The sequence below is a fragment of the Vipera ursinii genome (genome assembly GCF_947247035.1).
Source record: "Vipera ursinii genome assembly, chromosome: 2".
In the NCBI taxonomy this organism is placed as follows: domain Eukaryota; kingdom Metazoa; phylum Chordata; class Lepidosauria; order Squamata; family Viperidae; genus Vipera; species Vipera ursinii.
In genome coordinates, this window is record NC_139513.1 from 208775889 (window position 1) to 209064246 (window position 288358).

The 288358-nt window shown below is 42.6% G+C and overlaps 6 protein-coding genes and 2 long non-coding RNA genes across 11 annotated transcripts; 4 read left to right on the forward strand and 4 right to left on the reverse strand.

Moving 5' to 3' along the window:
- Positions 1 to 50291: 50291 nt before the first annotated feature.
- LOC310633451 (SUN domain-containing protein 5-like) lies at positions 50292 to 55929 on the forward strand (the record flags this gene model as incomplete). The annotated part of the gene is made up of 4 exons (XM_083351157.1): positions 50292 to 50452; positions 52977 to 53144; positions 54771 to 54860; positions 55792 to 55929. The coding sequence occupies exons 1-4, from the start codon at positions 50297 to 50299 to the stop codon at positions 55927 to 55929; spliced, it is 552 nt and encodes a 183-aa protein (XP_083207283.1). The 5' UTR covers positions 50292 to 50296.
- A 3186-nt stretch (positions 55930 to 59115) lies between these two features.
- On the forward strand, positions 59116 to 67024 carry NDUFB6 (NADH:ubiquinone oxidoreductase subunit B6). The gene is made up of 4 exons (XM_083353783.1): positions 59116 to 59402; positions 62110 to 62202; positions 65787 to 65831; positions 66878 to 67024. The coding sequence occupies exons 1-4, from the start codon at positions 59178 to 59180 to the stop codon at positions 66950 to 66952; spliced, it is 438 nt and encodes a 145-aa protein (XP_083209909.1). The 5' UTR covers positions 59116 to 59177; the 3' UTR covers positions 66953 to 67024.
- Positions 67025 to 68447: 1423 nt separating this feature from the next.
- On the reverse strand, positions 68448 to 70543 carry LOC310633452 (E3 ubiquitin-protein ligase Topors-like; the record flags this gene model as incomplete). Its single annotated transcript, XM_083351158.1, is given in 6 exon segments — positions 68448 to 69009; positions 69051 to 69386; positions 69388 to 69497; positions 69500 to 69539; positions 69541 to 69587; positions 70408 to 70543. Coding segments are annotated over 6 exon segments (921 nt in total). The 3' UTR covers positions 68448 to 68757.
- An 8327-nt stretch (positions 70544 to 78870) lies between these two features.
- Positions 78871 to 81120, reverse strand: LOC310636722. The gene is made up of 2 exons (XR_014491773.1): positions 80755 to 81120; positions 78871 to 80414 (listed from the first exon to the last, which is right to left on the reverse strand). It is a non-coding gene; the product is annotated as an uncharacterized lncRNA (long non-coding RNA).
- A 2367-nt stretch (positions 81121 to 83487) lies between these two features.
- On the forward strand, positions 83488 to 87985 carry LOC310636636 (E3 ubiquitin-protein ligase Topors-like). The gene is made up of 2 exons (XM_083356612.1): positions 83488 to 83631; positions 84574 to 87985. The coding sequence occupies exons 1-2, from the start codon at positions 83551 to 83553 to the stop codon at positions 87115 to 87117; spliced, it is 2625 nt and encodes an 874-aa protein (XP_083212738.1). The 5' UTR covers positions 83488 to 83550; the 3' UTR covers positions 87118 to 87985.
- Positions 87986 to 96684: 8699 nt separating this feature from the next.
- RIGI (RNA sensor RIG-I) lies at positions 96685 to 131527 on the forward strand. 2 transcript variants are annotated; one of them, XM_083353771.1, is made up of 18 exons: positions 96685 to 96974; positions 101851 to 101979; positions 107679 to 107857; positions 108881 to 109031; positions 109908 to 110024; positions 111910 to 112017; positions 112917 to 113175; positions 113825 to 114083; positions 115915 to 116077; positions 119346 to 119447; positions 121324 to 121481; positions 122492 to 122627; positions 123485 to 123633; positions 124149 to 124239; positions 125406 to 125576; positions 127807 to 127958; positions 128258 to 128404; positions 130655 to 131527. In XM_083353771.1, exons 1-18 carry the CDS (start codon positions 96869 to 96871, stop codon positions 130946 to 130948), a joined length of 2871 nt encoding a protein of 956 aa, XP_083209897.1. In that variant the 5' UTR covers positions 96685 to 96868; the 3' UTR covers positions 130949 to 131527. The 2 variants fall into 2 exon arrangements, with proteins under 2 accessions (XP_083209897.1, XP_083209898.1); XM_083353772.1 differs by having other exon boundaries at positions 96687 to 96974; positions 112917 to 113067.
- On the reverse strand, positions 100200 to 114214 carry LOC310635141. The gene is made up of 3 exons (XR_014491337.1): positions 114180 to 114214; positions 100778 to 100840; positions 100200 to 100502 (listed from the first exon to the last, which is right to left on the reverse strand). It is a non-coding gene; the product is annotated as an uncharacterized lncRNA (long non-coding RNA).
- An 88-nt stretch (positions 131528 to 131615) lies between the features above and the next one.
- ACO1 (aconitase 1) lies at positions 131616 to 192700 on the reverse strand. Of its 3 annotated transcripts, none has more exons than XM_083353773.1 (21): positions 192510 to 192700; positions 175270 to 175387; positions 174280 to 174448; positions 163473 to 163610; positions 161155 to 161224; positions 159591 to 159774; positions 154012 to 154151; positions 152982 to 153153; positions 151125 to 151225; positions 148800 to 148916; positions 146177 to 146336; positions 144873 to 145008; positions 142844 to 142928; positions 141413 to 141569; positions 140860 to 140984; positions 140219 to 140323; positions 139229 to 139371; positions 137641 to 137788; positions 134946 to 135068; positions 132565 to 132750; positions 131616 to 132302 (listed from the first exon to the last, which is right to left on the reverse strand). In XM_083353773.1, exons 2-21 carry the CDS (start codon positions 175364 to 175366, stop codon positions 132189 to 132191), a joined length of 2670 nt encoding a protein of 889 aa, XP_083209899.1. In that variant the 5' UTR covers positions 175367 to 175387; positions 192510 to 192700; the 3' UTR covers positions 131616 to 132188. The 3 variants fall into 3 exon arrangements, with proteins under 3 accessions (XP_083209899.1, XP_083209900.1, XP_083209901.1); XM_083353774.1 differs by having other exon boundaries at positions 175270 to 175384; positions 192510 to 192527; XM_083353775.1 differs by lacking the exons at positions 174280 to 174448; positions 175270 to 175387; positions 192510 to 192700 and adding an exon at positions 163796 to 164175.
- Positions 192701 to 288358: the final 95658 nt, after the last annotated feature.

Sequence of the window (288358 nt, forward strand, 5' to 3'; positions counted from 1 at the left end):
AAGTCCATGAGTCATAAAAAAGCCGAGGTTGCTTACCCCTGGTATAGGTTCTCTGTTTGAGCAGGGGGCTGGACTAGAAGACCTCCAAGGTCCCTTCCAGCTCTATATTCTATTCTGTTCTGTTCTGTTCTGTTCTGTTCTGTTCTATTCTATTCTATTCTATTCCATACCTATTATCTATTCCATTCCATTCCATTCCATTCCATTACATTACATACCTATTTTCTATTCTATTCTATTCTATTCTATTCTATTCTATTCTATTCTATTCTATTCTATTCTATTCTATTCTATTCTATTCTATTCTATTCTATTCTATTCCATACCTATTATCTATTCTATTCCATTCCATTCCATTCCATTACATTACATACCTATTTTCTATTCTATTCTATTCTATTCTATTCTATTCTATTCTATTCTATTCTATTCTATTCTATTCTATTCTATTCTATTCTATTCTATTCTATTCTATTCTATTCTATTCTATTCTATTCCATACCTATTATCTATTCTATTCCATTCCATTCCATACCTATTATCTATTCTATTCTGTTCTGTTCTGTTCTGTTCTGTTCTGTTCTATTCTATTCTTATGAATCTTAGGATGTATTGATAGCTGAGATAAGCTGATATCTCCATCCAAGATGACCCTAGTATGAGCATATTTTTGAACAGGATGTTCTGCTGTTTAGTATTCTTTTAGCCTTCTGCTTATATTCAGGAGACTATTTTGTCACAAGATTAAATCCAAATTTCCAAAACTTTTCCACCTGTTCCTAGTTATGGCAATGGATTGGCCTGATTTCAGGCGGTTTGCCAGTAATCTTGCAGAACAAGCCACATTTGGGAAGATTTCTGTGTAGAGAAATTAGTGAAACAGCAGGACTACTTCTTAAAACTTCATTTCTGTCAAAAACGAGAATTATAACAGTGTTCTGCTTCCCTTCTCTCAAGAGCAAAAAGGAAAGTCAGGGTGAAGGCCACATTCTGCTCAGTCTCATTTTCTGAGCAATTATCTCATGAGATACATCAAAGATAATCCATTTCCAAAGTTACTCAACAGCATAAAATATTTATATGGAAAATCGTGGGCAGTCCAAAACGGTTGGGTATTTGAAGAGAACTATATCACCCTGCTCCATTTTATAATACAATTAAACATAAAAAATCAAATTACCACAGTTCCGTTTAAAAGGGAACCCATTTTCTTGGAATGAGTCCCAACTCTGCCAATGAGGCATCCTTTATATAGTGTTGCATTTTAATCTGCATAATTACAGCTGGGGATAATAGGAATTATAGATAAAGACAAGTGAATGGATCATTAGGTCTCCGGGATAAATTTGTGTCTCTGGGAAAGGCTCTGATTAAACTTCCCTTGTCTACAAATAGATAACTGGAACCGACAAAAAGATTGTTGGTTTTGGTTTTGACAATTCATTCTTTTTAATCATTCAGGAATTATTTGAGACCTACATAGAGATGCCACAATGCCTCTCTAAATGACTTTAAACCTACAATAACATTTGCAGGTTCAATTTTGTTCAGCCTATAAGAAAAACTGCATCACCAGTCCATTAAGTTTCTAGAGCAGACATGTCAAACACAAGGCCCGGGGGCCGGATGCAGCCCGCGAAGTGGTTTCATGTGGCCCGTGAAGCCATCCTGGAAACAGTGAGGGAACGGCCCCCACTGCCTTGGCCCTGGCCCAGAGTCCCTCCTCCTGCCAGAGACCCTCAGATCTGTCCCACTCCTGCCCAGGCCCCCATAGGCACCCTTGATGCGAACGATGTAGAGCTGGCCACGCCCACCCAATAGGCCATATGCACTCTGGCCACACCCACCCAGTAGGCCACACCCACCCTGGCCACACCCACCCGGCCCCCTGAGGGCAACGGCAATGCTGATGTGGCCCTCAATGAAATTGAGTTTGACACCCCTGTTCTAGAGCCTCTGTTGATAGACAAACATACAGTATGAATTGCTCCAATATATCATTGCTTTGATAAGTGTATTGATTGCCATTTTATTGAAGGCTAAAAATACTATTCACGTAAATAACAGGAACAGCAGTTTTTGCTTCCCTGACTTATGGGAATAGACCTACTGTAGTCAGGTTCAGCGGGCAATTAACTTTGACAAATCAGCATCTTGTCATAGAATAGTTTATATGGGGTCTGGGATCACTCTACGTAAATGCTCTTCTTACTTCCCTTTTGCTTAAGAAACCTCGATGGTTACTTTTATACCTACCAAAGTAACTATCTGTGACCTACAAATTCCTTAACAAGCTTGAGCTAGCAAAGCCAAATGGATTTTTTCCCCCCTTAAATGCCCACCTCTGCCAGTTTTATTACTGTATGGCACAAGGCAGGATAATATTTTGTCAGACTACTACAGTGGAAAATACTGTTATGATTTATTAAAAGCAGAGGAACTCAAAATAGGATAGACAATAGAGGGGGGGGCGAAACAGTTTGTGCCTGTTCAGCTCAAAACGTTTTGATGGATCTTAATTGCTTAGAAGGCAAACCAAAATCTGTATATCATTAAAGCTAATAATATAGAAATGTAAAAAGTGCTGGAATAGCTCTTGGAGAAACCCAGTGCCTCGTAAAAAGTCAGATAAAACCGAATTCAGTTTTGATTTAATAGTGAGACAGGGTTTCTTATTTAATCTGAACTTTCTTATGTACTATTTCATAAACAGCCACATCTGACTGAGCAAAACTCCATATTAACATTTTAGTCTGGATGGAATGCTGATAAATACTTTAAACCACTGTAGAATCAATAGGTCATTGTCTGCTAGTAACCCCAGCTAAGTCTGGTTTTCTTTGGTGTCTCACAAAGAGATTTTGGTCCACTAAATATGGACTTCCTGATAGACAATAGAGTTTGTGCATTTTGGGGGTGGGGGGTGGGGAAGAGGTAATACGATAGCTACAGGCTTTCCCTGTCTCCCCATCTGGGATGGCTAAATGCTTATAATACTGTTCCTAAATGTGTAGTTATGTCAAGGAACAAATCTGGAAGCACAACCCAACTTCTACTGCAATCTCAACTTAATGGACACAATTGAGCCCCAAATGTTTGTTGCTAAGTGAGAGAATTGTTGTTAAGTGAGTTTTGCCCCTCAATGCACGCTCACTGACTGTTCCTATTGAATGTTTTAAAATAGCTGGATTGGACCCCAAACAAGTAACATTTCCCTACAAGGGAACATTATAGGTTGTTCTTGACTTAATTCATTTAGTGACCATTTGAAGTTACAGCACCACTGAAAAAAGTGACTTATGACCATTTTTCACACTTATCACCAATGCAGCTTCCCCGTGGTCATGTGATCAAAATTCGGATGCTTGACAACAGGCATGTATTTATGAAGATTGCAGTGTCCCGGAGTTGTGTGATCACCTTTTGTGACCTTCTGACCAGCAAAGTCAATGGGGGAAGCCAGATACACTTAACCATGTAACTAACTTAACAACTGCAGTGATTCACTTATAAACTGTGGCAAGAAAGATCGTGGGACAAAACTCTCTTAAGTATCTCAGCAACAGAAATTTGGAGCTCAGTTGTGTTCTTAAGTTGAGGAGTACCTCTGTTCATATTAAAACTGGGCTGCAAAAATCTGAACAGTCACTAGTTGTCTGTGAAAAGTTAGTGTTTCCTGTTTCTCTTTGCTGCTATCTAATACTTCTCTGGACTTTGGCAGCCCAGATACGATAGGCCCTAGGAGAAGTGATGGCAAACCTTTTAGAGACCGAGTGCCCAAACTGCAACCCAAAACCCACTTATGTATCATTGGCTGCTGGGTGGCGGTGGCCCATTGGCTGGGGGTGGCCCATTGGCTGGCCGTGGCTGTGGTGGTAATGGCAGCCTGGGTGGGACTAAAAAGTTCAATCAATCAATTCCAACTTTGCGAGATTTTTTTTTCCGGCGAGAAGTTGAAATTGATTGATTGATTGAACCTCTTTTTTTTTTGCACATGGCGGTGGAGGCCGAAAGCAAAAAGGTTTTATAAAACCCATCTGAAGGCCTCGGACTGGGGCGATGGAGTATGTGCCCACAGAGAGGGCTCTGCGTGCCACCTGTGGCACGCATGCCATAGGTTCGCCACCATGGCCCTAGGATATATGCTTTTGAATGTATATTTATTGCTAAGCACATTGGTTTGTGCTTAAATTGTAAGCCGCCCTGAGGCTTCGGAGAAGGGTGGGATATAAATGGGATTAAAATAAAATAAATAAATAAATAAATAAATATTTATCAGATCCCTTCCTGCTGTTTTCTGGGTTTTGATCTTCATATGAACATAATCTACCCAGCAAACAGATTTCCATGTAATGCAGACATGTCAAACACAAGGCCCGGGGGGCGGATCCGGCCCGCGAAGTGGTTTCATGTTGCCCGTGAAGCCATCCTGGAAACAGTGAGGGAATGGGCCCCACTGCCTTGGCCCTCCTCCTGCCAGAGACCCTCAGATCTGTCCCACTCCTGCCCAGGCTCCCATAGGCACCCTTGATGTGAACAATGTAGAGCTGGCCATGCCCACCCAGTAGGCCATACACACTCTAGCCACGCCCACCCAGTAGGCCACGCCCACCCTGGCCATACCCACCCGGCCCCCTGAGGGCAACCGCAATGCTGATGCGGCCCTCAGTGAAATTGAGTTTGACACCCCTGAATTGTAATGCATTTGTCCAGTTATAACAAATAACTTATCTAGGGAATTCATTTGGTTGAAAAAAGAGAGAAGAGAGAAACAGCAGTTGAGAAAATTATTCATATATTATTTCCATTACTCTCTTTGCTTGGCAAGCACACAATGTTTTCTATGCACTAGAAAGAACTGTTACTGTTTTTCGTCTTGGCTCCTGTATTCCACTGCTGGGCATTTACTTCCCTTTCTGTTGTTTTTAAATTAAACTGGCAATTATATAAAATGCTACAAAAGCATATGTCCCAATCAAGGTGAGTTAATTAAACAAAATATCTTAAACTTCAATAAAAAACACCAACTACTTCAAGACCAACAAATAAAAGATGTGCCCTTTTAGCTCATATACAGTACTGTATACTGCTCAAAAAAATAAAGGGAACACTTAAACAACACAATGTACTGTATTTAATAGTAGGATGGGATCAGAGATATAAGGAGGATTCTCTTACTGTGTTGTGCCCTGTTGGTTCATGAAATCTCTGTAGAGCTGGGCTCAGACTTGATTTTGGAGACCCCTATCTGACTGAGCTTAAGGATTTTCTAATCAAGTTTGGGCCTGGCTTGCCTAGAAGTGTTCAGAATCTCATAGTGGTCATAAAAATCATGGCCTTATCTCAGCTGGTTTATGACTCAGATCACCTGCTCTACTTGCTATTTTGATTGGGGAGATGTTCTTTTGATGTGGACGGCTCTGCTAATAATAATAATAATAATAATAATAATAATAATAATAATAATAATAATAATAATGATGATGATGATGATGATGATGATGATGATGATGATGATGATGTTGGAAGGGACCTTGGAGGTAATCTAGTCCAACAGGAAACCTTGGCCTATACCATTTCAGACAAATGGCTGTCCAGTCTCTTCTTAAAAATTTCCAGTGTTGGAGCATTCACAGCTTCTGGAGGCAGGTTGTTCCACTGATTAATTGTTCTAACTGTCAGGAGGTTGCTTCTCTTCTTGATGAGTTTCCATCCATTGCTTCTTGTCCTGCCTTCAGGCACTTTGGAGAATAGCTTGACTCCCTCTTCTTTGGGGCAGCCCCTGAGATATTGGAACACTGCTATTATGTCATCCCTCGTCCTTCTCTTCATTAAACTAGACATACCCAATTCCAGCAGCCGTTCCTTATTTTCTCACTGTCATGGAGAGTTCACTGTCTGGTTAAGGCTGTACCAATGGGCTAAGTGGGATAATCTGCCCAAAAAATCTTGGAAAAAGCAGCTAACCTGTTCCCACTTACCCTGCCACAGTCTTGAGGGCTGTCCAAAGAACAGCTGGCACCTTTCTCCATTCAGCAGTCTCTCAGCTCAGTTGCTTCACTAGAAGATTCACCTCCCTTGGCTCTAAGATAGCAGATTGTTCCTGACTAGTTTATCTAGAGCAATGAAGTGCCCTTCACTAGTTTGGCTAAACGTGAGTAATTACCCTTGATGCAGCCTGTATCACAGCATATTTCTTTCCAGAAGTATTCAAGAACTCAGGAACCTATTTATATGGCTCTGAATCCCCGCCACACACATACGCACACCTTCCATTTTTATGCTGGCTATCTTCCTTCCCGACAGTTTATAGAGCAGTCTCTAGCTGGTTTCTTATGGATTTCAGTTACTCCACATTTCCACTCTGCTTGGACAAATTGACAATTTTACAATTATAAAATGCCTTACAATTCTATTCACTTGAAGGCCATACATACATTATTCTAAGGGCTAAGGGATTTTAGAGTTTGAACATTTCTTTTCTGTAAGTCAGCGGTGTGTTTTGAAATTCTGTGATCTAGCATTCTTTGCTTAAACCTCAACTGGTCTTCCAGATACTGTTGTATATAGCTAGGGTTGGCAAGTTCTCTACTATGGCCTTGCCCTATGCTATTTTGAGAGCATTTTGCTCAATCATCAATGGGCTGATTTTTCCCCCTATAATTATCATTGTTGCATATATATATTATGTTTGGAATTTTCCAGATATGTTAATATCTCTTCTTGTGCATGTACATTTTGGTTAATGGTTCTTTCCATTTGAGCACTGAATCCACTTTACATGTTAACAATAGATCAGGCAATTAAATATTTCAACAATAGATCAGACAATATTATTAATATTCCCATTCCAGACAATGTTAGAAGCAAAATTACCTAAATGCATAAACACATTTGCTTCACTATTCATTACTGCATTCACAGAATACATTTTAAAAATCTGAAGAGGAACTGATAGACACAAGAAAATGGAAGCTTTTTCTTCTGTCAACAAATTTACAGTTGGCATCATTTAAAATTCTACATTTCTTCAATATTTTCAAAACTGTCTTTAATTAAGTGAGAGATCCATTTAGGATCCAGACAATTGATATTTCCTTTGTGGCTACAAAAAGGATTTTGCAAAACATACGGTAGTGATAAGACGAGGTATTGACAGAACTTAACACCTTGATATGATGTACAATATATAAATGATAAAACAGCGTTCCGTGCACCTTTGGCGTCTAGTCATGCCGGCCACATGACCACGGAGACGTCCTCGGACAAGCGCTGGCTCTTCGGCTTTGAAACTGAGATGAGCACCGGCCCCTAGTGTCGGAAATGACTAGCACGCATGTGCGGGGGAACCTTTACCTTTACCTTATATAAATGATCTCCGATTCTGTTCTGTTTTTAAAGACGTTCTTCCCCCAATTTCTGCATTTCCATGGGAGTGAAGTTCTACATGCTTTCTGCTTTGCATGATGCAAAGTGGAAAACAACGGACCATTCGGCCAGCTTTCTGGGTCCCTTGCTTGGTGCCATCAAATGCATAAGTTAGCTCCATTGAACTAATACTGATTAGTTAAAATTTTGCATGCATTCTTTTATTATTTTTATTTTTTACTAAAAAACAACAACACCAGGGACAAAAGAATGTTGTGTGCTATATTCATTGAGCAATTCAACATGGACGTCCACTTTCTTCAGGCAAGCAGTTAGTAACCCAGCTGTCAGAAATATTCCCCAAAGGAATGTAACCATATGTCTAATCAACCAAAGATGAACTTCAGTACACTTTCAGTACAGCGTATGAGGGTGCATTTACACAAGCTTTTCTGACATTCACGAGAGTTCAGTAATCCTGTTTGTAGCAATCTCCCTTCACAATTCCTTAAAAAATGTATTTTGCCCATGGTGGGCAAAATAGCAAGGTCGGTTGAAGTCTCAGAAGGAGCCAGTCACCTGACTTAATATAAGGATTAAGATTAATGAGCTGGATTATATAGCTTCAGAGAAATACAGCTCAGCCAGCCAGTCACTTTTGTATGCAGACTTATTTTTAGAATCAATTATAATGAGAATACTGGTATTTGCTACCTTCTCATATGATTTTTTTTCCATTTGTTAAACGCCTTCCCCAACAGATTAACTCTTCTGAGAAATTGTAGAAATGCAGGCAATATAAATAGATGTGGAAGGCTCTCAGATGTGAGGCTTTAGATCTGACTAATCTTATAGGCCCCGCTCTTAATCCCTCCCTCAGCTGGAGTTGTGGCTGGTCATGCATGTACAAAGTGACGCCTAATGTGTTTCCGCATCCCTGCATGCAGACACAGTTGGGAGCAGTCAACGAAGCATCCACACAAACCTGGAAAAAGACACCAGTCCTTTCATGAATTAAAGAGAGGTGCCTTGTGCATGCTGCCACCCTTTGAAAAACCCCTTTTAAGGATCTGCACAACTCTTAATTTAGGCTAGAGGAGATGACAAGAAAAATAAAGAGATGCTGTCAGCCGTAGAACTACCGGAAGTTGAGCTGCTGTGTTTTTTTGCAAAATGGTTTCATCCTCTAATACTGGGGCCAACCGTTTTATTTTTTTCTGTCTTGACTTTGACAAATACCTCAAGGTGGAAAACATATCCGGCACACCTTCCTGCTCTTATTTTCCACACAACAACAACCCTGTGAGGTGAGTTGGGTTGAAAGAGAGGGACTGACCCAAGGCAGGACTTGAACTCACGGTCTCCTGTTTTAGCCTGGTGCCTTAACCACTAGATCAAACTGATTTTATTTATACTTATTTATATATACTCTTCATTAGACCTGCTGCACTAAAAAATACTAAAAAGAAGGAAGAGTACGTGTGTGTGTGTGTGTGTGTGTGTGTGTGTGTGTGTGTGTGTGTGTGTGTGTAAAGAAACGAGCAAATTACAGGTAGTCCTCCACTTAACAACAGTTTGTTTGAACTTACAATGGCACTGAAAAAGTTACTTATGATTATTTTTCACACTTACAATTGTTGCAGCATCCCTAGGATCACGTGATCAAAATTTGGACACTTGGTAACTGATTCATATTTATGATGGTTGCAGTGTCCTAGGGTCATCTGGAATACTGGAAAACTTCCTAACAGTGAGGACAATTAACCAGTGGAACAGCTTGCCTCCAGAAATCGTGGGCACTCCATCACTGGAACTTTTTAAGAAGAGACTGGACAGTCAGTTGTCTGAGATGGTATAGGTTCTCCTGCTTGAGTAGGGGGCTGGACTAGATTCTATTCTATTCTATTCTATTCTATTCTATTCTATTCTATTCTATTCTATTCTATTCTATTCTATTCTATTCTATTCTATTCTATTCTATTCTATTCTATTCTATTGTGTCTGGTTTTGGACACCACAATGGAAGAAGTATCCTGAATAATGAAAAAGTGCCAAGAAGAGCAACAAAGGTGGTGAGGAGCTTAGGGGCTAAATCCTACAAACGGTTTTAAAAAAACTGGGTATGTTTATCTAAAGTACATAAGGCTGGGGTGGGTGGGTGGGAGAGACATGATAGTAGTTTTCCAATACCTGAAGAGCAATAATAGGAAAGAGGGTATAGATTTATTCTCTGTAGTGCCTGAAGATAGACAACTACCAATGGGAGGAAGCTTTACAGAGAAAGTGTCTATAAAGATCCTCAATCATCCAGCTCATGGTTGTCCCAAAGGTGCTTTTGAAAAGGCAACTGGACTTTCTTATTTTTTCCCTTGAAAATGTTTCACTTCTCATCCAAGAAGAACTGAAGAAGCTTCTTGGATGAGAAGCAAAACAATTTCAAGGGGAAAAAAAACCAAGTAAGCCCAGTGGCCTTTTGAAAAGCACCTTTGGGATTTATAGAGAGAGATGCAAACTTGAAGTAAAGAGGAAGTTCCTACCCTTCAGAACTATTAATTAGACAGTAGAACAACCTGCCTCCTGTAGTTATAGGTCCTTCATCACTGGAAGGATGGACACTGGAAGGTTTCAAACGAAGATTATACGGACATTTATATGGGATGGATTCTTGCCCTTAAATGAGAAGATAGTCAAATTTCTTCCAACCATATGATTCTATCACTGTTTTTTTAGTGTTTTTGCTCCCTGTTTGGCCTGTTGACTATCTCTTTTGCACAGTTTGTAGATGTTGTTTATGTCTATGTGTCTATTAATGGTCAATTGTCAGAGTGCCAGGCTTCCAGGAATCCTCTGGTATTTTTGGAGTTGGCTTGTTCTAGGATGGTCACAGTTTCCCAACTGAAACTATGGTTAAGTGTGTCCATAGGTTGTGAAATTAAAGAGTTTTCATCATGTCTTTTGATTGCCATTCGATGTTTATGGATGTGTTCTGCTAATCTTGTACATGTTTGTCCTACATAGTGGTTGTTGCAGCGTTTACACTATATGTTGTAGATGACAATCAAGAAGTGAACAATGGCCCAGTCAAAGAACTGCCAAACAAGTTAACAGTGAACAGCCCAACCCAAAAGAAAACATCAAGACTACTCCCATTAACACTGACAGGGCAAGCGACTAGAATATAAATTGAAAGCAAACCCCATAACAGCACTGATGATGTTACCTAGTTTGGGTAACGAAACGTCTGCAAGAAAACAGCCAAGCTCAGAGAGCAACAAGGACCCCCTCCGTTTAAAGTAAAGCAAACAGTTATAGAATCACAAGGTTGGGAAAAACCTGAATATCTTCTAGCTCACCTCCTACCCAGGGCAGGAATCCGCAGGCCATCCCATATAAATGTCTGCACAGTCTTCCAGGAGCTATGCCCAGAACCCCTCGTTTTAATCCTGAGCTACAAGTGTCCCCCTTTATTGTTACTTTAAATTAGTCTCTGTCCATCAGTGAGCAAACCTCAGTTCTCTCGCGACTGTCAGCGTACGCAATAGTCATCGTTTGAAGCACTAGTTTCAAATAAGTGATCCTAGTTGCTAAGAATGGTGGTGCTGTTCCTAGTAACAGGAAAAGAGTTAGGATGTAGGTAACATTAGATTAAATGGAAATTCTGTTTTATAGAAGGACATATCTGGTAACCAGAAGCCTCAGAACAGGCTTCTAATAATAAGAGAAGAAGATAGCATTTATTGTCATTTTTACTATGAGCACACTGGCCAACATTAAAAATGAATTCTGTTGCCTGCTCTCAAAGGAAAGTATCTACCCAGTGCTTTTTTTGTAAAAGAAAAAGGTGCCGGAACGCACACATGTCATACAACCCGCCTTGCCTACCCTACAAGGTTCCATCCAAAAAAGGTGCTGGAACTCCGTTCTGAGCGTTCTATGAGAAAAAAAGCCCTGTATCTACCTATACACATATATAATACATATTTATTTATTTTATTGTATTTATACTGTATATATACATATATATACATATGTATATATATATACAGCATATATATATACTGTACACATTCTCTCACTCTCTCTCTCTCTGTGATATGTGTGTGTGTGTGTGTGTGCACACGCGCATGTATAATACATATAAATATTAATCACTGCCCATTTTGAATACATAGCAGAAAGAGGGAAACCTGAGAGTTCACAAGGTTGATGCTATATGGAACAAAACTGGCTGGATCTGGATGTTCTGCTTCGGGTGTCATGAAGCCTCCTAGCAGAAGGTAACAAAGAAAACAGGTCATGAAGAGGAAAACATATACAATAATGTACATGAGTAACACCACTGTTGAAATTAGGAATGGTTTCCTTGATAGGAAAAGAATTAAAGTACGGTAACTGAAAGGTTTTCTCTCTCTAGAATTGGTTGTTAAAGATAAACCTGGCTTCTGCTTTAGACCTTTTATTCAGATATTAAAACTACCTCGATCTGCTTCTATAGTTAGAAACACTATGGGACTTAGCCGGAGAATGCTATATACGCTTTCTATATCTATCTATCTATCTATCTATCTGTCTGTCTGTCTGTCTGTCTGTCTGTCTGTCTGTATGTATGTATGTCTGTATATGTATATGTATATGTATATGTATATGTGTATATATATATATATATATATATATATATATATATATATACAGTATATATATATACAGTATATATATATACAGTATATATATATATATATATATATATATATATATATATATATATATATATATATATATATATATATATATATTGAAAGAAGGCTAAATATTCATAATCCTCACCGCTCTCTCTTTCCCCCCACCCCATCTCATTCACTCATTCACACACTTTTTGTCTCTGGATATATCCTGCCATCTTGTGATGAACATGGAGAATATTCTTTAAATCCCTTTTGCGAGTACCCAATATTTATATAATTACCGGTATTACTGTCCAAATAATTATCTTCAAAAGCAATAAGAATTCAGAAACATGCTCAGCATTCATCGACCCCTTTTCAACTGTCTCTTTAATTTTTCCTTCCTTTAATTGAAAGCTTTGGATTTTTTTACTTCCAGTTCAACCGCTTCAGCATTTATTCTCTTGCGTAATTATTGGCTACCTATTTCTTCCCACCTTCTGTTCCCACTATTCCAATACATTGAATTCCTTGCTCCGTGGTAGTTGCAGGTGTGTATGGTGTGCACACGTGCACAAACACAACCCAACATAGATTTCAGATTCCAACATTGGTTTGCTCCTTTACTGTTTATAATTTCATTGTTAAGAGGAATTCCATACAAGCGTTACTGTTTTATTGTATGTCGACTCTGCCAAAAACTATTGTAGCATGGCATGTTGCTGTGCTTGATTCTAACCAACAATATCTTTTTAGGATAATATATCCCAGTTCCACCTCTACCCTTCTTTTTCATTTCCCCTGCCCCAATAGTCAGAGGGCATCCCAGGACAATAGACTGGACTCCATCCTTTCAGGACTGTCCTTACTTTCTACAGTGACCTTGAAGATGTATATATTTTTAAAAAATGGTTTCTGATCCTGTTTGAGTTTGCTGCTGGTATGTATTATGAAGGAGCATATTTTCTTTATATAGAAAAGAAAGCTAGTTGAATTAAGGGGAGGGGAGGTCCAGCAGAATCGGAAGGTGTCCTTATGTTAAACATAAAGTGATTGCAGTAATTTAAAAAATATATACATAAAGCGTGATCCCCAATAATGTTTCATATTTAGGAAATTGACGCGGTACCAACAATCTTGTGACTGAGCAAAAATGGCAGCGTGAATGTTCTGTTCGGTTCTTGTCCTCCACTGTTTGGTTATTGTGGGGCAGTAACCACATCCGTGCAATTTCATGAAAAACATTTGAATGCGCAAGAATATTTTCACAATATGAAACCAGGGTTATAAGTGTCTGGGATCTAAGGAAGAAAGCAGATGTTGAATCATCCCGGGGTGGCAACAGTTGAAGGATTGCAAGGCAAAGAAGGGAAGAATGGAAACAGCATAAAAGGAATATGGAGATGACCTGGGAGAAGGCATTAATAAGAAGTAAGGCAGTTCAGTCCTGGGAAAGTGGGGGAAAATGAGAAATTCAAAATAGGTCTGCTTTTATTGTTTTTGGAACGGAAACAGCTTTCAGAGTCCTGTTATTAATATCCTGCCATAATAAAATAGCTTTCCTAACATCCCTGGGGTGTCTGTTGTTTGGCCTGGCCTAACCAACCTTGAAAAATTTGTATACTTCTCACACAATGTCCATCTACTGCTTGTCCCCCGCCTCCTGTCCCTTGCAAGTAGGTGCTGTTTAGAGGCATTATGAGGCTTTTGGGCCAGCAGCTGACTATGACCAACTTGGTTTGTTTTCTAAAGATTATAAGCCTGGATCTGCTCTCTATGTATGCAATCTCCAAGATGTCCATCTCCCCTGCCTTCATTAGATTTATTTAATTTTCTGGAACATTGCACAGTCCTGCTCCCATTGAGGCTTCCTCTGTTCTTGCTCAAGTCTGCCTTCTATAGATGTTTGCAGTGTCCATTTGGCAACCCTGTGGGCTACAAGGGGTGAGACGCAAGCTGGGAGTAAGACAGTGATCCAACTCAAATCCCTCTTCAATACCTGAAATATATTTCTGAGTAGCAGTGAAGTTTCTGTTGAACTGTAAAGGTTCAATTGTCCTTGCATCAGGTTTTCATTGGGGATTTAAGAATAGCTCACAGGCAGTCCTTGCTTAATGACTGATCATTTTATAATGCTTTAGAACAGGGGTCTTCAAATGTGGCCCTTTTATGACTTGGGGACTTCAATTCCCAGAATTCCGCAGCCAGGCATGCTGGCTGAGGAATTCTGGGAGTTGAAATCCACAAGTCCTAAAAGGGCCAGGTTTGAAGACCCCTGCTTTAGAGGTACAACAGTCTCAGAACTGGTACTTTACGGCCCATAAAGCACCACTGGCCATTGTAAATGGTCATCCTGTCCCCCCCCCCTCCATGGTTGGGTAGGTCAACTGGTTATGGCATTCTGTGGTTGCATGGTCACAGTTCACAATGGGGGGTTTTCTGCCAGTTTCTGGCATTTTTTTTGTTGGTTTCACACAAAAAAGTCCAATCAAATGAATGGGCTCACTTAACGACCACCACTTTCAGTTGGGGATGTTGAGTTACAAATCTGTGCACAAACAATCTTTCCCTCTACAGTAGTGACCAAAATTGTGGAAACCTTTTGGAGAAAGTGTACAGTAGAAATGCCACCTTTGATTAGGTTTCCACCAATTTTTCTTCTAATTTCTTTATAACTGTAGCCTTGTTCATTTAATAATACTATTTTATATCGCTTTCTGGGCAACCAGTCAACTCTTTGCACCATTACTTTAATTTTATTACATTTTACAAGCTCACTAAATGAAAGAAAACAAAAAAAACCCCAACCAACTTAATAGCGATCACATAACACACTGACAAATGTCCTCTCAGCTTCAATACATGACATCAATAACTGAATCGTACTGTGATCTGATTGGCTCATTGCCAAAACAAGATGACACCTGATTGGCTCTTTAAACACTCATGCTCATTGGCTACAATCAGATGAAGGAAAGCTAACTGCTATCAACCTAAGCAAGTTGTGCTTCCTTTTTCTGGTTATTTGGCTATACCTTTTCATAGAATACAGAACAGATAATTGAACAAACTTTGTTGCATTACATTCTTGATTAAATTATCTTTCCATTGATATATAATTTTATGGTACTACTCAACAACAAAAAAGTGGTGTTATTAGCCATCAAACCTCAAAAATACACTTTCCCCAAAAGGTTTCCACAATTTTGGCCACTACTGTAAAATCTGGCCTGGTTTAGCTAGCAAGGATAGGAACAAGAGAAAACAGAGAGAAACCCAATGCTTGAAAAGCCAGGTTGCTCAGCTCTTACCACTGAGGATGTTTTATTTATGCAAATGAAATTCATAATCAACGGAAAAACACAGAGGTTTTTGAAAAGCTTCTGTCCTTTACCCATCTAATTAGTTTTATTTTATAAAAAAATATAAAGTGGAAACCATCAAAGGATCTTTCTAGAGAACAAAAAAATGAAAGGAATAAGGAATAATTGGGTGTGAATGATTAATAAACATGAACTTACAGCTTTGATAATTACTTTCCAAAAGCAGACCAGATATTTCCCATAATTTCTTTAGTGGTTTTATCTGATTTAAAATTTATACATTGTTCAAAACATATAAATACTGCGCCTATCTACATTATACATATTATAACTAGTATTTAACTTTACACCTTACAGAAAAAATAGGAGGATTATTAGGTATGTTTGCTGCCTTGAATTACTTATAAAGTTAATAAAGGTTGAAATTATGATTTTTAAATCCAATAAATATAGTTCAGTTGGCAGAGAATCCAGAGATGGTCCTCTGATGAAGACATGGAGACATGGTCATCATACATGGTCACTATATATAAAGATATGTAATCCTTATGGTATTCATTGCTCTTGTAGCCTTGGAAGGGATTTAAAGGTGGAACACCACATTTTAAATAGATGTGGGAAAGGGACTAGGGCCAGTATGAGGGTATAAACATTAATCCCTTGATCATTGTTGGAATCTGCTTTTCCTCCCCATATCCTCTTATCCATCACATGGAGCTCATGTCTGAGTTAACATTTTTGAATACAGTACTGCATATATATGCATGTTTGTTTGTGAATGTGTATGGTAAGGAGGTGGTAGAACCAGCAATGCTTATGTGTTGCATTTGTAATGCTGGAATTATCCAAACAGAAGGAAATTCTTTTAAACAGATCTTCCTCACTCCTTGATTAGCATGAATGATGAAGTTGTCTTGAATCTCTAAAGTGCATGCTATAATGCAATGTTTTAGCCTTAGAGAGGCTCCAAGATTTGAGCAAGGAAGGAACAACTTACTGTCCAATGATAGACACATTTAAACATACAATCTTACAGCTTTTTGTTGTTGCAAGATCAAGGCTCAGCTCTTACCACCGAGGATGTTTTATTTATGCAAATGAATAAGGTTCAAGGTCTTGGTGATGGTTTTTAAGTCCTTACATGGCTTGGGTCCGGAATACCTCAGGGACCACCTGCTGCCGGCGTCGACTCCCCTCCGCCCTGTGCGTTCCCACAGAGAGGGCCTCCTCAGGGTGCCTCCAGTCAGAGAATGCCGGCTGGTGGCCCCCAGGGGGAGGGCCTTCTCTGTGGGCGCCCCGGCTTTATGGAACCAATTGCCGGTTGAGCTCCGGATGGCACCGGATCTTCGCTCCTTCCGGCGCGGGTTAAAGACCCATCTGTTCGAACAAGCTGGCCTGACCTGATGGGGGAATGTTAGGGTTTTAATGTTTTTATACTTTGTTTTGTTTTAATTTGGGCAATAATTTAATTCTTTTTTTACTTTTGTATTTCTATTTATATGCCCTGTTCACCGCCCTGAGTCCTTCGGGAGAAGGGCGGTATAAAAATTCAATAAAACTAAACTAAACTAAACTAAGGCTGCAGGAAAAAGGGCAAGAGAGCAAAAATGCCCTATACTTCTTTTTGGATAATTCCAGCATTACAAATGCAACACATAAGCATTGCTGGTTCTACCACCTCCTTACCATACACATTCACAAACAAACATGCATATATATGCAGTACTGTATTCAAAAATGTTAACTCAGACATGAGCTCCATGTGATGGATAAGAGGATATGGGGAGAAAAAGCAGATTCCAACAATGATCAAGGGATTAATGTTTATACCCTCATACTGGCCCTAGTCCCTTTCCCACATCTATTTAAAATGTGGTGTTCCACCTTTAAATCCCTTCCAAGGCTACAAGAGCAATGAATACCATAAGGATTACATATCTTTATATATAGTGACCATGTATGATGACCATGTCTCCATGTCTTCATCAGAGGACCATCTCTTGCCTTGGGAAGCTATGATTCTCTGCAGCTTTATCTGTGGGGGTGTGCTATGGCAGAGGTCCCCAACCTTTTGGGCACCAGGGACCGGTTCTGTGGAGAGAGGTTTTTCCGCGGACTGGAGGGTGCATGGTTTTGTGTGTTGCCTGCATCCCACAGATGGGGCTTTGCTTGTTTGTGCGGACCAGTTGCTGGCATGCCGCGGCCCATACCGGTCCACGGACTGGGGGTTGGGCACCCCTGTGCTATGGTATATCTATATTCTCTCGTGTCTCTTTGTAACTTTCAATTGGAAGGTATAAGTCTATAAGGCAACAATTATTGAACCAAAGTAACTCAAATGAGCTAATTTACAGAAATCCAGCACCCATGGCTCACGTAGGAATGAAGTTTGGGAAAGTTGTCACCTCAGTGCCACCTGACTACACTTCCCAGAAATCCACAGGTTGCATGTTGCAAGATAGGATGGGGGGACTGTATCTCTACCTTCTTGCCCACCTCCCTCTCCCCTCTGCATCCAATCAGCTGGTGGATAGGCAAATGGCAGTTGGCTGCCTTGGAACCTAGGTTGACAATTGAAATAGCAAAGTTGGAGAGGAAGGAAGGAGGTGAAGTAAGGATGAGAGAAGGACTCAGAAGCTTTGGGAAGCCCCAGAAGTTGATGGGTGAGCCCTTCCTCCTTAAAGAGAGTGGGGCCCTTATGGACATGCTGGGACGGAGAGCGGGGCCACAGTTTTCCTCCCAATTTCACTGGTCACCTGAAGAGGAATGATTTCCGAACTCCCTGCCAGATCCCCGCAAGTAACATCCATAGGGAATCAAGTAGGAAGTTGGAAGTCACTCCTACTCCCAATCCTTTTTTGCCCACCAGTGCTCATTCTCTTTCTCTATTTAAGTAAGGAAATAAATATGTGTCTCTGAAAGGATCACCCAAGAGCGGGTGAGCTGTTTAATACGAAGTAAGACTGACCTCTAGTGAAAATATCCAGCACTTCAACTCATTTCTTTTCCTTCTTCACCTGACAATCACTTTTGTTATTTTTGTTTTAAAAAAGCTCCTTAGCTTTGGGTCCTCAGATTTCATACTGAGGTCTCCTCCCCATGAAGGAAAATGGCATTCACAGGGATCTGCTTTTGTGGATCAACTTCTATTATTACAGACGGTGCACAGAGTGTGATCATCTGTTAATATGGGGGGGGGGGTAATGTAGCAACTGTCGGATCTTTCCACAACACAAACTTTCCGTGGATTGCTCCAAAAAGATGATTATAACAAGCAACTTTGTAAAAAGGGGGGGGCTGGTTAGAAACAAAAGAAGCTGCTCTGGATCCCTAATCTGTTTAGCCCAGGGATAGGCAACCTTGGCTCTTTTATGACTTGTGGACTTCAACTCCCAGAATTCCTGAGCCAGCCATGCTGAGGGAAAAGGGAATGGTTTCCATGCTGAGCCATGCTGGCTCAGGAATTCTGGGAGTTGAAGTCCACAAGTCATAAAAGGGACATCGTTCCCTCACGCTGGCTGAGGAATTCTGGGAGTTGAAGTCCACGAGTCATGAAGGGGCCATAGTTCCCCCATGCTGGCTCAGGAATTCTGGGAGTTGAAGTCCACAAGTCATAAAAGAGCCAAGGTTGCCTACCCCTGGTTTAGCCAAACATTAACTGCACTGCAGTGCCAAGAACTGGACCTAGGATCAATTCCTGGTTTTGGAACAGAGATAAAATATGCACCCTTCCTTTCTGATCCTTCCCTAAAGAACTTGATTAAAAGAGTCATGTTTCTGTGACAGAAGCATGAACCGCAGCTTCTATTTGGCTAACCCCAAAAATGCCACGATCAATATGGAGAAGTACGTGACCATACATTTGCTACGCAGGAACAAAATTCCCTGCTGATAATATCATATGCCACTTTGTGATGTCACGAGATGATCACATTTATCTCACTGTAGACCTATTATGACCTCACACACTGGAGGTCAGGCAGTTAATCTTCACACATCACAGAAGTGCATTGGAAAGACAGAATGCATGCTATTTTGATGCATGCGGAAAGCAGGGTGCTTTTTTGTGCATGTAACTTTTTGGCATAAGTTAGAAGAAGAAACCAACACAATTCTTTCCAAATACATCCAATTATCACATTGTTCTTCCAGTGATGGATGGGAAACGCTCTGTGCGAAGATGTCACGCTCAAGATAACAAGGTGTCAGCTTTTCAAGATAACTCTAATGAGCAAGATAGTAGTTCCAGGGCAACAAGAGGATCAGGCAAGACCCAGACAAACAAGTAAGAAGAATGCATGCATTTATATTTAGGTACTGCAAGATAACAAATATATCTGTGAAAAAGAATCTAGGAGAGTTGTCTCCAAATTAATGCTCTTGTTTTGAGGCCTCAGTTCCCAGAATTCACAAGCGGGCGCAACCAACCACTCCCTCAGTTTTCGAGTCAAACTGAAATTGTACAGTATAGCTTCCTACAGATGGAGAAGGCATTGTAAATGACTACAGGATTGCACGTGGGGTGCTGCAATTCATTAATTGCTTGTAAATGATTCTCTAATTGCATCACTGGGTTTCCAAATGCGTTCCTTTAAATCCTGGATTTTTCCAGTCATATCCAGAGATCAGTTGCTGAGGAGGTCAACAACCAAAGATAACCTGCCCAAAGGCCTGGTTTTCCACTGTGCCATACAACAATAAGGAAGTTTTCAGTGGACTTTAGGATTCATATTTTGTTTGGCATAGTTTGGCATCTGGGCCAAACTAGCCTGGCCATATCCCTAAGCGAAGTATAAGTGGGTGTGTTTTGTTTTTGTTTTTGTTTAAAAAACCAGACTCCTCAATCTTCTGCAATGAGCCATTGGACAATGACTCAGCTAGCAAACCGTGGTGAAGAGGATTTCCTAGGAATAGTACCTTTGAAAGAATGTAGGAGTAGCAGATACCATAACATTATTTACATAAGATAAAAATGACCTATGTAAAGGGACCCCATGCCATATATTGAAATATACCTTAACATAATAAAGCTGTAAACATTCAAAAGAAGAACATTGGAGATTGGAAACTGCCACAGAAATCAAGCATTAAAACAATTGAGACTGTGTGATGAACATGGAATTTGACATTTCTTAAACATCTTAAAAGTTGATCTAGGAACTTTGACTGATGGGATCCAGGAGAAGAGCCTTCTCTGCTGTAGCGCTAAACTTCTGGAACATTCTGCCCCTTCCCCCACCCCCGGAGTGAGGTTTGTCCCCATCCTCCTATCCTTCTACAAGAGCCTGGAGACTTGGCTTGCCCAATTGGCCTAGGGCAGGGGTAGGCAACCTTGGCTCTTTTGTGACTTGTGGACTTCAACTCCCAGAATTCCTGAGCCAGCTTGGAGTCCACGAATCATAAAAGAGCCAAGGTTGCCTACCCCTGCCCTAGGGGCCCAATAAGGAAGTACATCACTGGAGGTGTTTACTAGACTAACCTGCTGACCCCACCTCTCCTCTCTGCTTCCTGCTTCCCCTCTGCTCATCTTTTTAATTTCATATTTCATATTACTATACTTCCATTGTTTATTGTTTCATTCCCTTACTATTGTAATTTTTAGATTTTTAATCATTCTCTCCCCCCATTTTAATATTGTAAGCCACCCAGAGCACTCCACAGCGACATGGGCAGCAAATAAAGTTAACAAACAAACAAATCTTTATTCCTAGTATATAACATACCAGCCTTTCTGCAAGAAATTCAAAGCAGTGTAGATGATATTGAGAAACTGGAATGAAGAGTTATCTGGATATGAAGAGGGAAAAGTGACTTAGGGCAGGTGAGGGTGCCCAATACCATCTAATGGCACAACCTTAAATCAAGTTAATTGTAATAACATCTTGTTAACGTATTGTTAACAGAGGGCTTTGAAGTTTAACTTTGCTGTGCATTAACTTTGTGAAGCAACTGGGAAATCAGGAGATTCAGGCAGTTCAAATGAGTATAAACGAGCATAAAGATTTATTGCAAGCGTAAACTGTTTACAAGAATCTGGCCAACTGACCATTAAGGGAAATGCGTGGGAGATAAGAGAGGAATTTGAGGTGAGTTGCACTTAGGTCTCTTGTGGATTTGCAGGGACTCATGACTTATGATGTGTTTGACTCCTCCCTCAGCCTCAGCCTGATCATCTCCTCCATATCATTAACTATTTTTTCTTCTTACAGGACAAATTGGGTTGCAAATAGATGTAAAAGTTTATAAATCTAGAACCTGTTTTGCAAGGGGGAAAGCTATTGCTGCAATATATTTTTCAGTGTTCAATAGGAGGGATGTGTGTTTTTCTTTTTTGTCACTTTAACACATCTTTTTAAAAAATGTTTTTATCCAGTTTTGTTTTGTTTTTGTTATTTTTTCCCCTTTGTATTTTGCATTTTAATTTTTTTGAATAAAATAAAAAAATATTGGGAAAAAGTATAATCTTAATGTACACATCTCCCCTAATAGTCCAGCTACTGTACTAACATGAAAAACAAATGAAAACAATACAGTGAAACTTTGAGAGAGATGGATTTATTGTAACAACAAAGATTTTTTCACACCTCCCTTGGACTCTGTCTGTACCTGCCCATAGGCTAGAACCAACATTTAGAAATATCAAATAGTGTAGTATTTTATTTATTTATTTATTTTAATTCCATTTATATCCCGCCCTTCTCCGAAGACTCAGGGCGGCTTACAAGCTTAGCAGTAGCCTTCATTCTATGTATATGCCTGCTTATTAGGGCTTTCGCCCCCCCCCAGCGGCATTATTACAAAGTCAGCTTATTGCCCCCAACAATAGGCCTTGTTGCCACAATGGATGGAACTAAAGACACTAAGGAACATCATTCTTGGGATAATGTATTGTATTTCAGGCAGCCTCCAAATTACAGCTATAAAGGATGAATAAAGTTTTATTCAGGAGCCGTAGTGGCACAGTAGTTAGAATGCAGTATTGCAGGCCAACTCACTGCACACTGCCAGAAGTTCGATCCTGATCGGTTCATGGTTAGCTCAGCCTTCCATCCTTCCGAGGCCGGTAAAATGAGGACCCAGATTGTTGGGGAAAATATGCTGACTCTTAGAGAGGGCTGTAAAGCACTGTGAAGTGGTATATAAGTCTAAATGCTATTGCTAAATGCTAAAGGGTTGGTATTTTTACCGGTGATTACAAATGGTGCCCCCAGCATAACATGTACATTTGTAGAGCATTGGAGATCATTTGTAACTCTTCTTCTTTCAGCTGGTACCTGCATAATTCTTCAGGAGGTTGCCCCAGGACGTCTACTACCTCATCTAGTCAGATGTCCTCAATTTACGATCAGGGAGAAGAAAATGGGCGTAAGTGCCAGAAACATTTAGGCTTTGAATACCCACTAATGATTAGAGGCCAGAGAGTTTAAAAAAACAAAAAAAAAACACACAGAAAAAACATGTCAGGATTGCATCTTGAATCATTTTGCTAGTTTAGATCTATACAGTATATATACAAATCCATTAAAGAGTTAAGGTTTTCAGTATTGGTCTGACAATGCATAATTTTGCTGTTCCCCTTATATCTTCTCTCTGGCAACTGATCTATTCAAGAGGGCCTAGATCAGGGGTAGGCCACCTTAGGTCTTTTATGACTCGTGGACTTCAACTCCCAGAATTCCTGAGCCAGCATGGCTGGCTCAGGAATTCTGGGAGTTGAAGTCCACGAGTCATAAAAGAGCCAAGGTGGCCTACCCCTGGCCTAGACCAGCATGGCTTTCTCAGGAATTCTGGGAGTTGAAGTCCACGAGTCATAAAAGAGCCAAGGTGGCCTACCCCTGGCCTAGACATAAGAATAGAAACTAAAGGAAACTACTGTATGGATTGTAGAAATATATACTGATGCAGATGGACATCAGAGCAGCTGCTGCCAATCCAATGTGTAATCATTGACATAGAACAGGGGTGTCAAACTGCCGGCCCATGGGCCGGATGCATCATAGCGAAACTGTGCCCAGCCCATTGCCGGCAATGGGGAAAAAAGCCGTGATACATCGCAACACGTCACATGTCGTTGTGAGTTTGACACCCCTGATATAGATGATAGTGGTGACTGGATAATAAGATGAGTTTTCTTTGGCAGGAGGTTTTACCAGAGAAGTCATTGCCGGTGAGAGTTGCTGTAGCCGCTTGTCATCAAATTCCACAGCTTCATCTGAAAGGAGTACGCTGAGTACGTACAGTATTTGGCAGTTCCACTTTCCTGCAGCATTCCTAAAAATATTATGCATTTGACAACTAAAGTTATCCAAGCAGAAGCTAGACAGCTTTGCAATCAGGGATGGAAATTAGTCTTCCAAGACACCTCCCAACTTTAGAATATCCTGATGGACAAATATTGTTATACCTTTGAGAGGTGGAATAATATTTAAGTAGATTGACAAATATAAACTCTTCTGGAGTTTTTTTTTCTTATCCACTTGATACAAGATGGTAGCAAGATATTTTACCTTGTGGTGCATGGTGCCAGTTCGGTAGTACAGAATGTTACATGCTCATCCAAACCTATAGTAAGCTGTAAATACAGCAATGACAGGCTTGAGACTACCCCCATCTTATCTTTCCCATCTACTGTATGTCTTCCTACATGTAGAAAGGGACAGTGTGTCTCAGAAAACTTCCATTTCTAAGGTTGCCCACTGGACATAGTAATTTTCTGACTTAGTGTGAAAGTCTTACAATGTATTATTAAGGTGGCATTTTTTTAAAGAGTAGGATTTCATTTCAGGAATTCCACCAACAGTTTTGGTGGAGATTTAAAATTAAAGTCCCTTATGACAGGGCTTTTCAACCAGTGGTATGGGTACCACCTGTGGTACATTGGCACCTAGCAGGTGGTACGCGACCATCCTAGAAAAGTGGTAGCGGGGGAGGGGAATGAGCTGAACCGGTGGCAGCACCGCACAAGCTTGAGCGAGAGATGGCTGGAGCTGCAGGGCTGTCAGGGCTCAGCGGAAGCGCCAAGATCAACGCCAGGCTCCAGCTGGAGCTCGGCGCTGATCCTGGCACTTTTGTTGAGCCCAGAAGAAGCACCGATCAGCTGGAATGTTGTAGCAACTCCAGGGTCTTGTGATTTACATTCAGATGCTTGGCAACTGATTCATATTCATGATGGTCACAGTGTCCCAGGGTCATGTGAAGTGACCAAAACCTGTTGCAACCACCCAGCAGATGGGGGGAATAACAACCAAACACCCCACCCACCCCACCCCCACTGCCAATCCTCAACAGAAATGCTCACAACAATGAAAACCTCGGACAGGAGGAAGAGCGCCACCGGGGGGGCAGGCAGGTGTCTTGCTCAGCTGTGGCTTGGGGGGCACTTTTTTCAGTGCCATTGTAACTTCGAACAGTCACTAAGCGAACTGTTGTAAGTTGAGGACTACCTGTACTTCCTCACTTTTTTCCTTTGGGGGGGGTCATCAAGCTTTTGACACCTTGCTAGGCAACTGGTGGTACTCGGATGTTGTCATGTCCTAAAAGTGGTACAATGGGTGAAAAGGTTGAAAAGTCCTGCCTTATGATACAGTCCAGAAAAAAAATTAATCTTACAAAGTCTAACTGAAATACACATTTAATTCTAAAAGTTCCTCTGATTTTAGTAAGATTTAAGAAGACCTAATCTCCGCTGGGTTGCAGCGAAGGTCAGTAGTGATTGGCTATATCCAGATATTCAGTTTAACCCACTTCATTTTATCATTCTGCACATCAGTAATTTGGAGACCCTTATTTGTTAAAATGGGATGCAAAACTAGATCTCAGCGTGACCTAGCATTTTGTTTTGGGTTTTAATGTTGACTAGATCCCACCAAGGGACGCGGTGGCTCAGTGGGTTAAGACGCTGAGCTTGTCGATCGGAAGGTCGGCAGTTTGGCGGGTCGAATCCTGAGTGCCGCGTAACAGAGTGAGCGCCTGTTACTCGTCCCAGCTTCTGCCAGCCTAGCAGTTCGAAAGCACGTAAAAATGCAAGTAGAAAAATAGGAACCACTACGGTGGGAAGGTAACAGCGTTCTGTGCGCCTTTGGCGTCTAGTCATGCCGGCCACATGACCTTGGAGACGTCCTTGGACAAGCGCTGGCTCTTTGGCTTTGAAACGGAGATGAGCACCGGCCCCTAGAGTCGGAAACGACTAGCACGCATGTGCGGGGGAACATTTACCTTTACCTTAGATCCCACCACTTACTAAAATAGGGTTTGATCCTATATCTTATGGTGAATGAGGATGACATGATGAATCATATACAACAATAGCATACATGGTGCATACAAGGAATATTAACTGGCATGTTTGCTAAGACTTTATACTGTGAATTTACCAGTGTTATTTAATTTTTTTTCTAGGAAGGTATTAATTATCTTCATACTTATAGTCCTCAGCAGATCAGGTGAACAAAAAAGTATATTCCCAATTACTTTATAAACCAACTGCTTAAATGTTTTGTGAATTGTTCTGTTTCACAGAAACCATATGCTGGATTCCCAGCCTTATTGCATATTCTGTTATCTGCTTTCTTCGAAAACTTTTACAATCCTGCTGCTGTACAAGGTAAGTAGCAATGTAAAAATGTTCAAAAGCTCCTTTGGAAAGAAAATCAAGACAGCTAACTTTGCATCTGATAGTCTCCATTACAGAAGATCTACCTTGGGTGGGGTAGAGGTTGGAAATATCAAATATTTGACGTGTTTTGACATGGAAGACTTTAAATAGGCTAAAGCAGAGTTCCCCAACCTTTTGGGCACCAGGGACCGGTTCAATGGAGAGTGGTTTTTCTGCAGACCGGGGGGGGGGGGGAGGGGCATGGTTTTGTGTGCTGCCTACATCCTGCGGATGGGGCTTTGCTTGTTTGTGTGGACCGGTTGCTGGCATGCCACGGCCTGGTACTGGTCCACAGACCGGGGGTTGGGGAACCCTGGGTTAAAGAGCTGTTACCCTAACTCCTTTCTTATTTTAATTGTCTTAATACACTTTCCGTACTTTAAATATTAAAACAAATGTTTTAAAAGTTACTTGTTTATAAATTCATGTTATATATTATAATAATGTATTGTTTTTAATTTTACATAATAACCCACTATTTTATTGCATTTTAATGAAGCATTTTAGGCATTGAATTACCCTGCAATTAACTTTCTCCCTTCTTTGACTCTATAAATCAGGGCTTTTCAACCAGTGGTATGGGAACCACCTGTGGTACATTGGCACCTGGCAGGTGGTACGCGACCATCTTAGAAAAGTGGTAGTGGGGGAGGGGAATGAGCTGAACCAGTGGCAGCACCGCACAAGCCTGAGCAAGAGATGGCTGGAGCTGCAGGGCTGTCAGGGCTCAGCAGAAGTGCCAGGATAAGCGCCAGGCTCCAGCTGGAGCTCGGCTATGATCCTGGTGCTTCTGCGGAGCCCAGAAGAAGCGCCGATCAGCTGGAATGTTGCAGCATCTCCAGGGTCTTGTGATTTATATTCAGATGCTTGGCAACTGATTCATATTCATGACAGTCACAGTGTCCCAGGGTCATGTGAAGTGGCCAAAACCTGCTGCAACCACCCAGCAGACGGGGGGGGGAATAAAAACCAAACACCTCCCACCCCACCCCCACTGCCAATCCTCAACAGAAATGCTCACAACAATGAAAACCTCAGGCAGGAGGAAGAGCGCTGCCAAGCGGGCAGGCAGGTGTCTTTCTCGTCTGTGGCTTGGGGGGCACTTTTTTCAGTGCCATTGTAACTTCAAACAGCCACTAAGTGAATTCTTGTAAGTCGAGGACTACCTGTACTTCATCCCTTTTTTCCTTTTTTTGTGGTCATCAAGTTTGTGACACCTTGCTAGGTGACTGGTGGTACTCAGATATTGCCATACCGTAAAAGTGGTACAATGGGTGAAAAGGTTGAAAAGCCTTGCCAGTGCGCTCCCACAGGGAGGGTCTTCTGAGGGTGCCGCCGGTTAAAGATTGCCAGCGGGTAACACGCAGGGGTAGGGCCTTCTCAGTGGGCGCGCCTGCCCTTTGGAACCAGCTGCCCGTGGAGCTTAGGACTGCCCCTGACCTCCGTTCATTCCGCCGGGACCTGAAGACCTGGCTCTTCGAGCTCTCTGGCCCAGGCTGAGAATTTTTTAACTTTAACTGGGGTTTTTATTTTTCTCAGGGAATGATGTAATCTTTTTAAATTGTTTTTAGCTTTTGTATTGATTTTCTTTTAAATATCCTGTAAACCGCCCTGAGTCCTTCGGGAAAGGGCGGCATATAAATCTAAATAATAAATAATAATAAATAAATAAGTCACCGATTCTGCCAGGTCTCATTTACAGTTCCTCTCTCACTCTCTTCCTGATCCTAAGTCCCTCCCTCTCAATTCAATTCTGCTTCTCTCGGATTCTCCAAATCTCAGATCTCCTCCAGCCAGTTTACTGGGTAATTTCTCTGGTGGTGACCGTTGTCAACCTTGTTCTACCCACACTGGCTGAGATACCCTCTGACGTCTTGAAACCTTTGGATGGCTTCACACTCTCGCCTCCCATTACTTGTAGGAAGAAAGATGAGGCGTGTCTTATCTCTTCCTTTTACTGCTTATTCACAAGTCGTCTTTCTGCTGATCCTCCTGCTGGTTTTCAACCACTCTTCTTTTCCTCTTCCTCTCTCTTCTGCTTTTCCGTGTCTCAAATGTGTGACCTTAACATGCTGCTGAGCTTATTGTATGCCTAGCCACAATTCCGGTTTATTTCCCTTTCCTCTCTGTGACCTTGTTAGGAGCTGGTTAAAGTATAATCCCAGAGGGGGGAGGTCTACAAGAGCAAACTCTTCCATGTCCTGTGATTTAGCTTAACATTTCAACTTTTTCCTAGTTTACGCCAATTTTATTGCAATCCCCTGGATTTCATTTACCATGCCTGGACAATGAACTTTACACTGCTTCCACAGGTAATACCCCTGGAAGCTACCAAGCCTAAGCAGAAAAGCCTTATGGTAGATGTAAAGCAAAATCAACGGTAAAGAGGGAGAGCTAAAATTGGGGTCAACTGCTCGCATCATGCTACTACTCAGGTCCGTTACTGAGCAGAATCTTGGTACCAAAGCTATATAGGTAAAGGTTCCCCCGCACACGCGTTTCCAACTCTAGGGGGCAGTGCTCATCTCCGTTTCAAAGCCGAAGAGCCAGTGCTTGTCCAAGGACGTCTCCGTGGTCATGTGGCCGGCATGACTAGACACCAAAGGCGCACGGAACGCTGTTACCTTCCCACCATAGTGGTCCCTATTTTTCTACTTGCATTTTACGTGCTTTCGAATTGCTAGGTTGGCAGAAGCCGGGACGAGTAACAGGCGCTCACTCTGCTACGCAGCACTTGGGATTCGACCCGCCAAACTGCCAACCTTCTGATCGACAAGCTCAGCATCCTAAGCCACTTAGCCACCTTGTCCCTTTAAAAGCTATATAATGAGGTCTAATTGCTGAGAGGCTTAATTCGCAATTATTTACTCATTCTATGATTTATCACTACATTTTTTTCAAGAAACAACAGTGATATTCACATTTGTTGCAGCTTTTATATCTAGAAAGGGGAAGACACTATTGGCCCTAGAAAGCAATGGGTTTGTAATACGAAGTTCTGAGGTGGGCTAAGGACTGTAGGGTCTCTGAGAATTTTTTTTTAACTCTGAACATAGAGATAGATAGTCCATTTGCAGCGTAAACTGCTATGGATATCTAGAGCAAGCATGTGCCAGGAGTTGGAAGGGATCTTGGAGGTCTTCTAATCTAACCTCCTGCTCCTACACCATTGCAGAGAAATGGCTGTCCAGTCTCTTCTTAAAAGCCTCTAGCGATGGGGCCACAAAACCTCTGAAGGCAAGCCATTCCACTGGTTGATTGTTCTCACCTTTAGGAAATTTCTCCTAGGTTCTAGGTTTGCATAAAAGATATGCCTTACCCATCAAGATATCTGATTTTAGATTGAATAATAGCCCAATAATTCAAAATCTGCATGCATCCAGAGCAGACCATGATGATATACAAAGGACAAAATACGTGTCATGATGCAAAGCTTGGCCTTTCATACTCCCCAATATCACAGGATAGTACAAAAGTCATGTGGCTTGCATGATGATACATATTTCATCATTTGCCCTCCACCTGTCAAGATGGCTGCCTCTTTCTAGATAATTTTGGACTGCTCTCAGTTGGCGAAGATATGTGGAGGGCCGAGGGAATGTCCCTGAAAGATAGGAAACTGTGTCACTACGAAGGCAATAGTTAGGTAAACAGGCTTGAGCCCAGGTCAAGAAAAAAATGTGAGAATACATCTCAGGCAGGTCCCTTCCCGGGTCACAAGAAGACAAAATGAAGGAGGAGGGAAGCACGTTGACTTACAAGATTCTGTTAGCATAGCTTTACAATAAAACATCCAAATTTATATGGCCTTGGTTTCTTAGTCTTGTCCACCTTAAAAATTGACAATATTATATCACATCAATCCATTCATTCTGTATGATGATCTTATTCTAATTTATTTCAGTAGCCTCTTCCCTTGGCTTAAGAAAGTAAAACCAGCTAAGTAAGGTCAAGCAATGTAATAATCTGAGCATTGTCTAGAATTTGATGCTTAGGACAAAATGACTTGTTTTTACATCCAGGCAATTTCCAGCTCCATCTCTGCATGTCCGGTCTGGGAAAGACTCCTGTGTGAAATCTAAAAATGCTGCTAACAACTTAAACAGTGCTGAACTGGTTGAACTCAATATACGCAACTTGCTAGGTGTTTGCTCCCTTTCTCATGCAATAGCTAGTATAGCCATAATGCATGATGGGATACCATTGGCACAGGGGGCTGAGGAAACATCTTGTTTGATGACATCACATCAAGCATTGTTTTATGGCAGACATCAAGCAAGGAAGAGATGAGAGAGAAAAAAAAGACATAAAGTAGCAGCAATCCTCAGAATGACTTGTTAACTCTCTGGTTACGAAGGGAACCAATAACGCCCTGGGGTATCCTTCCCTATAATCAAGATTCCTATTCTTTTCCTTCGCAATTTCTAAGGATTGTTCTGTCCATTGACTTTCATCTAATCATCCTGTCTTCCTCCTCAGAAACCAAAATCCTATGGCAAACTGTGTGAAATGCTTGACATCCCTCATCATAGCTGTCTCAGTCATTTATGGTAAGTATTCATTGTTCCACTTGAGATTCGAGAAACATTTGAATAGCGGCAGGTTCTCATGAATCTAACATAAAAGGTGCTCCTGTCAAGCATCTGAGTGTCAGAAGTCCCAATGTGCCAGAGATAAAGGCATCCTTTATCCCAGGGGTCCTCAACTTTGGCAACTTTAAGACTTGTGGACTTCAACTCCCAGTGACCAAGGTTGAGGACCCCTGCTTTATTCAGATAAGTTCATGTTCTAACCCAAGTCACATGGGCAAGGCAGAAGTTAAGGAGGGTCCATTTATTGCTCACTTATCACAGTGACAAACAACCCAGGAGGGTGCCAATGAAGCTCTGCCCCAGCCCTCAGTTTTCCCTCAGTCTGGGTTCACAAACTAAGTCCCAGCTGACCCACAAGGCAAGAGGGAGGTAACAGTACCAACAAGTCCAGAGTTCCAGCAATCAAAACACAGTCTAAGAGTCCGAAGTCTGAGAATCAAGTCCAACTCCAAAGTTCAAGGAACAGGATCCAGGGAAGCCAGGAAGAAGCACATCAAAATGAAGAATTGTTCCTGGCAAACACATCTTCCTCAGCATTTGGTTAAATTACCCTTCCGCAGCTTTCCTTGTGAGGAAGGCTGGGGCTGCTTCCTTGCAAGCAACCTCACTGACCTCCTCTGTGCCCCTCTCTGCTCTGTTCTCCTCGTCGACGAAGCAGTTGGGGAGGCAGGTGTTCCTCGTCAGCCTGTCATCTCTGTTGACCCTCTACAGCTGTTCTCCTGAAGGAGGCTCCCCATCAGGTTGGCCACCACCACCCCACCTGCCAGACGGCCCTGGAGCTGCCTAGTCCTCAGCTTCTGGACTCTCCACTCATTTGGAGTAGACTGTGTCCTCCCTGTTGGATGGTCCTGGCTCCAACTCCTCCTCCTCCAAACCAAGTCATGAGACACCTGCAGATTCTTGCAGGACGAATACGCATGAAGGTGCACGGCAGAAGTATCCAACCTGTATGCAAGGGCACGTTATTGTACACCCTATGAGTACTCACCCTTTTCTCAGCAGATACAGATTTTTCTCCCATTGCTGAAAGACATTCTGTAATTTGGGTAGGTGTTTGAAGTAGAAGAAGTTGGGAGTTTGAATGGCAAGTATTGCTAGGAAGAAGTGAATTTCTAAATGCTCCTTCAGGTAGCGGGAGATGGCTATGTGTGGTGATATCTTTCTTATATCCACTTCTATATTACTCTGTGTTTATAAAACTAGTTTTCCAAGATTTTCTATTCTTTCAAAATGGAGGAGAGAAAATGTCCAGTAAAGTTGCAAAATCTCAGAGTATATAGGACTAACTTACTTCTTGAAGAGTTTTGAGAAAAAGAGAACAGATTTCTTTCCTAATACTCTTCTAGTATGTTGCATGTCTGCAGTCCTGCCAGAGGCACAAAAGTATAGATAGTCCTCCACTTACCACCACAGTTGAGCTCAAAATGTATGCTGTTAAGTGAAATTTGTTAAGTGAGGTTTTTCCCATTTTATGACCTTTCTTGCCACTGTTAAGTGAATCATTGCAGTTAAGTTATTAAAACAGTTGTTGTTTTTTTATATTGAAAAGTTTTATCATACATTTTATCTTTAACAATCCCCCCTAACCCTCCCCTATCCCTCCCTCCCTACCCCTCCTCCCCCTACCCCCCCGACTTCCCAGAGCTAAGTACAAGGTATAAAGAACAAAAAAAAACCAATCGTAAACATTCATATGCTAACAACCATAAACTCTGAAATCCATCTCTCTCTAGCTCATATAAGGTAATTACAAACACTATTAATATAAGATATATAAAAAAAGGAAAAGAGAAAGTTATTAAAACAGTTGTTAAGTGAATCTGGCTTCCCCATTGACTTTGCTTGTCAGAAGGTCACAAAAGCTGTTCCCGGGACACTGCAGCCGTCATAAATATGAATCAGTTGCCAAGTGTCTGAATTTTGATCATGTGACCAGGGGAATGCTGCAACAGTCATAAGTGTGAATAACAGTCATAAGCCACTTTTTTCCAGGACTGTTGTAACTTCGAATGGTTATTAAATGAACTGTTGTAAGTCGAGAATACCTGTACTAAGAAAAGTGCATGGGCGCATCCACGGTTAATAGCCATTAAACGTAACTCAAAGGAGATTCCAGTAGAGAAATGTTCCCTGAATATGGTCTCCAATACAAGTCTGAAAACTTGGAAAAGTAAACCTCTAGACCCAGTGACTGACCTAGATTGGATCAAAGGAAATTTTATATTTACTAAACTAGATTCCGAGGCTGAGCTGAGAGTTGTTCTGTAATAAATCCCAGTTAAGAGACTCTAGGTAAGAGTCGTGTAATTTCCAATTGGACTTGCAACGTGAAAAAGTGAGTCTGTGAATCTGCACTTGGGCAATTCCCTCTGTGTGAAATAACCAGGTTGACTCTGTGCAACTTTAGCAATTTCCTGGACATGAAACTTCAAGTTAAAAGGCACTTGTAGGGTTATTGTAGGGCTTTATTATTTAATTCTTTCTTAACTTTTGTATATTGTATTTTTATTGTATTTGCCCTGTACACCGCCCTGAGTCCTTCGGGAGAAGGGCGGTATAGAAATTAAATTATTATTATTATTATTATTATTATTATTATTATTATTATTATTATTATTATTATTATTATTATTATTATTATTATTATTATTATTAATTGTACAAATTTCCCATTTTTGCTTATTTCTTACAGGTACCGTTTACTGCATTTGTCAATATCTGCAATTATCAGATGGCCTGTCATCAAAGGTAAATACCATTCCACGTAATAGACAGAAATGGAAGTAATCAAAATGGTTTGGGGCCAGATTGGGCAACTCATGGAGAATTTGGGAAGCGTGCAGTGGGCCTCAAAACAAAATGGCTGCCACACATAAAGAGTCTTTCCTCAGTAGTGATTCTCAGTGAAAACAAGCCCTTGCTGAATAATGAGGCCATTATAATGGAGGTGCTGTTCCCATTTGCTTTCTTGGATTTTCCAGCTGCCAGAGATGTTGTATCCAGAAGACAGCAAGTGAATTTGTGTATATATTGGACTGGGGACAATATTAGTCTGGCATCATGGATGTGACAGTTAAAACCTGGATTTCCTTTTTTAAAAAAAATAAAAATAAAAGAATGGCTCTGATAGCAATGCTGGCTCCTCTACTTTAGCATTTCCAATAACAGGTAGTCCTTGTTTAGTGACTGCAATTGGCAAACTACAGGTTGGTTGTTCAGCAAAGCTGCCACTAAGTGAAAAAAAAACACATGACCACAATTCCGCTTATTATTTTACTTCAGCTTTCCCTTGCTTTGCAGCACGGGTGTCAAATTTGCTGTGTCACATGATGTGTTGTGACATATCGTGACTTTTTTTCCATTGCTGGAGCTGGGTGGGTGCGGCCTCTATATGATGCAACCGGCCCATGGGCCATCAGTTTGACACCCCTGCTTCACAGCATCAGAAGGATACAACCCCAAACAGCTGTGTGAGCCCAAACAGTGTGGAAGGAGTTGGGAACTCAATTTATGAAAAAACTGGGGAAAAGGCCAAAGCATATACCTCTTTTCCCCTATTCCCCACCATTTTAAATGCTCGTCCTGGCACTGGAATAATTAGAAAGGAGGGAATTAAGGTTTGTATTTACATTCGTTGGACGGTGAGCAGGCACACAATGAGGAATACACATTGAAAGGAGCGTAGTTGCTAGCTTCTTAGGAGACAAATGCCTTCAGGGTGAAACTGATTAGGATTTCGTCAGTTCCAGGCAGCAGCTGCCAGCAGGCTGTAATCAACTAATTAAGGTTACGCAGCTAAGTTTGTTAAGTTGTTCTCAGCAGCTCTGGAGGAAGCACTGCCACGCAAACAAGCAGTTCAGGAAGTGATAGCTTGCTTCGCACTTTCTTCCTTTTATTTTTCCCACAACAACAACCTTGTGAAGTGAGTCAGGCTGAAAGAGGGTGACTGGCCCAAGGTCGCCCTGCTGGCTTTCATGGTTAAGGCAGGACTAGAACTCACAGTCTCCTGGTTTCTAAGCCAGCTGTCATGGTTCCTTTAATTTAACTTTAATTGCTATACCAGGGGTAGGCAATTGGGAACAGGTCGTAAATTGTCACCTGACTGTGTTGCAGTTATTTCCAATAGTCCAGAGGTAGGCAACCTTGGCTCTTTTATGACTCGTGGACTTCAACTCCCAGAATTCCTGAGCCAGCTAAGAGTTGAAGTCCACAAGTCATAAAAGAGCCAAGGTTGCCTACCCCTGGACTATTGGAAATAACTATGCAACACAGTCAGGTGACAATTTATGACCTGTTCCCAATTGCCTACCCCTGGTATAGCAATTAAAGTTAAATTAAAGGAACCATGACAGCTGGCTTAGAAACCAGGAGACTGTGAGTTCTAGTCCTGCTTTAACCATGAAAGCCAGCAGGGCGACCTTGGGCCAGTCACCCTCTTTCAGCCTAACTCACTTCACAAGGTTGTTGTTGTGGGAAAAATAAAAGGAAGAAGGTGCGTTGGATATGTTTACCGCAATGGGTTATTTGTTAAAAATAATGAAAAATGGGATACAAACAAGCAAACATAAATAAAACTCTCTTGTCTCCCATGAGGGGGTATGGGATAAGCACAAGGCAATGTGAACATGTAACCAAATGATGTTGAAAAGATAAATGTGGGTATTGATCCCAAAGTTACTTTTTCATCATTTTTGTGATTATAAATTGTCACTAGCTGAGGCAATCACTAAATGAAGAAAGACTATCTGTAATAAGTATGATCAGATTGTAATCTGCTACATAATTCTGGCTGGGTAAGTATGGAATTGAAGTTAAGTATATATATATTTTCTAAAATGGTCATAGATTACGGTTAATTATGGTGGGGTCTGCATGTTATAAATTGTTTGTTTATATTAAAGTTGGATCATATGTTTGTTTTTCTCCCAATAGGAACTTACAAAAGTGTATGAAACTGAGCTGAATGAACTCTGGTAAGGCTATCCCACATCCCTCCAAAATATCTTAAAGAAAAAAGACTTTACTCATTAATTAAATTTATAAGATGCTTCAATCTATCATGACTCCGGGCAGTTTTCAAAATACAATAGTAAAAACAAGAACGTACCAAAGCATAAAAAAACAGTCTGTAGTTCCTCATCCAATAAACCAAAACACCACAAGGAGGTCAGGATAAATAAGGCCAGGATGGGAGCTGTACAAATCTCAGTGGGAATGTGGCTTATTTAAATGCAGCAGCATCTAGCCAGGCTTGGACAAGCAGGAGCCATCCAGGACAGGCCTGTCCAACCTTGGCAACTTTCAAACTTCAACTCCCAGAATTCTCCAGTCAGCCACGCCCTGGCCTAAGAGTTTTGGCCTCAACCCTCATATGCATTAGGGTTAAAACAGTAGGTTGACCAATCCCATTCTTGGCTTGGATGAATTCTTATCCCTTGCTGGAGACTTTGGAGGAAATCAAGGCTGAAAACACATGGAAAGACTTCCCTGGAATAACTATGCATTTGCTTTTGGTTAGAGATCACAGTTGTTATGTACTGGGCTTTTGGAATATCACCACATGCATTGCTGGAGAATTAACGGTTCTCCAGCAACCTAGACAGGATGTCTCCGGTCCTGCAATTGGTCAACTTTGGGTGGCAAACATGGGTTCAATCTGATTGGTTAATACCATCGGGTCTGGCTATATATTGAGGCAGGGTGGCTCCAATTCCTCAGTACAGTTTCTGTTTATATAAAGCAGGGCTTTTCAACCAGTGGTACGGGTACCACCTGTGGTACATTGGCACCTAGCAGGTGGTACGTGACCATCCCAGAAAAGTGGTAGTGGGGGAAGGGAATGAGCTGAACTGGTGGCAGCACCGCACAAGCCTGAGCGAGAGATGGCTGGAGCTGCAGGGCTGTCAGGGCTCAGTGGAAGCGCCAGGATCAGCACCAGGCTCCAGCTGGAGCTCAGAGCTGATCCTGGCACTTCTGAGCCCAGAAGAAACACCAATCAGCTGGAGTGTTGCAGCATCTCCAGGATCTTGTGATTTACATTCAGATGATTGGCAACTGATTCATATTTATGACTGTCACAGTGTCCCAGGATCATGTGAAGTGACCAAAACTTGCTGCAACCACCCAGCAGACGTGGGGGGGGGATAAAAACTGAACACCCCCCACCCCACCCCCACTGCCAATCCTCAACAGAAATGCTTCCAACAATGAAAACCTCGGACAGGAGGAAGAGCGCCCCTGGGCAGGCAGGCAGGTGTCTTGCTCGGCTGTGATTGGGGGGGCACTTTTTTCAGTGCCATTGTAACTTCGAACAGTCACTAAGCGAACTGTTGTAAGTCGAGGACTACCTGTACTTCATCACTTTTTTCCTTTTTTGGGGTGGGGTGGGGTCATCATGTTTTTGACACCTTGCTAGGCAACTGGTGATACTCGGATGTTGCCATATCCTAAAAGTGGTACAATGGGTGAAAAAGTTGAAAAGCCTTGAAATAAAGAATGAGTTTCTCTGTACTCAACTGCGTGTCTTCGTTCCTGCTCATCAGAGCCCACGACATAACAGTAGACAATTTTTTTGTCCCTGGGATAAAATATTTAAGCTGCAATCCTATGTCTCTTTCTTTGGAAGAGTAAGTTCCACTGAGTTCAATAGGATTAATTCCTGAGTTTAAGGTGTTTAAGGTGTTGGGTTCAGGCATGCTTAAATACACACTTTATTTTATTTTTATTTTAATTCCATTTATATCCCGCCCTTCTCCGAAGACTCAGGGCGGCTTACAAGCTTAGCACTTTCCTGAACCGAGCATCCTTCAGATTCAGGAAAAATGCCTTAATGTCCTGGCTTATGTACCCACGATAATAGGCTGGTAGACTGCAGGCCCAGGAATGGTCTGGCAAACAGTTATGATTACAGGCAGTCCTCAACCTACGACCACAATTGAACCCACAAATTTTTGTTTTTTTTTAAGCGAGACATTTGTTAAGTGAATTTTGCCCCCATTTTATGACGATCTTGCTATACTTGCTCAGTGAGACACTGCACTTTGTTAAGTTAGAAGCACAGTTGTTAAGTGAATCTGGCTTCCCTGTTGACTCTTGCTTGTCAAAATGTCGCAAAGAGGGGATCAACATGACCCCGGGACACTGCAACGGCCGTAAATATGAGTCAGTTGCCAAGCATCAGAATTTTGATCACCTGACCCAGGGGAATGCTGCAATGGTTGTAAGTGTGAGAGATGGTCGTAAGTCACTTTTTTTCCGGTGCCGTTGTAACTTTGAAGTGTCACTAAATGGACCTGTACTTACATTAGTCTACCGCAGGGGTCGGCAATCTCGGCTCTTTTATGACTCGTGGACTTCAACTCCCAGAATTCCTGAGCCAGCATAGCTATGCTGGCTCAGGAATTCTGGGAGTTGAAGTCCACGAGTCATAAAAGAGCCGAGGTTGCCGACCCCTGGTCTACCGCAAAGATCTGGGCAACACTAGATGGCAGTAACAGTATTAGGGTTGGTATCCTTTTGCTGCCATTTAAAAAGAACTTCAGAGTTTTCCAGCACGTATATAATCCTGACAATCAGTTTTTTACCCCTTTATTCCAAGGACATCACAACATCTGCTTGAAGAACAATTCCATGAAATTCAGGGTCTTAAAAAAGAGATGGATCACATGCATTCTGAGATCGGCAGCATCAGGAAAGGCATCTTACAGACCACAAAGCAAATCCTTGAGGAAAGTGACTTTCCAGGAGAGAAGAAAGTAGGAAGCTGAAACTAATCTCAGAAATTCTCTGCTTTCCTATCTTTCCAGATTATCATTCTCTTTTTTCACATCTATTGCGACCATAGAACGTCATTTTTCTTTTCTTTTTCTTTTATGAAACTAAAGTCACTTAGGCTTGTTCTCGTGCCCAGCCTCAAGAGTACCAAATGTGCTTTAAAATACAGGAGGGAAATCACTGAACCACAGGGAGGGTCCCTTTCCTGCTGCAAAGGGTATGTTATAATTTCATACCGGGCACTAACATCCCATACCGTATCCAGTTTGGGTCACCACAATAGAAGCGAGATGTTGAGAAACAGTAGAGAGAAAAGCAACAAGGATGATTGGGGGGACTGGAGGCTAAAACATACAGAGAATGCTTACAAGAATTGGCTATAGTTAGTCTAATGAAAAGAAGGACTAGGGGTGACATGATAGCACTGTTCCGATATTTACTCATCCCAGCTTCTGCCAACCTAGCAGTTCGAAAGCACGTAAAAATGCAAGTAGAAAAATAGGGACCACTATGGTGGGAAGGTAACAGCGTTCCGTGAGCCTTTGGCATCTAGTCATGCCGGCCACATGACCACGGAGACGTCCTCGGACAAGCGCTGTCTCTTCGGCTTTGAAACGGAGATGAGCACCGTCCCCTAAAGTCGGAAACGACTAGCACGCATGTGCAGGAGAACCTTTACCTTTACCTTTTAGTCTAATGAAAAGAAGGACTAGGGGTGACATGATAGCACTGTTTCAATATTTGAGGGGCTGCCACAAAGACGAGGGGGTCAACCTACTTTCCAAAGCATCACAAGGCAAGGCAAGAAGCAATGGGTGGAAACTAATCAAGGGAAGAAGCAACCTAGAACCAAGGAGAAATTTTCCTAACGGTGAGAACAATCAACCAGTGGGATGGCTTGCCTTCATCCCTGGAGGCTTTTAAGAAGAGACTGGACCGCCATTTCTCTGAAATGATATAGGGTCTCCTGCTTGAGCAGGAGGTTGGACTAGAAGACCTCCAAAGTCCCTTCCAACTCTGTTATTCTATGAAAGGACTAAATAGGCTTGTGTGGTGTAGTTAGCTCTTTTATATGCTTAAATGTCTTGAGCAGGGACATAGTGTCCTCTGTATGATGGGTATTGTCTGCTTGGCTAAGAAAGTGCCATGTGTTCAGTAACATGAGGCAAATAGTAGGACTACTGGATATCTGGGCTGGAAAGGTTTGGACAACCCGTAGACAGAGGTTCCTCACCACCTGTGACAGTGACACTCACAATAAAGATGTTCTAGTACAGGGGTGGGCAACCCTGGCTCTTTTATGACTTGTGGACTTCAACTCCCAGAATTCCTTTTTTTTATTGAAAAGTTTTAAAATACATTTTATCTTTAACAATCCCCCCTCCCCCTCCCCTACCTATCCCTCCCTACCCCTCCCCCCACTTCCCAGAGCTAAGTACAGGGTATAAAAACAAAGAACAATCATAAACATCCATATGCTACCAACAATAAATTCTTAAATCTATCACTCTCTAGCTCATATAAGATAACTACAAACAATACTAATATTTCATATAGAAAAAAAAAGAAAATAGAAAGGAAGACTTATTCAAATGCTAAATGAAACTTTTTAGTCCCATATTTCTTCTGGATATATTCAATCCATTTTTTCCACTCCATAATATAGCGTTCTTGCGAATGATCTTTCAAATAAGCTGAGATCTTTGCCATTTCTGCCAGGTCAGAAACCTTTAAAGTCCATTCTTCTATAGTCGGCAGTTCCTCCTTCTTCCAATACTGACCTATTAAAAGTCTTGCTGCTGTAATTAAATTCAACATCAACTTAGTGTCCACAACAGTAGCATCTGTAATTATACCCAACAAAAAGAATTGCGGACAAAACTTTATCTTTTGCTTGAAGATCTTCTGCATATTCCACCAAATTTTTATCCAAAAAGCCTTGACCTTTTTACAAGTCCACCATATGTGAAAATATGTTGCATCTTCACCACCACATCTCCAGCATTTTGGCTGATAGTTCGGATACATACTTGCAAGCTTTTTAGGATCTAAATGCCATCTATAAAACATTTTATAAAAGTTCTCTCTTAAGTTTTGAGCTTGTGTAAATTTTACGTTCCTCACCCAGATCTTTTCCCACGTGTCCATTGTAATAACTTCTTGGATGTTCTGGGCCCATTTTATCATACAATCTTTAACCAGTTCTGTTTCTGAATCAATTTCTATCAATGCAAGATATATCCGTTTGATATGTGCTGGACCCTGATTTCTAATTTGCTTTATCAAATTTTCATCAGTCATTGCAAAACCAGTTTTCTGATCTTCTTTCCACCTGGCCCGTAACTGAGTATATTGAAACCAGGTTTGAACAATCTTCTCATCTTGCAAGAGATTATACGATTTTAAACACCATACACTTCTTTCCAAGCTTAAAATCTCCTTATACGTGGTCACGTCATGTTTGAAACCAACATTTATGTTTTCTATTGCGTGTTTTGGAATTGCCCACAATGGCATCTTACAGTCTAATTTGTGTCTACACTTCTTCCAAACTCTCAACAATGCCTGTCTTAAAATATGCACTTTAAACACATTATCTACCTTCTTATCATACAACAAATATGCATGCCAGCCAAATAACAAGTCGTGACCCTCAAGATTTAATAATCTCTCTTGTGTCAAATTAATCCAATCACTTATCCCTGCTAACGCAGCAGCTTCATAGTATAATTTAAGATTGGGCATTTTAAGACCACCTCTTTCACGAGTATCCTGCATAATCTTAAGTTTAACTCGTGGCCTTTTCCCTGCCCAAACAAATTTATTGATACCCCGTTGCCATTCTTCCAAATTAGAATCTTTCTTAAGAACCGGTATCATTTGGAATAAGAATAAAAATTTAGGCAGGACATTCATTTTCACTGCTGCGATTCTTCCCAACAAAGACAATTGCAATTTTTCCCAACTCTCCATTTCTTTTTGAATTTTTCCCCATAGTTTTTCATAATTATTTTTATATAACTTTGTATTAGAGGGTGACAAAAACACCCCCAAATATTTGACCCTTTTAGCAATCTCAAATCCAGTTAATCCTTCTAAAAGAGCCTTTTGCGATACTGTCATATTTTTGGCCAGAATTTTAGTTTTTTGTACATTAACTTTAAATCCAGAAACCCTCCCATATTGCATTATTATCTCCATCAGGTCCACAACAGAGTTTACTGGCTGGGTCACTGTAACAACCAGATCGTCTGCAAACGCCCTCAGTCTATAATCCTGATCTCTAATTTGTATACCCTTAATTCTTTCCGAACTCCGTATTTTTACTAGTAATATCTCCCATGTTAACACAAATAGTAAAGGCGATAACGGACACCCTTGCCTTGTGCCCTTCTCAATATTACATGCTTCAGTCAAACTATTGTTAACTATTATTCGGGCAGTTTGTTTTTGATATAATGCCCTAATTGGTTGCAAAAATTTATCCCCAAAATTCATTTTATCTAAAACTTTCATCAAAAATTGCCAGTTCAATTGATCAAAGGCCTTTTCAGCATCTAAAAAAATTAGCGCCGCAGGGATCTGGTTGTTCCTTTCCAAAAACTCTAACACATCAACTATATGCCTCACATTATTTTTCATTTGCCTACCACTAATAAACCCAGTTTGATCCCCATGAATCACTTGTTGCAGAACCCTCATCAATCTGTTAGCCAACACCTTAGCAAATATCTTATAATCTGTATTTAAAAGTGATATCGGTCTATAGTTTTTAACTTGATTAACATCTTGATCTTCCTTCGGAATCAAAGAGATAAAAGCAGTTCTCCAAGACGGAGGCACCTTTCCCCCTCTCTGAATTGTCTGGAACAATTCCTTTAACGGCTTTATCAGCTCCATTTGTAAGTTTTTGTATTAAACCGCAGTCAAACCATCCGTACCTGGCGCTTTATCCAACTTCAATTCCTTAATTGCTATGAGAATTTCTTCTTCTGTTATCAACTGGTTAATCTCCTCTTTTTGTGCTTGCGTAAGAACTGGGATGCTAGCATTCTCCAAGTATACATCAATGTCTTTTTCATTAACCTTCTCCTTAGCATATAATTTAGAATAAAAATCCACAAAGGCTTCCTTAATAAGATCCTGTTGAAACACAACCTTTCCCTTATGCTCAATTTTATCTATATTAGAAGCCCTTTGCTTTTTCCTTAGTCTATAAGCTAGCCATCTACCTGGCTTATTAGCATTGCAAAAAGTATTATGCCTAGCAAACCGCAAGTTGGTTGCCACTTGATCAGCCGTCAATTTATCAAATTGTCCTCTTAATAGCTTAATAACCTCCTTAGTCTTCACATCCGATGGGTTCAAAATTAAGACCTTTTCTTTTTCCCTAATTTCATTCTCCAATTCTTTCCTTCTGGCTTCCAAAGTACGTCTGTATTTATTATTCATATATATCAACACCCCTCTCATGTAGGCCTTGCTAGCATCCCAAACCATGTCCATAGAGGTATCCTTATTCATATTAATTTCAAAAAAATCCTTCATCCGCTGTTTACATTCTTCCACATTTCTCTGATTTCTAAACAAATTCTCATTTACGCGCCACGAGCGCCTATCCCTATTGTCCTTATTGATCTCTAACCAAACTGGACTATGGTCCGAAATAGTTCTTGCACAAATCTTTACCTTCTTAATCCTAGAAAAAAAATCATTAGTCAGCAAAATAAAATCAATCCTAGAAAAAGATTGATGTCTGTCAGAAAAAAAAGTATAATCCTTTTCATGTAGGTGTATGTCACGCCAAATATCTCGCAATTCCAAGTCATCCTTCATTTCAAAAAAATATTTAGGCAATCTGGCATGGCTCGGAGCACGCTTAAAAGAACCAGCCTTGTCCATCTGTACATCCAAAACTCCATTCCAATCCCCCATAAAAATAAACGATTTGTAATCCAATTGAGTAAGCTTTGTATGAAGTAAATCAAAAAAATCAGCTTGTTGTTGATTAGGAGCATACAGTCCAACTAAGAGCGTTTTTTTACCTTCTAACAACAAATCTATCATAACATATCTTCCTTGCTTTTCTGCTTCAATTAATTCCGCTGTTAGAGTACTTTTAACGTAGACAACCACTCCATTTTTCTTATTCATCGCAGAAGCAACAAATTGCGTGCCCAACCTTGAGTTCGATAAATACTTTTGGTCCATAACCCTAATATGCGTTTCTTGCAAACATATAACATCAATCTTAAATTGTTTTAAATATTGAAAAACTTTCTTTCTCTTCTGTGGTGAGTTTAATCCATTAACATTCCAGGTTAGAAACTTAGTCACCATGCGTGGCATCCTGAAGCTTTTGGAGCACATCTTTAATAGCCCCTATATTTTCTTTGGGCCGCGCTCCTCCCACCGCTTCGCTGTAAGTACGCTTTGAGAGCTCCATAAACCTCTGCTGGTCTTGCTCTTGTACTTGTCTTGCTCGTTTTACAGCGGCACGCGTCAACCTCTGCTCTCCAGCAGCAGCCAATGAAGCTGTTAGATCCCCTCCGGCACCATTCTCCTCTGTCTGTCCATCTTCAGCCTCTTGAGGTTTTCCCTCTCCAGATCCCTTTGCAGCTTCCAGGAGTGATAGAGGAGTTGCTTTTAAAACATCATTATAGAAATCACGCGCCTGAGTCACAGTAACCAGACGGTATCTTTTACCTTCGTGCATCACCACCAATCCAACTGGAATCTCCCATCTAAACTTAATATCACGTTGCTTAAGTTCCTGTACGAGAAATGCAAAATCCTTCCTTCTCCTTAAAATCTTTGGAGGAATTTCTTTTAGAACCAGAACTTCTTGCTCAGCAACCACAACTTTAGTATCATAAGCAGCTTGAATAACTTCATCTCTAGTTGCTCTCTTTGTAAAATAGACCACCACATCTCTAGGTAACTTCCTCTGCCTTGCAATCCATGAATTTACACGAAAAACTTTATCCATGCATCCCTCTATTTCAGATGCTGGCTGGCCCAATACTGCTTCCAAAGCCTCAGAAATCAGCTGCTTTAGGTCTTCTTTAGGATTCTCTTTTAAACCCCTGATTCTAATAGCATACTGCATCTGATGATACTGAACAAGGCTCAATTCTCTGTCCATCTTGTCCCTTAAATTTTCATTCTCCAGTACCTTTACTTCCAATATAGTGTTCTTTTGACTAAGATCCTCCATTTTTTCTTCCAAACATTGCACACATTCAGCCACGCTTTCCACTGTAGACAAGATGTCTACCCTCATTGCACTAAACCTCTCGTTAAACTTCTCTTCCATCCTCTCCTCCAATTTCTCCAATTTCTCCTCCAACTTTGCCATCTTATCATCCAGCATTTCTGACATTACTTGGGATTGCTTTGCAAAGGCATCTTGTAAGTCCTTAAGCGTCAATGCCACAGGAGGTGCAGGAGGAAGCAAAGCTTGCAACGATGTCTGTTGCACCGGGGAAGTTCCCGCACTCCGAAGAACTTTATAGGAAGCTTTAGCCGCCATCTTTCCTCACTTTCACTTGTTGCGCACTTTCACTTTACGTTTATAAAGTCCATTAAGCTAGGGAGTAAGAATAAAAATCCTCTTCACCTTGACCTCCTGTACCGCTCTGCCTGCTCCTTTTACTCCAAAGTCTTTCCTTCTGGCAGGGGTGGTCGCAAACGCCTGGCTCTGCTCCAAAAATCCCGGAGCAGAGACGCTAAGCAGCTGGGAGCAACCCAGGCTACGGGGGAGTTCAATCCTTCAGCCGCCTGAGCTTTCAGCTCAGGCGGCCCCGGAGAACTCAACCCCTACCTGGGGCCTCACCCCCTCCTCTTCTCCCGAGGAGGGGGCTTCAAATCCACCTAAACAGCTGATCGGCGCTGTTTTAGGTGGAAAAAACTCAGCTGTGAAGCGGATAGCCCGAAACGGCTATCTTCGGTGCCGCGCCGCCACCGGAAGTCTACTCCCAGAATTCCTGAGCCAGCCATGGCTCAGCTTGGAAACCTCTCCCTTTCCCCTCAGTGTGGCTATGATGGGTGTTGTCTGCTTGGCTAAGAAAGTGCCATGTGTTCAGTAACATGAGGCAAATAGTAGGACTACTGGATATCTGGGCTGGAAAGGTTTGGACAACCCGTAGACAGAGGTTCCTCACCACCTGTGACAGTGACACTCACAATAAAGATGTTCTAGTACAGGGGTGGGCAACCCTGGCTCTTTTATGACTTGTGGACTTCAACTCCCAGAATTCCTGAGCCAGCCATGGCTCAGCTTGGAAACCTCTCCCTTTCCCCTCAGTGTGGCTGGCTCAGGAATTCTGGGAGTTGAAGTCCACGAGTCATAAAAGAGCCAAGGTTGCCTACCCCTGTTCTAGTATGTTTGAGGTCTTTATGGCCAAGACAAAGCAATTAGTGTTTGGAAAGTTGGGTGGCATAGAAATTTAATAATAAATAAAATAGTAAAAAATTATGAAGAGAGCCTTGGTGGAGCAGTGGGCTAATGCCTCCTTAAGTAACACCAGCTGCCTGCAATTAGTGCAGGTTCGCATCCCACCAGGCTCAAGGTTGACTCAGCCTTCCATCCTTCCGAGGTACGTAAAATGAGGACCCAGATTGTTGGGGGCAATTAAGCTGACTTTGTAATAATGCCACTTGGGGGTGTGTGTGAAAGCCCTAACAAGCAGGCATATACATAGAATGAAGGCTATTGCTAAGCTTGTAAGCCGCCCTGAGTCTTTGGAGAAGGGCGGGATATAAATGTAATAAAAATAAATAAAATAAATAAATAAATGGGGTTACCAGTTAACAAAAGGTTGAGGGGAAATTTGTAGCTCTCCAACCTGCTACGTGAGATAGTCTGGCTGGATTAACTGACGGTCCTATGAATTATTAAGTCACCTCTCCTTTCTACCCGCTTTTCTTCAGAAGTCCCAGCCTTCACATCCAAAAAATGTAGGCATTGCACGGAGATTTTTGCACCGACCTCAAGTTTCGTCTTTTGACGTTGGGCCCCAAAGTGCCCTTGACTAGAGCTCTCAAAATAAAATGCTATCTTTCAGTGGTCTGAGAGATTTGAAGAGATCAGCTGAGTCATTTCTTAGAGAAAGCCGGAAGGATATTTGAAGTAGCGCTCTCAGTTGTGTCCTAGGCTGGCTACAGTGCATGCTTCATAACCATCACCTTTCCACGTTCTTAAATCACATATGAAGACATCTGAATAATCTAATAGAATCATGGTACACACTGTTTTAAGCACAAGCAGCCATTCCTTCTTAGCTTAAATTTGATAAAAAAAAGAAATATTATTAGATACCATTTAATGTTCCTTTACAGGCTATTCATTTGGGCACATTTCTTTCTTATTTTTACTCAGCAAACTCGAGGAACAAACCGTTTCCTGAATTGACAAATTTTGGCTTTTTGGGTATGATGCTTCATTGTCCATATTCTCCAGACTGTTGCTAGCAGTTGGAACCAAGTCTACAGTGCTATTTATAATTTATGGAATTGGAAAGAGGGGCACATAACTAAGTCAGAATATCAGCAAATAGCCTGTGCCTGCAAAGATGAAGTGAGGAAAGCTAAGGCTCAAAATGAACTAAGGCTTGCGACCAAAGTCAAAAATAACAAAAAAAAGTTTCTTTCAACATATAAAAAAACAAGAAAAAAGTTAAGGAAATGATTGGTCCATTAGTGGGGGAAAGTGGCAAGAAGGTGACAAGCAACAGGGAGAAAGCAGAACTATTTAACTCGTTTTTTGCATCTGTCTTTACACAAAGGGAAAAAAACAGTCCAACCTACCAAAACCAGTGCCATAAAAAACAGAATAGAAACGCAAGTTAAGATAGGCAAGAAAATGGTAAGTGAACACCTGTCCAGCCTAGATGAGTTGTAATCACCAGAACCAGATGGATTACACCCCAAAGTTCTCAAGGAACTGGCAGACGTGATCTCAGAACCACTGAACTATATTTTTCAAAGATCCTGGAGCACTGGGGAACTACCAGAGGACTGGAAGACAGCTGATGTAGTTCCCATCTTCAAAAAAGGGAAAAAAATAGATCCAGGAAACTACAGACCTATCAGCCTGACCTCAATACCTGGGAAGATTCTGGAAAAGATAATCAAACAACAAATCAGCGAACACCTTGATGCAAACAAAGTCATCACTAAAAGTCAACACGGGTTTGTCAAAAACAGATCATGCCAGACAAATCTTATTGCATTCTTTGACCAAGTGACAAAATTAGTGGACCAGAGAAATGCTGTAGATATAATTTACTTGGACTTCAGTAAGGCATTTGATAAAGTAGATCACAACCTACTACTTGATAAGATAGAAAAATGTGGGCTAGATAGCATCACCACCAGATGGATTCGTAGCTGGCTGACAGGCCGTACTCAGCACGTGGTCCTCAATGGAACTGCAGCTACATGGAAGGAAGTGTGTAGTGGGGTGCCCCAGGGCTCTGTTCTGGGCCCAGTGCTCTTCAACATCTTCATTAATGATTTGGATGATGGGATAGATGGGGAACTCATCAAATTTGCAGACGACACCAAGCTGGCAGGAATAGCCAATACTCCAGAAGATAGGCTTAAAATACAGGAGGATCTGGACAGACTCGAACACTGGGCATTATCTAACAAAATGAAATTCAATGGTGAAAAAAGTAAGGTTCTACATTTAGGCAGGAAAAATCAAATGCACAGGTATAGTATAGGTGGTACCTTGCTCACTAGTAGTAACTGTGAGAGGGATCTTGGAGTCCTAGTAGACAATCACTTCAATATGAGCCAGCAGTGTGCTGCAGCTGCCAAAAAAGCCAACACAGTGCTAGGCTGCATTAACAGAGGGCTAGACTCAAGATCAAGTGAAGTACTAATACCACTTTACAATGCCTTGGTAAGGTCACACCTGGAATACTGCATCCAGTTTTGGTCACCACGATGTAAAAAAGATGTTGAGACTCTAGAAAGGGCACAGAGAAGAGCAACAAAGATGACTGGGGGACTGGAGGCTAAAACATATAGGGAACGGTTGCTGGAATTGGGTATGTGTAGTTTAACGAAGAGAAGGGTGAGGGGTGACATGATAGCAGTGTTCCAATGTCTCAGGGGCTACCACAAAGAAGAGGGAGTCAAGCTATTCTCCAAAGCACCTGAAAGCAGGACAAGAAGCAACAGATGGAAACTAGTCAAGGAAAGAAGCAACCTAGAACTAAGGAGAAACTTCCTGACAGTTAGAACAATTAACCAGTGGAACAACTTGCCTCCAGAAGTGGTGAATGCTCCAACACTGGAAGTTTTTAGGAAGAGACTGTACAGCCATTTGCCTGAAATGGTATAGAGTTTCCTGCCTGAGCCTGGGGTTGGACTAGATGACCTCCAAGGTCCCAACTACTACTACTTCTTCTTCTTCTTCTTCTTCTTCTTCTTCTTCTTCTTCTTCTTCTTCTTCTTCTTCTTCTTCTTCTTCTTCTTCTTCTTCTTCTTATTCTTATTCTTATTATTATTATTATTATTATTAATTATTATTATTATTATTATTATATATAACTGACATTTGTATAAACCATTTACCTGATGCATTTTTCTTCTTCACAGGAAATGCTTGATATGCTCCATTTGGCTTTTAAGAAGATTTTTGAAGACGACATACAGATGGCTGACTGGGCTCAAAAATCAATAGGTAATGTCCTGACAAAGATGGATTGGCTTTGGGTTTGCAACTCATGGCCAGGAGGGCCTTTGCATAACTGCGAGTTGTGCGCCAGTTACACCCAGTCCTGTATCAACATGCTTGCTTCACCATCACCCATGCTGTAGTCACCTCACATTTGGACTACTGTAATGTGGTCTACATGGGACTGTCCTAGAGAAGTATCTGGAAGTTTCAGTTTATTCAAAATTCAATTGGCCCACGTAGTTTTGCACAAGACAAGATTTGTGCATGTATCACCTCCTTTGAGGGAACTTATCAATCTTCTGGGTGCAACTCAAGGTGCTGGAGATCATATTTAAATCCCTACAAGGAGAACCTGAGTTATATTTTCCTGGCCCACCAGAAGGCAAAGTATGTCATGGGTTCCATCTATTAGGGAGGTACATCTTGTGGGACCAAGGAGAAGGGCTCTCTTTAAGATTGGCCTCCTGGGGACCCCTGGTTGATAGGGAATTATGTGAATTTGTGGTAATTGCCATAAGGAAGGGGGTGTGGGGGGATTAATGGGTATTTACACTGTGATATTTTAATGTTGTAAGCCAGAGATTTCCAACCTTTTGGGCACCAGGGACTAGTTCCATGGAGAAAGGTTTTTCCACAGACCTGAGAGTGCATGGTTTTGTGTGCTGCCTGCATTCCCACGGATGGGGCTTTGCTTGTTTATGCAGACTGGTTGCTGGCATGTCTTGGCCCGGTACCAGGGAACTCCTGTTGTAAACTGTCTGGGGTGACTGTAAATGTTGGGCAGCCATATAAATTTGTTTAATAAGTAAACATATATATTGAAGGAAATATGGGCAAATCGACACTTTGAGCAGACTGGTAATGAGAATGGAATAGAACTGAACTGAAGTTTGTGGGGAAAATTAAAGTGACTAGAAATAATATTTGACAGATTTTCCCCTCTCTCTCTCTACGCTAAACTCTCCAAAAGATGCTATTGGATAATTACCTGTGAATTAGTTTTATTTCTGATGAGAAGTTTCTTTGTATTTTATTCTGTACTTATTCTAGCCTTTATAAAAATCTATCTACATAGAGACTATCTATGTGGGAGCTGATATTGGGAAACTACATGTGAATTAACGTAATTTCTGATAAGGAATCGCTTTGCATTTTACTCTGTACTAATTCTAGCCTTTAAAAAAATCTGTCATCTAGTTTCATGAGAAAATACATCTATGTGCTCACTAGAAATGGAAAATAGCTTGAGGGTACGTAATCATCTGTCTGTCTATCTAGGAGCCACGATTGATAAAGACAGGACATCCAAGAGTTACGATTTTTTGCACCAGGACTACTGCTGGTTTCCATTTATCTCCTCAGCCAACCCCCCTGAAACTATTTTACAGGTGCAGTATCGCTATTAAGTAATTAGTTCAGTGGAAGAATACAATTTATCAACTGGGGAAAAAAGTACTGCCCCTTGAGTCCAGCTTCTATCTCATAGCCAGCCATACCAACAGGCTGAAAAATAGCTCTTATCCGTGGGCTGTTAGGCTTTTAAATGGGACATAATCTCTGTGAACTTATGCAGAATTGACTTGGGAGGCCGGTGTGTGGTATAGTTGGTTCACATAGTGTGGTGGGATGGAGGGTTTGTTGTCACTGTGTGTTGGGGGGAGGGAGCACGGGGGAGGCTCAGCTAATCTCAATGTACACATGTTGTACTTTGACAATAAAGGTTTATTTATTTATTTATTTATTTATTTATTTATTTATTTATTTATTTATTTATTTATTTATTTATTACTCCATGTCATTATTTTCTTCTGGATGTTTTCTTTTAACTTTTCAATCTAGCCTACACTATAGCCTTTGGATTTCTTAGAGATCTTGTATGCCAGATCGAAATGTTGATAAAATCCGACCCCATTTTAACTTTTATGAAATCAGTAAAGGAAAGCACAGCGTAGCTTGTTATGGTCTTATGCACACGTTTGTGTATGGCTAAGCTTTTTCTGCAATTCCTCAAGGCTTGTTTTCTTCTGACTTGAAAATATAACTGTTGCATTTCCTGGCATTACACTAAGGCTGTGTTCACAAATTACAACAATATGGTTTTGGTTGGTTTAGTACAGGCTGAGAAGGATGCCCAAAACTCTCCAGCTCAAAAATAGAATATTCCAAAGAAGTGCACAATGTTCCCTTTCTCCTCTGAATGTTGTTTCTGAATGTATATCTCGAATTGTTTGTGAAGTTTTATGTTGCTGTCTTTAAAAATACTCTAAATGATGGCAAGCCTCGTGGTGGCAGGGTGGTTAGAAGGCAGTACTGCAGGCTGACTCTGCTCACTACCAGGAGTTCGATCCTGACCAGTTTAAGGTTGATTCAGCCTTCCATCCTTCCAAGGTTGGTAAAATGAGGATCCAGATTGCTGGGGGCAATATGCTGATGTTGCAAACAGCGCAGAGAGTGCTGTAAAGCAGGGCTTTTCAACCAGTGGCACGGGTACCACCTGTGGTACATTGGCACCTGGCAGGTGGTACACGACCATCCTAGAAAAGTGGTAGCGGGGGAGGGGAATGAGCTGAACTGGTGGCAGCACCGCACAAGCCTGAGCGAGAGACGGCTGGAGCTGCAGGGCTGTCAGGGCTCAGCGGAAGCGCCAGGATCAGCGCCAGGCTCCAGCTGGAGCTCGGTGCTGATCCCGGTGCTTCTGCTGAGCCCAGAAGAAGCGCTGATCAGCTGGAATGTTGCAGCATCTCCAGGGTCTTGTGATTCACATTCAGATGCTTGGCAACTGATTCATATTTATGACGGTCACAGTGTCCCGGGGTCATGTGAAATGACCAAAACCTGCTGCAACCACCCAGCACACAGGGGGAATAAGAATGCCGCCAGGCGGGCAGGCAGGTGTCTTGCTCGGCTGTGGCTTGGGGGGGCACTTTTTTCAGTGCCATTGTAACTTCGAACAGTCACTAAGCGAACTGTTGTAAGTCAGGGACTACCTGTACTTCATCACTTTTTTCCTTTTGGGGGGGGTGTCATCAAGTTTTTGACACCTTGCTAGGCGACTGGTGGTACTCGGATGTTGCCATATCCTAAAAGTGGCACAATGGGTGAAAAGATTGAAAAGCCTTGCTGTAAAGCACTGTGGAGCGGTATATAGATTTAAGTACTATTGCTCTTGGTACAGGGTGGACTGCTTCTCCTTATTTATGCTCCCTCGACAGTGGGAAACAAAAGGAGAATTCTCTTCCATTTCTATAGATTTCTTCATTATGGAGAATGAAGAAAATGGTTCCCTGTATATTTAGTTTGATGCTGTTGAAGCATTGACTGCTGATGATAAATGCTTGGGAACATGCCATCTTTAGTAACAATCTGCCAATCTTCCGGGAATACTCCTGTAATGTGCTTAATCCCATCCATCCCCCTTTATCTGTTCTTTTTACCTTCTCCTTTCCTCAGCCGTATGGAAACATTTTCCCAGTTTCTCATCCGTTCCCTTCTTTTCTAGGGGGATGCAAATAAAATTGTGAGCTCCTGTGCCTTCCTTCTCCTTAGTGAGATTAAAAGGCAGATAGAATGGCAGAGGATGAGAAAGTGAGAGTGCCTCATTCATTCAGAAGGGAAGAATGACGTTCTCCAGTTTGCAATTGATTGGAAAATGTACGCTTGTTGGGATATTAGCCTGGTTTAAATACAGAACACTATTTGCCAAGTAACAGTTTACTTTGCTGGTGTATCTGACCTCTTAAGCCAGAGAAAACATAGCTAAGAGGTCAGGAGCAATCTTGTCACACATGCACAATAAACGTCACCACACTCCTGGAGAAACCCCCAGTTGTTATTTTTACTCACAGATAAAATCAACCTGCAGGCTGTGTCTGTTGGAACATTTTATTTATGTGAATTGCCTCCCGTATGTAGCCGGATGTTAACCCTGGAAACTGCTGGGCGTTCTCGGGATCAGATGGCCAAGCAGTAATTAAACTGCCTGAAAAAGTCCACCTCACAGCCGTTACAGTTCAGCACATCTCTAAAGCAATAGCTTTTTCGGAAGGAATCACAAGTGCCTTAAAGGATTTCTTGGTCTATGTGAGTACAATACTGCTTTAACGTCTCCTGTATCTTTCTTCTAAAGTGCATTAAAAGAGCTCTGACTTAGGAAGCACTAAGGCTACTAAGTCCTTGATATTAATCTGATATGTGATATGGAGCCACTCTGGTATAGCGGTTAGGGTGAAGGATTGGAAATAAGAGCCCCAAGTTCTAGTCCTCCCTTTTGCACAAAAGCCAGCTGAGTGACTTTGGGCCAGTCATTCTCTCTCAGGCCAATTCATCTCTCAAGGTTCTTGGGGAAAAATAGGAGGTGGGGGCATTAGCTACCTGCCTTAAATTATAACAAATGAAAATGGGATACAAATCTAATAAAAAAAATTAATACATTAATTTTGGATATGCCAGCTGTTTGTTCCCTTTGACAATCTCGTTGTGAAGGGATTAGCATGTGATACACTGCCAACTTCTCTAGAGTTTGGACTGGCAACCTATCAATAGAGGCTGGACAAACTAGTAACAGAGTCCAGATAATAATCTACTTAGATACTTTAATTTGGATCTCTATAGACATGTAATATGGAGCAATGGGCTAAATGGCCATTCCAATTATAGGACAAACCATAGTGTCTTCCCAGACTCTACCACCCTAAATAGTTTATTAATTTCTCTTATCCAATGGCATCGGTTCACCTTCCCTGGTCTATTTAATTCAGAAAATGACAAGCAGTTTCTTTGCTGCTTCCCATGTGAATGCATTTATAGATTGTCACTTTGCCTACTCCATGGGCCACTCCCATAAGGTGACTATTGGGAAGACTTTCTGCCTTGACTACAACCTCTATACAGCATAGTTATTTGGCGTACAATATATGGGAGGAGAGGGACGCGGTGGCTCAGTGGGTTAGGACGCAGAGCTTGTCGATCAGAAGGTCGGCAGTGTGGCGGGTTGAATCCCGAGTGCCGCATAACAGAGTGAACGCCTGTTACTCGTCCCAGCTTCTGCCAACCTAGCAGTTCGAAAGCACGTAAAAATGCAAGTAGAAAAATAGGGACCACTACGGTGGGAAGGTAACAGCGTTCCGTGCGCCTTTGCCGTCTAGTCATGCCGGCCACATGACCACGGAGACATCCTCGGACAAGTGCTGGCTCTTCGGTTTTGAAACGGAGATAAGCACCGCCCCCTACAGTCGGAAACGACTAGCACGCATGTGCGGGGGAACCTTTACCTTACTTTACCTTATATGGGAGGAGAATGAAAGGGACAAGACTTTTGCCTGCTGCTTACAGCTTTTCCTGAGAATATCAATTTCCAGATCAGTACAACAGAATTGCTGAAAATCAGCAGCACGGCTTTCTGACATAAGCCCTAACATAGGTATCTTAATATCGCGTTAAAAACAAAGTCTCGAAAGCCCCTGGCAATATTTCAGGGTGAAACGTGTACTTATCCTGCCACTCCCTGTAGCTCTCTGCCCATTTCATATAAAATAATTCCCCTCGCTATTAAAAGGTGGCCCGCCTGTCAAGAGTCGAGACTTTTGTTTTATTTCTGCCTTGACCTATTGACCAAGAACTGTTTCTAGGTTCATCCTTCAGGGCCGCTGCAGCTTTTCAACTCTTCTTTTTAATCTTCTAATTCTGATTCCCTCCCTATAATTTTAGGGGCTAAATGATGAAACAAAAGAGGAGATCCTGCTGGGAACATTCATGTATGATACGGAGAAAGAATTAATTCAGACGTTCCAACTGAAGGTAAAGTAGCCATGAGAGAAGTGGGTAGAGGTAAAATTAAAAACGAGAGCCACGAGCTGTGTTAGGTTGAGCTGTTTGGAAAGAACCTCTTCAAGTTCTGCCCCATCTGCTAAAAGTCAGACAACTTTCAATTCAGTATTTTAAAGAGTGGATTAGACTTGAGCTCAAAAACCAGAGTCCCTCCTGAGGATGTAGTTTTTAATCATCTGCAGCAATTCGCTATACTGATGACAGCTAATGGGACATAGTTAAAAAACAACAACACCAATCTTCTTTCTGATGAGTAACTGTCAGGACCCACCCCAAACCACGTCTTAGGAAGACAAAAACTCCTGGAGTCAGTTCTAGCCCAAAAGGAATCTTTACTAGGACGTGCTTGGTTGTGGGAATACAAGACAGGACTTAGTATTGTTTTACAAATTGAAATTTTATAAAGGCTACCCGGTTCAACCCCGCTTCCCTCAACCCCATTTGGTCAGCCCCCACCCTTCTACTTCATGTCATCCCTTTCGTGGGGAAAAAAGGAACTTCGAATCTTTATGGTTATTGCCTTCTTCCTCTCCAGAATTAAAAGAAAACACCTTCTTCTCTAACCCTCCCTTTTGATCCCCCCAGTTCAAAAGGTTTTCCTTGGTCTTTGAAATAACCTAAGGCAGGCTGAATCCACACTGCCATCTCCTCCTTCCTCGGGAGATGGCAGAATCCATATGGTGGGGGGGGATAATGTTTTAAACATACATTTATGAATGTGGTATAAATAGATTCTGACATCAACAATCCCAAAGCAGATATAATATCACTGTGTGGGAAACAGGCCTGCAGAAATACAGGCTTTGCGCTTTTCTGTTAAATTGATAGAGCCATTCGATATGATAATTTCATCTTTATTGCTTTTTATTATGTTTCTTCTTTTCCCTCATCTACATTTCAGAATGAACAAGAGAAGGCGTTCCAGTATGTAAAAATCAAAGTGCAGAGCAATTGGGGAAATCCAGAATACACCTGCATTTATCGAGTCAGGGTGCATGGAAGGATGGCCAAGCTTGCTTTTGGGCAAGCAAGTGGATGAAATCTCCCAAGATAAATAAAGGAAAACAGGAATATGAACATTTATACTGAGCAAGTGTGAAGAGCACATAGAATTTGCTCTAGCTTTTCCCAGGGGAGAATGGAAAAGAAAACACGAGGACATACTAATGATGTTGAGTTATTTGACTTAACAGATTTCAGTTTGATTTCAGTTGAAAATTCAGTTAGATTATCGCAAAGGCATGGAGTTGTTGAACTCATCTGAGTTGCGTGAGTACTTTTGATTCCGTCCAATCTCTCAAAAAGATGAGATGACTGTGATCTCCCAATAAATATTTTGTCCAGATTATGACATAGAGACAAATGCACTGTGTGAAAAAAAGACAAGAGAACAAGAAAAATATGACCTTGAAATATATTCTGAGTTATCAGCTGGAGCTCGATTCTAGAACGTTTCTCCTCTTTCTCATGGACTTGATGGAAGGAAGAATACTTCTTCCATGACAGATGCTTAGCTGTTCAGTGGTGTCACCCAAATGGACATAACTAGCAACACAGTCCTATGTGTATCACTTGCAAGTAAAGTCCCAATGAACTAACCATGTGGCCTAGGTATGCTTCTTATGGTCTGCCTGTGAAGGAGGAGAGATGGTGATTTCTTCTATCAGCAGTTCACTGTTTCTCTATGTTTTGACCAGATAAATGGCATGATCTCATCACAGAAGAAGAGATGTCATCCTAGACCACTGGTGGCAAACCTATGGCATGCGTGCCAGAGACGGCACTCAGAGCCCTCTCTGTGGGCATACGCACCATCGCCCCAGCCCCGCCTCCTCCCACGGCCCCTTCCTCACCAGCAGCCCCCCCTGGAAGAGAGTAGTCCCTGGGCGCAGCCCATGCGAAGCAGTGCAGCCGAGGACATGGTAGCCAGGCAGCGGCAACAAGACTCCACCCTTGCGCCCCGTCGCACGTAGATGATGCTGTGGGGCATGGGCGGACGGCATGGCCACCATGGCACTGCTGGGCTGCCTGGCTGATCTGAGGCGGGCCGTGGAGGTGGTGGGTGGCCCAGCGGACAGGGTGGAGCAGGGACGGGTAGGGGGGCGGTTTTGGGGCACTCGGTCTCTAAAAGGTTCGCCATCACTGTCCTAGACAGATCATAGTTTTCTCAGAGTGTGACATTCCTTGTCATATAGCAGGGTGACAGCCAAGTCTGGCCCCTAGGCTCATGCCTTGGCATGCACAGATCTCACTGAAGCAAATCGAGAGGAAGAGGGGCATCAACATATACTACAGTGTGAAAAATAGCATACCGTGTTAAAATAGCTTATACATCTACAAACAACCTGGCTCTCTTGATAGGTACATCAACTAGCATTAATGAGTGCACAAACTCCACCTTTATCTGCCAATAAAAGAGCTATGGGGTACTGAATAACAATTTGAGACACTGAGGATACTTCAGTTTGTAGTCTTCTAATGGCATCAAGTGATGCTGAAATATTGAGAAAGGTAAATTCTAATTCAGCAACCCCCAACTCTGGCAGAAACCAAGGAGCACAGGATGTAAGGAATACAAGAAGCTGATGATAATCAACAGGTGACTGGGAGCACCCCATCATCTGCCAATGTATTCCCCATTGTCTTAAGCCCAAGATGAGGGGCCCATTTAATTAATTTGCTGACCAAACATCTTGCTGGCTTCTGTAAAATTATTATAAAATATCAAGAGAACTAGAAGTTCCCCCACCACCCACATCCATTATGCCTTTCATTTTAAGTTTGCAGTTTCGACAGGCTTACACTTCTAGCCTGCTAAATTGCCTCAGCTTGACCTCGTTTACTTAGCTTTTAAAGCAGGGCTTTTCAACCAGTGGTAGGGGTACCACCTGTGGTACATTGGCACCTGGCAGATGGTATGGACCATCCTAGAAAAGTGGTAGCGGGGGAGGGGAATGAGCTGAACCGGTGCTTCTGAGCCCAGAAGAAACACCGATCAGCTGGAATGTTGCAGCATCTCCAGGGTCTTGTGATTTACATTCAGAAGCTTGGCAATTGATTTATATTTATGATGGTCACAGTGTCCCAGGGTCATGTGAAGTGACCAAAACCTGCTACAATCACCCAGCAGATGGGGGGGGAAATAAAAACCAAACACCCCCCCTACCCCCGCTGCCAATCCTCAACAGAAATGCTCACAACAATGAAAACCTCAGACAGGAGGAAGAGCGCCGACGAGTGGGCAAGCAGGTGTCTTGCTCAGCTGTGGCTTGGGGGGGCACTTTTTTCAGTGCCATTGTAACTTCGAACAGTCACTAAGCGAACTGTTGTAAGTCAGGGACTACCTGTACTTCATCACTTTTTCCCTTTTTGGGGGGGGGTGTCATCAAGTTTTTGACACCTTGCTAGGCGACTGGTGGTACTCGGATGTTGCCATATCCTAAAAGTCGTACAATGGGTGAAAAAGTTGAAAAGCCCTGTTTTAAAGGACCTTTCACAATTTCACGGGCGCAAAAAAGTATAATGAAAGGTCTGCAAGAAAACAACCAAGTTCAGAGATCACCAAGGATCCCTCAGAGTTGATTTGATAAGCCAACTTGTCTTGTTGTCTTGTCTTGATGCGACAGTTCAGGCGTCCTAATATTATAATTAATACAGTAAATGCAATACACAATTATTATATATATTATGCCTATATTATATAAAATTATTTTATTAGGAATCACTGTTTTGCCTAAAGAAGAGGCATCCAAGAGGGAGAGCTGTTAGGGGAAAAGTGTGGGGGGGGACCCTTTCCCGTTCGTTTTAAAATACAAGACGACGTGGTTTCAAGACGCTTCTTTAGAGTCGCCCTACTCCAGACCCGGGTAAAATGACAAAACAATTATATATGAAGAAATAGGGGGGATTTATGGTCAAGCTACAGCAGATGCCCAGGGGGAGAAAAAAAAATCTATGGCCAAGCTACAGCAGATGCCCAGGGGTAGGCAACCTTGGCTCTTTTAGAGCTCGTGGACTTCAACTCCCAGAATTCCTGAGCCAGCCAAGCTGACTCAGGAATTCTGGGACTTGAAGTCCACGAATCCTAAAAGAGCCATGGTTGCCCACCACCCCTATAAAGCGTCCGATATCGTTGGCCTTCATGCCTATCTCTATGGCTGGGCACGCGACTCGGAAGTGACGTCCACCCCTCCCTCCTTCCTTCCCAGGATTGTCCTCCAGAGAGGTCGCACATGCGCAGAGAGGGGCGGGCCCGCGCAAGGGTCCGAGAGACACGGGAGGGCAAAGATGTCGCGGGGTTCGGGGCTGCAACCCAAAGACCTCCCCGAGGAGGTGATCGGCTACACTCCGGAGGAGAAGCTCCGGCGCCAGCAGCTGCGCGACCTCCGGCGCCGCTGGCTCAAAGACCAGGAGCTGAGCCCCCGGGAACCTGTCCTTCCCCCGCGGAAGGTCGGCTGGGTGGAAGGCTTCTGGGAGCGCTTCCTACAGCCCGAGAGGCTATGGAAGAGACAGGTAAAGCACAGGCGAAGGCAGGAGTTGGGGGGGGGGCGGGCGGGGCGGTGCCTTCTGGGCACGGTGGTGGCTCTCAGAGATTGAGGAGCATAGGAGTTGTAGTGCAGCATCTAGCCCGGGCATAGCTTCAGGGAAGGGGCTCTGAAGCAAAGCAAAGGAGGACATCTCGGGTATGCTATTTTTATTTTTATTATTATTATTATTATTATTTTATTATTATTATTATTATTATTATTATTATTATTATTATTATTATTATTATTATTCCATCCTTCTGAGGTAGGTAAAATGAGGACCCAGATTGTTGGGGGCAATTAAGCTGACTTTGTAATAATGCCGCTTGGGGTGTGTGTGAAAGCCCTAATAAGCAGGCATATACATAGAATGAAGGCTACTGCTAAGCTTGTAAGCCACCCTGAGTCTTCGGAGAAGGGCGGGATATAAATGGAATTAAAATAAAATTATTATTATTATTATTATTATTATTATTATTATTATTATTATTATTATTATTATTATTATTATTATTATTATTATTATTATTATTATTATTATTATTCCATCCTTACGAGGTAGGTAAAATGAGGACCCAGATTGTTGGGGGCAATTAAGCTGACTTTGTAATAATGCCACTTGGGGTGTGTGTGAAAGCCCTAATAAGCAGGCATATACATAGAATGAAGGCTACTGCTAAGCTTGTAAGTCGCCCTGAGTCTTCGGAGAAGGGCGGGATATAAATGGAATTAAAATAAAATTATTATTATTATTATTATTATTATTATTATTATTATTATTATTATTATTATTATTATTATTATTATTATTTTAGATCGGTTAAGATTGCCACCCTACGTTTTCTTGGGATTAACGGTTAAAAAAAAAAAAGAAGTCCCTGGTCCTCTGGATGCAAGTTCGGACACGCATCTACTGAGCAGACGCGTGTATGATTTGTGTGGTTTAATACCCACACCTATGCACCTTCTCGACATCTTGCTTAAGGATGCTTCTCTGAGGAAGCATCTTGAGGACCCAGATTGTTGGGGGCAATTAAGCTGACTTTATAATAATGCCGCTTGGGGTGTGTGTGAAAGCCCTAATAAGCAGGCATATACTTAGAATGAAGGCTGCTGCTAAGCTTGTAAGCCGCCCTGAGTCTTTGGAGAAGGGCGGGATATAAATGGAAAAAAAATAAAAAAATAATTACCAGTGTCTTTTTAAGGTAGAACAGTGTTGAATCTGTAGCTCACTTGGTCACTACACTCTTCTCAAGGAAGCTAAAATTTTTGAGTTTTAAAAAGCCTGCTAAAGTAAATATGATGATATGTAAGGCTCTCCATAATATGTAAGTATCCTTAGCAAATCAGATCTTCCTTGGCTTTGTTTGTTTAGCTTTACTGATTGGGTTGGATTTAGATACTGCCCTGTTCCAGATTGATTCTGAATGGTTCGTGATGTAAATAAAATAAAATAAAAATACGGTAGAAAATAGAAAAAAATAAAGATTAAAGAATGAAGTGCTCAGGGAAATCACAGCCATTAGCTGGATACACCATCACAATGGAGCCCAACATTTCTTTGTAAAGTGAGTTTTTGCCCTATTTTACGACTTTTATTGCCACAGTTGTTAAGTGACTCACTGCAGCTGATAAATTAGTAACCCAGTTATTAAGTGAATCTGGCTTCCACATTGACTTTCCTTATTAGAAGATTGCAGAAGGTGATCATATGGCCTTGGGACTCAGCAACAGTCATAACTATGAACCAGTTGCCGGGCATCTGAATTTTGATCACATGATCACGAGGATGCTGCAAAGGTCTTAATTGTGAAAAAATGGTCATAAGTCACTTTTTTCAGTACCATTGTAACTTTGAATGGTCACTAAATAAACTGTTGTAAGATGAGGACTACCTGTATTTTATAGTCTCCATTGACAAAGATGATTAATCTCATTCAGGGCCCAGGATTGCCAAAACAACAACAACAACAACATCTTTAATACATATGTGGTGTGTATGTTCAGAGCAACTCCATTGAAACCCAGGAATATTTTCTAACATAATGTTCAGCCTTCTGTTTTTGAAAAACTATGAGAAACTAAATTACAACTGCCATAGAAACCCTTAGAGTTGTTGAAAAAGATAGGATGAAATGAAAAGGCAGTGTTCCACAAAGGAAGTGAGGCCTGGGTAGTGTATTTCTGTAATATATCTGGGATTTCCTATATTTGGAGAACAAAACAGGCTGTTTTCATAAAGGAATGTGGCAATATGTGAAAGTTCTTAGTTTGGGGATAAAGTACATTTATATAAAGTCTCTGAGAGATAACCACATCCTGCAAGACACCTTTTATCTTTCAGCATGGTGGGAAGAGCTGAGAAGCTTTTCTTCCATTTTGTGTGAATTTTCCTATCTGTATCTTATAAATTGATTTATGAAAACTTACTTGAAATGAATTAGCTTTATGGGTAATTCAGCTACTCATAAAAATATAGTCTAGTGCAGGGTAAAATGATAAATAAATGTATACAGACAAATTTCTCTTACCTCGAGGCTATTCCAAAAGGCAGATTTATTCCTACAAGATTCTACCGTAGTTTGCTATGTTAAAAATAACATTAAACATAATTTTTAAAATTTCAACAAATCCAATGAAGTTGCATTGATGTAATCAAGTGTTAAAGAACTAATTTTTAAAATTATTTTTAGGTATTCAAGCTCTACAACGCTGGAAAATTTGGTTTAATAAACCTTCTTATTCCTCTCTGGCTTGCCCATTATATTGTCAAGTATCACGTCCAGGTATGTATGTACGTATGTATGTGGGATGTACATCTTTTTGCTGATTTAATTCCAATAACACATTCTATTTCTGATATTAAAAAGCTAGGCTTAACAGATGTTAAAGTTCCTCCCCCACCTCAACCCCCAATTCAGATTGCTGGAATGCACCTTCTATTTTAGCTTCTGAGACACAAAAGAGTTTTTTCTGAGGAAGCAGGAATTTAGGATGGCCCTGTTTCCTGATTGGACACTAGTGCCTGCCCTTTAAGAAGTATTATGAACTCAGCACTCATGATTTGGTATGGAATGGTAGAATAGGAGAAAAGAAATACATTTTTTTTTACTATTCAGTTAATCTGAGATCCAGTGGAAACCCCAAAGGTGATCTCTTTCTTTCTAATCTGATACACACCCACCAAGAAAATGCAACATGCAAAGATCTTTTGATATCATGCTACTACAAAATAATAATAATGAATGTCTCCAGTGTGATCAGAGGTTTGTTTAAATCCTTTTTAAGGGGTGAGAGATTCTGGTTAAAGCAGATAAAGAACCATGCTTTATGTCAATAGCTTTCCTGAACAGATTGAGCCAATATTGTTTTGTGGGAAATAGTACATGAAGTGTTAGATTTAATAACTTAAACTATTCTTTTAACAGTAATGACTTTAACATTGTTTCTTTTCCTATTGCTATCCAGCATATTGCCTTGGAAGTATTTTCAATGATACTTCTAATCTTGCATGAACTGCTTGCTTTAGGTGACATCACAATAATTTAATTGAGTAAGGTCTGGGGTTTCACTTAGATTATTTTGGAATGAAAAAGTTCCTCTGCTATAGATGTTCTCTTGCGTGTTTAGGATCATTGCGCTGCATGGCTCACATTTGTGTAAGCTTCAACTTATACTCAATAATACTCTGACATTCTTCTCTACAACTTAACTAGTACAGTGCTGAATCATAAAGTTGAAAGTGACCTAAAAGGTCGCCAAATTCAATTCCCTGCACACTGCAGTGTTAACTACCTCATCCCCAATATAGAACTATCCAGCTTTGTAAAACAACAACAACAACAACAACAACAATACTTCCAGGGAAGGGAAGATACCACTCCGTGAGGCAACCAATTGCATTGATTGACAGTTCCTCCTGTCAAGATGTTTTTCTATGTACCTTATCTATTTCCTTGAAGTTTCATCTCATTAATTCTACCCTTATCCACTGGACCAAGTAAGAAAAGTCAGAACCCTCTAAAATGCAACGGATATTTGAGACAGTTACCACATCCACTTTCAAACCTCTCTTCTGCTAACCTTATTTATATCTTTTAATCATTCCTCATCAGACTTGACTTCCAATCCTTTCACCATCTTGGTAACCCTTCTCTGGACTCGCTCCAGTTTATCAATATCTTTTAAACTGAGTTGTGGAGAACTGAATATGATACTCCAGATGAGGCCTAAGGCAGAGTAAAGGTAAAGGTAAAGGTTCCCCCGCACATGCGTGCAAGTCGTTTCCGACTCTAGGGGCCGGTGCTCATCTCCGTTTCAAAGCCGAAGAGCCAGCGCTTGTCCGAGGATGTCTCCGTGGTCATGTGGCCGGCATGACTAGACGCCAAAGGCGCACGGAACGCTGTTACCTTCCCACCGTAGTGGTCCCTATTTTTCTACTTGCATTTTTACGTGCTTTCGAACTGCTAGGTTGGCAGAAGCTGGGACGAGTAACAGGCGCTCACTCTGCTATGCGGTACTCGGGATTCGACCCGCCAAACTGCCGATCTTCTAATCGACAAGCTCAGCATCCTAACGCACAGCCACCGCGTCCCTTAAGGCAGAGTAGAGCGGCATAATTACTTTTGTGTCATCTGATATCTGCTTCTCTTGATGCTCCTCAAGATATCAATGGCTTTCTGTTTTGTTTTGTTTTTTGCAGCTGCATTACAGTGCTGGGACATTTTGAGCTTATGATCCCACAAGTACAGCCAGGTTCTCCTTATATGTGCTGTTCTTAAAGCAAGGTTTTCCCCATCCTGTATATGTTTCTTTCATTTGTCTCACTTAGATGCATTACGTGTCTCCCTATTAATTTGTTTGTTTCCCCACTGTTCCAGCCTACGTTTTTTCCCCTTCTCTCCTCCCAAATGGTAGCCACTTTACCTAATGCATCCTGCCTTGATATCTGCTGCAAATTATCCATCGTTCACTCAATAATCGTGAGCAATTTGGGTCGCAGGCCAGAAAACTGCCCAGAGCCATGTTGATTCCACCATCAATTTTCATGGTTGCAATAAAGTTCTTTTGTTGCAATGCAGCATTTCAGTGGGTTTTTCCCCCCGCCAAATGTAGTGTTTTCCATTAATACCTAGCAGTTTTGCTTTCACCTCATCTGTCAGTATGGCATTGTTCGAACAGCCTGTTAACACTTAGCATCAACTATGTGTGGATGTTTCTGCAGTGACCTGTGTTTTCCTTTGAAAACTGTAAAAAAAATTTTGTATAGTGTTTCTTATGTATGCCCTGTGAACCGCCCTGAGTCCCACCAAGGAGAAGGGCGGTATATAAATCAAATAAACTATAACTATAACTATAACTATAAAAGAGAATCTTAGTGTGATGAGCTCTAATTCTGCAAGCATCTTTTTGCCTGTAGGCAAGACATATTACCACTTTACAATGGCTTGGTAAGGCCACACTTGGAATACTGAATCTAGTTTTGGTCCCCATGATGTAAAAAAGATGTTGAGACTCTAGAAACGAGTGCAGAGAAGAGCAACAAAGATGATTAGGGGACTGGAGGCTAAAACATATAAGGAACAGTTGCTGGAATTGGGTCTGTCTAGTTTAAAGAAGAGAAGGAGTACGGGGGACATGATAGCAGCCTTCCAATATCTCAGGGGCTGCCACAAAGCAGAGGGAGTCAAGCTATTCTCCAAAGCGCCCGAAGGCAGGACAAGAAGCAACAGATGGAAACTAGTCAAGGAGAGAAGCAACCTAGAACTAAGGAGAAACTTCCTGACAGTTAGAACAATTAACCAGTGGAACAACCTGCCTCCAGAAGCGGTGAATGCTCCAACACTGGAAGTTTTTAGGAAGAGACTGGCCAGCCATTTGTCTGAAATGGTATAGGGTTTCCTGCCTGAGCAGGGGGTTGGGCTAGATGACCTCCAAGGTCCCTTCCAACTTTATTATTATTAAGACCTTCAGATATCTTGTTTCTCTTTTACCAGCACCACTACCACCCCCTTGTAATACCGCCATTTGACTGTACCAGTAATATATTTAGTAAGCAGCAGTGTAACTTGAAAAATGTGTCGTTCTTTCACTGTTAAAAAACAGTGTTATTCACTCATGTGCTGTTATCCAGTGATAGAGGTATTTTCCAGAAGCCTAGTAAAAAATGAGTGTTCCACCCATTCATGAAAGTGGCTATGTTCTGGTTTTACTTGGCTGCAGAGGATTTTGCTGAGAAACAAATGTACCGATTCTATACTAGAAGGAGCTGAAAATATTACAAGATGGGAAAAATCTGTTTGATCAATTTCAAAGAACATTTAAATTGTTACCTTCTACATAATCATTGTTCCGTGCTTTTCGTTTACAGCTTACTCCCTATGGGATTGTTGAAAAAAAGCCTGCAGTGTATCCGGTAAGTTGTCTTCTTAATATGCTATAACATCTATTTATTTATGTAAAAAAAACCTGTCACAACCTTAAGATTGTAAAGGAAAATAATAACCTTACTGTATTTCATTTAATATTTGCCTTCAAATCAGTTTTGACTAATGTGATTAAAGTTTTCTTGGCAAGGATTTTCAGAAGTGGTTTGGCCTGCCTTCCTAGGGCTGAGAGAGGTACTGGCTCAGTGTCACCCAGTTGGCTTCCTGCCTAAGACAGGACGTAAACTTGCTCAGCACATTTAATTACGTCCTCAATCAGGAGCATCTACTAAATTAGATTTTTTAGATTTTAGATTTTATTAGATTTATATACCGCCCTTTCCCGAAGGACTCACGGCGGTTTACAGGGCATTTTAAAATCACATCAATATAAAATACAAAGTTAAAAGAGAATTAAAAGATTATATTATCCCTGAAAATAAAACCCCAGTTAAAATTCTCAGCCTGGGTCAGAGACCTCAAAGAGCCAAGTCTTCAGGTCCCGGCAGAATGAGCGTAGGTCAGGGGCAGTCCTGAGCTCCACGGGCAGCTGGTTCCAGAGTGTAGGCGCACCCACAGAAAAGGCCTTCTCCCTGGGTGTTATCCGCCGGCAATTTTTACCGGCGGCACCCTGAGAAGACCCTCCCTCTGCGAGCGCTTAAAAAAGGATCACAAAAGTATTCCTTGAAAATAATGGGTATGTTGTTTCGTCACTTAGATGGCTTTAGAATGTTCTCTGTAGCAGCCGTTTCTGAACTCTGAATACTGAACTCGTTACAAATGCAGGTTTGAAATAGACGTTTACTTGTATGACCTGTAAAACGTTTTTATTTTTATGGCAATACAAAATTGGGGCTACCTCCATTTGACTTATTCCAATTTGTTCTATAACGAGGATTTCTAAGTTAAGAAAAATATCTCTGGTATAAATTGTGCATAAATACTTTCATCCGGAAAATAAAAACATGGAGGTACATAGTGTATGTTTTTCCTTAAAATATTTTCACATTGTTTTCCCCCCCCTTTCATTTATCAGGGAGACAGGACGGAGGAAAAAGGAATTCCACCATCCCAAGGAACTTCAGCAGAAATACCAATCTGTGATGACTGAGGCTCTCAAGGACCTGCAAAATGGAAAAAAAACCCTCTTTCCTATATATATGAATATATAATTCAAAATGGATAGTAAGAGACTTAATGATTTTTGGCTACTGTGGGGATATAGGGGAGGCAACGCTATGCTGGATTGGTCTCCTAAGTGCAGTCACTAAACATTTATAGATACTGAATCCAACAACAAAGTACTTTATTTTGGTTATTGATAGGCTTTAGAAAATACACAACTTAGATTTAGATTTAGATTTTATTAGATTTATATACTGCCCTTTTCCCGTAGGACTCAGGGCGGTTTACAAGGTGTTTAAAACATCAATGCAAAAATTAAAAAACAATTAAAAATGATTAAATTCAATCCCTGAAGTAGAAATATAAAACCCCCAATTAAAACTCTCAGCCTGGGCCGGAAAGCTCAAAGAGCCAGGTCTTCAGGTCCCGGCGAAATGAGCGAAACATTAAAAGATAAAACAAAAATGGAGTAAAGGATCAAGGTGAACATAATAGCCAACAGAAGTCAAAACTTTCATCATTCAGGCTACTCACACTAAAGCGTTAGTGTGGAGACCATCATAAATATATCCAGAACAGATAAATAGGAGGGTTAGTGTTTACTGCTATTACTAAGCTTGGGGAAAATTTAATTTTAATTAGGTCTAGTAAGAGTCTGTTGACTCCTGATGGCTGTTAAGCAGATTTGACATTGAAAGAGTGCATCAGCTAAAAAATGATTGGAATAAAAAGCCATTAAGGTCTGGGTATTATACCAGAGAGGCAGCAAGGAAACCTTTTGTACAAGACAAAAGTCAGTACTTTGAAGAAATTTTTAAGAAACTGCCTGGCCGTTTGCAGAAAGGTAGCTAGCACTGTAGACAGGAAAACTTAACCAGAAAAGAAAAAGAAAATTTATTAAGGGAAAGTCACTGATACAAGGGACGCGTTGGCTCAGTGGGTTGGGACGCTGAGCTTGTCGGTCAGAAGGTCGGCAGTTTGGCGGGTCGAATCCCGAGTGCCGCGTATCAGAGTGAGCTGTTACTCGTCCCAGCTTCTGCCAACCTAGCAGTTCGAAAGCACGTAAAAATGCAAGTAGAAAAATAGGGACCACTACGGTGGGAAGGTAACAGCGTTCCGTGCGCCTTTGCCGTCTAGTCATGCCAGCCACATGACCACGGAGACGTCCTCAGACAAGCGCTGGCTCTTCAGCTTTGAAACGGAGATGAGCACCGGCCCCTATTGTAGAGTCGGAAACGACTAGCACGCATGTATTACACTGATACAAGAAGGTGTGACAAAAAAAAACCCACAAAAAGAAGTCTGATAAAAATCCTACCAATTCCTCTCAATATCTTGTGCCGTAAATGTAGTTGACAGTAATAAAGACAGAATGGCACCACAGGAGCTGAACCTTTCAACTAGTTACCAGCTAACAGATCTTTGTTTTTACATGAGTTGCTTGAACTCAAAACTCTGGTTTGAATGTCCTTATTCTTGTGGTTTCCCTTTTCCCGGCACAAGAGTTTCTATTATTCTTTACTATTGTTTTTAACTTTGGTTGAGTCCTACCCGACCCCCGCAAGCCATATGCAAGTGGGCAGATATACAAATTAAAATTCTAGATCAAAAATAGAAATCCATTAAATTCATTGAAAGGCCTACTTTCGACATCAGCTCTGGAATACCAGCTATTTATTCACACAAAAAAAGGTCTCCATTCTATCGTTTGGGCTTTGTGCTTATGTTTACTGCCATCTCCTTTTTCTTTTCTTTTTTTTCCCCCCCTGCAGCGATGTTTTTTCTTCCTTTTCAAATCACGGTGCTGTCAGAACACTGCACATTTTTCCCATCATCAGCTGAGATGTCAGAATCTGAGGACAGCTGAACCAGCTCAGGGGTTCTCTCAGCTAATGGCTTGACATAGTCAACAATAACACGGTTGTCCGAAGAATCACAGCTGTCGCCATTCACCTCTACATTTGTTTGTTCTGACACCTGCAACCCAGTCATGTTAGCAGAAGGGTCTTCATCAGAGCTTTCAGAAGCAGGGGTATCAAACTGCCGGCCCACGGGCCAGACACATCATCCAGAAGCTGCGCCTAACCCATTGCCGGCAATGGCAAAACTCTCCCGATACTTTGTGGGATGTCATGTGATGTCATGAGTTTGACATGTCTGGGACCAGTAGATGCAGAAGCACGAATCTGCTCTAAACTGGAATAAGGTGGGCCAGGCGTTTTGTCATCCCAGGGTGCCTGGCCCGTATCACTTCTGAAAGCATTAACTTCTGATACCTGGGTTTCAGTCTCATCGGGAGAGACGGTAATAATAGAAGACTCAGAGTTGCATCCGTCTTCACGTGATGGAGCCGGACAGTCATAATTTGCATGCTCGTCATATGCGTCTATGTTAAAAGGGCATCGAGCAAAGTTGATAAAATTCATGCAAGAAGCACTTTGGAATAAGAAAAGGTTGTAATTCATTAGCAAACGCCTGGCTTTCTAGATCAAACTTGATCAAAGTATTCATTATTATACATTGTACAATACTAGAGATACATGAATACCAAACAGAACTGTAAGCCCACGTTTTTAACCACGGAACCAGCTTATGAAGGCAGGCAGGATTCCTGTGGAAAAATTAGCCAATACATCCCTAGAATGCCCTCCATCATCCGGCACGCGTGCCACAGAACGATAGAGCTTTTCAAAAGCTCAATTATCTCTTGCTCTTGAATGTGCCACATAAATCTACCCTCCAAACTAGCTTGTCGCCTTGCTGCAAGCCTTCTGATCTGCGTCTCTCAGCCTGGTTGTCTGAATTAATAACCCTTCGAACAGTTTGGGGAAGACATTGTGCTTCCAAAGGAGGAGTCCTTTGGGGAATTAACACACGCAGGACTTTGCCCTGTGGAAGATGCCCTGTGTGGTTATTTTGTTGCCTCAAATTTTATTAGCATTATTGTTAGCATTTGAAAAGGCAATCTTAGCCCATCTAGGCCTCTTGCGCTTTGGGTAGCGTACATGTTGGATCAATGATTATTATCAAACAACTGTACAGTTCTACCACTGCCCCGGGGGGGGGGGAAGGCAACCGCTATTTTTCAAAGGAAAAAAACTTACGGAGATGTTTACGAGCATTTTCAACAGTAATGCGGGAAAGGATACGGCCGTCTGCATTTAAACCAGGGGTCTTCAAACTTGGCCCTTTTATGACTTGTGGACTTCAACTCCCAGAATTCCTCAGGCAGCCAGGAATTCTGGGAGTTGAAGTCCACAAGTCATAAAAGGGCCAAGTTTGAAGACCCCTGGAAATCTTACACCAGCGTTTCCCAACCTTAGGAACTTGAAGATGCGTGGACTTCAACTCCCAGAATTCCCCAGCCAGCATAGCTGGGGAATTCTGGGAGTTGAAGTCCACGCATCTTCAAGTTCCTAAGGTTGGGAAACGCTGTCTTACACGATTCCAGGACTTCGACTCCCATAAGAGCCTCAGCCATCACTACGGTATCCCCCAAAGCATCCCGGGAGTTGTAGTTCAAAAGTTCGTTGCTCTTGTAACGTGCGGATAGGGTGCAACGGCCAGGTCCGCACATTCTTCCGCGCTCAAAAGTGGGGGGGGGGGAAGCCACATTTCCAATTTTTTTTTAACCCATCATAATTATCAATTGATCAGCCGATGCGGACACCCCAGGAGAAAGCGAGGCTCTTGCCTGCACTGTCTGAACACCTAATTTCGGGGGATAGCTGGGAACCTCCCTTCCCGAGGAGGAGGAGGAGGAGGGGGAGTGGCCGGTGGCTTTGGTTCCCTTAACAAAAATGGCTCTTCCGCCTTCCGTTTCCTGTCACTCCGCGAACGTCACTTCCTGAGGCTCCCTGAGCAAGGCGAGGGCGGGGCGCGGGCGCGAGAAGCCTGGGGAGGAATGCCGCAGTTAAACCGCCGATCTCTGGAATGGCTTTACTCGCTGGTAAGGCGCTGCTGCTTTTAGTCAAACACACACACACACACACACAACTCAAAAGCGAGGAGAGGTGCGGGATTTCTCTCTTTCTCTCTCCTTCCCCCTCTTCCCCTCCCTCTCTCCCTCCAGAATGTAGACACTTTTAGTAAAGGGATCCACCCATGCGAGAGACACCCCCCCCCCCCGTGGGGTTATTTTGTTGCCTCAAAGGCCAGCCTTTATTTATTAGCCTTTATAGCAACCCTTGAATACACTTGCAATTTTAAGAAACATACTAACTTATCTGGAAGAGAGTAATGTAACCCGTAACTTTGCCACTTGTGGGATGTTAACATAGAAACAGTTGGTTTCCTATGGTTCAAGTCTCGCATGTAATCGGTGTCTATAAAGTTGGATCACTTGATTTCTGACTTACTACATACACAAATGATTGGTTTCGTTGATGCCCTGTAAAAAGACCTTTATTTATTTATTTATTTATTTATTTATTTATTAGTTTTTATAAACCGCCCTTCTCCTGAGGGACTCGGGGCGGTGTACAGAGGAAGGAAGGTATACAGATGAACAATAAAAAGTAATAAAAACAATAGTGAAAACAAACTGGGACCCCAATTAACGCTATCATGCCAGGCCGGACTGCTGGAACAGGAAAGTTTTTAAGTCGCGCCGGAAGGTGCGGAGGTCGGGGGCCATCCGGATTTCGGTTGGTAAACTGTTCCAGAGGGCCGGCGCACCCACTGAGAATGCCCTCCCCCTGGGGGCCACCAGCCGACATTCCTTGAGCGGTGGCACCCTGAGGAGGCCCTCTCTGTGGGAGCGCACAGGACGGTGGGGTGCTGACATCGGCAGAAGGTGCTCCCGTAGGTAGTCCGGACCCATGCCATGTAGGGCTTTGTATGTCATTGTTAGCACCTTGAACTTCACTCGGAAGGCAACCGGAAGCCAGTGCAGCGCACGGAGGAGAGGTGTGATATGGGAGTATCGGGAGGCTCCCAAGAGTGTCCGTGCCGCCGCACTTTGCACCAGCTGAAGCTTCCGAGTGGATCTCAAGGGCAGCCCCATGTAGAGAGCGTTACAATAGTCTAGGTGAGAGGTCACAAGGGCATGGGTGACTGTACGTAAGGAATCCAGGTCTAGATAAGGCCGTAGTTGGCGAACTAGTCGAACCCGGGAGAAGGCCCCCTTGGTCACAGCTCCTATGTGGTCTTCTAGGGAGAGCTGCGAGTCTAGGAGGACACCCAGGTTGCGGGCCCTATCAACAGGGGGTAGTAACATGTCCCCGATGTTAAGCAATGGGACATTCTGAATATCCTGGTTTGCCGGAACGTACAGCCATTCAGTCTTGTCCGGGTTCAGTTGAAGCCTGTTCCTCCCCATCCATTCCCGGACCGCTTTCAGGCAGCGGGACATCACGTCTAGGGCATCACTGATATTGTTTGGAGTTGAGATAAAAAGCTGGGTGTCATCAGCATACTGATGGAACCCTACTCCAAAACTGCGAATGATCTCACCCAGCGGTTTCATGTAGATGTTGAACAGGAGAGGCGAGAGGACCGACCCCTGAGGGACTCCGCAAGCGAGAGGCCTCGGGGTCGACCTCTGTCCCCGTCAGCACCGACTGCGAGCGACCCTGGAGAAAGGAGGAGAACCAACGCAGAACCGTGCCTCCCACTCCCAGTCCCCTGAGGCGTCGCAGCAAGATACCATGGTCGATGGTATCGAAAGCCGCCGAGAGGTCTAATAAGACTAGGACAGAGGAATAGCCCCTGTCCCGGGCTCTCCAGAGATCATTCATCAGAGCGACCAATGCCGTCTCCGTGCTGTAGCCCGGCCTGAAACCCGATTGGTACGGGTCTAGATAAACCGCTTCATCCAGGATCTGAGGAAGTTGGTGCGCCACCACGCTCTCAACAACCTTCGCAAGGAAGCGAAGATTGGAGACTGGACGAAAGTTATTTAAAGAGGATGGGTCCAAGGTGGGCTTCTTGAGGAGAGGTCTCACCACCGCCTCCTTCAAGGCGGTGGGGAAGTGACCCTCACTCAGAGAAGCAGAGATGACTGCTAGGAACCATCCACGTGTCCCCTCTCGAGCTGCATAGGCCAGCCAGGAAGGGCACGAGTCCAGTAAGCATGTGGAGGAGCTCAACCTTCTCATAATCCTGTCCACTTCCTTAGGAGTTACAGGATCAAATTCATCCCAGATGACGTCGACAAGACTGTCCATGTCTTGTTCTTCCATCTCAGCCCAGTTGGAGTCCAGGCCAGTTCGAATCCGAGCAATTTTATCCAGCAGATATTGACCGAATTCCTCGGCTCGACCCTGCAAGGGTTCCTCCCTCACCTCTTGGTTTAATAGGGAGCGAGTCACCCTGAACAAGGCAGCCGGGCGATTATCTGCGGACGCGATGAGGGTGGAAAAATAGTTGGATTTTGCCACCCTTATCGCAGCGAGATAAGACCTGGTGAGGATTCTTAGTCGCAATCGGTCGGATTCGGATCGGCTGGATCTCCAACGGCTCTCTAGGCCCCGTCTCCGACGCTTCATCTCCCGGAGCTCCTCGGTGAACCATGGGGCTCGCTGGGATCTGCGCCGGGTCAGAGGCCGCAAGGGTACAACTCGGTCCAGAGCCTCCGTGGCTGCCTTTTCCCAGGCTTCCACTAAGGCATCCGCCGAGCTGTGAGCAGGGAGTGCATGCGTGTCCCTAAGCGCTGCCTGGAACTTATCAGGGTCCATTAGGCGCCTAGGGCGGTACCATCTGACTGGCACCGTGCACCCACGGTGGGGGGTGGCAAGGGGGAAGTCTAGCCGCAGGAGGTGGTGATCGGTCCATGACAGGGGCGTAACAGTTGTGGTGCCCCCACCGATATCATCACGCCACCGTCCAGACAAGAACACCAAGTCTGGGGTGTGGCCTCTCTCATGAGTCGGTCCAGAAATTATTTGCGACAGGTCCATGGCCGCCATGGAAGCCATGAACTCCCGAGCCAGTTCTGACGATCCTCCCAGGGACGGTAGATTAAAGTCGCTCAAGACCATGAGTCTTGGGAATTCAACCACCAACTCTGAGAGGGCGACTGGTCCTCGTTGTACGCCGTCGCGAATGGTCGTGGGCCTGGCATGCGTTATGGTGGCTGGAAGGCGTGCCTTTCCCGCGCAACCATAGTCTTCTCCCTCCCCCCTCCCTAACCCCACAAAAAACTTAGCTAAGAACTTAATCAGGGGCCTCTTGTTGGGCTTATGCTGGAGGCCCCTGACCCTGCCCGGCCATCTCTCAGAGGCCCAGTGGTTGGGCCCGTCATCGAGGTTGGATGTGATGCAGGCGGGTCGCACCCAGGAGAGTGGGGAACACACACACACACATACACACACACCCCTTTCCATTAATAAATGCCTTTTGCTTTGCTTGAGTTACTTGGTGATTTGTCTTTTCAGGTGGACAGAGAAGCACCTTTGTGTCTCTCAAATTCAGGAAACAGGTTGTTATCAGTGCTGCACCAAGACTTTCCATGGAGGTCTCTATCTATCTATCTATCTATCTATCTATCTATCTATCTATCTATCTATCTATCTATCTATCTATCTATTTATGGGACTTATATGCCGCCCTCTCTCCCGAAGGACTCAGGGCGGCTAACGAACAATAAAATACAGCAATACAAAAGTTAAAAAGAATTAAATAGCCCCAATAAAATAAATTAAAATTAAAAAATTAAAAAAAACATTTTTAAAAATCCCTATTGTCAGTCCAGGTCAGCCTGATGAAAAAGGAATGTTTTAAGGCCGCGGCGAAAGGACCGGAGATCCGGGGCCATCCGGAGCTCAAGGGGGAGTCGGTTCCACAGGGCTGGCGCTCCCACAGAGAAGGCCCTCCCCCTGAGGGTCGCCAGCCGACATTGTCTGGCCGACGGCACCCCGAGAAGGCCCTCTCTGTGTGAGCGCACTGGGCGATGGGAAGTCTCTAGTCTAGGTTGTCTAGAAACAATATTACCTTCTATGGCTGGACCATCTCAACCCTTGGCGTTTGACCAAGTTTCCAGTTATAATGATCCTGGCATTTCCCATCCCCCTTTTAATCTCAGTAGCTGGTTGCCTATAGGGGAACTGTATCAAGAATTTATAGATGTGCCAAATCAGGAACTGAGATTGTACAGAATAATAGATCATTTCCCCACTTTAGGCCATGGCTTCTTGCCTTTCTTCTTTTCTTTCTAATTTTAATCAAAAACTAGACTTTAGTTAAGTTTAATCAAATGCGGGCTTTGATTTAGTCCTTTATAATAATGTTGTTTCTTCAAGTCATTTTTCATGCCCGGCGACTGCCTGGAGAAGTCGCTGTGGTTTACTTGGCAACCACAAAAAATAGCTTGCCGTTTTCTCCTTCCTAGAGCTGAGAGAATGACTGGCCCAACATTACTTAACTGGCTTCCTGCCTGAGGCAGCGTTTCTTTTGGGTAGGCACATTTTATGTCTGTGTTTATCGGTAAATCTCTGCAGGATTTGAAACTTAATCCACTTTTTTTTCTGAATCCCTGTTGCTCAGCAATTGCAATAATTAAAAAGCCTGTCCATTCTTTCAAAGTGAATTGTAAAAAATAGAATTCTTGGGAGAAACTAAATTAAGTTAGGTGAGACAAACTTTTTTGGTTTCTTGTTAAACCATGTTTACCTGATATTTTAGCTCTCAGTGTCTGGCTTTTCTTCTGCCTTCGATTCCTGACAACTGCCTGGAGTTCTTGCTGCTTTTGTGGCAATATTTTAGAGGTACTTTGCCAATTATTCCTTCATGGGGCCAAGAGAAAAGTGAATGGTCTAAAATCACTCAGCTGGCTCCATGCCTATAAGGCAGGACTAGAACTCATAGTCTCCTGGTTTCTAGCCTGGTGCCTTAAACACTAGACCAAACTGGTTCCAATTTTGGCTTACTGGGATCTAAATTAGATCATTATGTATTGTAAACTATGCTTTATAACTTAGCAAATTGAATGCATCCAGCCAACTGTGATTTATTCAAAAGTGGTTAACATAAAGCTTATTTTACCACAATAATTACTTTGTATTGGAGTGACGGTTAGACTAGGATGGGGAGAGTCCAGTTCTGATTCATTCTCAGATATGGAATTTCACTATATATCTTAAGGCCAGCCATACTCTTAACCTAACTGGGATGAAATAGAGACCATCGTGGAAACTCTTGAACTCCTGTGGAAAAGATAGAATGAACAGTTAATAAATAGCAACGCTACAGTATAAAAGCACAGTCTTAGTAAGGCACTAATCTCATATGAGACCCTCCTTAGCCCCTGGGTTCTTGGAGGTAAGCTGCAGATTTGATTTTGGTTGTGGGGATAAAACAAGTATAAAGAGAGGTTTGACATATCAAATGTACATTTATATTAAGGATATATTTTGTTGTTTTCTTTCACAGATTCTTCTTGCTACTGTATTGCTTTCCTGGGGCTATGTCATTTACGCGACACGAATAGCGGCCAAATGGCAGTTGGAGGAGTCATATCCCATACGAGCCCAGAATATCTGAAACATCTGCAGAGTGGAATACCACAGAAATACAGAGACATTCTAAAACTCCGTAAATCATAATCTGCAAAAACACGATTTCCAAACAGGAGTAGTTGACTCAGGAATAATATTGAAGCTTCAGAAACACAGATAAAGATAAAACAGCCGTGAACATCTGATACAGTACTATTAACATATAATTGAAAAAAAAAATAGCCTTGAATGTCATTTTTTTAAAAAAGAGAATTTTCCATTTTCTCCACTTGACTGCTTATTTTAATGTGGTTCAGAAGACTATGGCTACAAGGATAACTGCAAGCCCAAAGAGTCATTATTACGGAAAAATAACTAGATACTTTGTGCAAGAAACTGGTTGTCAAGTTAAAAGTTACACTCCTGCACTGCTTGCAATGGTACAGAAATAAATGCCTGAATATCTATGGAAGGTTTGGCAAAATTGTACGCAGTATCCAGTGAAAATTTGAAGCTAAAGATTGTTCAAGCTGTTTAGTGCTATTCTGAAGAAAAATCCTCATCATACTGGTATGTTTCATAAAATATGTGTACAATGTATTGCCAAAGGCTAAGATTATCTAATTAGGGACATTTTTAAAGGAATATTTAATTTTACTTCATAGTAATTTATATAAATTAAAGTATAACTTTAGTCTACTTTCTTTGGTTCACTTTTTAAGTATATCAATTAAAGAATTGTTATTTTAACTGAGTGCTTGGTAGCCAATCTGTAATATTTTGAATTTACTCATTTGTTTAATTTCATCTGCAGCTTCTATAAAATCCAAAGTCAGCTACTAAATCAGGAATACTAATAGATTCAATAGAAGGGTCAATAATATCTACAATATACCCCAAAGTTGAGGTAAAGGTTGTCCCCAAACTACAGATCAATTAATCTGTTAAGTATAATCAGTCAGTTGTATATCAAATATCTGTATGGCAGGGCAACAATTTGACTTTTGGCCAGGGAATTCTGTTTTACAGTCAGCCTTTATTGGGCAGGAAAATTCCAAAACTAATTAAGTTTATAACCAACATTAGTTGATCCTACATTCACATTTAACCTGATCTAATGTGGACATAAATTAGGATCTTCATATCTACTCTTGATGTCAGAATGATGTGAACACATCTCTTGGGGTTCATAGCAGTAGCCAAGGGCACCTGCTTAAAAAAAATCCAAATTTTAGGGCCTAGGCAAGGATGCATCCTGGCTCCATTATTGTTCAATTTCTATATTAATCTACTTGGTGCTTGTTTAAATTATCTTCCACAAATGTCAACTGTTTTATGCAGATGTCAGGCAATTCTAAAACACCTGTCCTCATTTAGCAATCACAATTGGGACAGACAACTCAGTCGTTAAATGAGGGGTTTGCTAAGTGAAATGGTGACTGCTTAAGTTCTTAACTTTGGCTTTCCTTTGTTTTACAGACCTGCGAATGTTGCAATTGAGAGGATTGGTCGCCCTTTTTCATTGCTATCATAACTGAACGGTTGCTGCACAAGACAGATGCCAAATGAGAACCACCTGTAGATTTAGGAAGTGGTATATGCTCTTGCTAGCTCCTGTGACAATCTTATCATTGTAGATTAATGATAACACTAGCAAAGTAATGCTATTCACTAACAAGCACAAGAGGGTAAATCATGACATGATCAGTTTACTGTTAAGTAACCTGACCCGGAAGTATATCAATGATTATTTGATAAGGAAATTGAGGCTGGTTTCATTCTACTGATATCGTAGAAAACCAGGTATTGTCATAAGACTGCTGGAGACCTTAATTTGATTTTAATGCCTCTAGCTTTAATAATAATAATAATGAATTGCAGTTCATGACTTAGTAGGAATAGTCACATGGAGTTTTTAGTTGTGGGACCTACATAGTACAGTACTAATTTAATGAAGGCCAACCACGCCCTTGTGATGTCAGTTCTTTTATCTGGATAAACAGGGTAATGTGCCACATCTTCACCCAAATGAGATATATTAGCCTACTGATAATTTGTGCATTTATTACTTTTTAAGAAATCATTTCTGGCTTTAGCTTTTAAACTGAAATAAGCATATAGCAAAAACTAAACCGAAATCTGATTAGGGTAAGTTCTTAAAATCTTTGGGGAAGGTTCTATCATTATATGGGATTGATCTACACCAGGCATGTCAAACTCATGACATCACATGACATCACGCGATGTATCACGACTTTTCCCCCAGTGCCAGCAATGGGGTGGGCACGGTTTTGGCATGACACATCTGGCCCGTGGGCCAGCAGCTTAACATGCCTGATCTACACGGTCACTAACAAATAGGCTATATAAACAGAGCAAAGCCCATACTTTTCTAACGCTGAAGATGTTACCTAGTCCGATAATGAAGCAATCAAACAACCAAACTTAGAAAACACCAAGGACTCCAAGGTCAGATTTTAATTAATGTATTAATTTATTTCATAAAACAAGTTATTCCTTAGGCCTTACAGCAAAGTTAAACAATAGTTAACAAAAACAAATACTAAAAACATTAAACACAATACAAACTAAGGCCTTTTCATCCGGCTGTACAAGATAAACAATATGCACAAGCACACCTACATATCGGCTAAAGTACAAAAAACTGTAACTCAGAGGAAAACTTAACTTTTCTAGGAATATTTAACAAGGGCCATATATTAATTTTAAATGTTTTTCTTAATTTATGGTCTCTTTCACTCGTCTCATTTTTTTCCACTGGAGAGAGATTCATTATTCTTATGATTGGCAGCACCATCTCTGCACCTGGCAGAGGATGGTGATGCAGATCCACTAGCATCAGTTATCACGAAAGCTGTGCAATTGGATAGGCTGCACTTGAATCTTCTTCTTCCGAGTGCTATTCCCACGTTATGGCAGGTTCCGCTTCTCGGCAAAACCATCTCCATTTGACTCGATCCAGGGGCAACGCCCACGTGTTTCATCTCCATCTTGATGCAATCCATCCACCTTTTCTTGGTTCTGCCACAGGGTTGCCGGACATCAGGATCCAGAGGCATGGCTGTCCTCCCCACCAAGTCTTCTTTACCGCTTACAATATGTCCGTACCATCTTAAGTCTTCCTTCCCACATTTCTGCTATGAGATGGAAGACTAGAGCAGGGGTGTCAAACTTGCCACGTCACATACTTTTTTCCCCTCTGGCCGGAGCCGAGGTCAGCACGGTTTCCGTGTGATGCATCCAGCCCTCGGGCCGGCAGTTTGACACCCCTGACTTAGAGGGTATAGACACATTATATATGATAAGGAAGACGTGCTGGCAAGGATCTTCTGGATCTGCTGCTAAATCGGCTTCTTGACCGGTTTCTTGATCTAAGTCTTTCATAACCCCTGACAGCATTTGGACTGTATAAAGCATATTCACTTCTTTTTTTGTTTTTTGTTTCTTAACTTAGAAATCCTAGGTATATATCAAATTGGTGTAGCCCCAATTTTTATTGCCATAAAAGTAAAATATTTTACAGGTCATAAAAGTAAATGTCCACTTCCAACTTGCATTTGTGAATGGACTTCAGCATTCAGAATTCATGAATGACTACTACAGAGAACATTCTAAAGCCATCTAAGCAAACAAGCAACATCCCATTGTTTTCAGAGAATATTTTTGGGTTCCTTTTCTAATTTGGTAGATATTCTTGATTGAGGAAGTGGTTAAAGGTGATGGCCAATGGCAGCTGGGTGACTTTGGGCCAGTACCTCTCTCAGCCTTAGAAAGAAAGGCCAAACTACTTCTGAATAACCTTGCCAAAAAATCTGCAGTCATTTTAGTCAAAAATGATTTAAAGGCAAAAATTAAATAAAAAAGCCTAGCTTTTCCTTAATCTACAATCTTAACTTTTTTTTTTACACACAAATAGATATACAAAGAATAGAAACAAAAACAACTTGCTGGATAATTTGCAGGTTTTCTTTGAACAATCCCACAGGGAGTAATCTGTAAACGAAAACAGCAGAATAATAATTATGAAGAAAGTAATAATTTGGCTGTTCTTTGAGATTTATCAGATAAGACTCTTCCCATCTTGGGATCTTTTCAATTCCTAGTATTATGGAATCAGTAGGTTTGTCCTCAAATGCGTTCTAAGCAAAATTCTCTGCAGCCAAGTAAAACCAGAATATAGCCACTTTCAAATAGGAGGAACTCATTTTTTTTACCAGACTTCTGGAAAATCCCTCTATCAGTTTCTTATTTGTGGATAAAGGCACATGAGTGAATAACGCTGTTTCTTAATAGTGAAAGAATAACACATTTCCCAAGTTACATTGGTGCTCACCATATTACTGGTATGGTCAAATTAGAAGGTGTAGTGATGCTGGTAAAAGAGAGATGGAAGATATGTGAAGGTCTTGCCTACAAGCAAACGGATGCTTGCAGACTTGAAGCTCATCACACTAAGATTCTATTTCACAGTTTTCAAAGGAAGACGGGTCACTGCAAAAAAAACAAAAAAAAACACCTGTACATGGTTGATGCTAAGTGTTTTGTTGGTGTTAAATTTAAAATGTTGTATTTTGCTGCAGAGCCGGGATCAAACCAAAACAGGTAGTTAAAATTTTAGAACCTCGGTTCCCATTAACAAATTGAGTTCAAACCACTTATAAAATAAAAGGTATTGTTTTGCAACACATTAAGCGCCAAAACTCACTGTTTTTTGTTGGGGGGCGGGGTGTGGCGCGTCTTGTGACTGACTGGCTGTGGCGCGAAATTCAGCTGGTGAGGGGGAGGGTGGGTTCCGTCGTTGACTGGTTGCTTGAATAGTTGTGTTTCTTATAGGTTCATACGCTGGTTCTAAATCAATGTGTTTATTGATGGATCTTGTAGAGTGCCAGGCTTCAATGAATTCCTGTGCGTGCCGATTTTTTTTTTAGCGTGGCCAATGATTCTGGCTTTGTCCCAGTTGAAATGGTGGTGTTCATTGTTGACGTGGCTCAAGATCAGGATTTCTTCGTAGGGAGATACCGCGTCCCGCTCTCCCAAGCAACACACACACACACACACACACACAGAGGTGGGGGGAAAGAGACTAAGAAAGCAGCAGCGCCTTCCCAGCGAGTAGAGCCATTCCAGACATGGGCGGTTTAGCGGCGCCATTTTGTCCCCCCCTTCCCCGGCTTCTCCAGTTGGCGGCCCGCCTTCGCCTCGCTCGGGAAGCGGCAGGAAAGGGAAGGCGGGAATCCAAAGGGAGCCAAAAGCCGCCTCCTCCTCCTCCTCCCTCCGCCCCCTCCCTTCGGGAAGGGAGATTCCCAGGCGTCCCCTGAAACTCGGTGGAGGCTCTTCGATTCCTCGCAACCGCAGGGACCAAAAGTTCGCCGTCGGTCTCCAGCAAAAAAAAAAAAATATGTCGCTCTTCGTTGCTCGCGATTCCTTCTTCCCGATTTAATCCCCCCCCCCCACATCCTGCCAGGAACACCGAGGTTTTTAAGCTAGCTAGCTAGCCGGATCTTCCGCAATTTACTTGCGCGCGTGTAGAATTAGGTGCGAAGTCCTGACAGAGGTGGAAATCTGCTCAGCTGAGATAAATCCGGGGCGAGCCTCTTCCGAAGAAGCCTTTGCCGTTCCCAGCGGGATTTCTTTTTTAATTAAAAAGTTTTGAAGTGCATTTTTGAACATAAACCCCATCCCCCCCCTACGCCTAACCCAGCGTTTCCCAACCTTAGGAACTTGAAGATGCGTGGACTTCAACTCCCAGAATTCCCCAGCCAGCTATGCTGGCTGGGGAATTCTGGGAGTTGAAGTCCACGCATCTTCAAGTTCCTAAGGTTGGGAAACGCTGCCCTAACCCACCCAGCGGGATTTCGACCCATCCCCGCTCCCACAATCCTCCCCCCGAAGCATCTCCCGTACGGACGGAAAGTCCCTTAGGAAACCAGAAAGCAACGGGAATTTCCAACTTTCATCCCGGAGAACCTCTCCTCTCCTTTTCCCTCTGGTGGGTTATCCTTCCCACCTTTCCCTCTCGCTTGTTTGTTTTCTTTTACGCTCTTTTCGGGTTTAGACGCATTTTTAACGTTTTGTAAACCGCCCAGTTGCTCAGAATATGATACCGTATAAATTTAATAATAAATAAATAAATAGGAAGCCTAAATAGGGCAGCGGTAACTTCCGTACTGAATTCCGACGTTGAACCGAGTTTTTTTTTTTTACTCGTGAACAAATACGTGTTCAGACAGTGCAAGCAAGAGCCTCGCTTTCTCCTTGGGTGTCCGCATCGACTGATAAATTGATAGTCAGGATGGGTGAGAAAAATAAATTGGAAATGTGGCTTTCCCCCCCTTTTGAGCGCGGAAGAATGTCCGGACGTGGCCGTTGCACCAGCTCCGCACGTTACAACAGCAACGAACTTTTGAACTATAACTCCCGGGATGCTTTGGGGAATACCGTCGTGATCGCTGAGGCTTATGGGAGTCGAAGTCCTGGAGCCGTGTAGCCCAGGGGTAGGCAACCTTGGCTCTTTTATGACTCGTGGACTCCAACTCCCAGAATTCCTGAGCCAGCCAAGCTGAGGGGGAAAGGGAGAGGTTTCTAAGCTGAGCCATGGCTGGCTCAGGAATTCTGGGAGTTGAAGTCCACGAGTCGTAAAAGAGCCAAGGTTGCCTACCCCTGGCATAGCCCAACCAAGTATGGTTTTTAACTGTTTTATTATTAAGGAAAGAAAGCGTGACGTCACCGAGCTTTGGGCTGACATTGAAAAAATACGTATGTAAAAATAAATAAATAAATAAAGCCCAACCATGCTGTCTTGTTGTTTCTTTTAATCAGGGCTTTTTTTTTCCTCATAGAACGCTCAGAAGGGAGTTCCGGCACCTTTTATGGATGGAACCTTGTAGGGTAGGCAAGGCGGGTTGTATGACGTGTGTGAGTTCCGGCACCTTTTTCTTTTACAAAAAAAAAAAAGCACTGCTTTTAATAAATAAATAAAACAAATCAATCACCCCGTTTCCCTTCCAACCCGGAAGTTAACTCCTCCCCCTGCCTGCCACTTGGGGTTGTGCATCCGGTTTGGAAAGGACGGAGCCGCAAGCCAAAGCGGCCGCCTTCTCCTTAGCTGTCTCCGCTTGTGCCACCCTCCATGTGTGACCCCCGAGAGCGACGCAGCCGAGCCGCCGGCGCCAGTGGCCGCAGCCGCCGCTGGCACCAACGGTCCAAGTCGGTAAGTCATCGGCTTCTTTGGGAGGAGAGCGCCCGGCAAAAGTCCGGGCACTTTTCCCCCATTAGTTTTCCCCAAGAACGGGAGAGAGGCGAGCGGGCTCTTCTCGCCCCCGGGGCTCGTCTTAACGTTTCTCTCCCCTCCCCGCCCTCCCTCTTACGTAGATAATGGGGGATCGAAGTCTGGGTCCCTGGGCGGTCGCTGATTGGCTGCCGGGATGGACAAATAGCTTCGCCGCCTCTCCCGATCATCCGTTGGTCTCCGTCCAGGCGAAGAAGCGGACGTTTGAATGATCTCGGAGGCGCCGTTGCTTCGAGGCTTGCCCGGTCAACGGCTCTCTTAGATATTCGCCCCGTGGAGGGAGCGACGCGAGTCCTTCGTCTTCTGACTCCCGAGGATTCGGGAAAGTCCTGTAAAGTGTTGTGTTTTTTTTTAATACGGTGTCTGTTTTTAAATGAAGACGGCCGTGTCCTTCTCCCGGATTCCTCTTTGCTGTTGAAAACGCTCGTAAACATTTCCCTTGTTTCTCCATCGAAAAATAGAAAGTTGCCTTTTTTCCCCCGGGTCAGTAGTAGAATTGTTTGACAGTGATCATTTACTGAGCTTGTACCTTAGCCAAAGCTCAAAGACTTAGGGGCAGCTTGCAGGGGGTGGGAGGGTGTCACACAAATTTCAACAAAGTCAGTGAAACGTAAGTAAGAAGGGTGAACAAAAGGTCTTCGTGGTTTTTTTCAAATAACATCAGAGTGGGCCATCTGATGTAAGGCATAGAGAATATATCTGAATGAGGAAATAATAATAATTTAATTTTTATTTTTAAGTACTTTCCCTGCAGGAAACAAAACAGATTTAATCTGATAAACTGGTGATCTTTACATTGTAATTTTCAGCGCAAAGAAAGATGCCAGGTTTACACTGATTATTGTATTTCTTTTCCATTTTCAGAGCTTGATACCCCTGGCAAATTTTTTCCCAAAGGAGAACTCACTCATACCTGGCATAAACAGGCTGCATCAGACAATGCCAGAGGAAATATCTCCGGATTCCAAGTGCCCAATCTGCCTGGACATGTTTGAAAATGTGGCTTATTTGGATCGTTGTTGGCACAGATTCTGCTTCCGGTGTGTGTTGGAGTGGTCCAAGAACAAAGCAGAATGCCCGCTTTGTAAGCAGCCCTTTCGTTCCATCGTGCACAGCAAGCGATCTGCGGATGACTACAAGGTGTATTCTGTTAGGCCTTCAGAAATGGAAACTTTTGCTAATCCTAATGGGAGGCGATTCCGTTACCCGACCACCTTAACAAGAGAACATCCTGCACGTGTTAATCCCCAAAGGACTTCTTCCTCTCGAAGGACAATGTCTTCCCCAAATTGTGGGATCTTGTTCGAAGGGTTATCAACTCAGACAACAAGGCAGAGAGATGCAGAAATGCATCAGATGATCAGGCGGCTTGCATCAAGGCGACAAGCTAGTTTGGAGGGTAGATTTATGCGGCACATTCAAGAGCAAGAGATGATTAGCTTTCGAAAAGCTCTCTATCGTTCTGGCACACGTGTGAGAAATATTGAAGATGGAGGGCGTTATCGGGACATATCGGCTGAATTTTTCCGCAGGAATCCTGCCTGCCTTCACAGGCTGGTTCCATGGTTAAAACGTGAGCTTACAGTTCTTTTTGGAATTCATGGATCCCTAATTAATGTCGTACAACGTGTAATAATGAATAATTTGACTAAGTTTGATTTAGAAAGCCAAGCATTTTCTAATGAATTACAGCCCTTTTTGCTGCAAAGCACAGAACACTTCTTGCACGAATTTGTCAACTTCGCGCGATGTCCTTTTAATATAGACGCATATGACGAGCATGCAAACTATGATTGTCCGGCTCCATCACGTGAAGACGGAAGCAACTCCGAGTCTTCTATTATTACCATCTCTCCTGATGAGACTGAAATCCAGGCAGCAGAAGTTAATGGTTTCAGAAGTGAAACGGGCCAGGCACCCTGGGATGACGAAACGCCTGGCCCCTCGTATTCCAACTTAGAGCAGATTCGTGCTTCTGGATCTACTGTTCTAGACACTTCTGAAAGCTCCGATGAAGACCCTTCTGCTAACATAACTGGCTTGCAGGTATCAGAACAAAGAAATGTAGAGGTGAATGGCGACAGCTGTGATTCTTCGGACAACTGTGTTATTGTTGACTACGTCAAGCCATTAGCTGAGAGAACCCCTGAGCTGGTTCAGCTGTCCTCAGATTCTGACATCTCAGCTGATGATGGGAAAAAAGAAGATGTGAATAAAGTGCAGCCTATACAATTGCGCAGTTTTAGCGACAGTGATGGTAGTAGATCCGTATCACCATTCTCTGCCGGATCCAGAGACGGTACTGCCAATCTTCCAATTAATGAATGTCTCTCCAATGAAAAAAGGAAATATAAGAGGAGTGAAAAAGATGAAAATAAATTAAGAGAAGTGTCTTCATTACAAAGCTTTTCTTCAAAGGAAGCCTGCTATGGACATAATGCATCAAAAAGAAGGAAACCTGAATCGCATATGCAGCATTCTGACAGAGAGCATCACAGTTCGAAAAGGAAGAGGAAGCATCGCAGCAGGGAAAAACGAAAAAAGAAGAGAGATGGCGGTAGACATAAGCACAAAAAGAATAAAAAGAGATCAGCCCGAGAAAAGAGTACATCCCGTTCTCTTTCTCCGAGTACTGAAAGCACTCAATCTAGAGATTTAAGCGGGTCACGATCTCGAAGCAGAGAGTATAGTGGGATTTCCAGGAGTAAAGACACCGATTATTATTTGAGAGACGATTACCAGAAAAACAAAAAAAGAAGTGAATATGCTTTATACGGTCCAAATGCTGTCGGGGGTTATGAAAGATCAAGAAACCGGTCAAGAAGCCGATCCAGCAGCAGATCCAGAAGTCGATCCAGCAGCAGATCCAGGAGTCGATCCAGCAGCAGATCCAGAACTTCCAGGCATCGTGACAGAGGTCGTTCTGAAAAGCCAGGTGGGAAAAGGAAATACAAAACACGTCACTTGGAGAGCGCCCAGAGAGGAAGTGAGGAAACCTCTTCTGTAAGAGAAAGCAGTGCTCTAAAGAAATGCTTACCAAAGGACGAGACCATCTGTGGGGAAGCGGTCAGTGTTGCAGATGGGCAACCTCAAGCAGAGAGTCTGCACAAGAAGAAGAAGAAGCGGTCAAGGAGCCCAAGTGTGGAAATTATTTACGAAGGTGTGTGTACGTCAAGATACGACAAAAAGAAAACAAAAAGAATCAAATCTACCAATCCTATCAATTCCTCTCCACTATCTTCTGTTGTAATCACAATTGACAGTGATAGCGACAGAGAGAGTGGCGTTACGGAAGCTGAATTTTTCAACCAGTTGCCAACTAAGAGATCTTCTTTGTTTTTACGTCTGGCACAAATGATAAATGGCAATTCACACTGCCAGCTACATTCACCAGAGCAGGATGTGTAATTTTTTTAAACTTTAAAAAAAAAAGATTTTTCACCTTAGATAGGTTAGGCCATAGATGTAGATTTTTTTTTTAGCTTTTAATGTTTTTAATTATTTGTTTACTATTGTTTTTAACTTAAGGGCAAAAAGAGTAACTTGTTTTATGAAAAAAAAATTTTATTAAATAAATAATTGAACTAAAATGTGACCTTGGAGTCCTTTGTGCTTTCTGAGTTTGGTTTTTCAATTGTTTCATTACCTGACTAAGTAACAACTTCAGTGCTAGAAAGATATGCGCTTCACTCTGTCTATTTGTTTATGGAACAATGACAGTGTAGATCAATCCCGTATCATGATAAAAATCTTCCCAAAATATTTTTTTTAAAAAAACCCTGCCTTAATTAGATTTGGTTCAGTTTTTGTTATATGCTTAATTTAAAAGCTAAACCCAGAACTGATCTTTTAAAAGTAATGTATGAACAAATGATTGTCAATAGGTAAATATTTCTCATTTGGGTTAAGAAGTGATGCATTATCATTTATCGTTTATCCAGATGTGTCATCAGAAGGGAATGGTTGGCCTTTATTGGATTAGTCCTCCAATTAAAAACTTCATATGACTTATTCCTACTAAGTTATAACAAGTAGATTAAAGTGGGATTTGTTGGGGGGGTTTTTATGCTAAAGGCCTCTTGAAGGAAACATGCCCATGGATGCTATTTTTCATCCTTAGCTTATGTGGCAATCTTCAAAAGCTTTAATGATGATTTAATCATTGTTAAAAATTAGAATCGGGGGGGGGGTACTATTGAATTAGGCTAGCAAAAGCTTTCAAATCAAAGTTTGATAAGGAATTATAAAACTCAGGTTTTCATCTGAATTGTTTAATGTTAGGAGTTTATGTTAATAAATATGGATGCTAGTCTTTGATTATGGAGCATTAATGGAAGCAGTTGTTCAAACAGAAGGAGATACAGATTCATCCTGAGAATTGATTAATTCTGCTTATTCAGATTAAGTACTGTAATTAGGCAATGAATGATCAATTTATACACCATCATTTCTCTCCTTTTCCTCCTCACATCCTCCCAATGGTCTAAATAGTCCCAACTTGCCTATTTTTAAGAGTCTTCAAGAGTAAATATTTTTTGTAAATCAACTGTTTGAATCTTTTTTTTAAATAACCAACTATTCAATTGTTGCAATTCCCCTTTCTCCAACACAACAGTTTTTATTCTTGTTTTAATTGGTTCTTACTATTATTTTTAACTTTTGTTAAACTCACCCTCAAGACATTTGCAAGTGGTAGATAAACTGAAATTGCAAATAAAAAATAGAAATCCATTAAATTCATTGATATCTTTAGGTTTGCCCCATTGCTGAACAAAAATAAACACCATGTAAATATGTTTTGCCTTTGAGCAATTCCTTATTATACCTTCACAGCCCAGGTAACTACTATGAATGAAAGTATTACCTGGAGGTCAACTCCACTGGATTTTAAAATAGTGTTTCTCAATCTCTGACTTATTAAGATCTGTTCCCCCAATCCTGGCTGGGGAATTCTGGGAATTGAAGTCTTAAAGCTGCTGAGGTTGAGCAATACTCCCATCCCATTTGTGTCAGAGGCACTGTTTAAGGTGTTGTTAGTTGTGAAGTTGTGTTCGACCCATCGTGACCCCATGGACAACGTTCCTCCAGGCCTTCCTGTCCTCTACCATCTTCTGGAGTCCATTTAAGCTCACGCCTACTGCTTCAGTGACTCCATCCAGCCACCTCATTCTCTGTCATCCCCTTCCTCTACTGCCCTCAATCTTTCCCAGCATTAGGCTCTTCTCCAGTGAGTCCTTCCTTCTCATTAGGTGGCCAAAGTATTTGAGTTTCAACTTAAGGATCTGGCCTAAAGAGCAGTCAGGGTTGATCTCCTCTAGGACTGCCTGGTTTGATCACCTTGCAGTCCAAGGGACTCGCAGGAGTCTTCTCCAGCACCATAGCTCAAAGGCCTCAATTCTTTGGCGCTCAGCCTTTCTTATGGTCCAACTTTCACAGCCATACATTGCAACTGGGAAGACCATAGCCTTGACTATACACACTTTTGTTGACAGGGTGATGTCTCTGCTTTTTAGTGTGCTGTCTAGATTTGCCATGGCTTTCCTCCCCAGGAGCAAGCGTCTTTTAATTTCTTGGCTGCAGTCCCCGTCTATGGTGATCTTGGAGCCCAGGAAAATAAAATCTGTACTGTTTAAGGTACTTCCAGATTATTTTAATCTGGAACTGTTTAAGGTACTTCCAGATTAAAATAATTAACTAGTGACAACACTGTTGTCTGTGGAATGCCTGCAAGGGTCCTTTCATGTCCCTGTCGAGCTGGAGCGAATGACCGGAGCTCACCCCCATGATGTAGCAATACTTGAGTCTTGAAATGTGGTCTTGCTAACCTCCAACCCAGCATCCTAACCACATGAGCCACCCTGCTCTGTGAGCAATACTGACTTGAAGGAATGCATATTGGTTATTAAAGGTTGGGGTTGTGATGCCTGGGACAAAAAATAAATATTTTAGATTTCCCTTCTGAGAACAGAAAGCTCCAGTCTTTAAAAAGAGGAAGTCTACTGGGAAACCCCTGCCTTTTCTCCATTACCTCTAATATTAGAAAAAAGATAGAGGTGTGCCAGTTCAATGGCTATCATCCGTCCGTCTGTCTATCCATCATAGAAAATTGGTTTCTTTGGAGAAGGAAATGAGATGGACGTGGAAATGACAATACAGAACAGGGAATATTGTCGGATCTGCAAAAATCTTCCTACGGTTTTATTTTATGACAGCGCACTCAGTTTGGATAACTAAGTATGTAAAGCTTCTTTTTCTCAAACAAACTTTCAGTGCAAAAGGAAGAGAATTTTCAGTAAACAAAAGGAACATGCGGTGGTATTTATGACTTTTGCAGTATCTATAGCTTATCTAGGCTGTGAAGTTCTTAACTGCAATAATCCTATGGTCCATCAGAAACATTAGATACCTTTTCCTGCAGCTCGTGCCCAGAAATCCAATATAGCAATGGAGATGATAGAAAATATATACTTAACCGATGGTTGTCACAAAATAACATTGGGAGTGGCCATGATGGACTGCTCCTGTTTCCTTTCTTATAGGCTTTAGTGTAAAGATTTAAACTAATTAATAGAAAGGAATATGTTAGCTTACTACAACGGTTCATGCTTTATCAGCATGAACATCTTTCCCTTCCCTGCAATCCTTCCCTTCATATCTTGCTAAAATTGAAGTTTCCTTATATATGGTTAGCTGCAGTATATTTTGTTCCTTCTACGTACATGTTTGTCTTCTGATACATAAGCTATGTGTTTTCCTTTGCATAGGTTTTGCTGCACTAGATAGTCATTTATTTCTAATGGCAGAAGCCAGCCTTCTTTTTTAAAATGGAATTGCTGCTAACCTATACAATCTTTTATCAATCCTTAACTTAGTGTAAACACATAAGGAAAACATTCCAACAATCACAACTGGTTATACCTTGATGATTTTCAGCTATCCCATCTAGAACTGAGCTAATGATATTATGGAGATCCTAGATGGGTCAGGATGGGATAAAACAAGTTCAGACTGATTTCTGGTAAGAATGGGCTGTATGCTAAACCAATGGGATGGTTGGATGGTTCCTTCACTGGCCCTGGAGTGGAGCCACACATTCCTTGAAACAGGAGTTTATTTATATCCAGCCTTTTTTTAAAAAAAAAATGACTCAAAAACAGTAAACATATCTAACACCCTGTCCTATTTTCCCCACAACAATCCTGTGAGGTGAATTGGGCTGAGAAAGAGTGACTGACCTACAGTTATCTAGCTGGCTTTCATGGCTGAGCCAGGATTAGAATTCAGTCTCCCACTTCCTAGCCTGGTGTTTTAATCACCAGACCAAAGTGGCTCTAGTTGCAAAGGGAACGGCCATCTCAGGAAATGTCTGTCTTTGGAAATCTTGATTCTGTCTTCTGATGATGCACCAGTAAACTTACTTGGCTAATAGGAAGGCTTGGGCACCTTTGATACAGATCGAAATGGTCCTTCAAATAATCTGGCTCCTCACTAACCACCAGAGGTGCTTTCTTAGGGGCTTTCTGATCTGCCCCCATGGGATCAGGATTTGGCAATCTAGGGAGGGACGAAGCTGAAAATGTACAGGGCTACCCCTCGGCAGATGAACATAAACAGGCAATCAAAAGTTGGCAGTCGAGCGGGTCTAAATAAAAACAAACACAATGTTTATTATGTATGTGCAAGAGAAAATAATAAGAATTGTGGTTAATGGTAATTCTGGGCCACCCTGTATGTAGCTACCCTTATCTGTCCCCTCCCCCCCTCCCCTTCTTCCCTCCCCCCTCCCCTTTTCCTTTTCAGTCTTTGGGAGGGAATGGATTTGATGATGATGATGATGATGATGATGATGATGATGATAATAATAATAATAATAATAATAATAATAATAATAATCCCTAGTGAGGCACTACCTTGATGTGGTTGTGGGGCTTGTGTACTCTGAGGAAGATGAGAGCTTTGCCAGAGGTTCAACCATACTGGACAGGTCCCATTAGATGAGTCAGACAAAGAGTGTCTCTCCCATAAGAAAATACGGTGAGACGTAAATTTCAGAATGCCATAACAGCTCAGATATCGCCCGGGTAAACAAGGCCCGCACCAGATGTTGGAATTCCTGGATATCTGGTGAAAAATGGGTTACAGGACTCAGGACTGTTGGCTGAGCATCCAGGGCCAGCAGCTGCACAACTACTGGAAGAAAAGGTGTTTACCCATTGTAAATAGACATTGACTGAAAACAAAGAAATAATGATCTGTTATTACAGATCATGTCCAACAAGAAAAGGATGTCTAAAATGAATGCACCAGTTCTGGAAAGAACAACATCCAGAATCAGAAATAACAGAAAAGAGACTAGCAGATCAATGCTGATTTATAATAAGAAATAAAGTATTCACAGAAACAGAATTGGACAAACTGCAAAGGTTTACCCAGGGCAAAGAAATCAAAGGCTTACCAAAAGTAATTCAGAACGTAGAGGCAAACCAGGGGGAGTTGGCAGTGAACTGTTCTCATTTGGAAAACAGGCACCTCTTCCTCAGGAAGAACAAAGCCCTCTAACTAAAGAAAAGAATTGAAACAAAGAATAACTACGCATCTAGAACAGCACAAAAACAACAGAATAAGGCTGCCTGCATTGAAGCTTGTTCCTAAGAAACAGCTAGCACAAGCATTAAAAGATGCAAATCCTGCAATATCAAGTATAAGCACCAATTCACTGCAAGAAACATACCAACTAATGTACAGCACAGCTGCGGTTATAACTAAATACCTGGGGTGAAAATTCAAAGAAAAAAAAACAGTGCAGCATAAAAATGGAAGGTTAAACTAGAAAATGAGATCAGCAAGTTAAGATCACATGCAAACAAGCTAGAACAGATGAAAGAAAAGAAGCTGCAGAACAAGAAGACCAAAGAATACCTAAAGAAATGCCACTTAGAAACAAGGAAGATCAAGGAAGCACTGGAAATAATAAAGCAGCAAATAACAGCTATAGCCAGGAAAATCAGTAGATATGAAGCTTGAATTGCAAATTATAGGCAGAACCTCCAATTTCAATCCAATCAGAAACGTTTCTACCGATCCATCAATGGAGAAACTGCAATGAATCAGTCAGTACCTGACAAGGAAGAAACAGTGCAGTTCTGGAAACAGATATGGGATAACCCAAAGAAACACAACAAGGATGCGGCTTGGTTAAAAGAGGTGGATGCAAATAAAATGGAAGTTGAAATGAAAGAACTAGTAATAACAACAAAAATGGTAGAAAAAAAGAGCAAGGAAGATCAAAAATTGGTCAGCACCAGGTGAAGATGAACTGCATGGGTTTTGGTTGAAACATCTGTTATGAGGACCCAGATTGTTGGGGGCAATTAAGCTGACTTTGTAATAATGCCGCTTGGGGTGTGCGTGAAAGCCCTAACAAGCAGGCATATACATAGAATGAAGGCTACTGCTAAACTTGTAAGCCGCCCTGAGTCTTCGGAGAAGGGCGGGATATAAATGGAATTAAAATAAAATAAATAAATAAAATAAATATACCCACTCATTGCCAAGGAGGAGAAATTGAAAAGTGGCTAACAACTGGGAAAACCTACCTAATAATGAAAACTCCAGCAAAAGGGGCAACACCAGGCAACTACAGGCCAATTACCTGCTTACCAACAACTTTCAAATTGCTAACTGGTGTGGTAGCTGATGCAGTACAACAGCATCTAGTTGAAAACCAATAGCAGAGGAACAAAAGATCAACTCCTAATAGACAAAATGATCTTGGAAAACTGCAAGAAAAGGAAGACCAACCTGAATGTGGCATGGATTGACTACAAAAAGGCATTTAACTCTCTGGCCACATCTGGATAATCAAGTGCCTAGAAATAACAGGAGTCAGTAGAAACATCAAAATTTGTGCAAAGATTGGTGGCACAATGGAAGACACAGTTGCAGGTCAATGGTGAGAGACTGGGAGAGGTTAATATCAAGAGACAAATATTTCAAGCAGATTCATTATCACCACTACTATTTGTTATTGCACTGTTTCCTCTGTCAACAATACTCAGGACATGGCTATCAAACATCAAAAACATCTGCCAGACTATCCCACCTCCTTTACATGGATGATCTGAAGCTGTATAGAAAAACATCATCTGAAATAGAATCGCTGCTCAACACTGTTCGTATATATAGCCAGGATATTGCAATGGAGTTTGGCTTGGACAAATGTGCCACACTTATTATCAAACAAGGAAAAATAGTGAAAACTGAAGGAATCAAGATGCCCCACAAAAATAACATTAAGATCTGGATGAGGAATATTACTACAAATACTTGGGTATCCTTCAAGCTGACAACATAAAGCACACTGAAGTCAAGAAAAAGATTAGAGGTGAATACATCAAGAGTGAAGAAGTTCTTAGAGGAAATACCATGAAGGCAATCAACACTTGGGCAATTTCAGTCATTAGATAAACAAGTGGAATAGTGGACTGGACTCAAGCAGAACTAAAAGCAATGGATAGGAAGACCAGAAAAATAATGACAATGAATCATGCCCTTCACCCACGCAGTGACATTGACAGACTCTACCTACCAAGGCAAATAGGTGGGCGTGCAATGCTGCAAGTACATCAGATGGTTGAAGAAGAAAAAAATGGCTTTGGAAGAATATCTGAAGGACAATGATGAAGATGCACTGAAATTAGTATATCAGGAAGGCTTACTGACTACTGGAGAGACCAAACTGGTCTACAAGAAAGACCAGATGAAGAACAGAACAGAGGCAAGGGAAGACAAAGCACTACATGGCCAGTACATTAAAAAAATAGCTGGGAAAGCAGACAATAACAAGACCTGGCAATGGCTAAGAGCAGGAAAATTGAAGAAAGAGACCGAGGGACTATTTCTGGCTGCACAAGACCAAGCCTTAAGAACAAATACATACAAAATCAAAATTGAGAAGACAGCAACAGACAGTAAGTGCTGCCTATTGCAAAGAAGCTGAAGAAACAGTGGACCACCTGGTAAGCTGCTGCAAGAAGATTGCACAGACTGACTACAAGCAGTGGCATGACAAAGTAGCAACAATGGTGCATTGGAAGATCTGCAAAAATATCATTTTCCTCTAAGCAAGAACTGGTGGGATCATAAAATAGGGTTGGGTTGGGTTGGGAAGGGGGTGGGTGGGTGGGGAGGGGTTGTTAAAGATAAAATGTATTGAAAAACTTTTCAATAAAAAAAGGATCATAAAATAGAGAAAGTCATAGAAAATGATAAACTGCTCTGGGACTTCAGAATTCAAACAGACAAGCACCTGCAACATAACACCCCTGACTTAACAACTGTCAATAAGAAAGACAAAAAAGTCTGGATAGTGGACGTGGCAGTGCCTGGAGACAGCAGAATAGACAAGAAAGATCTGGAGAAGATAACAAAATACAAAGACCTAGAAATAGAAAGACTGTGGCAAAAAGGCAAGCAAGGGTAGTACCAATAGTAATAGGCGCCTTGGGTGCAATCTCAAAACAACTGGAGCCATTAGTCAATTGCAAAAGGCGGCCTTACTAGGAATTCCTTCCATCCTGCGACGATATCTGTAATGCCATCAAACATCCACATCTGCCTGTCCCGGGTCCTTGGTAAGGACTCCATAGGTAGACAAAACTGCCAAATCCAATCTGAACATCTGGCTGACTGTGCGATGATGATTATTATTAATAATAATAAGGACGATGATAATGTTAGAAGGGACCTTGGAGGTCATCTAGTCCAACCCCCTGCTCAGGCAGGAAACCCTATACCAGACATGTCAAACACAAGGCCCGAGGGCCGGATCCGACCTGCGAAGTGGTTTCATGCGGCCCGCGAAGCCATCCTGGAAACAGTGAGGGAATGGCCCCCACTGCCTTGGCCCTGGCCCAGAGACCCTCCTTCTGCCAGAGACCCTCAGATCTGTCCCACTCCTGCCCAGGCCCCCATAGGCACCCTTGATGCGAACGATGTAGAGCTGGCCATGCCCACCCAGTAGACTGTACACACTCTAGCCATGCCCACCCAGTAGGCCACGCCCACCCTGGCCATACCCACCCAGCCCCCTGAGGGCAACTGCAATATACCATTTCAGACAAACAGCTGTCCAATCTCTTCTTAAAAACTTCCCGTGTTGGAGCATTGAAGCCACTCAGCCAACCTTCGGCTTTCAGATGGTCGGGGCATTAACATCCCCCCCCAATGACAGCTGATCATCACTGTCCATCTTGACTGGAGAGCCGGGGTCGAAAACTTGGGGTGCAGGCGAGAAAGCACTCTTAGAGCGGTTGGGGGGGGGCAGGAAAGCCACCGCGCTCTCCTTGCCACCTGGCTGCTTACAGCGTCTCCCGGCGGAGAGGGGAAGAACTCGCACCTCGCCCTCATCGGGGGGGGGCAGGGGTTTCACCCCCCCACACCACCCTCTCTGTTTTGGGACGGCAGCTGCTAAAGCAGGGGTCTTCAAACTTGGCCCTTTTATGACTTGTGGACTTCAACTCCCAGAATTCCTCAGCCAGCTTTGCTGGCTGAGGAATTCTGGGAGTTGAAGTCCACAAGTCATAAAAGGGCCAAGTTTGAAGACCCCCTGTCTAAAGTTTCTTTCTGAACTCGGGCCCCGTCTGCCCTTAAAACCCGCCGCAGCCACTTCGGAGACCAACCCAAATAGGGACAGACAGACAGACAGACAGACAGACACACACACACACAAAAAAAAGGGCCGCGTTTCGTTTCCCTGCTTGGACGCTGCCCCCGCCCTCCCCGCGAGCCACTTTCGGTTTCCCGCGTTTTTTTCCAGCCGCCTTTCCTCCCTTTGGGGGAAACTTCTTTCACTTTCGATTCTCGCCTCCGCTCGGCTGATTCGCAGGAATCGAGCGGGTCTCGAAGCGGAGGGTTTTGATTGGACGGCTTGGCTTTCCTCGGGAGGCTGCTTTTTTTTCTCCTTTTTTCTTTTAAGCTGCCTTTCCCCCGTTGTTAGTTTTAGAAGGGCGAGCGAGCGGTCTTTGCGGTCGGGTTTTTGATTTCTTTAGGGGGGGGGATTTCTTCTGGAGCAGAGTTGGAATTAAAACGGAACACGAGAGAAAGAGAGAGAAAGAAAACAACCATTGCAACGCCGGAGGTTTAAGGAGAAAGGAGAAAAATGACGGAGGTCGAACGAGAGAATTTGCTTCGCTGCAAGGAATACATAGTGAAGACTTTAAATCCTGCTTATGTATTGAGCTACATGAAAACCTGGCTGTCCGATGGTAAGTTGGAACCACCGAAGTTTTATTTATTGTTTTAATCGCAGTCATCACGTTGTGATGTACCCAACTGGACGCCACTTAGGAATGTAGGAATATATAACCCAGATATCCTGACCATCGAGCATGTAGGAGTATATAACCCAGTTACTCCGGCCATCGGGCATGCTGGCTGGCCCGATGGGAACTGTAATGCAACATTATGAGGGCGTCAGACAGAGGTAGCTTGATTTACCAGATGGCATTTTGTTCACACTTTTGAATAGGGACACCTTAAGCGACACCTAACTCAGAATACCCGTAGACACTGTTGACGTTAGAATGATTGCGTGATCTCCAGATATTCTCCAGATATTTTGAGGAATAGTCGCTTCAGATTTTTGGAATGGAGAAGCAGATACCCAAATAAAAAGCAAATTAGCTTAAAAACAACTTCTACTTCTTCTTGAGGACCACTCAGAGGCTTCAGCTGGTGCAGAATGCGGTTGTGATGGGGGTTTCCGTTACTCCCATGTAACACCTCTGCTCCATGAGCTGCATTGGCTTCCGGTTGCCCTCCTGGTGAGATTCAAGGTGCTGCTGATGACCTATAAAGCCCTACATGGCTTGGGTCCGGGATATCTGAGGGAGCACCTGCTGCCGGCATCAAGTTCCCTTCGTCCAGTGCGTTCCCACAGGGAGGGTCTTCTCAGGGTGCCACCGATAAAAGATTGCCAGCAGGTAACACCCAGGGGTAGGGCCTTCTCAGTGGGTGCGCCTGCCCTCTGGAACCAGCCCCCCCCCCACTTCCATTCATTTCACCGGGACCTGAAGAACTGGCTCTTTGAGCTTTCCGGACCAGGCTGAGAATTTTAATCAGGGTTTTTATATATTTTTTCAGGGATTTGATTTAATCTTTTTAAATTGTTTTTAACTTTTGTATTGATTTTTGTTTTAAATACCTTGTAAACAGCCCTGAGTATATAAATCCAATAAAATAAATAAATAAATTCTCCTCCTCCTCCTCCTCATTATTATTATTATTATTATTATTATTATTATTATTATTATTATTATTATTATTATTGTTGTTTTTGTTGTTGTTAGTGTCAATTGGTTGACTTAAGAATAAAATCACCTGCCCGCAATTACATGGAGATGCTTACAGCAACCAGAAATTTCATAGTGATGGTTTAGAAACAGGGTGAAGAAATTAAAAACCAAGGCACCCTTCCTGCTTTTTCATATACTGTCTGTCCGCCTTTCTCACACGTGCTCGATGCCAATCAAAGCAGCGTAATTTATAAAGCAGAGAGCTTACGTGTCGATTTCAGTTGAGCCCCCGGGAGGCATTGGCTATATGATTTTTCAGAGGAGGTTGGTGATGGTTGGACGGAAAGATGTTGAAAGAAAAAGTGCTTCCGCCTAGCTGACGTTCAGCGAAGAACCCGAGAGGCATCTCTACACGGCACTATTTCGCCCACCGTTCTTCTTGCAGGTTTTTTTTTTTTTTTGGCGCAGAGAAGTCAAGCTAAGCGGGTTCTGACGTTCGGAAAGCTTTGCGCTTAAGCCATCTTTCTTTCACGCGTCTCGCGGCGGCTTTGCACGCAGCACTTTCGCGGCGGCAGATGCGAGGCTTTCCTGATTTTGGTTTCCTAGGTAACCCCTGCGCGCATGGCAAGAGGTTGTTCGGTGGACTGCCTCGAGATGATTGGAGCGGGGGCGGGGCGGGGGAGTGTTTCCTCGCGCTTGGCAAACATTGCGGCCCCGCATCCAACCTGCTCTTTTTCGGAATTATCTTGATAACCGGGAGGGGGAAGCGGGGCACTTATTGGCTGAAAGCAGCTGAGGAGGCGGGGCAAGAATCCTGCCAGCAGACGGCACTAAAGCCCTCTAGGGGCGCTCGTGTCCTGCTTCTTAACAGTTTTCCTCCTTAAAAAAAAATTGCAGGATTTTTTCGTCTAATACTACTACTACTATTTGCATATACATAGAATGAAGGCTACTGCTAAAGCTTGTAAGCCGCCCTGAGTCTACGGAGAAGGGCGGGATATAAATGGAATTTAAATAAATAAATAAATAAATAAATAAATAAATAAATAAATAAATAAATAAATAATAAAGTGAAATAAGTAATGGCTGTCTGGGAATGCAAAGTAGATTTCCTTCTTTGAAACAAGGAAAGAGATGGATACATTTCATACGTGCAAGTCCTGGTGTTTCAGAGTACGCAGTCTTGATAAAAAGCTCGCTCGCCATAATTTTCTGATCCTGCAAACCATCTTTAATCACTTACCTCTGCATCTTAACACTGGTGTTCTCAGGTTTCCTCTCGTCATATTTGCTCTTCGTATATTTATTTGTAATCCTATTCATTCTCTCTATACTTCCCCCCCCTCTAACACTTAACTCACTTTTAAATACAGTCCACATTTCATTCAGAACTCAAATGGTTAGGTTGAAAAGGGACTGATTTTCAAAAACAACCAAAAGTGAAAAGTGATTCAGTTTCACTGTAAAGGTTTTTTTATTATTATTTAATATGATTGTTTAATGACATACCCTTTGTGTCAAAGTACTGTTTGAAAACATCATTGTTAATTTCTTCCTCTCCTCTCAAGTCTCAAGTCATCCTCATGCCATAGACATTATCAGATGATCCCATAGATTCTTCCTTCTTGTGGCATATCCATTATCAGATGTTGGTGATCATGTTGGTGATCCTGTTTTTATCAGCTGCCGCACAAAAAAGTGCTGCTGAGTTTTGTCCAAACCAGTCCCTTAGATTTTTGAAGCCATGATGATCTTCTTCTCCCTGGACCTCATTTGCCTTCAATCTTTCCCTGGAGGATTAAATGGAGCGTGCCCCATCACATGTCCAAAATATTCTAACTTTCATTTTTTAATTGTTTTGATGATTTACCTTGGCTTTCCCTGGCAGCTTATCACCACCTCATTTCTCATAGATAACTGCCTCCCATCGCAAGTGCACCTAATCCCAGTTTCACTTCATGAATGCCAATCCTAGTCTGTGCATGCAAGAGTTTATCTCATCCAGTCTGTCCTCCTGGAAAACAAGGCTGCATGGGCATAGAATTCCTCCTTTTTTCTCTCATAATAACCTCATGAAATAGGCTAGGCTGAGAGATTTCATTGGTCCAGAGTCAACCTTGACAATTACATAATATTGGTTATGTTGATGAAGACTTAAAATACTAGAACCAACAAGAACGCAGAATAGATTTATCACTGTATCTGATTAATTTAATTATATATTTCAGCAATTTCTTCCAAAGGTTTGGTAGAGTAATGCATTTGCCAGGCATGTGATTCAAGTCACCTTAAAAGCTTAGTCTTATACAGAAGATGAAGCATACTTAGTTGGTCTGACTCATGTGTGTAAATGTGCTTTGTAGTTGGTTGTAAAACCTCATCCATTGATAACAACTAAGAGAGTGTGATGGAGAAGGCGAAGAGATCCTTGTGATGGTCAAATATTCGTCTTCCGCAGGTCTAACACAGCCAGACTGCAAAACACCAGATATCTAGTATCTAGATATAAAGAAATACAGAAAATTTTACAGATAGCCTTCGCTTCACAGCCATTCATTCCACAAATATTCAAAGTTATGATGATGCTGAACAAATCTTATTTAATGTCTGGTCTTTGAAGTTATGGGTTGCAGTATTTCTTGGTTCAGTGATCAAAACTTAAAAATTGGCAACTTGCCCACATTGACTACGGGATGTGCTTCAGCTTCAACATTACCCACTTACCTATTCCCACCCATCTCTGCTCTTCACTGTCCTTGTCATCCCTAGCTTACCTTTGCTGTTGTCTTCTTCCCACTGCTGAGGAGATGTGCCTAAACTGGTCCTTCATGGTGCAGCTGGACAAGGAGGGGAATCGAGAGGACATGCAAAAGGGAAACAAGTCAGACACAGGAGAGATTGCTTACAGCAGGGGTGTCAAACTCAATTTTATTGAGGGCTGCATCAGCATTGTGGTTGCCCTCAGGGGGCTGGGTGGGTATGGCCAGGGTGGGCATGGCCTACTAGGTGGGCGGGGCTAGAGTGTGTATGGCCTATTGGATGGGCGTGGCCAGCTCTGCATCGTTCGCATCAAGGGTGCCTATGGAGGCCTGGGCAGGAGTGGGACAGATCTGAGGGTCTCTGGCAGAAGGAGGGTCTCTGGGCCAGGGCCAAGGCAGTGGGGGCCGTTCCCTCACTGTTTCCAGGATGGCTTCGGGGGCCACATGAAACTACTTTGCGGGCCGGATCCGGCCCCCGGGCCTTGTGTTCGACATGTCTGGCTTACAGTAATTGCTTTGCCTCCCTCATAAACTGGAGAGATTGGAGAAGAAGGGATTACAAAAGAATAAGCAAACACCCAGTGGGGAATATACGGGCTGTTTGCATAGTGTGCTAATGGCTGCCAATATGTATTGGTTTTGATATTTATTCCCCAGTATGTGCGTGCTTACTCTCTTGTAATCATTTCCTTTCCAATTGTCTACTCTGCAAGGAGGTTGGAGAAAGAAAAAACAACATATTAGGTAGAGGGCAATGAATATTGACTGTATTGGCAATTACATTACTGAGGACAGCACTGTTGTAACACTCAATGGATGCTGAGGGACACAGTCGGTAAGTAAGAACTACTTGTAATGTGTTTTCAATAAGCAAGCAGACACACAGAGAAACATTTTCTAAATAGCATCAGAATGAATTATTTTTTTTAATTCCATTTATATCCCGCCCTTCTCCGAGTATGTTGCAAACAGAATCATGGGCCCTTGGAAAGTTCAAATGGGAAAGGTGCGATACTCTCAAAGTCTGTTGTTTTGCTTTGAACCTTAAGGTGAGAAATTTACTGCAACAGTTTTGTCTACAATTTTAGAGACTGTGGAGCGAATTCAAGAGGAAAGCAACCAGCCCACCAAGGCAGCAGAACTCTTTCTTCAGTCCATTCTACAGCTCAACGTGGATGGATGGTTCCGTGGTTTTCTGGATGCACTAAAAGCATCAGGTATAATTGCTTTATTACATAGGAAGTGTTTGCTAAACTACAATCCTTTTCCCTCTAAAACTCTAAATCAGTGGATCTATGTAAACTGTTGCAATTTCACTGAATGGGTGTCACACGAAAGAATTATTCAAAGAATTCAGAGCAGGGGTGTCAGACTCAATTTCATTGAGGGCCACATCAGGGTTGAGGTTGACATTGAGGAGCCGGGTGGTGGTGGTGTGGCCGGGGTGAGCATAGTGGGGGTGGATGTGCCCGGGGCGGGCATGGCCAGCTTAACATTGATTGTATTGGTGGGCACCTGTGGTGGTCTGAGTGGGATCCATTGTCTCCAGCCGAGGAAGGTGAGACCAGGGTGAGCACTATACCTTTGTTGTCCCTCTCAGGCCATGCAGAGGACCCTCAGTGATGCAGGTTGCCCGGAGCCCTGGGCAGTGGAGGGCAAGCGCCCAGTCCAGCCTTTCCCAAGGGGGCACCCGGCTGCACTTACCTCTTCCTCAAGGCTGCTGCTGATTGACTCGCTCTCCTTGACCAAGTTGCTCATGGTGTGTGTGGGAGGGCAAAATGTGTGGGTCAGAGAGAGGCCCACTACGTCTCCCTGTGAGGAGACCCAGCTTTATAACCAAAGCATCCTCAGCAATAGGATGGGAGACCATCAGGAGAGGACAGGAAGAGGGGACAAGGGGATGGCAAAAGGGCAGCAGGGCTGCTCGTGGCCAAGTCTAAGGCAGGACTTCCCTCAGACCCTCCCTCCCTCTCATTATAACCTTCCTTCCTTCCTTCCTTCCTTCCTTCCTTCCTTCCTTCCTTCCTTCCTTCCTTCCTTCCTTCCCCCCTTTTCTTCTTTTTCCTTCCCTCTTCATTCTCCTTTCCTTCCTTTCCTTCCTTCCCCTCTTTCCTTCTTTTTCTTTCCTCTTTCCCTTTCTCCTTTCCTGTCCCTTCTTGGATGCTCAAATGCAAAAGGGGAAACATTTCTCGATGCCTCCTTGCCTTGTGATCAAATGCCTCTTTTGCTAGAAGTATGTGGCCACTTAAAAGACTGAGAGCAAACCAGGCTCATTTTATTCCATGCTTGCATTTAGTGGGGGCGTCCACAGACAACCTTACAGCAAAACTGTCAAAATGGTGGCTGTGGTAGTTGATCAGAGCTCCTCCGTTTTTTATGTGCAACAGCTTTAGCATTTAGGAACAGAGGTAAGTTAGTTGCTTTTCTATTAATACATAATCTGTAAAAGGACTCTCCTGTAGGGAGCCTGCCATGTTCTAATTCAGACTGGAAATATACGGTACCAAAGGAAAATATTTTCCCCCACTCTGTTTTGTCCTGTTTTCTCCACTGGAAATGGCTGTTTGCAACACACAAGGAGGGGATACTTTCCTAAGAGTTCGCAATTCAAGAATACCAGTGTTAACTTGGATTGCCAATAGAGTCCTATCTGTGACAAAAGAGAACACAAAATTGCTTTCTCCTTTGAGCCCAAGTCTAAATGGATCCAGGATCGAAGCAGAACTGTGTGAATTGGGGCATCTCTCCAACTAAGTTGCCCTTCCTTCCTTCCTTCCTTCCTTCCTTCCTTCCTTCCTTCCTTCCTTCCTTCCTTCCTTCCTTCCTTCCTTCCTCCCTTCCTCCCTCCCTCCCTCCCTCCCATTCTCATTTCTTTCCTTATTAGGAAGGGGTTATGGGAGGGGGAGAGATTGCCAGTGCTGCTGATGTCCATGCTGCCGCAAGCCATCACTATCCCACATGGGGAGGGCCAGTCCTGGTGAAAGGAAAGCCTAGTGGCTGCGAGGCTAGGTCAGCGAGTGGGCCATGGAGGTGCTGGTGGGAGGGGGTGTGTGGCACTGATCTACAACCTGGTTGCGTCCATGAAAGCCAGAACGCGCTCAGCCTTAGATCCACAGGGCAGCCCTTGAACCAGCCAGGGGCCACCCTGCTGCCTCTGCCTCATGGGTATGCGCACAGGAGATGGCCAGCGCCAGCGTCCTGGGTGAAATCAGCCTTTGGGGCAAGACAGCCAACAGGGATGCTGCCTCTTGTGAGTGTGCCTGTGGGGTGGGGGCACCCATCGCTGGTTCCAGAGCTGCCTTGTGGATCTAAGGCTGAGCACGTTCTGGCTTTGATGGCTGGCACCAGGTTGTAGATCAGCACCTGGTCAGGCCAGGCCGAGGTGCCATGGGCCGGTCCTTCACTGTTTCCAGAGCAGGTCCCCGGGCCAGACGGAACCACATGGCAGGCCGAATCCGGCCCATGGGCCTTCTGTTTCACATGTCTGGTTCAGAGTATTAGACATTGAATATGTGTGTGTGTGTGTGTGTGTGTGTGTGTGTTTGTGTGTAGTGAGTTTGTTGCGCAGGAATGAAGACGAGGCGAGTGAGTTCAGCAATGGTCATGTTTATTTGCTTGCAGGAACTGAACTGAGCTGCAGCCTGCAGCAATTTATAGCCTGGCCCCTAAGTGGCAGCCAATAGGTTTAAAGCAACCCTTTGCCACCTAGGGGCAGCCAATAGCAGCACTGGAGATGGGGAGTCTGAGTTGCTGGGATCTGTTAGCTAGCTCCAGCTTACCACCTGGTGTTACAATTAAGCCCAGTACATAAAGTAACAGTAAGTTTGCCGGAAATGAAAGATGGAATTAGGAACTGGGGTTTTCTTCATTATTTTTATGATAAAATTTACCAAACAGATGCGATTTAAATTAACAAAGTAGGCACACTACCCTACTGGAGGGATAGTGCATTTGTTCTTCTGCTTTAAACAAACCATCATCGTGACGGTGAAATTAGTAGGGATAATTTTTTTGGGGGGGGCGATGCTGTTAAAATGATTTTGGGGAACATATCGTTATCAGGAAGGAAGAGAATTTCCTTTGCTCAGGGGGAAAACACCATTCTTTTTTGTAGCTCAGAGAAGAGAAGAGAATAGCTGTAGGGTCAAAAAAAACCCAAACATTGATTATGGAGCTTAGGAAATACCTCCAATCAGAAACATTGTGTGAAAGGATTGCTTACTTTTATGCTCTCCGCTGTGGGAGAAAATCTCCCCAGTTTGTCCAGAGCTTGAACAGAGTTTCGTGAAAAAGGGACACTCCGTGGGCTGCAGTGTGTTTTGAGATTTCTTGTATTTGGAGAACTCTCTGCTATGACCTTTCCGTCTTGGGTGGCCCTGCACGGCATAGCTCATAGCTTCATTGAATTACGCAAGCCCCTTCACCACGACAAGGCAGTAAACCATGAAGGTGGTTTTGGGCTTGGTGTGTCAAAAATTTCATAAAATGCCTAACTCTGCTGTCTACTCTGAACAAAAGATAAACCATTTTCTCTCCTCCACCCCTCCTCCATTTAGACCATCTTGAATAAGTGGCACTCTGTGGTCTCACCAAAGCTGGGTCTAGGACAGGGGTCAGCAACTGGAAACAGCAAAAGAGCCACTCGGAACCGGTTCCGTCATACAGACAAAAAAGTGGGAGCCGCAAAATGTGTGCACACCTGTGGGCACGCAAGCGCATGCGCAGAACAAGCAAAAACATACACCACCCCTACGCCCGCACCACATCCTGAGCCGCACGCACTTGTCGCTACCCAATGCCGCCAGCTTAGGGGGGGGAGGGAGGGACTCGCAGGCTGAGGAAGGAAACGGCCTTTCAGAGGATCCCTGCCCCTCTCCCGGGACCTCCAAACCTCTGGGTTGATGAACTCATCAGCTCTCCAAACATGGAGGCGGAGGTTTGGAGAGCTGCGCAGCTCTCCAAACCGCTGCCGCCCCGTTTGCAGAGCTGCTGCATTCCTCCGCATTTGAAAGAAACACAGACGAATGCAGCAGCTATGCAAAGAGGACGGTGGCAGTTTGGAGAGTGCCTGCACACCTCTCCAAACCACCGTCCTGTTTGGAGATTTGCTGCATTTGTCAAACACGGACAAATGTAGCAGCTGTGCAAACAGGGCGGTGGTAGTTTGGAGAGTGCGTGCGCGCCTCTCCAAACTGCCGCCGCCCGTTTGGAGACCTGCCGCGTTCGTTCATTTTTGACGAGCGCGGCAGACCTCTGAATGGGACGGCGGCAGTTTGGAGAGGTGCGCGCGCACTCTCCAAACCGCCGCCGCCTATTCAAAGACCTGCTGCGCTCGTCAAACATGGCAGCTGTACAAACGGGACGGCGGCGGTTTGGAGAGGTGCGCGCGCACCTCTCCAAACCTCCACCGCAGGCAGAAGTTCTGCAAACTGGAGAGCTGCTGCCTTCGTCAAACATGGATGAAGGCAGCATCTCTGCAAACGGGGCAGTCGAGGTTTGGAGAGCTGCGCGTGCAGCTCCCCAAACCTCCGCCGGAGGAGGTCTGGGAGCCGCAGGAGAGGGCTCAAAGAGCCGCATGCGGCTCTGGAGCCGTGGGTTGCCGACTCATGGACTAGGATAAGTCACAGTGGCCAATTCACCGTGGCCAACTTCATATAGGCATCTTGTTTTGGCCAGCTTCCTGTGGCCAACTCAACACAGCCAACTCATTGCAGGGTAAGAGTTAAACTGATATTGAAATGATGGAATAGAGCAGGGGTGTCAAACTGCCAGCCCTTGGCCGGACGTGTCACAAGGAAACCCTGCCCACCCATTGCCAGCAATGGAGAAAAAGTTCCGATACATCGTGCGACGTCACGTGATGTCATGAGTTTCACATGTCTGGAATAAAGTCATTAAATAAAGGATGCAAAAGGAGGGACAAAATGAAATGTGAATGACAACACTTAAAATACTTTAAAAAATTATTTTAAATAATTGAATTACTGAATTGTCCTGCAGTAAGTTGGCCATGGTGAGTTGACCACAGTGAGCTTGCCACAGCTAGTTATTCCATTCCTCCAAGGTTGGGCCTGAAGTAGAGGCCCAGGCCTCAGCTTCAGCCCTAGTGCCACCGTGAGTCTTGGTAAACGATACAATTGTCCCCGGGGCTTAGCAGCTCCGGGATCTGCAGATTGTGCTTACTTTCATGCAGCGTCGTTTCTGTTGACATGCCTCTGCGGTTGCTCCAGGTTGCAGGAAGCCTTTATTCATTCTGTCCTAAGTGCTAAAAGAGGTCTTATTTTTTTTTAAAAAAAAAAACTACCGTTCACCTAGCTCAGGGGTAGGCAACCTTGGCTCTTTTATGACTCGTGGACTTCAAGTTTCAGAATTCCTGAGCCAGCATGGCTGGCTCAGGAATTCTGAGACTTCAAATCCACGAGTCATAAATGAGCCAAGGTTGCCTACCCCTAACCTAGCTGTTCCAACCAGACACAACTGTTTCCCCTGTGTTGTGTGTTATTAGTTTGTTAGTGTGAGCTTGATGCCGTTTCTGTCTAACTGACTTTAAATAGCTTAAAAGAAGTCAGTCAACCCAACCAACAGAATCAGAACATCATGATAATAAGGAAATGTTTACAACAATAAATGTTATCAACCATCTCTTACATTAAGAAGGTCAGTTGTTCCTGTAGGTTATATCCTTCCTTCAGCCCCCAAGTATTATGGAACGGGGAGGAAGAAAGGGTGTTTAAAAGCTCTCCAAGTCTCCTAGGGGAATTGATCAGTAGGGATTCTCAACACATTCACCTTCCACATTTTGGAGTGGGCTGAAGCTAACTTAAAAAGGCACCAGGTATACCACCTGTTGCTGATAATCGACTTTAGTCAGTTGCCACTTTAATTCTGATTTGTATCTTCTGTTCTGCTTCTTAAGATTACACCGGCCTTCATGATGCAATTGACCAGTGGGATTTCAAGAGAATTGAAGGTCTGGAACCTCACAGGCAACTGTTGAAACGAATTGAGCCCATTCTGCAGGACATTGATGTCACAGATATTCAAGGCCACATGACAGACTGCCTCCGAACTCAGGAATGGGAAGAGATTCGTAAGGTATTATTTATTTAAACTCGCCATCCACTCAGGTGGCCCACATTGTTTTAGAAGACAGCCCTGACTTTCATTTTGCACAGTGTGCTAATTTAGCTTGATCAGAGAGCAGCAAAAATAAAACCCTTATCTACTCTTACCAGGTTGATTCATTTCTCTAAATATTTGAGAAGATTCTGATGTGGTCCAGGTTACGGGTTGGTAAGCAAGAGAATTAACATGCATGAAGAAAGAAAGGAATAAATGGTGAATTTTAAAATTGGATTTGTTTTTTTATTTTATATTTATATTCTCTTTGTGCTATACTGTGGGAGAGAAGGTTTGTGAATTTTGTTCAGATCATTGTTGAGTTTTTTTGAGTTTAGTTACTTTTAGTTGGGCGTGTATCTCCTGATATTATTTTCATAAAATTTTGCTGAAAGTTTTAAAAAGAATATAAAAATTAACTCAAATGAATAGCAGTAGCACTTAGACTTATATACCGCTTCATGGTGCTTTGCAGCCTTTTTGAAGTGGTTTACAGAGTTAGCATATTGCCCCCAACAATCTGGGTCCTTGTTTTTACGGCCCTCAGAAGGATGGAAGGTTGAGTCAACTTTGAGTCAGTCAAGATCAAACTGCTGGCAGTTGGCAGAGTCAGCCTGCAATACTGCATTCTAACCACTGCACCACCATGGCTCAAAGAATGAGAGCGAGGAAGTAGAGAGTGAAAAGCAAAGGTGCAGAAAGAAAGGATGAAATGAAATATATAAAAAAGAAGCTTCCGATTTCCTTTGCAACAAATAATATCAAAGGAAGTAATAATTACAAAATTATCTCCTGCCCTATGATTACAAAAGAAAACTCTCTCTTTTCTATTCAGTTTTTCCCCTAATCTTCAAAACTACAAATTATAACTGCAAATTATGCATTTTTTTCCTGCCTTGTGCAAAAAGACCATAAAGAGTGGAAGTGAATCTTTTGAGTCTTGAGTCTAGAAACACTATAAATAAGTACTCTGCTCTGCCTCATGTTTCTGATTTGCAGATTAGTGAAAGGAAAGGGAGAAAAGCAAGTGCAAGCAAGCTGGTGGAATGCCTGTGTCGATCAGACAAAGAACATTGGCCTAAAACTTTCCAAATCGCACTGCATATGAATGGATATGACAAGCAAATCAAGCTATGGGATTTGAAAGGAGGTATTGTCATATCTTTGTTTTACTCTCCATTCAGTTTCTTTTCTTTCTCTTGGAAGACTTCTAGAATAGAGAAAGTTATGAGAGGCAGAGTCACCAAGTGGAGTGTCAGTGGGGGTATGTGTAGTGATGGTCATAATCAGGTGATGAAAACACCTAGGTTTTAACTTGCATGTGTCTTAAAATTGGCAAGATGTCCACTGACATGCTGTTACAGGTAGTCCTCATTTAAAAAAAATCTAATTGGGACCTGCAATTCTGCCACTAAGCGGAGCAGTCACTGAGGGGAAAAAATCACATGATTGCAACTGTAATTTCTGGTTAGAAGACTCAGTTTTGCACCTTTGGCTTTTGTTCGCTGCCTAACTATTCCCCTACTCTTTGGGATGCTCAGAGTACTTGTTTACTGTCTTATATACATGGAAAACAATGCAATCATGCTGGAAGCCACCGTTGCATTACACAAATAGCTTACAGTACTCTCTTGAAATCCCTTCCTCTCCAGTCTCTCAACTAGTGTCATTTAGTGAAATGGGTGGGGTAGAAATTCAATGAATATATAAACAAAGAAGAATGCAGAAATTTTGTCACTTAAGCATGAATATTCAAATAGGAGCTTCCACGTTGTGTAAGAATGGCAACTTGCAGTGTTTCTGCATTCATTAGAACATATTTACATTGCATTCCCAACAACATGCAGAATATGAATTTATTATAAAAACATTTGAGTTGATATTCAATATATTCCAATACGACAATATATTCTTTCCTATTCACGTTATCTTTCACTTATCTGAGGAGTACTTTTACAGTAGATGTGCCAAGCAAAATAGTAATGAAAATGCAAAAATTGAACGGACTTCTTTGTATCGTATTCAGCTGATAATGCAGATGTTGAAATGGAAGATGAAGATGAAGACAGCTGTGTTTTTCAAATACAGATTTCTGAAGAAGCAGAATCAGACAACCTTTATGAAAATTCGTGTTCACCTTCAGGTAAGACAATTGGAAAACTGCCTCGGGCTCAATTCTTCTAGGAAACCTTTAGTGGCTTCTCAAGAAAAGGATCTGTGCTACCAAAGGTTAATCTGTTGCTGTCTTATTTATGGCAGCGGAGTATGTCCAGGTTCACATGGTGATGCTTGTGGTACTTTATATTACTTGAAAAACTTTGATGCTTTCCCTACAGCCCCTTGTGGATGAATATTAGGTTTTCTAATGTGACTAAAGACAGACATTGATTAAATACCAAAGGAATACTCATTTATTTTTTAGTGAATTACATTTATCTTTTGTGCAGTTTGAACTGTGCCAGCCACTGGCCTAGTGTCCTGAAATAGCTTGAACACAATCATGGTTGAAGAGCCCATAGTTCTTTTAAGAGGACTAGTGTACCTAGCACAAATTCTATTTTCACCTCAGCATTTCTCTGTGAAGTATCTGTTACAGGCCTGTATTGGAAAGCTTGCAGGATATTTTCTTGTTTTGAAAATGTTATTGTTTGACGATTGAATGTGTGGCGTAAGTGCAATTTTTGCTCCTTGAATCAGACAAAAAAAAAGACTGCAAACTTTTATGTAGAGTTGTTTCAGGATCTAACCATCATGTTTAAACTAAGTCTCCCAGTCTGTAAACATGTTCACACATCATTGTACAAAATGACACATGCGTGCAAAGGTTTTCAACTTTACATGTATGGTTATTTGCTTTTAATCAGTTTTGTGCTGGTCTAAATTAACAGCAAAAAGAAAAAAAGAAACACAAATAAAACCAAGATCAATTTGGACACCTATCCTTTTTAAATATATATATATATATATATATATATTATTGATTTTATTAACATAGTTCCCTTAATATTTGGTAAACAGCATGTTGCCTGGGTTTATATTTAAAAACAATAACAATTTCTATAACTCACATAATAGCTTTCTTTGATTTTTCTCTTCTTCCAATAGTATTCTTTTACCAACCAAGTACATTACTTAGTATTTTGATAGATAACAATTGAATATAAAAATTTTTTCTCCTGATATTTAACAACCACATCAATGTAAAGCTTCTTTTCCAATTGATCACCTTAATTACCTCGTCGTAGATCCTGTTTTCAAAGTTTTTATTTAGATTTGCAACTGGTGCACAATGTGAAATTGTGCAAAAGGCCTCCTGACTGCCACCTATTCCTTGAGCAGAAGGACCGACAGATTGTACAAGAGGTCTTTTAGGGGCAAGGCCACCCCATCCAGTACCAAAGTTGGTGAAGTCCCACCAGTCAGTTTTACTAGCGTTCGTTAAAAGCTGCTTGTTCCCCATCCAGACCTCCCACAGCCTCCTGACACTCAGACAGGAGGGACATCCGTGACATTGCTTAATTCACTGGGGACAGAGAGCAGTGCTTTTTTTGTAAAAGAAAAAGGTGCCGGAACTCACACATGTAATACAACCCGCCTTGCCTACCCTACAAGGTTCCATCCAAAAAAGGTGCCGGAAATCCGTTCTGAGCGTTCTATGAGAAAAAAAGCCCTGATGGAGAGATATAATTGAGTATCATTGGCCTACTGTTTTGGTATGCGGGTATGTTCCAGTTAAAGTAACACATATGGCTTCTCTTCCCCCTAAATCAGGGGTGTCCAACTGCCGGCCCGTGGGCCGGACGCATTCTCCGGAAGCCGCGCCCACCCCATTTCCGGCAATGGCAAAACTGTCCCAATACGTTGGGCCTCGTCATGTGACCTTGCGAGTTTGACATGTCTGCTCTAAATGAACATGTTTCTCTTAGTGTCCACATAGTGATTTTGGATGGTAGGCATTCTGTTGTGCGTGCCATGTAAATATGTCGTATTTTACATACGTTACAAATTTTGTTCGCATGTTCTTCTAGATGCCTTCCAGAAGGCCAGCTATGTTCTGAGGAAGCCAAGGAGCTATCAGATAGAACTTGCTGAGCCTGCTCTAAAGGGCAAACACACCATGATTTGTGCCCCTACCGGTAAGATTATAGTTCTCTGAGCTACAATTACCCTTAGAAGTAAGTTTCTTGCTATATTGGAATGGAAAATTATGATAGACTTTTTTTAAAGAAAGGCTATAAACTTTTTCCTGAAGAAAAAAGAAGAAACCCACTGCCTTGTTTAGCAAAGTACAATGAAAGTACAATGACATGCACACACACACACGCACGCACACACACACACACACACATATAATTTTAATCCCATTTATATCCCTTCTCCGAAGACTCAGGGCGGCTTACAATCTAAGCACAAATCAATGTGCTTAGCAATAGCCTTCATTCTATGTATATGCCTGCTTATTAGGGCATATACATATATGCATATATACATACATATATATATATATGTGTGTGTGTGTGTGTGTGTGTGTGTGTGTAAATTACTAACAAAGAATTAAGGGAGACTGAGATGCATTTCTGACTCTTTAGTCTTCATCAGTCAGCCATACCCTTCTGAGATTCGAACCTGGGGGTATGGCTGACTGATGAAGACTAAAGAGTCAGAAATGCATCTCAGTCTCCCTTAATTCTTTGTTAGTAATTTACACAAATATATGAACTGTCCGGTGTGACTACAGCCTGTTCGATGGCCTTCAAGATAGGCTGAAAACAGGAAATAAAGATTTGCCCCATGTTTGGGGCCTGTTTTAACAACTGCAATGATTAAATACCGAAGGGAAAGTAAGATCTGTAAGCCTGTTGTGGTCAGAGATTTTCCAGTTAGCAGCCACAACGTTTAGTGATAGAGTTTCCAGTCCCAACTGTGGACTCTTTAAGTGAGAGGACCATCTAGTATGGCCTTGCCAGCTTGTTGTTCAGAATTTTAGTCCATTGCTTCCAAATAAGTCCAAACCAGCCTTTATTCATTTTTATAGGATCTGGGAAGACTTTTGTGTCTATTATGATATGTGAGCATCATCTCCGCAACAGGCCTGCTGGGCAGAAAGGAAAAGTGGTCTTCCTCACTACAAAAGTTCCAGTTTATGAACAACAGAAGAAAGTCTTCAATGAATACTTCAAAAACGAGTATGATCTCAGTCCGTCCTATGCAGATATCCCGTTGCTTCCTGGTTCTAAAATAATAGCGGTAGCATCTTTTCTAGCCCTTGATTTAGATTGTTGCTGTATCTCAAGGTGAAAATATTTTGAAATCAGTGTCTGGAACAGCCATTTGCCTTGCATTGTGTAAAGTATGAGGTTGTACCTGTGATGAGCACCTGTGTTGTAATTTTAAAAACTACGGTGTCAGATATGACCAGTTCACGAGTGTCTATGTGTGTTTGTGCATGGGAGCGTTAGGTAAACGGACGATCTCTGTTTTATACAGGTAATTCTCGACTTAACAACAGTTGACTTAATGACCACTCAAAGTTACAACGGCACTGGAAAAAGGGATTTATGATCATTTTTAACACTTACAACCAAGCATCCCTATGGTCACATGATCAGAATTCAGACCCTTGGCAACTGGTTTATATTTATGACGATTGCAGTGTCCTGGGGTCATGTGATCCCCTTTTGCAACCTTCTGACACTCAAAGTCAGCATGGAATCTGGGGAATACCAGATTCACTCAACAACCAGGTTACTAACTTAACAACTTCAACGATTCCCTTAAGAACTCTGGCAAGAAAGGTTGTGAAATGGGGCAAAATTCACTTAACAACAGCAATTTTGTTGTGGTTGTAAGTCGAGGGCCACCTGTATAACTCTTTCCTAATTTTGCAGTTTTCGATCGAACGCTTAAAACAGGACTGAGAAGTATCTGTCTCTTTTCTTGCAGCTACCACATTGCAGGCATCTGTGGGGAAAACGTTTTCAAGTCTCCTGCAGAAATAGTTATTAAACAGAATGATATAATTGTCATGACACCCCAGACTCTTTTGAACGCTCTGAATAATGACACAGATCTTTCTCTTTCAATATTCACGTTGATGATATTCGATGAGTGCCACAACACTACAGGGAATAATCCATATAATATGTTAATGTCCAAGTACTTGGCCCTTAAACTGAAGCAAGGTGCAGTTCTGCTACCTCAGGTAAGTAGCTTTCTTGTGTTGGTAAAAAAAAACATCTCAGCAAGTTGTGTATTCTCTTCTAATACATGAAGACAACATGGGAAATGTTGTACGTACCTCTCAAGAAGATAGCATGCACACCTGTAGTCCAGGAGCCATTTAGGGTAACAACATTGTAGCAGGGATCCACTTTGTCTGCCATTCTATTCTTAAATAATGTAATCATTTCAGCTTCTGTTTGAAAAACAAACAAACCTGATTTTGATGAATTTTAATCCATAAACCAAAAGAAAGCAATTATGTGTTCAATAAGTAATGCACATTTTAGCGCCCAGCACATGGAAAGGCATTGTGCTTAGTTGTTTTCTGTGAAGAGCCTTTTAGGAATAAACTACAACAGTAGTTTAATTTCAGTATCATAAACCCAATGAATAAACTCAGAGCCAAACTTAGCGTTCAAAAGGTGTCCTCAATGATTGGTTTGTTCATTATTCTGCTTCTGAGACTTGAGCAGGTCTAGGCCTTATTTTCTGAAACATATGGCTGACATACTTGTTAGAACAGGAAATAGCAACAAATATTAAACGATATAAGCCATAAGGCTGAGCAAGTTGCATGGCTTCAAAATTATTGCTGAACTTTTAATTCCATAAACTTAATGATCAAAGATGCTGGAAGCTGTAATTTGGCAACATCTGGAGGACTAATTTGTCCACCCCTTGGAAGAAGACGTAGAAATATTGTTTATCGATAACACACCTTTGAATTGCACCTGACTCTGGATGGCTGGGAGGATAAAAAGTCTGATCATTTCCGATTAGAAGCTGATGATCTGATCCACCATTAGCATCTAGCAGTTTCGCAGTTTATCCAAGAAATGTATTCCCCTTTTTAAATAAATGAAAATAAATGCCATGGCATGTGGATTGGATGCTGGGGAATGGCCAGGGCAGGAACCAATTATTAAGGGAATTGTTTCAGAAAAAAAATATTCCTGGGAAAAGAGAAAGTGCGAGAAAGGAACTCAAAACAGCCCACCTTGATTTTCCTGGATAAAGTAATAGTAGAGAGAAAGTATGGTAGGATTTCAAGATTCTGTACAATACCTCAACAACCATAAAGAGTATTCTTGAAATCCCAGCCATTCCTCTTTATTGACCTGGCCTATTTCAAACAACTGGCAGTAATAATTAGAACATAGAATAACAGAGTTAGAAGGGACCTTGGAGGTCTTGGTCCAACCCTCTGCTCAAGCAGGAGTCCCTATATCAGGGGTCCTAAACCTTGGCGACTTTAAGACTTGTGGACTTCAACTCCCAGAATTCCTCAGCCAGAAAAGCTGGCTGAGGAATTCTGGGAGTTGAAGTCCACAAGTCTTAAAGTTGCCAAGGTTGGAGATCCCTGCCCTAAACCATTTTCAGACAAACGGTTGTCCAGTCTCTTTTTGAAAGCCTCCAGTGATGGAGCAGCCATAACTTCTGGAGGCAGGCTATTCCACTGGTTGGTTTGGAATTGTTGTTAATGATAAACAAGATAGAGAGTTACAAAAATATACAACTTCTAAAACTTAATTTCTAAATACCACGATGGGGTAAAGAATCTAAGGTATTAGTTTAAATTCTAATGATTTAATACTCCTCGTGGTATTTCTTTGAATAAGGCTAAGAGGACATTCATCTTCTGATTTCCATCGATGTCTGCCAGGAAAAAGGCGCAAGTGGTGAATGAAAATAATTCTGAGGCAACATTGCCTCTTTCTTTTTTCCCCTCCTTGTCCTTTCTTTTCATGTTTTAGTGTCTTAATTCATGTGTGGTACTTCTAGTTTAAAGTGAATGCATTTTAATTATTCAGATTGTAGGATTGACCGCTTCTCCTGGCATTGGCAATGCCAAAAACGTAATGGAGGCCATAGACTACATCTGTAATATTTGTGCTTCGCTCAATATTGAAGTGGTCTCAACAGTCAGAAAGAACATAAAGGACCTAGAAGAAATTGTTCATAAACCTGAAAAAAGTGAGCCTGCATTCTCATTCTCTCTCTTGGAGTACAAGTAATCCTTTTTTTTTAAAAAAAAAAGAGTGCATGCAGTTCTTCAGTTTAATGACCGTACTTGGGACTGGAATCTCAGTCGTTAAGCAAAAGGGTCATTAAATGAGACAACCACATGATTGTTTCACTCAGCGATTGTAATCCCAGAACACCCCCTCCCCCAGTTGCAGTAATTAAGTGATATCCCAGGTCACTGAGCAGAAGGAATCTAAGGTAAGGAGATCTAATGGAGGGGGTGGGGAAACTCTTCAGGTTGCAGAAACAGAGCTAAAATCATGAATATTTCAAAACCTTGATAATTTTGGTTCCTTTTCTGGAGCGGCCCTCCCCCCCCCAAAAAAAAAACAGAAGAGAGGGGAAATTCTTTGCAGGCTGGAAATCTCATCTTGATGGGGTAGAGCTGAGATGATCACCCCAGCTCCCAGAGATGAGAGGTGGTCCACTCAGCTTGCAATCTTCTCCGCCAGCTTCCCCACTGACTTTCTGGGGAAGCCAGCAGAGAAGATTGCAAATGGCCATCACATGACTGCAAGGAGCTTAACAAATGTCCATCGGTTGTGAACAGGTTGCCAGGCACCCAAATCAAGATCATACGACCATGGGAGAGGTATACAAATTTATAAGGGCAGGGGGTGTTTGTTGGTCATAAAGCACCCTTTTGAGATCATCGTTAACTTTGAACAGTCATTAAACAACCTGTCGTGACCACGTCTAACCTTGAAATCCCTTACAATGCAATTATGTTGGATATTATGCTGCCTCCTCCAATGCCTCCACCCTTCCAAATTAAGAGGCAATATACTTGAATGGGAGTAGGCAGGGATGGGGCTGCATTTTATTAACCCATCTTTTTAAACAAGCGGGCCTGGCCTGATGGGACGGGGTGGGATTTTATTACTATCTCAATTTTAAATCTGTATTATTTATGGGCATTGTTTAATTATGTTTTAATAATTTTAATTTTTGTATCCTATTTTTATGTATTGCCCTGTTCACCGCCCTGAGTCTCTTGAGAGAAGGGCGGTATATAAATTAAATTAATAAATAATAAATAAATAATATTTATTTATTTATTTTTGGGACTTATATGCCGCCCTATCTCCCAAAGGACTCAGGGCGGCTTACAACAATAAAAAACAACAATACAAAAATTAAAAAATGAATTAAATAACAGCCCCAAAATAAATTAACTACAGTTAAAAATTAAAACATATTTAAAAACCCATCATCAATCCAGGTCAGCCTGATGGAAGAGAAAAGTTTTGAGGTCGCGGCGAAAGGACCGGAGGTCCGGGGCCATCCGAAGCTCAAGGGGAAGCTGGTTCCAAAGGGCTGGTGCTCCCACAGAGAAGGCCCTCCCCCTGGGGGTCGCCAGCCGACATTGTCTGGCCGACGGCACCCTGAGGAGGCCCTCTCTGTGTGAGCGCACTGGGCGATGGGAAGTCGTCCCCGGTAGCAGACGGTCCTGCAAGTATCCCGTTTTGTTCTCATAGTGACTAAATGGATGTCTCCAAGAAAACCACAAGCAGTCATGCACATTAATCTTAATTCCTCAGCAATTTATACTAAGAAACTTTTTTGGGGGGGCAATGAAGGGAATATATTAATATTATGAGACATATTGTATGTGTCTCGCATTTCCCTCTGCTGCAAATAGGTGTGGGGAATGCCCATGAAATCCGGCGTCAAATGCACCTGCGGTTCGAATTGGATTGCTTTCCAGACACTTCTTCATGTAACAGTTCTGTTGAGACTTCCTACTGGGGATGAACTGCCATAGAACCCATCTCTCAGCGAGATCTGAAGAGCCATAGGGGATGTCCTATTATCAGAGGTCCCCCAAGCCCCAGGTCGCAGCCCGCTACCGGGCCTTAAGCCCTTCGGAACCGGGCCACGAAAGTGGTGGGTGAGCACACACGCATGCTCTGTTTGCATGAGTGGCGGGTGTGCATGCCCACCGCTCGTGTAAATGGAGCTGCATGCATGTGCTCGCCTGCCACTGACACAGAGCCATCCCTTCCTCTTCCCCATGCCGGTCTGCAAAACTGGAAAAGTTGTGGAACTCTGGCAATAGTTTAAAAGTCTCGATAGTCAAATTATGTAGATCCTGTTTGGCATTTCCATTAAACATCCCTGGGCTAGAAGTTGGGGCACAGCTGAATTCAATAGACAGCTACCTATCTAGCAAAGACTGACAGCTTTCTCCACTTGTCAGATGATGCTCTGTAACTAAGCTAATTCCTGTTGCTAGGTAGGGACTTTTCCTTAAATGCATGTTTCTTCTTGAATAGACGCATAGCAATGGATTAATTTAGCCGTCAATTGAGATGGCATTCCTGGTGTACTCCAGTGGGGGGATCCTGCCAAATTTCAGGAATTCCCTCAGGAATTTAAAAAGTAGGGAGGTTTCTAAAAGTATGCAGAACATGTCACGTTTTGAAACGTTTTGGGTTGAGAACACTTTCAAGTTCAAAGTACCTTGTTTTGAGTTTAGACTGGGTTATCCCAATTTTGAAATGTTCCAGCCAGTCCCGTGTTGAATGAAGAACACTTCTAGAACACAGGACAGGGTGACAATGTTCCTGGTGAAATTTGAACAGTTTGTTTGAAGCCTGGGGACTTCTCTTTTTTTTGACTTGTAAGGGGACATTTTCAGCTCAGACCATTTTTATAGTCCTCAAATTGTCAGCGTTTCTGAGCAGTTGAAGAGAGTCATACTGTACCGGAAGCAAAATTCTTAAATATAAATTGAGCATGCACATATTTCAAACACAATATACCTTGTATAACTCTAGGCTAGAAGGGGTTTCCCCATTGGGACCTCGATCTGATGGACCCAGTTGACTTTTCCAGGAATTCCACAATGATAAACCTGCATCCTTCCTTTGTGGTAGAGATTAGACACTTCCTCAACAATATGCCAAGCTACTTTGACACCTTCCTTTATTTATCTATGGAGATTCTCAGTCATCCAGGTCATGGTTGTCCCAAAGGTGCTTTTTCAAAAGGCAACTGGACTTTGTTTTTGTATACTTGATGACTGGTATACTGGTACTATAGCCGTATCTCTGAAAGGCAAAAGTTGGAAAAAGATAGCACAATAAATTAATTCCCCAAGTTCTAAAACACATAACCTTTTCTTGGACAAAGGACCTGTAATAGTTTTAGAATATTTAAATGTGCAGCTAATAACACACTAATAATGGCAGTTTCTTTTTTACTTTTACTGCAGTTATTAGGCTTGTTGGGACTCGTTCACAAAATCGCTTTGTAGATATTGTGTCTCAGATGATGTCGAAAGCAGAGGATCTAGCAAGACAATTTCATCCTATTGGTAAGATGATGGAGATTGCTTGGTGATGTCGGTTATATGCTCCATTGATGTAACATAGTTTTGTGAAATGATCACTTTTTCCTGTGATCTGAACCAAAGCAGTCTCTTTCTAAGAGCATCAAGGTGTGATATACCCATGGACATATAAACACACACACACACATTACATAGATACGTTAACCATTATGTAGTACAGTCACGCCTAATGCTGGGAAAGATTGAGGGCAATAGAAGAAGGGGACGACAGAGAATGAGGTGGCTGGATGGAGTCACTGAAGCAGTAGGCATGAGCTTAAATGGACTCGAGAAGATGATAGAGGACAGGAAGGCCTGGAGGAATGTTGTCCATAGGGTCGCGATGGGTCGGACACGACTTCGCAGCTAACAACAAAGTACAGTCACACCATTCATCACAAAAATTGTAATCCAGTTCACTGTACTATATAGCTTCATAATAGAGTTTGTATTCATAATATATTCCATAATGCATAATACAGCCGAATTTTCATTTCAAAATAGTATAAACTGCATATTAAAGTGCACTATGTTGTACAATTCGCATTTCGAGTCATCGCGGACCAGTGGCTAGAATGCAATATGGCAGGCCTTCCATTCTTCTGAAGTTGGTAAAATGAGAGGACACAGATTGTTTGGGGCAATATGCCGACTCCATAAACCACTTCGAGAGGGCTGCAAAGCACTCTGAAGCAGTATGTCTTATTGCTATTGCTATGCTGTACAATTCACATTACAGCTCAGTTTATTAAACATAGTCATACAACATACTACTAAGCAAAGCAAACTTATCTACCACAAGATATAATGTCACATATTGCACCATAATTCTAAAGAGAACTCAAAGCACATATTTTCTCCCTCCCTCTCCCTCCCTCTCTCTCTCTCTCTGCTCTCTCTGCTCTCATCTCTGTCTGTTATCTCTTTATCTCTTAATCTATCATGTTTATATTTCCATTCAATTTAGACTATCATGCACTCTGGACAATGCAGTCTTTATTTTACTTATTTATGTGATTTATGTGACCACCCTCTGACACAGTTAATTCTGAGAGGCATACAAGAATTACAAACACACAACTACCAACTCTTGATACCCAAGGATGAACAATCCCATTCACCAAAAAGCCACACTGGTTACAGCAGTTCTCAACTAACCTCACCCAAATGCCTAAGAAAACAACCAGGTCTTTGGTGGGGGCCATCTGAATCTCTGGCAGATGCTGTTCTCCAGTGAGCAGCAGACAAGATTTTGTCAAGACAGCATAAGATGGTAAACAGTACACAACAGAACAGTGCAACAGACAGCATAAGGTGGTAGACAGCACACAATGGAATATAACCCAGTGGAGTGGGTTATATGTCTTCATCGCCTTGTCAAAGGCCAGCATGCAGTGAAATACAGGCCAGATGTTCTAGCCCAGACATGTCAAACACAAGGCCCGGGGGCCGGATCCGTCCCGCGAAGTGGTTTCATGTGGCCCACGAAGCCATCCTGGAAACAGTGAGGGAACGGCCCCCGCTGCCTTGGCCATGGCCCAGAGACCCTCAGATCTGTCCCACTCCTGCCCAGGCCCCCATAGGCAGCCTTGATGCAAACGATGTAGAGCTGGCCACGCCCACCCAGTAGGCCACGCCCACCCTGGCCATACCCACCCGGCCCCCTGAGGGCAACCACAATGCTGATGCGGCCCTCAATGGAATTGAGTTTGACACCCCTGTTCTTGCCTGACAGAACAATACAATACGTAGTGCTGTAGGTTACAATACCCCTTGAGTTATGACGTGAATAAAGAGATCTCTCTACTCTTCATTTTAGGCCTTCAATACGTTTTTCAAAAACCTTTCCTTCTTCCATTAGATAACCTGTCTGTGTTGAAGAATCAATGTTATGGGACCCAGAAATACGAGCAGTGGATAGTCGATGTGCAGAAGAACGCTGTGGTGTTACAGCTGTCAAATAAGGAAGAAGAAAGCCGAGTCTGCAGGGCTCTTTTTATTTGCACGCAGCACCTCCGGGTGGGTAACTTCCTTCTTTAGAGCCCTCGTGGTACAGTGGTTAGAGTGCAGTACTGCAGGCTAATTCTGCTGATTGCCGACTGCCAGCAGTTCGGCAGTTCGATTCTCACCAGCTCAAGGTTGACTCAGCCTTCCATCCTTCCGAGGTTGGTAAAATGAGGACCAGATTGTTGGGGGCAGTATGCTGACTCTGTAAACCGCTTAGAGAGGGTTGTGAAGCACTGTGAAGCAGTATATAAGTGCTATATTGCTATTCTTCTTGGCGTTACTGTAGTCAACGGAGTATTAGAGTATCTTGATTTGTTATGAGTGTCAGATGACTGCTGCAAGAACTGGGACATGTAACTCATCCTGTTGAAAATGACCTTGTTGCATTCTGAATTGTTTTGCTTACTGTTAGGTAGGGTGTTTTTTTCCAGTTGCATCTAAAAATGTTTTTTTAAAAACAAACAAAAACAAAACTACGCTGAAAACTTGCAATTCCAGCCTAGTGAATTGGAAGGGTCTCTCATTTGAAATGCTGCCTTTGGAGTTCAAATCAGTTGCTTTATGTTTAAGTGAGGCCATTTCGATCTTTTCTGGATGTGCCTCAAATGTGAAAGATTATTGAAGCAAGTCGTTTGAATTCAGAAGGATTTAGGTTTGAAATATCACATCGCTACAGGGTGTCCTCGGGTTACCATGGCAATTGGGAACAGGTCGTAAATTGTCACCTGACTGTGTTGCATAGTTATTTCCAATAGTCCAGGGGTAGGCAACCTTGGCTCTTTTATGACTTGTGGACTTCAACTCTTAGCTGGCTCAGGAATTCTGGGAGTTGAAGTCCACGAGTCATAAAAGAGTCAAGGTTGCCTACCCCTGCAGTAGTCCCTATTGCTATCATTAAAGGAAGACCAGCTGTGATTGTAAGGGTTTCCCCCTTCCCCTCCTGAGTGTCATTTGCTGCCATGCTTTCAGAATGACCTTTATATGGGATTAAAAATAAGGTAAATAATATTTTTTTATCACAGAAATACAATGATGCCTTAATCATCAATGAAGATGCCCGAACCAAAGATGCTTTGATTTATCTGAAGGATTATTTTGAGGATACCAAAAATGGCGACTTTGATAAAATTGAACAGCTTCTGGCTTCTAATTTCGAAGGTGTTTTTATATATGTATATATATATATATATATGTATATATATTAAAAATGTCCCTACATTCATGTTGCTTTGATGAGCCAAACATATTTCTATGCCAACTTGAGAAACCTGACTTACACAGTAAACAACGTAACTGTCTTGTCTTCCAATAATGCTTCAATCCTTTCTCATCTGTCTACTATTTATATATTCTATCATCTCTCTCTCTCCCTCCATATACATATAATTTTTGTCTCTCTCATCCATTTATCTTTGTCTATCTCCTCTCTATCTTCTGTCTGTCTGTCTCACACACACACACATCTATCTTCTCTAATTTTATCATTTTCAGGTGAAGGTTCATATGGTTGATTGCTGATATATTACCAGCTAGTTCCCTGTATGATAAAAAAAAACTAGCATGATACGGAAAAAGCTAAAATCATATTATTAAGTGGGTATTAAGTGATTATACTTGAGAATTAGGTCAAAATACAGAACAGACCAGAGCTAAGGAACGGGGTTGCGGGGGGGGGGAGGAGGGAGGGGGGGAGAGAGAGACAAATAGCGAGAAAGAAGCGTGTGAATAAAAGAGATACTCTATAACAAGACAACTGATAAAAGTTTGTCATAAACCAATTCCAAGATTTATTTTTTTAAAAAAGCAACCTTGATCCATACTGCCCTGGATGAAAGGTGAAGTGCAAAATTATTGTCGTTGATTTTTGAATCCTTTAGAAATGCAGCTATCTACCTATATAAACAAGTCCAGTAAAAATCTAATTATTTATCTGTACGGTGTTAGGTTATAGTTTTGTAGGGAAAGTGTCCCTAATCTGTCCTTAGATAATTGCGGGTTTTTTCCCCCCCTCCCAGTTAATTTGCCCGAACTCACGGCTGCTTCCGAGGATGAATCCAATGAAAACCCTAAACTGGAAGATATTAGAGAGATTCTGGGAGAGGTATATCATGTCAACCCTGAGACACGCACCATTCTCTTCGTGAAGACAAGAGCACTGCTGGCAGTAAGAAACTCTTCCAATATGGAGGGAATGCCCTGTTCATCGCCCTGAGTCCTTTGGGAGAAGGGCGGTATATAAATAAAATTATTATTATTATTATTCTCCCCCCCCCACCCCATTTTCTGCTGTGTGTGGCTTAGCATTTAAGATCAGCTTACCTATGTTTTGATATGGGTGGGGAATTTCCTCTGCCATGGGACCCCCATGCACTCTCCCAACCATCTGGTGAGCTGCTGAAAGGCTTCTGCTCACCTGGTAGCATCATAAGAAAGGGTTAGGGTCGATGTTGCCATCCCTCTCTTCTTGTTACCGGTTGTCCTCAGGTTAGGACAGAAATTGGGAACGGAATTTCCAACGTTAAGCAGTGTGCTCGTTGTTGTTAAAATGTCATACGGTAGAGATATTTCCAAAACTTCTGTGATTACGTACAAAGGGGGCAGGTCTTTATACGCACAATCACGCCAGCCCAACCTGCCCAACGAAACTTCGATCCCTCTTATCACACCTGAATTTTACAGGCATTGAAGAACTGGATAGAAGAAACACCTGAACTTCAGCATCTGAAGCCACAGGCACTGATAGGACGTGGGAAAAGAAACCATTGCACAGGTGAGGAAACGCGGATGGACTGTATAGGTCAGGGATGGGTGGTAAACGGATAGTCCTCAACGTATGACCACAATTGGGACCAGAATTTCCACGGCTAATCAAGGCGGTTGCTAAATGAGTCGTGCCTCATTTTACAACTCACTCTCTCTTTTTTTAGAAGATTTTATTGGTTTTCTAGTTTTACATTTGAATATTTGAAAAGCAACGTGGCAGCTGAGTTGGTCAATAATTCAATAACCTACAAATATCTTTAGTACAGATCTCAAACTATTACATTACATTAAATGTTTCCTCTTTTCCCCTTGGTATTTACTGTCTCACCTTTAAATTAATACAATTCTTACTTTATCAATTAAATCAAAAATAACTTTCTTACATTTATCTTAATAATTTTTAATTTATACATATCCTACTAGTTGTTTTTTAACATTCAGTCTTTTTAGACAATCAACATCCTGGTTAATTTTTTCCAATTTTTAGTTTCCCATTAATATTTATATTTTATCGTTTGATATTTATAATTTCCAAGTTTTAAATAGCCCCAATTCCGTTTTATCATGACTCATCACAAGATCTAAAGTTCAGAATGCACATCTTATCTATTTGGGTTCTCACCAACTTACATCAACTAATTAGGCATCATGAGTCGTGCCTCAATTTACAACTCTTTTTGACGTGGCTGATAAGTGAAGCGAAACCAGCTTCTCCAGTGATTTGGCTTGTCAGAAGCCAGCTGGGACAGTCCCAAATAGTCATCACATGATCCTGGACACTGTAACCATCATAAATGCAGGCTGGTTGTCAAGCCTCTGAATCTCACCTGATCATGGGGATGCTGGGATAGTTATAAGTGCAAGGACCAGTCCTAAGTCACCCTTTTCAGCGCTGTGGTAACTTCCAATGGTCACCAAACAAATGGTGGTGAATTGAGGATTAACCCCTGTCCTGCACTAGACTTTCAAGTATCACTCTGCAACTTTATTAAGAACTTGAAACCTGTCCAGGTGTTGTATTTTATGGAGCTGACTATCAGCAAGGCTAGGTTTTTACGGCATGGTGTATTTTTTTTTTCCTCGAGCACCCTCTGCAGACCTGTGATAAGAGCAATATTTGTGTGATTGGGATACTCTCACTTCTCTTCTACTCTCCTCTCTCACCTCTCTTAGGCATGACCCTCCCAAATCAAAAAGGGACTTTGGATGCCTTCAAAGCCAACGGGGACAGCAAGCTTCTAATAGCAACTTCAGTTGCTGACGAAGGGATCGATATTGCTCAGTGCAACCTGGTCCTGCTTTATGAATATATAGGCAACGTCATCAAAATGATACAAGTCAGAGGTAGGTCGGCAAAATTATTCTCTGAGACCTGAATGTAGAGGTTTTAATTACATTAACTGAAGGCCATGCTTGTCCACCCTAGTGCGAAATACCATCAGATACAGAGCAATTCAGCAAACCATACTTTATTTGGCTCTATTATGGAAACGCAAAGTGCTTTTGATATTGGAGGCATTCTGTAATGCTTGGAACCATTGTTGGACTTCTCCAATCCAACTACGGTTAATGACCATACGTGAGAGCATCATCATAATCAAGCAATGTCGTAAAGCAAAAAAACGACTTCTAATTTTTAGGAACAGTTTGGGCAAGTCTGGTTTCAGTCATTCAACATGATGTTATCTGACTGTGATTTGTGGTATGAAGCCAGTTCACCCTCCTGTGACACACCTTAGGAAGCGAACAAGCATGTCTTACAACAGAGCTGGTACCGTACACTGGCAGCTAAACTACAACTCTACAATAGCATTGTGGTCTCCTGCCCAGTGTAACCACACCATACATGGTTCATAATAATAATCCTATGATTTAATAATCTTATGATTCCCCATTGACTTTGCTTGTTGAGAGTAGGCAGCCAATGTTGCAATTGGTGATAATAGGACTGTAGGATCCTGCGGCTGCCAGAATTGCACACTGGTTGCCAAGTGCCCTTGTCACAATCACACAACCATTGAAATGCTGCAATGGTTGCAACTTGTGAGCACACATCGTAAATATCCCAGGTTAGCGTTGTTGTAACTTTGAACAGTCACTGAATGTGTAATTTCTAATCAATTGCTAATCTATTCCTTGTTTGGGGGCCAACATTTAAAAACCACCTGGATAATTTTCAGTTAATGTTCAGGCCTACGCATGGAACTGTAACAGTTTTGGCCAATTTGGCTGATAACCTTCATAAGGATTTGCAGTGAGTGAGTGAGTGATTGTCCACCTTTTGTTCCTTTTAAATCCTTTCAGCAGTGTTCAGTGCCATCAACCACAGCATCTTTCTGTACTTCCTACAAGGTTTGGGGGTGGCTGTTTTAAATAGCTCTGCTCTTTCATGAGTGGATGTGCTGTAAGGTTTGTCCTTCTCCCCAGCCCATCTCCCACTTTTCAATAGCTTTATCAAGTGAATAGTATTCAGTTGTACATCTCCATCCTGGGCTGGGCTAAACTTGCTATAAAGATCAATGGGTTCAGTGGGAAGAAATAAATTGAAGTCTTTAACATAGAAGTCTCAAAGCCAGTTGGTCCTTATCTGCTTTGGTTGTCATTCTGAATAGCGTAACACTTTTTGTAGAGCAGATCTGCAACCTGAGGATCCTCCTCAACATTGTAATCTTTGTTGGTAGATAGATAGACGCCATGACTAGAGGGGTCTCTTGTAATGCCAGTTATAGTTTCATTTGAAGAAGGTGGTCTTGGCAACAATTATTCATGACTTGATCATGGAGAGAGAAAGGGATTATAAGAGAGTAATTTGGCACACAAAAGGGAATACTGTACACTGGACTGTTTAGCATGCTTGTGGTTGCCAGAGCTGGTACCCTTCTTTCATTAAAATTACTCTTGTAACTCTTCTTCTCCAATGAATGTAAGCACGAACACTTAATTCCCTTCTTGATAATTACCCCAGGCTGAGGTGAGCATTGAAAAGGGCAGGGGAGTGGGGAAAAGGGAAAAGCTGAAGTAAAATGGTTAGAGGTAATAAAACCTGAAGGTGTGAAATGGAATAAGTCTTTGCAATTTCAAGCCAGAAAGCACGATAGTGGTCATGTGTTTTCCCACCCAGTGTCTTGCTTTCCTTAGCAATGGAATTGCTAGTTCCTATTATGGTCACTTAGAAGGGACGCGGTGGCTCAGTGGGTTAGGACGCTGAGCTTGTCGATCAGAAGGTCGGCAGTTTGGCGGGTCGAATCCCGAGTGCCGCGTAACAGAGTGAGCGCCTGTTACTCGTCCCAGCTTCTGCCAACCTAGCAGTTCGAAAGCACGTAAAAATGCAAGTAGAAAAATAGGGACCACTACAGTGGGAAGGTAACAGCGTTCCGTGCGCCTTTGGCGTCTAGTCATGCCAGCCACATGACCACGGAGACGTCCTCGGACAAGCGCTGGCTCTTCGGCTTTGAAACGGAGATGAGCACCAGCCCCTAGTCGGAAACGACTAGCACGCATGTGCGGGGGAACCTTTACCTTTACCTTTATTATGGTCACTAAAAGAAGACTTCCTCTAATGTGCCATCTCCAGGTCGCGGAAGAGCAAAAGACAGCAAGTGCATTCTTGTGACGAGCAAAAAAGAACAGGAAGAGAAGGAGAGGTACAATTTAGAAAAGGAGCAAATGATGAACAGAGCTATTGAAGAGGTACAGAGCTGGGATGAAAAGGTCTTTGCACAGAAGGTGAGCAGTTTTTCAGTGAGGGCTTTCTAATGTCCCATTCAGCCTAGCGGGGGTGTGGGGTGTGTAACCTGCACTTTAAAATGAGCAACAGCCTGTTCAAATGTACAACGGCCAAAGCTGCTGTTTTCCGATTTTGCTTACTGCCAAGGTTTGGTTGTCATTATTTCATTTTCAGGATGGGTCGTGGTGGTGGTGGTGGTGGAGGAGGAGGAGGAGGTTGATTCAGGACAACATTCCTGGGATCTCGAGAGTAGTTGGTGCCTTGTGACTTGAACTCCATCTTTCTCTCTTCACCCCAGATAAAAGTGTTGCAAAACCAGCTGGTAAAAATGCTAGATTCCAAGAAAAAACCGACAGAATCAAAGCCCTGGAAAAACAATAGAGTTCTCTTGTGTGGCAAATGCAAGATTCAGGCCTGCAGTACGGAATATCTCCGGGTGATTGAGGTAACCTCCTGTTGCTGCCTTAGCTTCCAACAGTGCCTTTTTTGGGGTGGGATATGGGTACAGATCGGTTCCGCTCCAGTTCAGTTCTGAACAAGGCCCGATTCAGTCCAAATCTGGGCTTGTGAGTTTCAAAGATTTGAATCAATAAAAGAATTTATCCATAGACTATAAATCAGGAAAGAAATATGCCTGCATCTGCTTAATTTTTTGGCAGAATAAAATGGACACCACAATGATCCGAGTCTTTAGAGAAGTGGTGTTTTTTTTAAATTTTTCTCTCAGAACCCCTTCCCGCTTTTAAAAATTATGCCCCCCCCCAAAAAAAACCCTCCTTTTTCTTTGTGTGGGCTATATTTATTGATATTTATCGTACTGAAAATTGAAATTGACCCATTTGTTGCCACTTCCATTTCTCACAATTGTTTGATGGGATTTTAACATTAACAATATTTTTCAAATAATTTTGATTTTGTAGACTCTTGAGAGGGTCTTCAGGGACTCCCAGGACTCCTCAGACCATATTTTAAGAAATGCAGCTTTAGAGGAGATTGATGCAGTTTCAGCTGGAAAGTGCTAAGGCTTTCATTGCTATATACAGTATTTTTAATAGTTTCTCTGCGCTTTCTCTATAATAGAGGTGTCAGGACTAGGGTGCAGGAAGCAGAGCAAATCAAAGGTATCTGTTTGATTTTAAACTTCAAATTTACCCAAGAATTATTATTATTTTAAAAAGGTTACTAAATTAGACCTTTCAATTGAACACCTTCCTTTAAAGCTTTGCACAGCTGAGTATGCAGCTTCGTGAGTTTTGGGTTTACATTTACACTAAAAGGAGTGAAAAATAAATAAATATTAAGGTTGGCCTGTCCAATTGTAAGGGTAAATTTTAGCACTTTGTGCTTCTGTTCACTGAAAGAACATTCAGTGAGAGAGTCCCAGCCTTTGGGTTACACATAGAGGTGGAGTGTGGTAAACGGAGCTCTTAACTTTCTAGTCCCTTTGAAGTGGTCAGATTGATGGCAAGATCAAGGGTAATTGTGCCTACATTAAATGCATTTGGACAGGTGCATTTTTCGACTGAATTGTGAATGCACAATAGAGAGAGGATACATTTTGAAGGCCTCCACCATTCCACCAAAAAAGTAGCCAGTCTCCAAACCCCACCCCACCACAAATTTTAAATGTTTCACACATGGATTCCACATATATTGTGGCTTTCGTGGTGTAGGCAATAAACAAGAAGGGTCGTCAAAGGCTTGATTTAAGGCCTCAAAAGCCACTGTCATCTCCATGTAAGCTCCTAATCCAACGAATTCCATAAAACTCAAAAAAGACCAGAAACAATAGCACTTGTGGACTTGGCCCAACTGGGATAAAAATTGCATTGCAGATTTCTGGACAATCCCATCCTTCTTCCAAACTTATTTCAACGAGCAGGACTGCAAGCTATAAGGGCTAAAGGGTGAATTCTTTTTTTTTAAATGTGGACTTTTATTTTAAAAAAAAAAGGTGAAAAAGGCAAACCAGATGGGCTCAAAGGAGTCATGCACATTTTTTTTTTCTGTGTCAACATTACATAAAGATATATTTCTCTGTTCCTACTACAAGGTGAAGTTTGGAATTTATCCAGGCCTAAATAAAACCCTAGGGGATGCGGTGGCTCAGTGGGTTAGGACACTGAGCTTGTCGCTCAGAAGGTCAGCGGTTTGGCGGGTCGAATCCCGAGTGCCGCGTAACAGAGCGAGCGCCTGTTACTCGTCCCAGCTTCTGCCAACCTAGCAGTTTAAAAGCACGTAAAAAATTCAAGTAGAAAAATAGGGACCACTACGGTGGGAAGGCAACAGCGTTCCGTGCGCCTTTGGCATCTAGTCATGCCCGCCACATGACCATGGAGATGTCCTCGGACAAGCGCTGGCTCTTCGGCTTTGAAACGGAGATGAGCACCGGCCCCTAGAGTCGGAAACGACTAGCACGCATGTGCGGAGGAACCTTTCCCTTTAAATAAAACCTGAGGTAGCTGAATGCGTCCCATCGTGAGAAAGCCTTTCTTTATATTTAGTTGAGAAAAACTTGGCTTTGCCGTATCAAAATTAAAAGTTGGAAGCAGAACCGTAGAGGAGAAATGGAAGTGCACTTAATCTGCCCAGAGGTTATGATTTTAAGTTGACCAGAAAGCATGCAGCCTTATATTTCTCATTCATTTACAAAGTGATTCAGATAATGAATGTAACTGTACTGTGTTCATTCCAGGAGTCGCACCATACTGTTTTGGGTGAGAATTTTAAAACACGGTATACCACAGGACCTCATAAGAAAGCACACAGCTATGGGAATTTTGAGAAAAAAGCCAAGATGTATTGCATCAACTGCCATCACGACTGGGGGATCATTGTGAAGTACAAGACCTTTGACAAAATTCCCATCATCAAAATTGAGAGCTTTTCCGTGCAGGATGTTGTTAGCAACGAGCAGTTACATTTCCGAAAATGGAAGGATGTTGATTTTGCAATGAAAGACTTCAATATTGAAGAAATGTCTCTGTGAAGTGCTGCCTATTTTAGCTTCTGTTTATAATCTTGCACAATCTAGTTAATTCTGCTTTTAAAGTCAAATTGGTAACCGGGGTACCATTAAATTTCCAGTTATACTCCAGTGTAAATTCAAACTCCAAGGTAGCTTTGACATCTGTCCGGCTCTTACTATGCTTCCATTAATCAATGTTTCTTCAAAAAAAAGCTGATCTGTTGCCACCGCTGTCTTTTAATTATGCAATTTAGTAACAAAGGTATATATTTGAAACTTTAAAGGATCATTGGTCATTTGTGGAAGCTGAGAGTAAGGGGTAGTTTTTAAATTATAACTGTACTTGGGTGTTTAAAAAAGTGGCTGAAGATATTCTAAGGTGAGGTTAAATTAGAATGATAGTTAAGAAAGCCAAGTTTTCATCCTTCAGATTTTAAGACTAAAGGTACTACAGTATATCAACTAGAATCTATTGTTAGGATCCCATTGCTGTTGCAACATTGCTCAGAATCTCAAGGCATGTTTCTTCCTGATAAAGCAAAATTTATTCTTTATCTTGAACCTGTTTCCAAAAAGCAAAGTAAAATCCACAAAAGGTTCTACCTGGTTTTTGAAATCTGGTTCGTTACAAATAGCTTTAATCCTGCGGTCCCACGAACGAAGGCACACAAGAACGAAGGTACATATGCCAAAGAATAAAGAGCCGAGTTATTTAATTGTTTTAGCAGTATTAAAAATTTCAAGGAGGGATTTTTGATTAGCGCTTTTAATGCAATAGTGCTGGGTTAACTTCTTAGGCAGGTAGGAAAAGGAAAGTGGGACTGTTAAATGCTGTATAAAACGTTGAAAAGGATATAGCCTCCACATACATGGGTGATAAAAGTTTTTGTTCCAACTACAAGTCCAAAACAGATTGATGAAATGCAGTAGTGTAGAAAGGATGAGTTCAAGTATACACGTAAATCGGGCTAGTGGCCAAAAGGTTAGGGCTGACCGTGTAGAAACATACCCTTTACCAGCCTTTCCCTTCAATTCTGCTGAGACCACATCCCCCAGGAGCCACAGCCAGCCCTGACAGTCTGGACATTGTAGTCCTAATACACTTGGAAGGCACTACGCTGGGGAAAACTGGACATAATTTCCTCATTACTGTATATTTTGGTTCCCCCCCCCTCATAATTACACCATTTATAATTACTGAGCCCTTTGTCCTCTGGAAAAAGGTGGGCGTCTGGATATGAGCAGTGCTTCATTTGGGGGTTTAAGATGCCATTTTGCGAATCATATAGTTCAAGATGCCACCATTACGAAAATAGGTGAGCTCCACGTCTGTGTCAAACCTCATGATGGCTTGAAATGTTTTTCCTGTGTCCAACTGTGGAGAGAACACAAGAGGACAAGGAGGATTAAGGAAAGGTACCAAGTACAAACAGGGACTTTTTAAAAAAAAATTACGCCCAAACCCCAAAGAAATAGGATCTCCTTGGAAATAAATTACATCACCACACATTTTTTCCTGGATGCATTTCTTTGGGTGTCCCATTTAAAGAAAGCTAACTTCTTAAACGAGAGATCTGAGGGGTTGGGAACCTCTGCGATACAGTATTAAAATAACACTCCCCCCCGAAATGGCTTACTTTGATCTGGATATTCATTCTGGGCGTCAGGTCCTCGGGAATAATAATTGTGTAACGTTCCCGCCCTGTCAGTCCTAGGCTCTCCGCGTCCTGGCCCGGGAGATACTGCAGGGGAATAACTCCCATGCCCACCAGATTACTGCGGTGAATCCTCTCGTAGCTCTCTGCAAGGACTGCTTTGATACCCTGAGGAACAGACACAAGCGGGTTAATAGTTAAATTAAAAAAAGTTGTAGAAAAGAAGTGGCTAATGTTTTTGTGGGGGGGGGCAACTATGCAGGCAGAAGATCTCAGGTCCATTCTTAACACTTCTAGGGTTAGGGTTGGGGGAAAAAGTTGATGGTTGGTGATGCTGTGCTAGACAGACCAGTGGTCTGCCTCAAGGAAGTAACTTCTCCGTTTCCATGGTCTTAAGACATCTGAGAAGCTTGCCGACCAAAAGTGGCAAGTCAACTTTCCCTCCAAAGGGCAATCCCATCGTAAATAGGAACTGAAGGAAGACATGGCAGGCAGAGGAGAGGACCGCTGAACCATCCAAATATATAAATGCACGTATATCGTGTATAAACGAAAGAGTATCTTTCACTCTGGAGCTATAACCTAGAACTTGTGGAAGCCGAATTCACCCGCTGAACCAAAATCTTGAATGTCTGTCAAGACTTATTGGGCAAAACGTTCTCCTCCTTTCCCAGATGCTGAACGTACCATGAATTTGGGGGGGGGGGAAGGGGGGAACTATTAAAATGTCTAATTTTCAGTGGCAATACATTAGCGTGCTTGGGGGCTCCGGAGTGGTCATTTGAAGGATTTGGCTTGCAGAAAGTCCCCTAATCATCTTTGTTGCTCTTTGCTGCACTCTTGGAATTTAGTCCGGCTTGCTTCAACAGAAGCGAAAGCTTCCATGTGCGGGGATCCTGATTTATCACATTTTATAAGGGAATACGACTTAAAATCCCTAGATTATTTCTATACCCAAAGACTGCTAATATTTTCAGGCCTAGGCACCCTTTTCAAGCTATCGTTCCTTGAAATCTTGCTAGAATCATCAAATCTTGAAAGATTTCAGTGATACGATCCAAAACAATACACAGCATCATTGGGCTCCGAACAGATACAGTTGGGAGAAACAAATGCAGTAATGCCCTTGGATGTCCTGTTGATAAACCCCAATGTTGCATTTTGGCATTATGGCCTCTTCAGAATATAATGCCTAACTAGGACTAAGTACTTCATCACAAGTACTACGTACAGTTGAAGTTGAACTCCTGATGATGGGGAATACCTGGCTTGGTGACAGTATCTGCACAAAGGATTTAAAATTGAAATTGAACTCCTGAACATGAGTCAATAGTACGACAGGTTGCTAAAAATGCAAATTTGGGCTGTATCTATCAAGTTTAAATTTCAAAATCGGAGGAATGGATCCACTGTATGGGTCAGAGCCCACTTGGTGTGCGAAGACAAATTCTGTCTGCTACTCTTTCAGAGTAAGAGGAGGAGAGAAATGCAATGAGAAGAATTAGGGATGTTGATTAGTTTGGAGGAAAGATAATTGGGGGGGAGGGGGAGGGAATATGACAGCACTTTTAAACTGTTTGAAGTTGTAAAAAGAAGGTCAAGATCCGTGCTCCACAGTCCCGCAGAATACAGATAGTCCTCAGCTTATGACCACAGTTGAGCCCCAAATTTCTGTTGCTAAGCGAGACAGTTTTGTTAAGTGAATTTTGCCCCATTTTATGACCTTTCTTGCCACAGTTGTTAAGGGAATCACTGCAACTGTTAAGTTAGTGACATGGTGGTTAAGTGAATCTGGCTTTGACTTTGACTGGTTTTTGTCTCAAAAGGGGACCACGTGATGCCGGGATGCTACAACCGTCATAAATGTGAGTCGGCTGTCAAGCATCTGAATTTTGATCTCGTGCCCATGGGGGTGCTGCAACGGTTGTGTGAAAAACGATCATCGAGTCAGTGCCGTTGTAACCTTGAACGGTCACTAAATGGACCATTGTAAGCTGAGGACTGCCACATAAAATAAATGTCAACCTACAAGGACATATCTGGGGTGAAAAAACCTAGCAGAAAGAGGAGTTTGACACAGAGATTGAATAGACAACAAAAACCTGAGAGCAGGAGATGGACTCCATTGGTTGATCCCAGGGGTAGGCAACCTTGGCTCTTTTATGACTCGTGGACTTCCAACTCCCAGAATTCCTGAGCCAGCAGCCATGCTGAGGGGAAAGGGACAGGTTTCCATGCTTAGCCATGCCGGCTCAGGAATTCTGGGAAGTCCACGAGTCCTAAAAGAGCCAAGGTTGCCTACCCCTGCTTTATCCAAACCTATGATGCTGTGAAGCTCACCCTTCCTAAAACAGCTTACTCACCAGCAGGAAGGGCCCCTTGGCAGCCCAGTCCCGGGAGCTTCCCGAACCATATTCCTTACCGGCCAATATGATGAGTGGGTGGCCGGCTTCTTGGTATCTCTCAGAAGCATCAAACACGTCCAGCTAGAGGCACCGAATGCAATTGAAGCTCAGTTAGTGAAGCAACGTCTCCAGCCGGTGATCCCTTCCTTCTATGGCTATTGCAGATTAGCTCATTAACTATTACAGTGTAATGCGTTTTACACTAATACATGACCATAAAAAAAATGATGGACCATGAAAGCACAGTTGCTCCCTTCCCTGTAACTCATTCATTTGCCAAATGAAACTACTGCAATGCCCTCTACATGGGGTTGCCCTTGAAGACCACTCGGAGGCTTCAGCTGGTGCAGAATGCGGCCGCGCGGGTTGTGATATGGGAGCATCCCGACACTCCCATATTACACCCCTCCTGCGTGAGCTGCATTGGTTACCGGTTGCCCTCTGGATGAGATTTAAGGTGCTGGTTCTTACCTATGAAGCCCTACATGGCTTAGGCCCAGGTTACTTGCAGGACCGTCTGTTGCCAGGAACGACTTCCCATCGCCCTGTGCGCTCAGACAGAGAGGGCCTCCTCAGGGTGCCGTCCGCCAGACAATGTCGGCTGGCGACCCCCAGGGGGAGGGCCTTCTCTGTGGGGGCACCTGCCTTGTGGAATCAGCTCCCCCTTGAGCTTCGGATGGCCCCAGATCTCCGGTCCTTTCATCGTGACCTCAAGACATACCTTTTCCAACAGGCCGACCTGGACTGATGATAAGGGTTTTTAATTATGTTTTTAATGTTTTTATTGATTTTAGTGGGGCTTTGTGATAGTTTATTTTTTTAATATTTGTATTCTGAATTTTATTGTTGTTAGCCGCCCTGAGTCCTTTGGGAGATAGGGCGGCATATAAGTCAATCAATCAATCAATCAATAATTAACGTTCCCTGTATCTCTACAATTAAGGCTGTAGAGGAAAAATGTGGCCTTCCCCCGCGCTGCTCTCCGAGCTGGGCTGTTTTCTTGCAGACCTTTCAAAGCGGGTAACGTCATCAGTGCTAGTAAGGAGTGTGGTTTGCTGTCAGTTTATGTTACAGTGGCCTGCCCTTCAGCGTTGGCGGGGGTGGTCTTGGGGAGTCTTCGTTGGGCTCTTTACTGTTAAGCCTGTTTGGTAGTTCCTTGATTGGGATGCTGTGTGCTTCTTGTCTGTTGGTCTGACGTGAATCGTGGAGCTAATCTAGGCTCATCTAGGTGTTGACTGCTGCTGTTCGGCAGCCCCAATTAAGGAAGTGCCAAACAAGCGAACAGCGAACAGCCCAACCGAAGAGCCTCCAAGATCGCTCGCTCCCACCCACGCCAAATATAAACTGAGAGCAAAGCCCGCTCCTTACTAAGCACTGATGATGTTACCTAGTTTGGGTAGTGAAACGTCTGCAAGAAAACAAGCACCTACGGTCCCCTTGTGAGTAACGTATAAGGCAGAAAGGGAAAAAAAAGCCACTTTTTTCCTCTGGAAGCATTAACTGTAGGGGATACAGGGACCATTAGTTTCATTTGGCAAATGAATGAGTTACAGGGAAGGAGCAGCTTTCAGAGTCGTGTCTTGGTGTGAAATGCAAATGGGGATGTATATATTTATTTATATATTTATCCTTGCACTTTAAAATCAAGGTGACCAAGATGTATATATGTATGTATATGTGTAAAAAGGTAAAGGTAAAGGTTCCCCCGCACATGCGTGCTAGTTGTTTCCGACTCTAGGGGCCGGTGCTCATCTCCGTTTCAAAGCCGAAGAGCCAGCGCTTGTCCGAGGACGTCTCCGTGGTCATGTGGCCAGCATGACTAGACGCCAAAGGCGCACGGAATGCTGTTACCTTCCCACCGTAGTGGTCCCTATTTTTCTACTTGCATTTTTATGTGCTTTCGAACTGCTAGGTTGGCAGAAGCTGGGATGAGTAACAGGCGCTCACTCTGCTATGCGGCACTCGGGATTCGACTCGCCAAACTGCCGACCTTCTGATCGACAAGCTCAGCGTCCTAACCCACTGAGCCACCGCGTCCCTTATGTGTGTGTGTGTGTGTGTGTACATACATACACACACATACATATACATACACACACACATATACATACATACACATGAATGCCAAGTCTTTGAGCTCTGGTTTCCCGTCAACGAAAGCCGACCAAGAGGGAGCTCTTCAGACTGAGATGTTTGGCCAGCTAGGAAGGCTAAATAAACCCACCGTCAAAATAAATTCTCAAAAATTCAAGCACTTTTTGGGAAATCCACCAGCGTGTTATTTTCCTAACAGGAAAAGATCCAAAATCCAAAACAAGTTTCTAGAGGCCGCCTGTCCAGAGCTGGCACGTGGTCCATGGAATTCCATCAATGGAAAACGTGCGCAGAATTTTCACCGGTGTCTGTGTTATGCACTATTACTGAAAACGTGGTAACTAAGCGCAGAATATTTCTTCTAAGGGAATTCCTGGTTTTTATACCTACAACAGCCTCTAAAGCCCCGGATTACTGTGCTGTATAAGCACCCCAAAGCCTACTAAACACATAGATTGAAACTCCTGCCTGAAAGGACACAGTCCTGCAAAATAGCAGGAAAGCCAAAAACTACCCAGTCACGGGGGCAAAACCTAACGCTGGGAGGGAAAATACTTACAGTTTCATCAGATGGGAAGTGGATGGTTTGCGGGGCCTGCTTCTTAAGGAATTTGTTCAATAGGCGTATGTTTGCAAATGTTCCTCTTGCCATGACAGCATCATTGCCCCGGCGCGAGCCGTAGGAGTTGAAATCTCGAGGAGTGAGACTATCAAGAGGCCAAAGAGGCAAGGCTTAATATTCAAAAGTTGTAATAAATAAGCAGAGAGATTCGGTCCCCGGGCATGTAGCTTCTTTGAATGAAAGATCTACCACAGTACATAGTGGCCACTCAAACGACCTTGATTTGACACCATTACCTCGAAGGTTTAATTGGCAGAATAGCGATGCTAAGAGGAAGGGTTAGGGCGAGGAAAACCAAAATCTTTCAAGCCCTCTCTAAGCTGGACCCTTCAGATTTGCTGAGATGCAACTCCAAAATTTTCTACCATGCTGGTTGACAGTTCTAGGGCACCCAATCCCAATCAAGTCTTTAGGACGCTACATTTGAGGAATTCTTCTGAAAGATGATCAAGGAAGAATAGGCTTTGGGAGCATCTCCAAAACATTTTTAAAACATTTTTTTGAAATGATCCCTTGTAATGGCACGTGAGAAAAACCTTGAGAAATCGGCAAAGAAATGCTGCCCGGGGTGTGTGTGTGGAAAAAAAAATCAGATAAAAGAGGATACAGCCTGAAGCTGCATAACAGATAAGAAGAAGATGCTCGGAAGGGACCGTCCCTTATTCTTCAGTCTATAAATGAAATGGTGGGAGATCGGTACTTTCAGACTCGTGTTAATGTAGCCTTTACAATGAAGAAGTAGTAGCTTATTTGGTTCGTTCCTCATCTGTATGTTCAGGAAGAGTGACAGCCCTAACCCAAACAAAAATAATACAAGGAGTTAAATATGCCAGAAAAAGGTTTCAACAAGGCATGGTAGAAAGAAGGTGATATACAATACAATTTGGAGGATTTAAAGACTGAGGACCTTAACACAAAGCATGTGGGATGGAGAATACTGGGTGCTGAAGTCCACCCAGCGTTTAAAAAAAGCTGAGGTTGAGGAACATTGCTCTAGGACACAGGTGACTATAGACAGCACGCTTATAACTACGAATGTGCTTCTAAAATGATTCAGAAAATATACTTTGCCCTTGTGCACGGACAGCCTTTCTCTTAATATTCATTAAAGAAACTATCTTTCTTCTAAGTTAGGATTGGAGTCTGAGGCTGGGAAAAAAAATCAGGAATCTAGACACAAGAACTAGCACAATGAGGAGAGCAGTTAGGAAATATTTCTCTTTCAGCCCTGGCAGGAGTTACGGAAACGCAGTAATTGGGTTCTAGATGTTGCTGTTGAAATCTACAGCTGAGCGACTAAAAATCAGGGGTAGTAGGCAAGCTCGGCTCTTTTATGACTCATGGACTTCAACTCCCAGAATTCCTAGGCCAGCATAGGCTGACTCAGGAATTCTGGGAGTTGAAGTCCATGAGTCATAAAAGAGCCGAGCTTGCCTACCCATGGACTAAATGATGGTGAAGAAAGTAGGTAGAATTTCTTGGTCCAAAAGAAATTCCTCTCCCTCGGGGTGTTGACTGGACTCACCCTCTGCCATTTAAGTAACGGGCAGCTGGACTGTTCCTTGCTATATTCCCTGCAGGAGATATATGGTCAGTAGTCACAGAATCGCCGAGATTCAGCAGGACGTAGGCATCAACTATAGACTTAGGGGGAAGAAGCTCCAGGGTCTGGGGGAAAAAAAAAGATCAGCAAAATAGGTTCATGTTTGCTGGTCAGGCATATAAATAAGGACTGGTTTATGAAAAGGGAAATTTACCCAGCTTTCATTAGATCCGAAGTATCTAAGGACTGGCCATTCTTAATCATATTGCAAAAAAAATCTAAATGGACATAACCCGTCTTTTCCCCCCCTCACTTTGTGCTATTTTGTGTGGAATTTGGGGGAACCTCAAATTCTAGGAAGATCAGTGTTTTAAAATAATCACTAAACTGGCTGTTCCCAAAATAATTCATGTAGATAATTCCTTAACCAGGGTTACAAATTGGGGGGGGGGCAGCAGTTCACATTGCCCCCTTCTATTTGTACATCCACCTTTCTTCTGTATCCAAATAATCTAAAGATTATAAACTGAATGTGTTATTCAGAGCACTGACCTAATTAGAAGATAATCTAGTTCAGGGGTGTCAAACTGCCGGCCCGCGGGCCCGGTTTCATCATACTGAAGTTGTGACCACCCCATTGCCAGCAATGCAAAAAGAGTCATGATACGTCGCGACACGTCACATGACGGGTTTGCCACCCGTGATCTAGTTACTTCAAATACTTTTGCAAATGTAAAAGCTTTATTTCCTACTAATAAAAACTCATTTTAATGATCCTTCCTTCCTCCCTCCCTCCAACAGACTTCCTATACGTCACCAGTTTGTTATTACACATGCTACTTTTGTTTACACTTTACAAAACTTTCAGAGAAACAAACAAAAAAAACCCTTAAATAATTTTAACAAACCACAATAAATACACAAAGCACGTTTGTCAGAAAATTCATCAAAAGGCCATGAAAAGAGAATTACCAGGTTTTCAAAAAATGGAGGAGATTTAATATACGTGGATTTTGGATTCCAACCATATAGTTTGTCTGATGAGACTTCTAGGTCATTCCAGGATTTATTTACTGTCTGAAAAATTTAAAAAAAAATGAGGATACAAACAGCAAATGTAAATATTCTAAATATCTCCAGCCTATGAATAAACAAGCAATATCAGAAAAAAGTTCTTTTTGATCCAGAAACACATGAAAACAAATGCAGGCTTACGTTTATTGTGTAATTTCTGAACTAAAGGCTCCATTCTTTTACACATTCATCTAACCGTGGTTATTTTTCCAACTCAAAGTCTGGCTGACCTGATTTAAGTTTGAGATCAGGAGAATCAAGTAGCGTGCCTACTTAGAATGTTTCTTCTCTGAAATGGTTCCCCAAAAATTTCACTGCTTCCAACAAAGTTTACATTTTGCTTCCATCAAAATTTGGTCAATCCCATACTGGCACTTTCCTCATCTTTCTGGTGATTTTTTATTAGAATATCATTACCACAAGGAAACTCTTTATTGTTTGGGGGAAAACCTTTATAATTTTGTCTGATGTTTTAACTTGTAACTAACAAGAAGCAAAAGTAACATCTGAGCAGATGCAGAAATTACAGTAAGTATTACCTCTATTTTCTGGTAGACCTCTTTAAACATTCCTGGAATTACATATTGACGTTCAATGGCTTGGATTTCATCTCTCAGAGGCCAAATGTCCTTCAGGAAGATATTTTTGCCTTCTGCATTCACACCTGCAATTAATTGAACATTGGTTTTCAACAGGCACTCTTTAGACCAGGGGTGTCAAACTGCCGGCCTCTTGGCCAGATGCATCATAGCGAAACCACGCCCACCCCATTGCCGGCAATGGAAAAAAAAGTCACGATACGTCACGACACGTCGCGTGACGTTGTGAGTTGGACACCCCTGATTTAGACTACTAGCTTGTTCTCCACAGAGGCAATGAGCTGAACTGGATCTCATTTTCTACAACTAGGCTGATCCCTTCTCCATGAACATAAATAAACCCTACATGTGTATGATCCTTAATGAATACAGAGAAATATGGAAAATAGTCTTTTATGATCTGTACACATAGACACGGAGATTTGGCTTGGTTTCTGACTTATTTAAAATCAACCCCTTCAAAAGGTCAAATAGTTTGCAAATCACGTCTTACCTAAAGGATCCTTTTCAAAGTCAATCCTTACAGTCCCTGCAATAGCATAGGCGATTACCAACGGAGGGGAAGCCAGATAATTGGCACGCGTGTTTGGATGGACACGGCCTTCAAAGTTCCTGTTTCCAGACAGCACCCCTACAGCTACTAGGTCTCCCTGCAAAAATATCATCCATATTGAAAAAGAAAAGAGTTTCTATTTGTTCACATCGCCCAGGTCCACATACAATGTCCATCAAAGTCACATGAAATCTCATTCCCCTGCCTTAAATCTATGCGAAACATCCACTTCTTAATATTGAATACAAACGGGAAGTTGGCTTTCAATGTCCAAGTAAAGCTCAATGTTACTCTTCCTTTACTATAAGAGCGAGGAATTCTTTTAAAGCGGTACTTTTCACACTTGGCAACTTTGAAATGTTTCATCTTCAATTCCCCGACAGCTTAGGAGTTGAAGTCCGCATTATCTTAAAGTTGCCAAGTTTGAAAAGCACTGTTTTAAAGCAGGAGTGGGGAACCAAGGCCCTTTTATGACTTGTGGACTTCAACTCCCAGAATTCCTGAGCCAGCCATACTGGTTCAGGAATTCTGGGAGTTGAAGTCCACAAGTCATAAAGGGGCCATGGTTCCCCACCTCCGTTTTAAAGGGACATAATTCTATCATCGCAACAGTTCTTAAACTGTGCAGAGAAAGAGCAAGATAATGATCATTAAACAATACACTGACAAGGTTAGATCAGTGTTAAATAAGCAAAAGGAACCTAGAGCACGTAGAGCATTTTCCTCTTCAATAGTCGATTGGCAACCACAACTGGCCCCAGAAATTTTGGTCACTAAGCAATGTGGTCATTCGACAAATCATCATCAGACCTGATTTTACTGCCATTTCTATGGGGGTTAAGTGAATCGCGGAGTTGTTGGCTTCCCCAGTTGACTTTACTTGTTGGAAGCCTGCTGGAAAAGTTGCAAATTGCAATTATGTGACCACAAGAGCCTGCCACCATCATAAATAAAGTTGATTGCCGCCGACTGTGAGAGTGGGGTGACAGTTGCAATTTCAAGGACGAGTCAAGGCCATTGTAATTATGAGCAGTTATTAAATGAACAGTGGTAGGTCAAGGACTACCTGTAGGAACAATAAGCCTTCTATTCTGTGTATTCATACATATTTCCACTGTCCATCCCAGGGGTAGGCAACCTCGGCTCTTTTATGACTCATGGACTTCAATTCCCAGAATTCCTGAGTCAGCTATGCTGACTCAGGAATTCTGGGAGTTGAAGTCCATGAGTCATAAAAGAGCCGAGGTTGCCTACCCCTGGTCTATCCACAAATCCAGCCACTACCAACCCTACTTTTTGCTTGGTTCTGATCATTTGTACGCAAAATTGCAACAACACAGGATTTAAAAAAAACAAAACCCTCAGCAATACCTGAGTAATGGCTTCAACTACACATTCTGGCAAAGGCCCACTATTACCAATGCACGTCATGCACCCATAGCCAACCACATCAAACCTGCGGAGAGCACGAAAGTCAATATATTACCAATGGACATCTGGCAGAAAAGGAAGGCTCAAACAATTGCATTTCTACTGTTTGCCAGACCATGTAATAAATTCAGAGTAATGATGATGGTGAGGACGATGGTACATACTTCTAACTAGGCAAGGAAGCTTTGCCTGATCTGATCCCCGTGAAGGGGACAGTGGGAGGGTGGATCAATTGTTTCGATGTATTGTTCCACGCGCTTCCAATAGCGAAACGTAACCTCTTCTCACAATCACTCTCAGCCTTTCAGAAAGCGCGGTTTTTGTAAAAACCGCTTGTAGCTCAGCTGCTTCAGATTGAGGATGGGACAAAAAAAAAAGTTGGCTGAGGACAAAAGACGTTTTCCAGCTTAGCCTTCTTTCTGACACATCAATTTATGAGCAAGGGGTGGGGACGGGCTGGAGTAAGTATTCAGATTGTGGTTTAGTAAAAAAAATTAACATTTAATTTTATAATCCTCACCCATCATGAGACACTTTATCCCCTTGTGTACAATTTCAGCTGAGCTGGGCTTTCTCATGCGTGCATCTCAATATGACATACAGCAAACGTGGCACTTTCCAATTTATTTATTTATTTATTTATTTTTATTCCATTTATATCCCGCCCTTCTCCGAAGACTCAGGGCGGCTTACAAGCTTAGCAGTAGCCTTCATTCTATGTATATGCCTGCTTGTTAGGGCTTTCACACACACCCCAAGCGGCATTATTACAAAGTCAGCTTAATTGCCCCCAACAATCTGGGTCCTCATTTTACCTACCTCGGAAGGATGGAAGGCTGAGTCAACCTTGAGCCTGGTGGGATGCGAACCTGCACTAATTGCAGGCAGCTGGTGTTACTTAAGGAGGCATTAGCCCACTGCTCCACCAAGGCTCCTTGGAAAATAAGCGAATCACCCTACCTTGAATTACCCCCTAGCCTAGGACTTAATTTTTCCTTTCCTTTTCTTAAGGAATTAATTAAGGAAAGTAGCGTCAAATTTCTTCCACCTTTCCAGGTAATCTGTAATCCAGTGAACGATGCCAGCACATGCAACATTCCCCTACTAGCTGTGTGCAGCTGTCTCTTAACCTTCAGAGTCAATGAGATCTTCAATACCATAGGCCTAATATATTCTCTATTCAGTTTGTACTCCTCCCCTCTTCAGCTGAATGTATGAATTGGGTTTATGTAAAGCCACACAACCGGTGACTTTTAAGGCCATGCGGCTCTTCTGATTCAACAGTAAAAAGGTGTTTTAGGGCGCACAACATCAAAGATCACTAGCACAGCCCTGGTCTGCAACTTCTTAAAGCAGATGCGCCCTGAATGGAGAAGAAGACATGACTAGTTGTGGATTAAGTACTCTACGTATTTGCAGCTCTGGAAATCCAAAGTACTAAACGCCCCTACAGCATATGTAGTTGCAGCTGCAATATTTTACTTAAGATTCTCTTAAGGCAGACATGTCAAACACAAGGCCCGGGGTTTCATGTGGCCCATGAAGCCATCCTGGAAACAGTGAGGGAACCACACCCACTGCCTTGGCCCTGGCCCAGAGACCCTCCTTCTGCCAGAGACCCTCAGATCTGTCCCACTCCTGCCCAGGCCCCCATAGGCACCCTTGATGCGAATAATGTAGAGCTGACCACGCCCACCCAGTAGGCCATATACACTCTAGCCACGCCCACCCAGTAGGCCACACCCACCCTGGCCATACCCACCCGGCCCCCTGAGGGCAACCACAATGCTGATGCGGCCCTCAATGAAATTGAGTTTGACACCCCTGTCTTAAGGCAATATTTTCCTTACTTTTTGGATACAGTGCTTGATTAAACAAATGTTTATTATTTATTTATTGCAATCAGGAATCTCTCTCTTTGAGAGTACAAATGAAAACTTCCATTCAAACAAACAAAAAATTGGCTTACCCTAGTTGAGCAAGGTAAGGCATCACTCCACTCTCTTTCAAATAGTATGTGACTACTCCACTTCCTGGAGACAAGCTAGTTTTAATGTATGGCTTCACTGTCAATCCGGCTTCTACAGCTTTCTTTGCAAGCAAACCTGCACGAAGAGTCGCGTATCTTAGGTACCCAAGGTATATATGAGTTTATGTCGTTCAGCCTAGTTCAGGCTATTTCTATTTTTTTTAAAAAAAATATTCTGTAGAAATAATCGGAGAATTTAGCCCTAGGTTCAGAATATTTACACAGCTGCCACACTACTAGTCAAACAGGCTCAAATAAATCTCAGACATCTCTTCCTCTTTGGGTAAGGCTTACCTCCTGAAATGGAAGGAAATCCAAAATGTGAAGCCTCTGTTTCCCATAGTAATGGTGGTCCCTGTTCTTGCTGCCTTTTTGCAACACTTAAAGAGGCCAAGCATTCTCCATGATCCTCATGATAACTCAACGGAATAACCACTGCAGCAATGTGCTCTCTATGGTTTATGGACTAAGCCACTGAAAAACAAAGCTGACTACATCTCAGAACCTGTGGCGCAGTGATCCAGAGATCTTGGGGAAACGTTAATGATTCAATTTTGTGGAATCTGTACTGCCTTCAGATGTAATAAAATGAGCATTCGGGGAGAAATAAAAGAGGCAGGGAACAGCCTCGTCTCCAGCAGTTTTCAGCTGATTTTTAAACAGCTATTCCCTATTTCCAGAAAATTCTTGAGTTCAACTTCTACGGTGGGAAATCCAAGAATCTTTCAAACAGTTTTGCTGTCAAACTAAATTCTTGAAAGAGGCTTTTGGGGCACTGCAGTTAAATACGCAGCACAGGAAGTCCTCGACTTACAACCATTCATTTGGTGACTGTTCAAAGTTATAATGGAACTAAAGTGGCCAGTTTTCACACAACCATTGCAGCATCCCCATGGCCATGCGATCAAAATTTGGGTGCTTGGCCATTGGCATGCTTTATGATAGTTGCATTGACCCAGGATCATGTGATCACCATTTGTAACCGTCACGAGATCCAAAATGACTTCCAAAATGGAGGAAGCAAAGTCAATGGGGGGAGCCAGATTTGCTTAATGACTGCACGTTTCATTTAACAACTGCAGTGACTCGCTGAACAACTGTGGCAAAAAGGTCACCAAACGGGGGCAAAACTCACTTAGCAATTGCCTCGCTTCACAACAGAAATGTCAGGCTCAACTGTGCTCGAAATTTGAGGACTATCAGTTTATAACTTTGATTAACTGGTGCTCTAAATGACTACCTACCTGCTCCAAGCATCACAGAAGGATTGCTAGTGTTCGTACAGCTAGTAATAGCAGCAATCACAACTGACCCATGTGTCAGTTCAAACTCCTTGTCACAGTAGACAAACTTGACATGGTGGTTGTGACATTCGGGGGCAATCTGAAAACCTTTAAATCCTTGCTGCAAATAGAAATAAACAAAAACATAATATATTTTTTTAAAAATTAAAAATTCGGTAAGAAATGCTCAGACAGAGCTAGTTGGGGATATGATGATAACTTTATTGTCACTTTGAATGTACACCAATCGGCATACATCAAAATGAAATTTCGTTGCATACAGCTCTCAAAGGGTCACCACCTCTGATATATACTCCTTGTTTGGGGCCCGCTCAAATTTCACATTGTCCATTTTAGTCTCTAGGGAGTGAACGATGGCAAACAGGACAGATGGAAATGGGGCTCCATGTGGATTAGCCCTCAAGCTAGCTTGTATTCTGACAACCTCGCCTTCTTTCCTTTTTCTGATCCTGACTCTTCCATCCTTTCCTTAAGGAGGCCTTGCTTCTTTTTGCCCCTGGAACACGCTGCTGCCGCTGCCACCAACTCCTCCAAAAGCCTTTCTCTCTTCCTCTGGGCCTGCCGACAGCCTCATCCAGTTCCTTTGCCCCATAAGCTCCAGGTCCTCTCCTCTGCCTCCTCTGGAAACAGCCCTGATTTCTGGGTGTTGTAGTCCCCGCATCTTAAAAAGCTGCCGAAAGTGAAAAACACTGATCTAGAGGTTTGAAACTGAAAAGCTGCCACAAAATATTGTAGCACAGCCAATCCTTTCAGTGGTCCACCACTGAATGCTCTGTTCCATTCTAGCATCTCTCAGTTTCTTGTCCTTCGGGAAAAGGGCGGTATATAAATATAATTTAAAAAAAATCCTTCCAATTGTCAGCTGGTTGGGTTTTTTTTTCCATATCAACCAGTTTCGGGTTTTCTTTGCTGCCTTGGATTACATTATTGTAATCCTCATTACACCGCGCCATCATGGAAGAGCCGTCGTGGCACAGTGGTTAGAATGCAGTACTGCAGGCTACTTCTGCTGCCTGCCGGCTGCCTGCAAGTCGGCAGTTCGAGTCTCACCGGCTCAAGGTAGAATCAGCCGTCCATCCTTCCAAGGTCGGTAAAATGAGGACCCAGATTGTTGGGGGGGGACCATACGCTGACTCTGTGAACCGTTTAGAGAGAGGGCTGTGAAGCGGTACATAAGTCTAAGTGCTATTGCTATTGTAACAATTCGGGAAGCTTTACGGTTCTCTTGAATGTGCTGACGGACATCCTTTTGTTTGTGGATAGATGGGAGTAATCCCACGAATGTGTAGCGCATGAATTGTCTTTGATTAATTTTAAACCGATTTAAATAAAATAAACCAATTCATTTCCCCCCTCCCCTTCCCCCCAGCTCTATCTTTATATTGAGAAGGTGGACCCTTGTATGTCATTCAAAGCCTGGTGCAACTGAAGGATATACCATATTCCGCATATGTGATGTGTATCACAGACAAACGCTCTGTAAAAATGCTGGTGAGAAGAGAAATATTGTATTGCTTCTTCCTCACCTAGCCAGTTGGAATGACCGACTCTGCGAATGTCTTAGCAGAATTTAGCGGAGCTTTCAGTCTTCCAGCTGACCTTTGAATCCATCCTTCACTATCCTCAGCCACGGTCAATAATCTAGGATAACAAAAGCTGTAGTCTAACCTGGAGGATCCTTTATTCTGTGTTGTGGCCTGGGAATGGTCATGACAGTATAAGTATAGTATAGCCTTTGGCTGATTAAATGCCATGCCATAGTTATCAGCTTTCATTTAGCTACAAAATCCCTTATTTTGCACAACAAAACTGTTACAATTCTGTCTTTGAAATTTAGGCACAAAGTTGGCTTCGCTAGTAAAATAAAACACCTTGTCCTAAAGAATCAAACTTTAGAACTGGATAGCAGGAGAGAAAATGAATTTCTATCCAAGGCAGCTACGCAAAGTTTCATCGTTCATGGAAACTGAAGTGTGAAAGAATATATATATACACAATACACACACACATTCACTCACACACACACATATATATATATAAATACAAGGGACGCGGTGGCTCAGTGGGTTAGGACGCTGAGCTTGTCGATCAGAAAGTCGGCAGTTTGGCGGGTCGAATCCCGAGTGCCGTGTAACAGAGTGAGCGCCTGTTACTCGTCCCAGCTTCTGCCAACCTAGCAGTTCGAAAGCACGTAAAAATGCAAGTAGAAAAATAGGGACCACTATGATGGGAAGGTAACAGCGTTCCGTGCGCCTTTGGCGTCTAGTCATGCCGGCCACATGACCATGGAGACGTCCTCGGGACAAGCGCTGGCTCTTTGGCTTTGAAATGGAGATGAGCATCGGCCCCTAGAGTCGGAAACGACTAGCACGCATGTGCGGGGGAACCTTTACCTTTATATATAAATACTCAGGTTTGATCCACAAGCAGATCCTCCACAAATAAACGTGACTAGCTTCTCAAAAGCAAAGTATCTTCTGTACATTAATTATAAATAAACATACCAGAAGTAAGATCACATACCAAACAAAGGGGGTATGCTTTAAATAGAAAATAGCATCACCTTTGCTCCCAAGCAGGTCTCAAAATCCTTCTTCATGTCAGAGACAGCCACCTTGTCCTGTGGCCTTTTAGGACCACTGCAACACGGCACAACGCTTTGCAGATCCAATTCTACAATCTACTGAAAAGAAAGGAAGCAGGAAGAAACAGGAACAGAGAGGTGCTAGCTTTCTTGAAACTGCCCCCTTACATATTTATAGAAGTAGCCCTCGACTTACGAGTGTTCATTCAGTGACCGTTCAAAATTACGATGGCACAGAATGAAGGAACTTAAGAACTCATGCCAAAAAAGAGGTTTAATTTAAAAAAAAAAGGCCACTGCAAAAAAAGCTAAAAGGGAGTCAGACAAGCAACAAAATGCTTGGAAAAATCTTCTTTGGAAAGCTTTTTGCTGCTTGACTTTCCTTAAGGACCTAGCTTCTGCTGTGGCCTTTTGCTGCAGGAGCTGAGCCCTTGGCTAGCTTTGCAAAGTATTTTCCTTCGGCTCTCTCTCTCTCACACACACACACACAAAAAATCCCCAGAAGGATTTTCTTTGCTTCCTTCACTCTCCCCGCCTCCCTTTTTTTAACGAAAGCTCTTTTCCTCTACTCTTCAGCCTGCCGGCCATTCAACGAGGTAAGGAACTTGCAGATTTTGTTATCCCCTTTCCAGGGATGCAGCAAATTTAGCAAACCTAAGTGGTTAAAGGGGAATCAAGACGGGAGGGCGGAGGAGGAGAAATTAGCTTCGGCACCTAATAAAAGGGGAGGGAGAAAGATCAACAAGTCTGTCTCCCTCCCCCCCACCCCACCCCACCCCGCCCCTGAATGCTTTTTTTCTGTTTTCTTTATTGGGAAAAATAGTGGGTTTATGAGGGAGGGGTAAAGCAAAGGAAAGGTTTGAGGAAGCTCATGCTTGCATTTAGAGGGCTGGCTTCCTCAAAGACTAGCAAGAGCTAAGAGAGGTCTACAGTCTCCTGACTACCAGCTGAATGGGGCAGAGGCCTAATCCCCAAGCCTGGCTTCCTTTTTTTTTTTTTTTTTGCAAAATGTACCACTGGATTGATCACTAAGCTTCCTTCCTGGTATTTCAAAGCATCAGGGCTTCTCGTGGCCAGCCAAGCACGCAGGCTTGTCTGGAAGCCTCTTTAGCCCTTGGGCCTCATTTTGCACCCCTTTTTTAAACTGCTTGCCTGCCTCCTTTTTTGGATCCAGCTGGGTGGTAGGCCTCCCAGGGGCCTGCCCCGTCCACGAGACACCTCTAGTCCACTTAATGACCCTTGTCGTTTGACAACTACATGAGGAACAACAGAGGTTGGGGAGGGGTGCAGGGGCCATTACAGTCGTTAAGTTGCAAGTCGAGGACGGCCTATACATTCTGTGCAATTTCTCCCATCTAGCGCCCCTGTAAATATGCTGAGAGCCACATCCCCTAGGAATTAAGAGCTGGAGTCCAACAGGCCTCTGTCAAGCAGGGGCAGTCTGCATTGGCAGCTTTTCGAGGGGCCTCCAGTCGCCACAGATTATTAAGAGAGACGTCCCTTCCAGCCAGCAAGGGCAATTCTGGCAGTATTGGGGAACTGCAGCCTCTCACTTTGGAAAGATCTTGTATAAAGGGGATCTATTGCCTCTCGAGAGTTTGCAGTGACGGTTTGCCATTCATCAAAAAAGCTGAGAGGAGGGCTATTGCAAAGTACAGAGCGCGCCCAAATCACCAGGATTAATAGCACAATCTCGGGGGAATGATTTCAACACAGGCCTGTACCAGCCTGAATTGAAACCACCAGCGGCTTCATTGTACGTCTGCCAATGTTCTTCGTGCTCCTTTCTAGTACTGAAATCCCAGCCATGAGGTGTTAATAAGAGGGTTTTTCTCCAGTCCTTCCTCGGTGGTCTGCCCTGGGTAGGGGGTGGGCTTAATCCGATGGGGTAGCTCCTGTGCTGACTTGTTTCAAAGGCTTCAGCAATAATTTTAACTAGGCAAGAAGCCTTGAGGTTATCCATCTTTCGCTTCCACCAAGTCAAGACGCACGGTACTTAAGGCCAGTCGACAGATTTGGGCAGAAAATTCAACAATGCATTTCGCATCAATAGAAATCCAATTAGATTGCCAGAGGTAGCCGCACGATTCTGCCTACTCTATGACCATCCAGTAATTTTAAAAAGATAACCCGTTTTTAGATATCTTTTAATTTAGCCACTGTACTCATTAGAGGCTTTTGTAGCTCTTCTAATGTGATCAGCTTCTATGTTTTCAGTCAGTGGAAGATGCAGGATCATTTCCTGAGAGGTCTAAAAGTCAGGGGCTTGTCCCTGGAGGAAAGTGCAAATTTAAGAACAGGTACCTGAGTAAAATCTGGATCCTGAGATGAGTTATTGAAATCTCTAAACATCCCTGTAGCCTCAAGGTACTTTCTTATATGATTAATCTTTTCTTGATCACGGCCTATAGCGGATAAAAATAGCAACTCGGTGAATGTACAAAAAAGATAGAAAGACCATTTCTTAAGGAACAGCAAACCTAAAATGCAATATAGAATTTCAGAAAACCTCGAGTGTATACATCAAATGTACAATATTGGGCACTACCAAACTATCTAGTGTGCACACTAACAGCCTGATTGTAAAGTTCTAACCAAACTTTAAAAATGAGGAACATAAACATGTCTGAATCATCATATTGGCACTTCCAACGTATACTTACACAGCTAACTTTTCATGTAATGAGAAGATATTTTGGGTGTAACTGAAACATACTGCATGCAAAACATGGTGGAGGATTTACTATTTATATGTTCAATAGTATATGAAATGCGTACGGTCTATATATAAATGTGCATGTAATATCCCTGAAACTATTAGTTGAGCTGACGGGTCAATTTCTTGAATTAATAAGCAAGTTTGTTCTTTACTAACTTTAATTTTCAGGATGACATGTGTCTTGTTTGTGAAATTAGAAGTTCAGATTGGAAGACTGGCTGCATCTGACTTACTAACTAAATACACTAAAGTATAGGAACTTGAACAATTCGCACATGACGTTGGACCAGTATTTTATATTTTGCTAAAACTGTGATTTTCAATCGTCTAACCAATGTAAGCCACCTTATCAGATCACATACTGACCAAAGCATAGTTCACAAATCTCCAATATTTAATTTTATGTATAGGCACATAAAACAATAAGTATTGTTCAAATTCAGATGCAGGAAATCCTAGTTTACTATTAAAAAAATAGCAAATAGAACCTCAGAACTATCTAGGGGGTCCCTTCTGTCTATGGAGTTGGGGAGAGAAGAGAAAAAACTTTCGGTTATGAATTGCTACAAACCACTTTTCCCCATTTTATATGAATTATGAGAAACTATGAATATTGCCCAGATGGCTGAGAAAACAGGATAAATTATATGGGACACAATCACAAGTAGAATCTATACATACAATCTGAACTCCTTTCTCCCACTCAAGTGAAAAGGAATGGGGGGATAGAAATGCACCAATATCTCCTTTCTCTTCTACCTGAAATAGCCACACTTTTTAACTCAGAATCCTTTCGCCCTTTGGGGTTAATTGGTCCATTTGGTATGTTGAGGTCTGCTGTGGGAATTTGAAGTCTTCCATGAGATTTCCTTTTTATAGCGATTGCTATAGTGCAAGGGTCTTCAAACCTGGCCCTTTTATGACTTGTGGACTTCAACTCCCAAAATTCCTCAGCCAGGCATGCCTGGCTGAGGAATTCTGGGAGTTGAAGTCCACAAGTCATAAAAGGGCCAAGTCTGAAGACCCCTGCTATAGTGGCTATCTTTAATTACAGAATCTTATCTTGCTGCACCACCTCTGGTTCCGCAAGGTATTTTCCATAGTGCCAGCTTCCCCCCCCTTTTTTTTTTTATCCCGAGGGCTATCTATATGACTGTTATGGGGATTTCCTGCATTGCTTAAGGAAACGTGGCATCCTGTCCGCTCTGCGGTTTTGCGTCGTGCCAGCTTTCCATTCAATTTTTAAAACCGCATTAGAATTAAGATTTTAAAGAACTGGAGAATCTCGATACATGGCCAAGACTGGTGCTTACCTTTCTTTCCACGGACGCTGGGTTGGTTTAAATGGGCTAGTCTTAAAGCAGGCAACCTATCACCATCTGAAATGAATGCTTTCTTGTTTCAGAAACCCTGGTTTTACATATTGCCTTTTCTCCACTCACCAGTTTGAACTAAGTATTTGATGCTAACTTCATCCACTGGGAAAAAGGCGGCAGTCGCTCCGTATTCTGGGCACATATTGGCAATGGTAGCTCGATCAGCAATGGATAGCTGAGCAACACCAGGCCCGAAGAACTCGACAAATTTGCCCACAACACCTACTTGCCGTAAATGCTGCAACACATTTAAGTCTGCATTCAGTTCCATGTTCATAGCATATTTTATACTATATCTAATAAGACTGAATACAGTCATAACCGAGCTTTGGTTTTTTTTTTAATAAATGAGAATCTGAGGTTCCATCTAAGCAAAATTTGCTGCCAAATCTAAACCTATCTTGCCTACACTAGATACAAATTTAATAATAGGTTCCATTGAATTCCAATAATTCTTGTAGATAAATACAACTGCGTTACAGTTTTAAAATATGACACAAAACTTTCTGTTGGAAGTTTTGAGTAAAAATCCCTCTGAGTGTAAGTTACCAACCAGTATCCCCCATAAACTGAAATCTCACTATCTCCAGTTTGCGTTGGCTGCCTCAATCAACTTAATGTTGGCTGAGTTCTATTTTTATGCCTCTTGGAACCCCTTTAACGTTTGTTGATAACTGATAGTAAATTTTCTTGCACTTTTGAATTAGGAAAAAATTATAATGTTGTCATCAAATTAAGTATATCACAAGTAAAAATCCTGCACACGTCTAATATGCACTAACATACTTTGTGGTCCTCTGTATCTCTGCATTAAGAGACACCCTTATCTCTAAAAGGTGGCACTATTGAACTATTCTATTCATTCAATACTGCTGACACACATTAGTGCTTAGAGTAGTGACCACTACGTGATTTTGTAGATTACATTAAATTGGAATAAACAATCTCAGAAGTAAAGTTCAAACACTTACTGATGCCACTTGACGAAGAGGACTTAGACTCTACATCTTGCATCTATCAGCATGCAGATTTCTGAGATTAATTAAGCAATAGCCTTGTATCAAGATCAGCCGTGGTCAGTCAAGCAAGTTATTACCTTGGTAACCGTGAGCACTATGTCTGTGGATGTGACCAATGGCTGAGGACTACCGCTCAGTCTGTAGCCAATCACTTCAGGAAGTACCATACTGATTGGTTGGCCCAGCATCACTGCTTCAGCTTCAATACCACCCACACCTGATCAATGAGAATGAGGGAGGGGGGGAGAGAGAGAGGGGGTATTAAATATAATTGCTAATTTATCTTGCAGCAACATCCAAAGAAAGCAACAGTGGATCAACAATTTTATTGACGGGGAGGTGAAAACAGTAGTTATTCATCTAAAATGAAGCTTTTCCATATGCTTTCAGAAATGCAAGTAACCCGGTAGGGTAAAAAACATCAGAAGTGTACTGTTAGAGCAAAACAATAGCCTGTCCAGGTTAGGTTTTTGTTCCCACAATGCCCAAGCAGGTGGTAACAGGAAGACCCAACAAAACAAAGGCCCCCAAACTTTTGGGCACCAGGGACCGGTTTTGTGGAGAGAGGTTTTTCTGTGGACCGGAGGGTTAGGGTGGTTTTGTGTGCTGCCTGCATCCAATGGATAGGGCTTTGCTTGTTTGTGTGGACCGGTTGCTGGCATGCTGTGGCCTGGTACTGGTCCACGAACCGGGGGTTGGGGACACCTGCACTGGCATGTCCCCTGCCCAGTTTCCCCAAAGAACTCACACTGGACTGAGAAGCTGCAAAGCACCCAGTTTCAAAGTAGGATTCACCAATCTGCAGATGAAATTAAGCTAAGCGTTGCACCCCTTGAGAAACATGTACGTGCTAAACACGTGGTATAGTTTTGCTATAAAAGCTCTGCTGTAAGGATCAAACATATAAACTCTTTTAACTTGTGAACCTGTTCTCTCGCACTATGCAAATCACCATGCATGCAAAATCAAGGTTTCCCCCTTTCCACAGGCACTTAGAACACAATTAACCTAAAAACAAGGGAATAAGGCATTTAAATGTAAAGGAATCAGTGAGCTTAAGAACAGGGAATGGAAGAACCGTAAGCACACAACTTCATAAAAAGAGTACTGTCTTTGCATTTAATGCCTCCTTCCCTTGTTAGATCCTACATCTTCTTTCTATATTCATAAAACCCCCCCAATACTCTCACATGCAAACATCTGCCAACCATGACATCAGGAAGCATATTTTATTAAGCAGCGGAACACCAGGCACGCATCTCTTCATCAAATTTAGATCAATTGTGGACCTAGTTTTCCTTGGCTATTACCAGAGGAAAACAAGGCTATGTTTTGTACACTGTCTTATCGATTTTAAAGGGATACACCACCACATTTCTAGATACATACGGCTTTCCCCACTTGTATCTAACCGTGGCACGTGTCTTGGCTGGATGTTTTTTTCCTGTGCCCCCCCAACACATTGTTTTGCGATGGTAAGTGACCCCTTCTTAAGTCATCCTTCAGTTTAATCATAGTTGAGGGTAGTCTGAAATCTGCTAAGATTGTCAACTTTGATCTTGAATTGATATAAGGACGCTGAGCTTGCCGATCAGATGGTCAGCAGTTTGGCGGGTCGAATCCCGAGTGCCGCGTAACAGAGTGAGCGCCTGTTACTCGTCCCAGCTTCTGCCAACCTAGCAGTTTGAAAGCACGTAAAAATGCAAGTAGAAAAGTAGGGACCACTACGGTGGGAAGGTAACAGCGTTCCGTGTGCCTTTGGCGTCTAGTCATGCCGGCCACATGACCACGGAGACATCCTCGGACAAGCGCTGGCTCTTCGGCTTTGAAATGGAGATGAGCACTGGCCCCTAGAGTCGGAAACAACTAGCACGCATGTGCGGGGGAACCTTTACCTTTACTTACCTAGTGTCTTCAAAAGAATAATAAGACACACGGCTCAGCAACTGGGGCAGCAAATTTCATGCCATTATGGTTTGAGCCACCTCCAGAATAAGTAGGGAACACTTCAACTAAGCGGTGAGGAAAGGCCTGTAGTTGTACTCATTAAATCAAACAAGTCTTTAAAAGTTTATTACTTTGCACAGTATGCATTTTTATGTTAGCTGATCAAGCAAGTGTGAGCGAGCGTGTGTGTGTGTGTGTGTGTGTGTGTGTGTGTGTGTGTGTGTGTGTAAAACCAAACAAACCACATCTGGAATTGGAAGAGAAACCTGTGGTTTCCTGCCAGATGCTGAGTCAAAGCATTCTCTAGAAAGATTAAGCGTATTGCTACTTTCAGCTTATTTTAAAAGTGATTATGAGGGTTAAATTTGCTGGTTTTTTTTCCTTGGGATTTAAAAGGGTCTTTTAGGGATTTAATATTTAGGAGAGGGGCTCTAATTAATATACGTGATTATTTTTTGAATCCCTATTTTAAACTCTTTCCAGCGTGGCTAGACATTCTGAGATGCAAGAAATCAAGGACAGTATTTTATTTTAAGATCTCACTGCGTGATTTTGCTTTCTTTTTGACACACGCCAATCTTAACTTCCCCTTGCTTTATCAACCTTTCTTCTCTCTTCACAGACCAGTACAGATCTATATCAAGGCTCTCTCGACATACATTAAGAATCTCAACTTTATCACCATCAATATTAAAATCCTGCCTTTAATTAGATTAGATTAGATTAGATTAGATTTATTGAATTTATATGCCGCCCTTCTCCCCAAAGACTCAGGGCGGCTCACAACCAAAATTTTTAAGAAACATGGAATACAAAATTTAAAAAAGAATTAAACAATAAATGTAATAGATACATGACAATTTAACTCAATAAAAGCCAAATTTAAAAAACATATAGTCAGTCCAGACCCGCTTGTTGGAATAACCAAGTCTTCAGGTCACGGCGGAAAGACTGAAGGTCAGGGGCCATCCGCAGCTCCGGAGGCAGTTCATTCCAGAGGGTCGGCGTGCCCACAGAGAAGGCTTTCCCCCTGTGGGTCGCCAGACGGCATTGCCTGGCCAACGGCACCCTGAGGAGGCCGACTTTGTGGGAGCGAACCAGGCGATGGGAGGTTGATAATGGCAGCAGGTGGTCTCGCAAGTACCCCAGGCCTAAGCCATATAGGGCTTTAAAGGTTATTACCAGCACCTTGAATCGCACCCGGAGGGTAACCGGAAGCCAATGCAGCTCACGGAGGAGTGGTGTAACATGGGAGTATCAAGATACTCCCATAAGCACCTGCGCAGCCGCATTTTGCACCAGCTGAAGCCTCCGGGTGCACTTCAAGGGCAGCCCCATGTAAAGAGCATTGCAGTAATCCAGGCGAGAAGTGACGAGGGCATGGGTAACCATGCATAGGGCATCTCGGTTCAGAAAGGGGCACAACTGGCGCACTAGGCGAACCTGTGCAAAGGCCCCCCTGGTCACGGCCGTTAGATGAACTTCCAAATTAAGCCATGAATCCAGGAGGACACCCAAGTTGCGAGCCCTTTCTGAGGGGGGCAGTGCCTCCCCCCATCAAAAGAGATGGAACGTTGAACCATACGAGATGCCAGTATCCACAGCCACTCGGTCTTGGAGGGGTTGAGCCTGAGTCCAGACCCGCACTGCCTCCAGGCACCGGGACATCACGTCAAGGGCATCACTGGGTTGGCTAGGGATGGAGATGAACAGCTGGGTATCATTGGCATATTGGTGATACCTCACCCCGAAGCCACGGATGATCTCACCCAGCGGCTTCATATAGATGTTAAACAGGAGGGGAGAGAACCAACCCCTGAGGCACCCCACAAGAGAGGGTAGATCTACCTCGGGGTAGATCTCTGTCCCCCTGCCGATACAAACTGCGAACAGCCCGAGAGGTAGGAGAACCACCGTAAAACAGTGCCTCCCACTCCCAACCCCTCGAGCCATCGCAGCAAGATACCATGGTCGATGATATCAAAAGCTGCTGAGAGGTCAAGTAGGACCAGGATAGAGGAACAGCCCCTGTCCTGGGCCCGGCAGGGATCATCAACCAGTGCGACCAATGCCGTTTCCGTGGTGTAGCCGGGCCTGAAACCGGACTGGTAATCTAGAATCAGGAAGATTTTGATCTTAAAATAAAGTGGAGTAAGAATGCAAGCAAGATATATAAACATTAGAATTCTTCCAAGTATATTCCTGGCATGTGGGAACATTTCTTCTGGGGACTGACAATGACTGATATTATCCAAGGTGTAAACTTCTTTTCTTCCCACGGAAGGGGCCAAAATAATCTTCATCTGACTCAGTGATTTATGGTGAGAACTTTGAAATTAGAGAAATTAAAGGCATGGCTTCTATCTTGTGAGACTTTTGTCATCCTTCAATCACAGGGACAATCTCTGATTTGTTTCCTTCCACCATTCAAGAATAGGGCTATTTCAGTAGTGGTATTAATTTGTCACAGGATAACTTAACTGGTGTTTTTCCCCCCTAACTTTCCAGAGAAATGTCAACATGGTGCTGGTTATACCAGCATTTCCTTGGATCAGACATCAACTACGGTATGAAAAGACCTAGGCCAGGGGTAGGCAACCTCGGCTCTTTTATGACTCATGGACTTCAACTCCCAGAATTCCTGAGTCAGCTGACTCAGGAATTCTGGGAGTTGAAGTCCATGAGTCAAAAAAGAGCCGAGGTTGCCTACCCCTGACCTAGGCCATACATAGTTATGGCTAGATATGGGCTCCACCTATGAATTTGATCCCTTCTCTGTTTTTGTACTGGGGTTAGTAACCGCTTGCTTTTTCTCCTATTGAAATTCCTGCTATAGGGTCTTCTTCTGCTACTACATTTGAAGAGGTTGTGTGATCTGAAGTTCCTGGCCTGAATTAGCCTTTTTTTTAAAAAATAAAACCATTGACCGGATATAGGGAATATATTAATTTTCCAGACATTTTGGATTTTGGCTAGAGATGTTGGAAGCTGCACTTCAGCAAGATCAGGACTCCAAGTTCGATTGCATGGTCCATATCCCAAAGGCGCTTTTTCAAAAGGCAACTGGGGTTTTGTTTTTCCTTGAAGTTTCACTTCTCATCCAAGAAGCTTCTTCATTTTAGAGAATTTTCAGAGAACTGGAGAAGCTTCTTGAATGAGAAGCGAAATGTCTTCAAGGAGAAACAAAGTCCAGTTGCCACTTGAAAAAAGCACCTTTGGGGCAGCCATTACCTGGATGACTGAGAATCTCCATAGACATGTGCATGTTATCTATGGATTTCTTTTTTCCTCAGAAGATGAAGAGCCATTTTGGTCAAATGGTTAAGGCATAAGGCTTAGAAAGCAGGGAATTGTGAGTTCTAGTCACACCTTAGGCATGAAAACCAACTGGGTAATTCTAGGCCAGTCTCTCTCTCTTTCTCAGCCCAACCCACCTCACAGGTCTGTGAGAAGGAGGAGGAGGAGGAAGGGATATTGGGTATATTCATCACCTTGAGTTGTTTATAAACATAAAAAAGGTGTGATGAAAATAATAAACAAGCATACAAAGCTATTTGAACAGAAACAAATTTTATCTCAGTCCATTATTTATCAAGAGGGGAGGGAACAACAAGAAGAAATTCAGAATAACACCTTCTCATTCTTTGAATTTTGCTAAACACCACTTAAATTCCCAATGAATAGACGGCTTAATTTTAAAAGCACTTACCCCAGCCAAGCACACCCAAGCCGTTAATCATTGTGGTATGTGAATCGGTACCCACCACACTGTCTGGATAATGGAATCCGTTCTGATCAAAGACAACTCTTGCCAGATATTCTAAATTCACCTGGTGGACAATTCCTGAACCTGGAGGAATAATTCTCATGTTCTGGAAGGCTTGAGAGCCCCACTAAAACACAAATGGAAAAGAGGGAAATATCTTAAGAAGTAGAAAAATTAAGAACGAAGTATTTCACTAGCCTAGTCAGCAAACCTCATTCAGTTGATAAGGTTTGGGATATGAAGATTTGATTTATAGACTATTCTGCCCACTTGGACCTACTACCCAGCTTTTGAAGTTCTATTCAGACTTTGTGGTTTCACCAATGTAGGGTTTCAGTCTAGACCTCTGTATTTTTTTAATCTTAAAATTTGACGTGATATAAAATTAAGATATTACACTCAAGCAAACAGCCACATTCTAATTGGCTAGCCACTGAATCAGATGCATAAGCTAGACAGAAATTACAAAATTAACTGTCTGGCTTGGTATGCATGATACTGATGAATAACCAAGCTCAAATTTAAAAATGCCTAAATTTTGGAGAGCATTTTTTTTATTAAAAAGTTTTACAGATACATTATAAACATAAAACCCACCCCTCCCCCACCCCCACCCAATTTCCCCACCCTCCCCCTCCCCCCGACTTCCCAGAGCGTAATACAGGGTATTGACCCTAACAATCTTAAACTATAATATGCTAACTAACTATAATAACACTTTAAATCCTATCGGACTTTAACTCTCCTTAAAAGTAACTAAATAACAATACATCTTATAAATCTAATACTTATTCAAATGCTAAATGAAACTTTTTGGTCCCATATTTATTCTGAATGTAATCAATCCATCTTCTCCATTCCAAGATATATCTTTGTTGCGAATGGTCTTTCAAATATGCTGAAATTTTTGCCATTTCTGCCAGGTTCGAAACTTTTAAAGTCCGTTCTTCTATAGTAGGCAAATCCTCCTTCCAATATTGCGCTACCAAAAGTCTTGCTACCGTTATTAAATTCAACATCGATTTAGTTTCTATAGCAGTACAGTCTATAGTAATACCCAGCAAAAATAATTGTGGAAAAAACTTTATCTTTTTCTTAAATATCTTCTGCATATTCCACTAAATTTTAATCCAAAAAGCTTTAACTTTTTTACAAGTCCACCATATATGATAATACGTTGCATCATCACAACCACACCTTCAGCATTTAGGCTGATAATTTGGATACATACATGCCAATTTCTTAGGATCTAAATGCCATCTATAAAACATCTTATAAAAATTCTCTCTTAAATTTTGTGCCTGTGTAAATTTTTTAACATTCTTTCCCTTCCTTTATGGAAAAGAAAAACTTCGCTGACTTCTCTCCTTAGCTATTCTTCCAGGACAAAAGTAGGCCCACGTCTTATTTCCTCGTACGTTAGGAATTGTGATTCTGTAGATTGCCCTACCTTAGTAGGCTTTTCCATGTTTAGCTTTGCAGACACAGAGAGGGAGTACAATCTTACCTTTAAGAATTCAAATCTTTCCTTGTTTCTCTCAAATTCCAAATCTTGATTCTTCTGTAAACTGTCTGGCCTGCAATGAAAGGTAAGGAGTTAATACAGTAAGAAAACTTCAGTAGGACAGAGTGCAGAATTCAGTTACTGTACCTTGAAAAAGAAAGTGGGGAGCGAGTTGGTATTTATTTAGTTCAGGATCCCGGGGCTCTTGCTGTGGACTAGAGAGTTGGGAGAAAACAGGAAATCACAAAGCTTTTATAATAATTCCTACTGTTAATTCCATGGAGGCACTTTGGCAAAGGGTATCCTGAATACAACAGTGAGGGAACGTTTTCTAAAACATTAATTATTACAAGAACAAGCAAGCAGAAAAAGATTAGAAAGTACAGCTGGCAAAAATGCACTCAGGGCTTTGAAAAAGTACTATGTTAAGACGGACTGGAATATTGGCTGAATCAGACCAAAAGGCCTAGGACAGGGATAAGCAACCTTGGCTCTTTTATGATTCGTGGACTTCAACTCCCAGAATTCCTGAGCCAGCTGCGCTGGCTCAGGAATTCTGGGAGTTGAAGTCTACGAGTCATAAAAGAGCCAAGGTTGCCTACCCCTGGCCTAGGACCAAGACAGATTTGTTTCTGACTCAAACCAAAAGGTTCAGCTAATCCTATGGGAAACACACTAGCAGGACACAAGGGGAAATGCGCTCTTCCCAGTAAATAATTTTCAGTTTGTTCTCCACCTCTGAGGTGATCATTCCTTTTTTTTTCTCCCTCACAAATTCATCTAATCCCCTTTTAAGACTTAGGTTTGTGACCCTCACCCATACTGCATGAGGGCAAACTCCACTAGTTAACATATTTGGACTCAATCAATCCTTAATCTGGAACAAGGAAACACAATGGCTGTGCTCAGGACAGTGTGCCCAACCAGTATCCTCCAGTGTCCTCCTTTCACAATATGCTAAAATCATGGTTGAGACACTGATGCCACCTCACTTTAACTTCATCTAGTGTGTCCTATGGAGTTAGAATAGAGGTGGCCCTCGACTTACAATTATTCATTTAGTGCAGGGGTCTTCAAACCTGGCCCTTTTATGACTTGTGGACTTCAACTCCCAGAATTCCATGCCTGGCTGAGGAATTCTGGGAGTTGAAGTCCACAAGTCATAAAAGGGCCAAGTTTGAAGACCTCTGATTTAGTGACTGAAGCTACAACAGCCCTGAAAACAGTGACTTACGATCGTTTTTCATATTTACGACCACTGCAGCATTCCCATGGTCACCTGATCAAAATTCGGGCACTTAGCAGCTGGCATGTATTTATTTATGGCCCTTGGCACAGTCTCGAGATCATGTGGTCATCATTTGTAATCTTTCCAGATAGCATCCGACAAGCAAACATAATTGGGGAAACCGGATTTGCTTCATCATTTCTTGCATGATTTACTTGACAACTGTGGCAAAAAAGGTTACAAAATGGGGCAAAACTCACATAGCAATGGAAATTTTGGGCCGCCGTAAGTCAAGGACTACCTGTATGTGAAGTGACTGATCTTTATCTACTCTAAACCTTTGAAATTTGCTTTGTGGGGCCTTAGATTTTCATTACGAAAAGAAATCTCTCCCTGCGCTTACTCCATAAGATGAATAATTACATATGCTTCTATCATATCCTCTCTTACTTGATTTTTACTCTTAAGCAAAATAGTCTTAAAGGCTTTCTTTAATTAGGCCTCCTGAAGTAATAATAATAATAATAATAATAATAATAATAATAATAATAATAATAATAATAATAATAATAATAATAATAATAAAGTTGGAAGGGACCTTGGAGGTCATCTAGTCCAACCCCCTGCCCAGGCAGGAAACCCTATACCATTTCAGACAAATGGCTGGCCAGTCTCTTCTTAAAAACTTCCAGTGTTGGAGAATTCACCGCTTTTGGAGGCAGGTTGTTCCACTGGTTAGTTGTTCTAACTGTCAGGAAGTTTCTCCTTAGTTTTAGGTTGCTTCTCTCCTTGATGAGTTTCCATCCGTTGCGTCTTGGCCTGCCTTCGGGCGCTTTGGAGAATAGCTTGACTCGCTCTTCTTTGTGGCAGCCCCTGAGATATTGGAACACTGCTATCATCTTCACCCTCGTCCTTCTCTTCATTAGATTACTCAATTCCAGCAACCGTTCCTAACCATTTCTATTTTACTTCTTGCGCTATTTTCCAGCTTCAGATAAACGGAAACCCAGTGTTCAGAAACAAGGCCTGGAGTTTATTTGGGGTTTTTCTTTCTTTCTTTTTTTTTGCATGTTGCTTAAAATACATTTCTTACCTTTTATTAAAGTCAACCTGGATGGAGTGGTCAATGACTAAATCAGCAGGACAGACAGGATTGATTTTCTCAGGGTCACCTTCCAGGCCCTTCACAGCATCACGCATGGCAGCAAAATCAACCACGGCGGGGACACCTCTGCAACAGGAGAGTTAAAAAAAAAAAACAACACCAGGCAAAACTTTGTCAAAACTGATCGCCCAGGAGCTGTGAAAAACGTGCAAGTTAAGATTCTGAAATCGAAACACTCAAGCGACACCTTTGTAAGGCCAAAGGTTGGAGCTGCTAGGTGGAGAATGGTAGAAGTTAAAGATTCAGCACACCTGAATAGGCGATAAGAGCAAACCACCCTGGCTCAATTAAAAAAAAAGACTTTTCCAAACAAACAAGCTCCAGATTCAAGTTTTCTTTCCTCTTTCCTTCTTCTGTCCTTTTACAACTTGTGTTGTAGCATTAACTATAATGATCTGTGGTTATCTGAACTGGCAAGCTCTAGGTCATGCTAACAGGCAAATGCCAGAGATTGCTGACTCATTCAGTTGTAGATAGCATGGTAGGGCAGGCTGAAAAATCAAGCAGCAAAAGAGGAGGAAAGGAAGATTCCTAATTCTCCAAACTGCAGTCAGGTGCATGAATTACCCATGAAACTGTTCTTCCTTACAGGTATATTGATACTACAGAACAACTCTCAGAAGACCACAATCAATAGGTTGTTGTTGTTTTTTTAAGTCTAAATCAGGGGTAGGCAACCTTGGCTCTTTTATGACTTGTGGACTTCAACTCCCAGAATTCCTGAGCCAGCATGACTCAGCTTGGAAACCTCTCCCTTTTCCCTCAGCAAGGCTGGCTCAGGAATTCTGGGAGTTGAAGTCCACGAGTCATAAAAGAGCCAATCCCACATTTAGAATTATTATATACAGGTAGCCCTTCACTTATGACCACAGCTGAGCCCCACATTTTTCTTGCTAAGCAAGATAGACGTTAAGTGAATTTTCTCTCATTTTTAACCACCTTTCTTGCCACGCTTGTGAAGTAAATCACCAGAGTTACTAAGTTAGCAGCACGGCTGTTAAGTGAATCTGGCTTCTCCCTTGGCTTTCCTAGTCAGCAGGTCGCAAAAAGTGATCAGATAGATGATCTTGGGCCCCAGCAACTGTTGAAAATACATGCCAGTTGCCAAGCATCCCAATTTTGATCATGTGACCACGGGGATGCCGTGACAGCCAGAAGTGTACAAAATGTTTTTTTCCCCAGTTTTGAACAGCCACTAAATGAACGGCTGCAAGTTGAGGACTACCTGTAGTTACTTTGGACACTGAATAATATTAAGCAGACTTTCTGCAATCAAGTGTTTGAGACTCAAATCACAAATAGATCCAGGGATTGGGGGATGGTGGTGGTGGGGGGTGGGAGAGGAAAAGACTAATGTGAAAAAGTGTTCCAGTTTTAATGCAATTTGTCACAGACAGTAAACAAGCTAGAACTCTCATAATATTATCCCAAAATCCTTTGTATCTCACCACAGCTCAAATCCATTGAATAAATTAGCCTGGCACTAACTTTATATTTTATATAACTTACAATACACTGAGGAGAGCTTATTCTAACTTTACACCCCCAAAGCGTCTGTATAAATATCAATTCCTCCAATGGAAAATAAGAAAATTATTCAAAACCATAATTAAATCTACAACTTAATAATGCTCTGGCTTACTTAAAACGTAGTTACAAAGAATTTGTTCAGACATTGCTAATGTCTGAATAAATCCTTTGCAAGTACATTTCTCCAGCATCAGCAACCCATATTCATCTGGAACGTTTTCAAAAAATGGTATTACCGTATATACTTGAGTATAAGCCGAATTTTTCAGCCCACTTTTTGGGCTGAAAAACTCCACTTCGGCTTATACTCCAGTCAACAAAAAAAAGAACTGTCCCTTCGTTCGGAACAGGCTGCTGAGAGAAGGGAGCGGCAGAGCCTTGCAGAGCTGGCGGCAGTCCAGCGTTGTTTCTCCCCCTCGTGCGTGCGTGTGTGTGTCAGACCCACGGGAATGGCTGGTAGGGAAGCGGCATTCCGGCATTCCCCCCCTTCCTGTGTGTCGAGCCCACGGGGCTTGACACACAGAGAAACGCAACTAGCCATTCCTGCGGGTCTCACACACACACACACACACACACGCCGCCGGGCTCGGCTCCTCGGCAGGAGGGGCAGCCCCCGCCACGCCCCCCTCCCGGCCCGCAGCGCCGCGCCGCCGCCGCTTCCTCCGGGCAAGTCGGGGGGGCTTGCGGGGCGAAGGCACCGGCCAGGGGGCAGGCAGGGTGGGAGGGCGCGAACTCACCGCCGCCGCCGCTTTCCCCCCCATCTCTCGCTCGCCCGCTGCCTCGCCCGTTGCGCCCCCAACTCACCCGCCGGCGCTTCCCCCCATCTCTCGCTTGCCCGCTGCCTCGCCCGTTCCGCCCCCAACTCACCGGCCGGTGCTTCCCCCCCATCTCTCGCTTGCCCGCTGCCTCGGCCGTTCCGCCCCCAACTCATCGGCTGGCGCTTCCCCCCCCATCTCTCGCTTGCCCGCTGCCTCGCCCGTTCCGCCCCCAACTCATCGGCCGGCGCTTCCCCCCCATCTCTCGCTTGCCCGCTGCCTCGCCCGTTCCGCCCCCAACTCACCCGCCGGCGCTTCCCCCCCATCTCTCGCTTGCCCGCTGCCTCGCCTTTTCCGCCCCAACTCACCCGCCGGCGCTTCCCCCCCATCTCTCGCTTGCCCGCTGCCTCGCCCGTTCCGCCCCCAACTCACCCGCCGGCGCTTCCCCCCATCTCTCGCTTGCCCGCTGCCTCGCCCGTTCTGCCCCCAACTCACCGGCCGGCGCTTCCCCCCCATCTCTCGCTTGCCCGCTGCCTCGCCCGTTCCGCCCCCAACTCACCCGCCGGCGCTTCCCCCCCATCTCTCGCTTGCCCGCTGCCTCGCCCGTTCCGCCCCCAACTCACCCGCCGGCGCTTCCCCCCCATCTCTCGCTTGCCCGCTGCCTCGCCCGTTCCGCCCCCAACTCACCCGCCGGCGCTTCCCCCCCATCTCTCGCTTGCCCGCTGCCTCGCCCGTTCCGCCCCCAACTCACCCGCCGGCGCTTCCCCCCCATCTCTCGCTTGCCCGCTGCCTCGCCCGTTCCGCCCCCAACTCGCCGGCCGGCGCTTCCCCCCCATCTCTCGCTTGCCCGCTGCCTCGCCTTTTCCGCCCCAACTCACCCGCCGGCGCTTCCCCCCCCATCTCTCGCTTGCCCGCTGCCTCGGCCGTTCCGCCCCCAACTCACCCGCCGGCGCTTCCCCCCCATCTCTCGCTTGCCCGCTGCCTCGGCCGTTCCGCCCCCAACTCACCGGCCGGCGCTTCCCCCCCATCTCTCGCTTGCCCGCTGCCTCGCCCGTTCCGCCCCCAACTCACCCGCCGGCGCTTCCCCCCCATCTCTCGCTTGCCCGCTGCCTCGCCTTTTCCGCCCCAACTCACCCGCCGGCGCTTCCCCCCCCATCTCTCGCTTGCCCGCTGCCTCGGCCGTTCCGCCCCCAACTCACCCGCCGGCGCTTCCCCCCCATCTCTCGCTTGCCCGCTGCCTCGCCCGTTCCGCCCCCAACTCACCCGCCGGCGCTTCCCCCCCATCTCTCGCTTGCCCGCTGCCTCGCCCGTTCCGCCCCCAACTCACCCGCCGGCGCTTCCCCCCCATCTCTCGCTTGCCCGCTGCCTCGCCCGTTCCGCCCCCAACTCACCCGCCAGCTCTTCCCCCCATCTCTCGCTTGCCCGCTGCCTCGCCCGTTCCGCCCCCAACTCACCCGCCGGGATGGCTTCGTGCTGACTGCTGACCTCACGTGTCTTGGGCTCCCGTCGGGACTGGGCGCGCGCCTGCCTCCTTCATGCGCTCTAGCGCCTTACGTTTCGCTTTCCTTCCCAGCCTTTACTTACGGTAAGCAGCCGCCTTTCTTTCGGAAACCCTGAGAGCTAGCTAGGTATTGCGCCCGGCTTGCCCGGTCGCCCGCCCGGCAGCGCAATCGTAGCGCCGGGTGTTTTTCCTAAGCTTGACCGGACGGAGTGGCGGTGGGGGGGGAAGCGCCGGCGGGTGAGTTGGGGGCGGAACGGCCGAGGCAGCGGGCAAGCGAGAGATGGGGGGGAAGCGCCGGCGGGTGAGTTGGGGGCGGAACGGGCGAGGCAGCGGGCAAGCGAGAGATGGGGGGGAAGCGCCGGCCGGTGAGTTGGGGGCGGAACGGCCGAGGCAGCGGGCAAGCGAGAGGTGGGGGGGAAGCGCCGGCCGGTGAGTTGGGGGCGGAACGGCCGAGGCAGCGGGCAAGCGAGAGATGGGGGGAAGCGCCGGCCGGTGAGTTGGGGGCGGAACGGCCGAGGCAGCGGGCAAGCGAGAGATGGGGGGGAAGCGCCGGCCGGTGAGTTGGGGGCGGAACGGCCGAGGCAGCGGGCAAGCGAGAGATGGGGGGGAAGCGCCGGCCGGTGAGTTGGGGGCGGAACGGGCGAGGCAGCGGGCAAGCGAGAGATGGGGGGAAGCGCCGGCGGGTGAGTTGGGGGCGGAACGGGCGAGGCAGCGGGCAAGCGAGAGATGGGGGGGGGAAGCGCCGGCGGGTGAGTTGGGGGCGGAATGGGCGAGGCAGCGGGCAAGCGAGAGATGGGGGGGAAGCGCCGGCGGGTGAGTTGGGGCGGAACGGGCGAGGCAGCGGGCAAGCGAGAGATGGGGGGGAAGCGCCGGCCGGTGAGTTGGGGGCGGAACGGCCGAGGCAGCGGGCAAGCGAGAGATGGGGGGGGAAGCGCCGGCCGGTGAGTTGGGGGCGGAACGGCCGAGGCAGCGGGCAAGCGAGAGATGGGGGGGAAGCGCCGGCCGGTGAGTTGGGGGCGGAACGGCCGAGGCAGCGGGCAAGCGAGAGATGGGGGGGGAAGCACCGGCCGGTGAGTTGGGGGCGGAACGGCCGAGGCAGCGGGCAAGCGAGAGGTGGGGGGGAAGCGCCGGCCGGTGAGTTGGGGGCGGAACGGGCGAGGCAGCGGGCAAGCGAGAGATGGGGGGGAAGCGCCGGCGGGTGAGTTGGGGGCGGAACGGGCGAGGCAGCGGGCAAGCGAGAGATGGGGGGGGGAAGCGCCGGCCGGTGAGTTGGGGGCGGAACGGCCGAGGCAGCGGGCAAGCGAGAGATGGGGGGGAAGCGCCGGCGGGTGAGTTGGGGGCGGAACGGGCGAGGCAGCGGGCAAGCGAGAGATGGGGGGGGAAGCGCCGGCCGGTGAGTTGGGGGCGGAACGGCCGAGGCAGCGGGCAAGCGAGAGATGGGGGGGGAAGCGCCGGCCGGTGAGTTGGGGGCGGAACGGCCGAGGCAGCGGGCAAGCGAGAGATGGGGGGGAAGCGCCGGCCGGTGAGTTGGGGGCGGAACGGCCGAGGCAGCGGGCAAGCGAGAGATGGGGGGGGAAGCGCCGGCCGGTGAGTTGGGGGCGGAACGGCCGAGGCAGCGGGCAAGCGAGAGGTGGGGGGGAAGCGCCGGCCGGTGAGTTGGGGGCGGAACGGCCGAGGCAGCGGGCAAGCGAGAGATGGGGGGGAAGCGCCGGCCGGTGAGTTGGGGGCGGAACGGCCGAGGCAGCGGGCAAGCGAGAGATGGGGGGGAAGCGCCGGCCGGTGCCTCACCCGCCGGCGCTTTCCCCCCCACCGCCACTCCGTCCGGTCAAGCTTAGGAAAAACACCCGGAGCCCAGTACTTCTAGTACTCCTGCACCAAAACAAAGACGCAGGTCATACGAAGCTGCTTTCAAACTAAAGGTTGTGTCAAGAGCAGAAAAAAAGACTCGGCTTATACTCGAGTCACCAACTTTTTCCAATTTTGGGGGGTAAAATTAGGGGTCTCGGCTTATAATCGAGTCGGCTTATACTCAAGTATATACGGTAGTTGCTTCCTTAAGACCACACAGTAGGTTTTAGCAAGGGTTGGAATCTAGTGATTTCATTCCATTCCATTCCACTACATTATATTTTGTTTTAGATGTACAGTATTTTTAGCTAGCACAGATTAGGCATAGTAGGCACACAGTAAGCCTACTATGGAATAAATGCTCATGAATTTACGTGGCAACCTACAAGCTCTGAATACATGAAAATCAAAACGTACGCAACACATAGCCAGAATCAAGAGTCTAATCTCTTATTCTAGTTGTAGTACTTAGCTTGTCATGAAAATGCATGTATTAAAACTAATTTAAGAAAATGGAGATTCTACTCTTCCAGCGAAGCTTCTATCGAAGTGTTAAATCATTCATTCATATTTACACAAAGCTCAGACTTTGTGCACAAGACTTTGATTCACAACAATAGTTACTACTGTTGATTTGAGAAAAACGCCCATTGTGTACAACGTATAGATGGAATTTCACAGACTGTCATATGAGACTCAAAGGAGGTATTGAATAAACACAATGTTGGAAAGGACTGCTGCGTTCCCCTGTTCCAAATACCGTATATACTTGAGTATAAGCCGAATTTTTCAGCCCACTTTTTGGGCTGAAAAATTCCACTTCGGCTTATACTCCAGTCAACAAAAAAACTTACCGAGGACTTGTGCGCGGCCGAGGCTTTGGTGCTTCCGGGATCGCGCGCACCTCTCCCAAGCCACCGCCGTCCGAGACCTGCCGAAGTTTGGGGAGGTTTGGGGAGGTGCGCGCGCACCTCCCCAAACCTCCCCAAACGTCGGCAGGTCTCCGTTCCTCCGCGCCCTGCCTGCCTGCTTCTTTCCGCAGCGGAAAGAAGCAGGCAGGCAGGGCGCGGAGGAACGGAGACCTGCCGACGTTTGGGGAGGTTTGGGCGCCTCCCCAAACCTCCCCAGGTCTCCGTTCCTCCGCGCAGACCTGCCGACGTTTGGGGAGGCCATTTAGCTGCCATTCAAAACAACCAACACCCCAAAACTACAAATAACCTCTTTCAAATTTATGACAAATGCAGCACTCCAGTGGTCATTCACACTTACCACAGACCCTGGGGATGTTGCGCTGTCCTCCCCTGCCCGTCTTCCCCTGCAGCACTTAGGCCTGCTCCCCAGGACTCCTGGAAGCAGCTGCGAACAATTCCTTGCTAAAATGGCGGCTACTTTCAGAGCCTTCTCCGCTAATCAGCTGTCTGCCCATCAGCTGTCCATAGGGATGCTGCAAAGCTCTCCTTCTCTAGGCCTTGGACTCCCTCCTGGCTGAAGAGTAGATGAACCAAGCCAGCAAGGAGACAAAATGTTTCTGCAGCTGTTTTTCCTCTGAAGTTTTTTTTTGTTTTTTTTTAAAGTAATCTCCGAAGGTTATGCCAGAAAATGGAGGACGCTGGGTCTTTGCAAGCTTTAGCTGTCCGCCTGGCTGCCTGAAGGCCGCCCTTTTCAGGCAGTCTGACAGACAGCTAAAACTTGCAAAGACCCAGCGTCCTCCGTTTTCTGGCACAACTTTTAGGGATTTATTATTATTATTCCTACTACTACTATTACTACTACTACTACTTCAGGAGTAAAAAGTTGCAGAAAAAAATTCTCTCCTTACTAGCTTAGTTCCTCTACTCTTCCATCTGGAGCCAAGGTAAGATTTTAAAAAGGGATATTGGTTGGAAGGCAGAGGGAGAGTTTAGTTTTAGCATCTAAAAAAAGGGGGGGGGAAATCAGCGAGTACATCCCAACCAGCTTTTTATGTTTTTGTTATTGAAGAAATATGGGGGAGGGGGAGGGGTTCTGGGGTGGGTTGGGGAGGGGATAATATTGTAACTTCAATAAAAAATTTCAATTAAAAAAAAAGAAATATGGCTTTCTGGGGGAAGGTGGGGAGGGCGTTAAGGAAGGAAAGGGTTTTTGGAAGCTCGCCCTGAAGCTGCCTTTTGTGCAAGGGGCCTTTTCTCAAAGCCTAGAGAGGCAGCTTTGTTGCCTCCCCGTAGACAGCTGATGGGCGAACACCAAAAGCTCCAAAAGGCTAGGGAACTAGTCCCAGAACAAAACGGAGACCTGCCGTTTGGTTTGGGAGGCGCCCAAACCTCCCCAAACGTCGGCAGGTCTGCGCGGAGGAACGGGCGTGTTTCCTCGCCTGCTGGGCGCCGCGATTTGCCCGGGGAACGCGCGGGCCCCGAATGGCAGCGTGGAGTGAGGAAGCGGACAGCCAGGGCTTCCCCGAGAGCCGCGGCCACACAGGGTATTCCTGTGTATTCAGGCTTGCAAAATGGCGGATCGAGCCTCTGCTGGCGGCAGAGGCTTGCAGAGATCCAGCCTCCGAGGCATGCAGAACGGCGGATCGGCTTATACTCGAGTCAACAACTTTTCCCAGTTTTTGGGGGTGAAATTGGGGGTCTCGGCTTATACTCGAGTCGGCTTATACTCAAGTATATACGTATTCTGCATTCAGAAAAACAGCATGTAGCTTGTCAGGAAAAAAGCTAGTTCAAATCTTTCTTCCTGACAGAATAGGTCTCCACATGTGAACAGGGGTAGCAAGTCAGACGAGTAGCACCAATGCCAAAATAGAGGCCTCCTGGACCTAATCAAACTATTTAACGTGCTCAAGCTTCACATACTATTTTCCCATAAGCCTAAAGAGGATGGTCTTAAAGGATTGAAAGAAGGCCAAGACAATGATCAGAAAAACGTAAGCCAAGCAAGAAAATTATTTGCAAAAATGCTGCAGATTGTTATGAACTCAATTGTTATGAAGATAAAAGAAGGAAAGATAGCACATTCAGATTTGCAAAACTAATGTTAGCCCTATTAGGTGTACCAGTCTAAGAAATCAACACCATGGAGATCTAAAGCTACTTTTATGAGAGCAAAATCATGATGGCCTTCCTTTGTTCTTAAAGCTCATCCTCTTCATTTACTATATACCCAGACACAGAGGTCCCTTCCCCACTTGCACCCAAGGACGACACAAACATAGCCTATCAATATTTTTTGTAACAAGCCCCCAGAATATTCATCTTTTTCCCAGCACAAAACAGATATTTTTAAATGCTTCTTTTCCGGTTCTTAGCTCATCAATTACCTACAAGATATGTATTTTTTTCATATAGAAATAAATGCAACCTTCTTTTTAAAATTCCATAACGTGATCTGAAAATATGATAAAATGATCACGGTTCATTGTAAGAAAAAATGGAAAATATCAGATATAATCTATATATCTTTACTTGGCATGACATTAATACTGTATGTATACCTTATTCCCCCCCCCTTTCATTTTAATCTTCTGGGTTTTTTTTAATACAACACTTAAGACATTCCAGATATTCTCAGTTCTTCTACTTGTTAAATGGGTTAACATTTTAAAATTCATTTTACTACTTTGTTCTGCATCATTTTTCTGTATGTTTATAGATAAGTTGGCTGGCAATTATTACGTTTTGTAGGATTTTATTTCTTTACTATCAGTTTTTAATGATTGTGTGGTATGTAGAAAATTTGACAGGTCTTTTTAACTACAAATAATGAATTCAAATTTAGCTTGCAAAAATATTCAAAAAGAGAATATTAACATCACCGAGATGTTAAGAAATACAGCAGATGTTAATAATTGGCAGAAAGGTGCAATGTGCAATCATTAATATTGCCTAGAATGTAAAGATGCTTGTGAAAGGTTTGCTCAAATTTGAACTTCACAAATGGATTCTGACCTTGGTCACTAAATCAAAGACTAAAGTCATCAGAACTCTGCCCTCTGCTTGTCACCGATCCTCTGAGCTATGACTCTACACCGGTTGTTTCTCCCCTTCTAGTAGAAAACATGACCAGAGGATTCTCAAATTTGCTTTTCAGGTTTAAGAGGGTACTAATATCACCTTGATGCAAGGTAGCTTAATTTTAAAATTATGACCCACGTATTGAAGACGGTTAGTTCAAGGGGAAAAAAGTTATTTTCTGTAACTGTTCTTTTGGAAGAGCAGTCCTGAAACCTGGAGACACAATGTTAGCAGTACATAGCTAAGTATTGAGAAAAACAGTTGATTTGGATACACTTGTATTGATTTGTATTATCAGCCTTATCCAACCTGGATGTTCACTTGTTGTATGAATGTTGCTCTTGTAATTCCTAACTAACAATCATTCTGAAAATTCTGGGAACTGAAGTTCATATGTTTTAGAGCAGGGGTGTCAAACTGCCGGCCTGCGAGCCGGGTGCCTCATGGCGAAACCGCACTCACCCCATTGCCAACAATGGCAAAAAAGTCACGATACGTCGCGACATGTCACGTGACGTTGCGAGTTTGACACCCCTGTTTTAGAGGATTCCCAAACTGGAAATGAATTAATTGTATCCGGGTTCTTAGTAGCCAACTACAGCCCAACAACTGGTTTTACAGTCTGCTGAAATATCAAAAGGCAGTGTTTTTGGTGAATTTTGCTTGATATTCATGAACATGAACTGAATGTTTTCCTAGAAAGAGACTGATGCTGTCTGCTTATAAGTCTTCAACCCAGTGCAATTTGCAGTGCAGGCGGTCCTCAACTTAAAACCATTCATTTAGTGACTGTTCAGAGTTGCAATGGCACTGAAAAAAGTGACCTATGACTGCTTTTCACATGACTATCCCAGCATCCCTATGGTCATGTGATCAAAGTTTGGATACTGTGTTCCAGGGTCCTTTGGCAACCTTCTGACAAGCAAAATTCCATGGGGAAGCCAGATTCACATAACAACTGCATTACTAACCAACTGCAGTGATTCAAACAACTGCCTTGCTTAGCAACAGAAATGTTGGCCTCAATTGTGGTTGTAAGTCAAGGACTTAGTATTTAACCCAAAGCTCAAATTTTGCCAGACGTTCTCCACCAAAGATGTACAACTCACGTAAAGTCTTGCAGAATAACCCGAGCAGGCTTAAATGGCACTTCAATACTTTTGTGTTGCATCACTTTCCAGTTAAGGATATTTTCAACGTCGCTTTTCTTCACAAGAAACTCGTCACAGTTGCGAATGGCAGCCTCGAGCAAGATTCTAATAGAAAATGGTAAATGCGCTGGGGAAGAAAGGAAAAGGGGAGGTAGGAATAAATGAAATTCAGAAGGAGACTCAGCAAAAGGAAATTCTCTATCTTCTGTCAGTAAACTACAGCTGAGGTTTTCAAACGTCAGTCTCACAAAAAAAAAAGAGTAATTTCTCTGAGTTAAAGCCATTTGGGCACACACTCTCCAGAGGTTAACTCCCACAATTGCCAGCCGGCCAAACATTGTTGAAAATTCTGGCAATTGAAATTCACAACTTTCCAGAATATACAGATGGAGAAGATTGATAACTAAGTCAGTCTTCTACTACAATCTCCGGATCTATAGATCTACAATCTTTTAGATCCACAACTACCGTAATAATTCTGGATCTTGGAGACCCACCCCACTGAGAGGCTGGCTCTGAGGTGGGGGAACCTGCAATATAAAGAAAAAGATACGACTTTCTGTGATAAACAGTGTGAAAGTGACACCTATAGATGTGGAAATTGTTAGCACACATATCTACGAAGGTGCAAAGGTTTGGGTTGCCTGAGGAAAGCCACTTGGATTGTTAGGAGAGATATTTCTCCAACTTTTTTCCCCCCACCCAAAATAGAAAACGTGCTTCAGATTTTTGACCCGATATGTGTTTTTTTTGAAGGGCACTAATGCTTAAAAACCAGTCTTTCCATACTTCAACTTTCTGGCTGGAACTGAAAAAATCTTAAAATCTGACACTATGGCTCTCCAAAGGACAAAGCCAAAGTGATCATCGAGAACCCTCAACAAATGGGAAAAGAAGCAGAGGTGAATTCAGGTATGGGAGAAGTCCTTTTCGCCGTAGCCAACATACCATATCTGGCGTCTTTCAAATGGTTCAGATTGAAGAACCTCTTTGCTGACTGGCCCAGGTCCAGAGGCTCCGTGAGATGTGCAAAGGGGTTGCTCATAGTTGAAAAGTCTTGCTGCTACTGAAAAATGGAAGGCAGATTTATATCACTGAATTTTATTTTAAGAGTTTTTAATTTCTTTGTATCCCACCTTTATTATTTTTACAAAGAACTCCAGGTAGCGAACATACCCAACATATCTCCCTCCTCCTATTTTTCTCACAATGACAACCTTGTGGAGGGTGGGTTGACGTGAGAGTGACTGGCCCAATGGCTTTCCTGGCTAAGGCAGGACTTGAACTCATGATCTCTGGCTTTTTAGCCCGGTGCCTTAACCACTACACCAAACTAGGTCTTAAGATGATCAATTTAAATATGTCTAGGATATGCTTGGAGCAGGGACTCCCCCCCCCCCCGCCTTTATTGCTTTACAAATGAAGACCTCAGCACTGAGGAACAAGATCTGCTTTTTTTTTTTCATGAGGCGCTTTTTTTTTAAAGAAACCTATTTTAAAAGTAAAAGTCTACTCTAAGGCAAAACACACTACATTAATCCTAAAAACCACAAAATCCTATGCTGCACATTAAGAAAAGGCTTTGGTGACTTTTTTTAAAAAAGGAAGTCACTTTCAACAAATAGGTTCCCAATCCTGGGCCTATGTATGTCAGGAATGGCAAAACCTGGCAAATTGAAGACTTGTGGACTTCAGCTCCCAGAATTCCCTAACTGGTTGGCTGAGGAATTCTGGGAGTTGAAATCCACAAGTCTTAAAAATCCCCAAATTTGGAGATCCATGCTGTACGTTATCAAATACAAATTTGTCTAAGGGATTCACACTTCGGGAACCAATACAATATTTACAGTTTCAACAAAATATCTCTTTGATGTGGTATTGTTATGATAAAGTAAAATATATATTGATAAGTTTCCTTGTTAAATTTAAAGTCAATAAATAGTGTTATTAAGCTGCAACCTCATGGGAAAAAATGAAGCTAATTTATGAGCAGACATGCCTATTACACTGTTAAATTGTTTTAAAATTAAGATATGCACTTTATTCCCATGGGGAAAAAAATGAAATTAATGTGGTGTCATATAAATCAACCAGCAGTATGGGTACCACCTGTGGTACATTGGCACCTGGCAGGTGGTACGCGGCCATCCTAGAAAAGTGGTAGCGGGGGGAGGGGAATGAGCTGAACCGGTGGCAGCACCGCACAAGCCTGAGCGAGAGACGGCTGGAGCTGCAGGGCTGTCAGGGCTCAGCGGAAGCACCAAGATCAGCATCAGGCTCCAGCTGGAGCTTGTGCTGATCCTGGTGCTTCTGCTGAGCCCAGAAGAAGCGCCGATCAGCTGGAATGTTGCAGCATCTCCAGAGTCTTCTGATTTACACTCAAATGCTTGGCAACTGATTCATATTTATGACGGTCACAGTGTCCCAGGGTCATTATCCTAAAAGTGGTACAATGGGTGAAAAGGTTGAAAAGCCCTGATATAAATGAGCGACCCCCGACCTTTCTGCTTCCAGGGGCCGGCAGCGACAGTGGCAGGGAGAAGATGTTTTCATGTGCATGCACACCACTTGTGCAAATGGAGCTTCCCGTGCTCACACACACACACACCACTTGCGGTAGTGGTCCACAGACCGGGGCTTGGCGACCCCTGATATATGTTATTTGTTATTGTATTAGCATTTAATAAATCTTAAAGTTCCATATTTTTCTTGAAATGTGTACGTGCATTTTCTTTAAACACAAGAAAGGGTTACATTATCTTATTAATCTGTGTCACAGGTACTAGTAAATTATCACTATTATATTTTTCTACAACATTTTCAAATATCTAAAGAGCTTTCTACACTTTAGCTAGCTAGAGTCTTTGCAGGATAAGTCAGTATTCTAGGCCCCCCATATTTTCTGTTATTAACTAACACAGCTCATTGAACTTTTAAGAGATTCATAATTTAGATTCTTAGCCTTATGCCAGTTCTTCCACTTATATGATGGTAAAATAAAGCACTCATGCTTCATTTCTTTTAAAAAAAATATTGCTGTTTTGTAAAATAAGTAATGCAGAGTTAGAAGAAGTGATTTGAAAAGACAATAATCATCATCAGATTTGACTGTGTATCTTACATTTATGCTGCATTAGTTATAAAAGAACTCTCTAATTCTGTAGAATTTAAATACAACAAGACATATCAGTATTTAAACCGTCACAAGACAGGGAGGAAAAATAAATATTCAGAAGTAGATCACTGCTTGCCCTAATATCATTTGTAAACAAGAAACCAAGGTAGAAGACAAGATATAAGTTTTATCCAGCTCCAAAACAGCCCCCAAACATTTATGAGATAACAGAATTAAAAACTAATTGATAAAGAATTGCTTTTAAAAACAAACTGTAGAATAATTACCTTTTTTAAAATCAACTCCCTGTTCTTCTAAAAGCAATTAAGTTTTGGGCGTAAAAATAAATGCAATTACATCTCTGCTTCAAGGCTTTTGCACAAACCGAGGCAGTTATATTCCGTACAGAACAAACATCAGGGCACCCAAGATAAGGTTATCTGGACTGAAGTTCACGGTTGCAATACTTATTCACTATGTGTTGCCTACCCTTTTGAAGTACACTAACTGCAACCTGACCTTACAGAAATCAATTGAAAAGCTGCTGTTGGCCTCAAAAGGGATCTGAACTTTAAACGGGCTACGTGGATATAAGGTCTAGAGCAGACATGTCAAACACAAGGCCCGGGGGCCGGATCCGGCCCACGAAGTGGTTTCCTGTGGCCCGCGAAGCCATCCTGGAAACAGTGAGGGAACGGCCCCCTCTGCCTTGGCTCCGGCCCAGAGACCCTCCTTCTGCCAGAGACCCTCAGATCCACTCCTGCCCAGGCCCCCATAGGCACCCTTGATGCGAACGATGTAGAGCTGGCCACGCCCACCCAGTAGGCCATACGCACTCTAGCCACGCCCACCCAGTAGGCCACACCCACCCTGGCCATTACCCACCCGGCCCCTTGAGGGCAACCGCAATACTGATGTGGCCCTCAATGAAATTGAGTTTGACACCCCTGGTCTAGAGACTGTTCTGCAGTTTTCAGCTGCGGAAAGGATGATAGCAATAAATAGAATGACGCTTTTGATCATTCATTCTTCTAATTATACTGACCACATTCTAAACAAGCAGGCCATTTTCATTAGAGAAAGCCTGCTGTCCATACTGCAGTAAATGGACACCATTCAGCATCCAGGCTTACAGTGAAATTATGCCAGCAGCTAGAGCAATACGGGTAGTTCTCGACTTACAACCACAGCTGAGCCCAAAATTTCTTTTGCTAAGTGAGGCATTTGTCAGGTGATTTTCGCCCCACTTTACCACCTTTCTTGTCACATTTGTGAAGTGAAATCACTGCAGTGGTTAAGTTAGCAACACCGCGGTTAAGTGAACCTGGACTTTGCCTGTCAGAAGGTCGTAAAAGTTGATCGTGTGACTCCGGGACACTGCAACTGTCATAAATATGAGTCAGTGTGGCCAAATTTTGATCACGTGACCACAGGGGTGCGGCAACGGTCGCTAAGTGTAAAAAATGGTCCTAAGTTACTTTTCTATCAGTGCCGCTGTAAATTGGAAACAGCCATTAAAGGAACTGCTGTTGTAAGTCGAGGACTACCTGTACAATTAACAACAGTAATTGGGACTGGCATTTCTGTTGCTAAGCAACGGAGTTATATAGGATGACTTCACGTGACTCAACGGCTTAGGGATAGAAATCCCAGCACTCCCCATTGCTGCTGTTAACTGAATCCTTGCTTTTTAAATTAAATATATAACACTGTATGCTGGATTTTTTTAAAGGTTAGTTAAACTGGGAAGTTGAAAAAAAACAACACAACCCCATTCCTGAAAAATGGCAAATCCCTTCCTCAGACAAGAAAACTATATGAAGTGATGAAGTACAGGTAGTCCTCGACTTACAACAGTTAGCTTAGTGACTGTTTGAAGTTACAGTGGCACTGAAAAAAGTGCCCCCCCCCCAAGCCTCAGCCGAGCAAGACACCTGCCTGATGTCTTGCAAGATCCTGATCCAAGCTATTCCCAGCTTGGTCCCTCTCAGCCCTGAGCCTCGATAAGGTAAGGAACTTAGTTTAGTTTAGTTTAGTTTATTAGACCTATATACCGCCCTTCTCCCGTAGGACTCAGGGCGGTTTACAAGGTTTTTTAAAAGAAACAATATCACAATTACAAAATTTAAAACAATTAAAATGATTATATTAAACCTTGAATATAAAAATCTTAATTAAAAACCAATTAAATACCCTCAGTCCAGGCCAGAAAGCTCAAAGAGCCAGGGCAACTGCCTCTTTTTAGACCTCACCCCTCTCTGTCCTTTTAGCTGCATGCCTACCAGTTGCTGCCAGCTGTTTCCCCCTTCGAACCCTGCCCACCGCCACCGTGCCCACAGCACACCATGCGCCTCTCTATATCACCCAGGACCTTCCTTTGCATCGCATTCATTTGCACCAGTGTAGGTGGGACTTTTTGCGTGAGCTGACCGGGCTCTCCATTTGTGCGTCAGCCAGGGCTTCAGTTCAGGCCACCCTCAGGGTATTCTCAGGCGAAGGAAGGCTGATGTGTGAAGAAAGGCCTCCGTTAGACCAGCACAAAAGAAGAAAGGGGCAAAAGAAGGGCCCAGCTGGTTCACTAGCAGCGCACGGTTTGGCAGATGTGGTGGTGAGCGTAGCCAGATGGTATGGCAGCTGACCGCCATGGCTAGGAAGGCAACCAAAAGGCAGGCACAAATGTGACTGGGCCCAAACGTTGTTCACATGACTGTGGAGACACCACAGCTGGAACTTCAAGGACTGATCATAAGTCCCGTTGTTCAGCACCATCGTAACTGATGGTTGAATGATTGGATGTTAACCAAGAACTACCGGTAGATGCTATAAGGACGTGCAGGGCCTACTGAGGAAAAATAAGGATGTTTTTCCGGCTTTCTGGATAAATTACTGACCTTTTTTGCTCAAGAGGAGGGAAAAAATAATAATCAAGTAATCTCGAGTCCCTGCTCCTCTTTGAATTGTGAATCTTTTATCTGAGCATTTGGAATCCGAAATACTAAGAGTTCTGGGAATTTTAGCACAGAATTCTGACTTGTCTAGAATACTTTTTTTTTAAAATTTGAATAAGGAAATCTAACCTGACCGCTCAGATTTAAACCAGTTCTGGTTTTTCAACAGTCAAAAGTACTCATCTGGCCATAAAAGAGTTTTTGCTTGGAGGTTATCTCAGATCTATATGTAGGATCATTGTTTCCGTTTATGAATTTTCCAGGAACTTCTAAAAATGGCTGCCTTTGCTTTTTTTTTGTCTACGGCACAAGCGAACATGTCCTCCTGAGCGATCGTTTGTTTGGGGCCATGTGGCTGCTGCTGCTGCTGAAAACAATCTTCCTTCACACAGGGGGTTTCGACAGGTTTGAATCAGATTTTGCAAACCTACAATTCTAGAAATGTCAAACCCACAAGATCTGAAGCAATTCACTGTGTATATAATCTACCAACTAAGCCCCAATGTTAAAGACTACTGAGTTTCAATCACAAGTAGAGGCACTACTCTTAACTGGCCTGAGTTACTCGGAGGGACGCGGTGGCTCAGTGGGTTAGGACGCTGAGCTTGTCGATCAGAAGGTCGGCAGTTTGGCGGGTCAAATCCCGAGTGCCGCGTAACAGAGTGAGCGCCTGTTACTCGTCCCAGCTTCTGCCCACCTAGCAGTTCGAAAGCACGTAAAAAATGCAAGTAGAAAAATAGGGACCACTACGGTGGGAAGGTAACAGCGTTCCGTGCGCCTTTGGCGTCTAGTCATGCCGGCCACATGACCACGGAGACGTCCTCGGACAAACGCTGGCTCTTCGGCTATGAAACGGAGATGAGCACCGGCCCCTAGAGTCGGAAACGACTAGCACGCATGTGCGGGGGAACCTTTACCTTTACCTTTACTCGGAGGAGGGTGCTTAAAAAGAATGGGACCCTAACATTTAAAACCAAGATTTTAGAAGAGTTTACGCCTTGATCCGTTCACTTTGTGTCTGCTTAAAAGGTAAAGGTTCCCCCGCACATGTGTGCTAGCCGTTTCCGACTCTAGGGGCCGGTGCTCATCTCCGTTTCAAAGCCGAAGAGCCAGCGTTTGTCCGAGGACGTCTCCGTGGTCATGTGGCCGGCATGACTAGACGCCAAAGGCGCACGGAACGCTGTTACCTTCCCACCGTAGTGGTCCCTATTTTTCTACTTGCATTTTTATGTGCTTTCGAACTGCTAGGTTGGCAGAAGCTGGGACGAGTAACAGGCGATCACTCTGTTATGCGGCACTTGGGATTCGACCCGCCAAACTGCCAACCATCTGATGGACAAGCTCAGCGTCCTAACCCACTGTGTCCCTCTGTGTCTGCTTACCTTCTACCTAACACCCCCTTCCGGCTCCCAGTGGTTTTATTTTCAAGGTGGTTAAGGTTGGATTTCATAGTTTCTGAAGTGAGTGAACAAATGAAGCATAGAATTCCTCTGCTCATTGGACAGAAATCTGTTCCTAGCTAATCATACATTTTGACCACAGCAACGAAACAGTGAAAGGAGAAGAAAGGGTTATTTTTTGTTTTAAAAAACAGCTTGCCATGAGATGGATCAAATCCTTCATTCTTGGCCATTAAGCACTTTCTTATGCCTTTTCCCATGCAGAAAAATCCCTTGACTTGTATGGTCAAAATAGCTCCATCAACATGCCAGGGAGGTATAGGGATTCTTAAGGGAAACCAAGATTTCTACAAAAGAAAATGAAATCTTAAACCAAACTTCACAAATGCAAGGCAGCCCGCAAATGAAGGCTGAACCTGCTCAATTATTCCAAGATGCTTAGGTAACGGTTCCGACAGGGCCAGGGGAAAGTAGGAAAAAATGAATGTAGAGGGGAATTGAACAGGGTATGGTGGAGAAAGAGTGCTGGAGAACCAAATCACTCCATACGGCCATATTTTCTTGCATGTACCAGCTGTGATTTTCAATATAACTATTACTATTCAAATCAAAGGAAATCGCTGTCTACTAAATTCAGCTGATTTGTGCAACTGTATCTCCTATTATGTACTGAATGCTTCTTCCCAAGTCTCAATTTCTAGGCAGGAGAAAGCAAACAAAAGAGTTTAGAAACTGATAAATATGCTCTTGAGTTATGCTGGATTCATATAGTTTTCTTGACTAAGGAAGGGATTTGCCATTTACTTTTTCAGGAATGGGTTATTTTTTCCCCCCAACTTCCCAGTTTAACTAGCCTTTTTAAAAAAAAATTCAGCATACAATGTTACATATTTAATTTAAAAAGCAAGGAATATTTTCTCCAAAGGTTTCCAGAGAAAGCACTGTGAGAGGGGAAAAAGAGAAGGTGGAAATCGGACAGGATCTAACTTAACTGGACCACAACTCTCTTCTATGAGCTGGCTCTTAATTAAAAATCCTACGCACACATATTCTTCTGTTTTGAGCAAGTAAAGAATCATAAGAAGCTAAGAAGGGACCTTAAAAACACAAGCCACAACTTAGAATTAATTCAACCAATTTCAAAGTGGTCTAATCCAAGGGAAGACATAAGGAATGCTTATTTCCATGTATTTCAGAAATGGCACGCAACTTCTGATTAGCTGAATGAAAGGGCGCCGATCTCAGTAGATTGGTTGGTACTCTCTAGTATGAGTTTTATGCCAGCCTTCCCAGACTTGGGACTATCCAGATGTGGCGACTCCCAGAATTCCCCTGTTGGTAAGGCTGTTACCGAGAATTCGGCTGGGGAAGTTTGCTTAAGTTTTCTATCAAGAGATCCTGGGAAAAGGATACATACGTATTTCATCCCAAAGAGATCCCAAGTGATCTGCTGAAGATGGAAAATACAGCAACTGAATTCCCAACTTAATAACAGAGAATTCCCCAAGAAGCAGACAGATTCTGCAAACATTCCCACCTCTTTAAGCCAGTGCTTAAAGCAGCTAAGCAAGATTTTTTTTACAAGCTGGAGATTGGGGGGCTGGGGGTGGAGAAAGTGGGGGGAGAGAGAAGAGATATGATTAAAATCCACAGGGCTGATTGGAAAACCATCAAAAGACACTCCACCCACTGAATGTGTGTGCACAAGATCTTAAGATACACCCTGTCCTGAATAGCTGTGCTTGGTTTTCCCATGCAGAAAATAACAAAGCCAGAACCAGACTGTCTGTTAACAACGCTGATCGCCTGATCTTAAACTTGGTGCAATGCAAATTATGCAATAATTACACCAGCTGATGTTGAAAGCAAAAGCAGGTGTGTGTGCTGGGACAAGACAATCTAGGGTGGGATGGGACTTCACCCATGTGTCCCACTCAGTTGTAGCTTCGAACACTCCCCTTCCCCCTTATTTCACTCATCGGACTGTTAAGCATTTAAATGGTATTTGTGTTTAGTGTAATGCTAGTTATCTGCTTTGCAGGATGCGGTGGCTCAGTGGGTTAGGATGCTGAGTTTGTCAATCAGAAGGTTGGCAGTTTGGCGGGTCGAATCCCGAGTGCCGCGTTACAGAGTGAGCGCCTGTTACTCATCCCAGCTTCTGCCAACCTAGCAGTTCGAAAGCACGTAAAAATGCAAGTAGAAAAATAGGGACCACTACGGTGGGAAGGTGACGGCGTTCCATGCGCCTTAGGTGTCTAGTCATGCTGGCCACATGACCACGGAGACATCCTCGGACAAGAGTTGGCTCTTTGGCTTTGAAACAGAGATGAGCACCGGCCCCTAGAGTCGGAAACGACTAGCACGCATGTGCGGGGGAACCTTTACCTTTTACTAGTTATCTGCAGGACACATTTCTATTTTGTTAGCCACCAAGAGAAAACAGATAGAGGCGGTAGATCAGAACACTACTTTTGGTGGTGGTGGGGAGGCAGGGTGGAAGGAACTAGGACAAAACTAAAACTGTTAGTTTATATGAGAGTTTATCTCAATTAGCTTCAGTTAAAATCATTATCCCGTGTACCGAATAATTCCTCTTTTTCTGCTCTGTGCCAAGAAAATTACATTTACGGTTACATATACACTGATAAGGCCACAGGAGCTGAGCCTGAATTGAAGGAGACTTCATCATGCTCTACGGTGCTTTGGAAAAATATTTCCAGGAAGGCCAAAGAAAAGTATTGAGAGGTGACCCTACTCCTCTGCCATTTGGTCAGATTTTAGGATAACTTTATCCCTTTCTCAGAATTATCCAATGCCCGAGCAGCATAAAGCTAAAAAAAAATGAGTCCAATAACCATCATTAAATGGTTATATTATCTTCTCCAAGGTGTAACCTTCCTTCTTTGGATATTTGGGCTTCCTTTAAATTTACAGTATGTTGCTTTTGAGTCGAGGACAATCTGTAGCTCAGCTGCCATGGGAGACTCACCTGGTTATTATAAAATGGTTTCTTTGGTGGACATGGCTGACCTCTGTCGTAAAAAGATACATTAAATTTTGCCACCTTCAGCTCTCTTAAAAATCACTGTTACTAGCAAACCACAGAGATTTAAAAAGGGTCTAAAAGGTAAAGTCTTATTCCCAGCAACGAGATATTTTTCCAGTTTTAGTTTCCAAAAAAGAGGCATGTATCATTCCCTTTTTCTGAAAGCATTCAAGAAGCAAAACATTTTTATGGATTCCAAGTCATTAGTAGATGACTTGGCTTTGAAAGAGGGATCTACAACTACCTTTATTACCGTATTTTCCGGTGAATAAGATGACTTTTTAACCCATGAAAATCACCTCAAAAGTTGGGGGGTCGTCTTATACGCCCAGTCATCTTATACGCCGGAAAATCAGTGGGTGGCATCTGGCGGGAGCCGGCAGGGCAGTCCTGCGCACGCGCGCACTCCCCGGGTGCTCCTTAGCAGCTGGGGAGTGCGCGCGTGTGCAGGACTGCCCTGCCGGCTCCCGCCTGACGCTCTTCCCTCTTGAGGCAGCATCACTCCCCGGCTCCTAAGGAGTCCTCGGGGATGCTGCCTCAAGAGGGAAGAGCCGCCTCCCGTCCGACGCTCTTCCCTCTTGAGGCAGCTGCTGCCTCAAGAGGGAAGAGCCACCTCCGTCCGATGCTCTTCCCTCTTGAGGCAGCAGCTGCCTGAAGAGGGAAGAGCGTTGGACGGGAGCTGGCAGGGAAGTCTTGCTCCCGTCTGATGCTGCGCTTCTGCCGGGCGGTGCTGGCTGAGACGAGCCAGCAGGCAGCCGCCGTGAGCGCGGTGCTGAGGGGCAGCGGCAGGACAGCTAGCAGCCCCACGCGCAGCAGCAGCCGCTGGCTCAGCAACAGGTCTGAGCGCAGGAACCGCACCGCCAGGCTGCCCAGGAAAAGCAGCCACACCGAGAGGCTGCATGCCCAGTCCAGCTCCATGAGGGGCAGGGCGGGAAGCCAGCCGGGAAGAGGGACCGGGAGCCCGGGCCGAGCGCGCCTCGGCCGACGGTGAGAGGGAAGCGGCACATGAAAAAGAGGCTGCGGGCGGAGCTGCCCCGCCCTGCGCCGAATGGGAGAAGTTCAAGGCCTGGGGGGGAAGCAGGAGGGGCACCGGCCGTGGTGGGGTGGCGGCTGCCCTCCGGTGCTGCCTGCCGCCTGGGAAACGCTGCACCTCAGGAGCCGGCAGAAGCGCGGGAGAAGCGGGAGGGCCAGCGGAGCCAGTCGGGCCTTCTCCTCCTCTGCGACAGACAGGGAGGGCAGGGCATGTAAGTATTTTCTGGCGTATAAGACAAAAAACCTTGAAAAACTTCTTAAAAGTAGGGGGTCGTCTTATACGCCGGGTCGTCTTATACGCCGGGTCGTCTTATACGCCGGAAAATACGGTAAAAGTAGGCACCCTGACTGGATGGTTTGCTGAAAATGAATAAAATGAACTGCTGATTTCTGGATTTATAGATTAAAAAGAAATGTTTATGAGAAGAGAACTGTGATATGCAAAATGAAAGAGTGGACATTGCTGCAGGTAGCAAAAATGTAGCAAAATTCGCTATATTTGTAACTGTGCAAAAGAGAGGGAAATCCCTTCTTTAGATCTCTTTTTCTTGGTATTTTCTTATTCTCAACTTTTTTCTTTTACCCTTTAAAAACTTTCTCCCCCCTCTTCTTCTGTTCCTGTAGTTTTAAAAAATCTTTGTAAAATCTTCTTTTAATAAAAAAAATATTCATTAAAAACGTGTTGTTGCTATTTGCTGGTATGTGAAAAACATGGCACTTAATCATAAATTCTCACTTTAATCATCGGAAGGTCACACACACAGTTTGCCTGCTTTAGGCCAATCTCAGCTAAACTATACAGTAATACTGCATGTGAGGATCATGATAGAAAAGACCCAGAAAACAGAGAACAGTGTAAGAGCACATCGGAAAGAAAATTACATTTGCACACATATACAGACCCCTTAGTTAATGCACCAAACCACAGTTTAAAGAATATGTCAGGTAAGATGAATCCAAACTTAATAATCAGCCACAACTATGATTACAAACTGTAATTGTTGGGGGTTCATTCAACATACTAAGCCAAATCATGTCACAGTTTAGTGTAAATTGTTGATCTTAGCTCCAGATCCTCATACATGCCATCCTACAGGAAAAATAACTACTTTGCACACATATAATATTTTTAAAAATCTCAATGTAGAAAATATTTGTGGTCTCAAGCAAAGAACGAGAGAGAAGAAATCACATCAAGGCGATTTACATATTCAGATTCTAATTGCTTTTATTCAAAGAACTAGAGGTCAAATAATATAGTACTGGAGTTGTAAAATTCTCCCATTTATTACAAAATGACAAGAACATTCTGTAGGGAATAGAAGATGGATGCTTTGATCAGTATTTGCCTATTGCAACTGCAAAGAAAGGATTACTCTCATGTGAACCATTGTACTGTAAATATGTCACATATTTGTAGAACACGCCAAAAAGCTTTTGCAACCTTGTGATACAACCTTTAAAATCCTCTCCCATGTGGTGCTGAAATTCTGCATTTGCACTGCTGTTGCAAGACGGCTTATCTCTGGAGTCACCCATAGAATAAATTGGGCATGAAAGATGAAGTTTAGGAATGTGTGATCATCCACGTTCTTACGTGGAAAGTAAACAGACCCAAACTTCCTAGTCTGATTCCCAATAGGTCATTACAGGTAGTCCTCAACTCATGACCACAATGGTGTCCAAAATTAATGCTGCTAAGTGAGACATTTGTTAAGTGAGTTTTGCCCATTTTATGCCTTTTCTTGCCAAATTTGTTAAGTGAGTCACTGCAGATCTTAAATTAGTGACATGGTTGTTAAGCGAATCTGGTTTCCCCATTGACTTTGCTTGTCAGAAGGTCGCAAAAGGGGATCAAGTGACCCCGGGACACTGCAAACGTCATAAATATAAATCACATGACCATGGGGATGCTACAAAGGTCATTAAGAGTGAAAAATGGTCATGAGTCTCTTTTTTCAGTGCCGCTGTAACTTTGAAGGGTCACTAAATGAACTGTTGTAAGTTGAGGACTACCTGTATAAATAAGGAGGCTGCCTGCTGTGACTCTGGGAGATTTAACTGAATCAATTAACTAAACATTACAAATGTTCTACAAGTCTTTGCTTTAAACAACCTTGTAACCCATTGGGTCATCCTTTGAGAGAAAGGTAGTAGAGTTTGATATGACTAGAATGGACATTCAATTTTAGGCTGAATATATATATATATATATATATATATATATATATATATATATATATATATATATATATATATATGTTTCAAATGTTAACTATTTAGATTACCTTGCTAGGCCCCAAACATGGGGCAAATCTTTATTTCCTGTTTTCAGCCTATCTTGAAGGCTATCGAACAGGCAGTAGTCACACCGGACAATTCATATATTTGTGTAAATTACTAACAAAGAATTAAAGGGAAACTGAGATGCATTTCTGACTTGTTAGTCGTCATCAGCCAGCTATACCCATCTGAGATTATATATATATATATATATATATATATATATATATATATATATATATATATATATATATATATATATAACAGAAAAATAATTGTAGTAGCAAACAAACTTCAATAGTAAGTTAATTAGCTGAATAGATAATCAGAATGGCCATGTGTGGGTAAACAAGCAAGGCAAGTGGGAATGACTTCCAACTTCCCACTGGCTTCCCCACTGACTTTGCTTGTGGGAAGCTGGTAGGGAGCATCAGAAATCATGATTGGCTGACTGCTAGAATGCTGCAATGGCCACAAATTTGCAATTAAAACTAGCATGGACATCGTGGGAATTTCAATTCCACAGGAGTAACGGGGCCCGGATTTTTAACACATTCTTTAAGGTAGTAGATTTTAGGTACCTCGATTCAAAAATTGTTGTAGTATAATGCATTGTTTGGGTCAGACAAACTTTTCCACTTGTTTCCCACATTGTTTTATTCCTCTTTATTCTTCCACCATACTCTGTTCAATCTAAAAATTTACCTTCCTGCTTCTAATTAAATTCTAACAATGTGGGGATCTAATAGTATTGCAATCAACGGCAGATTTATTATCTTTATCTTACATAACACTAAAAACTTTTCAATGCTGTTAGAATTCTACATTATTTTTATTACAGCTATCACCATTTTCAGCTTGTTTGCTGTCTTTTTCCTCCATATTAGCTTTTCCAATGTAACATTTAAAATCTGTACATCATACTGAGAACTGCAGCTTTGGGGTGATTGGAATTTCAGAAAATAACTGCAACCTAACTTCATTGCTTGCAATTCTCCCTCTGGTATTTGAGAAGTGTGTATATGCTTGCAAACGAAGGACAGAAATTCTTAATCCTTGAAAGCATTTGTCATTATATATTTGTTAGCCTTTGATTTTCCTGCAATAGACAAAACTAATCATCCCTAGAGAACAGCTGACTTAAGCATTACCCATGAAACCCTCAATTTAAACCTCTAATTAAAGTTTGCATGATAAGACAGATTAAAAAGATAACGTCAAGCTTCAAACTAAAATCTGTCGTATATCGGTAGAACAGTAAAAAAATTTTTTACATAGCTGATGCTCTTTTGCCAAGCAGCAGGGTGGGTGGGTGGAAACAACATTCAAACTTCCCCAGGTTGTTTTACATGTACGTCTCACCAATTACTTCTCCTACATAGTCTCACCAATTAATTCTCCTATAAACTGGGCCAAAGTTTATCACTTGAAAGAATAACTCTTGAAAGCTTTGCACTAATAACACAACAGATGCCTCTGCCGATACCTGTGAGCTGGCTTAATCAGGGTACCAGACCTTTGTGTATTGCTATTACTCCCAGTTGTATCAACATATGACTTTTACACAAGAAATCTAGTTAGACTCTCAGGGGTTTAAGTATGCAAAGCAGTTTAGACCAGTCACTGCATTTCATCTGGAACACAAAAGACAGCATAGCAACATACATTCCACGACCAATGTGACTCATATGCTATTTTTCCCTCTGAACATGTGAACATTTCAAATCATGCTTACTTTTTTTTGCCTAGCTGGGTAGAAGAAAAGCGGCATTTTCAAGAAGCCATTTCAGTGTGTTAAAAGCAGGCAAAATATGGGCAACACAAATTATGGCTTAGTGAGATACATGAACCCAATGTTGGTGTTTGGTTATAGTGTAGAACTAAGGCTTTTGAGATTAAAAAAATAAAGATTGAGTTGGTCTTTGCTCCTAATAATAAACCTTTATTGTCAAAGTACAACATGTGTACATTGAGATTAGCTGAGCCTCCCCCTGTGCTCTCTCACCCCAACACACAGTGACAACAAACCCTCCATCCCACCACACTATGTGAACCAACTACACCACACACCACATGGACATGTTTGCCTGAAAAAAATATCAATTTCTTTGCTTGCTTGTGGATTTATTGTTGTTCCTGTCTCAGTCTGTCCTACAGCCTTGGGATTTCCTGGGCTAGCAGTGCATTCCCCAAGTTTTTCTCTCCTTAGCCTTTCCAAGGTCAATCAAGGTGAGTTAAAGGTAACTTCAAACCTAATAAAGTTCCATGTAGAACTTCAGAGTAACTCTGCCGAGACCACAACTTAAAACTGTGTGGCTAAGAGTGAATATCCTGAGCACCATGAAAAAATACATATAATACATTCCTGAAAGGAAATTCCATTTAATACACACTCTTTAAATACTATACAATGTAACTCCATATAATTTTAACAGTTTAAGGCACAGAGAGACGAGAGTCTGACAACGATTCTACAATTCAACATTCATATTTGCAATACAGCGGCAGGAGAGGAAAAAAAAAAGCTTTCTTAGTAGAAAAGCTTCTAAATTCTAGTAGGGTTGGTTCTGTTAATGCTTCTGTGCTCAGTCTGAATATTGATCTTTTGAGAAGCCCTTTCACAGATATATTAGCAACTAGGACAAAAGCTTTATCACTTTAATCTGCTTTTACAGAAACATGAGAGTTTCCCAAGAGTCTTTCTTAGCCTTAGGAAATAATAATAATAATAAAAGAATCTACATTGTGAAAGTGACACTGAACTTTGCTCCTGCTGACAAACAGGATAAATAGGGCAAGGGGGGGGGGAAAGAAAAGAAAAAAGGAGGAAATCTGAAGTAGAGAGAGAAAAAACGAGAAGAAAATAAAGCCTCAGATTGCTGAGTCAATAATAATCCAAGGGAAGTGTAAAAGTTTTCTTTATGGCAAACCCAGCATCAGGCTGTATGTGGCGTTTTCTGGCGATCCAAGAATAATTATGGGATGAACTGTTGAGAAAAGGTGTTAACCCAAATAAGAATTCAATTTCAGTGGTTCATTTTTGGCCACTGGGTTCAGTCAGAAACAAATCGCATCAGGAAAAAAAACACCCCAAACCCCTTAATGGTATAACCCAGGGGTAGGCAACCTCGGCTCTTTTATGACTCATGGACTTCAACTCCCAGAATTCCTGAGTCAGCTATGCTGACTCAGGAATTCTGGGAGTTGAAGTCCATGAGTCATAAAAGAGCCGAGGTTGCCTACCCCTGATATAACCTAATAAAGATAAATAAATAGGTATCCACTGCCCCCCCATGTTCCCCTTTCCCTCCTAAACTTAATAACCCTCCCCAAAAAAGGAGACGCTCCAAATTCTTCCTTTTCTCCTTTATTCATTTAATAAAGAGGTGACTGTCGTTCGCCATTTGATTGCAAATGACGGTCACCCCTTAATTAAAGAAATAAAGGAGAAAAAGGTGGGGGTTGGGGGGAGGGGAAAGAAAAAGAATTCGGAGCGCCTCTTTTTCACCCGAAGAAGCCCTTCAATTCAATTCCAAAAAATGGGACGGGGTTGGATTTTATAAATGGACTTTTTAACTTTTAATCTGTATAAATTTATTACGGGCGCTGTTGAATTACTTTTGAATAATTTTTTTTTTAAATTTTTGTATCTTGTTTTTATGATGTATTGCCCTGTTCACCGCCCTGAGTCCTTCGGGAGAAGGGCGGTATGCAAATTAAATTAATCAAGAAATAAATTAATCAAATTCTACTGGTCTACAACCTCCGTTAATTCCCAGGAAGCCTGACCGATGGCCAGCCAATTTGGGGGAATTTTCCTCCCAAGAGGCCTCCGGAACGGTTTCAGATCGGGGGTGGGGGGGTGGGGGAGAGAGCCGACAAGAAGACCCAAGAGCGGTATCCGAAAGCCGCCCCTTCGTCAACCCCCTCGCGGGACGGCGCGACACAGCTCGGGCGAGTTGGGTCCGGTCCCCGAAACCCCGATCGAATCCAGACGTGTAACTCTTGCCCGCAGCCAAATCTTCCCCCACCGGGTCCTTCAGCAATGCGAGGCGGGGAAACAAAAACAAAAAAAGAAGAAGAAGGCTGCTTATAACGCCGTAGCTCGGCCGGGCGCCCTCTTCCCGTGCTCTTGAGCCTCTCGCTAAAAGCCAGCGGGATTACTCGCGAGCAGGTGCCCGCTAAAAGCCAGCGGGATTACTCGCGAGCAGGTGCCCGCTAAAAGCCAGCGGGATTACTCGCGAGCAGGTGTCCCCGAACGAAGGGAGGGAAGCGGAGCGGAGGAAAAGGAAGGAAGCTTTAAAGCGGCAACCCCGCAGCGCTCTCCCGACGCGCCCGCGCCGGAAGAAGCCGCCGAGACTTACCCGGCCGGAGAAGCGGAGGCGGCGGCTCTTTGCTCAGCGCTGGGGGAGAGCGAGCGAGCGAGCAAGAGAGAGAGCGGGCAAGCAACGACCCCAGTGCTCGCCACCGCTGCCAGTCTTGCTCGGCCTCCCCGGAGGCTCCTCCTTCCCGGGTCAGCGGGGGCGGGCCAAGACAAGCAGCTGCCCCGCCTCGCCGTCGGGGTAAAAAGCCTGAAGTCTCTGCGCTCCCCTCCTCCTCCCCCCCCCGTAGAATAGACCAGGGGTAGGCAAGCTTGGCTCTTTTACAGGGGTCTTCAAACTTGGCCCTTTCATGACTTGTGGACTTCAACTCCCAGAATTCCTCAGCCAGCCATGCTGGCTGAGGAATTCTGGGAGTTGAAGTCGACAAGTCATGAAAGGGCCAAGTTTGAAGACCCCTGCTCTTTTACGACTCGTGGACTTCAACTCCCAGAATTCCTGAGCCAGCCGTGGCTCAGCTTGGAAACCTCTCCCTTTCCCCTCAGCGTGGCTGGCTCAGGAATTCTGGGAGTTGAAGTCCACAAGTCATGAAAGGGCCAAGTTTGAAGACCCCTGCTCTTTTACGACTCGTGGACTTCAACTCCCAGAATTCCTGAGCCAGCCGTGGCTCAGCTTGGAAACCTCTCCCTTTCCCCTCAGCGTGGCTGGCTCAGGAATTCTGGGAGTTGAAGTCCACAAGTCATGAAAGGGCCAAGTTTGAAGACCCCTGCTCTTTTACGACTCGTGGACTTCAACTCCCAGAATTCCTGAGCCAGCCGTGGCTCAGCTTGGAAACCTCTCCCTTTCCCCTTAGCGTGGCTGGCTCAGGAATTCTGGGAGTTGAAGTCCACGAGTCGTAAAAGAGCCGAGGTTGCCTACCCCTGGCTGGAATGGAATAACAGAGTTGGAAGGGACGGTAGGTCATCTAGTCCAACACACACACACTCCGTCCCCCTTTGCTGATCGGAACGCCCGCTTGGCTTCTCCTGCGTCCTAATCCCGAGTCTTGCAGCTGCGCGTCTGAATCGGCGAAACCGACTTTCCTACGGCATCTCTCTCTCTCTTTCTCTCTCTCCCCCTTTCTCTCCAGGGACATTACTGTCGGCCAAAAACATTATCTTCCAACCGTCAGAATCGCGAAGTATTACAAAGCTAAATCGGGGGTGGCTGGGGGAGTTAAGTGCATATCTGAAAACTACGTTCAGCAACAACCTCCGTGTTTTCGAGAAAAGGGGAGAGTCAAGATGCTAAAGCAGTGATGGAGAACCTTTTAGAGACCGAGTGCCCAAACTGCAACCCAAAACATCTCGAGACAATAGAAGAGAACATCCGTGGCTCGGGACTGACGTGCGGGGTTGCCATAGTGCTGTCTGAGCTTGTTCGCAGAGGTTTCATTACCCAACTAGGTAATTGATTGGGCAATGAAACGTCTGCGAGCAAACAGAGCAACAACAATTCCATAGGCCTATTCTGTAATCTGAAGACGATTTTAGTGAGCATTAACACAATCCATTCAGCTGAGGTCAGTGACGGGAACTCATCAAGACATGCAGTGCTAGGACTCGAACAACTGGAGCAGAAACCATCTCTAGCCTCATTAAGCCACTGAGCACCTCTAGCAAGCAATAAAAGCCCTTCAACTGACTCATTAGGTCATTAGGAATCAGTCCTTATTTCAGCTTTCCCCCACGCTGAGATGTAGTGCTCTCCTCCACCCGTCCTTGTAAGGACCAATAACCACCATCATCATCATCATCATCATCATCATCATCATCATCATCATCATCATTATTATTATTATTATTATTATTATTATTATTATTTCAGCTTTCCCCCACGCTGAGATGTAGTGCTCTCCTCCACCCGTCCTTGTAAGGACCAATAACCACCACCACCACCACCACCATCATCATCATCATCATCATCATCATCATCATCATTATTATTATTATTATTATTATTATTATTATTATTTCAGCTTTCCCCCACGCTGAGATGTAGTGCTCTCCTCCACCCGTCCTTGTAAGGACCAATAACCACCACCACCACCACCACCACCATCATCATCATCATCATCATCATCATCATCATCATCATCATTATTATTATTATTATTATTATTATTATTATTATTATTATTATTTCAGCTTTCCCCCACGCTGAGATGTAGTGCTCTCCTCCACCCGTCCTTGTAAGGACCAATAACCACCACCACCACCACCATCATCATCACCACCACCACCACCACCACCATCATCATCATCATCATCATCATCATCATCATCATTATTATTATTATTATTATTATTATTATTATTATTATTATTTCAGCTTTCCCCCACGCTGAGATGTAGTGCTCTCCTCCACCCGGTCCTTGTAAGGACCAATAACCACCACCACCACTATTATTATTATTATTATTATTATTATTATTATTATTATTATTATTATTATTATTATTATTATTATTATTCAGCTTTCCCCCACCCTGAGATGTAGTGCTCTCCTCCACCCGTCCTTGTAAGGACCAATAACTATATCCACTGGGCATTTGATGTTCATGGTGCTGATTTCTTATCTTGCTTCTCTGTCAGGTGATGGCAGCTACCTGACATCCTTCAGGGTAGTAAATGGCAAAGTAACTGTGAGAGGGATCTCAGAGTCCTAGTGGATAATCACTTAAATATGAGCCAACAGTAGGCAGCAGCAACCAAAAGAAGCCAATAGAATCCTAGGCTGCATTAATAGAGGGATAGAATCAGTGGTGGGATTCAGCCAGTTTGCATCACTTCAGCAGAACCGGTAGCTAATTTTTTGTTGCCCAGGCCCAGAATGGACTTCCGGAAGCGGCATCCCACACAGAGAACCGGTTGTTCACATATTTGAATCCCACCACTGGATAGAATCAAGATCACGTGAAGTTCTAGTACCGCTTGGAAGACCACACTTGGAATACTGCATCCAGTTCTGGTCACCACAATATAATAAAAGATGTTAAAACTCTGGAAAGAGTGCAGAGAAGAGCAACAAAAATGATTAGAGGGCCGGAAGCTAAAACATACAAAGAACGGTTACTGGAATTGGGTATGTCTAGTCTGTAGCACTGTTCCAATATTTGAGGAGCTCCTACAGGGATCAAACTTTTTTTCCAAAGCATCAAAAGGCAAGACAAGAAACGATGGTTGGAAACTAACCAAGGAGAGAAGCAGTCTAGAACTAAGGAGAAGTTTTCTGATAGTGAGAACAATCAACCAGTGGAACAGCTTGCCTTCAGAAGTTGGGGGTGCTCCATCGCTGGAGGCTTTCAAAAAGAGACCGGACAACAATTTCTCTGAAATGGTAGAGTCTCCTGCTTGAGCAAGGGGTTGGACTAGAAGACTTCCAAGGCCCCTTCCAACCCCCATTGTTCTATGTTCTAAAGCCCTTGACTTTGCCTGCACAGAGATGGAATTAAGGGGGAAATGCTACTTTAATACTAGTACAGGTAAGGGTGACCCAGGCTGGGAATGAAATAAAGTATGTCGCGTCCACAAGACAGGGCAGAGAAAAGGCATTGTTTGGACAGGTTTATGCCATGCTTAAGTCCAACTCGGAATTTGGTGAAAGAGCCTCAAACCTTGTTTGCTAACCATGCTTCTTTTTCAACCTTACTTTTTTCCATTGCCAAAAGGTGCTCTCCCTTTATTTAATTGAAGCAAATAGCCAATATGTTGGGTCTGGCTGAGTAGTTTTTATGGTGTGGGGGGCTTTTTGGTAATGTGCAGTTGCTTTAACCTTCTGTATATAACTTTTTATCGTGTCCTATACATTAACTTGGTGGCCTTTATGGAAGAACGGCTACGGGATTTGGGTCTGGCTAATCTAAGGAAAAGAAGAAATAGGGGAGATATGATAGCAGTGTTCCAGTATCTGAGGGGCTGCCACAAGACAGAGGGGGCCAGGTTGCTCACCAAAGCACCAGATGGAAGGATCAGAAACAATGGTTTCCAGCTCTGTTCTGTTCTGTTCTGTTCTTGTTCTTGTTCTTCTTCTTGTTCCGTTCCATTCCATTCCATTCTCCTATTCTATTCTATTCTATTCTATTCTATTCTATTCTATTCTATTCTATTCTATTCTATTCTATTCTATTCTATTCTATTCTAGTCTAGTCTAGTCTAGTCTAGTCTAGTCTAGTCTAGTCTATTCGATTCTATCCCATCCCATCCCATCCCATCCCATCCCATCCCATCCCATTCTATTCTATTCTATTTTAAAGCTTTTTATAACAAAATTAAAATAATGGCCAGAAGGGTTACAAGTTTTGTTTAGTATATAACCAATTTATTTTGGTGTAATTTCAGAATTTAGAGCACTTCGAAGACTACTGGATCCTTAGAGGATGTGTGTGTGTGTGTGTGTGTGTGTGTGTGTGTGTGTGTGTGTGTAATAAAAACAAGTAGTATTGAGCATTTCCTTTTATAAAGAGCTACCCAGTATAAATGCCCTAATACTTGATAAAATAATTAGAAGCCAAGCAACTCTCTCCCAATGGCATTCTGTAATAGTTTTTTTTAAATTTCTCTTTCTAAAGTTATTGTTTAAGTGAACAGTTTTGTGGAATGTTGTATAAACTACCCGAGAAAGGGAAATGAGTGAATGAGTAAATAAAATAAAAGGTATAACAAATAACAAAAGCTATAGCCAGCTGTATGATTTTATACTGAAGTCTTGTATAAAAGGTTTGAGTACTGTAACATTTTAAGTGCAGTAGCTAGCTCATGATCAAAATTGTTAAGCAAAGTTTGCCATCTAATGGTGAAGTACTGAAAATACAGCAAAAAATTAAGGACACGTACTGAACAACTCAAATACTGCCCTGAATGCATTTCTATAAATCCAAGTAAGTTTTTTTTAACAAAAATAACAGTAACATTCTTCTTGATATTTACTATTCTGTGAACTGCATTCTGCCAGAATAAATGATAACAACTAGTTTGCTTTGTCTAATTTTGAAAAATCTTAGCGAGGTTAAGAGACAATTGTTAAATATGTTTTGCCCCATTTTATGCCTTTCTTATTTATTTTTATTTTATTTTATTTTATTAGATTTATATACCGCCCTTTCCCGAAGGACTCAGGGCGGTTTACAAGGTATTTAAAACAAAACCAGTACAAAAGTTAAAAACAGTTAAAAAAAGATTAAATCATCCCTAAAATTAAAAACCCGAGTTAAAAATTCTCAGCCTGGGCCGGAGAGCTCAGAGAGCCAAGTCTTCAGGTCCCGGCAAAATGAACGAAGGTCGGGGGCGGTCCTAAGCTCCACAGTTTCTTGCCACAGTTGTGAAGTGAATCATTGCAGTTGTTAAGTTAATAAAATGGTTGTTAAGTGAATCTGGTTTCCCCATTTGCTTTGCTTATAAGAAGGTTGCAAAAGGTAATCACACGATCCTGTGACACTGCAACTGTCATAAATATGACTCAGTCGCCAAGCATCCGGATTTTGATCACATGACCATGGGGATGCTGCAATGGTTGTAAGTATGAAAAACAGTCATAAGTCATTTTTTTCAGTGCCATTGTAACTTTGAATGGTCACTAAATGAATTGTTGTAAGCTGAGTACTACTTGTAGTTCTCTGTATCTCTTTGTAGCCAGTGGTTCTTTAGTAACCTGGGTCTGAGAATTCTAGATAATCTTAATTCCGTAGAATTTTTGAAAGCCACAAGTAGAAAGGAATGGGGAATTTCTAAAGTTATCAGCAATGTAACAGGCACGATTTAATAGCCGCCTACATCAGTTACACAGTGTACAAAGAAGACTACAACAATGATAAATGGTCCTGTTTAAACTATCTGCTTCCAACTGTAGAATGGGTGAAAAGCAATTTTGTTGCTGCAGAGACAGAAAATGGAACATGCAATGAAAGTCACAAAGAAACACAGAATTACCGGAGTCACTTTGTTGTTTGTATGTATACTGAGAGCTTATGCACCAGAGACAAATTCCTTGTGTGTCCAATCACACCTGGCCAATAAAGAATTTATTCTATTCTACTATTCTATTCTATTCTATTCTATTCTATTCTATTCTATTCTATTCTATTCTATTCTATTCTATTCTATTCTATTCTATTCTATTCTATTCTATTCTACTCTACCCTACCCTACCCTACCCTACTCTACTCTATTTTATTAAATTGATAGGTAGTCTTTTATATTTTGGACTGCAACTGTCATTACAGTAGCCTCAGGCAGTGGGAGGGGTAACAATAGAGAGGACCCAGGCTCATGGAAGACTATTGAAATCATTATACATTTCCAAATTTATTTTTTTTCACTTTGCAGCTTACTAACTTAAGCAAGAAATAAATATTATAAAATATTACCAAAAGTTTTAAGAGAATCTTCTTGCCATGCAATAAAAAGAAATGCAATATTAGGCATATTCAATAAGAAGGAAACTGGGCCCCATATACCAGTATTCTGGTTAGTTGGTGTCAAAATATTTCCATGATTGAATGCATAAACATCAAAGAATAAATGCAGAATTCATTATTCCTTTCATTAATATGGTACTGTAAGAAATTTGCAGATACAGGAAAGCAGGAGGAAAAGCAACTATATCTGTTATAGGAATGGGGCAGGAGAAATATTTCAAAAGAAAAAAAAAGAAGTGATATGTGGAAGAATTAAAATCCAAACTGCTATTTGCTAAAAGGACTGGAAACATACTCATTCTTTTATGAAAGGTGATCAAAGCTTTGAGCTGACAGACAAATCCTGAAGGCTCCCCTAACCAAGACTTGGGGATGCCTCACTGGCTGTTCTTTAAAGCAGGGCTTTTCAACCTTTTCAGCCTTGTGCCACTTTTAGGATATGGCAACATCCAAGTACCATCAGTCACCTAGCAAGCTGTCAAAACTTGATGACCAAAAAAAAAAAAAGGAAAAAAGTGATGAAGTACAGGTAGTCCTCGACTTACAACAATTCGCTTAGTGACTGTTCGAAGTTACAATGACACTGAAAAAAGTACCACCCCCAAGCCACAGCCGAGCAAGATACATGCCTGCCCGCCCGGCGGTGCTTTTCCTCCTGTCTAAGGTTTTCATTGTTGTGAGCATTTCTGTTGAGGATTGGCAGTGGGGGTGGGAGGTTGTTTGGTTTCTATTCCCCCCCCACTGGGTGGTTGCAGCAGGTTTTGGTCACTTCAATGACCCTGGGACACTGCCCGTCATAAATATGAATCAGTTGCCAAGCATCTGAATGTAAATCACAAGACCCTGGAGATGCTGCAACATTCCAGCTGATCGGCGTTTCTTCTGGGCTCAGCAGATGTGCTGGGATCAGCGCCGAGCTCCAGCTGGAGCCTGGCGCTGATCCTGGCACTTCCGCTGAGCCCTACAGCTCCAGCCATCTCTCGCTCAGGCTTGTGCGGTGCTACCACCGGTTCAGCTCATTCCCCTCCCCCACTACCACTTTTCTAGGATGGTCACGTATCACCTGCCAGGTGCCAATGTACCACTGCTGGTACCCGTACCACTGGTTGAAAAGCCCTGCTTCACAGCCACATCTTCATATCATCTCCAACCCACATCTGAGGCAGTCTAATTCTGTACAGGTAGTTTTTGACATACGACCACAATTGAGCCCAAACTTTCTGTTGCTAAGTGAAACAGTTGTTGAGTAAATTTTGCCCCAATTTACTACCTTTCTTGCCACAGTTGCTAAGTGAAACACTATAGTTGTTAAGTTAGAAACATGGTTGTTAAGAGAATCTGGCTTCCCCATTGGCTTTGCTTGTCAAAAGATCACAAATAGTTATCACACATGATCCCGGGACACTGCAACTGTCAAATATGATTGCCAAGCATCTCAATTTTGATGATGTGACCATGGGGATGCTGCACTGGCAAAATTGACAGGATATATCCAGAATAGAAGTTTAACTAAATTCAAGCAAGAATGGCTCCCTTACATACAACATATCACAGAGCAGGGCACATTTAGACTTATTCATCATTTTTGTGATGACACTAAACGTTGACCAGTAGCAGGAGATTGCCATGACTATGAGCAATCTGGGGCAATTTAAAAAGTGGCACTGGGCTTGTGGGTTTTTTTTATCCCCCCCCATCAAAATGATTGTTGAACTTTCAATAGGGTAAAATAATTACTGATGAGAAGAGTGCCAGGTCTCTGATTGGCAGGCTTCCATTATCCAACTACTCCACAGCACAACATTAAGGAATGTGATTGGTGGCTGTTTTCCTAACCAGCAGGTGGCATTAAGAATGCTGTTTGGATGAAAAATGCTGCCACCGGCTACTATGTTTCATTTATTTGACTGTAAATTTTTTAAGACAATGCCTGCTGTTTTTCAGTTCAACATTATCAAACCTTATATCAGTACAAATAAAAAGCAGTACAGGTACTCCTCGACTTACAATAGTTCACTTAGTGACCTTTTGAAGTTACAATAGCACTGAAAAAAGTGACCTATGACTGTTTTTCATACTTATGACCGTCGTAGCATCCCCATGGTCACATGACTGAAATTCAGACGCTTGGCAACTGGTTCATATTTATGACGGTTGTGATCCCCTTTTGTTCCCTCCCGACAGACAAAGTCAATGGGGAACCAGATTCACTTAACAACCGTGTTACTAACTTAACAACTGCACTGATTCACTTAACAACTGTGGTAAGAAAGGTAAAATGGGGCAAAACACACTTAACAAATATCACACTTAGCAACATAAATTTTGGGCTCAATTGTGGTCGTGACTTGAGGACTACTTGTACAAATGAAAATCACAAGCAAGTGAGTTTGGTGTAGTGGTTAAGAAATCAGGCTAGGAACGGGGAGATTGTGAGTTCTAGTTCCGCCTTAGGCACAAAGTTAGCTCAGAGGCCTTGGGGTCAGTCACCTCTCAGCCCCAGGAAGCAGACAATGGCAAACCACTTCTGAAATCTCGCCAAGAAAACTGCAAGGACAAGTCTAGTCAGCTGCCCAAAGTCAAAACTTGTCTTGAAGGCACACACAAAAAGCATTAGTACAAAGTTTACTACGATAGCTTATTTATGAGCTGTGTATATTCTTTATGCCAGTGGCCCCAATCTTTTGGGCACCAGGGACTGGTTCCATGGAGAAAGGATTTTCTGAGGATACCAAGGATGGGGCATCACTTGTGTGCCCGGCTCGGGTTCTGGCATGCCGTGGCTCGATGCAGGTCCACAGACCGTGGGTTGCGGACTCCTGTTTTACACCTTTTATTGGAAATCACACTTAAATTCCCTCTTGAGAAGTATTGCTAACTAAGAGTGAGGAGTATGCATCAGTATCAAATAATCTGATATTTATAACAAAACAGGTCTTGCACACAGAATTTAAGTCACCTTGGAAATCATCTGGAATATAACTCTACATGAGGATTTATACAACACCCAACGTTAGAGTTTCTCTTAATTCGTGGCTTTAATATATTGCTTTTTACACACTTTGTTAAGTAAGAATGGACATTTTAGATTAGATAACTACTTTTTTTTAAAATTAATTCTGTTCTGGATGGCTACTTCTCATGAACAGACAACAGGCCAGTGTTTTTCTATGGGTTTTGTTGTGTCCATAGTTATGGGAGTGGTTTCCCTTCGGCGGGAAAACCTAGTGCAATCATTGGCTGTAACTTCCCGGCGGGAGATTCTGAGCCGGGGATTGGTTATGTTGAATGGAATCTAGTATATAAGGTAGGGTTCAACGGCTGCTAGCCAGTTGACCTATGTGAGTTCGAATAAACGTTCCTTGTTATACATCTCTGTCTCCACTCGTCATTCCGGACTTAACAGTGGCGACGAAGGTGGGATTTGACGGCAGAACAGCGAAGGAACCGCGGAAAGCCGACAGAGCGAAAAGCGGGAAATTTGAATCACAGTCAGCCGAGCAGCAAGCGAACTGAGCCTACAGGATGGCGCAAGTTGGTTCCCTGAAGGAGTTTGACCCTAACTACCCTGAAGACTGGGAAGAATATGTCGGTCAAGTCGAGGGGTACATGCTGGTCAACGGGATCACGGAGGACAGGAAGAAGGCGGCGGCTCTACTAACCATCAGCGGTACTCCGGTTTACCGAGTGGCCGTCGGCCTGTGCCAACCCCTGCCGGTCTCCAGCGTATCGTACGCCGACCTGTTGGCTAAGCTAAGGGTCCATTTCACCCCTAAATGGTCGGAACCGTTCTGGCGGAGGATATTCGAGAAGAGGAACCAACGGCCGGGCGAATCCATACAACAGTTTGTGGCGGCAGTCCGAGAAGCAGCCCTGCGCTGCAAATACGACAATCTCGAGATTCGCATTAGGGACCGAGTGGTTTTGGGGCTGCGAGACGAACACTTGCAAAACCGGATTATCTCCAAGCCCACAGGCAACCTCCAAGAAGTCTTAGACGAGCTACTCACGTACGAGTCTACAGGCAGACGCGACCCCCCCTACAACAGCATGGCTGCCTCAGGCGAAGTAAACCTTGAGAGCCATGTGGACGGTGGGGAGGTGGACTACCAGTGGGAAGCCGAGATTGCCGAGAGATGGAGGTTCGGAAAGATGGCGCCGAGACCACCACGCGCCGAAGGACCCGACCAGAGCAGAAGACAGCAACCCCCTGCGTTCCAACGACCCCAAAGGGACAACCCAACCAGACCTCGCGACCCAGAGACGCGGTGCGGAAGCTGTGGAGGGAATCACCTACGATCGACGTGCAGATTCAGAAACGCCAAATGCCGAGGGTGCGGAAAAACGGGCCACATCCAGGCCATCTGCCGAAGCCGACCACGCGACAACCGTCTCCACGAGCTCGACACTTGGGCCTCAGGTGAGGTAACCCCCGAACGGAGTGGCGGAGAGATCCCTAGGCCTAAGGCACGCACTTCCAACCCGGGGGCAGGGGTGGGGGTCAATCATGTGGGAACCCCTAGACTTAATCACACCCCTAGAATTAACCACATTTTGAGGCCTAAATTAAGGATAGAAGTCCAACTGCAAGGCATCCCTTGCAAGATGGAAGTGGACTCCGGGGCCTCAGTATCTATAATTTCAAGGGACACCCTTAGATACATAGAAAACAGAAGTGGCCATAGAATTCCCCTTAAACCCACTAAACTACAATTAGCCGACTTCCAGAAAACACCTATAGAATTAGTGGGAGAGGCTACGATTAAGGTTAAATACAAAGGGTTTAGCGGATTATTAACTGTTCGAGGGCCAGAGAACTAGCCTTGTAGGCCTTAATTGGTTCTCGGCCCTGGGCATCTGGGTGGGGGGAATTAACACCATACAAAGCAAAACCCTAAAATCTGTCTGCGATAACTTCGCAGACGTATTCTACGGGTCGTTAGGGAGGTACAAGGGACCCCCCATTAACTTTAATTTAGACCCCGCAGTCAGGCCCATTAGGCTTAAGGCCCGGAGGGTGCCTTTCGCCCTTAAACAGAAAATCGAGGCCGAACTAGATAAGCTAGTAGGCCAGGGCGTTTTAGAACCCGTAGAAGGGGACCTGTGGGAGACACCGATCGTCACACCCCTGAAACCGAATGGGGATGTGAGGATCTGTGCCGACTATAAGGCCACCCTGAACCTTGCCATGAAAAAACACGCTTACCCGGTCCCGACGGTGAAGCAGGTCCTCGTGACGATCCAGGACAGCGCCATTTTCGCCAAGCTTGACTTGGCACAGGCGTATTTGCAACTTACTGTGTCTAAGGAAGCCGCCGAGGCTCAAACGATAGTTACCCACAAGGGGGCGTTCCGCGTTCACAGACTTCAGTTCGGGATAGCTGCAGCTCCAGGCATCTTCCAGGAGGTGATGGAGAGGACCTTGAAGGGCATTCCAGGTGTATGCCCTTACTTCGACGATGTCCTCATCGCTGGAAAAACTGAGGACATCCTAGCTGAGAGGCTAGAACAGGTATTGGGGAAGTTTAGAGAGGCAGGGTTGAAATTAAAAAAGGATAAGTGCTGCATAGGGGTAAAATCAACAGAATTCCTAGGGTTTAGAATTGATGCACTAGGCATCCACCCTACAGAGGGAAAAATTAGGGCAATTAAATTAGCTCCAGAACCCAAGAACAAGGCGGAATTACAAGCTTTCCTAGGCTTAATTAATTTTTATCACACATTCCTGCCTCACAAAGCAGCTATTGCTGAACCCCTCCATAGACTTTTAGACAGGAAGACCCCCTGGCAGTGGCAAAACAAACACAGGACTAGTTTTCAAACACTAAAGGACATATTGTCCCGCAATTCTACAGTCACTCACTTTATAGAAAACAAACCCATATTCTTAGCATGTGATGCTTCTCCTTATGGAGTGGGAGTAGTCAGATCCTGCTGCGGACCTCTGGATGGATCATCAGGCGCCTGAACTCGGTTGGAGGGCGCCGTCTGCAGCCGTGTGGATCTCTCTGTTCCTGTTTGTTGCTCCTGGCCTTTCCGCTTATAAAATGGCTGCGGATTCCCGTCTCGGCGTGGAGGCTATGGGGGAGACTTTTCTGTCTCCTCTTCTCAGAGGACGATGGAGATTTGGCTGCTTGAATCTGAGCATTTGACATTTATAACTGAGCTCCCTGCAGCCCTAGAAATGGATTTAGTGTGCTGGATGATCTGCTTGCTACTTTCTAAGACGGACTGGATGCTGGAACAGGATTTGGGACATTTTTTCTCCTGTTCCCGTGACCTCCCTATGATGTTCTGGAAGGAGTCTAGGACAGGCCGTGGTGAGAGGGCGGCTCTGGACTGGCTATCAATCCCCTGCTGGTGTGAGAGACTAGCAAGGTGGACTTTTGCTTCCCCAGCAACGCTGCCCTTATCCATCCCAGACTGGATTTCATGGCTAGGTGAGAGGACAGTCATGGGCTCTTGTCTGGACCGGCTCAGGTGAGAGCAGAGCCGGATTGGCAGACTGCTGGATGAAGACACGTTCCGGACTTAATGTTTTTTACATCTGAACTAACATCTCATCAGCTTAATAACTTCTGACCCCACTTGTGAACAATGGCTCATATGGACAGTTCCATCTTATGGCTCGCGTACAATACTCTGGATTGGACTTGTGCGCCCTCAGAGGGGTTTCTCCCTCCTGGATACGACCAGCCTTCTTTTCTAACATTCCCCTTGATGACGGACCCAATTGCCGGGGTTCCGAGAGGTGGCTGGGCTTAACTAGGGGCCTCGAGTGGAGACGTGCTAAGAGGCCCCTGATAAAATTTTTAGCCGGTTATTTTAAAAGGTTAGGGAGGGGGAGGGAGGGGAGGGTAGGGAGGGAATCTTTAACCGGCACTCAGTCTGGACCTGTTAGAGGTCCTGATGGGACGGGGTCGGGGGGGTGGCTGCTGGTTCTGGGAATGTGGGGGTGGGGCTTCAAATCCCCACGGCGATAGGGAATGGCAGCAGGTGTTTGCGCGGAGGGCCATATCGACACCTGGGATCACGCCCCCGCTATCTCCGAGCAGTGGCGCGCTCCGACCATCCGGTTAGCACCCTCTTACCCGGGGATGAGGGTGATCAGGCCCCTGAGCTCAGGTTGGTCTATTTTAACGCTAGATCCGTAGTTAACAAAGCTCCCCTCATCCATGATCTGATCGAGGAGGAAGGTGCGGATCTAGCGTGCATCACGGAAACTTGGTTGGGTTCAGAGGGAGGGGTGCCTCTCACCGAGTTATGCCCGCCAGGTTTCCGGGTGCTGCACCAGCCCCAGGCTCAGGGCAGGGGTGGTGGGGTGGCAGTGGTTATTCGGGAGACCTTGTGTCCCCGGGAGGCCACCATTGTCCAGATGGCCGGGAGTGAATCCCTCCTCTTGAGATGTGGTTCTCGGGTTCAGTTGGGTTTGTTGCTTACATACCTGGCGCCCAGCTGTGTGGCAACAGCCCTGCCTGAGCTGCTCGACACCCTCTCAGGGTTGGCGGTGGAGTTCCCCAGGCTTATAGTCCTTGGTGACTTCAACCTGCCGTCACTGGGAGGGTCGTCGGAGTTAGCTCGGGAGTTCATGGCTTCCATGACAGCCATGGGCCTGACCCAGGTTATTGAGGGCCCGACTCATGTGGGGGATCATACTCTCGACCTGGTATTCCTGTCTGGACAGTGGTTGGATGATCTGGGAGGGGGCTCCCCGTCCATCACCCCTCTGTCATGGTCAGATCACCACCTCCTGAGGCTGGTTTTCCGTCATGCCACCCCCCGCCGCTGGGTGGCGGAACCGACCAGGTGGTTCCGCCCCAGGTGCCTAATGGACCCGGATCGATTCCAGAGGGCGCTTGGGCCTATACCTATCACCCTTACCCACAGCCCAGTCGATGCTCTGGTGGAGGCCTGGGAAACGGCTGCCACCAGGGCACTTGACTGCGTTGTACCCATGCGACCTCTGACCCGGCGCAGATCCCGTTGGGCCCCATGGTTCTCTGTGGAGCTCCGGGAGATGAAGTGTCGGAGACGAGGTCTAGAGAGCGGTTGGAGATCCAGCCGATCCGAATCCGACCGATTGCAGTTAAGAACCTTTATAAGGTCTTATCTTGCGGCGATAAGGACGGCGAAGTCTAACTACTTTGCCGCCCTTATCGCGTCTGCAGATAATCGCACGGCCGCCCTGTTTAGGGTGACTCGCTCCCTCCTGAACCAGGAGGTGAGAGAGGATCCCTTACAGGGACGAGCCGAGGACTTTAGTCATCATCTGGCGGACAAAATCGCTCGGATCCGGACCGGCCTGGACTCTGACTGGGCAGAGTCTGATGTGGAGGAATCAGGCGGTCTTGAGCACGTTATCTGGACTGAGTTCGACCCTGTTTCCCCTGATGATGTGGACAGGATCATGGGGAGACTGAGCACCACCACCTGTTTGTTGGATCCGTGCCCCTCCTGGCTAGCTTATGCGGCTCGGGAGGGAACACGAGGCTGGTTCCATGCAGTAATAACTGCTTCTCTGAAGGAGGGTGTCTTCCCTACCGCCTTGAAGGAGGCGGTGGTGAGACCCCTTCTCAAGAAGCCTGCTTTGGACCCGGCTGCTTTAGACAACTACCATCCAGTCTCCAACCTTCGCTTTCTGGCGAAGGTTGTTGAGAGTGTGGTGGTGCATCAGCTCCCTCTGTTCCTGGAGGAAACTGATTATCTGGACCCGTACCAATCGGGTTTCAGGCCCGGACACAGCACAGAGACGGCATTGGTCGCGCTGGTGAATGATCTCTGGAGGGCAAGGGACAGGGGTTGCTCCTCTGTCCTGGTCCTATTAGATCTCTCAGCGGCTTTCGATACCATCGACCATGGTATCCTGCTGCGGCGTCTCAGGGGGTTGGGAGTGGGAGGCACCGTTCTACGGTGGTTCTCCTCCTACCTCCAGGGCCGCTCGCAGTCAGTGTTGACAGGAGGGCAGAGATCCGCCCCGAGGTCTCTCATTTGTGGAGTTCCTCAGGGGTCGGTCCTCTCGCCTCTCCTGTTCAACATCTATATGAAGCCGCTGGGCGAGATCATTCGTGGTTTTGGGGTGGGGTATCACCAGTACGCTGATGATACCCAACTTTTTCTTTCCACCCCGAACCAACCCAGTGATGCCCTCTCCGTGATGTCCCGGTGCCTGGAGGCGGTTCAGGTCTGGATGGGGAGAAACAGGCTCCGTCTCAATCCCGCCAAGACTGAGTGGCTGTGCATATCGGCATCTCGGGTTAACCAAGTTATTCCACCTCTAACGATGGGGGGTGAGGTGTTACCCCCTGTTGATAGGGCTCTCAACCTGGGCGTCCTCCTGGACTCACGGCTCACTTTTGAAGACCACATAGGAGCCGTGACCAGGGGGGCTTTTGCACAGGTTCGCCTGGTGCGCCAGTTGCGTCCCTATCTGGACCGAGACACCCTATGCACAGTTACTCATGCGCTTGTGACCTCCCGTTTGGACTACTGTAACGCTCTCTACATGGGGCTGCCCTTGAAGACCACTCGGAGGCTTCAACTGGTGCAGAATGCGGCCGCGCGAGTTGTAATGGGGGTCTCCCGATACTCCCATGTAACACCTCTACTCCGTGAGCTGCATTGGCTTCCGGTTGCCCTCCGGGTGAAATTCAAGGTGCTGGTTATTACCTATAAAGCCCTACATGGCCTGGGTCCGGGCTATTTGAGGGAACACCTGCTGCCGGCATCAAACGCCCTTCGCCCAGTGCCCTCCCACAGGGAGGGTCTGCTCAGGGTTCCGCCGGTAAGATATTGCCGGCGGGTGACACCCAGGGATAGGGCCTTCTCAGTGGGAGCGCCTGCCCTCTGGAACCAGCTGCCGGTGGAGCTGAGAACTGCCCCCGACCTCCGATCATTCCGCCGGGGCCTGAAGACCTGGCTCTTTGAGCTCTCAGGCCCAGGCTGAGGAGAAATTTTTAATTGGGGTTTTAAGTGTACAGGGTCAATTTAATATTTTTTAATTTGGTTTTTTAACTTTTGTATGGTGGATTTTTTAATTCCCTGTAAACCGCCCTGAGTCCTCAGGGAAAGGGCGGTATATAAATGTAACTAAATAAATAAATAAATAAATAAAATAAATAAATAAATAAGCCACATGGATGAGCAGGGTCAACAGAGGCCTATAGCATATTATTCCAGGACCTTAACAAAGGCGGAACGGAATTATGCACAGATTGACCGGGAAGCATTGGCCATCGTGGCAGGTGTAAAAAAGTTCCACGATTACCTGTATGGTAGGGACTTTACCATTTACACTGACCATAAACCCCTGCTAGGGTTATTCACCACCGATAGACAGACACTGCAAATCATGTCACCCAGGATGCTCAGATGGTCAATTTTCCTTTCTGCATACACATTCTCAATTAAACACAGGCCAGGCAAAGAGATGGGGCACGCTGATGCCCTCAGCAGGTTACCTTTAGAGGATACTGGCACAGACCCCGCACCGATGGGACAAATCATGTCCCTACAAGAACTCTCGGAGTGCCCTCTGACTGCCAGGGACATTGCAGCAGCTACCAGAAAAGACCCCATTCTCAGCAGAGTAGCAGCGTGGGTACAAGGGGGGGTGGCCTAGTAAAAACCCTGACCCTAAGTTCACACCATATTTTAGAAGGAAGGACGAATTGTCATCACACTTAGGATGTATCTTGTGGGGAAACAGGGTTGTTATCCCATAGAGTCATAGGAACACAGTGATTGGGGAATTACATGAAGGGCACCCTGGAATTGTGCGTATGAAAGCTCTAGCTAGAAGCCACTTATGGTGGCTAGGGTTAGACACAGCCATAGAGGACAAAGTAGCTGGGTGCTATCAGTGTCAGCGATCCAGACCAGAGCAAGCACACACAACGGTCCACAAGTGGGAAGAGGCCAGAAACCCGTGGTCTAGAATCCATATTGACTTCGCTGGCCCATTCCAGGGCCTCACATTCCTTGTAGTAGTGGATAGCTACTCCCGGTGGTTGGAGGTCGTGCCTGTTAAGTCCATGACGTCAGCCAAAACCATACAGGTCTTACGGGGACTCTTTGCCACTCATGGGTTACCTGACGTAATTGTTTCTGACAACGGGCCCCAATTCACATCTAATGAATTTCAGGACTTCCTCAAGGCCAACTGGATTAGGCACGCGACATCAGCACCCTTCCACCCCTCCTCCAACGGATTGGCAGAACGAAACGTCAGAACAACCAAGGACGCCCTCAGACGAATCATCCACGGCGACTGGCATCGGAGACTGGCTCAGTTCCTGTTGGCCCAACACACTACACCGTGCGCGGCCACAGGGAAGAGCCCTGCTGAAATGAGGGGGGGCAGGCGATTGATAACAAAATTGGACAGACTACACCCTGACAGGCTACCTGCAGAACACAACCCGGTTACCCCAACCCGGTCTCTGAACATTGGGGACATGGTGTGGGCTAGGAATTATGGACAAGGGGACAAATGGGCACAAGGGGTAGTAATTGACAAAACCGGACCTTTATCTTATTTAATTGAGGGGGAAGGGAATCAGCTGATTAGGAGACACATCGATCAGTTAAGGAAAAGGACCCCTGAATGCGCACAAGCCAACAAAGAGAGGGAAAACACTACAACCGACACTGCTTTTTCCCCAGCCAGGGTTAACACAGCACCAGGGGGTAAAGGGAGGGGAATACAATTCAGGTCAATAGAAGCAACCCCCCAGAATTGTAACACAGAAATAGAAATAACTCCCCCTGACAGCCCACCAGGGTCATCCAGTCAATCCAATGAACCCCAACAACAGCAACCACAACAACAGCCCAATAGGGAAATACCACCAGAGCCGTCTCCACACACAACTGGGTCAGAGGAGGTAGTCAATGGCGGAACTGAAGACACCTCAGCAGTTAGTATGGCCAGCAGATACCCAGTCAGGCAGCATAACCCTCCTAGCTATCTGAGGGACTATGTCAAATAGTAAATTTCATCCAGGGAGGAAGGGGTGTTGCGTCCATAGTTATGGGAGTGGTTTCCCTTCGGCGGGAAAACCTAGTGCAATCATTGGCTGTTACTTCCCGGCGGGAGATTCTGAGCCGGGGATTGGTTATGTTGAATGGAATCTAGTATATAAGGTAGGGTTCAACGGCTGCTAGCCAGTTGACCTATGTGAGTTCGAATAAACGTTCCTTGTTATACATCGCTGTCTCCGCTCGTCATTCCGGACTTAACAGGTTTGAAGTCCGGGAGGCTATGGGATCAACCATTTTGCTCATAACCACAGTGGAGCCTTTTAAAGCACACTAAGTTCACAAACCTTACTTTCTAATCAGTTTTAAAAATTGCCTATGACCAAAACTGCCTGTTTGTCTTAGATCTATTAGAGGCCTTCAGAAGGAGAAGTTGAAAAGTCTTCATGGGATGAGTTTGTCTTGATAGAAAAATTATAGAACTTACAGAATTTGAAGTAAACAAAAAAAGTTAAATAAGGTTTTGATCTGAAAATGTTATAAATAGATTAAGGGTCCAGATAAGATTAGATTAGATTTGTTGTTGTTGTTAGTTGCGAAGTCATATCAGACCCATCGTGACCCCATGAAGAACTTTCTCCAGGCTTTCCTGTCCTCCACCATCTTCTGGAGTCCATTTAGGCTCACGCCTACTGCTTCAGTGACTCCATCCAGCCACCTCATTCTCTGTCGTCCCCTTCTTCTCTTGCCCTCAACCTTTCCCAGCATTAGGCTCTTCTCCAGTGAGTCCTTCCTTCTCATTAGGTGGCCAAAGTATTTGAGTTTCAGCTTCAGGATCTGGCCTTCTAAAGAGCAGTCAGGGTTGATATCCTCTAGGATTGACCGGTTTGATCGCCTTGCAGTCCAAGGGACTCGCAGGAGACTTCTCCAGCACCATAGTTCAAAGGCTTCAATTAGATTAGATTAGATAACCTTTATTGTCATTTTTTTTTCCTGGAGGCACAATGGCACAAATTAAAAATGAAATTTAGTTGCTTCCTCTCAAAGTGTACACATACACAACACACATTTAAAACATACTATATACAGCATATGTATAGACCTACACCCTTACATATAAGTAACATTATATAAATATTATTCACTGTCCATCTTGAATACATAACAGAAGGAGGAAACTTTAGAGCTCACAAGGTTTGTGAACCAGGTTTTCGGAACGGTGACTTTTTCTATAAGGTTTTGGGATTAACTTTAAAAAATAGACAATTTGTGTGGGAAACTGTCATACACAGGAATCAAGAATGACACAAAGAGTTAGTTCAGAGTAGTGTCTGTATTGTTGTTCATATAATGACAGAAATCTTGTCAGATTAAAGCAGCTATCTGCATAACTTAGATACACCCTATGAACTGCTGGGGTGGAGTTAATCTCTTCCTCCATATCAGAGATTCCAGGCTGTGTTGTCTCTTTGCTCTTTGTAAAAGATCTCTCTCCTGTGACTCTGGACTACGCTCAACCATAGAAACAGACTTATTTTGGCTACTTGAGGCATTGTAAGTGATAACAAAAAAAAAAGGCAACAATTTTAGAAACTGGACATTAGAGCAGGGGTCTCCAGCCCCCCAGGCTGCGGAAGTGACAGGTGAGCATGGGCATGCACGCAGCTCTATCTAGGTTCATATTTATGACGGTCGCAGAGTCCCTGGGGGTCATGTGATCACCTTCTGTCACCTTCTGAGAAGCAATGTCAATGGGAGAAACCAGATCCATTTAACAACCATGTTACTAACTTAACAAGTGCAGTGATTCACTTAACAACTGTGGCAAGAAAGGTTGTAAAATGGGGCAAAACTCACTTAACAACAACTGTCTCACTTAGCAACGTAAATGTTGGGCTCAATTGTGATCGTAAGTCGAGGACTACCTACACTTTTTGAAGGATATGAAAAAAAAAGATTGCTTGGAAACTGATTGGAAAAAAGTCAACCCATGTTGCTTCGGTCAGGAAACACGCTTCTATGCAACCTATCATTGAGCAAAACATGCAATATTGATTTCTCTATTAGAATTCACATACTGAATTTGCTGTACATTTCAGGACCTTCTATGACAAATGTGGTTTCAGAGAGCCTTTTCATCATTTATCTTCATGGGCTCTTTGATCCAAAATGAATCAAATGGACTGTTCCCCCCCCCCCAAAAAAAAATTGGGAACAAGATGCATAATAACTTTGGCAGCGCTGAAGTTTAATTGTTCACATAGATATGTATTTCCTAGCCAAATGGGCAAAGTGATAGTAGCATTTCCCTCATCATTTTGCTAATGTGCTTTCCATCTAGGGAGAAGCATTTTTTTTCTTTCATTTTACCCCCTTAGATTTTACTTAGGCACCACTTCAGTTGATGGTACTGTTCCAGCTCTTCATTTATTTGCATTTTTTTGATTGCACAAAGGTAAAGCAGTGTAGTCCTGACTTATATAGTAACTCTATTCAAAAAAATAAAATGAAGGGCTCTCTTCTTTGGATGGGACACAGCTCTCTGATTTACAAGCTCTTATCCTTATTGAAGTGCTTTCTTGAATGCCAGATTGAGAACCTGAAATTGGATAAGCAAGCATATGCTTGTACCTTGTCTCGTCTTTGTTTAGATCTGTTTATTTGTATAATTTGATTTTATTTTCATAACTTGGCATAAGTGCTCTACAAATAAAGATTTACTGCTGCTGCTTCAATTGAACAACAAGCCTTTGATTAGTTGGCCTGCTCTCCTTATTACCTTAATAAGAAGAATTGGAACAATTGAATAGGTTAGAGTTATTTTTCCGTGTTATTTCCTCCTTGAATCAAGGTGTTTATAAAAGACTTAATTGCAGCATAATTCATACCATGCTTCTCGTACGGCGCAAGGCTCATTTTAAACCATGGCAACAGTTTGATTTCCCTTTTAGACTACATCTTTTTGCTTGTTTTTAGATGAGTGTTAAAGTCAGGCGATATGCAATGTTAAATATACTTAATTTAATTGCACCCATATACGCTAACAAGTGGCAGGAGGATCAGTTCCCAGGCAAAGGATGGCAGTCCTGTCTGCTGGCTGCGTGGCTTGTGCCGGTGTTGAAGGAAGCACCTTTGCTGCATAGATGGCTCGCTTAACTAAGCAAAACAAAATCCTTGTCAAAAAACTGCTCAGAAGGGGTCAGCAAAAATTAAGCTCTTTCAGGCAAAGAACCAATGCCAAGACTCTGTATCTTCTTTCACCCATAGGTGGCGCTATTGGTGCATCAGTCCAATCCTTTTTGGTTGCAAAGATGGAAAACATACAATTTTACAGGAAAGGGAAAATAGATCTTCCTAATAAAAATAACACATGAAAAAGAAAAAACAAGTTTATTACATAGAGGCTTTCAACAATGAAATATATCAAACAAGGGTGAAAACACAGATGACCCTTTTTTCTCACCCTGAGTCCCTGCGTGTGCACCTGCATGCTCACCCACAGCTAATTATGTAAATTTGCTTGGGAGTAAATAGAAAGGGGTTGCTAAAAACAAAAGAAGTATTTTTTTGCCTGGGTACTGACCCGCGCACATTTTGTGGAGATTTCAGTAACAATTTGTTTCAATGAATTACTTGCTGAAAGAGAGAAGGAGACAGAAGAACTACCCAGTAGAATTGCTGGCATTACTTACGGCTTGGCCTTTCTTTCCAGGCGTGCGGGTGGGAGGGATTTCCTTTATCTTGCCTTGGCAACAACAATCCTGTGAGGTAGGACAGATTAAATACAGTAAAATGATCCACTGATCTGAGGGTCAACTAGGGCCTTAAATGTGAGTTTCCCTTGTTCAAGCTGATGCCGCGCTAGATTAGTCAGAGTAGTTTCCATTTTCCAATAAAGGCTAAGGATTTTCAGGCAATAGTTAGAGGAGAAAGCACTTAACCAGCCATCGTGGCCAATGTAAACCTTATAAAAAGATCATTCTTTTTTTTTTAAGTAGCATCAATGGTTGGGGTGAAGAAGAAACACAGGTTCTCATTACAAAGTTTTTTTTTTCCTAAAAAAAACATATCTCCTTATAATTCACACGTTAGCGTATATTTATTTACCTTCTGATTGATTTCAACAACATGTGGCTCTTCTGGTGCCTAGCCTGAATATATATTTCAGAAAGATGACATTTCTGAACACGTGAACTGTCTGATGATTCTTTCTGCACACCTATACTGCCTTCTAAGCACATTGAGCCTCCAAGATCTACACCCCCATAAATAATGATGTAATCTGAGTAATCTGGGGTTAGGATGCAGAACCAAAGGATTGAAACTAATTTTGGATGTTCTCTAGTCTAGCCCACAATCCTGCAAACTATATTCTAGGGTTCTGGGCATGAACTAGTGTGCTTTTGTGAGAGACTAATTTTTTTTAAAAGATTCATTTGAACCCAGCCAATTATCTATTGCTAAAACTTTGACTCTTGATCAGGAGTACTGGTACCCCTCCCTTTTTTTTCAACCAAGAGGTTCCTGTTGTGAAGAAGTGTGGAAAAACCCAGCTCTAATACATCCCTGTTGTAATGGTATGTGGGAAAGACCTTGGGAGAAGGGACTAAACAATGCTACCTTATGGAACAATCATAGCCCACAGGCAGCATACTGTAGCCCACAGCTGGATAGTGGATCAGTCAAGAAGCTTAGAAGAACCTTCCCTAATTTGTTGGGCTGTAAAGAAGATGGCGGCAGAACTCCACTTTCAGACTTGCAAGATTCCGTTAATGTAACTTTAGAGCAAAGTAGAATTCACCCGCCTGTCAGGCTTCCTGTACGATCTGCCTGGTAAGACGGACATCAACATTGCGATCTGAGAGCAATTATTCTCCCATCCAGTGTAAGAAAAGGGCAGAGCATTTGTGATTTTGATGAAAGCCTTTGATCCTAAAGATACATTTATAAGTGAGATCGCTGAAATCTCACAAGATTTGAATATCAGGTAGGAATTTGGCCATTTTTTTAAAAAAACCCTCCCACAATATTTTAATTTGAGGGATATTGGGCAGTTTGTTTGGTGGGGAGGGGGGCTATAATACTGTGAAATCTGAGGGTACTACATATCAGTATCAGACACAAGGTTACTCTGTCCTTGGTGAAATATCTTTAGCAAAGGAGAGCTCCTGCCCGTCTCTTCCCCAATCCCTAATCTACTGGGCAGTTTATTCCCGAATAGACTTTCTCCAGTAGAAGACTACTCTTACCTTGTTTTCTGTCCTCCCTTGTATTTCATACAATGCTGGACCTACATACAATATAGAAACATTAGGCAATTTCTGAAACCCCATTCCACTAATCCTGGGTTTCAATTTTGAATATATATATAGGGCCGGTGCTCATCTCCGTTTCAAAGCCGAAGAGCCAGCGCTTGTCCGAGGACGTCTCCGTGGTCATTTGGCCAGCATGACTAGATGCCAAAGGCGCATGGAACGCTGTTACCTTCCCACCGTAGTGGTCCCTATTTTTCTACTTGCATTTTTATGTGCTTTCGAACTGCTAGGTTGGCAGAAGCTGGGATGAGTAACAGGCGCTCACTCTGTTACACGGCACTTGGGATTTGACCCGCCAAACTGCCGACCTTCTGATCGACAAGCTCAGCGTCCTAACCCACTGAGCCACCGTGTCCCTTAGTGTGTATATATATATATATATATATATATATATATATATATATATATATATATATATATGTGCAAATTATTCAAATTGCTAATAAAGAATTTGGGAGGCTAAGATGATCATTTCAAACTCATTTATGTTCTCATCAGTTAGTCATACCCTTTATCTGAGATTCGAACCCGGGCTGATTGTATATCAGGCAGTGTTTTAACCTCCTGAGCCACGGGGTTCTTTCTCTCTTATATTAGCTGGAAGGCAAGGCAAATGTATGTTTAAGTATTTGTCAAGGCTTTTTTGAATGGACCTTGCTAATTAACTCTATCATTCCTGTTTTGGCCCGGCTCAGGGCTTATCCACAGGAACTAGTCAACTTATGACAGCTCATTATTTGTGCAAATTATTCAAATTGCTAATAAAGAATTTGGGAGGCTAAGAGGTTAAAACACTGCCTGATATACAATCAGCCCGGGTTCGAATCTCAGATAAAGGGTATGACTAACTGATGAGAACATAAATAAGTTCGAAATGATCATCTTAGCCTCCCAAATTCTTTATTAGCAATTTGAATAATTTGCACAAATAATGAGCTGTCATAAGTTGACTAGTTCCTGTGGATAAGCCCTGAGCCGGGCCAAAACAGGAATGAAAGAGTTAATTAGCAAGGTCCATTCAAAAAAGCCTTGACAAATACTTAAACATATATATATATATATATATATATATATATATATATATATATATATATATATATGTATATGTATATGTATATGTATATGTATATGTATATGTATATATATATATATATATATATATATATATATATATATATATATGTAAGTAAGTAAGTAAATAAGTATGTATGTATGTATGTATGTATGTATGCATATATGTACGGTATGTATATATTTCACATTTCTGAACTGCCCTTCTCCCTCAAAGAGGAGTTTTTTTTGATAACGTAAGGCAACCAAAGAAAACAAGTCCTTATTCTGGGGGTCAAAAAACAAGTTTCCAAAGCTCACTGGAAGAATGGCAACGTTGGGGGTGGGGGGAATTAATGAATTTGTATAGCTGTCAATCTCAAAAAAATGACTCTGGGATGACGAGCAGTATTAAAGTAAAATTAAAACAGCCAGCAATGCAAAAATGAAAACACATGATCAAATTAATCAATCAAAATGAAGGGATGTCAATTTAGAATCATGCAGTCCAGTCATATTGGAAGGGTATTGACAGCAGCGTTATTCCTTTGTCAGGTTTTATAAAGAGAGAGAGAGAGAGAGAGAGAGAGAGAGAGAGAGAGAGAGAGAGAGAGAGAGAGAGAGAGAGAGAGAGAGAAAGGCTGACACATGATCCTTGTTCCCCCCTCCCTCCATAGTTGCCCTGTTTCTAACATCATGCAGATAAACCTCAAATCGGGAGTAAAAGCTCAGCGTGGCAGAGTCACGCCACTATCATTTACTCTGAAGCTGGAGACGGATGCTGAGAGCAGGCATCAAAAGCTATTTTAAGTCAGTTTGTTCAAATGTTAGCCTCTGTGTGATGCCCACGGCCCTGAGTGGATGCAAAAGAAGTTCTCCCTGCTGAACTGTCAGAAGAAAAAACAGAGTCTCAGATTATCCTCAGAAAAAAGGAAAGGAGTGGGTGGCCAGGCACGGGTAGTCTGCATTTTGTCGATTCGTTGCCTGTTAGCCCTGAGAATCTGTCACACAATTAAAGGTTTTGAAGCAATGTGGGACCGCAAACTCTTTTCAAAGGCTCTGTTTTCAGGTGTTGCCAAAAAGCAGGAAGGTCAAGAGAAACAAGGACTTTCTCAAGTCCTCTTTAGTTCCCAATCTAGTTTATAATCTGGATACTGTTAAGTATTGGGATCAGTGAGGCATTGAGGAGGCGAAGGTAGTTAAACAACAGAACATTTATTAGGTTAACACAGAAGCAGCTCTGACAGCTGCTTAACTCCTATTTATACGGACCGCCGCTAGGCGGTGGCCAATAGAATTAAAACAGTTTTTCCCACCCAAAACACAAGCTTATAATTCTGCAGACAGGCAGTCTGGAGTTTAAACGAACATAACAGTTATCTATAACTGTTCCCAAGTAATTTACATCAATACATAACAGATACTGTCTGGTGGATTCTCATCCATGTACTAATTTTTCTGTTTCGGCCCGGCACTCATCAAGGCATTGCTGTGGGTCGGCAGAGCCTGCTTGATGCCACGGTCTGATCCACAGAAGAGAAGTTGATGCAATATAGGGCAAGAACTGGGGAATGGATTAGTTATGGTAGCAACAGGTTTTCCAGACTTACCTTAAAGGCTTATTAATTCTTACGGAGCCAGGATCATCTGCGCTGCTTCCTGCCTAGGTGGGGCCTACAAGACTGTAGCACTTAAGCAGAGTCATGGGCAGTTAGTGTTGCGAGATCTAAGGCAGGGGTGTGTAACCTTGGCAACTTGAAGACCTGCGGACTTCAACTCCCAGAGTTCCCAAGCAAGTACACTGTCTGGGGAATTCTGGGAGTTGAAGTCCACAAGTCTTAAAGTTGCTAAGGTAGGGCACCCTTAATTTAGGGTGAAGAGTTCACCAGCAAGTTCTAGTTGAAACACAAGCTCTCCCATAAAATGCAGATTCCTATAGCTCCCATTGAAAGAAATGGAAGGCAAACATTTGGTTCCTGGATCATACACAATGCCAGTAATTGAAGACAATATTTAAGAGGCCTAATTACAATGGGAAATGCTATGGGAAAAAAATCCGTACAAATTACTCCAAGCTACAGTTTAAGTGATCAATGGACTCAGATAGAAATTAACAACAATGGCTAATATTTGATGCAAAGTTCGAATAACTAACCTGCAGCTAATGGCTGAGAATAAAAAAAAAGAAGGGGAACAAAGGATATGTCACTAAAAAGTAATTAATTCTTTTTTATTATGGTTTTTAAAAACATTAAATGTGACAAGTCATTTTTTGTGTATGACCTTGTCCCCCGAACTTTGTTTTAATATTTGCCTGTTTTCTATTATCTTTATATTTCAGCATTGTAATAGTAAGCCTACAGTTAGGTTTTTTTTAAAAAAGAAATGCTGTTGACAATAGCATTCTCGAGATATTGGGGCAGAAGTATTTACAAAATTTGTGTTTGTGGGGTGACCCTACTGGTGCACTGGGAAGAAGCCACTATGAGCCCAAATTCATTACAGGAATACAAAAATATGTCATGTTCATCCCTTTCTTTTCTGCCCCATCCTTGCCACCCATCACTTTCTTTCTGCCCAAAACCAACCCAATTGAATAAACAAAATGAACAATTTTCAGGATAGTCCTAGAGAGGTTTATTCAAGAATACATTTGTCAAGGTATTGATTTAACAGCTAACCGGCTTATATAAGCTGTAAGATGTAATGATTGGAATGACTCAGCAGGGTCTGTGTCTCTTTAAGAGCATTTGTATAAAGGGAAGTCTCTGCTGATGTGTTCTTTCTTCTGTTTCCTGCTCTAATTGTAGTTTGTTGGATCCTGCTGTATTAGCATGTGTATGCACATTGTTCCTGGTATATGATATTGTAGATAGTGTAAGATAAACCACCATTTAATACAAACCATTGTTTACTGTGTTTACTCCTGGGTTATCTCAGCGCAATAAGACTGTGCACACTCTGACAGCATTCCACTGATTTCCCGTCAGCCCTGCTGGACACAATGCACCTTATTTCCAAGGAAGCAGTCATAGCATTGTGGTTGCTAATGGATTTACATGTATATTTACAGTGCATCCGAGTTGGAGGTATGTCTGCTTCTATATACTCACTTCTGAGAACAGGTGTGGAGAATTGTGCTGCACCATGCATGCTTATAAGCACAATTGTGTGCACATTATCTCAGAAGCCCCTGATAAGATGGCTTACCTAACAGGTAGTATGGGATTGCTGTTTTACAGAGCCTCCTCTGTTTGTTTACATAGAAGTTTGCAACAGTGATTTATTCCCACGAAAAATACATGTTTCCCAAGATGTATCCCAGGGAGCAATGCATTTTTCAGAGTCCCCCTCGCATGTCTGGCAATTTTGGGGAGGGAAATCCAGCAAAAGTAGGAAAAATCCATTGATTCCTCAAGAACTGCCCAAGGCAATACTTCTCAAGCTAGGGCTGGAGTAGAGGGACTATGGATAAGCTGCATCAAAAGCTCCCAAGCTGCCTGCAGCCAAACATTTGCTTTATATCAGCTCCAGTGTTGGCCTAGTTCCTTGTTTCTTTCTAAAAAATAATGAGTATGGAGACAAACATTTTATAAAAAGCTCTCTTTCTTTCTGTTCTGCTGGGCTGAATCTAGCATGGCTTCAATTTCAGTGAAAATTCTTGCATTGAAGCTTTCCCAAAGGAAATGAAATTCCACTATTTTGTCTTATATTTGCTGCCCCCCCTCTCTCCACCCCACGGTATTTTAACTGTTGACTCCCTCTACATATTAGGAAAAGATCTGTATGTGGGAAAGAATGCTACGGATGGTAGTCCTTGACTTAAGATCACCATTAAGCCCAAACTCTATGTTGCTAAGTGAAGCAATTGTTAAGTGAGTTTTGCCCCATTTTATGACCTTTCTTGCCACAGTTAAGTGAACCACTGCAGTTGTTGAGTCAGCAACACCGTTGTTAGGTGAATCTGTCTTCCCCCTTTGAATTTGCTTGTCAGAAAGTCACAAAAGGGGATCGCGCGAGATAAATACGAACCAGTTGCCAAGAATTTTGATCACATGAGGATGGGGATGCTGCAAAGGATGTAACTGTGAAAAATGGCCATACGTCACTTTATTCAGTGCTGTTGTAACTTTGAACCTCCACTAAATGAACTGTTGTAAAATGAGGACCACCTGTAATGGATTTCCTAACACAATGATGGCGAACCTTTTAGGGATCGAGTGCCCAAACCGCAACCCAAAACCCACTTATTCATCGCAAAGTGCCAGGGCTGCATCAGCATTGTGGTGCCCTCAGGGAGGGGCTGGGAGGCACCTCTGAGTGACGCCTCCAGCATGCAAAAAACAGGGGCGCAAAAATGGGCCACCGTGCTGCAAAGTGCAAAAACGGCTGCTGCCATGTCGCAGGGTGCTGCACCACGCAGGCACTAGCCATGCCCCATTTGCAGTGTGTGCATGCTCATGGCCACCTGCACGCACGCACGCACGCACGCATGTAAAATGCTTCCCCCTCCCTTTTCTTCCAGTCTACCAGTCGACAATGGTTGGTGACCTCTGCTCTACCACCTCTACTCGAGCTTGCTAGTCGGCCGCTTCGCCTCCTTTGTGCTGGGCAGGGCTCCTGCTCCAGGTGGCGGGTGATGGCAGCGTGATGGACCTGCTGCTGGCAGCGGTGGTGCGCGTGCCGACAGAGAGGGCTCTGAATGGCGCCTCTGGCAAACGTGCCATAGGTTCAACACCACTGTCCTAACAGGTCAACATCAGAAAGCAAGCAGAAAAGGAACTCTAATGATGTAACTGGTGTTTGGACATGTATGGGCAGATACCTTGGTAAATAATAATAATAATAATAATAATAATAATAATAATAATAATAATAACAACAACAACAACAACAATAACAACAACAACAATTTTATTGTCACTTTGAATGTACACCAATTGGCATACATCAAAATGAAATTTCGTTGCATACAGCTCTCAAAGGGCCACCACCTCTGATATGCACTCCTTGTTCGTGGCCAGCTCAAGTTACAGATCGTCCATTTTAGTCTCCAGGGAGTGAACGATGGCAAACAGGACAGAGGGAAACGGGGCTCCATGTGGATTAGCCCTCAAATTAGCTGGTATTCCTGCACGACAACCTCGCCTCCTTTCCTTTTTCTGATCCTGTCTCTTCCACCTTTTCCTTAAAGGGGAAATCAGTATCAATACAGATCTTCTATGTATCCCAGTTTTCACTTGGAAAATATTGGTGGGTGGGGTGCCCGATAGATTAAAAAGGAAGTTGAGGAAAATAAGAATTTCTCTATTTGTTACAAGCTTTCCAACGCTTTACTAATTTGTATTGCTACACTGAGCCCCCCAGCCAGTCTATATTAGCTGAGAAAAGGGCCTGCTATCTTTTCCCCCAGTTACTAAGGAGAGTGTAGGAATTAATGAACTAATTCATCTATGTCCCAGGAGTAGTGGTGTCACCTTTAACAGGAGAAAATCAGAAGCCTAGGGTTGAGGAATCTCTCTCTCTCTCTCTGTCTGTGTGTGTATGGGTGTGTGTTGAATGTCACTTTCTTCTTTGTAGCTATCAGCTTTGAAGCTTCATTAGTAAGAATACCTGCCTTCTGGTTTTCAAGTTGCAGAACAGTTTCCCTTGAGGACCAATTGGCTATGAAATTATATTGGCTATTTCAGATGTGAGAATACTATGTATGTATGTATGTATATATGTATGTATATATATATATATATATATATATATATATATATATATATATATATTCGCAAAATTCATATTTATTTACGTGCTGCCCTACCCAAACGCTTCACGGAGGCTTATTGCACTTGTTTTGTATTGATTCATTAATTTTACAAATTCATACGTATTCGATGTCAGGGGATTTGTGTGCTCCTGACCCGCATTTTCTCTGGGTTGGCAAAAACATAATCTTAAGCAGGTGACAGGTGCAATTCTATGCAGAGTGTCTATCTGCAGGATTGGACTAGCGGAAGCAGCAGCTGAGGTCATGCAATTTTTATACCAGCCGTGTCCTATTGTTTAAGGTGAGAAAAGAAAAAATGGAGATTCCTATCTATTAGAGCTGGCACTACCAGACAAGCCCATGCTTGCTTCTGAGAGAAAATATAAGTGAGCTCTCTTAAATAATCCCCTAATTGTTGTTATTGTTGTTGTTATTATTAGTTATGGTTATTGTTATTAATTAAGGATGGTTAAGAAATCCATTCAATTTCTGTTTGATGAATCTATTAAAAATCTATTACGGTAATATCTCTTTTCAGAAGTTAGTGCACAAAAACGCACACATTAGCGAAAACAAAAAAACCAAACCAAACCCCAGTACTGAAACACACAGAGCAAAGAGTCCAGGAGACCGGAGTAAATAGTGTGTGCAAACAGGAAAAAAAAAGTCTGTATAGAAAAATGTGTATATCAAGACAAATGTGGGCAGAATGCCTTCATTTTTCATTTGGACTGCTTTGACCAAAATGGCAAACTGATGCGGAAATAAGATGAAATGAATTTAAAGTCAGAAAAATGACTAGTGGAACAAAATCGATCTTGACTGATATACTCTTTGCTTTCTCTGGATTAACTCAGAAGCCGAGTCATTCCAAAAATATCTCAAACATTAAAATAGTACATGTATTTTCTTAGCTAAACTAAGGGCTTTGGAGGCCTTAACTAACCAATTTTGCTTCATTTTTTTTAATATAGAAAAGAAACTGCATTTCTGAATTTCAGTAGTAACTCTAGCCATGGGGATCCATTACATGGAGAAGGGGGAGCAAGTGAGATCAGGTCCATCATGAGGTCATCACGCCAACATTATTGCTTTACTTTTGCCATATCTTACAATGTTAATGTTATGCTATATTACATTAATGTTAATTTAATGTTATTGTGACGTCTATGCCTCTGACTTGTAACGCCCCATGTTACCGTTCTAATAAAGGGGCTTGTTCTGAAGATGGAAGGTCATCATATATCCTTATCTTTTTGATGCAAGCCAGACAAAAATTAGAGCCTTTTTAAAATCTGATTTAAGGTCAGCTTTTATAACCTCAATAGCTAGTTTTCACCTTGGGACAATTTTGTTGGCATCTCTGCTGGTTTTCACATGATTGCAATTAGGCCTCACTATGTGGTAGGTACTTAAGCATTCAATCCATAATCATTGAGGTTAATTAGCCTAAGCATGCCTTTCCCACATGGATTGGATAATGTTTGAATACAGGTGTTTCCTGACATAAATACCATATATATATATACATATACATATATATGTATGTATGTATGTATGTATGTGTGTATGTGTATGTGTATGTATACACACACACACTGAGACATGAATTCCAGCACTTTTGAATGCTATGAAGCGATACAACTATGAATAGGTTTTTCTTTTCTTTTTTTCTGTTGCTGAAAATCTTGATAAATTGTTATTTCAATGCAATGATATTTATCTGATATAATTACAAATTTGTGACACTCTATTATTTATATAACACAGTCTTGTAAATAAAGAAAAGGAAAAAAATTAGACATATTAACTACAATATTAATTACAATTCTCCATGCTGGCTGGGGAATTCTGAGAGCTGATGTCCACAAGTCTTAACATTGCCAAGAACGGACACCCCTGGTATATAGTCTATCCTCAGTTACATTAGTTCACAGAGTGACTTTGGGCCAGTCACACTCTTCCAACCTAACTTATCTTGCAGGGTTGTTGTGTGAAAAAAGTACACAGTGCAAACACCTTTTTCATGAGGAGAACTATCCAAACCATAGCTTTATGTTGTTGTTGTTAGCTGCGAAGTCATGTATGACCCATTGCGACCCCATGGACAACGTTCCTCCAGGCCTTCCTGTCCTCCACCATCTTCTGGAGTCTATTTAAGCTCACGCCTACTGCTTCAGTGACTCCATCCAGCCACCTCATTCTCTGTCATCCCCTTCCTCTACTGCCCTCAATCCTTTCCAGCATTAGGCTCTTCTCCAGTGAGTCCTTCCTTCTCATTAGGTGGCCAAAGTATTTGAGTTTCAACTTCAGGATCTGGCCTTCTAAAGAGCAGTCAGGGTTGATCTCCTCTAGGACTGACTGGTTTGATCGCCTTGCAGTCCAGGGGACTCGCAGGAGTCTTCTCCAGCACCATAGTTCAAAGGCCTCAATTCTTCGGTGCTCAGCCTTTCCCATGGTCCAACTTTCTCTACCATACATTGCAACTGGGAAGACCATAGCCTTGACTATAGGCACTTTTGTTGACAGGGTGATGTCTCTGCTTTTTAGTGTGCTGTCTAGATTTGACATGGCTTTCCTCCCCAGGAGCAAGCATCTTTTAATTTCTTGGCTACAGTCCCCATCTGCCGTGATCTTGGAGCCCAGGAAAATAAAATCTGTCACTACATCCATTTCTTCCCCATCTATTTGCCAGGAATTGAGAGGGCCGGATGCCATGATCTTGGTTTTCTTAATGTTAAGTTTCAAGCCAACTTTTGCACTCTCCCTCTTCACCGGTAACAAGAGGCTCTTTAGTTCTTCTTCACTTTCTGCCATTAGAGTAGTATCATCTGCATATCTTAGGTTGTTGATATTTCTCCCGGCAATCTTAATTCCAATTTTTGATTCATCTAGCCCTGCCTTTCTCATGATGTGCTCGGCATATAAGTTAAACAGGCAGGGTGACAGTATACAGCCTTGCCGGACTCCTTTCCCAATTTTGAACCAATCAGTGGTTCCGTGTCCAGTTCTCACTGTTGCTTCTTGACCCGCATGTGGAGATGCACATAGATAAAAGCTAACATCAGAAAAACGTATAAATAAAATTAAAAGACACATTTCATTTTAGATATAAGCAGTGGTAGAACTCATTGTCACTTTACAATAGTTCGCACTCCACACTAATTACTATTGTGTAATTTCTGCCACTTAACACCCTGATCACGTATCCCGCTGGAAAACACGGAGACTTAGAATTGCACTAAGATGAAGCAAAAACCAGCAGAATTTGCTTTGTGATGTTTTCATATATCTTTTCGTAAACATCTACCCTTTCATACACGTGGATTTACATGTGAGCTATTCTTACATTCATAAACTGTAACAGTTAACAAGGTCATATACAGTATTTTGGTTTATATGGGTGAAGAATATGCTATTATTGAGTAAAGTCGTTATTTATCCTATGGGAGGTTGGCTGAGATGAGTGTTTTTCTGTCTCTCTCCCCATGCCCCCTGAACTCCAAATCATCTCATGAAGCTGAATCATGAAAAATTAAGGATGCAGTTTTCCATTAAAAAAAAAGTCATGTTCAGCTCTAGGAAGTAGTGGTTATCTCTGTTTCCTAGGCAAGGGAGCCAGGATTGTCTGAAGATGCTTCTGTGGTCCTGTGGCTGGCATGGCTATATGCTGATGCACACAAAATGCTGATAACGTCCCACCAAAGTGGTACTTATTTATCTAGTTGCGTTTACCTGTTTTTGAACTACAAAGTTATTATTTGCTAAGCTAATAAATAATTAAGGTATTTGCCGCCAAAACATATTTAATTGGTCACCATTTTGGGTGACTTCAGAGATAAAACAAATTCATGGAAGGTAAGGATATTGAATAAACTATGAATTATAACAGTTCAGTCTCCAAGGTCAAAAGTCCTCATGCGCAAGTCAACTCTTACAGCCATAAACTTCTGAATGATATCTCTGATAGCGCATGAGAGAACAATTCCTGCTTTTGTAATTCCCTATCAAAAAACATAAGGGCTTTTAGGTCCTTCTCTATTGCTTGCAGACAAGCCTATTTTTATTTAGGTTGACCTCTGACTTCTGATTTAAGGACTCTTGATGTGTGTTTGTTCTAAAGTGTACTTTTTAAAAATGGTATTTTAAATGACTTCTTTTGTTTATTAATCATCTTGAAGGCAAGTTATAAATCAAAAGAAGGAAAGGAAGGAAGGAAGATGGAAAGAAGACAGAAAAACAGACAGAGAGAAAAAAAGAGACTATTTTCCTATTCTGCTTACAGGATTCCCAAAGCATCTAGTTGGCCAATGTGAAAAAAGAGACATTAAATTAGAGGGGACTTTGATTCTATTCAGCAGGACTCCTAATTCTCTCACTGACAAAGCTGTGCTTACTAAAAATAATGTTGGAAATGATTGATTTGAAAGGAGATTAAAGCAATCTTGTAAGTATTATTAGTTATGTCATGTTGGGACATGAAATCCAATCATAATTTAGCAGGCACTCTAATAGGTAGATAATAAACAGTGTCAGGTGAAAGGGAAGACCTGCTATCCTTGTAAGACAGCCTTCCTTTTCATCACACGGCATCATAACAGGCAATGTTATCCAGATGGAGCCATATTGTTTCAGGAGGGGAATGTTCCTTCAGAAATGATAGCATACCATTTATTGAGCTTGGAAAAGCTTTCCTGTGCTCTCAATAAAGTAAAGTTTGAGCTTACTCTGCCTCCCACTTCCTGGGCCCCGATTATGCAGCATGGTGGTTCATAAAGTAATACAGCCCCAAATACAGAGCATCAAGCCAGCACATCAACACAACATGTTTTGAAAGCAATGATGATTTGCCAACATGGTGAACTCTCAAAGCATTAGAGATGTATACTTAATCATGTACAGTATCTAAAGGGGGCGAGAAGGACACTCAGTCATTGGCCAGAAGCAAGCATTTAATAGCTTAAAGTTTCTTTTGCTCAGCTGACTGAACTGATTTACAAAGTTTTGTGGGCTCAGAAGAAACATTTATTTGTGCCCTTAACCCCTTGATGTTCAAATAGATATGAATAGGTATGAAAATAATCAGGAGAGTCTAGATAGGTTGGTCAATCAGGTTTGTTTTAAAACTTCTTCTTCTTCTTCTTCTTCTTCTTCTTCTTCTTCTTCTTCTTCTTCTTCTTCTTCTTCTTCTTCCTCTTCCTCTTCTTCTTTTTTTAAAAAAAAACAAGTTTTATTAATTTTCTAATTTTACATCCAAAATATTTATGAAGCAATGTGGTGATTGGATAATCAAAAGTCCAATAACAAAATCTTTTTGTACATAGGTCAGGATAGATCAACAAAAATTCCCTCTCCAATTCCCTTAATCATAATATCAAAATCAAATTAATACATTTCTGGTTGTGACAGAGTCAATTAGAACAATTATCAATACATTTTCACAGATATTTATCCACGTCCTGTTTTTATGTGTTATCTAATTTCAGTTCAGTGCTCCAAATTAGCCTATGGTATCTAAGAAACTTAATTTTTGGGTTACCCACATTTTCCCTATTTAATTATATAGTAGTTATCATATCTGAAATACGTACATTGTTCATTTAAGTGCATTCTTGTTATATTTCAAAAACATATTCTATCTATCATCTTTGTAATTATCAATAATTAACAATGTATCTTTTGTTGTGTCATTCCAAGTTCTATAATATAATTCAAAATTATGCTCTAGTAGCTAATTTTCATTCCCTTAAAAATTTAGGTCCTAAATATAAAATCAGTTTATTTCTTTTAACAGTTCCCCTTAGCCCATTAAAAGCAATTTTAAACTTTATTATTACAAATTCCAACATTAAAAAACCCACCCATTTTAAAAATCTAACTCTAGGTTTCTTTTTGTGCCAGGCAGGCTTCTGTATCATTGCCTTTAACTTCTCAAATGTGTCTCTCTTTCTTCCTACACACATTGTTTGAATCTAGGGAGACCATCGAGTTGTCAATATTTCAAAGAGAGTGACCCCTTTATAGTCATTAAATTATCATTGTAATAAATCAGGTCTCCATGTTTGGCATAGTATAGTTGTCATTAATTCAGTTTGATCTTCTTCTTTCAGTCCCATCTGGCTTAGGTAAGAGGTCATGTCCGGTGTTATAGTTTTTGTTTGGTTGGTTAGATTCTTAATGTACTGTATTTGAGGGCCTTTGGTATCCTCCATCTTAGTATTACTTTCTTCAGCTTCTGTTGTTTGTTGAATTGTAGATTTTATAGTTGAAATTGAAGTTTGGGCATTAAGGTTCTCAGTAAATTGTACTTGTTCTTTAAGGTCCCCGATTTTGTTGTTGATTTCCTCCTCTTCTGTTAGTTTTTAGATTGTCAGTTCATCGATTGAAGTCAGAGTCTCATTTAGTGGGTTTATGCTGTCAGATTTGTCTTTAAGTCTGGCTTTTATTTGTTCAGTCATTGCCAAAATTGTATCAAGTATAAGTTTATAGTCAAGTGGTGGAATATAATCCTCCATTTCTTTGATGTTTACAGATAGGTCTTTAATGGAGGTTATTTTAATAAGAGTCAGTGAATGTCCACCTCCACTATTCCTAAAGGTTGTTTTCAGTGCCAGGTGTTCCCAATTCTTATCTTTAGAGATAATGTCAAGCACACATCTGTTACAGCCAGATCTCACAATAAAAAAGGTTTACTTGCTATATCAGGTTTTGCCACAAGATGTCCTCAATAGCATGTAGAATCTTTTTCCAGACTAACATGAGGCTTTTATTCAATTAGTCCATTTTTTTAGCAATAAATAGGGTAGAAGGTCCCCACAGAGATAAGAATGTTTTAGTAGCCCAAAAATTCCAGAGGTACAAATAGGGTTGTTTAATTATTTAGCTTAGTCATTTAGTTTCTTTTGAGGCTTTAAGGTTTTAGTTCCCCAAGTAAGCAGTCACCGATCTTTCAAGAGACGGAGAGAAGATTTTCAGAAGAGTCCCACAGGGCAGTAATTAGCGAAGTAAGAAAGGTAAGGTCTCACCCAAATCCTCCAGATTGCTTCGTTGTGCTTGATGGTGATTTGGCTTTCGGCAGGAGCGGCTTAGTGATCGGCCATGTTGATGGCCGATCTCTTCTTCTTCGAGCCAGAGGAGCTGCTCTGGATCAAATGGAGGGCTTCCACCCTTTTGCAATCTCAAGGAGGGTCTCCTCATGGTGTTTGCCCCTCCAGGGCGACTTTTGACCCTTTTCAGGGTCCTCCAAGGAAGATAGATTGGACAGCAGGGAGAGGCTTTTTCTTGCACATCTGCTGGCACCATGTGCGCAAGGCCGGAAGCCATTTTAAAACTAGTTCTGAAGGCTGGAAGATACAAGGCTGTAAAGCAGGAGTCTTCAAACCTGGCCCTTTTATGACTTGTGGACTTCAGCTCCCAGAATTCCTCAGCCAGGCACGCTGGCTGAGGAATTCTGGGAGCTGAAGTTCACAAGTCATAAAAGGGCCAAGTTTGAAGACCCCTGCTGTAAAGCTAAAAGGGCTTCAATTGTTATTACAGTCTGGAGAACAAAAAGGGAACATGAACTAAGCTTCCTGGGTCTGTATTGCTTCAGCGATTCACACCATATGATTGAATATCCTCCACAACAGAAATTCTTGCAGTTGAAATATTAGTTCTTTTTGAAAGGAGATAGAGAGGAACTTTGTTCCTGATGCGCTAATTCTTAAAGCAAGAGTGTCCAACTTTGGCAAGTTAAGACTTGTGGACTTCAGCTCCCAGAATTCCTCAAATAGCATGGCTGACTGAGGAATTGTGGAAGTTGAAGTCCACAGGCCTTAAAGTTACCAGTCTTGGACACCCCTGTCTTAAAGGAATCCAAATAAGAGGCTTCCCTCCCACCATTATCTGCTTCAACTTGCCTTCTTAACATGGATCCATCCTTAAAGCACAGGGTCTGCTTTATTCTGGACTGTGCCAATTCACTCTATTGCTTCTGCAATCTAGGAAGGAAATTCAGGCCTTTTTTTTAGCTGGGGAGAATGGAGGAAACAGAGCACATGAAGAAACTCCCAATGAGGGAAAGGAAAATAAAGAGCTGTTGCTAAGCTGAAGGAAAGCCTCAGGAGAAGTGTGCTACATGCTTTAATGCAAGATGAACTGAATACATTGCTTGGGAACATTGTAGCTCCTGGCCTCATTTATCATACCGACAAGGATACTGACAGCTATCTGCAGTGATTCATCAGAGTAATGGCTGACTAGCAATGAGACCCCACTAGCCGGGAGCTGCTGGGGTAGACGGGTAATCGGGTTTGAAACAAAAATTCCTGGCTTTCTGCATTTGTGCTGTTTCTGTCATGTTTTATTCATTGTGCTTAATGGAACACAAGCAGCTCTTGCATTTACGGTGGATTATTCTACTGATCTTCCAGGGCCTTGCAGTGTCAATTCCCTCAATATGCCTGACCTGGCCGGAGGGGGTGGGGAGGGAGATGCCTGTCTTTCCTTTCAAGTGGGGATGTGAGGAAAAAAACCGTGGCTGTGCTACAAAGCTTGGCGTGACCACTTAGGTGAGGACAGAAAAACGGGAGCTAGAATATGAATTGGAATTGGGCTTTGGGACTAATGGCCTTGGGAAATGAATCTCCTTTATCTATTAGATCACTATCTTTCAGACCTGGCTATTTTAAGAGGGGTGGACTTCAAGTTCCAGAATTCCCCAGGGACCACCGCTGGATGGGGAATTCTGGGAGTCGAAGTCCACCCCTTTTAAAATGGCCAAGTTTGAAAAACATTGTATGAGATTATATCTAAACACAAAGACCCAGTACTGTTTTTTTTTAAATTAAATCATGGTATTTAAGCACTGATAACCCTCCAGTGTGGAATGTGGCCCGGTGATCTGCAAGATTGCCAGGCTGTCTACCCACCCAACCAGACTGACCACTTTCAAGGTCTCTTCTCTTAAATATTGTGATCTAGTAGAACCTAGAAAGTGGTGCCTGCCCGGTGATCTGGCAGGTCTCTACTCTTTTAGGCTCCCGGAAGCTCTTCCCCCAGGCACTAGGGTAGTATGAAAATGGGCTCATGGATGGTTAGTGGGAGAACTTCAAGGAGGATGGTTTGAGGCCCCAAGTTAAACAGTTTTTAAAATTGTTTTATGGTTTATTGTGGTTGGGAGCTACCCAGAATTCTGCTCCAAGGTGGGTGTTCATACAAATCTTTTAAATAAATAAATACAAATTTTCTAAAAGGCCATTTGTAAAAAAATACCTCAAGAGTGACAACGTATATATAGTTGATAAAGATGTTTTTTCCCCCTGAAAGACAATTCCAGTTCAGTATCCATGGTTTTATGTCATCATTTTTTGTTCATGGTGAGTTCTATTTTCCTTCCTTGCTAAGCCTTTTTTTGTTTTTTTAGAAAAAAAACCCCAAACATCTCAAGCTGCTAAAGACATTAGGCCTATTTTCTGCTTGAGTGTATTAATGGATGTGGATAAAAAGAAAGCAATAAAATAAGATCTAGATTTTTTTCCCCACTTCTCTTCAAAACAGTTTACAAAAGACAACCCCTGCTTAAGCCTTCTGGCAGTTTTTTTTTGTAAAAATGAGATTCATACATTTCACTGAAGTCCTGCTTATTTTGGTTGCTGCGTCTTGTTGTTTTATATATCTATTGATCCATTCTTGCCACAGACTCAATGCTGGAATAAATGTACTATTCTATGTATAAATGTATATATGTATGTTTGTTTGTGTGTGTGTGTGTGTGTTTATGTGTAAAACCATTTGGTATGTAGAATGGATGAAAAACTCACAGCCCAGCAAGCTGTTATCATTAAGGAAGCCCTTAATTTTGAAGCCATTCATTATTTAGCCACAGCACAGCAGCTTCAGGACCCCTGATCAGGATCAAAGAAGCTGTTTGTTTGCGTGCTGTGCAAATTCATACTGAAGTAGAATATTTTCAAGATTGCAAAGTGATTCTCAGAAAGAGATTCAGAAAAAAGAAAAGAAAAATCCATTTCTAATCCAAGCATTCTTAAATACAAACTCCTCTACAGAACGAGGGGTATTTCCTATACAGTACAGTATAGTACGAAGGAACGCGGTGGCTCAGTGGGTTAGGACACTGAGCTTGTCGATCAGAAGATCGGCAGTTTGGCGGGTTGAATCCCGAGTGCCGCGTAACAGAGTGAGCGCCTGTTACTCGTCCCAGCTTCTGCCAACCTAGCAGTTCGAAAGCACGTAAAAATGCAAGTAGAAAAATAGGGACCACTATGGTGGGAAGGTAACAGCACTCCGTGCGCCTTTGGCATCTAGTCATGCCGGCCACATGACCACGGAGACATTCTTGGACAAGTGCTGGCTCTTCGGCTTTGAAATGGAGATGAGCACCGGCCCTAGAGTCGGAAACGACTAGCATGCATGTGCGGGGGAACCTTTACCTTTACCTTACAGTATAGTACATAAGGAAAAGAATACACATTGCCCTGAAAAATTTAGTCTTCCATTTTCCTGAAGCTTTTAGTTTAACATAACTCCTAATATCATGACACTTTAACTTTCCGAACCTAGCTGTCCACGATCAACTGCTGCTGGAAGATTATCTATGTGTGCCCTTCAGTTCATTTAGGTGGCTTCAACCCAAAAAATACTTTTACAGAAAAAGATGTCAGTGTTGGGGAGGGATTTTTCTTCCAGCCCTCACTGTTATTTTCCATATTATTCTAGCAGATGTCCTATTCTGATCTAGGTGCCATCCTTTGGCTCAAGGAATGTAGAGTTGAAGAATGCAAGAGAGATGAGACTACTGGTGCTTTAGTTGGCTCTGTGATAATCTGAGAAGGCAGTGCACATCGTTCTCCCTCTGACATTTACTGCAGCACAACATTGGGTAGAAGTCACTGTCACACTCTGTCATTGTAACAGGGAAGAGAATGATAAGTGCACAATGTCCAGAGCAAAGTTTGAGGGGGCTGAGGTATAACCAAAAGGACATGACTTGAACCCAGCCCCAGGGCTATGTTTTGAATCCAACCTACTATGTTAATTAGTAGGTTCCATTTTTGCCAGTGGCTCAGTGCTGGAATAAATGTACTATTCCATTTAGAAATGATTCCACATTCTTAAAAATACCCTTGCTAACCATGCCACCAAGTGGTTCAGAAGAAAGAAAGGAGAAAGACAGACCCACGGGCAGAAGACCAAGGAATCTTTGGACTTTTAGCTGTCATTCTGGCACATCTCCCACCATCTCAGAGAACTGGCTGTGATGGCTGGTAATCTAGAGACCCCCAAGTACCACATTTCCTCTCTAAGTATTACCGTAAGGGCAGCTCTGACTATTCCTCTAACATTGCGCAATTTGCAAATACACAAAATTTCAAAAAGCTACTTCCCAGCAACTCTCAGAAGCGTAACAATTTCCAGAGGGAGCAGCCATGTGAATCTGTGCACTACAAAGTAGGGAAGCTCTCAGTCCTTGCAGTGGGCAATGCTAATCAGTTCCATATTTGTGAGTCTGTGTGCTGTTTCTCTTCTCTTCTCCTCCTTCCCTGAATCATTTTATGGCACGCTGAGCAAGCTAAGAGGAGTGGGATAAAGCAATATTTAGGAACCCGGGGAGGAAAAATTTCAAATATCTCTTTAGTATAAAGAAATTCAGTGGAGGAGAAATGGGCGAAAAGTACTTCAGAATGCATACAAGTAGTCCTTGACTTACGACCACTTGTTTAGCAACCATTTGAAGTTGCAAAGGTGCTGAAAAAAAATAATGACTTACCAGTCCTCAAACCTATGAACATCATAGCAACTCACGTGATCAAAATCTGGGTGCTTGGCCATCCACATCTCTGGTCATGTGATCTCCATTTGTGACCTTCCCAGTTGGCTTCCAACCAGCAAAGTCAATGGGGAAGCTGAATTCACTTAACAGCTTTATGATTCACTTAACAACTTTGTGATTCACTTAACAACCGTGGCAAAAAAAGTCATAAAATTGGGGGGGCAGGGCCAGCGCTGTGGTGGGATGACACATCTTTTGGAAGCTCCTGAAGGATTGTCGCTTTTCAGCTGTTTGTGGGGGGTCTGTCTGAGTTTCAGACAGATCAGAGCCGTCCTGTAGGGACGGTGAAGAAGGGAGGCACAGTTTTGGCAGCACAGGAGGGATCGCAACCTCCTGGAGAGCCGACGGAAGCTTCCCGGACCAGCAGCTGTCAGACGGCCATTGCGAGCTATCACAAGCCGGGGCGGCCACTTGGAAGATCTTGAAAGTAAGTTTGGAGGATTGCCTGGGTGAGACAATTGAGAAACCTTAAATGCTGGAAACTGTGTGTGTGGGGGGGAAATAAGAAGAATTTGAAGCTGTGGAGAAGTGGGGGGTGTGGTGCGGATTTTTAAACAGCTCCTCTTCTGGAAGTGCAGCGGCGGATAACAATGGAAGGCAAAAGAAGGCAATGAATCAAGTACCTCGGCTGAGAATACTCTTGAAGCTTAGGAAAAAAATAAGGGAGAGTAAGTGACCTTGAATGACAACTGCTGGACTCACTGATAAGAAGTTTACAGAGTCTGTTTTTTAGTTTGTGGAATGGTGGATTGTTTTTTACTTTGGAGACCATATTTTTGATTTTCTCTTCTTTTGGACTAAGGCACGGAGATTCTTTATGGATTAATTTCTTTCTTTTAGATATAAGGATATTTGGCTTTTTCCTTCTCTTTTTCTTTACTTTTCCCTTTGTTCTCACCTTTTCTTGTCGCTGAAATTTTTCGTACTCTTTTTTTTGGAGCACATTTGGATTATAATACCCCATCGACATTACAAACTACTGGAGAAAATGAAGAAGACACAACACACCCAGCAACAGCTGCCCTAATATCACAGAGTCCGGTGGCATAGAAATCACTGGACAATACAACATAGCAAGATAGATCTAACATGGAATTGAAAAATATGATACTGGCTCTACACGCAGACTTCAAAGAAGGGATTGGCAGACTAGAAGAGGACCTAAAAGAGGTCAAAGAACTGATGGAGAAAAATGAACAAAGATTGCAACAAGCTGAAGAAAGAATTGAATTAACAGATAAGAGACTAGAGGAGATTGATAACCGACTTACATTAACAGACAGGAATCAGGAAAAAATGATCATCGCTTTAGAGATGGATAGAGCTGATTATTATTTAAGATTCCAAAATGTTGAAGAAGAAAAGGGAGAGAACCTAGCAGATGTAATGGCGGGAATATTAGCAGAAGCATTGGAGGAAAGCAAGGAAAAGATAATTAATGATATAGATGAGATATTTAGAATACATACTAGATATGCAACGAGAAATACTCTCCCCAGAGAGGTGCATATAAGATTTACTAAAAAGCATTAAGGGCAGATATACTACAGAAGCTGAGAAATGTTCAAATAAAATACAAAGGAAGAGAGATAGTGATGTTAAAACAGATCCCAAGAAGAGTGAGAGACCTGAGAAAGGAGTATCAATTTCTGACAAAATGCTTAATTAAAAAAGGGATAAATTTTAGATGGTTAATACCAGAAGGAGTAAGCAACGGATGGAAACTAGTCAAGGAGAGAAGCAACCTAGAACTAAGGAGAAACTTCCTGACAGTTAGAACAATTAACCAGTGGAACAACCTGCCTCCAGAGGTGGTGAATGCTCCAGCACTGGAGGTTTTTAAGAAGACTGGAAAGCCATTTGTCTGAAATGGTATAATGTTTCCTCCCTGAGCAGGGGGTTGGACTAGATGACCTCCAAGTTCCCTTCCAACTTTATGATGATGATGATGATGATGATGATGATGATGATGATGATGATGATGATGATGATGATAACAGAGACATAGACTGGACACATTAGAGAAAGCAGAACTTTTCTATGATCAATACTTTGGGCAGCAAGAAGAAGAAAGGCTGAGAGGGGAAAGAGTAATCAGACAGCAAGGAGATGAGACAGAGAAGCAACGCAGTAAGTATAGGAATTTTTAATTTGGGGTTCTTTTTTAACTGACTACAGGGTTAATTTAATTTTTTTTAATTTGGTTCTTAATTTTTGTATTTTGGATTTTTAATTCCCTGTAAACCGCCCTGAGTCCTCAGGGAATAGGGCGGTATATAAATATAATTAAAATAAAAATAAAAATAAAAAAATAGCATAGAACAGGAGGAAAGGGTGTTGAGAGAAGGGACAAGAGCAAAAGAGGCAAAAGAGCAAAGAGAAATGAGAATAATGAGAGCAACTAAAACTTCAAATAAATAATCATGGAAGAAGAGATAAAAGCAATTTCAACAAACGTAAATGGACTAAATTCAGCTATAAAAAGAAAAAGAACACTAAATAAATTGGGGAAATTAAAAATGGACATAATTTGCTTACAAGAAGTTCATATTAAGAAACAACATAAATTTCTACTAGAATATCCAAAATTGGGAGAATTATATACCTCACTTGCAGATCAGAGTAAAAGAGGTGTGGTATTATATATTCAAAAAGCAATACAAACTACATTGATATATTCAGATGAAGAAAGGCGAATTTTAATGGTGGAAGTAATTATGAATTGTAAAAAAACTTTATTGGTAGCGATTTACGCCCCAAATGAAAACCAAGAAAATTTCTATTCAAAATTACACCAGAAAATAATAGAATTGGAATTCAAAAGCATGACTGGAGATTTCAATGCTATTGTAAAGGCCAGGCTGGATTATAATATGACAAAAAACAACAACAAGACCCTAAGGAGAACACTTCCAAAATCTTTTTATAATATGGTGGACGAATCAAATATATTAGCTGTTTGGAGAGAAATATATCCAGAAAAGAAACTATATACATTCTATTCTAACAGACACCTGTCCTGGTTGAGAATAGATATGATATGGACATCAATAGACTTATTTACAAGTACACAAAATATAAACATAGAAACAAGCACATGGGCAGACCACAACCCAGTCACATTTATATGGAAAGGACAAAAAAAAGAACAAGATGGACATTAAATCAAACTGTATTGAATGAAAAAGACTTCCAGCAATATATCGAAAAAGAAATGACTTTCTTCTTCAAGGAAAACAAAACAGAAGATACCTCACTTCAAAATGTCTGGATACGGCAAAAGCGTACATGAGAGGACTCGCTATATCTTATATGGGGAAAAAGAATAAACAGAAAAGACAAATTAGGGAAAAACTGGAGGAAGAATATAAGTCTTTTGAGAAAGAATTACAGAAAGATACACAAAATGAAAAGATAAAAAAAAATAATGGAGTTGAACAAGCATAAAATGAACTTAATAGAAAATGAAGAAGTGGCAAGGAAAATAAAGGCAGCTAAACAAACTTTTTTTGAACATGCAAACAAACCAGGGAGATGGTTGACATATAAAATTAAAAAGGAGAAAGAGAAGAGATGGATTAAACAACAGGAAGATGCTGAGGAGACTTTACAACACTGGAATGAAGAAAAGGAAAAAAAATAGCTTGGGAATATTATGAGAATTTATATAAGCAACAAGCAGTTTCAGATGATAGGATAAAACAATTCTTGGAAAAAACAGAGATACCTAAAGTACCGGAGAAATTTAAAAAGTTACTAGAAGAGAAAATAACAACGATGGAATTAACAGAAGCAATTAAAAGACAAAAGAATGGCAAAACACCAGGACCAGATGGGCTACCAGCGGAACTATATAGAACATTGCAGGAATTCTTAGGTAATGTAATGCTGGAACTCTATAATGAACTCCTCTCTGAAGCTAAGATACCAGATTCGTGGTCGGAAGCACTTATTACCCTGATACCAAAGGAAGAAACGGAAATACAGAAAATAAAGAACTATAGACCGATTTCCTTGCTGAATGTGGACTATAAAATATTCACATCAATCATGGCCGAAAGACTTAAAAAGTTCCTAAACAAATTTATACGTTTGGATCAAAATGGGTTCCTGCCCAAAAGACAGATTAGAGACAACATGTGAATTATATTAAACACATTAGAATACTATGAAACACATCCCAAAAAACAGATGGCATTGATGTTTTTGGATGCGCAGAAAGCATTCGATAATGTGAATTGGCAATTCATGATAAGACAACTACAGATTATGGATTTTGGGGAGAAATTTATAAATGTAATTAAAGCAATCTACAATAAGCAAATAGCCAAAATAATGATTAATGGAGATATGACTGAAAAGATTAATATTACGAAGGGAACAAGGCAGGGATGCCCTTTATTCCCATTATTGTTTGTATTGACACTAGAGATACTAACTAGAACTATAAGACAGAATAAGGATATAAAAGGTATGAAAATTAAGAGAGAAGAATATAAGCTACAAGCTTTCGCAGATGATCTAGTATTTATCTTGGAGGAGCCACTAGAGACAGGACCTGTATTATTAGAACAAATAGAAAAATATGGTGAGGTAGCAAGTTTGAAGATTATTAAAGATAAAACAAAAATGTTAGTGAAAAATATTTAAAAAAAGAATTGATGGGAAAGTTAGAGACACAGATTGTAAAGAAGTTAAAATATCTGGGGATTCACCTGACAGCAAGACGTATAACAATTAAAGAAGATAACTATTATAAATTTAAAAGACAAATTGAAGTAGATTTGGATAAATGGAAAAAGGTATGACTATCATTAATGGGTAGGATTGCAATAATCAAAATGAATATATTACCATGATTGTTGTTTTTGTTTTCAACAATACCAATAAGATTGGAAAAGAAATATTTTGAGGGGCTAAATAAAATAACTTTGTAATATATTTGGCAGGGGAAAAAGGCAAGGATTAATTTTAAAATGTTACAGGATGCAAGACTCAGAGGTGGGTTTAGCTTAACTAATTGGGAATTATATTACCAGGCTGCAGCAATGTCATGGATGAGAGAATGGATTTTACTGAGGAATACTAGATTATTGGCATTAGAGGGACATGATTTACAGTTGGGATGGCATGTGTTCATATGGTATGGGAAAAATAGAATACACAGCTATTTCCAGAGACATCATATCAGGAATTCTTTATTGATGGTTTGGGAGAAAATAAAGAGGAAGCATTACTTGAGGATTCCTGATTGGCTCTCAACTATGGAAGCATTAATACACCCCAATATGTTTAACATGGGAAACATTGTAAGATATAAAGACCTACTAACAGACATGGGGAAGCTGAAAACCAAACAACAATTAGAGGAACAAGGAATAAAGATGGATTGGTACATGAGAACGCAAATACAATCTAGATATGAAAAAGATGCTAAAATAGATGGTTTTAATTTGGGGAGAACAGAGTTAGATGAAATACTTATGGGAACTGAAGAAAAATGGATTAAAAATGTATAGCTACTTATTATATAGGGAATTAGAGGAGGAGCAAGTTAAGGAGTCAATGATAAAATGGTCAAGAAATTTTGGATATACGATTGAATTAGATAGATGGCAGCAATTATGGGAAAGAAACTATAAACTGACAATGGTGACGGTGTATAAAGAAAATATGTATAAGATGTTCTACAGATGGCATATGTCTCCAGAAAGACTAGCTAAAATGTTTAAGGACAGATCTATGAAATGTTGGAAATGCCATCAAATACCAGGCTCTTTCTATCATATGTGGTGGACGTGTTCAGAAGCTAAAACCTATTGGAACATAATCAGATCATGGATAGAAAAGATGATACTACAACGTATAAAACTAAGACCAGAAATATTTCTGTTGGGTATTTTACCAGAGAAATATAGTAAAGAGAACACATATTTGATTATTCATATAACCACTGCAGCTAGGATTGTGTTTGCACAAAACTGGAAGGCACTGAAAGCTCCTCCAGAAGAAGAGGTGATCGGGAAAATAATGGAATGTGCGGAAATGAATAGATTAACAATGATAATTAAAGATAAGACAGTCAGAGTATTTTGAAATTTGGGGAAAATTTTACGAGTGGGTGAAAAAGAGAATATGCTTAAAAGACGGCGAACACTAATTTAGATGGAAGAAAAATGAGGAGATAAGGAGGGAGACCCAGGCGACACAGTATTGCATAACTGGAGGTAGTATAAAAATTTATAGAAGTATATACCGAGAAGGTCAGATTTATAGAAATATTGATGTAATAGAAAATTAATGTTATCATACCTAATAGAGATATTGAAAATCTAAGGAGAGGAGCTGCTCGGACATCACCCCTGAATTGTATCAGAAGTGGAACGGGAGGGAACAAAGGAGAGGAGAGAGGGAAGAGAGTAGAGGAGGGGGAAGGAAGTAGGAAGGTTGGAGGGAAAGAGGAGGAGAAGTGGGGAGAAATGGGAGGGGAGTGGTGAGGGAAAGAGGAGAGGAGAGGAAGAAGAGGGAAGTAGGAAAGAAAGGAGAAAGGGAGAAAGGAAAGAGAGAGAAGGAGGGTGGATACAGTGAAAGGGGAAATGGACAAGCAGCACCCAAACTTACATGTATGTATCTATGTATTGCGGTATATTTGTTGACTTGTTTGTGGAAGAAATGAAAAAAAAGTCATAAAATTGGACACGACTCCTTTAACATCTGCCTTGCTTAGCAATGGAAATTCCAGTCCCAATTGTGATTGTGAGTTGAGGACTACCTGTATTTCTTCCACGTATGCATCTGTATCACCAGCCTTACGTTTTAAGGGTTATCACTGCTTCTGAAGTAATCCAGACTTTTGGCTGCTCTTAGGACTGTTGACTTTCCAGATCCTAAAGGCCTCATTTGATTCATGAAGCTACATGTACAATCTACATAAACAGGACCGACTTGAAGAATGTAGGAGCTGGAACTTCTTAATTAAAAATAGCAAGAAGACCCAACATCTCTTTTCTTCATTTGGATCTTCATTTGGAACCGCTCAGTTATGAGGAGGACTGTTCTGATGGTCATTTTATCTGACGATAGAAAATTTCTGATTGGATGAAGTCAGGACTGTCGCCTGACTTCAGAACTGATTGTTGAAAGTCGCCTGACTTCAGAACTGATTGTTGAAAGTACAGGTAGTCCATGTCTTATGACCACAACTGAGGCCCCATTTTGTGACCTTTCCTGCCACACTTGTTAAGTGAATCATTGTAGTTGTTAAGTTAGTGATGCGGTTGTTAAATGAATCTGGCTTCCCCATTGACTTTGGTTGTTAGAAAGTTACAAAACGTGATCACATGACCCCAGGGACACTGCAAGTGTCATAAATATGAATCAATTGCCAGGTGTCTGAATTTTAATACGTGACCATAGGAATGTTGTAAATGGTTAAAAGTGTGAAAAACAGTTATAAGTCACTTTTTCAGTGCTGTTGTAACTTTGAACGGTCACTACCTGTATTCATTTCTCTCGTTCCATTTGGTGGCAAGCTCAAAGGAAAGAAATGCAGTTTTGCTCATAGTCATTTCTGTTTTCATAAATCTTTGGATTTATGATCAGTTTTCAAATATATGATTTTTTAAAATGTTCAGATGGTTAAAATACTATCTATCATGTATTGTCATTGCAAAAGCTCAATTATTTGTATCTTTTCTTTAACTGGATGAGTTGTTGCCTACCAGATCTAATACTGTGCTCTTTGATGTTATGAGAATAACAGAGGGAGACTAACCGAAGCCATTTCCATGGCAATAAGCAAGGACCTTGGCTGTCTTACCTACAGTATATATGACCAACAGAGGATATATATAATTTGCATTTTTTATAATGTATCTCCCTTCTGGACACTGAATAAGCCATGGAATTAGTGACGGTTTTCTTCCTAATCAAAGTGATCAAATATCCCCAATGCCTATCCATGGAGTTAAATTCAAGCCCCTCTCTAGCAATTAATGGTGCTTGTATAGATGAAAGGGTGTTAGACAGAAGATATTAACTGCAGAGGCAGTGAAGCTGAAAAGTCATTACAGGATAGCTCCTGTTTAATTCTGCCCTCTTTTTTCCCCCACGGACATTTATTTCTGAATAAGAATGGATGAGATCAGGCGGTTAGCTTGTACAGGAACCAAGGTACAATATCTTTATTGGGAAGAGTTGGGCGTGATTAATCTCAGCCTTAATTTTCTATCATTACAATGGAATTAATAATGAGTTACCTACATCACTGTTCTGTAGAATAAATGATCCAAGGTATATTAGGGCTCACGGTGACAAATTCAAATGGCCTACAGCATGGACTACAAAAAAAAAATATAAAAATAGTTCCAGAGCTGTTATTTAAGACATAATTATCCCATTCTTATCCTAAGGAGCTTATATGGCAGTTCCCTTATTAGTATCTTCCTAGCCATCTTTTAAAGCAAGCTAGACTGACAGATAAGAATTAGAGTCTAGATCAAAATGATCCAGAAAGTTTTGTAGGCAAGCAGATATATGAGCTCAGGCCAAGTCTAATGCTACATCTGCTGTACTGTTGTCTTTCAGATTAATGAAGATAGATGGGATGCAAAAAGCAATGTCACAGCAAGTTCATCACTAACATTATGCTGATGAAAAATAACATTTTGCTGATGAAAATGTGGATAATATGCTTGTCACATTTGTTTGTCAAATCAGGGATAATAGTCTGATCAGCCATATTATTATAACTACAGCATGATGTCCTCAGCTTAGTAGATGACAGATCGATTTATACTTGAAGGGGGGGAAAAACCCACCCAATGCAGTCCTGGGTTGCATCAACAGAGGGATAACATCAAGATCATGAGAAGTGATCATATTGTTTTATACAGCACTAGTGAGGCCACAATTTAAGTACTGCATACATCAGGGGTCTTCAAACTTGGCCCTTTTATGACTTGTGGACTTCAGCTCCCAGAATTCCTCAGCCAGCGGAGGAATTGAAGTCCACAAGTCATAAAAGGGCCATGTTTGAAGACCCCTAGAAGACCTCCAAGGTGCCTTCCTGCCCTGTGAATCTTTTCCTATCCTGTCTTAAAAGCAAGGAAAATGAAATTTCTTGCAACAGAAAACAAATGTAAATACAGACCGTTGACGAACAATCCAAAATAAGGCTCAGAAAGATTTGAGCATGCAGGATGTATACTTAGGATCTAACCACATATGAAGTTATTGATGTGATTAGCAATCATCTTGTTAAGTTTTTAAATATTAAACAGGAGGCAAGTTGGGGATGGGGAAATTGTCATCTGCGCTCTAGCCTGCATGCCAATTTTCTACATTATATTCAACTGCTTATCTCTAGAAGAAATGGTCCCAGCTGCCATTCATATTACAAGAAAGTTTCATTCCCCCCCAATGCTAATTGCTAGGAAGCACTTAATACAGCCCCCACTTATGCAATTTTATCTAAATGATTATTACAAGCCCATCTTGTACTTGATTTTTTTTACTATCACCATGATTACTAATCATTTGTTAGCTTCAGGTGCAGCTAGTCTCTTTTATGTAGAGTCATTAAAGATAAATTACATCCACCAACCCTTTCTTACTTGGTTCTCTTTACATGTACTGTAGGTACATTAAATTCAGGTTACCTCAACTATTATCTTATTTAGCAATTCATTCTCTACAAAGCTCGGAGACTGTTTTACTGTGTGAGGAATTAAAAGAATTCACCATTATATTTTAAAATGGGGATTTCTAGGGCTTCCAAGAAAGAGAAAATAAGAACTACCTACCAGGGTCACTCAATGAAGGAATGGGATCTGATGAATAGAGTCAACATATTTTAAGTCCAGCTTCATTCTGCCTTGAGGATGATTTTGTGCAAAATAATCATTATGAGATTCTGTCAGCCCTTCAAGATAGACCAGATTAAGAAATCAATGCCACATAGGAGACAGAATTGCTTATACGGAAAAGCAATAGTAACAGAACTTTGCAAGTCTGAATGTGCTTCCCCCACCTTTCATTTATCTTTGTGTGAACTAGGAAGAGGCTTTTCTCAGATGTTCTCTGATGTTTTCTTGGCCTGGGCTTTCTTTATCTTCCTGGCCTGGTTCTCAAGCCTTGCTCATCTGGCCATTGTCTTAGTAGCACTTAGCACTTAGACCTATATACTACTTTATAGTGCTTTACAGCCCTCTCTAAGCAGTTTACAGAGTCAGCGTATGGCCCCCAACAATCTGGTCCTCATTTTACCAACCTCGGGAGGATGAAAGGCGGAGTCAACCTTGACCCGGTCAGAATCGAACTCCTGGCTGTGGGCAGAGTCATCCTGCAATACTGCATTCTAGCCACTGTGCCACCACAGTTTCTATTAGCATCTCTTGTTCTTCAAGGCCATTTCTTCTTCCCTCTAACAGATTCTGTAACACAACCACTTACTATTACAGATTTAGCAAGACTCTATGTAAAGTTCTTTTCTTCCTTCCTAAGAAGGAAGGTTCCCCCCCCCCCGATTTGTTCATTTTCTCAAACAATAAACAGCTTGAGGATGGAGGGAGATGGGATCAAATCCAGCTACCACCACAATCATCGCAATAGTATTAGTAGATGCCTATCTTTTTAAGCACATTTTCCAATCTGTTGAATCCAAAATGAGAGATAATAAGGCACATTGGACTTTGGTTGAAGGGCAGATACAATAGGCAATTGATGGTGGCCATTAGTAGAGGCAATCCTTGACTTACAACCAGTTGCTTCAAAGTTTGAAGTTATGATGGATCTTTCCCCAAAGGTACTTACAACCTGGATTCATTGTTCCAATGGCTGACACACACACCCCTGCTCCACCAATGGCTGCTATGAGAGGTGGATTTTCTCTCCAAATTCTTAGGATAAATAAATTCTTAGGAAAAAGAAATCACTAATTTTTGTACGGAATGGTTTACTATGATAAAGGTAAAGGTAAAGGTTCCCCCCCACATGCGTGCTAGTCGTTTCCAACTCTAGGGGTCGGTGCTCATCTCCGTTTCAAAGCTGAAGAGCCAGCGCTTGTCCGAGGATGTCTCCGTGGTCATGTGGCCGGCATGACTAGATGCCAAAGGCGCACGGAACGCTGTTACCTTCCCACTGTAGTGGTCCCTATTTTTCTACTTGCATTTTTATGTGCTTTCGAACTGCTATGTTGTCAGAAGCTGGGACGAGTAACAGGCGCTCACTCTGCTATGCGGCACTCGGGATTCGACCTGACAAACTGCCGACCATCTGATCGACAAGCTCAGCCTCCTAACCCACTGAGCCACCGCGTCTATGATACATGAATTAAATGCTGCTCAATTTTCCGGTAATAATTCAGTGCTAGTATATGAGAGAACGTTGTTGAATAGACCGCTAGAAGAAAGTGCATTTTCTTCTAAAACAAAGACAAATGGGTTATGCTCCTGCAGATCTGTTTTTCCTTCTTATTGCAGAAGAGAAAAGAGAGAGAGAGAGCAAGTCACAGATGAAAAAGAAAACTGATTTATTCTATTCGTGAATCTGGAGACATATTTTCCTCCTCCCGAGACTGGCTTCTTTTTTGTCTTACTGTCTCTTATTCGTGCCACAGATTCCTGTAAGTTTTTCAAGGTGATTTCTAAATTGTCATGTTATGTGACTTGTAATTGTATTTTTCTTGACAGATCTTTGGGGAAACTTTACTGCCTCTTTAATATCTACCTACCTACCTACCAATCTACCTACCAACTAATAATAATAATAATAAAGTTGGAAGGGACCTTGGAGGTCATCTAGTCCAACCCCCTGCTCAGGCAGGAAACCCTATACCATTTCAGACAAATGGCTGTCCAGTCTCTTCTTAAAAACTTCCAGTGTTGGAGCATTCACCACTTCTGGAGGCAGGTTGTTCCACTGGTTAATTGTTCTAACTGTCAGGAAGTTTCTCCTTAGTTCTAGGTTGCTTCTCTCCTTGACTAGTTTCCATCCGTTGCTTCTTGTCCTGCTTTCATGTGCTTTGGAGAATAGCTTGACTCCCTCTTCTTTGTGGCAGCCCCTCAGACCATGGGGACGCTGCAAAGGTCATAAGTGTGAAAAATGGTCCTAAGTCAACATTTTTCAATTTTTGTAAGTTTGAACAGTCACTAAACGAATTGTTGCAAGTTGAAGATACAAAAACCTATGGAAAAATCTTGGTGTTTTTTCCTATATTAGCACTAAAGTAAGCATGGGATCATAAATACCAAAAGCAGGTTAGTTAGAGTGACAATCTTCCCTATAATGATGCATGGATTTGAGAGTGGGACCCTAAGAATGGCTGATAGAAGAATTGTCACCTTTGAATTGTGGTTCTGATCAGTGGTGGGATTCAAATAGGTGAACAACCGGTTCTCTGTGTGGGATGCTGCTTCCAGAAGTCCATTCTGGGCCTGGGCAACAAAAAATTAGCTACCGGTTCTGCCGAACTGGTGCAAACCGGCTGAATCCCACCACTGGTTCTGTTAGAAATTATTCCGTATATCTTGGACAGTCAGAGCAACCAACACAGAGGTGCTCGTATAAAATCAGATACGACACATCATTAGAAGCCAAAATCGCAACACTATATCTGATTTACTTGGGCATGTTATGCATGCAAATTGGTTGAAGAGGTCAGTGGTGCTAGGAATGGTTAGTGGGACAAGAAGAAGGGGCAAGCAAAGAGCACGCTGGCTTGATAACATCAAAAGTGATACAAAGATGAACATCCAACAACTGAAAGAAACTGTATTTGACAGGGTAGCAGGGACAGCTCTTGTGTATAAAGTTGCCAAGAATCGGATACAATTGAATGGTTAAAACAACAAGTGTGGAATAAAGGGGGTGCAATGGCTTAGTCCAGCAAGGCTGTATATTGTCACCCTGCTTGTTTAACTTATATGCAGAGCACATCATGAGAAAGGCAGGGTAGATGAATCAAAAGTTGGAATTAAGATTGCCGGGAGAAATATCAACAACCTAAGATATGCAGATGATACCACTCTAATGGCAGAAAGTGAAGAGGAACTAAAGAGCCTCTTGTTGTGGGTGAAGAAGGAGAGTGCAAAAGTTGGGTTGAAACTTAACATTAAGAAAACCAAGATCATGGCATCCAGCCCTCTCAATTCCTGGCAAATAGATGGGGAAGAAATGGAGGTAGTGACAGATTTTATTTTCCTGGACTCCAAGATCACCACGGATGGGGACTGTAGCCAAGAAATTAAAAGACGCTTGCTCCTTGGAAGGAAAGCCATGGCAAATCTAGACAGCACACTAAAAAGCAGAGACATCACCCTGTCAACAAAAGTGCATATAGTCAAGCCTATGGTCTTCCCAGTTGCAATGTATGGCAGTGAAAGTTGGACCATAAAAATGCTGAGAGCCAAAGAATTGAGGCCTTTGAACTGTGGTGCTGGAGAAGACTCCTGCGAGTCCCTTGGACTGCAAGGCGATCAAACCGGTCAGTCCTAGAGGAGATCAATCCTGACTGCTCTTTAGAAGGCCAGATCCTGAAGCTAAAACTCAAATACTTTGGCCACCTAATGAGAAAGAAGGACTCACTGGAGAAGAGCCTAATGCTGGGAAAGATCGAAGGCAAGAGAAGAAGGGGATGACAGAGAATGAGGTGGCTGGATGGAGTCACTGAAGCAGTTGGCGTGAGCTTAAAGGGACTCCAGAAGATGGTAGAGGACAGGAAGGCCTGGAGGAACATTGTCCATAGGGTCACGATGGGTCAGACATGACTTCGCAGCTAACAACAGCAACAATGGCCTAGCAAAGGGGTCCCCAACCCTTGGGCCCTGGCCTGGTACTGGGCCGCAGCCTGTTCACAGCTGGGCTGCACAAGCAGTGGGCAAGTGAATGAACGTGCACAGATCTACTTGTGTGAGCCTGCACACAAAGCTCCATTTGGCTACCCTTCAGCAGATGGTGCCCACTGCTTACGCGAAACCCTCCCTTACCTTCCCCACTGCCGACAACACCGGGCTGCAAAGCTGCAAAGGTTGGAGACCACTGGCCTAGCGGTTAAGATGCTGGGCTTGTCAATGGAAAGGTTGGCAGTTTGAGACCCAAGTCATGCTGGCCACATGACCACGGAAGCCTCTTTGCACAACACTGGCTCTCTCCGCTTCAAAATGGAAATGAGCACCACCTCGTAAATACGGCTTGACAGGGGAAACCGTTGCCGCTTTTTTAAAGCATGGCACAATATATCTTAACAATGTCAGTGAAGGTGCAAGTTCTCACTTTGACTTGTTGTGCTGTTCATCAGGATTATCGCTCTAGACCAGATACTAATGGCCAACAAGAAGCAAAAGCTGCGACTAGGACTAAAGCGGATGTGAGCTTGGTCAGATGTAAATGTGAATAGACAACACCTTCTCCACAGGCATTCTCCTTCTCTCCCTTCCTTTTATTCCTCCCCTCCCCCCCTTTTCCTCTTTTTCTCCTTGACTTTTTAACATTCCTATTTTCTACCTCCTACCCTGCAGAGCAGACTGGAAGAAGAGATAGAGCACCGGAGAGGTCTGAACTGATGTCCAGGGGACCTATATGCTAGTCTAGGGCTCCAGTTTGTAAACCTCTAATTAATGGGCATATACATTCCCTCTCTTCATTGCATTGATGAAACTGTTTCCATATTTGGTCTCAATTTCCGTAAGTCAGAAAGACTTCCTTCAGACAATGTCAGGATTTAGACAGAAGCTCTTGTACTACATAGTAGATGAGCAAAGAAGCAGTTCTCCAGCAAAGAGTATATTCAGCAAGCTCATATTTTTGCTTTCCTTTTGCTTGTTCCCTGGTAACTCTCTATGTACTGTACACTGAAGGCATGATACAAATACTAAATCCTGATTCTAGTTAGTAGGTCACACCACACAGCTGCTTTCTGAAGCAAAGAAATGTTTCACCTGCAATCCTTAGGCAAACCTCAAGATGGAGTGAATGGTCCAGCATAACATTTGTATTTTGCTTCTCCTACCACTCCTTTAATTTCAAGAGATGCTCGTCAACTCTGGTATAAGAATTAATTTCATACATAAGATTCACCCTTGGTTCAAAATGTGACCCGTTAAGAAGAAAGGTGTGCAGAGTTTTGATTTTCATTCACAATCTTCCTGGATGAAAGATGATGAAGGAGGCCTCACAATCTTTTGATTGTGTTTGATCTGTTTCAGAAATATGTATTGAACACAATGGCATAAAATCTAACTATTGGAGCTGCCTCCTGCTAGTTGGATGTGTGACTTCAATGGCGTTGACTCTTTAGCACAGGGGTCTTCAAACTTGGCCCTTTTATGACTTGTGGACTTCAGCTCCCAGAATTCCTCAGCCAGACACACTGGTTGAGGAATTCTGGGAGTTGAAGTCCACAAGTCATAAAAGGGCCAAGTTTGAAGACCCCTGCTTTAGCACCTCACAAAGGGACAGTGTGGTGTAAGTAGATAATTTAGCATTGACTTCCTATCCCATCTTTCTGTGACACTGTTATTGCTTTGTCTCCCAGGCTGCTAATCTCAGGATCCATCTATCTGTGTTACCAGGAACACATGGAATCATTGTTCTCTGATCTTCTCTTGGCAGAATGTAGTTAGCTAGATCTAGTTAGCTAGCTCTAAGATGATTAGGGGACTGGAGGCTAAAACATATAAAGAACGATTGCTGGAATTGGGTTTGTCTAGTTTAATGAAAAGAAAGAATAGGGGTAACATGATAGCAGTGTTCCAATATCTAAGGGGCTGTCAACCTATTCTCCAAAGCACCTGAAGGCAGAATAAAAAGCAACAGATGGAAACTAATCAAGGAGAGAAGCAACCTAGAACTAAAGAGAAATTTCCTGACAGTTAGAACAATTAATCAGTGGAACTGCTTGTGGATGCTCCAACAACGCAAGTTTTTAAGAAGAGATTGGACAACCATTTGTCTGAAATGGTATAGAGTTTCCTGCCTGAGCAAGGGGTTGGACTAGAAGACCTCCAAGGTCCCTTCCAACTCTGATATTCTGTATTCTATTTGGTTATAGGCTTTATCAATCTCTATCATGTACGTATTTCCTTAAATGCACAGTTCTCTTATAAGTTATAAAATCTGCTTTGCTAAGGTTAGATTCCCACTCTCAGGAATGCTCATAAATGTGCACATATGTTTTCCCTCCAACACTATTTTCTATGATTGCTCTAGCAGATTGGCAAGCGTGGCATCTAACAGTATCTCAACAACAGCAGATGTGAATAAAAATTAATTCCAACTTGTGCTTCTCCATTCATGGGGGAAAAGGTCTTGGTGGCAGTAGACAAAGATTACTACTGATTTTTGAGCCTTCCAAGGTGGCCAACAAGTTCTAATTTTTAAAACATGTTTTGGAAGTGTGGCAAGGTTACATCTGTGCCAGGTCTTTTAAGAATATAATATTGTTTTCTGGCACTTTCTGGAATGTCACTGCTCCAAAAGGGAACAAATTCCTCATCTGCTAATCCAGACATGTTAAACACCAGGCCCGGGGGCTGGATCCGGCCTGCGAAGTGGTTTCATGTGGCCCGCGAAGCCATCCTGGAAACAGTGAGGGAACGGCCCCCACTGCCTTGGCCCTGGCCCAGAGACCCTCCTTCTGCCAGAGACCCTCAGAACTGTCCCACTCCTGCCCAGGCCTCCATAGGCACCCTTGATGCGAACGATGTAGAGCTGGCCATGCCCACCCAGTAGGCCATACACACTCTAGCCACGCCCACCCAGTAGGCCACACCCACCCAGGCCATACCCACCCGGCCCCCTGAGGGCAACCGCAATGCTGATGCAGCCCTCAATGAAATTGAGTTTGATACCCATGTATTGACTTATTGATTTTTTTAAGTGTGAGAGCATCGTGTTTAAGGCATAAAATTAAACCTACCTCTTTGAACAAGCTGGCCTGGCCTGATGGGATGGGGTCGGGTTTTATAAATTGATCTTAACCTTTTAATCTGTATTAATTTATTACGGGCATTGCTGTTTAATTACTTTTTAATTTTTGTACCTTGTTTTTTATTATGTATTGCCCTGTTCACCGCCCTGAGTCCTTCAGGAGAAGGGCGGTATACAAATTAAATTAATAAATAAATAAATAATAAATAAATAAATAAATAATGGGCAAGGTAGTGTAATTAGGGTTGGGAACGAAGAGCCCTTCATATAATCCTTACACTCTGCCATGCAGAATCTGGCAGCTTATAGATTTCATCTCTGTACCGTACATTATTTGTTTAACATATAAACGGCTCTTTGTGCATACTACTAATGAGCAAAATACAGCTTCCCAAAGTAATACCTCAGTGCTCTCTATAAAATAAAAATGACCAAGGCTCAGTTAAAACCCCAAGAAGAGCATTTCACAGGGAATCAATTACCTGCGTTCCTCTTCACTGAACTGTTCAAAAGGAGGTTGGATCATCAGTCATGTCTTGAATATTTTAATTTGGGTACCTGTTTAGTTTGAACAGTTATAATATTTTGCCACAAATGCCTGCACACCTAATTAAACGTATCTGTTATGTACATAGGCAATAATTAAAACAATATTGACTATTTATTTATTTATTTTACATAGCACGAGAATCCAAATATTCCTGGTAGTTTTACTTCACTACCAGGTGTAGTGTAGGCTTGGATATGGTGTAGGCTTGAATATGAACTCCTCCTTGTGTTTTAGGTTTTTAATTGACGATATTTGTATTTTTTATCTTCACAGACATGAGAGTTGTCCTTTTCTAGCCAGATAATGGATAACGCTAATTAACAGCAGAAAATCCTAATGTATTCTGCGTGACAGATTTGGCAGTTTCAACCTTTAACCCATAATTCATAGAAACCGACATCCCCAAACCAACTTGTTTATTTGCATCAAGTCACCTGGTGGTCCTTCTGGTGGCTTCATTTGACTATCTTGTCTATGGAGATTCTCAGTTGTCTGGGTCATGGTTGTCCTCAAAGTCCTTTTTCAAAAGGCAACTGGATTTTGTTTCTCCTTGAAGACGTTTCGCTTGTCATCCAAAAAGCATCTTCAGTTCAAGGAAAAACAAAGTCCAGTTGCCTTTTTAAAAAACACCTTCGGGATTGGACTATCTTCATTCGACTATTCTACAGTCAATGAATGAAACCTGTGAACTGCTCCTTGTACAAATCAAAGTGAGTTTATTTCTACCCTCTCACTCACTGTAAAAACCACAAACATATTGGCTATTGACAACTCTTGCAGAAAGCAACACTGTGGTTTGCTGAGCAAACTTGTCCTTTCTCTTAATTTCCCCATTTCCTATTTATAGGAAAAAAATAGGAAACGACTTGCCCTTTCAAAAAGGTTAGGTTGATGTGCTTCCCAACAAACGTGAAGCTCAAATGTGACATTATCTAGTAAAATATCCCTGTGGATTCCAAGTGAAAGAAAGAAGACATGTATGATGCTATAGTAGGTGTTGCAGTCAGGCTAGAAAGATGGATGTGGCAGAGTCAATTCTGATTAGATAAAACATAAGTCTTGAGAAATAGTGTTTCTATAGGCAGAGTAATTTTTAATGCACTAGAGAAAGGGACATTTTAACACGGTAGTAACTGCTATTAGTCAAATAATGAATGTTTACTATAATTTAATGTTCTGAAATAATACCAGATCGTATCTCACTCACTTTTTTCTCCCACTCAGCTATTACATAAAATTGCAGTAATACTGGAGATGATGTTCTTCAAAATATTATGCAGTGGCTATAAAGGAGTAATGAATACTTTGAAATTTGGGAATGGAAATGGTTACCAGCATCAAATTCCTGGGTGTGCAGCTAACGAGTAGGTTGGCTTGGTCACTCAACAGTGAGACACTGGTGAAGCAGGCACAGCAGCGCCTGCATTTTCTGCATCGCATGAGAAAAGTACATCTTCCTTCCCCTGTCCTGACCACTTTCTACAGGGGAATGATTGAGAGCATCCTGTCATACAGTATCACAGTCTGGTTTGGAAGCATCACTGCTTCAGACAGGAAGGCGGTGCAGAGAGTGGTGAGGATGGCTGAAAAGATCATTGGCAGTTCCCTCCCTCCCATCCAGGACATAGCACAGAAGCATTGCTTGAACAGGGTCCGTAAGATTATCTGGGACACTACTCATCCTCTTCACAACCTTTTCCTTGTTACCTTCTGGGAGGAGGCTCCGTGGTATCCATAGCAGAACATCCAGATTCAGCCATAGTTTCATTCCATACAGCATTAACCTTGTGAACGCTCAAGCTTCCTCCTTCCGTTATATATTCAAGATGGACAGTATTTAATATTTATTTGTTATGTATATGTAGGGGTGTGAGACTATACATATGTTGTATATAGTATGTTTAGGTGTGTGTCATGTATGTTGTCAAGTTTCCCGACATATGGGCTTTTCAAGTGACTCTGAGGCATTGTTTACCTTAAAAGTCCTTTATTAGCCTAATACACCGGCAAATGCTTGCTCAAAGGAAGCTGGAATCTGAAATCTCCACCCCTTGCACAATATATTAAAACACAATTCTCCACCTTTCTAATTTTGTCATTAATCATATTCTCCAATTAATTTAAAGAATCAGTTTCCCTTCCGTTAGAAGAACCGCCAAAGCCTTATCTTCTTTAGAGAGACAAATGGACTTGGAAAGTGCATTCCTACTCTTCCCTCCTCCCAACTTTAAACTAAAGCAATACACAGGTCTTAAAGCAATACACAAGTTTAACATATGAAATAGCTACTTCTTCATCTCTTGTCAAGCAATAACATTCGATGTTAGCAGCGTTGACATATGTGTTTCACTTTGAGAACAGGCAACCAAATTTCATTTTTGATGTGTGCCGTTGTGCCCACAGTAAAAGAAAAAATGACAATGAAGGTCATCTTATCTTATCAGCAATGAATTATGCATTTACACTATAATTTTGAAACTTCTAAAAAACCCAAGTTTTCATACCCCCTGGAATATCATCTCGCAACCCTGGTTGGGAACCTCTGCTCTATGGTATAAAATTAAAGTCTGCAGACAAAAATGTGTCTTGCTTTGCACCTTTTGATGTAGCCCCTATTTCACCAGGAGATGCGTACACTATAATTGGCACTTGTTGCAAGTCATTTTCCATTGTTGCCATGTGGGATCCCTCTGTGGAGCAGCAGGTTCTCAATGCTGCCAAAATAACCACAGACAAGAAAAAAGAAATCCAAATAAACCTGATAGATGCCTGCATCAATTTGATTAATATGTCTTGATTAAGGCTAACCAATGACCAGTGATAAACAATCAGTTACATAGAGATGTTTTCACCAGCTAGCTTGAATGGGTACCACATAACAAGTAAATGCTATTTATGTCAAAGACCATCTGTTCATAGTATAATACAGAAAAAGAACAAGAACTAAAAATCTCAATCAGTACTAAAGCAGATGCATATTTCCATAGCATGTATAAATTTCATGCGTACACTTTACATACACATGTCCACCCCCACCCCCCAATCCCCACTCAGTTGCTTTCAAACAGCAATGATATGGTGCAGATCAAAGCAAATCTAGAGGTATCTAGTGAGAGACAGATTGGCAAGAGAAAAAATATTAATTTTCCTAAATGGCATATTGAGAAGCTTAGATAACAAGGGGAGGGGGGATTTTTAGAACAGCATGGCACACTGCACAGAATGGGCAGCCAAGTAGAAAGTCTATAATTGATTCAATTTCACAAATAGACAAGGTCCTAAGCCAGGGGTAGGCAACCTTGGCTCTTTTATGACTCGTGGACTTCAACTCCCAGAATTCCTGAGCCAGCATGGCTCAGTATGGAAACCTTTCCCTTTTCCCTCAGCGTGGCTGGCTCACGAATTCTGGGAGTTGAAGTCCACGAGTCATAAAAGAGCCAAGGTTGCCTATCCCTGTCCTAAGCTATAGTAGTCCTTTGACTTATGACCACAACAGAGCCCAAAGTTTCTGTTGCCAAGTGAGACAGTTGTTAAGTGAATTTTGCCCCATTTTATGAGCTTTCTTGCTGCAGTTGTTAAGTGAATCACTGCAGTTGTTAAGTTAGTGATGCGGTTGTTAAATGAATCTTGCTTCCCTATTGACTTTGGTTGTTAGAAAGTTGCAAAAGGTGATCACATGACTCCAGGGACACTGCAAGTGTCATAAATATGAATCAATTGCCAGGTGTCTGAATTTTAATACGTGACCAGGGGGATGTTGTAAATGGTTGAAAGTGTGAAAAACAGTCATGTCACTTTTTTCAGTGCTTTTGTAACTTCAAACGGTCACTAAATGAACTTTGTAATAATAATAATAATAATAATAATAATAATAATAATAATAATAATAATAATAATAATAATATAAAGTTGGAAGCGATCTTGGAGGTCATCTAGTCCAACCCCCTGCTCAGGCAGGAAACCCTATACCATTTCAGGCAAATGGCTGTCCAGTGTCTTCTTAAAAACCTCCAGTGTTGGAGCATTCACCACCTCTGGAGGCAGGTTGTTCCACTGGTTAATTGTTCTAACTGTCAGGAAGTTTCTCCTTAGTTCTAGGTTGCTTCTCTCCTTGACTAGTTTCCATCCGTTGCTTCTTGTCCTGCTTTCAGGTGCTTTGGAGAATAGCTTGACTCCCTCTTCTTTGTGGTAGCCCCTGAGATATTGGAACACTGCTATCATGTCACCCCTCACCCTTCTCTTCATTAAACTACACATACCCAATTCCAGCAACCGTTCCCTATATGTTTTAGCCTCCAGCCCCCTAATCATCTTGGTTGCTCTTCTCTGTACCCTTTCTAGAGTCTCAACATCTTTTTTACATCGTGGTGACCAAAACTGGATGCAGTATTCTAGGTGTGGCCTTACCAAAGCATTGTAAAGTGGTATTAGTACTTCACTTGATCTTGATTCTATCCATCTGTTAATGCAGCCTAGCACTGTGTTGGCTTTTTTGGCAGCTGCAGCACACTGCTGGCTCATATTGAAGTGATTGTCTACTTGGACTCCGAGATCCCTCTCACAGTTACTACTAGTGAGCAAGGTACCACCTATACTATACCTGTGCATTTGATAGGGCTACCCTTCTTGCATTGATATATTGTGATGTCTCCCTTCCATCAATGTGGCAAAAAAGGGGCTATATCCAAAAGGGATGCGGTGGCTCAGTGGGTTAGGATGCTGAGCTTGTCGATCAGAAGGTCGGCAGTTTGGTGGGTCGAATCCCGAGTGCCGCGTAGCAGAGTGAGCACCTGTTACTCGTCCCAGCTTCTGCCAACCTAGCAGTTCGAAAGCACGTAAAAACGCGAGTAGAAAAATAGGGACCACTACGGTGGGAAGGTAACAGCGTTCCGTGTGCCTTTGGCGTTTAGTCATGCCGGCCACATGACCACGGAGACGTCCTCGGACAAGCACTGGCTCTTCGGTTTTGAAACGGAGATGAGCACCGGCCCCTAGAGTCGGAAACGACTAGCACGCATGTGCGGGGGAACCTTTACCTTTACCTTTTTACTCCAATTAGTTTAGAGCTCAGTTGCAAAAAGACAGTGTCACTTCCATGCTTCCTCTCCCAAGAGTGACTGAGTTCAGATACTGAGTTAATGATCCATACTCTCTAAATTCCTCCCAAGCCGATAAAAAAGTTCGAAGAGTCAAGGAGGTCAAAGCGTCATAATTAAAAATACATTTATACAGAATTTAAGGTGAAACATTCTCATATGAACCTCTAATGAGTTTAGCCCATATTATAGCAAAAAGAAAGAAAGAAAAGGAGTTAAAAATACATTGGGAAACTCAGAAAATAGGTCTTGGGAAACTGAGCCAAATTGGCTGAGTGTCTTTATAATTTCAGAACTTCAAGTCACATAGAAGGAAGCTGATTAACTTTAAATATGTTTCATAGCTCCAGATATGTAGTTATTATCTCTATGCTACAGGCAAAAGACTGAATTTCATTTATGGTTTTCTAGGCCCTATCAGTGATAGCTTTTTTTTTTAAAAAAAAGAGTATATCTTCACACCACAGAAGATGGTTCAAGGACTTTATTTGCACAGTGAGGGTTGCATTTATCTTCTAGCAACGGTTGTAACTAGCAAGGCTTTCAGAAAACATCAATGCTTTTATTTCATTGTGGATGATTATGAGTCTTTCTTATCAAAAATCCAAGGCAAGTGCTTGGAGTTTCCACTTTAAACTTGCAAGATTGTGGATAAGGAGGCTGTTTCATCAGTGTGGTAAAGGAGAGACATGCTTTCCAGCTTAGTTATTATTGGACTCTCTCTTGGATGACTCTGGATTAAAGATAATGACGACATAAAAAGGAAGCTAAGGTACATTCTGGCTGAACCCCATTCAGGACAGGAATCAGCACTGGCAGGCATTCTAAGGTGGCACCTGACTTGACTTGATGTATTTTCATATAGCCTCATAAAGTGGAAAAGGTCTCAACTATCTGCCTCCGAGCACTGAATCAAATACCCCCTTTAAATCAGATGCTTGCAGTCGTTTAGAACAGACATGTCAAACACAAGGCCCGGGGGCCAGATCCGGCCCACGAAGTGATTTCATGCAGCCCGCGAAGCCATCCTGGAAACAGTGAGGGAACGGCCCCCACTGCCTTGGCCCTGGCCCAGAGACCCTCCTTCTGCCAGAGACCCTCAGATCTGTCCCACTCCTGCCCAGGCCCCCATAGGCACCCTTGATGCGAACGATGTAGAGCTGGCCATGCCCACCCAGTAGGCCATATGCACTCTAGCCACGCCCACCCAGTAGGCCACGCCCACCCTGGCCATACCCACCCGGCCCCCTGAGGGCAACCGCAATGCTGATGTGGCCCTCAATGAAATTGAGTTTAACACCCCTGGTTTAGAATATTTTTTGACTAAATTTTGTAATGGTTAAAAGTTGACTGTCCCGATCTAAACCCAGCTCCTTTTTCCTTCAACCAGCCACTTATTAGTTCCTAATGGAGCTGCCTGGTCTACGGTTTAACGGTTATAGTTAGCGGCAGCATCCCACAGATGGAAGAGAAAAACCTTTGAGACCACCAGTACAAGCAGTTCTTGACTTACAACAGTTCATTGAGTCACCGTTCAAAGTTACAAGGGCACTGGAAAAGGTGACTCAGGATCATTTTTCACACTTATTGACCTTTGCAGCATCTCCATGGTCACGTGCATTTACATTCGGATGCTTTGTTAGAGATTAAACTTGATTTGGGTGACAATATTATATAATGGAGTAAAAGCACCTTTAAGGAGTTAAACGGCCTAAGGGTGTGGCTGTAATTATTCCACATAAAAGAGAGTTAGATGTTACACATAGTTGCTCTTGTATATGTGTTTGATGTTAGTGTTTGGATACCTCTTGTTCTCTTGTTTGCTAACTTGATATTTATTCTCTCAAGAATCAACTGCTTGCTACAGTGTATATTGTTTTTGATATTGGTAAGCAGTTTTTGTATTTTGATACTATGTTTTTATGGACTGACTTTTATGTGCATGATACTGGATTGATATTTGGTCTATTTCTTACTGTGTTTCTTTTTGTTGTCTGAGTAAAAATAAGTTATAAAACTCGTGTTAGTGCATTACTGTTTGCCTAAAAGTCCCAGTACAACTTCCACTGTGTATTAATAATACTCTGTTAAACAAACCATTTTTTCAACAACATATTCTAACAATGGTTATGGGCCCAGATCCAGTGTGGTGCTGAGGACAGGCACAGTATTGTATTTATATTTCCTAACTGAGTTTTCAAATTCAGACAATGGCACAAGGACTATTCAATCCATTCTGCATTACCCGGCTTAATGGGTCAAACTACGTATCCTGGTCTACACAATGTAGTTTGCTATTACAAAATCAAGGTCTTTGGAAAATAGTCCATAATCCTCCTGATGTAACTGCCTGGGATCCAACTAATGAAGAAGATAACAAGAAGATTGTAGACTTCAATAAAGACAATGATAAGGCTTTATCTATCATTGGGCTAACATTAGGAGACCAACAGCTAGTCCATGTGCGTGGAGAAGAATCTGCTGCTAAATGTTGGGCTAAGTTGAAAAAGATTTTTGTTCGGGACAGTGTTGGTGCTCATATAAATCTTACCAGAAAGCTATTTAGAGCTAGACTGGAAAAGAATGGCGATATGTTAGCTCACCTTAACTTTATAAAAGCAACTTTGTTGGAACTGCAAGAAAAAGAACTTATTTTCTCAGAGCTTCACCAGGTTTACATCATTTTATCATCATTGGATGAGAGCTACGATGCCTTTGTATCGTCCTTGGAGGTTTTGTCCAAAGAAGACCTAACTGTTTCTTCAATAACTGGAAGGTTGTTGGAAGAATCAAGATGTCGTATGGAGAGAAAACAGTTGAGAGAGCCATTGCAACAAGAAATAAAGAAGACTGAATCTGCTTATATTTTAAGGAAATGCTTTAATTGTGGGTTAAAGGGACATATTGCTAAGTTTTGTCAGAATAGTAATTGTCAGAGAAAGGAAAGCCATAGAAAGAATAAAAAGCTGATTAATGTAGCTGTAGCTAATAGAACTACTAATAACCACAATTGGTGGGTGGTAGATAGTGGAGCTACACACTGTATTTCAAAAATAAAAAGGGATTTTGAGAATATAAGGTCTAGTAAAAAATATATTTCTATGGCTAATGGCTGGAGAGTCAAGGTCTCTGGAGAGGGTAAGGTTTACTGTTCATTTTTAAAACAAAATTTGGAAATGCTATATGTTCCCAGATGTGATTATAATCTATTATCAGTTAAGGCATTATTGGAAGCAGGTTTTAAAGTTACTTTCCAAGGGGAGGAATGTCTTATTCAAAAGAATGAAGTGAACTTAATAGCTAATATGAAAGACGGTTTGTTTGTAATTAGCAATGATCCTATTATAATGGCTACTACTTGTACAAATCAAAAACCACATGATGAATGTATTCATTTATTACATAGAAGATTGGGTCATGTGAATTTTAATACACTAAAAAGAACTGTAGCTTTGTCTAATGGGTTTAAGTTAAAGGCTTGTAAGAAATATCTGCAGTGTAACGTATGTGGTAGAGAAAAGAGCAGGGCAGCACCAGCTAATAGGTTAGATGGATTTAAAACCACAACTCCATTAGAACTGGTATTTATGGATTTGATAGGTCCTATGAAACCCAGTTTAGGGGGTGCTTGCTACATATTAAATATTCTAGACCATTATAGCAGATATGGGTTCTGTTATCTCCTTACGTCAAAAACTGAAACTATACAAACAATATCTAATTGGCTCAAGTTTGTACAAAGGAAAACTCAGTTAAATGTAAAAACCATAATAACAGACAATGGAACTGAGTTTGTTAATAAACAGTTCAATGAGCTGTTAGTTTCAGAGGGAATAGAGCATAGACGTACAGCTCCTTATAGACCTCAGCATAATGCATTTGTTGAACGGAGGGGCCAAACATTGCAAGCTATGATTAGATCTATGATTGAAGATTCTGGTTTACCTGATAGCTTATGGGGAGAAGCAGCAAAATGTGCTAATCATATTTTAAACAATGTGGTTAGTTCAGCTACAGGTAAAATTCCTTATACCTTATGGTATAAGAGAAAACCAAATCTTAGTTATATTCACACATTTGGGACACCTGCTTGGGTACATATTCCAAGTTCAATAAGAAATAAAGGAGAACATAGAGCTAAACAATTATTTTTTGTTGGCTATGAGTTGAACCATAAGTCTTATCGGTTCTGGGAGAAAGGTACTAAAAACATTTATTGTAGTTCTAGCGCTGTTTTTCAAGAACAGTCAGGCTGGGAAAGGGTAGAAGATATTGTATATATTCCTCAACAAGATTTAACTAACTCCTCAAATGAAAGTGATAAAGAAGAGGAGGAACCTGCTAGAGAGATCAAACAAGAACCACTGATAGTGGAGACAGGAGAGGAAGAAGATAATAATGTAAATGTACCTATAAGTCCAATAATTCTCAGAAGGTCTAACAGGGAAAGACGACAGCCTGATCGTTTCGAGGCAGGTTTAATTTGTCAAATAGACATTGAACCTTCTAATGTTGAAGAAATAAAAATGTATCCTGAGAATGAAAGAAAGAATTGGAAAGTAGCTATGGATAAAGAAATAAAGTCTTTGCAAGATCTTAATGTTTATCAAGAGGTTAAAATACCTAAAACAGAAAAGTTAATTGGATGTAAATGGGTTTTTAAACTGAAAGAAAGTGTTACAGGAGAGGTAATACATAAAGCAAGATTAGTTGCTCAAGGATTTGCACAGAATAATAGTGATTATGATGAAGTATTTTCCCCAACGTTAAGAGCTTCCACTCTTAGGGCTGCTTTAGTTTGGGCAGCAAATAAGAATTATAGTATAAAACATGTAGATATTGAAACTGCTTATTTGCATGCAACATTAAACCATGATATATATATGAAAGTTCCATCAGGAATAGAAAGTAAGGTAGGGTACTGTTGGAAACTGAATAAGAGTTTGTATGGTTTAAAACAGTCAGGTTATGAGTGGAATAGATGTTTAGTAAAAGAGTTAAATAGTTTGGGATTTAAAGCTAGTATTGCAGATCCTTGTTTATTTATAAAACAGCAAAATAGTGAATTATCATTGTTATTATTATTCACTGATGATATTGCTATTATAGCAAAAGATGAAACAGAAACTGAAAGAATAATTTCAGGGTTAAAAAGAAAATTTAGAGTAAAAGATCTAGGAGCTATTAGTCATTATCTAGGGCTGGATATTGTCAGGACTAGTAAAGGATTTAAACTGTCTCAAGCTAAGAAAATTAATGGTTTGCTGAAACGTTATAATATGGAAAACTGTAAACCAGTAAAAACACCTATGGTTCAAGGTTTTGAGAGTTCAGCAGATAACAGCAATGTCTTTGATAAAAAGATATATCAATCATTAATAGGCAGCTTGATGTATTTATGTAACTGGTCAAGACCTGACATAGCATTTACAGTTAATCATTTAGCTAGATATTGTGAGAATCCTACAACCAGATGTTGGCAAGGTGCGAAAAGAGTTTTAAGATATTTGAAGCACACCATACATTATTCTCTATATCTAGAGCCAACAAAGGAATTGGAACTAAAAGCATTTGCAGATGCTAGTTTTGCATCTGATACTGTAACCAGGAAATCCACTTCAGGATTGGTTGTATTATTGGGAAACGCTTTAGTAGGATGGAGGTCTAACAGACAGAAGCATATAAGCTTATCAACAACTGAATCTGAATTTTCTTGTTTATCTTTATTATGTACTGAGCTATTGGTATGGAAACAATTATTGTTTGATATGGGTTTAAATTGTAATGAACCAATAAAAGTGTATGAAGACAATCAAGCAGCTATAAAATTAGCAACTAATGCTGCAGTGAAAACTAGATCAAAACATACGGATCTACGGTATCTAAATGTCAGACAATGTGTTAAAGATAATTTGATTAAACTGGAATATTGTGCAACTGAAGATAATATTGCTGACCAGTTTACTAAAGCTCAGGGTGCTATAAAGCATAAATCTGTTTGTGATATGTGTAATTTGAGATTGTAAAAATATATGTATAATATGCCACCCAAAAGGGGAGATTGTTAGAGATTAAACTTGATTTGGGTGACAATATTATATAATGGAGTAAAAGCACCTTTAAGGAGTTAAACGGCCTAAGGGTGTGGCTGTAATTATTCCACATAAAAGAGAGTTAGATGTTACACATAGTTGCTCTTGTATATGTGTTTGATGTTAGTGTTTGGATACCTCTTGTTCTCTTGTTTGCTAACTTGATATTTATTCTCTCAAGAATCAACTGCTTGCTACAGTGTATATTGTTTTTGATATTGGTAAGCAGTTTTTGTATTTTGATACTATGTTTTTATGGACTGACTTTTATGTGCATGATACTGGATTGATATTTGGACTATTTCTTACTGTGTTTCTTTTTGTTGTCTGAGTAAAAATAAGTTATAAAACTCGTGTTAGTGCATTACTGTTTGCCTAAAAGTCCCAGTACAACTTCCACTGTGTATTAATAATACTCTGTTAAACAAACCATTTTTTCAACAACATATTCTAACATGCTTGACAACTGGTTCATGTTTATGACGGTCGCGGGGTCCTGGGGTCACCCGATCCCTCTTTTGTAACCTTCTGACAAAGTAAAGTCGAGGGGGAAGACAGATTCACTTAACAACCGTGTGACTAATTTAACATCTGCAGTGATTCACTTAACAAAAGTGGCAAGAAAAGTCGTAAAATGGGGCAAAACCCACTCAACAAATTTCTCTCTTAGCAACAGAAACTCTGGGCTCAATTGCGGTCGTAAGGCGAGGACTACCTGTCGTCCCTAGTAAGTAATAGGAGGGGTGTGCTTTTTCTGTGAAACAGAGGGAAAAGGGCACCCTCAAAACCCACCATGGAATATACAGAAAACCAAACATGGGTATCATTTAATGGCACAGATCACCTCAGAGAATTGCACTAGATCTGGCAAAGGCCCACCTTGCCACAGATCTCAAAGAAAGTTCTGCTGTATCACACAACTAATTTGACTGGGATGGTCTATCTTTTTTTATTTTAAAAAAAGAGTCACTTTTCACAGTTCTACAGTACTAATAGGGTTTTGTAGTCTTGGCAGGGCAAGCTACTGTATATAAACAGGGGGCAAACCCCCACACGCTGTTCACCCTGGATTGTGCAGCACTGAACAGATTTATATTGAAGAAATTAATGTTAAATATGTGAACCCAGAGAACCTGTTGTTTATTAAGCACTAAAGATTGTAATTCTTAAAAGTCAATAAAACATTTTTTAAAAAAAATTGTTTTGAAATGGGCTGCCTATTTCCCAACATGCCTTTCTGGCATCTACAATTGGGGCACCTGCCAAAGAACAGGTCCCAACCTGGTGGCCTTTAAAAACTTGGCTATGGACCCAGGCCTGGGGCTCAGAATGTGTCGAGGGCCCCCATACTTGGCTTTATTGTTAGCTGATTGATCATCACAGCTGCTATTTGTGCTTATTTATTTTGTGAATGTTTTCGTTGTTTTAATGTTTTTCATTGTTTTATAATTTTAGAATTGGAAGCTGCCCAAAATCACTTGGTTGAGTTGGGAGGCTATAGAAATTGAATCAATCAATCAATCAATCAATTATCTGATCACCCACAGGAAAAGAAGATAAGAAAGTAGCGTGAATGAAAGGACAGCTAGTTTAAGCAAAAGAGTCAGCTAAACTAAAAAAAAAAAGTTGTTCTCAGAAGTTAAGTTTCAACTCCCAATATCCCAAAGCTGGCCTTTAGTGGTTTACTTCCCGCCACGCATTTTTTATTTATTTGGTGGCAATATATCATCAGTTATCAGATACTAAAAGACAAAATGGCAAAGAATATCAGTTATTTTTGTACCTGTGTTTTGAGTTTCCCAGTGGCATTGAAATGGATATTGACTGAGGCAGAATTCTTGGTTGGCAGTGCAGTTTTATAAACTTTATATATATATTTACTCCCAAGGAAGTGTTGACAATAACCTTGCCTAAATAACCCTCCAGTGTCTGTGGTTCATAGCCATGTTACAGAATTTAATGTTGCATTTTGATTTAGCAATCAGCATAAGGCCTTCTCCATTTTTTTTACCATTTGCAAAGATCTTTAATTGTCAATTAACAAGTTGTTAATTGATTAAGAAGATGAAAGAGGAGGGACATCACGTGATATATTAAGACTTGGACTTCTCCTCTATTCCACTGGTCTGTTAGTACATCTACGCCAGAATATACCGGTATATGTTTTGTGTACAAAACCCAAACATGCATATGTCAAGAAGAAGTGTTTGTCAAAAATGTGGAAAAAGTACACCCTACACCTCTGAGTGTATTCCTTGGCTGTAAGTCTGGATTCTTAGTGACGTCTGGTTCTACATAGTACATGGCACCTCATGTTTTTGGAAGATCTGTGGCAAGGCCAAGAGAAGGAGAAAAGGAGATAGGGATTATATATACCAGCCTTGTTTTATTCATTGCGTAAGTCTCCTCTGGAATTTGTTTCAACCTGTAACAACCAAAATGTCCTGAGTTTCAGTTTGGAAGGTACCTTATCTTTGTAATTTCTCACACTGATAATTCTAGTAACAGTTACTAAAACCAGTAAAAGATGGGGATTGCTCTGCCTTCACAAAAGAGACAAGCGTCTTCCCCTTTGTGCTGAAAAAAAAAGTGAGAAAATGGACTACAGTTTTGCCACCTCATTTTGACTGCATGTAGGTTTTTGAAAAGTAGAATGCTTGCTAGAATTTTCACGTTGTAAGTTTGACCTTCCTTGTAATAAGTTTTATTAATCATCATTCTGATAGGAAATCTGACAAAACCATAACCCCACCTGCCTGAAATGGTTCAGTCAAATTTTGAATGGCAATGTCTTCATTTCAGGTTCTGAACAAAACACATTTTACCAATTCAAGCAGATCTCTACAGCAAAGGGTCATGGGAAAAGGTTTGAGGAGAGAAGAGATGCCGTTCCTGATCATATCTTCCCAAGCCCTCCCCCCACTGTTTTGGGGAAAAAAGTAAAGTAAGGCCCAAAGAGAAAGCTGAAAAACTTAGTTTGGTCCACAGATGTTAGAAAGAGGTTGGATGGACAGCAAATGCTTTTGAGGACCAGTTTGGTGTAATGGTTACGGCATCATGCTAGAAATTAGGCGACTGTGAATTCTAGTCCTGCTTTAAGCACAAAGATAGCTGGGTGACGTTGGTTCAGTCGCTCTCTCAGCCCTAGGAAGAAAAAAGCAATGGCAAGCCACTTGCAAAAAATGTTGCCAAGAAAATTGCAGGGTTTGTCAAGCAATAGCCAACAGTACATATTGATTCAAAGGTGCTCAGACACACGTGTACGCACACCCCAAACAAAGGCTTTCACAATTTACACCCAAAATCTCCAACCAGTAACTGCTTGGGTGTATCCAATCCAATCCAGTCCAATCCCAGAGTTAAGCTTCATTTTCCCCCTGATGGAAGACTTTTCCTTCAAGAACTGAAGAAAAAGTCTTCATCAGTCTCATTTGCTTTTCTTCTTCCAAGACTTTACTTGTTCTCTCAAGAGGAAAGCTAGTCCTCAAACAACAACCATTCGTTGTTCAAAAAGCGACTTATTTTTCATACTTATGACTATTCTAGGCTAGCATTCCCCCAGGGTCATGTGATCAAAATTAGGGTGCTTGGCAACTGTCGTGTATTTATGGCGGTTGCACTGTTCCAGGGCCATGTGACCACCATTTGTGACCTTCCTAGCTGGCTTCTGACAAGCAAAGTCGACGGAGAAAGCCAGGTTCAAACGATGACTAAATGATTCCCTTAACAGCTGCAGTGATTCACTTCACAACTGTGGCAAGAAAGGTCGTAAAATGGAGCAAAACTGACTCATGTCTTGCTTAGCGACAGAAATGTTGCACTCAGTTATGGTCGTTATGTCGAGGACTTCCCTCTCCCTAAAATCAGAGGCAAGGAAGCTTGGTAGGATGCAGAATGCAAGGTTGTGTGTCATTTTTTCCCCTGCTTCGTTTTTGCCGTATTTGATTGATTGCATTCCCCCCCAAGCCTTTTTTTCATTTCAGCAATAATATTGATACCAGAGAGAACAGATCCGATTAAATTGTGTTCCTTGCTTCTTGACAGACTAACAGAAGGGTTTTTTTTTCCCTCACCGCCACCCCGCCTTATTTTAATTCTTGCCTTTCAGTGTGAAAACCACATTAATTTGGAAAATGATGGTAGCCAAGATTTATGCTTATCAATTCCATCTTTTGGAAAAGGTGGGCAAAGCTGAGGTCTAGCAACCTTTCAACCACATTTCAGAAGTTCTGTACAAGCAACCAAACAGCCATAGTGGCGCAGTGGTTAGAATGCAGTATTGCAGGCTATCTCCCTGCTCACTGCCAGGAGTTCGAGTCTCACCGGCTCAAGGTTGGCTCAGCCTTCTCTCCTTCCGAGGTCGGTAAAATGAGGACCCAGATTGTTGGCAACATGCTGACTCTGTAAACCGCTTAGAGAGGGCTGTGAAGCACTGTGAAGCGGCATATAAGTCTAAGTGCTATTGCTAAGCGCTAAGCAATTCGGATTCCTAGCAAATGTGACTCCCCAATAGCCTGGCAGTCAAATAGGCACTCACAAAGAAATAAAGAATAAAATAAAATAACTTTTTTCTTCTTCTGAGACTGAAAAACAGATTCTTGAAAGATTATCTATTACTGGCAAGTAATGTGCTTTTTAACAGATTGTTCATCTGAGAACGAGACAGAAAAAGATTTGATACCACGGTCTTATGACTCGAGGGCCTGGCAACACATCTGTGTGAAGCTGAAGCTGGGGCCTTGTTTAGATTTTGCCAGTTTTGCACTCACACGGGGAGACAAGTGCCACACAGGAGTCTGCTCGGATTCCCATTCTTCCAAAAATAGGTGCGCTTTGCCTCCTCAGCCTTTACATTAAAAAAAAAAATCACGCCAATAAATGGTGCTCATAATTATTTGCACATATTTTGCCCAGGCAAACTCTTTCATAGAGGGCTGCATTTCCTCAAACGTGACAGCATGAGGGTGTCTGAAATGTGACACTTTCTTTTTTCCCGCTCTTGTACCTTCTTTTCCAAAAACAATAGACTGCCAGGAAAGGGCAGGTACCTGTCAGCAGGACTAATTTCTTGTGAAAGGTGTTTAAATCAGATCAAAGGTGAGAGGAAATTAGCCCTTGGGCCACGGGTTGCCACTTCTGGCCTACCACATTATTTTAATGGGATCATTTCATGAAGCAATTAACCTGCTTGTCTGAAGGGTCGCTTTAAGGACTTTTCTCAACTCACTTTGCTTTCACATAACCCTGACCGAGGGCCTTGAAGTGGCAGCATTATCAAGAAGCCGGGGTGCCCTGATAATCTGACTCTGGATTGGCGCCTCACGCAATGCGCCTCTGAATGCAGCCCTGTCACAAATGTATTTTGGTACTGCATGACAGATTCCTTGCCTAATTGATTATTTTCCTAACATGCCACATTTTTGTGTGCACTCTCTTTTTGTGTGCAGTCTCTTTTTCATGTACAGTGCTCAAGTTACAGCAGTTCATTTAGTGACTGTTCAAAGTTACAATGGCATTGGAAAAAATGGCGTGTGACCGTTTTTCTCACTTACGACCATTGCAGCATCCCCATGATGACAGGATCAACATTCGCTTAGTCACTGATTCATATTTATGACAGTTACAGTGTCCCAGGATGATGTTGATCACCTTTTGCGACCTTCTGACCAGCAAAGCCAAATGGGAAAGCCAGATTCGGTTAAGAGTTGTGTTACATAATAACTAAGGGACGCGGTGTTACATAATAAGTAACGGACGCGGTGGCTCAGTGGGTTAGGATGCTGAGCTTGTCGATCAGAAGGTCGGCAGTTTGGCGGGTTGAATCCCGAGTGCCGCATAACAGATTGAGCGCCTGTTACTCGTCCCAGCTTCTGCCAACCTAGCAGTTCGAAAGCATGTAAAAATGCAAGTAGAAAAATAGGGACCACTACGGTGGGAAGCTAACAGCGTTCTGTGTGCCTTTGGCGTCTAGTCATGCCAGCCACATGACCACGGAGACATCCTTGGACAAGCGCTGGCTCTTCGGCTTTGAAACGGAGATGAGCACCGGCCCCTAGAGTCAGAAACGACTAGCACGCATGTGCGGGGGAACCTTTACCTTTACCTTTTTACATAATAACTGCGGTGATTCACTTAACAACTGTGGCAAGAAAGATTGTAAAATGGGGCAAAAGTTTCTTAACAAATGTTTCATTTAGCAACCGAGTCCTTGGGCTCAGTTGTGGTTGTAAGTCAAGCACGACCTATACTTTGGCTTATATAATACTTTAGAAGGTGGGATGGCTCAGCAGTTAAAGATGCTGAGCTTGTCAGCCTGGGTTTGAGACACGTTCGTGCACCTGGGAGTATAGCCATGCTGGCCACATGACCATGGAAATGTCTTTGGACAACCCTGGTTTCCTCAGCTAAGAAACAGAGATGAACAACTCTCCCCCAGAGTTAGACACAACTGGACGGGGGAACCTTTACTTTTACCTTTGCTGTTGCAAATCAAGTCTTAACATTCCAAGAATATTGATGCTGGAACATGAAATCTACAAAATAGATTTTGGAGTTGCAAATAGCCTGAAATCAAATAAAAATTCAGACTAAACCAATTCCTTCGCCCATAATATTAAGAATAATCTTCGGTCAGCAACCTCTCCGATTCAATGTAAATAACAGAGGCAAATGCAAGAGAAATGTTTTTTGAAAGAGAGTCAGCGAGATTATTCCCTCAGGTTACAGACCCCCTTATTGACCAAATTTGGGTTACCACCGTTGGGACCGAACCAAAGATGAAATACAACTTATTTCCCAAGTGGGAAATTCACATTCAAATTTGGATGTATTGAGATCTATAAAACAGCTGAAATTAGACAGGAAGGAGCAACCAGGAGGGATGGTAAAACACATTTAACTCTAGGCCTGAGGGAAAAGATACAGTTCAGTTGCAGTCAAAGATTTGCAATGCTCAGTACCAACCCAAACCAAATACAGTAGGGAATTTCATAGGGAGCTGTTCTACTAAAAATACTCTCTCACATTACAGAATAGCAATTTCCGAGTAAACGTAGTACTTACCTTCTCCTTCACTGCAGGCATCAAGTTTAAGTTTAAGTTTAAGTTTATTATATTTGTATACCGCCCTTCTCCCGAAGGACTCAGGGCGGTGAACAGGGCATACCGTATATACTTGAGTATAAGCCGACTCGAGTATAAGCCGAGACCCCCAATTTCACCCCCAAAAACTGGGAAAAGTTGTTGACTCGAGTATAAGCCGATCCGCCGTTCTGCATGCCTCGGAGGCTGGATCCGCGCTCTGCAAGCCTCTGCCGCCAGCAGAGGCTCGATCCGCCATTTTGCAAGCCTGAATACACAGGAATACCCTGTGTGGCCGCGGCTCTCGGGGAAGCCCTGGCTGTCCGCTTCCTCACTCCACGCTGCCATTCGGGGCCCGCGCGTTCCCCGGGCAAATCGCGGCGCCCAGCAGGCGAGGAAACACGCCCGTTCCTCCGCGCAGACCTGCCGACGTTTGGGGAGGTTTGGGCGCCTCCCAAACCAAACGGCAGGTCTCTGTTTTGTTCTGGGACTAGTTCCCTAGCCTTTTGGAGCTTTTGGTGTTCGCCCATCAGCTGTCTACGGGGAGGCAACAAAGCTGCCTCTCTAGGCTTTGAGAAAAGGCCCCTTGCACAAAAGGCAGCTTCAGGACGAGCTTCCAAAAACCCTTTCCTTCCTTAACGCCCTCCCCACCTTCCCCCAGAAAGCCATATTTCTTTTTTTTTAATTGAAAGTTTTTATTGAAGTTACAATATTATCCCCTCCCCAACCCACCCCAGAACCCCTCCCCCTCCCCCATATTTCTTCAATAACAAAAACATAAAAAGCTGGTTGGGATGTACTCGCTGATTCCCCCCCCCCTTTTTTTAGATGCTAAAACTAAACTCTCCCTCTGCCTTCCAACCAATATCCCTTTTTAAAATCTTACCTTGGCTCCAGATGGAAGAGTAGAGGAACTAAGCTAGTAAGGAGAGAATTTTTTTCTGCAACTTTTTACTCCTGAAGTAGTAGTAGTAGGAATAGTAGTAGTAGGAATAATAATAATAAATCCCTAAAAGTTGTGCCAGAAAATGGAGGACGCTGGGTCTTTGCAAGTTTTAGCTGTCTGTCAGACTGCCTGAAAAGGGCGGCCTTCAGGCAGCCAGGCGGACAGCTAAAGTTTGCAAAGACCCAGCGTCCTCCATTTTCTGGCATAACCTTTGGAGATTAAAAACAAAAAAACAAAAAAAAAACTTCAGAGGAAAAACAGCTGCAGAAACATTTTGTCTCCTTGCTGGCTTGGTTCATCTACTCTTCAGCCAGGAGGGAGTCCAAGGCCTAGAGAAGGAGAGCTTTGCAGCATCCCTATGGACAGCTGATGGGCAGACAGCTGATTAGCGGAGAAGGCTCTGAAAGTAGCCGCCATTTTAGCAAGGAATTGTTCGCAGCTGCTTCCAGGAGTCCTGGGGAGCAGGCCTAAGTGCTGCAGGGGAAGACGGGCAGGGGAGGACAGCGCAACATCCCCAGGGTCTGTGGTAAGTGTGAATGACCACTGGAGTGCTGCATTTGTCATAAATTTGAAAGAGGTTATTTGTAGTTTTGGGGTGTTGGTTGTTTTGAATGGCAGCTAAATGGCCTCCCCAAACGTCAGCAGGTCTGCGCGGAGGAACGGAGACCTGGGGAGGTTTGGGGAGGCGCCCAAACCTCCCCAAACGTCGGCAGGTCTCCGTTCCTCCGCGCCCTGCCTGCCTGCTTCTTTCCCCAAACTTCGGCAGGTCTCGGACGGCGGTGGCTTGGGAGAGGTGCGCGCGATCCCGGAAGCACCAAAGCCTCGGCCGCGCACAAGTCCTCGGTAAGTTTTTTGTTGACTGGAGTATAAGCTGAAGTGGAATTTTTCAGCCCAAAAAGTGGGCTGAAAAATTCGGCTTATACTCAAGTATATACGGGTATATAAAAATACAAATTACAAAAATTAAAAAGAGAATTAAATACGAGCCCAAACTAAAAACAGTAGAAAAATGTAAAAAATCCCCAATAAAACCCCCAACGCATCCCCCATCAGGCCAGGCCGGCTTGTTCAAATAGGTAGGTCTTCAAGTCGCGTCGGAAGGAGCGAAGGTCAGGTGCCAACCTAGTTTGGAATGACTCTAAACTGCATTGATGCCATTTTTTGAAAAAAGAGAAGGGGTACACTGTCTAATCTGCATTAAAAAAAATCAAAAATCTGTCAGGTAACTGTTACTTCCATTATGGTTCTGATCCAGGTTAATTTACCATGTTTGCTTGTTTCTCCTTTTTTTAAAAAAATAAAATAAAATACCACGATGAGAACAAAACATTTAGAAGTGTTTGCTAATTGCATGGATGCTATAAATCAGACATGTCAAACACAAGGCCCGGGGGCCGGATCCGGCCCGTGAAGTGGTTTCATGTGGCCCGCGAAGCCATCCTGGAAACAATGAGGGAACGGCCCCTGCTGCCTTGGCCCTGGCCCAGAGACCCTCCTCCTGCCAGAGACCCTCAGATCTGTCCCACTCCTGCCCAGGCCTCCATAGGCACCCTTGATGCGAACGATGTAGAGCTGGCCACGCCCACCCAGTAGGCTGTATGCACTCTAGCCACACCCACCCAGTAGGCCACGCCCACCCAGGCCATACCCACCCGGCCCCCTTGAGGGCAACCGCAATGCTGATGCGGCCCTCAATGAAATTGAGCTGTATAAATGATCTAATTTGGTTCTTTCATCTAGCAAATAATTTGTTTGATACAAGAGGATGCTGTTGCTGCTATTGACTGTAAAGAGCAAAAAGAACTGCAAATAAATAAGCAAACTTTTATGCTGGGTCTGTTATGGAGAATGCAGATTGAAGCAAATGCTCAAGAGAATTTTAAACTCTTTTGCCTTTTTGCCTTTTCCACTATAAGATAGTATGAAGAAGACCATATATCATGACTCTCAGGCATGGGATATTCTGGACTCCCAGGTTCCCCAAAATACATATATGTTTCCATGTTTGGGATGACTTTGTAAAACTCCTGCCTTCTGCAGAATTCTAGGAAATGAATGCAGTTTTCCAATTTCTATTCCATATCAGACATGTTCTGTAATTGGCAGCTTGCGCTGCCATTTCTTCTTAATCACTTCATTGGTTTTTGTTTATTTGTTTATTATAATTTCTTCCCATTATTTTTTAAGGAAGAAAGCAGGAATTTTAAACCTATATTCTTGTTGCTTTTTGGAAACCTTGTGGGTAAGTCCACAGTTTAGCAAGCCCTTCTGGATGGCTTCTGCATCCAAGGGTGTCCATTGGGTATGGTTTAAAAAAATCAAGAGAGTGGCAATGCTCATGTGATCAAAGCTTCACCTATTTTTATGGGCATTGTACATTAAAAAAACATGGGGAAAAATATTTGAGATACCATGTATCTGAACATCCTGAGGGTTTGTTGAGGATACTTTAGGATTGCATTGAATCATGCTGTCAATCATCAAAGCAGGCCCAGCCATCTATTGCAGCTTGTCAAGTTCATGATACCCTTTTTGGTCAGACGTAAGGAAACCACCATGGCTTCTCCCTCTCCATTTATGCCTCCATGGGTGCATATCTAGGGTCTGTCCAATATGGTTAGTTACTAGTTGAACTTGTCTGCTTTAATTGGAGGATATTTAAACTGAGAGAAACAACAATTGGTGTTAAGCAGAGTTCCTGCCCGGTCTACTGTTCTAATATCTGACTTTTTTATAACCTAACTTCAGTCAAATAGATATCCTCTTCATTTTATTGGCTACTCATTTATTTCCTTCCAGCTCTTTAGTGAATGTTTCAGCTTCTCTCTGCCTTCAGATCTATCTCCTCTGCAGAACTGCTGGGGTGTGGCTGTTCTATAGTTTCCCAGGTTTTTTATTCAAGGATTATTTAATATATTTTGATAGTGTAATTTCCCCTTCATCTATCATACCATGGGCAAAATCTCTCTTCCCTAGAACAGGCTGAAATAGAGATGCTTTCTCTAAGGAACAGATATCAGAAGTATGATTAATGATCTGTCCTTAATAACTTGCCTTTGCTGCCGAGATTACTATTTCATCAGTCCAAAGTCTCCATTATAATATTAGCTTCTATTCTAAGCTAGAGGAATTGAATGGAGGTCATGGATTCCATTGCAGGGAGCAATGATTCACCATTCACAGTGCTTATCCATTATTATTGGGAAATAGATGGGTAGAAATTATGGTGTTAACTAGAGGCTGGCGGGAGTTGTAGTCAAATAGATTTGAAAGACACTCAGGGGAGAGAACCATATATGGTAATATTGAGCTCAAGGACAGAAATTATAGATTGATTGTTAAGGGACCCAGTTTTAGTAGCCTGTGTATCTCATTCAATTTGCTTTATTTAGCAGGACTGAGCAAGTCACACCAGGTTTTCAGGTCACATCTTTGAATGCAATCACATTCCCAAAAGTAAATAGTGTAAAGTCACATGCTTCACATAGAGACGGACACAGAGCTGGGGTAGAGATGAGTTTATTCTGAACAGAACGAACTGGGGAAACAGGGAAGCCTGGCGTCTATTTGTACCTGCCCAGGTGGATGGCATCCAATCAGTTCAAACCTGGGCTTCCTGCCAGTGCAGGTGACAATGGGTGTAGATCCTGGCTTCCCACCAGGCTGACCATGCCTGGGGCTGTCAACAGCTTAAGTCATTAGGCTTATCCTGAGTGAGCAGTCATCGCCCGGAGCTGTCCAGCCCCTCTGCTGATCTGCACCATCAGCCTCCTGCTGTGCTGTCCTTTGTGTATGCTGGGAGGCATACACTGCAAATAGGACCCAATCCATCATGAAATTTGATCTGATTTTCATCTACAACAAATATTTACATATAATACAGCATTACACCCATCTTTTTTTTAAAAAAAAGTCCATGTTTTCTATCAGATTGAAAATGAGAGTTTGAATAAAGCTGAGAGCTGTGTCTAAAGTTTTGAGGAGGCCTGCACAAAAGGTTTGTATACTCCTATCTTAGACTGAAATGCCACTGCTATACAGAAAATCAATAGTACGCTAAGAAAGCAACTAATGCAGTATAAGACAGCAATGCCTCAAGGACAGTGGAAGTCAGTTATATACTGCAATTCTCTTTTAGCTTCCAGAATGCAGGCTAACCAAAAGCTTATCAGATGTCTCATAACACTGGATTTGCAGTTGGTTGAGTTCCCCACATGGACTCATTAATTCTACTTAAGATATTTTTTGCCTGTAATTGTTTGAACCAAAAAAGTGGATGAAATGACTGGTGAATGCATTCTCCAAGATGTTAGTGGGAAAGTATTTCCTATGACTTCCTAAGCACCTTTTTAAGACAGATCTCTAAAGATTAATGGGATAAATAGGAGCATAAATCAGTGTACTGTTAGCCGATGGCACAATTATATCCTGCTCAACCTGGTTGCATCTGGATCACAGTCTTTTAAGGATCAATACTTGCTTGCTGACTTTATCTTCCATAGGGTTAAAGCCCATCATAAGTGTGACTTAATCAGGTTGTTCCTCATGATGCAGGCTGGGAAGTCAGCAAGAGAGAGAAAAGGAGGACAAGGAGAATGAAAGGCTGTGTGCATGCATTTTAACAAATTGTAGTAAAAATGTCAAATATAGCTCATCTTCTCTTTCAAAAATGTGAATTCAGGCATGGGAGCCCAAAGCTGAAGGCAATGTTATTTAGTTTTCCAGACTGGTTACACTGAACGAAACCATATAGACAAAGGCAGAGTATTTCAATCACTCTTCCCAATAGGTGGAGCATGGCAGCTGCTTCACTGTTTTAGGCCAGGGGTCCCCAACCCCCCGGTCCATGGACCAGTACCGGGCTGCAGCATGCCAGCAACCGGTATTCACAAACAAGCAAAGCCCCATCTGCGGGATGCAGGCAGCACACAAAACCACGCCCCCTCCGGTCTGCGAAAAAAACCTCTTTCCATGGAACCGGTCCCTTGTGCCCAAAAGGTTGGAGATCTCTGTTTTAGGCAACTGGTTTTTAGATATCCAGAAAGGGGACACAACAGTGGTGGGATTCAGCCAGTTTGCATTAGTTCGGCAGAACCGGTAGTTAATTTTTTGTTGCCCAGGCCCATAAACATAGAATGAAGGCTACTGCTAAGCTTGTAAGCCGCCCTGAGTCTTCAGAGAAGGGCGGGATATAAATGGAATTAAAATAAATAAATAAATAAATAAAATAATGGACTTCCAAAAGCAGCATCCCACACAGAGAACTGATTGTTCACATATTTGAATCTCACCACTGGGACACAATGTTTATTTATTACTGTTGCATTTGTGCTGCCACACTTGAAATTATCTGCCTTGAATGCAGACAAAACAAAATAAAAACAAAGAAGTTCTAGGTAAGATCTTGACATTGTCTTTGGGTAGATGGGTGGGGATATACTTTTTTGTTTATTAGATTCAAAGGTAAAGGTTTCCCTTTCAGGCGTGTCCAATTGTAGGGCAGGATGCTCATCTTCGTTTCTTGGCTGAGGGAGCCAGCATTGTCTGAAGACAATTTCCATGGTCTTGTGGCTAGCAATGTCTATATGGTGCACCAAATGCTGTTGCCTCCCCACTGATAGCCACACCCTAGAATATCTCAGTACCTAGTAGGTAAGAAAGTTACAGCTTTAGTTTGCCAAGATTTTGCCCATTAAGTATAAGCAGATAAAGAATTGGATTCTTAATCTACTTGCATTTGCATGCTTTCAAACTGCTAGGTGGGCAGGAGCTGGAGCAAGTAACGGGAGGTCACCCTGTCGTGCAGCGCTCAGGTCTTGAACCTCGGCTGTCAGCTCTGACAAGCTCAGCATCTTTAACCGCTGAGCCATCGCACCCCTTTATTAGATTTATATAGCTCCCAAACCTCAAGATGACCAATCTATTTCACCCATAAGAGTAACCTTGAGAAATAAGTGGGGCTGGGAGGGAGAGAGGATAAAGGCATTCAGTAACATTAATGTCCAAGATGGATTTGATCTGGAGTCTCCTTGCTCCTACTTCAATAGTGTAACTATCTCCTCACATACACTATGAGAGACACATTGTTCTACTTTAAACAGAATATTTCATGTTCTGGGACGATCCAGAAACAAAGGAAGAACAAGGCACACTAGAAGAACTTTAGATCTAATTCTGCTGCTTATTTTTCCCCAGACCCAGTTGGCGTTCTAGACTGTGCATGACGCCAGCCTCTCCTAGAACTATGGCATTCTTTTAAAATCTGTTATAACTGCATGTTTTTACTGATGGATAAACTATTTCAATCCAGGAAAGTAAACTAGAAACAACGACTATTTGATGTGATAGATTGTGCCCTAGCAGAAGCAGAGGGGGAAAATTTTGGCATCACAGAGAGAGGCCTGGATTAAGAGATGGCACAATCCAAACAGCTAACTGAGGGGGGGGGGGAGAGAAAGCAATTCAGGATAGCCACACCCTAGAATATCTCAGTACCTAGTAGGTAAGAAAGTTACAGCTTTAGTTTGCCAAGATTTTGCCCATGAAGTATAAGCAGATAAAGAATTGGATTCTTAACAATTAATGAATTTATTAAAAATTGAACTGTGGTCTAATATGTTGTTGTTGTTAGTTGCGAAGTCGTGTCTGACCCATCGCGACCCCATGGACAACGTTCCTCCAGGCCTTCCTGTCCTCTACCATCTTCTGGAGTCCATTTAGGCTCACGCCTACTGCTTCAGTGACTCCATCCAGCCACCTCATTCTCTGTCGTCCCCTTCTTCTCTTGCCCTCAGCCTTTCCCAGCATTAGGCTCTTCTCCAGTGAGTCCTTCCTTCTCATTAGGTGGCCAAAGTATTTGAGTTTCAACTTCAGGATCTGGCCTTCTAAAGAACAGTCAGAGTTGATCTCCTCTAGGACTGACCGGTTTGATCGCCTTGCAGTCCAAGGGACTCGCAGGAGTCTTCTCCAGCACCATAGCTCAAAGGCCTCAATTCTTTGGCGCTCAGCCTTTCTTATGGTCCAGCTTTCATAGCCATACATTACAACTGGGAAGACCATAGCCTTGACTGTATGCACCTTTGTTGACAGGGTGATGTCTCTGCTTTTTAGTGTGTTGTCTAGATTTGCCATGGCTTTCCTCCCCAGGAGCAAGTGTCTTTTAATTTCTTGGCTACAGTCCCCATCTGCAGTGATCTTGGAGCCCAGGAAAATAAAATCTGTCACTACCTCCATTTCTTTCCCATCTATTTGCCAGGAATTGAGAGGGCCGGATGCCATGATCTTGGTTTTCTTAATGTTAAGTTTCAACCCAAGTTTTGCACTCTCCTTCTTCACCCGCAACAAGAGGCTCTTTAGTTCCTCTTCACTTTTTGCCATTAGAGTGGTATCATCTGCATATCTTAGGTTGTTGATATTTCTCCTGGCAATCTTAATTCCAACTTTTGATTCATCTAGCCCTGCCTTTGTCATGATGTGCTCTGCATATAAGTTAAACAGGCAGGGTGACAGTATACAGCCTTGCCAGACTCCTTTCCCAATTTCGAACCAATCAGTGGTTCCGTGTCCAGTTCTCACTGTGGCTTCTTGACCCACATATAGGTTTCTCAAGAGACAAATAAGATGGTCTGGTACTCCCATCTCTTTAAGAACTTGCCACAGTTTGTTGTGATCCACACAATCAAATGCTTTAGCATAGTCAATGAAGCAGAAGTAGATGTTTTTCTGGAACTCCCTAGCTTTCTCCGTGATCCAGCGTATGTTGGCAATTAGATCTCTAGTTCCTTATTGGCAAGAAGATTAAAAAGCAAACACTTTGAAGTTAATCTTCATTAGTATCCTGAGTGCTGCTTTGCTTTGTCTGCTCAATATCCGGGGTGTGGTGTGTGTGTGTGTGTGTGTGTCAATGACAGCAAAGCTTGGTCCTCAATGGACTAAGCCTTGGAGTTTACTTAGGTTGGCAGCTCGTGTCCGTTTGTTTTTAAATCCACCGAAAGACAGAAAATCTAGTGGCTTTCTCTTTTCTCTCCTAATATCCTTCTGTTTGCCTGGTATAAAGTTCCTAATCAGAGCAGCCTTACTGATTGTGAAGAGGCCGCCTTCAGTATGTTACAACTGATATTTGAAAGGAGAGAGAGTGAAGTTACCCATCTGAAAGAGCAGAAGAGCAGTTTGCCATCCAGCAAAGCGAATGAACTCCCACGAAACACAGAAACAAAGCAACGGATTTGCAACACTGCAGAAAAAAAGACAGTAGGGGAAGCATCAGCTTGTTAGTGCTTACATGAAAGCATTGCTTCCTAGGAAGTGCTTACGTGAAAGAATTGCTTCCTAGGAAGGAATGGTTAGGGGACATCTGGAACTGGTTAGGGGACATCTGGTGCTGGTGATGACCTATAAAGCCCTAAATGGCATGAGTCCGGATTACCTTAGGGAGCACCTGCTGCCAGCATCAGCTTCCCATCGTCCTGTGCGCGCCCACAGGGACGTCCTCCTTAGGGTTTTGCCAGTTAGAGATTGCTGGCGGGTGATTCCCAGGGGGAGGGCGTTCTCTGTGGGTGCGCCCACCCTTTGGAACCAACTGCGGATGGAGCTTCGGACTGCCCCCGACCTTCGCTCGTTTCGCCGGGACTTAAAAACCTGGTTGTTTGAATTGAATCCCTGGACTGAGGGATTTTAAATTAAATTAAATTAAATTAAATTAAAATTTCAGTTTTAATGTTATCTTTAATTTTGTGGGCTTGTATTAATTTAATTCTATTTTATTCTCTCTTTTTGTATTGTTTTTAACTTGCCCTGTGAACCGCCCTGAGTCCTTCGGGAATAGGGCGGTATATAAATTCAATAAATAAATAAATAAATAAATAAATAAATAAATAAATAAATAAATAAATAAATAAATAAATAAATTAATGAATGAATAAATAATAAACTTTGAAAGATCTTGCAACTGTTTCCCTCGCCAAGGAAAAAAATCTCTTTCCAGCGTCTCTTTTCAGTTCCCTTTATCCGTTCTGTACTAAACTAGCTGTAACAATCCCTCTCTAAAAATGCCCAAGTCTAGGCTGTCTCGTGTAGTACAGCGAGTCCTCGACCTACAAAAATTCATTTAGTGACCTTTCAAAGTCACAACGGCACTAAAAAGAGGGACTTATGATGATTTTTCACCGTTGCAACCTTTGTAGCATTTCCGTGATCCTGTCCTCAAAATTAAGACACTTGGCAACTGGTTCACACTTACGACCGTTGCTGTGTCCCAAGGTCATGTGATCCCCTTTTGCAAACTTCTGACAAGCAAAGTCAATGGGGGAAGCCAGATTCTCTTAACAACTGGCTTATTAACTTATCAACTGCAGTGATTCGCTTAAGAACTGTGGCAAGAAAGGTCGTAAAATGGGGCAAACCCATTTAACAAATGTCTCATTTCACGACACAAATTTTGGGCTTAATTGTGATCGTAAGTTGAGGACTGCCTGTATAGCACAGAAATATAGAAATAATAGTAACCCACTAGAACATGGGAGAAAGCACTCACACATAGATTTTTTTCATTTGATTTTTGTAGCGTTTTATGTATTTTTTTTTGAAAAAGCGTTTCCTCACCCCTTATAGGGAGATATATTAAAAAAAAATCCCTAACTGTCTAGGGTCCAGTGTTTTCTGGATGTTTTGAGTCAGTCTCTTTTTTTTAAAAAAAGAACCTCTGACATAAACATCAAGAATTTATCCTTCAGGGTCCTAAAGATATATTTCTAGCCTTTTATACTCATCTCCACATTCAGGGAAGGGAAAGGAGAAAAGACTTGGTCTAACATTTTGAACCCCTGTTTCTCAAAGTCTGCATGATGATTGTCTGTAAAGAGATTCTATGACACTAATTCACAGGATTAGGATGTTCTATGACATGATCAAGGATCCTGTGAAACTGGGATTCTCAATTATATGAAAAACCATACATGTTACAGGCACACAATCTTTTGGGGGTCAAGAGCCCCATATGAATGTTGCCAATGATTTAGCGGTCAAATGGAGATAGGATAAGAGGAAAAGGGATCAAAGTCGATCAGAAGGACAGCAGTTTGGCGGGTCGAATCCCAAGTGCCGCATAACAGAGTGAGCGCCTGTTACTCGTTCCAGCTTCTGCCAACCTAGCAGTTCGAAAGCACGTAAAAATGCAAGTAGAAAAATAGGGACCACTACGGTGGGAAGGTAACAGCGTTCCATGCGCCTTTGGCGTCTAGCCATGCCGGCCACATGACCACAGAGACGTCCTTGGACAAGTGCTGACTCTTCGGCTTTGAAACAGAGATGAGCACCGCCCCCTAGAGTCGGAAACGACTAACACGCATGTGCGGGGGAACGTTTACCTTTACCTTTTATATTCACATGTTGACCTCTGTCTCTTTCCTTCGCTGATCCAACCTTGATCCTAATTGTAGCTTACTAATGAAAATGGCAGCATCTAGTTTCTTCTATGTGTTTATTTTTTTATTTTATTTTGCTCTACTTGTTGATGCTTATTCACATATTCATAGAATTGGGAGAGAAATATCACGATGGTTACATCCCTTTAGACATTGACCATGTTTTTGGTGTGGTTATCGTTTGCAATTTCTGATAATCAAAACGCTAGGGGAAAAAAAAAGAGTTTAAGATTTTACTGAAATCAGTATGAGTGAATGAATGCCACTTCAGCACGAGATGAATAAACTAGATCTGAAGTACCTCTGACTGCCATGGAGCTTAGCTATTTTGTATCAACATGCTTTCCTATCTTTATTTTACTCATCTTCCCAAGCCAGTCTCTGAACAAAGTTATTAGTATTCCTGTCATACAGACTAAGGAATTGAAGCTAAGGCAGTGATTTAAAGAAGGCCACCCAGTCAGTCCACAAGGAACTGGTGCTTGAGCCAATAATCTCCGAGGTCTTCACTAGATGCTTTCGTCCATTAATTTCATTCTAATGACTTTCAGATTGTTGATTTTCGGAGAGAAGTGCTGCTAATAAAGGGGTAGCTCTTTCCCCACTTTTTGCAGGAAGCACAGTCTGAAAAACAATATCAGGGAGCCTTTTATATAATTAACTGAGCTTTAGACAGTTTAAAGTTTATCTTGAGCCTGCTTTTGCATTTTCTTCTTTGTATTTTTTCTCAGCCTTATTTTGCAGATTTGATTCTGACACCACTAAAACTCTTCCTCATAAATTTAGAGTGTGTATGTCTCATACATACATACATATGTCATATATATATATATATATATATATATATATATATATATATATATATATAGAGAGAGAGAGAGAGAGAGAGAGAGAGAGAGAGAGAGAGAGAGATACACAAAGAGTTTGGTATTTTAAAACTGCTGTTTTTGTTTTTGATAATGTCTAGCCTCATTTTTTTCATTAAATGTCCATTGATAGTGCAAACCAATAAGGGACGCGGTGGCTCAGTGGGTTAGGACGCTGAGCTTGTTGATCAGAAGGTCAGCAGTTAGGCGGGTTGAATCCTGAGTTCCGCGTAACAGAGTGAGCGCTTGTTACTCGTCCCAGCTTCTGCCAACCTAGCAGTTCGAAAGCACGTAAAAATGCAAGTAGAAAAATAGGGACCACTACGGTGGGAAGGTAACAGTGTTCCGTGCGCCTTTGGCGTCTAGTCATGCCGGCCACATGACCACGGAGACTACATGTTCCTTCTGATGCAAAAGGCAAATACAATGACGAATATTATTTTGAATGCAGCTCTGTGAGACTTCCTTACCATTTTCTTGCATTGACCTAAACTGGCAGGAGATGAGTGAAATAACATTTTGTTTTAATTTTGGCTGACACAGGTTTTTGGAAGTTTTGTGATATTGCTACATCCCAGCTACATATAGCACATAAACATCAACCAAAAAACAAGCTATCCACAAACAAACTCACTTGGAGTGATGGGGTGAGATGTCTGATAACTCAGAGTCCTGAGTCATGAGAGTTTAAAAATGAAACACCTGTTCTGATCCCCTTTAGCAAAGCTACCTGGAAAGGAAGGAATCTGTTTTCTTTTTCTTTTTTTAAAAAAGTAGTCACTTCATTATTTATTTTCAGGCACGGGAAAACAATGTGTAAGTCACATGTTCCATCCTCACTTCAAGACTGTCCTACAAATCCAGAACTAACTTCTTATTTGCCATGATGTCAAGGACAGGTCTTTCTGTCAGATAGACCTTGAACAATATGTTTTGAAGGACAGAAGGTTCTTCTGAAGAATATTCACTGACTATGTCATCATTTGAGATTTACAGAATATTTGAGTACATTCCTGGAGACCAGGATGCTAACCTGAGCAAGCTCTAGTGAAGCAGCTATTTGTAATCTAGCAGAAGGTTGTTAAAGGAAATTTGGGGGGGGAGACAGCGAGGGACTAAGTGTCAGAAAGCTCAAGAAGTGAATCAATGCAAATGAAGTCACACTTCTAAAATTATCATTCATTGCTGCCCTGAGGTAAGAAGATTCAGTTGAACTGAAAATGGAGGGATATAATGCTATCCTTTATCAAACAGCAAAATATCTTGGATAAGTGCTTTGAAACATGAGGCTGGCAGAAGTCAGGTAGCAAGTAAACCATCTTCAGTGGAGGCAGCAGAAAGTTCATCAATGGTGTCACAGATGTCCATGGAAAGGGTGGGGAAAAAACATGCATTGGGATGTTGTGACATAAACTCATCCTTTGTCTAGAAGTAGAAAAAAAATGGGCAGATGAACAAAAACAATCTCAGAGTTCCAAAATCAACCAGGTACAGTGTGAGTCAGGGATGCCTGCAAATTATTGGGGAAATCCCTAAGTGCTTCTGAAGAACTTTTGGCATTTGGACCAGATCAATTTAATGCACAGGTGTCAAACTGGTGGCCTGTGGGCCAGATGCATCTCACACAGGCCACGCCCACCCTGGCTCCGCAAAGGCAAAAAAAGTCACAATACGTTATGTGATGCCATCGAGTTTGACACCCGTGATGTAATGGATCCCTTGTTCTTGCAGAGGCTCACAATGACTTTGATCCACAATCTGACCTGATGGTTATGTGTATATTTTTTTCTAGACCTAGGCGCACCCACAAGCAAATATTTTGAGACAGTGCTTCTGCTCCTTGAGAAAATTTAACATATGATTACAACTCTTAACCGCTACCCCTGTTATTTTGATTTCTGAAGGATCTGAAATGTAGAAGGCAGGTTTACTGCTTTCCCCCATTGTTGATCATGTAGGTCTCAGTAATATCTGCCAAACCTATAAAATCTTCTGTTATTATAGTGCAGATGGACATCAAGTTACTTTGTACAAAGCAGCTATATATATTAGTAGCAGCCTGAGTCTAAGGCATACATTAATTTGGTCACCGATGCTCAGGGCTGGGGCAACCGGCTTCAAAAGAGGTGTATCAAATGCAAGTTGCCTTCTCCTACCTCCAAAACACCTGTTTCTGTCCATAGGATCCTTCCATCACTGTAGAAAGCAGAAATAGTCTCTTCCCAAACTTATGCCTTATCCATGCCACCAACATCACTTCCCAGCTCCAGGGAACTTCTTCAGGCTTGACCTGGCATTACTTACCATAATAACAGCACAACCTTAACAATCACTCTTGTGCTCTTTGTTATGTATCCAGGTGAAGGGAACACATACACACTTACATAGCAGTCACCACCAGGGGGCGTTGCACTGTAACTGTTTTGGCGGGAACCCAGTTCCGGCGGGAAACAGTGGTTCAAACCAATTGGCCGGCTGCTCACCTGGCCAGGTATAAAAGGAGGGCAGGTAACCCCTATTCCCCCAGTACAGTCACTACCACCAAATAAAGATCTGCCATGCTGTACTCATCGTCTCGGCGTCTTTCCTGCTGCCTAGAACCCACTACACAATACTCTTTATCTCAGCTTAGTTACCACCTAACTTAAAACAACCCCATGTTTCTCTTCCCTCACTGCACACATTATTATCTACATAAACGTACTCCCTGTTCTCTAGGCCTAACAATGCACCAGAAGGAACGGTTCTCCCATCCTCCATTCTCTTGCTCTGGGTGGACCTTCTTCAGCATTCTCCAGGTCTCACCAGAGGAATATACCCATATCAATTCTTAGAAGTTCAGGCCTGGTTTCTCAAGTCTGGTTGATCGTTCAAAGTGGCTGGAGTCTCTTTCAGGCGCCAAAGGTTGGTGCTTATCGCCACAATGTTCTTGCTGCTTCCCCCCTCTGATTGCTCGAATGTTGTTGTTTTTCTTAATGGCCTAGTAGAGCTTGCAGATTCAGGACTTGATGCTTAGCATCTCACAATTAAATGGCAACCACCACGTTTCTCCAGTGATTGCTCAACTAGAGGATGCCGGACAGACAGATTACACGCTGCTGATGTCTCCATCACTGCCTGACAGTGACTTCTCACGTGTAACTTCTCCTAAGACAAAGTTGGCTAATGTTGGCTTGGATTTTCCTTTCTTCCATCCAGCCTCTCGTTCCTTGGCTGTTTCCATTCCTCTCCAACTTGTCAGACCAGCTCAGACTCTGATGAGGAAACTGACAACAAGCAGCCAGTCCAAGAACTGCAGGCAGAGGGGGATATCCTGGTCTCAGAAGATGAGTCTGAATTCACAGCCTCTCCTAGTGTAAGGGTTCACTATCTGGGGAGGAGAGGAGAGGAAAGACATTCTGCAAGTCTTCTTGTAAAAAAGGGACTTCAGCCTCCCAAGTAAGCAATTGCCTGGACTATTTCTACTTTAAGAGGAGCAATGAACTCAAGCCTCTCCCCCCGCCCCCGCCCCACTTTGGCATTCATTAACCTAGACTCATGTGCCTTGCTTTTTGATTTGAAGTCTTGTGACTTGACTTTGGGCCTGGACCAGCTGACAACCTTTCCATGACATTTGTACTCTTGGACTTTGCTGGACCACTCTTGTACCTGCTATTCTGAATTTGGACTCTCTCTCAGTGCAAACTTGCTGGTTTTGTGGAGACGTGATTTTCTTCTGTGTGTCTGTCTGTGTGTTTCCACACTAACATTGGCAAACGTATCTACGTGTTTGTGAACGGTGGCTTGAGGCAGACTCAACTCAGCATGGCCTTTCCTGAATCCTCTTCACACCTACCAAACTTCTCACTCTCTCTAACATCCCCCTTTTTTTACCTACTACAACCAAGCCGCTATTTCCAAAATAAAATCCTGCAACAGCATATCTAAATCACATGTAGCAATCACATATGACTACAAAACTACAGGCTGATTCATAAGATTCGCAAGGTAGAATTCTGAACACAGACCACGACATCACACCAAACCTGGAACAGATCTTTATGACATACCTTGATGTGCTCATGAAAAGTTTCATTTTGAGTTAGGTCTATGACAGATACCCAGAACTCTCAGTTTTGACAGAAAGGTTCCTGCTTTGTACAGGAACCTGATGTCGTGCACTAGCAACGTACATTTTCTTTACCGTAGTCCAGCAGCTCCCTTAAATTGCCTTCCTTTTCTGCAGTATTTCTCTTTCTCTTTCCTGATGTCTGAAGTAATATCCAATATACAAGTTACAAAAGTAATTGCCACTTCAGGTCAAATTGGCAATCCCTCTTGCACCAAAATAAAACAAAACACCAGTTGAGAAAGCCAGGGACTTAATGCTGCAATGGAAGAACAGACCAGAAGCACCTCGGGCTATTTTAATGAGAAATAGCAAAGTTGGTTAATAATTATGCAGAGAAAGATGGGGAAAAATCAGTAGTTAGTGGGACATGTCTATTTATTTATATTCTAAAAGCCAGAACACTGAGTCTAACAACCAATTCAGTTTTTCAGACAGACATTAAGGATTGAGGATGCCTCTGCACACATGCTTGGTTAAAGCACAATAAGCCATTCCTTGTTTTTCATAGGAAATACAGGTGTGTGTGTGTGTGTGTGTGTGTCAATTTTTTTTAGCAGCATGATTTGATATTGGAGGCAGGGTTGCATATTTATAAATGCACAATGGACACAATGTTCCAGGCCTATAAAGCTCCAAATTGTCTACCAAGAAGTTTTAGATGCCTCCCACTCTATAATATAAAAATCTGTGGTGCAAATTATATATTCTACACAATACAAATATTTATAGCTCTAATCTGGGGGCCTATAACTATAGAGAATACACAGGGTTTACAAAGAACTTACTGTGCTGCAAAAAAAAGGGGGAAAAAAGAGATGTACCAGTTTAGCTGTTACTATTTTAAGATGGCTGAGAGTCAAAGTCTTACTCTTTTATTGCAGGTATTCAGTTGCCTGTAATTTGTGCTATGCCTCTTGCTTTTTCCCTGAGGTCCTGAGGAACTAAATAATCTGATACAGAAACCAACAAAATGGAATTTGTAGGTAGGGTGTAGCTGGGGGAGGGGGAGCGTGCTATGGCTATCCGTAGCAGCTATCTTTAAATCAGACCAAGTTGAATTAATTTTTCTAAAACCAAAGCAGATCAAGAATTCTCTCTTAATATTTGAAGTCAAGCACAAATAAAGTTTTGAGATGAAGCATAAGTAACTGTTGGGCCTGATTAAGTCTACAATAAAGGTAAAGGTAAAGGTTTCCCCGCACATGCGTGCTAGTCGTTTCCAACTCTAGGGATCGCTGCTCATCTCCGTTTCAAAGCCAAAGAGCCAGCGTTTGTCCGAGGACGTCTCCGTGGTCATGTGGCCGGCATGACTAGACGCCAAAGGCGCACGGAACGCTGTTACCTTCCCACTGTAGTGGTCCCTATTTTTCTACTTGCATTTTTACGTGCTTTCGAACTGATGGGACAAAACTCATTTAATAGC

Bases quoted from the DNA above. Each gene is read 5' to 3' on its own strand.
- ACO1 (XM_083353773.1), bottom strand. From the start codon at position 175,366: ATGAGCAACCCCTTTGCACATCTCACGGAGCCTCTGGACCTGGGCCAG. The intron at 159,775-161,154 runs GTAAGATTGTAC...TTTGTGTTTTAG, and splicing joins AAAGATTTGAATTCTTAAAG to TGGGGCTCTCAAGCCTTCCA. The intron at 132,303-132,564 runs GTAAGCCATTTC...TTCTCTCCACAG, and splicing joins GAATGAATATCCAGATCAAA to TTGGACACAGGAAAAACATT.
- LOC310636636 (XM_083356612.1), top strand. From the start codon at position 83,551: ATGTGTGACCCCCGAGAGCGACGCAGCCGAGCCGCCGGCGCCAGTGGC. The intron at 83,632-84,573 runs GTAAGTCATCGG...TTCCATTTTCAG, and splicing joins GGCACCAACGGTCCAAGTCG to AGCTTGATACCCCTGGCAAA.
- RIGI (XM_083353771.1), top strand. From the start codon at position 96,869: ATGACGGAGGTCGAACGAGAGAATTTGCTTCGCTGCAAGGAATACATA. The intron at 109,032-109,907 runs GTATTGTCATAT...TATCGTATTCAG, and splicing joins GCTATGGGATTTGAAAGGAG to CTGATAATGCAGATGTTGAA. The intron at 121,482-122,491 runs GTGGGTAACTTC...TTTTTATCACAG, and splicing joins TTTGCACGCAGCACCTCCGG to AAATACAATGATGCCTTAAT.
- NDUFB6 (XM_083353783.1), top strand. From the start codon at position 59,178: ATGTCGCGGGGTTCGGGGCTGCAACCCAAAGACCTCCCCGAGGAGGTG. The intron at 59,403-62,109 runs GTAAAGCACAGG...AATTATTTTTAG, and splicing joins AGAGGCTATGGAAGAGACAG to GTATTCAAGCTCTACAACGC. The intron at 62,203-65,786 runs GTATGTATGTAC...TTTCGTTTACAG, and splicing joins TTGTCAAGTATCACGTCCAG to CTTACTCCCTATGGGATTGT.